Source organism: Ascaphus truei, chromosome 1 (genome assembly GCF_040206685.1).
Source record: "Ascaphus truei isolate aAscTru1 chromosome 1, aAscTru1.hap1, whole genome shotgun sequence".
Classification (NCBI taxonomy): domain Eukaryota; kingdom Metazoa; phylum Chordata; class Amphibia; order Anura; family Ascaphidae; genus Ascaphus; species Ascaphus truei.
Window position 1 is genome coordinate 508,802,340 of NC_134483.1, and position 288,358 is coordinate 509,090,697.

A 288,358-nucleotide genomic window follows, 5' to 3' on the forward strand; every position below is an offset into this window, starting at 1 on the left:
CTCGGCAGACCTTTTTCCCAGTAGACACCGGGTTCAAAAGACTCGGAAGCAAAGACGCTTGGACAAACAGGACTGGTTGCAGAAATCTGGGTCTCAAGGTGACCATTCTAGTAGTCAGAGGTCACAAGTGATGGCTGGGGATGGCCAAAGGGAGGGGGATATGGGCCCTGGAGATTTACCAGACCTGTACCTCCCTGACTTTTGCCAGAAGCAAAGGGAAGACCCAGTCCTTGCTAGACAGTATGACAAGGTGGTGAAAATTGATGAACAGATTTTAGATGCACAGGGGGTGATAGTATTCCCCCATTTTGAGCTATCAAAGGATATCCTATATAGGGTGAATAGGCAGACACAAACGGGGAGGTCACCAGACAGACAGATATTGGTTCCCAAGGCGTTTGTTAAATCTGTGTTCACTCTAGCCCATACTGTCCCTTGGGGTGGTCACCTGGGCAGGGATAAAACATTGGACCGTATTTCATCCCGATTCTATTGGCCAGTGATATTGCTAAGCTATGAGTAGCATGTCCGGAGTGCCAGCTAACTAGTCCAAAAGGACAAAAACCAGCCCCTTTGGTTCCTCTACCCTTGGTGTCAGTTCCCTTTGAGAGGATTGGGGTAGACTTGGTAGGACCTCTAGAACCTTCTGCGAAAGGACACAGGTTTATCCTTGTAATAGTTGATTATGCGACAAGATATCCTGAGGCGTTCCCCCTGAGAACAGCAATGGCGAAGCAAGTAGCCAACAAATTGTTGGAACTGTTCTCACGGGTTGGACTTCCCCAGGTTATGTTGACAGAAATTCCATGGCTAAACTGATGTAGGATGTCTTAAAGTTACTAGAGGTCAAGTCTGTTCGGACATCGGTCTACCATCCGCAGACAGACGGATTGTGGAAAGATTTAACCGAACTCTAAAAGGGATGCTGAGGAAAATTTATAGATTCAGAGAAGAGAGCCTGGGATGAACTTCGACCTTTTCTGCTGTTTGCAGTGCGGGAAGTTCCCCAGGCCTCCACGGGATTCTCTCCATTTGAATTGCTCTATGGTTGCCAACCCCGGGGTATCCTAGACCTCCTAAACGAGTCCTGGGAGGAACAGCAGTCCCCTTCTAAGAATACCCTGCAATATGTACTAGACCTTAGGAAGCACCTAGATGTGGTCGGCCATTTTGCCAGGGAGAATCTTAGATCAGCCCAGGACAGTCAGGAGAGACATTACAATCAGAATGCTCGCATGAGTGTTTCACCCAGGAGACCAGGTGATGTTATTGTTACCCAGTTGCGAGAGTAAACTCCTGGCCAAATGGCAGGGCCCATTCGAAGTACTCCGCCGTACGGGTGATGTGGATTACGAGATCGCTCAACCAGGGTCCAGGAAGGTTAAACAAATTTACCATGGGAACTTGCTGAAACCCTGGAAGATGCAGCCGTCTCTATTCATCCACCCGGTGGAGGAGGAAACGGACTTGGGTCCTCAGCCTCCACGGGAGACCATCGTGAGTGACAATAAAATCCCAATGGGTAAACAGTTGTCCTCTGAACAAAAAGGGGACTTGTTAGCAATAATTACACAATTCCAGGATGTTCTTTCTGACTTACCAGGACAAACTAACTTAATTTCCCATGCAATCGAGACAGCACCTGGGGTAAAAGTACGTTCCCGTCCTTATAGGTTGCCTGAAAGTCGTAGGGCCCTGGTGGAGAAGGAGGTACAAGAAATGTTACACTTAGGAGTGATTGAGGAATCATGCAGTGAGTGGTGTAGTCCACTAGTTATGGTCCCTAAACCCGATGGGAAGGTAAGATTTTGTGTGGACCTCCGAAAGGTCAATGCGGTATCCAAGTTTGACGCATATCTGATGCCAAGTGTGGATGAATTAATTGACGCCCTTGGTAACGCGGAATATATATCCACGCTGGACTTGACAAAAGGATACTGGCAAATACCCTTGGAGGAAAAGTCCAAATGCAAAACAGCCTTTGCCACTCCCATGGGTTTATACCAGTTTGTGACAATGCCATTTGGACTGCATGGAGCCCCAGCCACATTTCAGAAACTCATGGATAAGGTACTGAGGCCCCATAGGAATTATGCCGCAGCCTACCTAGATGACATTGTCATTTATAGTAAACACTGGCGGGCCCATCTAAATAGGCTAAAAGCGGTCCTCAAATCTCTAAGAGAGTCAGGGCTCACAGCGAACCCTAAGAAATGTGCCCTGGGTAAGGCGGAAACTAAATACTTAGGGTATGCAGTGGCAGGTGGAAAAGTAAGGCCACTAGCCGACAAGGTAGTTGCCCTGAAAGAAGTTCCGACCCCCCAAACAAAAACGCAGGTACGCTCTCTGCTGGGTTTAGCAGGGTACTACTGGCGGTTCATCCCCAACTATTCGGAAGTGGCAGCCCCTTTAACGGACTTCACAAAAAAGTATGCCCCTACACAAGTGGTGTGGTCAAGGGATTGTCAGAGAGCCTTTGAGGACATAAAAAGGTGTCTATCAGAGGGTCCCATCCTTAGAAGCCCAGACTTCAACAGCCCTTTTATAGTGCAAACAGATGCATCAGAGATAGGGCGAGGGGCAGTGTTGTCACAACAGTTTGAGGGAGTTGAACATCCTATCCTTTTCCTGAGTAGGAAATTGTTCCCAAGGGAAAAAAACTACTCAGTGATTGAGAAAGAGTGCCTCGCAGTAAAGTGGGCAATCGAGGCTTTGAGGCATTACCTGGCAGGAGTCCATTTTACTTTGGTGATGGATCATGCTCCACTGAAGTGGTTAAATAGTATGAAGGATTCCAATGCTAGGATGACTAGGTGGTATATGGCCCTTCAACCCTTCTCATTTGAGATTCAGCATAGGCCGGGAAAAGAGAACGCAAATGCTGACTTCTTTTCTAGAGAAGGGGTGGATGGTCGGGCTTCAGCCATGCGTAGCCCCAGCCACACACTAACAGGGGAGGAATGTGACAGGGTAAATAAAAACCACCAGCTGTATGCCTGGAAAACCTATGAGAGGAGTAAGCTGCTGTAGAGATTACTGATTCAAGGTCTGATTAGCAAAGTAGTTAAATTGTGAACTGTCTGTCCCCTGCATAGAAAAAGGGTAGCTACCTTATATATAGACTGTCTGCTAAAGAGAAACTGTTTTGTTTGGTTTGCTGAAGAAAAAGCCATTCTTTATTTTGTTTGCTGAAGAAAAGCTATTTTTGTTTTGTGTGCTGTATATCTTTTAAGGCAGAATAAATAAGCCTTGTCAAGAAACCCACGTGTGTAGTTGCATGTACCCTGCAACATGCCCTTTGAAGTTAGGTTCCCTAGAATGAGGGAAGCAGAGATGTATAGACTCCCAGGTGGGAGGCCTGTATCCCTTAGGGGTTACCCAAATTGTAGCCCGGGACTAGCCTGACAAAGCATAAACATGGAGCCTCTTGACACTCCTTTGGAGAGCACCCCAACGGAATAATGAGTGGGGCGCACTTTAGAGGATCCAACCCTGCCACCCCAGCACTGAAGCATTCATATGGAATGGGCAGGGCAGAGGGCAAAGATCAAAACCTTTTTTAGTGAAGAGAGGAAATGGTAGCCCAAGCAGGGACATTGGAAGTAATAGAAGAAAATTCCATAAGATGAATAAATCAGTTATGTACACTGTATAGCCAAGCAACTAACCACCTGTTTAAAGAATGTCCCTCTCCAGGAATGCAGTAATGCATCTGGAGAATAATCTGTATTTCTATGAAATGCAAATAAAGACCACTCTGTTCATAACTACAGTATAAAGTTCCTGGCGTCCATCCTTTCTACATCATCACCCAGCTGCACGGACCCAGCACCCTGATAAGGTAATACATTGAGTGGGGCAATGACAGAGACTATCCAATGTAAACTCCTTAGGAGCAAGGCAGGGAGGGTTACATGAATTATAAGATGGGGGTTTATTTTGGTTTTGATCACACTAGACTCTGCACTAATACAACAGGAGAAGCAGTATAGTGGAATCAATAATGACATGTTGTGCTAATCTGTATGATGTGAGCATAATGCTACATATGCACCTCCCCCCTCCTAGGGAATATATATATATATATATATATATATATATATATATATATATATATATATATATACATACATACATACATACATACATACATACATACATATATATATATATATATATATATATATATATATATATATATATATATATACAGTATATATATATATATATACAGGAGAGAAAAAACACAGGCGTAAAAAGTGATAAGTGAAAACTGTTGCAAAGTATCAGGGAAGAATTAATAGCATATGGACGAAACCAATGAAGATGAATCTGAAATAATAAAAAAGAAGCAAAATATGGTGAAGTATGCTTGTATTCTTCAGAATGCGCAAAAGACAAAATGCTACTTACAAAGTAGCAGATAAAACAGGCATGTAGGATATCAAGATCCTCTCCTCACTGCTGATCTGTATGGTGGCTAGTTGGTTCTGGCTTCACCTGGAACGCCGAGACTCCGCACAGGATCAGATGTGTCTACAGCTGCCTCCAGTGTTGTCCTGGTTATCCCTCCAGTCTCGCAGGATTGCGAGTATGACGTCAGCGCGTTGTTGTATCCGTTGAAGGGAGGAATTGGCATACACTGTCCAGCTAATACTAGACCAATATTGCCAGAAAGAGATAAGAACTCAGAGAGTCAGGGAGACCTGTAGGAAATGCTATTCCAGCCTCCACCCTATGCGTATCGTCTTGAAAAAGACTTCATCAGGGCTATGCATCTCTGTTGCTAGCAAGTGTATTTAAAGGCTGTACTAGCTCCTAATAGGTTAATTGGCTAGCCAACGCCCAAATGCCTTATAGCTGCACAGAGACATATGCTGAATAGTATACAAATACAATGAACCCTTAAAGTTATACATATACATATTCTAACCAATTTAATAAACATTATTAATACACACTAGCTGATATACCCGGCGCTGCCCGGGATTTAATGTTGTGGCTCCCCCTTTCTCTCCTTTCCACTGTCTCCCCCCTCTCTTTCTCCCCCATTCACAGTAATACCCCCCTTCAAAGCTCCGTTACCCCCCATGTTCACAGCTCTGGTCCCCCCCCCCCCCCCCCAGTTCACATCTCGGATTTCCCCACCCCCACCCCTGTTGCCAGCTGTGATTCCCCCTGTGTATTTGTCAGCTGACCTGACTTAGGGGGGAAGTGTATGTCAGGACTTTGACTGAGTGGGTGACTTTGACTGAGTGGGCGGGTGAATGAGTGTGTGGGTGACTGAGTGGGTGGGTGATTGACTGGGTAGGTAGGAGACTTACCTTGACTGGGTGGGTGGTGGTTCCTGGCGGCAGACGGTTCCCCTCCTGGCCCTGATATCTCCGTGGCATCTGCCTGGGGCAGGAGGTGAGGTCAGGAAGTTGGCGGGGGGGGCAAGAGTGGCAATTGGGGCAGGAGGGCCACACCGCGCTTCCCCTCTGTTCCTCTTTGGGAGTGAGGGGGGAGGAGGCTGAAGTTGGCGGCTGGGGGAGAGAGAGAGTCAGAGAGAGAGAGTCAGAGTCAGAGTCAGTCTCAATCTCAGTCTCAGTCAGGTGAGGCCGAGGGGGAAGAGAGTGGCAGTTGAGTGACATCATAGAGCCACCAATCTGATTGGCCAGTGGCTGAGGACCAATCAGATTCACCGCATCTAGCACCAACCATACAAATTTCAAATTTATATATTAAGATAAGAATATAAAAATCTTTTAAAATAAAGAATGCAAAAACTCTGTTTTAGAGGTATATATTATTTCAACCATAGATATTGTATAGCATTATTATTATTATCAGAAAGAACTTTGTACTTTATAATTCAACTTCCTAGTTGCATAAAACATATATATAAAAATTATACAAAACTATTTAAAATACATAAAATATAAAACATACATAAACGAAAAAGAATAAGAACAGAAAAATAAATTTTTATTTTTATTATTATACATGGTTGACTATAGGCTTTCTTATCTTCGGGACCGAAGGGCTATATATGAGTTATTACTCTAACCTGTGAAATTACATGGGTTGATATTATTGCAAAAATGCACCAAGATCTATATCGGTATTGAGACCAAGTGGAACCAACGTTTTCATTGTATGGATCCACTTGGTCTCAAGCTTGGAGATGGCATTAATATTATCGCCTCATCACCAGTTAGCAGATAGCCTATCGATCACAATAAAACGAATGCCTACCGGATCACAATTATGTTTCTCAACATATTCTCTGGAAAATTGCTCGATACTGAACCGATCCCTGAAATTATCGGGCGGAATCGAGGTAAGACAGGTGATTTATGTATCTTAGGTAAATGATACAGGACTGGGATAACTGGATGTTGTTCTATATGTAGCATTTCATATTCCCGGAGAGCTACAGTATAATGGCATATTTTTTGGCCTGCTTAAGTAGAGATTTTAAGTAATTAACAAAAGTGACTTTGGGATCTTCTATAGGCTTTGGAATTCTCTTCAAATTTGAGTGCTTCCTTTAAATAATCTGCTTGATAGTATAAACAGCCCTCCGCCTTTGTCTGCTCTTCTGTATACAATATTCCTGTTGTTAACCAATTCCTTCAATGATTTTTTCCTCAAGTGTAGATATGTTATCCTTGATGTGAATGTCTTTTTTACACAAGTTTGCCAAGTCCTTGTTAACACAGTGCAAAATGTTATCTATTGGTCTACTTCAAGAATGCACGGGATACAATTTAGATCTGTTTTTCAGTTCACTATTTGTACTGTACGTGGAATGTTTGAAGACTCAAATTCCAATGCTGAAAATCATCTAGAGTATTACTGCAGTAACAGTGCTTCCTAAAGAAGTGGACAACAGAACATCTATTGGCCCTGGATACTGAATTCAAACTTAGCCGGAAAGGAGGGCATGCTCTATCCCAGACCTCACATATCAACACTAAACTACAGTGTATTGCTGCCATGATGCCTCTATTATTTAAATTTGCTGAGACTTCACTTCTTTTTTAAATATGTGTTTCTTTCTACAAGCCTCTTTATGGGTCCGATTCACTAAGCAGTGAGCTTTTGCGCCCGATTGGGAAATTTGTAATCCCACGATAAAAAATTAAGCCAGACGCAGGATTCACTAAGAAGTGAAGCACATTTGGGTAGGTGCGGGCAAAACATGTCTGATCGCGCAAGCAGTTTTTCTTCCCCCTACAGGATGCGCTGCTTCCCCCACCCACTGGGAGATCTTGCCTGGCTACAGGGTCTGTGTGGTGCTCGGTACCTGTTTGGCTCAGGAGATGCTGACAGTTCCGCGATGACATGGGAAACAGGACAGGTTTACATTGATTCTTGGTGTTCTTCTCCTTGGTGACAGCGCCTCCAGTCATAGGAGGCTTCAACAGAGCTGAAGGCAGTCCCTACCATAACAGTCTTTACTCCATTACTCCTGTCCACTTAGCCAGAAGTATAAAAAGGGATGCTTTATTGTAGCAGCCACTGTTGATGTCATTACTGCGAATGCATTAGTTGCCAGGCTTCTAAATGGTGCTGGCTTGCTGGCAATATTGAGGCCTTGCTAGATTAGCTCTTGAACTCACCCCATGAGGGGCTGAAAAAATGTCTCTCTCCTAGCTGGGAGGAGACTGTACGTCCTTACCCCATGAAGGGGGAAGCTTGACTGACACTCACTCCCCTTTAATGGGCTGAGTTCTTTCCTGTAATTTAGTCACTTCCTCCCTGAGTCTTAGAGGGGAGTGCACAGGACCTGCACCATAATAGGCTGCACACAGATTCCTATGTCACCTCCTTCCTGTCACTCAGGGAGTCAGTAGGAGGAGGGGAAACCCCCATAGGATAGCCTGTCACTGCCTGTAGCTACTAGGGCTTACGTGACAGGGAGGCAGAAAGATAGCCTGGACCAGCCATGGCTATACTCTCCCCTAGGTGAAAATTTCCATGTCCTCACTGGGATCCAATTTGGGCACCATCCAGTAACCTGGAGCCTACAATACAGCAAACAGGTTACAACTGATTTATTACATAACCATACAGTACACAGACTACTACCCCATATCATCTACTGGTTGCAGCAATGATAAGAAATTAACTTTTCCAACATAAAAAAGACTAAAATCCCTATTTATAATATTTAGGGTCAGGCTTCTTCACGACCCACACATCAAACATCTTGACCCAAAGGAAATAGGTCTTAGATGAACCAGGACTCTGTCTGATCTCTACTCTGTCTTTATAGATACAGGTGCCAACCAACCATTACTCCATAACGGAACATACCTTGGAATCTGTTATAAATACCTTCTCTGAGGTTTTAGCTTTAAGTATTCCAAGCCCGCCTGCTTAAGCCAATCGTGACTGTTGGTCTCAATTTCATCCCTTATTGGCTCTGGCACATAGGGAAAAGTGTATCCGTGAGACTGCCGGTACCTGTGTAGTATGGCCAGGTCAGCTCTATTAAGTTTTAAGATTTTACACCCAGCACCTTGGCCAGGCAGAACCCAAAATGTAGGTTCACTTGGTTCCACCTCCTGATATTGAATAGAGGGCCCTTTTGGTACTCTTACCCCTAAATTGATTTCACCCATCCTCTTACAGAGGGCTTCAGCTATATCCTCATCTGATAGGCATCTTTCATCCCACCAGTGATCTATTACTGGACCATTGACCAGCAGTAGCCGGGTTCTGTCCATACAGGCAGCATAACCCTGAAATAGGGGATCCCACCACTTAAGGGGTCCTCATGTTGTTGTTCCATAGTGGGACTACTGGGTCTAGTGTCCACCCGGGAGGACACACTAGACATTGCGATTGTGGAGACAGTGATGAGTCCCTAAAGGATGTGATTGACCCTTAATATTTAACCACACTCGCGAATAATTGATTCTCCCGTAGTCATTGGGGTACCTCTTTGACATGACCCGGGTGTTCACATGCGGTTTTGGTGAAGATTTTAATGTCATCTAGATAGACAATGACGTATTGTTCCAGGAGATCCCTGAAAACCTCATTGACAAAGTCGTAGAATACCGCGGGAGCATTACAAATGCCGAAATGCATGACAAGGTATTCGTAATGTCCACTGTTTTCCACTCATACCCCTGTTGGTTTCTTACAAGATTGTAGGCTTCTCATAAGTCCAATTTAGTAAAAATGGTGGAACCCTGTAGTCTGTCAGAGTTCAGTGATGAGAGGTAAGGGGTAGCGGTTCTTGATTGTGATTTTATTAAGTCCCCGATAATCAATACATGTCTGAGGGATCCATCCTTTTTCTTTACAAAGAAGAACCCTGCACCTGCAGGAGACGAAGACTTCCAGATGAAGCCACTTTTCAGGTTCTCTTTGATGTAGTCCTTCATGGCCTTGGTCTCTGGAGTTGACAGTGAGTAAGAACATCCTCGCAGAGGCACCCAGCTGGGTAGAAGGTCCATGGGGCAGTCAAAAACCAGCGGGGTGGAAGCTCCTCGGATTGAGTCTTGCTGAATACGTCCTGAAATGCAGAATAGATTTGAGGCAGATGATAAGTTACCTGCTCTGGTACTGAAATCCCACATAGACCTTTGGACAGCACAAAGCAGTTCTGTAGGCATTATGAACTCCATTGAAAAGGCTACTCTTCTGTCCAGTCGATCCGAGTGTTATGTAGTTGAAGTCATGGGAGGCCCAGGATGGCGTCGACGGTAGGAGAATGAATTATATCAAATTGGATCATTTAGGTATGAATCTCTCCTCTCTGCAACTGGAATGGGATAGTTTGAAGATAAATGATGGCGGGTTGTAAGGGTCGACAGTCAATCGCCTCTTGCCGTACCAGGTGACTTTTACGTGCCAAAGGGATTTTGTTTTTTTCCCGCAAACCCCTGGTCCATGAAATTTTCCCCTGACCCAGAGTCCAGAAAGGCCCGAGTTGTGGCCTTGAAGGTATCACCGGTTAGGGTGATAGGTATCAAAATACTGATCGGCATCTTGGGAGGAGAAGTAGATAATGTTCCCAGTGTGATCCTCCCTGGTCTGGCTGGGGACTTGGCATTTCCCGACTTCTGGGGTCAAGCAATTACCTGGTGTCCAACATTACCGCAATAAAGGCAGAGACCAGCATTACATCTGCGTTGTTTCTCACCGGGCGACAGCTTGTTGCCTCCGAGCTGCATGGGTTCTTCCAGATCTGGAAGAGGAGGATTAAGAACCTCTGTATAGTAGCTGTAAAAATACACAGTACATCAAAGTACAACAATACGTTACCAACACACGTGGTCAAGGGTGAAACCTTCATTTATCTAGATGGAGCCTACTGGAGTCTTCTTGGTACCGGAACAAAAAGTGTTTCTTTCATATGAGTAAACACAGCCTTGAAAAAGACATGCAAGCTAGCTCCAAGACACCCAAACAAACAGGTAACCAGGTCACACACGATGCAGGGGCGGACTCCTTGAACTCAGGAACTGGACTGGCCCTAAATACCTATCTGTTTTTCTTTCATAAGTGAAGGTCACTAAGTTAAATTCCTTGGCCAAAGCATTTGTAAGCTTGCAGACCACGTCTAGGTGTGCCTACTTTTTCTGCAGGTCCAAAGACTCTCTCTGCGAGTGTTCTCTTACCTCTAATATGATGAAGAAGTCCTATAGACTTGTTTGGAGGTCTGTGACCCCTCCTCCCTGTTTCAAAGCTCGCCCTGCTCACCTTTAAATAGCTAGTCCTGAGAGGCAGCTGTGAATGAGCAGTTTATTAAGACTCCTTCCTCATATTAGAGAGGTAAAGAGAACATTCGCAAAGATAGTGATGACTTGCAGAAAAAGAGGGCACATTTTGACGTGGTCTGCAAGCTTACAAATGCTTTGGCCATGGACTTTAGTTAAGTGACCCTCACTTATGAGTGAAGAACAGTTCCAGGTAGTCCTCGTTATCCAACGTTTCACTTTACAACGAATGGCATATCCAACGCTTTACAATGCAACCCTAAGGGCCATTTTTCGACACTGGAATGCATTATCCAACGTCTGAATGCGTTATCCAATGCTCACCATCACTGATTAACATGGGACTCAGTTTACAACTGCTTCGCTATCCAACGCTACTTCTAGAACGGATTCCGTTGGATAACCGATGACTGCCTGTATGTTTTTAACTATACTGTATGAATTGTCATGTTGGATGTAGCATTGGGGTTCTCTGTCTATTGTTTATAGAAATGTATATCTTTCCCTTATTAGAACGGCGCCTGGTAGTTTGTGGCAACACAAAGGATTTTACACGCACGTTCCGAAACGTGAAAAGGGGTTGCATCCGTCCCGATAAAGCCAAAGCGACATGCCAATTCATGGGCATCCTATTCCTAAAATGGAATACCCAGATACAAACTGGGGACACATATGAACTTCAGGGCAATACATTGCATGCATGGGGAATACAGAACAGTCATGGGAAAGTAATAGGGACAGTGCAAAACAGGTTTATAAAAAAGTATTTTCTGTGACTGCAGAGCAGGTTTTTTACAGAGAAAGAAAAGCCCATTTGTGCTCTGCCACCACACTAACCTTTCTTTTTGTATACCATGCTTGTTATAAGGCTAAAAATATGTATCTAATTCTAATTTTTCATTTATATTTGTGTTTCAATTACATAGTTTGTCCACATTTTGTTCTCACCTCAACAACACTACATGAAATAATTCAGCAATAGCGTGTAAATTTGGTATTTGGTATTCATTGAGTGCTAACATTTTCATAGAAACTGAATGATTAGTCACAAAAGCATGATTTCGAATGCATATATATCCCTGCACTAACCCTTACACAATGGGCAAGTTTGACACTTGATTATACGGCATAATGATGAATGCATCATTTTAATGTCTTGTTATGTGTCAAAATATAAGATCATATCAATATGACATAATGGAAGCACACATGCTTGAAACGTAAGAGAGGAGACAGAATTGTTTAACAAATGTGTGCTTCTTCTTTCTCCTTTCATCCATTTACCTTACCAATTAGACAGGAGGTATGTGTTAATCCAAGCCCAAGCCCAAAAAAGAGTAATAGTAAGAAGAATTGCTCAACACATTTTTCCTCCTATTGGGGATAGACGCGCCTGCAGACAGATTTTGAGAAGATGGTCTGATCTTTGGTGTTATCAAAGTGGTTTTCTAGGAAGGATCAGAAAACAACAGTTAAGAGGTAAATTAAAAATCATAATAGATATAATTAGAGGAAGCTTTAATAAATAATCACATGTCTGAAGTGTCAAATACACTCCAATGTTTGGAAATATGCGTCAAAACAGCAAGCACAAGCACTTCTTTTTTGCACAATGGTGTACGTTCACAAGCACCTTACTGAGAAGGAAGCACATGAAGTTTTTATGGCAACGAGGCCTATTAATTACTCATTTGAGATTTGTCAGATATTAGTTGTCATGAATTAATTCATTAGTGATTCTATAATATTATTTACCTTTACAGTGCATTTATCACAGACCTGGTAAGGCATGGGACCTCTCACACCAGAGACCCTTATGACTAGAGATGGGCAAAAAAAATGTTTGGATCCACCTAAGATCGGTCAGTTCTTTTCGACCGTGGATTTACGTGGATCAGTCACAAAAAGGGTGATCCTCCTTTTTCTGATTTTTTTTTTTTTTTGTATCATTTACAATCCAAATGGCCGATTAATAATCTACGGTAAAATTATAAAAAAAATTGCACTCAGATTAAATCTATGCAGAGGACAAAGAGCACAGATATTTAACAATCTGAGGGCTACTTTTTAATACTCAGCGGGGCGGAATTTGGATTCAATATAGAATCTGAGTGTGGATTCTTTAAAAACAATCCACCCAGTGCTACTCATATGCTTCTTTAAGCAAGTGTAGCCCTGATGTAGCTAGCCCTGTTTCCCATTGAACACAGGAAGCTACCAGTGCTGCCCTTGTACCTGTTGGCTCACAGGAGCCTAAGCCTCTGCCACGGAGTGCCTGGGGTGGATCACTTACTATATGGCACAGCGCCTCCACCTGTGAGGGATCCCAGCAGAGCGGAAGCAGCCCCTCACAGGACACAATAAAATGAACACATACAATGGTAAAAAATAGAAGAACTTTTACTGTAATGAGATACAGCAGGGCCCCGGGTATACGGCGGTTTCCGTTCCAGGGGCCCGCCGTATAGTGAAAATCGCCGGAAAGCGGATCCAGCGATTTTCAGTTCTGTGCCTGCACAGAACGGCGTTTATGCCGTTCTGCGCATGCGCGGCCTATGGTCTGCGCGTGCAAACTACGGTATGCGGGAGCAGACAACGGTCTGCGCATGCGTGCCGGACGCAACCTCCCGTTCTGCGCATGCACGACTCAGAATCAAAGATGGCGGCCCCCTTCTCGGTGCCGCCTATTCAGCGGATCGCCGAAAAGTGGGGCGCCGAGAAGCGGGGCCCTGCTGTATAACGGATGACTCTACACTTTACTCTATAGTGAGTAGATACACAACTGCCCCACACCTCGCAGGGCCTCTTCCCACCTTATTCCTCCAACATTGTGTACGCCACACTGTAATGTATAAATCCCTTGGTCACTTATTTCAATAGTGTCCCCAAAGAACCCACCCTTATAGGCATGATCAGCACCTGTGTTGTACCGGTATGTTGGTGCAATTTAAAGACAGTACCTGCCGGGCGCTCCAGCACCTGGTCTGCAAATACTTCAAAAAGGATCCGCCGCTTCACGATCTCCTCCGCGGCGTCCCTCAAGGGTGGTCCCACCCAGATAATGTCTCTCCGGGCATGCGCGAGAACCCAGCGCAACTTGGCGGCGCCCTGTATCTTCTGCCGGCGGTAGCCCACAGCGACGCGGCCGCCCCTGCAGCTACCAGACACTCTGCAAAGGTAGGGGGGAAAAGAAGGGGGACCGGAGGACCTGGCTACATCTATATATACATTATCACAACCACACATTAACTCCCTTTCTTCTGTCTTATCTATATGGTTAAGACTAAATTCACAAAGTTTCTCTTCTTTATATAGGATGGGGCCTTCCAAACTCACACCGGAAGTTCTACCTTAAGGTTGTAGGAAAGGAGATTTTGCCAGCAATAAAGGAATGGGTTCTTTACATTAACAGCAGTTAAAATGTGGAATTCCTTACCCATGGAGACTGTGATGGCAGATACAATAGATTTGTTTAAAAAAAGGTTGGACATCGTTTTAGAAAGGAAAGGTATACAAGTGTAGCCCCGGTCTCTTTTCAGCTCCAGAGACCCCCCTTGCCTGCGAGCCAAGTAGTCGCGGGTGCTGCCAGAGGCAGCGACGGACCCGCCAGCACGCAGAGAAGGTGGGGGCCGGAGCAGGGAGCTCTCCGAGTTCTGGGAGTATCGGCGGCGCACCCGACTAGCGGGGGCCGCCATTGTGTGTGCTCGCGCATGCGCAGTGGTCGCGCAAGCGCAGAAGGTATACAGGAGTTGCGGCAGCCATTACCAAGTCACGCATGTGCAGTGGAAGCGCGCACGCAGCCCCAATGCATCAGTAGCCTCCACGGGACTACAAGTCCCATGGGGCTTAGGGCCAAATACCCCAGGTGTCCCAGAGTGGCCAATGAGGGCCAAGAATTCTCAGCAAGAGGGAAAGAGATACTTTTCACAGGCTTAGGAAAGTTAGTTGGAGCTGGGAGCAGGAAGGGGGAGGAAGGGTGTAGGGAGCAAGTGGCTCCTACACCAGGTCAGGTTATCCCCAGGTCCAAGGTAGGCCCCACTCCCCACTAGGTTAGTGGGTAGGCTCTGAGGGAAGGCCCCTAAGGTAGGGACCCTGCCCTTAGGTTTGTGTGTGTGTGTAGTCTTGTCAGTGACACAGCTGCAGTGCTGTGTGCACTGACAAGAAGACACAGTGTTGAGTGCAGTGCAGCTGCAGCAGTTATTTGGTTGAGCAAGAGAGAAGGGATATGGAGGGTGAAGGAAGAGGTAGTGTCGGTGCAGTGGGTCAGTGACCCGCCTGCATAGGACAGTTCTACCCCGTAGGCCCCTAGGAGAATTCCTGAGTCACAGTTGGTTGCAGTTCTGCAGGGAAGCCCTATAGTGATAGGAACGTCATCCCCTTACTGAGCAACAGCTAGGGACAAAGGTACAGAGTTGCGGTTGTGGCGAGTCGTTTGGGACCAGACGGCTGGACATTGCAACACAGGAGGCAGGCCGCTGATTCGTCTGATTCTTTTTGAAGTTGTTACCGGTCACCGCCGTGACCGGAAGGTATTTACATCAAGTGCACCAACACCGGTCAACAGGCGCTGATCCCACCTTAGGTATAACTCTTTGGGGACACTAGTGAAGTGGCCAAAGGACTGAGCCTATACAAATATATTACTTTACATGGACACGGTGTGTGGGGCACGCGGTGAGGGGACGGAGACGTTACTCCTGATGAGAGTGGCCGAGCCACTAGTGTATGAGCGTTATAGTATAAGTATGATGTGATGTGTGTTATTGCCACGGTTCATTATAAAAAGGTTACTATTGCTTACAGTAAAACTGGTTGCACGCATATGTGTTGTTATGTTTCTTGCCCAGGGGAATCTTACTTAACAGGGATCCTGGGTAAGTGGAGGCGCTGCACTAATAAGTGTAACCCCAGGCTCCCAGCTAGCGGAGGCTCAGATCTCCTGGAGCCACAGGTGTGTGCAGTACCGGTAGTCTCTTTGGGAGCGTCAGAAAAAGGGCTACACAGGGATATACTAAATAATTAAACATGGGAAGCATGTTGATCAAGGGAGTGATCTGATTGCCAATTCTTATATTAGGAAATAATTTTGTTTTCCCCTTATGAGATATCATTGGATTATATTTCACTGGGGTTTTTTGTTTGCCTTCCTCTGGATCAATATACTGTAAGTACGGATATATGATAAAGTATCTGTCGTCTAAACCTCATCTACTACTGTATGTAACTATGCATTTAAACACCTGATTCTAATTATCCCCTTTTATTTGGCTTACTTTTGCACATACCCTCACTCTTAATTAATCATTGTTTGTCTAATTCATACATCATTTTATTTCAAAAGACATGGAATTGGTTGATACTGTATAAACCCTATTGGATATTTAAGAAAATACTTTTTGATTCAAGAAGGGTATGGAAAATCTATGGAATTTCTGTAATTATCATTGGAGTTCACATACATTTTTTCTGCACTGCATATAAATGTCCACTGCAAGAACAGTGGTACGATGATACGAAACTGTATTATTACAATTGCTGAAATGTTTAATTGTGGTTTCTTCTTAACTAAAGAAAAGCTTTTATTCTGAATAGATAATCATCCTGCTATTTCAGAACTGGGAAATATATTCTCTTTATTGATTTTTTTTTATTGTTTTTGATCCTACAGCTGACTCCCAGATAATGACAAAACCGAATATAACAATGTGTTTCCAGAGCAATAATTTGAAACAGTTGTAAAATAGTGAAATATGTTAAGGGATGAGCAGTTGTATTCAGAAATGTATGAAAGATGAGGATTACCATAAAATGTGTGAATTATTAGTGTTTTGTTACAATTGAATCAAAACCATAAATCTGAACAAATTCCATCACAATATACATGTTTATATAATTTGACTGAAAAGAAATGATAAACATTCCACACACAAAAAAACCCCCAGATAAGACAATTTGATATGTAGGAGTCTGTTTATTAAAACTGTGCCACATATACAAAGAAGAAGCATTCACATTGAAACCAATACGTTTTCTTATTTGATGTGTCTGGTACAGTATTACATTTTCCCTCTAGTTTTCCAGCCGGGAGACTTTGATAAATGACCCACGTAGTCCTGCTGTTCATTGAAACAGTTTGGAAGTAGAAAATGATGGGGTGGGCAGTGGCACTTCCACTTGTGCTTTTGGTTTTGGCTCAAATAAAATGTGTTTTGGAGTTGGATATGGTTTTTGTTCTAAGAAAATTCTTTTTGATTTTTGTTTTTGTTTGTTTTTCCAAAACTCAGTATGCTTACATTTGATTTGTATTTTTACCCACTTTTGGAAAAAAAAATAAAAATAACATGAAAAATGTTAAAATAGCACAATACATGCATAAAATAAGTATAAAACCATAAACACTACAGGCATATGCCGGTTTAAGGACACTCACTTTAATACACTCGCGAGTAAGGACATATCGCCCAATAGGCAAACGGCAGCTCGCGCATGCGCCTGTCAGCACGTCCTGAACATCAATACCGGCTCCCTACCTGTACCAAAGCTGTGTGCAAGCGGGGAGACTATAGAGCCTGTTACAAATGCGTTATTTACATCAGTTATGCACGTGTATGACATTTGCAGTACAGCACATGCATCGATAAGTGGAAAAAAGGTAGTGCTACACTTTAAGTACATTTTCGCTTTACATACATGCTCCGGTCCCTTTGCGTATGTTAATGCGGGGCATGCCTGTATTGGGGAACTAAAATAATATAATTGAAAATCTTAAAATAATTTCAAAAGATATGGTGAGAAACAGCTGGAGATGGACACTTGGTTTTGTGTTCTGGTTTTACTTCTAAATAATTTCTGGGTATTGGTTTTGATTCTAACAATTGCAAGGATTTTGGTTTTGGAATGTAACTCTGGTAGGTTCTGTTTTCAAACACTTGGTTTTGTCCATCTCCATATATTGTCTATCTATCTATCTATCTATCTATCTATCTATCTATCTATCTATCTATCTATCTATCTATCTATCTATCTATCTATCTATCCAAGACAAAATAGACAGAAGGCGCAACAGTTGAACGGAAGTGAAAAAATAAGTGCGCAACTACAAACAGTTCAAAAGTGAAGTGATGATGTGTGATAAATAAAAAATGTGACCTTGTAAATACAAAATGATTTAAGGAGCGTCTGCAGCTGTGGCACCAGGGATGGCTCAGGTACCCCCTAATTAGACAGAAAATACAAAAAAACACAGCGCACAACGCTCATAGTGCATACAAGTGAGGTAAGTATTAAGCGTACATTAAAACAGATTAATCAGGCATATCAAGGGTTAATGTTACCCATGCACCAATCAGGACGCCAGTGGAGATGTCATCGGTTAAGGCACACGTAGCTCACATTGTCACGATCGCTCGATCTCAGGATAAGGCCTGAATGGTCTCCGGCAAGGTGGTATGCAGTTCAGCCAGCTCGTGAAGCAGACGAGTAGTGTCCGCAGATTAAGCAGTCTCTGCTGCAGCAGGACACACGCTGTTCAGCTCTCTGGTCCGGCGCTTCCGGGTTCGTGACGTCACTCAGCGGCGAAAGCACGTCGCAATCTTTCTAAACACCGAGTTGGCTCACAAAGGAGGGGTGCAAAGTCCAGGGTTCACAGAGTGATTTGTTCCGCAAAGTCCACTCTGTGAACCCTGGACTTTGCACCCCTCCTTTGCGAGCCAACTCGGTGTTTAGAAAGATCGCGACGTGCTGTCGCCGCCGAGAGACGTCACAAACCCGGAAGCACCGGACCAGAGAGCTGAACAGCGTGTGTCCTGCTGCAGCAGAGACTGCTTAATCTGCGGACACTACTCGTCTGCTTCACGAGCTGGCTGAACTGCATACCACCTTGCCGGAGACCATTCAGGCCTTATCCTGAGATCGAGCGTTCGTGACAAGGAGAGCTACGTGTGCCTTAACCGATGACATCTCCACTGGCGTCCTGATTGGTGCATGGGTAACATTAACCCTTGATATGCCTGATTAATCTGTTTTAATGTACGCTTAATACTTACCTCACTTGTTTGGTTACGAATATAATATTTAATGCACTATGAGCGTTGTGCGCTGTGTTTTTTTGTATTTTCCAGCAACAGTTGAACAGTTGGTGTAGACTGATAATATGGTATAAATATAGCAATTAGCGAAAAAAAAACGTCCTCAATATTATATGGATCCCACCGGAGTATAGTCATATGTAGAAGCACATGCACACCGCTGGTAGGTGCTGGAGGGGGGTACTTATCTGCCGGTGCACTGTATCCAGGGAGGTCCAGACATCCCAGAGGTACTTAAGCAAAGGAATGGAAGCAGGCACACGGTCTTTCTAAAGGTGCAGTTTATTGTGCCACCAAAGGTCCAACGTTTCGGCAAATAGATTGCCTTTATCAAGGAGCGCTGTGTTTTTTTGTATTTTCCAGCAACAGTTGAACAGTTGGTGTAGACTGATAATATGGTATAAATATAGCAATTAGCTAAAAAAAAACGTCCTCAATATTATATGGATCCCACCGGAGTATAGTCCTGTAAATAACAGAAAAGCAGAACAGAAAATTGGTTAGCCCAATGGGAGAAGCACAGAGATTCACTTTCTGTTTTTAATAACAGAAAAGAACCACATATGGTGAAGTACACTATAAAAGGTGTATTTGCGCAACAAATGAAAGCTACTTACAGTATGACAGTTTAAATCAGCACTGTGGGTGTTTGCCACCACACGGACAATCAGACGTACAAATGCGGCATCTCCCTTTGCACTCCGATATGTCCTGGTATGGCTGTTAGACTCCAGGAATCAGAGTGTTACGGATATTCCTCTCCTGGTCCTGCCTCAGTGACGTCAAGCGGCAGTGGGGAATTCCGTCAGCTGTTTGGAGTCCCGTGGTTGAATTATTTTATGTTGTTTATCTACTGATATAGCAGCACTAGCAAATATGCGATAGTCAACTTGGCATAGAGTGATGCCTGAACAGTTAAAACTACGCATTTCGTTTCACTTGGAAACTTCCTCAGGGGTGATGTCACTTAGTATGCACCTGTATGTTTATATAGTTACAGAGATCATACTATTGGTTGATTGTTCCCAGGGGGCCTGCCAATTACACAGGATCTCCAAGGTTCAATAAAACAGATAAGATGGAATGATACGGAAGTAAGTCTTATAAATGGAAAAAGTGCTCTATAGAGCTAAGGACTGTACATAACATAATAATAGTACATAGTTTAATCAAATATAAAAATCAATATTAAAATAATACAAATACGTATTAATCATAAAACATATATGACTATATGTAGAAAAAAAATGAAACATGTATATATTATCCCAAAAATGGGAATAAACTCAGGAAACACAGTGACAAATTTCTAATAGTGACAGATATAGAGGGAAATAAGACTTGATGTATATTTTAGATGTAGATTTGAACTGTGGAGGGGATTATATACAGTAGATGGGAGGTATGGCATTCCTTAGTTTTGTTAATTTAATAGGAAGGCCCCCAAATCTATATCAACATTTAGACCATGTGGTATAAGAGTTTTAAGTGAATGGATCCACCTAGTATCACGTGGGGTTTTGGTTATGGAACTCTTTGTAACGTTTAGAAAGATTCGGGAACAATCTGTATAGGTATTGAAAAGCTTCCATTCAATTGGAGAGGGGGTGATACTGTGAATGAGATCTCCAGAATTGAAACTAGCATGATCCATTCACTTAAAATTTAATTTCAAGCAAAGTTTCTGAAAATCTGTTGTGACCCATCATTTAAAGTTTTTAAAGCCTGGTGAAATTTTGTGAATGTGGACCACATTTCAACGTTTTAGTTTCTGGCAAAATCCAATATCTGCCGGTTTCATGAACTTGTGTGAAGGTTTTGCACATCTCTACTCAGAATAATATAAAAATTTTCTTAAGTAATATATTTGTTATAATTATTCAGTTTGGAACACTGCCCCATAATTCATAGGCTAATAGGGTATTTAATTTGGGTTTCATCTTGCACAGCCTATTGTTACTTTCATAGCATTTTGTATTTTTGGGAGGGGAGGAGGGCACATTTCCTAACTCTCTATTTTTATTTTATTAATATAGAAGAAACAAATGTTTATAAAGCCTACTAAATTGGTTATCAAATTTAGAGGAAAATAAGTTGTATGATACAATCTAGTGAATCATACATTCCTCAGGGAGGATTTAAATAAATATAGCAGAGGGTTAGTTAAAATACAACCCCCCAAAAAAATATATAATGTATAATGCATTCACACTTTATAAAACTTTCTCCATAACCTGACAATCTATCAGCCGTAAATCTCAGTAAATATAGGTACTTTCTTGAAATCTTTCCACCATTCAATGAAATTAGTTTACCAAGTTGACACCATATTGGTCTTCCCATCTTTTTGGTACAAAGGTAATCTAATCTAGAAAGTACGTTAAGTTCAATATAGTTCTTAATCCTTTGATCTGAAAATCCTTTTGGAAGTGTCATTATATTTACCTGCTGTATATTTTACACTTTTTAACCCACAGGCATCAATACATCTCAATTAAGATATATAACATTTTTAAGGAGAGTCGAAAACAGTAAGGAATCATTTCAATCCAAAAAGTGAGTCATAGACAATCTTCTGTCCCAGTGATGTGACTGTCATGGTAACAATGACCTTTCTCATGTAATGTGATACTTGCTTTCAGAGTAAGTTTGAATAAACCCTGCCCTAAGCAGAATTACATGAAAACTCATTTGTTAAGCGGAATTTCTCTTAGGGTAGGATCTCACAAAATCACTGAAGCATTCTGTAAAGTATTACTGGTTTTGTAATACTATGGGAAACAAAACTCAATCTCATAAATTCAACTTGATTGACCAAACATAGTTTGGATTTTACTATTGAGTAAAAAAAATGTAAACAATGACTTAGTGAATTACCACCCATGTTACTAAAACATGCTGTGGTTTAAATAAAATAATTATACAATTGACTGTTGATTTTAAATGAGTGCCAATAATCTGTCTGTCTGTCTGTATGTCAACCATGCTGCAATCAAAAGAGCTGAAAAGTAGAACACCACTCATACAATGTTCCAAAATATTTCTACTTAGGGCACTGCTACAAAAATGTGCTTGGATTCATTAATTAAACTAACCCCGCTGACCATCCTAGTGCTCTTTCGATAGCAATAGAGAAGTTACTCCTGCAGAGAAAAAATCTGTTTGTGTCTAAAATGGGAACCATTCAACATCAGTGTTCCAGACAAACAAGGGATATGTTTGCGCTACATTAATATGCTATATGATATACTGCAATAAGAAGTCACAATTGGAATGTCTATGACAGTGAAGGGTTTAGGAATAACTTTATCGAAGGCCAAGGGTGGGGTTGAATGTTGACAAAAGAATAAGCATATTACTGTGTCTAAGCAAATAACAGTGTCAATAACTTAGACATATACCCTAAATGTGAAAAAAGCCATTGATCATTTGTTATAACAAGCTTGCATTAGGAAATTTAAAAAAAAAACATTCTTCATTAGTCATTTTTTTATCATAGTTTGCATAGCCATTGTGCATTCTGTAAGGTGTTGAGACAGTTTCAGTCCTTTTATTAATGAAAGATTTGTGCATTACACTGGGAATGGATCCTAATAATTTGAAACGCGAGGTCATTACTAAGTATATGTCCTTAGGCTCCGAGAGAAAACACACCGCTTATGTTGAAATAACTCCAATAGGAAGGATTTTTATGCAGAGAATGAAGGGATGAAGAATGACCAATTATAAGCTGTGTTGTCTTTAGATGAAAGAACCTTTTTGTGGTAGTCTTCAATCTCTTGTTTGGGCTGTCAACAGCAATTTGACAAAGAATGTCCCATTGCCTGACCTGTTTTTTCAACATAGTAACCTATATTGTATGTCATCTAAGCTCACATGAATAACAAAGTGTGCAAAAATGCAGTTCTGGCAAATTATAATTCTGCCTACTATTAAAAATTAAGTCATTTTTAAAAATAGAATAATCTTTTTCAAAACATAACATGTTATTTTTTTTTCTTCAATCTCATTCACTTCACCCCCTACCTCCAACACACACTTCCGAGGCCAAAGCTCATGATAACTGTTATGTGGTGAATGGTCAATTGTTACAAAATTCTAATTGGTTCTGGGTCAGTCTCTTTGAAAACATTGCTGTGCTCTAGTAATTTTGTCAATTAATTCCTAACAATTAACAACTGACAAAACTTCAGATCTTTTCAGAAAATGTTCTGATTTTTACATTAAACTCTTCACCCCCAAGAGTCACGCTTAGAGATCAACTTTCACATGATCTGCCATTCCAAATCTTTTGAAGCTACAGCTTTAAAATGTTGCATGTGGTTTTAATGGTAATGAGATACTGCAATGATATTGTCATATTGTACACACCTGTGTGATTGCGTTTATGGTCATGCTCAGACGAAAGAAATGGTATTTATGAATCTTGTTCGCTGAGGCTTGCTTGGTGTCCCAAATATGCCCACAATTTTAATTTTTACATTTTTGAAAGTTAGAATTAATAATAGACTTTGGAGGTTATTAAATCTCCCAGCTGCACAATTGGTTTAAAATCTGTACAAAGATATTGCACCAGATTTATCAATGGAAAAACTCAAATTGCTTTCAATAGGATTCTTTTCATTTGACAAATATGGATCTGTTTTTCTTTTTGCCCTGTTTTCTTCCTAATTTTGCGGCTGGCAGACTTTTGTCATTTGACCCTTTTGTGTTTGTTTGGGGAAATGACATGACACCATTTCTGGACAAAACAAAGTCATTTTGTTAATGATGTTTATAACCCAAAGCAAAGATCTCAAGGTGTAATGGCACTTTTCCAAAGAAGGGCTCTGATAAGGATCAAGGATCATCATAGTGTGATTAAACGATTTTAGGTGTTACTAAATTCACCCAAAACGTATTTACAAACCAAAGATGTTTCTTCTTTTTTTTTAAACTAAATGTGATTCACATTAAAATAGATGTTTTGTATTCTCTTCCTAAAGAATAGCTATAACACAAGCATTTAAAATCAGATGGTTTGAATTATTCAGCAGCAAAAGACAGGGTCAATGCTATATTTTTTATGTTTTTGTTGGTTTATTGTATTATAGGAATTGGTAGATTTCTGCGATATTGCATTTAAAATACCCCTAATTTCAGAAATATTTCAAACAAACTGTGTCCCGGCATGTTTAGAACCACTGACAACATAATTTACAGCACCCCAATAAATAAGTGAGACATCATTATTATTCTTAACGATTCCTTTCGCTGGCTCCAATCTAAGACTAGAGCAGGAGTGGTCAACTGCAGTCTCCAAGGATCACCAACAGATCCGGTTTTAAGGATATCCCTGCTTCAGCACAGGTGGCTCAATCAGTGGCTCAGTCATTGATTGAGCCACCTGTGCTGAAGCAAGGATATCCTTACAACCTGACCTATTGGTAGCCCTTGAGGACTGGAGTTGGCCACCCAATGGAAGAGGGAGCAAACTGTTGAATATCAATACTGTACATCGATTACACAATTCTTCCCTGCGTAGCATATCCATATAGTCCTAGTTGTGGCATCCTGAGCATGTCTTAGTAGAGAGCATTGTTCCATGTTGACCGTTGGATGAAATATTATGGGACAAGAGTCATATACTTAATTGCATCCTTTTTATCACAATTAGGGGTCATATGTATCATGTGGAGAAATGTGAAGATTACCCAAAAAACAGGTGCAAATTGTGTCATTTCCGCTCTGCGTCACCTTGCATCATATTGTGTCATTGTCCCAATTTTGCTGAGCTTGCACCATTGAGCACTTTGCAGAAGAGATAGGCAGTGCATTACTTTAATCAGACGTATGAATCTTTGTGTCTATATCTAGTTTTCCTTTATCTTTCTGTCAAATAAATCTCAGGTTTAGGTGGCATTATCGTTTGCTCACAAAATATCTGCAGCAAATGTAGGAGGCAAGATTAATAAGCTTTACACTGTGTATGCTCCGGGCACACATTTTTGCTCTGTTTTGGAGAAATTTTGCAACCTTTTAATATTTAGTGGTATATGTATTAAGGCAAAGTGGTGCAATTCTGGGGAACAACATCTGCACCACGGGTATCAAGGAAAATCTGCAATTTAAATCAATAGTCATTTTTCTTTGATACACCTGGTGCCGTTTGTTTTGCCCCATAATTGCACTATTTTTTCCTTGATACATCATGGCCACTGTGTATCCCATAATACAACTCTGAGGACAGCAATACATGAAAAGGCAGAGACATCCATAGAAAAATGTGATAGATCGTGTTTGCTCAGGAGGTCATATGAGATGTTTAAGGCAGAGAGGGATATCAGCATAAAGTTTAATACAATCCTGAGCATCAGCTTGTGTATTATGCCACCATAAAGGCCTATACTGACCTTTATAAATACTGCTGCATTGGTTATTGATGTTGGAGTGGTAGAAGTGATATATGTGTTTACCTTTTGTGCCAAACCATGTGACTGTGTAATGGTAAAGACCTTTCTAGATAAGTAACATCTTATTATTACATTATATTAGGTTTCTCCATTCAATCTCATGTTCTTTGCTTGCCATTCTATATCCATTCATTTTATTCACCACCATCAGCTCCCTAAACAAATCAGGATGTTGGTTTGACTATACATATGTCAAGTGATAGTTTCTATTTACCCCTTCTGGTCGATTAACATAATTTAGAAGAGAGTAAGACAGGGGGGGGGGGGGGGGCTACAAATATGTTTTCTTTGTTAATATATATTTTAAGTTTATTGATTTTAACAATGTTATGTGTTTGTATTTCACAGCACACTATGTGTTCACCCTTTGTGCTGCGCATAATTCTGCAGTCTGGCTTTTCATTCCCCCACCCCGCACTTGGGGTATACTGTGAGCCTCTGACGCGACGGTTGGTATTGCGCAAGCACACTCCGCCGATGGTCCGGAGCTCACTGTGTCTGCTCGCACTGCGGGGAGGGACTAGTGTCTTGCAGAGCGCAGTTGCATGCGCACTTAGAGCCCCAGTGAGGTATACAGTCAGGGCCATTTGATGATGCACTTTCCCCGCGCCCCACGGCCTCCATTGACATGGAGGACTCTCCCTCAGCTGGTCACTGTGCAAGCGCGCACTACTGGGGGTTGCCAGACCACGCATGTCTCTGGATTGGTAGTTGGGGGCGGAGTTAGTCGCCGTCGTCCCTGTGTCTTAATATACTGATTAGATGTATACACATCAGAAGACCATTAGCTATCAGAGAGGGTGGATCGCATGTGAGCTGTGAGTATTGGCTGGTTATGTCATTCTGTGCCTATATATATGTTAATATAGTTGTGATATGTATACCTTCAGAAAGCACTCTGTGAAGCGTGAAACATTGGTGGTGCTCTCCATTGCCCTGTTTTTCCATGACCAATAAATAATCTTTTTTATGGGATACGCACCATCCTTTCTACTTTTTTGATACCTACAGAAGTGCTCTTCCAGTTTTTCTCCTTTTCTACTTACCTTTTGTGCCAATAAGGCACTTGTTTCCTTATTTAACATACTTTTCTATTTTTGGGGACAAGTTTATAGAGTAGCCATTATTTTATTTATTTTTAAAACAGAGAAAAGTGTGAGGGAAAAAATACTGACAATGTACGATCAGGAATTTTTGAGGTTGTCTTTCCTAAAGTTTACATTTCTATATTGCAAGTCCCCAACAAAATAAACAATTGATGCGCTTGAGATTTTTTAGGATCTTGACAGCAGGATCGATTTAATCACAGGCTCTCAGTCACCTCTGCTTTCTTCTGCCGAGTCAGTGACACTTCTCATGTCTCATGACAACCCAAAGATGAAGAACATGAAGATAACAATGGGTAGTAAAAACTTAGAGGTAATACTGGACATGTATGTGTATACCGGTATTACCTCTCTCAACATACACTAGTATGTATGTATGTATGTATGTACTGTATGTCTTTATTTATATAGTGCCATTAATGTACATAGCGCTTCACAGCAGTAATACACGTAACATTCATATAAATAACAAATAATATAAATAACACATAATGGGAAGAAGTGCTTCAGATATAAAAGTAACATTTAGGAAAATGAGTCCCTGCTCCGAAGAGCTAACAATTTAGTGACTTGACTAGCTTGGAGGGCCATGAGATTCTTCTAGCAGGAAGAGACCAGGGCTGTTGCTATGGGGCTGGGCAGCTTCATCCATCGGGATTGGCTGCTGTGTAATGAAGCCAATAAGGAGGAGGTGTCAGGAGCCTGGGGGTGGGGCCAAGGAGAGGAGGAAACAGCATAGAGCGGAGAGAGGTGTGTGTGTTGAGTGCATCGCACCATTCACCATTGTGTATGGTTGTAGAAGCCACCTACCAGCCCTACCCGCACACACAAGAAATCTCAATTTAGGAGACAGTGAAATACTTTGGTGTGGCCCTTTTTCTATTGGCCGGGGATAGAGGTGTTACATATAAATGCCAGATATTTTTTGGAAAATGTGCTAAACACCTAGATATTACTGCTTTAACATGTCACTGCCATTGCTTGATCTTGGTCCTATGAGGAACTGTACCATTGGGGACCTCATTTTTGCATGACATGTACACTTATTTTTGTTTGAAATAATCTATGAATAAAACTCTTAAGTCATATGAAGATGAAACTTTTACAAAGTGCTCTGCAGGTTCTTCAAACATCCTGAAACCTAGAAGGTCATCAGTTCTAGCAAGATAAAGATATTAGTCTGTAATGTAGTTGTGGGGAGCCTCTGGCTTGCATGAAATGTACACTTTGATGTATTTTATGTACCAATAAAAGGTATCACAATCTGCATAAAAATTATTAAACCTCAAAACTGTTACTTAGGGGCACATTCTTGAACCTGCGATATTATCTTTCTCAAATCAAATAATTTTTAAAGGCAATAAGTAGCGGGAAACATTTGTTTCAACTTATCATATTTTATAAGATTTTCCCATTCTGAAGAACTGCATCTATTCAAATCAGAAATTCTGTGTGAATAAAGCAACAGTACAAAGTGCAGAATGAGTTTGTTATCCAAACAGAATTAAAATAACATACAATAAATAAATCCTACAGGACCCCTATAAGCTCTATATGAGCTTATAGGGGTCCTGTATGTTTTGCAATTCTTGTTCAGCTGGTCCTAGCTGATTTGGAGGGTGGCTCCTCCTTCCCTAGTTCGTAGCTCACCCCCTCCCACTTTTAAATGGTTAAAGCTCACTCCATTGCACCTTCCACACCCATGGGAACATGCATGCCGTTTGATTGCGACAAATTTAATATAGAGTGCTTTTCCTGGTATTATACAGGTTAATAAGAGCTTCAATAAGACTTAGAACTATGCAACTGACAGATTTATTATAAATCATTCTTCCTGGTAATGTACAGGTTATTAAGAATCTATTTTAGTGTTAGGACCCTTGAGACGTGGTCTGCCTTGGAGGGGCTCAAGGGCTTACAACACTTTGGCCAAAGGGTTAACTAAAAGACCATTTTATTCAAAAGAGAGATATATATATATATATATATATATATATATATAATATATATATATATATATATATATATATATATATATATATATATATATATATATATAATATATATATATAGGCACTGTGTGTTAGTGTCTTTGGATGTAGCACTGAGCACTGTCTGTGTTTCATGTTCTGTCTCTGGTTTTCAATAAATAAATTAGCTATTTTACACTTATTGCATTTATTAAATGTTATATATATATTTAATCAAGAATGAATAGATGATACGGTTCTGAGGCTAACAAAATGATTTTATTTGTACGAGCTTTCGAGATACACTGATCTCTTCTTCCAGCGATGTTACATTGAATAAAGCAGGCAAGGGTTTTACTTAAAAAGAGTGTCTATTGGAATGTAATCTGTGACCAGAGCCTATCCCTCCCCCTGTGTAGTATGCAATTTATGTCTTGAGGTGTTAAGTAGTCCCTGAATGTTAGTGATGTAAGTGTGTGTGTCTGTTTGTGTGTGTGTGTGTGTGTGTGTATAAATAAATAAATAAAGAGCCCACAGTGTATACAACGCTTTATATAAGGTGTGTGGGAAGTGGGAGTGTATATCAATGGTGTGGGTAGGTGTGGAAATGTAAGCGGGTGTTGCATTACTAAAAGTGTGTGTAGATACTATATGGTCCCCATTGGTATATAGGGATGGAATTACATAGAGTATTTGTATGTGTGTGCATACATAAGGAACAGTATGTATAGACATGGCCATTAGCACTCATGGGAAGAGAGTTCTCTCGTGTCTGTAGTGACTCATAAAACTGCGGTCTCGGTTTAGGCACCGCTAAGTGTCCCGAACAGTTGCATAAATTTGTATTCATGCAGCCATCTCTCTTTCAGTGTTCTAAGATTACCTTTGACTATGGTCACCTTCAGATCATTCATCTTATGGCCAGAGTCAGAGAAATGTTCATTGACAGGACTGTTTCTTGTTCAGAGTGTGATGCTGTGGCGATGTAGATTCATTCTCTTATTTAGCCCCTGTCCCATCTCACCTATGTAGTAGCATCACCCTGGGCATTTCATGCACATGATGAGGTAAGCGACTGTAAGGAATTGGGGAACACGTCCCCTGCGGCGTGTTCCCTCCTTACCTGTTGCATCTCAGTCCCCCGCTCTGTTTACAGAGTGCACACGCAGCTCTTCTACCCATACTACGGAGCTTGGCTCCGCCCACTGGTCACATCACGCGTCTCTCTCATGCGGCACGCACACGTGATGTCGTGCACCGCTCCCCAGCTGCAAGCAAGTACATACACCTGTCTCCTGTGCCTTGCAGCCAATCTTTGCATCCGCTTCTCAATCCTAGTCATGCATCTCTCCTATTTAAACCCTGCTCTTTCACTTCCTCATTGCTGAGCATAACCTGTGAGGCCTTGTGTTCCTGCCTTCTGTTTTGCCTTGCCTTGTGCCTTGCTGCTTTCTCTCCAGTTGCTTTCATGTGTACCGACCCGGCTTGAATATAGGACCCTCTCTGGATAACGACCCTGGCTTGCCTCTGACTACCCACACCTCACCATCCCTGAACATGGCTTTTGGACACGCTACTACTCTCCCGGCTCCAACCCCAGACCACGGCACAACGGACATCAACCATTCTACTGGCTCTGCCCCCGGACCCGGCAAGTATCTGGACTAACCCGATCTCTCCAACCCAGACTTGGCTATGCTGACTCTCCACCCTCCAGGCGTGCCTCCAGCTGCTGTGGGTGCACAGTTTCGCAATTTCCCACCTCAGTGTTCCGCCTTGTTCGTGGTGAGTGCAAGTATTACAACAACATTGCTGGAGGAACAGGTGAACCTTCCTCTGACTTTGTACTCCAGATTCCTGTGTGGTATTTGTATTGTGCCCGTTGTGTGAAGCATTGCGCAGGTTTTGCTTCTTGCGTCCTGGCATGGTCTTGTCCCGCATTCAGTTGTACTGTTGAATACTTTACTTCTCACCATCATTTTCTTGAGATTATGAGGTTGTCTGTATGATAATAAGGGTGTTTCAGGGAACACCTGTTGCAGTCTTGTATCTTCCTGGAGAATGGGTTGTAGTTCCCGGGCGATCTTGCGTAGGGCTTCAAGGTGTGGGTTATATATGACCACCAAAGGTACCCTGTTGCTTGTCTCTTTCTGTCTGAGATCACTTCTTGGTATTCTGGTGGCTTTGTGGATTTGCTGGTCTACAATTCTGTGGTTATATCCGAAATCCGATCTCAAGGCTGTAATCCTCTGGCCTCTGTCTGCTGTGTCGGAGCATATCCGGTTGTATCGTGTGGCTTGACTGTAGATGGTTGCATGCTTAGTGTGTGTCAGGTGGAAGCTGTTGTCCCTCAAATAGCTGGTCTGTCTGTAGGTTTGTGGTATACAGAAGTCTATAGTTGGTTGTTCTTTATAGTAATGGTGGTGTCTAGGAAGTATACTTCATCCGGGGAATGGGTGAGTTTGAGGTTGATGATCGGGTGAAATGTATTGAAGTTCTCATGGAACTGTAGGAGATCCTGTTCACCAGAGGTCTAAATTAGGAGAATGTCATTGATGTACTGAAGGTATGTAAGGGGTTTCAAGTGACAGGTGGAAAGAAAGTCACTTTCCAGTTTTGCGCAGGACAGATTTGCATACTGTGGCGTCATCCGAGTGCCCATAGCGGTCCTGGTTGTCTGGAGGTACGTGTCATTTCCAAATGTGAAGTAGTTATGGGTGAGAATAAATTTGATGCATTTAGTTACTGTCTCTGTGAGTGGCTCCTGCGGTCCCAGAAAGTATCTGCAGGCTGAAATCCCATCTTTGTGGGGGATGTTTGTGTAAAGTGACTCTACATCCATGGTTGCTAGTAGTGTTCCTGTTGGGAGGGGCCAGTGGCATTAAGTTTGTTATATATATATATTATACATAAATACAGTGGTGAGAAAATGTTTGTGAACCACTTAGGCTTTTTACAAATTTCACGTTAATCAAACCCTAAATGTTATTAGATCTTAATCTAAGTCATAATAATAGATAAACATAACCTGACAAACAAATTACACAAAAACATGATACTTTTTCAACATTTATTTATCCATAAATGATTAAACATTTCAATATCCATATGGAAAAGTATGTGAACCTTTAGATTCAGTATCTGGTGGCAACCCTTTGAGCAGCAGTGACTTCAACTAAGGATTTCCTGTAACTGCTGGTCTGTACTTCACATTGGTTTTGAGGAATTTTGGCCCATTTCCCCTTACAGAACTACTTCAACTCAGTAGCATTTGAGGGCTTTCTTGCATGGACAGCTGGCTTCAGGTCCTGTCACAACATTTCAAAGGGGTTTAGGTCTGGACTTTGACTAGGCCATTCTAAAATGTGGAATTTCTTCTTCTGCAGCCATTCTTTTGTAAACCTGTGTAGCCATGTGTAAAAATGGTGTACATCTCTTTCTCATGCTGGCAGTAAGCCTGGTAAGTATGCAGGGTTGCCTGCAACAATCATGGAGGTTTGCCCTCAAACCCTGGTGAGGTGTCATATGTAACAAAGGAAGTGACAACATGCTTTGTGTCCACTGTTAGTGACACAGAGGTGGGTTTGTTTCTGGAGGTTATATAAGACACAGCACTGCCTAAAGTTAGAGGTTCTGTTCCAGTTCTGAAGTAGTCTACCAGAGTGTCTGCAGCAGTTCAAGGCTGTCAGAGTCAAGTGCAAGCTAACTACACACTGTGACCAGGGACCTGGCACAGATGGTGATCTCCCTTAGGGGAGAGGTGAACAACTCTATTAAGAGAGGAGGAATCTTCTGAAGGGGGGGTACCTCAACAAGATGAGCGGCTAAGCACGACTGCGATGAGGGGCAGTCTGCCTATGAAGATGTCATTAAAGATGCCCTGGATCAAAAGTTCCCTTCTGTGTGAGAGTGAAGTTATTCCACAGAAGGCTGCACCTGAGAGGAGTTCCCCATCAGATACTTCCCCTGCTGCCGCAGAGATCCTGATGGGGTGGAGGCGCTGTAACCTAATGCGAGTAGGACTCCGAGCACACTACCTCAGATGCCTGTCATGGTGATATTCCCCATTCCAACCAAGCGGGAAACTCAGGAGTCCTGTTGCCAGCAGGTGCACCACATATCACACAGACATGTAATGGGGCCAGTAGACCACATGGGCCAATGTGAGATTGGGTGGGGTCCCGGAAAACCGTTACATTTTTGGAGGCGCTGCTGAGATCTGTATCAACAGGTTAGGCCTTTGCTGGGCACACTAGGAAACAGGGAGAGTGTATGCTGCCAGTCAGTGCTGTGTATGGGGACGGAGCCTAGGGGTAGTCAGAGTATGATAATATACTTGTCTATGGCGACCTAGGATCCTGAGAGGAGTAAGTGGATCTGGAGACAGGGCTATAGCTGTCCTAGTCACCATGAGGCGGCTAGTTGTAGGATGCCTGAAGGGATAGCCTGGATAACTCGGGTCAGGAATTCTGGAGAGGATCTGCACTAGAGATAGCCAAGAAGGGTTGACGCACTAGTACTGCATGGGAAATGCCAGAGTACTCTAGCCAGTAACCAGGACACTTACCGCAGAGCACACACTGGAGGAAGGTGGACACAGCATACACTGAGAGAGTGAGCCTAGCCTGAGGTAGTGCAACAGGAGTCAAACGTACAATAGATACATGTAGGTGGTGCACCATGGCATTCTTTATTGCATCGAAATGGCAGCTGCCCGCAGAGAGGAGCACCATGTGTGATAATAGAAATTACAAAGTAAAGATGGCGACCGCAAGAGGTGAAGTTCCACGCGGTGCGGAGAATCAAAGATGGCGACCAGCGCCAGACAGAGAGAGCGCACGTGGTGTGTATACCACAAAGGAGAGAGTTGCAGAAGGGAATTTTGCAAGTTTGTTATGGAGTGGCGCCAAGGCTGTGGCCGCACCGTTTGTGTCCTGCCTAGGATCCCGGGGTGCTACCCTGGAGGACAGTGTGGAGGACATTGTTGTAATGTGCGGTGTGGATGGAGAACCTGATTGCCAGACGGTGATCCCAAGACAAAAATCTACCTCAGTTGCTATAGTGAATGGCCGTGTAAACCAAGATGACGGTTCCTGCTTCCCTGTGAGACCGCGTGGGCCGAGTGCAGAGAATTCTGCAAATGCAAAGATTGCAAGAAGTTGGCCGGGATTGGCGTCAAGTAAAGAACCCCACCCTGCTGGGGGTAGTGGTGTGAAAGCTGTGGCCGCGCCCTCCTGGTCTGTGACAGGCTCAGAGCCAGTGCTGGGTCACCCAGTGAATCTGTGGGACCCTCCCCTAATATCCACCAGGGGGAGGGGTCTCTACCCTTGTCAAATGAGAATGGAGCTAGCTGAGGGAGGAGTTAAAGGATCGACCCCTGCTCTTCAGTTGCGAGGTGCTGGTGAACAGGCAAGACCACTGTGCAAAGTATCCCCTGTAACCAGTACTACCAGTGAGAAAGAAATGGACAGTTCAGCCCACCCCTTCTCATTGCCAGGAGGCTTCCTGGTAATAAAGGCCGGTGATACTGAAACCGTACGATGCCTGTGCATGCAGTGCCGACTGCCGGGCGGAGAAGCCAGTACCACGGCGAGGTGTCCCAAATGTGGCATCTACTATCTGTGGGCCGTGCAGCCCTTTGCGCCTGGGCAGACCGTGGAGGCAGATGGAGAAACAGCCAAGCTGACGGCTGAAGCCTCCCACCAAATCAAAGCAGAGAAAACTGATCCCGGAGGATGGGGATCGCTATTGATGATAGCCACAGAGCAGAAAGAAACTGCAACCGTGGCGAGAACCCGGAAACTCGCTGGCAGTCCCCTGCGGAGGTACCGCTACCCGTGTCGGAGGCCGCTTCGTCGGACGACGGACAAGCCAGCCCGACATCAGTGGTGATGCACCTAACGGGGTGGTGGACAAGAATCAGCACTTACCTGCGAAGCAGCAGAGCTGAGTCCGAGGTGCCGAGATAACCTGTGCGGAGATAACCGGAGCGGCGGAGTCCCACGGCCGGGGTGACTTCCAACGCGGAAGGCGGAGACGACACCATGCTGAGCCGAAGGAGCGGTGAGACACACCCATACCCTCCACAGGCACCGATGGTGGCGACGGCAAAGGAAGGCCCAGCCAAGGCCCAAGCGGAGCGGCAAGAAAAACCTTCACTTCCCGGCGGCGGATGTCGTTGTGGAGGAAGATGTTCCGGTGGGGAACCCAATCCAAGATGGCGGCGCGGAGTCCCGCGAGATTGATGACATCACTTCCGGCGGACACTGCGGAACCGGATGGAAGATGGCCGTGACCGTGCGACCGCCGTGCTGCACCAGGTCACCTGGAACCGGGAAGGGCAAGAGCTGGCAGGCTATGCGGAAGCCTGGAAATCAAGAGACTGGTGAGCCCGAACCACAACCTGCTGGTACCGGCCGAGGTATAGTGAAGCTGCGGGTCGCTGTACTGCATCGACCGATATCCCTCCCCTATGCTTTGCCCCCGGCCACTGCCCAATGCCCTGTCCCTGTCACCTCGTCATCCGGTTCCCAATCGAGCCAAGGGTTGTCTGGGGAATCACGGGACACTTCCGATGAATGGACTGGGTCGAATTTGGATTGGGGGAATTGTTTCACATCCGATGAGGGATCAGGAAGAGAAATGTTTTTGCGCAAAATGTCATCATGTACTAGTGATAATAATAGTAATGTTAATTTAAGGTGTAGGCCTAAGCGCCTTGGATCCAATTCTAGGTCCACAGGGACATCCGGAATTTCTTCAGGGGGAGAACCGGAGGAAAGTGAGTCTAATATGGCAGTCACAGAGCAGGTAAAAGAGAAGGAGACCAGATGGTGGGCACCCATGTTTGAGGGATATGAGGCCTGGTTGGACCGTACACGGTTCATCCTAAAGAGGGATGGCATAGTGGACCACTGGTGGGAAATAGGTGAGTTCTCTGAAGAGGAGCGCATTGAGGAGCTCCAAAAACGGTGGTATGATATACAGAAGGGGTTAGTTACTCCCTGAGGGTCATCTACATTCTGTGACCTAGTCGAGCCTGATGAGCCATTGTCGTGGGTACTGCTAGGCAGGGCAGGCAACAAGAAACTCATCCGCACTAGCAGGGCTGAGAGAACAATTGTAGCTAAGTATAAAAAGTCTCATGGCCTGGAGTATCCATACGTGCCGGAACCCTTAATGCAAGAGATTGAGAAGAATAGGGATACGTGGTTGAGGGAGACTGTGGAGGAGTATATTATGACCAAGTCAGGTGGTTATGCAGGATTCAAGACCGAGGAGCGAATCTCCTATCTTATGAGAGTATGGAGTGTTGGGCGCAACATCTTCATGAATAGGATGGAGTATAGGCCAGAGAATGGGCCGCCTAGAACATACAGTGTAAGGATGCCAATGGTAGGGAGGTGCAGAAACCAGACCCTAGGCACTATTATTAATTAGGGTTCTCCACAGGAGCAGTGCTGTCTTGCAGGTCAGGATGTACTGTTGTGCAATTATGTTAATACAGTGATAATGTGTGGGTGTTGAAATAATGTAATCTATGATAAATATTGTGATGTTGTTGTGTGTTGCAGTGCTACCTGGACGAAGGTTCCACAAATTTAGATCCCAGCCGGGGACGTTGGGTTCCACCAGGGGGAGATTGTAGCCAAGTGTAAAAATGGTGTACATCTCTTTCTCATGCTGGCAGTAAGCCTGGTAAGTATGCAGGGTTGCCTGCAACAATCATGGAGGTTTGCCCTCAAACCCTGGTGAGGTGTCATATGTAACAAAGGAAGTGACAACATGCTTTGTGACACAGAGGTGGGTTTGTTTCTGGAGGTTATATAAGATACAACACTGCCTAAAGTTAGAGGTTCTGTTCCAGTTCTGAAGTAGTCTACCAGAGTGTCTGCAGCAGTTCAAGGCTGTCAGAGTCAAGTGCAAACTAACTACACACTGTGACCAGGGACCTGGCACAGATTGTGATCTCCCTTAGGGGAGATGTGAACCAACTCTATTAAGAGAGAAGGAACCTTCTGAAGGGGGGTTCCTCAACAAGATGAGCGGCTAAGCACAACTGCGATGAGGGGCAGTCTGCCTATGAAGATGTCATTAAAGATGCCCTGGTTCAAAAGATCCCTTCTGTGTGAGAGTGAAGTTATTCCACAGAAGGCTGCACCTGAGAGGAGTTCCCCATCAGATACTTCCCCTGCTGCCGCAGAGATCCTGATGGGGTGGAGGCGCTGTAACCGAATGTGAGTAGGACTCCGAGCACACTACCTCAGACGCCTGTCATGGTGATATTCCCCATACCAACCAAGCGGGAGACTCCGGAGTCCTGTTGCCAGCAGGTGCACCACATATCACACAGACATATATTGGGGCCAGTAGACCACAGAGGCCAATGTGAGATTGGGTGGGGGCCCGTAAAACCGTTACACCTGTTTTATGTTTAGGATCATAGTTTTGCTGCATGACCCACTTTCGCTTCAGCTCCCGGACAGATGGCCTGACATTCTCCCCTAGAATTTTCTCAGAATTCATGGTTGTGTCAATGATGGACTTTCTCCATTTGTCTGAAAGTGGATTGGTCGAGTCCAAATTCTTAGAACTTGTTTTGTAACCCTTTCTAGACTGATGATCATCAATAACTGCTCTTCTGAGATCTGCAGAGATTTCTTTTGATTGTGGCATGACGTGTTCCCACACAACTGTATGGTGAAGACCATACTCACAAAGTTTCTAATCTTTATTTAGGGAGGGGCATCCCAAACTCACCTCTTAAGATCTACCTAATTATTTAAACACTTGGTGGGTAGTTGTACCTATTATTGACCATTAGAGCGTTAAGAGTTAATCCTGTGTCAGTACATTTTATTGTTTTTTACACAGTATGTGCTTATGTTTACACAGTATGTGCTCCTCCCACTACGCTGGCATCCCTCACAGGTGGAGGCGCTGCGCCGAGAGTATTGTATTATATCACCCTGGGCACCCCATGGTGGAGGCTTAGGCCCATGTGAACAACAGGTAAAGGCAGCATCAGTAGCATCTTTACAGTATACCCTCATGCTCACTTGGGGGGGATACAAGGGCTACATATCTATCTATTGTATAGAATAAAAGTAGAATTTCAGCACACTTAAAATACATTAATAACTATTCGAATAAATGGACTGTAAGGTGTATTCCCGCACCAAAAGGTGTCTCATGGCAGAAGACTGTTTATTAGATATGCTTTTCAATCCCTGAAGAGGATATAGTGCTTTGTGCAGGTATGAGCACTCAAAGAGAGCTCAAAACTAAGTATACTCTGATAGTGATGCTAGCCATCAGCTGGCTTAGCTCACACAGCTCAACATCTATTGTTCTGAATAACAGAGGTTGTGTGGATTCAGCTTCCAGTCCGGTTGGTTCTGACACCCATTCTTAAGGTGTCTTAGACTTGTCAACCAAATAACCCTTTTTACGCTGTGGGAATCAAATGTTATCACTTCCTGCATTGTGTAGAGTTGTATTTATTTTAAAATAAAATATTTCAATTCAGTATGTGTCTGCCACTCTAGCAGATGGCACAGTGAATATTGTTTGTCCCTTCTCTGTTATACCATAGCCACATTTGGGCAGATCTGTCATGTAGCACCAAAATGAGTGCTCATAGCTGTAGTAGCTACCGTCCCCTGGTTTCCTTTAAAAGCAGACCTGTTCCACTTCCTGGTTGACAGTTTACTATTCCTTGTGGAGCACACCTGAGATACCTGTGAGATATGCTAATAGCTAGATAAGCTACATGTGTGAGCTGTGAGCATCTTAAAAGCTGGAGCAGTGAGCAGTACTACTGGAGCAGTGAGCAGTTCACACTGCTGGAGCTGCTGCCTAAAAAAACAGTTGTTGTGGGTTCTAGTCCTGTTGGGTCTGATGAAATTCCAATTATTGGGTTGGTACTGTAGGCTTATCAACTCTATATAGTTGGTATGGAAATAAATCCTTTTATGAAGTGAGGGAGGGGACTTTAAATACACTTTGCATATATCCCAGCCAGGTTCCTCAGGTAGGCTCCTTTTGTTGCACAGGGATGTAGGAGGGGATATATATATACAATTGGAGACACAACTAAATTGAAACTCTCTCTCTCTTTCTCTCTCTCTCTCTCTCGTTAGTGACACAGGACAGGAGAGAGAGGGAGAGGTCACGGAAGGAGAGGTAAATGTGGGGGTCATCGGCATAGAGATGACACTGAAAGCCAAAAGATTGTATTCATTTGGCAAGAGAGGAGGCGTAGAGTGAGAAGATAAGGGAGTCCAAGGACAGAGAAGGAAACACTGAAGGAGCTGTTGGATAGGTAGAATGTGAACCAGGTAAAGGTTGTGTCATTGAGGCCAATGGATTGGAGATTGTTCCAGAGAAGGGTGTGATCGACAGTGTCGAAGGCCTCAGAGAGATCCATGACAATTAGTAAGGAGAAGTGACCCTTAGCTTTATCTTAGATTAGGTAATTTGAAACTGGTTAGTGCTGTCTCATTGGAGTGTAGAGGGGGGAAACCAGATTGCAAAGGGTCAAGCATGGATTTAGAGAAGAGAAAGTGAATTGCACTTCCATTATTACTAGAATAGGACCCTGTTCTCTACAGATGATTAAGGTATGTTTAAATATAGCTCTTCTTAAGGTGAATGGTCCATACGGTGCAATTAATTTCCTTCTGGATATCAATATAGTTATAAGAGCATTTTGTAATCAGAGATTCAATTCCATATTTAGCAACATGGCTTAAAATTGTCTACATTGAAAGTAATTTGTGCTAGAGGATTTTGTGAGCTTTTCATTAGTACAATTCCAAAATCCTCCGCACCAAGTACATAAAACAACACAAAAAAATGCCTATTCACCAGGAAATCTTACAAAATGTGAGATATACTGTCTAACTGTTGCCAAGACTGACAGATGCACACATTTGAAATAACTGGCATGCTTTTCATATTTGTAGGCCAGGGCATTTTGTGTAAAATCAGCAAAATCAGTGACAGTAATTTTCTGGGTTTTTCTTTTTGCCAAATGAAAGATTTAATAAAAAAAATAAAAAATTAACAATGTATTAATAGAATTCCTTTTTTTTTTTTTAAATTAAAGTGCTGGAAAAAAATGTACTTTAAGTGTAACAAAAAGGGCGATTTTAGAACAACAGTGTTTTACGAAATGTATTTTACATTTTGCAACAGGATTTTGCTGTAATATTATGTGGTTATGTACAAAAGTAGGGACACAAGTTGAGGAAATAATGCACCTGATGTATCAAGGAATAATGTCCCATATGATAAAATGGGAATTTTCTTAATACATATGATGCCTTGTTTGCTTCTGCAGTTGGGAGGCTTTGGAGTCTATGTACTGACAGGGTCTTTTACATACTTTTTTTGCTCAAAATTGTAGTGCTAAAAAGAAATACAAACCCATATGATGCATAATTCCTTCTCTGAAATAATTGGCATCAAATTGCATACCTGATTGATACAATTGAAATTAAAACCTTTTGGTATTTGTACATGTCAAATATTAGTTAATATTGTTGTCTAACTCACCTCCCCAAAACCATCATACTACTCCCAAATAATACAGTCACCACCAGGTCCACCTTATACTAGAAAAAACATGTAATTCAAGCAAACCCCAATTTAGCAAAATATGTCTCTTCAAAAAGATACTAGGTTCAATTAGAGCTCAAAGACTCTACTTATTACGTTAGATTTAAAAATACAAAAAGTGTAGTGCTTGATACAGAAAAGAAAGTTTACAAAAACATCAATATATAAATGCAAACAGTTTTACAAAATGATAAGACCAAAAAAAATCATGTGTTACCAATACAACACCCCTCTAGATGAATTCTAGCTATAGATTCACAATAACCCCTTTTAAAAGCCAAAACTTTTTCCTCTGATAAAAAGCAGGCAGCTTGGTCCCACCTTTTTTTGTGTCTTTTCTTCCATTAACGATGGATACTTTTAAGACCAGCCTTCCTTTGATAAAGGGAATCTGTGTAATTACTGTTTAATCTGATGACTAAATAGACAACATTGATGACAGCCCCACTTGTAATCTGTTTTAACCTTTTGGGTCTCATCACTGTTGAAGATTGTTTATTAGTTTGTAATATGAAGCTGGTAGTGGCTACAACCAGATACAATGAAAGTTATGGTGAGTAAAGAAGTGACAAAAACCCTCCACTGAACAACAGCAACTAAAAATAAAATTTGTGAACACATTTACATGTCTCAGACAGATCCACAACCTTGCCTTTTCCCATTGTCTTTTAACATACAATGCTTCCACTGCAGCCAGACAGGGCCGCCAATAGATACAGTATTGGGGCCCATGACAAATGAAAGAAGCACTGGGGTGGAAAGAAATGATGGGCATGGGCCTGGGAAGGAGAAGACGAAGGTATGGGGGTGAGAAAAAGAAGAAGTTATTGGGGAGGCGACAAGAAGAAGGTATGGAGGAAGGGGAAAGAAAAAAAAGTTTAGGGAAATGGAGAAAAAGAAAAGGGTATTGGGGAAGGGAGAAGAAGAAAGGGGTATTGAGGAAGGGAGAAGAAGAGAAGGGTATGGTATTGAGGAAGGGAGAAGAAAACATTTTGGGAATGAGAGAAGGAGAAGGAGAAGGAGGAGAAGAAGAAGAAGAAGAAGAAGAAGAAGAAGAAGAAGAAGAAGAAGAAGAAGAAGAAGAAGAAGAAGAAGAAGATATTGGGGAAGGGAGAAGAAGAAGAAGTTATTGGGGAAGGGAGAAGAAGGCGAAGGAGAAGAAGGAGAAGGTATTGGGGGAAGAAGATTAAGGTTTTGGTAGGAGAAAGAATAAGTTATTGGGAGGGAGGAAGAAAGTGGTATTGGAGGGAGCAGGGATAAGGAGGTACGGGGAGAAAAAGGAATGAGGGGAAAAGCTATGGGGCATTGGAGAAGGACGTATGGGGATAGAAGGAGGTATGGTGGGTACTAACTGGAAAACAATAAAAGATGATAGGACACCTCTTAATACATATTACTAAACACACCAATCTGTGTATAGGACTCACAGTGAAGACCCCAGTGAGAACTCTGATGAACCTGCTTCTAGAATATTGGGTGAGCTATATATACCCTTGAAACTCCATAGGATCACTGGTCACCAGACAAGCAGGAATGGGGCGCACCAGATTGAGCCAAACCAGTTAAAGTGTGTGTGTGTGTGTGTGTGTGTGTGTTGACCAATGTTATGTGCTCTGTTGAACACAGTTCAAAAATTAGAAGCTTCTTAGATATGTAGAAAGTGATTGCTGTCCGGAACCATTCCTCACAATGTGGCAACCATGGCTTAGTACAGTTACATATGATGAAAAGTTCCCATCCTGAAGAAAACTGTTTCTTCAAATCTCATAAATTCTCGAGCAGTTTTTCTTTCATTATAAATCTATGGTATTGTTTTTAATTCCAACTCAATTGTTCTATTTTCCCCTCCCACCACCTCTCTCTCATTTCCGTTTTTTCTGTAGCACTCCCTGAAATACTTGGAATTATAAAAAGAAAATAAATAGTTTTTTTTTTAAAAAACTCAAATATATATTCTTCTGCTTGGCAGAAGTCTACCCCTTTATATTTGACATATGTAACGATTAGATCTTGGTGATTACCATCATTAAATAAGGCATGCATACATATGCATTAAAAAATGTCAAAAATGTTCTTGGAAATATTGTAAAAAATGTCAACTGTTAAGGTGCCCCAGTAACCTTCAGCCTTTTGTCTGACTGCATGCTAATTGCTAAATATCCTTTCACTCTTAAAGCTAGTCCTCCAGCTGTGCATTAGTCAGTTTAGTTCTCATTGGGGTAGAGGAGAATAGGAAAACACGAACTCCTACCTCTAAGAATCCTTATTGTACAGTATATGAACATATTCAAGCTTTCAAAAATAATTTTAAAAATCGTTGTCTGATTTTTTTTAAGGCAATAAGTCACTAAAACGTGACCCATTAAATTACCACTATCAATATTACACTTGAGTCTTACACTGCCTCTTTCTATCTTCATACCAGGGGCCCGTTTACCATCAGTGACATGGATGCACATCCTTTGCCTTTAAAAACAATATAGTGATTGACTAGCTTCTAGTTAAGTATAAACATCAGAAAATAACAATTAAAATATGTTAATCAGATATGAAATGGTCTTATGTGAAGGGTCAACCTTTTGTATTTTGAACATGTTCTTGAGTTGCAATCCCGTTCAAAATTTTTTTTTTTTAAAGGCACAGAAAATCAGTCATTTTTTAATTGTTTTATATTATAAAAGATGGCCTCGTTTATTGAATAATTAAGCAGCGAAAGCACGATTTGTTGAGGAGAAAATTGATCATCTCTAATAACAAATATCTATGGAGTGCTTAATTATAACACTGGAATGTTGTTATAAAATCAACTATACTTAGAATTACCCTGGACTTCTGAAAAACGACCTTATAACAAACATTTAAGAATACAGTATCAGGGGTTGCCCTTTATTTGCATTACATATTTGTGAGTGTTTAATTATATTTATAATACCAACAAAAAAAAAAGGAAAACCCGAAAAGTTTGAAATTGCCACGCCAAGGTAATTATTAACGTGCATATTGGCACATGCAGTACATTTGCCAGGCACATTATTTCATATACACAGCACAAGAGGGTGTAGGTAAAAAAAAAAAAAAAAAAAAAAAAAAAAGTGGAGTCAACTTATTTGCTTCATTAAACATTACAGTAGTAAGGCTTATGGATATTATCCAAAGACAGATGATCCAAATTAATGTAGAGGTCAAACACAATTGAACAAATCTTTATTACAAATGTAATTGCTACCTTTAACATTCTACTACATTAATCAAACAATTATATTGTTACAGCAGAGCAAAACTTAGAGTTATTTTTTTTATAAAGTTTTATTACATAATAGTAAATCTGCACACTATTAGTTGGAAGAATTGGACAATATTTTAAGGCACTAATTTAAAGAATGAAAACCCGTTAACCTATTTTTTAAATTACAGTAATAATCATTAAGTGAATTGATTTGTTGAATTATAAGATTAAACCTCTTGTAAAAGTAAAGCATTTAAATGACGAATCCAAGTATTCACCTGTTTGAACGTGTTATGTTATATATTTGACACTTTGATATGTGTTGTCACTGCAATTGTCTTTGAACATTGGATAGTTATATGACTGTCCTTGAAATTGTGCTTACATTTTCATAAGATCTGCATGGTTTAAAATGTGTGATTTAAATACTCCAGAGCCTGGAATTTATCAATATATGTTGCTAAAAAAAAACAGTATTTAATGGTTCTATTTTTATTTGCTGCAAAATACACACACCTATCCAGTTCAATTTTCGATAGAGAATGTTATGATAATGGAAATACATTAGTAATGAAGAGATTATAAAAGATGGTAGAAAAACCTGACAAGTGTGTAGACAACAAAGAGGTTGACTTGCTAGATAGAATTATGATAAAATAATTTATATTGTACAGTTCAATCATTTGTGTAAAATAATCACTTAGACTTCAATTTTCTTACAAATATACTGTATATTAAAATAGGAATGCGTAGGAACCTATCACATGATAATAGTCCACGATTTATGAAAACTGTACACACTTATTTAAAAAATTCCAAGTTATTTTTAATTGTACTGTGAAATATAGTTATTTTATTAGATTGCCTTTATTTGTCTTCATATTCCTACCCTACAGATATTGTATAACTATGTGTTTATTTAATCTATGATCGTATCTTTATCTGTTCATAACTTTTTTGTTATTTTACTGAACACGCACTTGAAAGTTATATTACCCCAGCCCCACTGCACTTTATGTGACGTAAATACTACTTAACGTGTCACATAACTGATATATCATAAACGAGCAAAGCAAAGCCCACCTCTGTACTTCCATTGTTTGAAGGTTGCAAACTTGTGTGTCTCTACAACAGTAGAAAAAGTGAAGGTAATTTAGAATCTCTACACCTGTACAAGATACAAGACTTCACTTTATAGCTTTCTATTATCAGAAGTCAAATTAGTCAATTAGTTTCCCCTTAATAGCGAAATAAATATCAGAATGAAGTTTAGATTACCTGTGAATTCGTTCAGTGAACAGCATGTGAGATTTACAAGATTAAGTTTTTAATATACTTTAATATACTTTTGCTGTAATTAAAAGAGGGTTGTTGACTCCTCTGCTTTTCCCTTTGACAGGCTTTTCCTACAGTATTTTAGTTAATAAATCTGGTAGTTATTCTCTTATTTATTAAATATGTTAAACTTCCACAAATATTAAATGTCATTTTGTTTTTAATCTCAAAGAATGAATGCTCCTGTGCTGATGTTAATAGTATTTATTGGAAAGCCTCCAAAAATGTATGTCCTATTATTTGAATATCACATGCATCACTTATTTTTTCCATTGATTTTAGCTTTTTAACTCAAATGGATATCGTGAAAACCCTACTGCAAATGTATCAGTAACCTTCACACATTACAGATCTAACAACTGCAAAGACAGAAAACGTGTTTTATGTCACTACTTTTTCTACTTTTTGTCTACTTTTATTCAGGCGACGTATTTCCCAAAACTAAAGTAAAATACATGTTATTGTTTCAAAGCCTAGGAAAATACATTGAAAATATTTGTTTCGTGAGGTTCTGTAAAACAAACAGGTGCAATGTTAAAATCAATAGCACGTTTTATTTTTAGGAAGATTATTTTCCAAAAGTAGTTATTAAGATTATCAATTATATACAGTATTGTAAAAAAGGATAGCAATTTTTCAAAGATAACATGTACAGAAATAAGCTAATTATGCTGCATATTTATAGCACAGGTTTTCACCCACTGTTCACAGACCTAACATTTGTTAGCATAAATATTTTCACAGCAAAGAAGAAAATCAGGGAGAAACACTTCTCTTTGGTTCTTAAAAATAATGACTAGAATACTAATAATGAGGATACACCCACGGTTAAAATAGTAAATTATTCATTTCAAATAACTTAAACCATTGCACCTCCATGTTAGTAAATGCTAAAGAAACTGCAATCCATCCGATATGCTGTAGTGAAGAAAAAAAACGTAAAATATAAAAACATTTTTATATTGGCGTATGTGGTTTTTCACTTTATATTTTGAATGATAGAATTGTGCCTGCTTTTTAAATAGGATGTGTCTATTACATTGTTTTTTTTTTTTTAGAAGCACAGTGATTGATATAAGCAACACTTTGAAAAGTGCAAAGATCCTACAGGAAAAATAATCCCTTTTTTAAGTATTGTTGCATAGGACGTAGTTAATTAAGAAATTCCAAAGAAAGCAGTGAATTGTAGAAAGAGAGAGTACAAAAATACGTGTACATGCTATAGGCATTAGATAAAATAGGCAGATACGAATAAACTCATCAGTCTTAAATTGCAATGAGGCAGTTCTACTTTATAATGTCATTTATTATACATCTCCTTCTGCAAGGCTGCAATATTTGCCTGGGTTTGGGAAGCAAAGGTAAGGAATGGTGCTCCCATGGTAAATCAAAGGGAAAGACATTGGCAGTACACATCTATTTAAGAAAGAGTTGTCTTTATAAATCACTGGGAGGGCTAGAGCTTGGGTGATATCAGCAGGTTGATCTCCTGGTATAGGACCCTCCAGTTCAGAGGACATTTGTCTTTTCAGTTTATTCCTCCTGTTCTGGAACCAGATTTTCACCTGAGTCTCGGTTAATTGCAAAGAGTTTGCAAGGCAGGCCCGTTCAGCGCTGCTGAGATAGCGTTTCATGTCAAAGGTGGATTCGAGCTGGAAGATCTGACTCTTGGAAAATATTGTGCGTGTCTTCTTCTTTGCCAACATCTTGTTTTTCTTGCTGATTTTATCTGGGGAGGATCCATCATCCAGGCTGTCAGGGCTCTCGGGTCTGCTGTGCAGGTCTCTTCGTTTGGCAGCCTGGTCTGTGCAGTAAGTGAGGCCTTGTGTGGAAGTCAGAAGGCAATTTCTGTTGACTGCAAGGGAAACATGACAACCTTAGGTCAATGTTAAAGCAAAATGAATCCTACGATATATTAAGTAGCATATAATGTTTTTGTTATATATATATATATATATTTGTATTGTAACAGATTAAGATGTATACGTGTATAATTGGTTATATAGGAAGCTAAGATGTTTTTGGATGTATCTATCTATATGTGTACCAACATACTTATGTCTGATACATTATTATGTAAAAGCAATAGGAACCACACATATGTGCTACCCAAGGTCGCCTGTTTCAAGTATGGAATTATGCTCTGATGCTGTGACATTACAATCAATAAGCATGTGAAGAAGATTTGTTATACTGCACCATCTAAAAATAATGTTAATCATCATCTAAAAAGATGTCCCAAAATGAGCATATGTTTCATCGGCTGTTCCAGTCACATTTTTCATGCCCTACATTATATGGGATTTGCATAATGGAAATGTGTTGCTTAAATACACATGTCCTGGTATCCCTCCCTCTAAGTGGGAATGTCGAGTTTTAAAGATCACAGTTATAATCTGTACTATATTATAAAACAACAACTCACGTGACAGTGAATAATTGATTGTGCATTTTAAGGAATACGTTATATCCTTTGTCAAGAGGAAGAATCAAGCAGAAAATGCAAATGTAGATAAATCTATGAATCTCTCATAAAACATGTTCATTTACACAAGCTAAGCAATAGGTAGTATTTGTACACTTAATGCATCCTGACTCCTAAATAAATATGAAAATAGTGTGTAACCGCAGTAAATAGGAACATCTTAGTAGCGAGTGAGTGACCTAATTAATGCCCGTCTCTATACATTCAGTTTCCAGGGTCAGTCATGTATATAAAGTGCATTCCTGTGAATACAATACAGAAGACATTATGCCAACTAACAAAGGAAAAAGCAGCATATAGAAATGTGTACCGTGTGTTGAAAACCGGGTTCTTGATTCATTTTCTAATGCTGTATCGTCTTCATCTTCCTCTTCCTCTCTCTGATTGAAGACCTCCCTGTTGTCTGCTATTGACCTCTCAATGAAGGCTCTTGGAGGTTTGAAGCTATCTGCTCTGCTGGAGTTTAGCTTCAATATACTATCGATAGTGAACTTTAAAGAGACTGGTTTGCATACATCCTCGCTTTTGCTCATGGTACTTGATGTTCCTGAGTCACAGTTCAGATCTGTTGTGATCTGGAAGGAGATCCGTCAGAGTGCATCAGACATACAGCTCCTTGTCTCCCATAAGCAGCATTGGGCAGTGACCAGACTCGCAGCAGCACAGGCAGCAACACCAAATGATCATGATCAGACCCAGCCACAAACAGGAAGAGAGCTCAGGCAGCCTGCTCTCCTATTGCTCAGTGAGAAGAGGTGGGGCACTGCGCTGGCTGACTCCCTGGCAGCACTGGAAATACACTGCAAAGGCTAATGTAGCGTAAAGTGGGAGAGGGTAAAAACAGATCAAAAGAGAAATAAAGAGAAATGTGAATCTGCCTAGATTCATGAACATGCAGATGTTATCTAATTACCAATCTGTGCAGAATCGGAAGCGGTGTATTTATTTTTTTCTTGTTAACTAGGTTGTAGATAACAGCTTTGAAATTGACTAATGCAGTATATGGTTATTTTGTTTATATAATTAGGATATTGGATGAATGAATACATCGTCAGGGAAATAGATCCGATTTCATTTACACTTTACTCACAGTCACAGATTAATTTGCAAACCATTGACAGAATGACCACAATTCCCCTAATATACATTTGTGTTGCCTGAGTACAGTATAATCAGGTCATCAAACATGAACAAGTGTGTATGAAAAATGCAGTGTTTACCCAAGCCCTTTATATAGTGTAGTGTACTTAAACACAACACATATGTATTTTGCAATAGTGTTCTGTCTAATAAAATACGTTTATAGAGTGCACTTTCATTTTCAGACATAAACAAATGTCAGAAACAATATACTGTATGGCATCTTATTAGTTAAAGGACCATAGAATCATACTCCATTCAGCATTAGTTTGGTTCGAAAATATGGTATAAACTTTGAGCAGTAGAGTAGATATACAGCTGTACAAATCCTACGGTAATGATTAAGAAAAATACACATTTATTATTTAAAATCATTTATAAGTTTGAGCTAAGATCATGAAGGCGGATGATGTGATTAAGTATAACTATTAGGCATTCATGTTTATGTAATCAACACAGATAGGGAAATCAAAACTGAATTTCTATATGCAGTATGAATATGTGAAATATTTCTGTCGCCATGAAGTATCTATGGGCAAATCCTCTTAAAATGTAAATCCCTATTGGCGTTCTTTTCTTACTATACACGTATCTTAAGGAGAATGGGAAATGATCTAGACATTGAAATTCATCTTTTTTTCCTTCACCTCTAAGTGCTCATATCCATCCATTACAGTAGAAATCAATGGCAATACTCTGTTGTTTAAACTTTAAATAGAACATTTTACATGTCTGCAGAAACATGGATTAATATATTAATAGTAGTAATGTTGGTACTGAAAACTTGAATCAGAATTTTTTTTATCGCGTTCATGGTGCATTTAATATTTTTACACCAAAGCCAGACCAAGAAGCATGGACTTTGTAGAATTTCGTCTAGTACAAAGTATTATCCATAACTATGAAAAAACTCCGGTGTTAACCTAAAGAAAAATAGAAATGTATGCTCTCAAAAATCTATCTATCTATCTATCTATCTATCTATCTATCTATCTATCTATCTATCTATCTATCTATCTATCTATCGTTCAGGATTGTGTGTGTGTGTGTGTTTTCTTTCACTTTCTCCCCCTTCCTCTTGCTCTCTCTATATCGTTTAATAAAATATGAAAAAAGATATAAGGAATCCAATATGAAACAGTGTATAATGACAGTGAAGCTTGTATTCCACCCTGCTTGAAGTTACAGTATGGGATGGATAACATGGCAGATCACTGACTCCTGTAGTCCTTTACATATGCGATTGCCATATAGCTATAAATAACATTGCCTTATTTCACATTCACCTAGTAGTGGCTTTTTTTTAATACATTTTAAAAATGTAGATATTATTTGTAACATATATACCAAAATATAAAACCTAAAGGGTCATTGGTCAAAGCTTTTGCCACTGTCTGTATTTAAATGGGAACTGATGTCAGATATACTTTAATCAAATGAAAATTTCCATGGACAATCATGGAGAATTATTATAACCTTCTGGTGTGGACAGAAAGAAAAAAGTATGAAGGGGCTCAATAGTAAGTCTAGATATTCCTTATACATTTTGCTTTAATTAATTCAGTTTAAAAATGTTTCTTGTGTTGATTGTAGCAGGAAATAGCTGCACTGCCTGATACATTCCTGATATTATGCCTGATATTATGTTAGATGGCTTCTTGAAAGCAATGTAGATAAGAAGGGTCTATTTAGACAAGTCTCCTTGCGCAGAACAGGAGTAAAAAAAAGCAACAGAGGGCCTATTTTTTCTTGCCTACTTCCATCAAGTCGGTTTAGGAATGTTTCTTCTGTCAATTGTAGCATTACATAGCTTCACTGCTTGACATTACTAGATGAGAAACCCTGACATGTTAGAAAGCTTGTATCTGTTGGTCCACAAACGTGTCACACCATTACTCCTTCTCCCTCTTTTGTCACATTACCAGATGGAAGAAAAGATCAACATGGCTACCCACCAATCTTTCTTTATTTGCCTTACTTGGGCATCATTGACTGTGTAATTAATTATGTCAATCTTTCTGCAGCAGTGGACACAAGAGCTTTCTACCTCTACAGACTTTTTTTTTTTCTGGTGCTGAAGAAAGGAGAAAAAATAGGGTTCATGAAACAGATAATGGTCAATCTCATTGGGTGGTCTGCAGCTGGCTATCGCCACCTGAGCTCCTGCTCCTATCTACGTGGTCCGTATTGCCAAATTTACTAAGCATAGAATATAATTGCTTTTTCTGGTGCTTGTTTTTGCTGAATTTGCAGCCATAAGACTTATGAACATTGTTATGTTATAAAGTCCCTTGGCTGTAAAGTGAGGCAAAAGCAGTGCACAAGTACTGCACCAGATTTAAAAATCCAGTTCCTTTCAATATAATACCTTCTCTTAGATAAATATGTGCCTTTGATTCATGATGTATGTATTAAAGGTATTTTGGTGTTGTAGAATATGGGGCGTTTTTGCACTACGAAAACTCTTTCTTTGCAATCTTTAAGGGTAAATCAATGCAGAAAACAGTGAACAAAAGTAACACAAGTCACACATTTCTTCATACATACGCTGTACCTGTGCCGACATGCAAATTATTTATTTATAAAATATTTTACCAGGAAGTAATACATTGAGAGTTACCTCTAGTTTTCAAGTAGGTCCTGGGCACAGAGTTAAGACAAATAATACATGTTTACATGTAACTAACCCCTGAGCTCCACTCACTTGATCCATAAAGCACCTATTATCGTCTCAGACCAACGTACAAGAAAATGGTGCAATGAAGATTAATACATAGCCGCTGCCTGTCGCTGGTATATTGCAGCATAACTTTCAAAAACATAAGAATGTTGTGATAATATTTAGGCGATGATACATATTTATTTAGTTCACTTTTTTTCCCTAATGCGCAGCTCACCGAGAAACTCAGTACTAGAGCGCATGTAGAAACATAAGGAGGACACCCATCCAAGGCCTACAACCAGAACATACCGAAAACATATAGGGGAACAACGATGAAGACCGCCAAAAGGCGGGAAATACAAACGGGAGCAGGATAGCTGGTGGCTAGTGTATTAGGGTCACTTTTTGCCAAGCTCTGTTTGAAAAGGAAGGTTTTTAATTTCTATCTGAATGGAAGCAAAGCTTCCTGATTTATTTTTTTAAGCAACAGGGTGCTTATTCTTGGGGTGGTTCTTGAAAAAGCTCTCCCTCCAGCTTTATTGATCTTAAACCAAGAGTTAATCAACTAAGGGGCAATGGCAGATTTCAGGGCCCGATTGGGGATGAAATTGATCAGGCAGTTCTGAAGGTCGGGGGTGGCTAGTACATAGATAGCTTTAAAGATAAGGGTCAATATCTTAAAATTAACTCTTTGCACCACAGGGAGCCAGGGCAGATGTTTTAATACTTCTTGCCTTGCCTGACAGGCAATGGCATTTTGCACCAACTACAGGCCTTTTATATTATGTTTTTGGAGACCCCCTCAGCAAAAGTCCAGGCTTCATTAATTTTAATTTTAATTGTACATCAATAACTATTAAATATGTATTTACAGGTATGACCTGCATTAACTTACACAATGGGTCCAGAGCATGTATGTAAAGCGAAAACTTACTTAAATGTAATAAATATAACAATGAAACATTCTCAATATTATAACAAGATTTGCATTACCTTTTGGTAACGCTAATTAAAATCTCTGTTAATAGCGCTGCTTTACTAATGCCCCTTAATGTTTGACCAATGCGCATGTGCTTTGTATTGGAGAACGTGTCTCTAAGACATGAATATCAGTTAATAGCATTACTACTTTGAAGAACTGACATTATTTTTGCATTTCATTAGCTTTAAGGATACCTGTTATTAATAAGAAAAATAAAATCAGTTCCTAATTTCGTGAAAGTCACTTTTTGGGTAAAAATGACCAGAGTCCTGATGATTTTCCTCCATAGAGCCCAGGGCCCCCAAGGTTTTGTTACTGCAGTTTTGTTACTACATTTTTGCACCCGTTTTGCAGCTGTGAGACTTTGATTAGTTACCTTCAATGCATCAAGCTGTTTTCATCCTCTTTTGTAGCCTGTTTTCTGCGTCTGTCTATGAAGAGGGTATTATAATAGACAGATGAGCCTAAAGAAGAAATCTGGAGCGGCCACAGGATCCCCAAAAATATAAGTTGAATGTGTGCCTCGGTGCACATCAGAGTACTTAAATACATAGCCCTGAGTATGTGGTTACAGTTTGTAATTTGTATCTTTCTCCACTGCAGTAATTAAAGGTCCAAGTAAAAAAAATGCACATTAATGAGCTTGTTAAGATAGTTTACAGTTATATAGTAAACCTTGGCAGAAAGGCAAACTGCTCATTGTGACCATCACGGTAAATTCAGACTTCACAAAAGAAGGATACAATTATAAAATTGCAGCTTATTTCTAGAAAAGGCATTAGATGTGTGTTCTACTGGCTGCTTCTCCATAAATCCCAAGAGAGCTGATTTTTTTGCATCAAAATTGTAGTGTAGAAAAGAAGTACAAACCTTAATAAAATGTTTGCAGGACTGTCTGTATGAAGGTTATTATGTGATTTACATGACACATAGGTTGTTGTATAAAATTACAATTGCATTGTGTCACATACACAATCGATACTATTTAAATTAAAAGAGAGTTTGTGTGTTTCTTTTTTTAGAACTTAATAGTTGAATTTTTTTATAGCCATACAGGGAGAATTATACATTCAATTATAAATTTTTGTTAACATATATAGCAAAAGATCGAAGTTACATCCAGCATAGCAATTCCGCACTAACCACATTATCAGCCAAGTTCAGCTTGGCATACATTTTTGAACGTTTCAACTAATTTTTTGATGCAAATGTACACATTTTATAGTGCAGGCCATTTACATTTGTGCATCATACATATTTGCAGCAAAAATTCCATTTGCATTGCTTATTACAGCGGTGTGCAAACTGTTGGGTGCGCACCCCAGGGCGGGCCAGAGATTTTGCTGGGGGGGGGCGGCACGGGCGGTTACAAGCCCCGCGCTCTTCCCCAGGCATTTATATTAACTGCCGGGGGAGGCGTGAGGCCTCTGTAACTCACTTACCAGCTGTCACTCGGGTCTTCGGTGACACGTCGCCAAGGAAATGCGGCGTCAATTGACGCCGCAGGGTCAAGGCGTGACGTCACATGACCCCTGCATGCCGGAAAGAAATGTAGGTGGGGCACGAGCACTGGGGGGAGTAGCAGAGGGGGCGCAGCGCGAATAGTTTGCACCCCCCTGGCTTAGTACATAGACCCCTATAAAGGATAAGAGAGTAATTTATCAAAGTTTCGAGGTCCAAAACTGGGACAAAACAAGTGCAAAAATACTGGGCAAAATGTACAGATGTAGCAAGACTTACTGTCCTCAGAGCTGCGGACGAACAAGCAAAAGTCTGTGGCGCTGGGGACAGTATCTGCGCGATCTAGCTGCAGGCGATCCATGTTTCTGAATGGGACCGCCACCATGGTAATCCTTTGGTGACAAAATCGCCATAGCTGCGTGACCAGACGTGGCAGCAGCACAGAAGATACTTAGGCTTACTACATCTGTATTAAAGGGAAAACCTCATTGATTTAAATTGGAAAGTTTATCTTGATAAATGTTGTGCATTTTTTTTTTGCCCCAGTTTGCAGCTTAGGACTCTGCTAAATGTCCCCTTAAGTTTCACGCCTCCCATCCATAACAGTGATGCAAAACACATAGCACCACACTTAATAAAGCAAATACTATCAGGGATATACAGATGCAGCGGCCGTTATTCGAAACAAATCACCGAATCGTTTTCCTGTGCTCTGCTGTATTCCACGCAGCATTAACGCGGCCAATCGCCCCAGGCACCCGTGTTTATCGCGGTTGCTTTGTTTGAATTTCATGGATTCTGTTTCTTTGTGTGCAATGAAATAAATGAATTGTAATGTGTACAGTATTGTGCTACTGTGCTAATTTCAGGTGTTTAAAATACAGAACACTAAAATGTAATTTTCTGCACTCGCCTGCAGTCACGTCTTAAGGTGGTAAGGTTGGAAGAAATCACGCGCCATGACGTGGGTATTCCGAAGTATACAACGCGTGAAGTGTTCGAATAACGGCCGCTGCATCTGTATGTATTTAAGCAAATGTGGTGTAATTATGGGGCATTATTCAGGAATATACCAAATAAGTAAACATGGGAAAGATATTGATCCAGGGAGAAATCTGACTGACATTATTGGAGTCAGGTAGAAACGTAGTTTTCTCCTTATGAGACATTATTTGAAAATGTTTCAGTGGTTTTTGTTTGCCTTCCTCTGGATCAAAATACTGTAAATACAAATATAGGAGGAGTATGGTCTAGATATAACATAGGTTGAAATCAATGGGCATATGTCTTTTTTCAACCTCACCTACTACTGTATGTAACTATGTAGCTATAGGGCAATTGTTTTGCACGGAATTGCTTCAGTTTTGCCTTGATAAAAATACCCCCTTTTTGCTTTCAATTGAATTTGTTTTCTTTGGTAAATCTGGTGCTACTGCTTGCACTGACTTTCCCCCCAGTATTAGAGCTGGGAGACTTTAATACATTACCTCCAAAATGTTACATGACAATGCAAATAGCATATAAGTAAAAATAGTGGGAAATTGGTAAGCTTTTGAATACTATAAGCTTGGGCCTATATTTAGGCAGGGTATTGTTATCAAAGCACAAATACTCAATTTGGTTCAAATAAATTAGCTTAATATCACAAATCAACATGGTAAATCAAACACTTTTTATAGAATGTTAAACTTGAAAAAGCATTACAAATGAATGGGTGTCTTGAACTATTGAGATTGTGTCTGATTCAGCTGTCTACCAAATATTTTCCGATGGTGTAGTTTTACATTCAGGTCTCACAAATAACATATCATATAGCATAATAATAAATATAATTTGTGATATGTGAGAAACATATATAGCAGATTCTGATGCCTGTATACTCAACATCTGTTTGCCTTTATTAAATAATATTAATCACCATCCATTTTCCATGTATTTTCATCCGTCTTTATCAATTGTACAGTAGCCCTATTTTCCAAACACTATTTTAAATAGATTTGTGGTCACTTTATAGTCATTTGTTTCTGTGTCCCTCTGTGGCTGTAACTTCTTATTTGTATGCAAATTAATTAAACAGCGTGTGTTTTATGTAGATCTAGATACTCTCCCAACTACAACAAATAGGATTGCTTTATAGTAAATGATGGAAATGCTTTTTGTTTGTTAAGGTACAACTTTAGACTACTTCACACTACAAGCACTTAGCTGATTTAAAAAGCAGAGAACATTTCTCAATTTGCTTCAATTTATCATCCTGCTGATAAATAAATCAAGACAACCTTGGAAAACAATTAAAACGCAAATAAATTGGATGGATTGCTTTAACTTTTGATTTGGTACATAGTCTACCTATCCCTCTTGTATTCAATTCAAATGTCAAGGTAATTGGTGCAAGAAGATGCATTATGAATATACATCTGTTGGGGTCAACACATTAAGCAATTTACAATCCTTTCCAATCTAATGGTTGTAATTTGTGAACTCTGGGAAGAGATATATCATCATCATCATCATCATCATCATCATCATCATCATCAGCAGCAGCAGCAGCAGCAGCAGCAGCAGCAGCAGCAGCAGCCCTTGTCAATACACTGCTGGATGAAGGCCTCTCCAATGACCTTTGAGGTACTGTGGTTGCAGTGTGTGTGTGTGTGTGTGTGTGTGTGTGTGTGTGTGTGTGTGTGTGTGTGTGTGTGTGTGTGTGTGTGTGTGTGTGTGTGTGTGTGTGTGTGTGTGTGTGTGTGTGTGTGTGTGTGTGTGTGTGTGTGTGTGTGGTTATTTATCAAAGTCTTCTAGCTGCACATCTGGTGCAAAATAAATTAACCAGATTTCTCATGAGACCAAATCCCATTGGTTTCAAAGGGATTCCTGTTATTTGGCATGTCTGGTTGCACCAGGTTTGCAGCTGCTAGACTTGGATACATAGACCCCACAGAATATCATAAAACATGTTTCAGACTATATGTAGCACTACCCCGTTTTCCATTTTGTCATTTCCCAAAAGTCATGATATATAATCGAATATATACAACAGAACTAGAGACTTCGAGGACTACATATAAAAGTCTCACAAATGCAAAACTGGAGCAAAAACATTGCAACCAGGTTATCAAAGAAAAAGGTCCCATAGGATACAATGGGATGTTTTGTTTTTTTAGAAATGTGGGATCATTTTTGTTTCTCCAGTTTTGCAGCAACTTTGGGGACTATTTACTTAGAGGCCGTTTTAGCGTTCACACCTGCCGTCTTAATGCTGGGCTGTTGCCCGGGGGCCCCACGAGCATAGGGGCCACATGCTAACCTATGCACAGACCAGAATTTAACACTGATTTTCCGATCACCAGCCTCCACATTCAAATCTCCCGCTAACTCGGAAGATGGAGAAAAAATATGACTTGTAGCAGAGAGTTGGCATGTCTGCATTCGCAAGAGAAATGTTGCCGTTTTAATTGCTTGCAATGCTATTTAAGCAGAATATTGTAACGGATTTGCGGGAGGCAATTAACGGCTGGGGTTGTGTAGGCAGGGCCCAGTGCACTGCTTTGCTTGGGGGCCTATAATGCTGTTAAGACGGCCCTGCTGCCATACATGCTGAGGTATGCGTCTTTGTTACATACGAGTAGTGTTCTTGCATCTACAATTTTTTTTTTCACAGTCACTAATAACTACAATCATCAGAGCGGCTGGTGTGTGGGACCCGGAGCGGCAGTGACATGAGTGACGGCCATGCGACAAAGGGATTTAAAGATGACGTCATGGTCACAGACAAATGTCAAGCGGCAAAGTGCCCGGCTGTGAGTTGCGGTGGCATTGGAGCGTTAGGGACAGTTAGGTCACGGCCGCATGACCGCGGCCAAGCATCCCATTGCGGCACAAGGTATACCAGGATGGTTTTCTAGGATTTTGCCATTTTTCCCCCATTGTACATATCCCGCAGTGATACAAAAATGTATGTGGGGTCTATTTACAACAGTCTCCTGGGGCATAATCAGTACATAAAACAGCATCATGTTTATTGCAAATCTTTTGGACTGGCTATGTCAATCTTTGCAGTTGGGAGACTTTAATAAACTAAATATTAGTATGTACATATTAACACATGTAAGCTTATAGGAAATGTGACTACAAGTACATTCAACTTTGCATTTGCTGCTGCAGCATTGATCGAAGACATGTTTTTTTCTTACATATAACATTGATCTTTGAGTTTTATATTCATTTAGATTTATTGTAATAATGTAAGAAGCTTCCCAACTTAAACTAGTGCAACAGTGGTGCAGAAAATAGTATTAGATTTATAAAAAGAAACACAACTCATTTAGTTTATCCTGATGGTTCAGTGGTGCCTACAGTATGAGCAAGCAATAGAACACTGTAGTTTGTTTCAGTTCCTCCCCATGGTAAATTCTGCATTGCAGGAGATAGACAACCTTGGAAAGAAACTCATACCGGCTTCTCTAACAAGTTAGGAAATATGACGCCCCAAAACAGGAGCTGAACAATTGGTGAACATGCTTTAAAGGTGCAGTTCCACCTAAACCAAACTAATGGAGCTGCTGGATGTAGGGGTTTAAATGTTAGTGCTTGATGCTTTAATTAAAAAAAAAAAAGATATATTTTCCCTGAGTGAGTACTCAGGGACAAGAGTTGTTGTTTAGTTTTTGTCCTCCAATCCAATGATACAGATTATGATTATGGGGGGTGGGGGTGGTAAAGAGAAATTGATACAGTTCTTAAAAGAAACAGAAGTCACAACACAGGAGAAACAAAACAACCTCCAAGTCTCAATAAACAGTGTTTGCAAATATTGCTATTGCAAATTTTAAAAAGAATTTAAAAATACCTATACGTCATTGATTTTATTTTTGCATAATTTATATGTAGCCCACTGAACCTTTCCCAGCTATTAGCTAATTATTGGTCTCCAGCAGAAGTTCAATTGTAGCCCTCATACATACAGAACAAACTGTTATGGAGAAAAAATATTACATTTCTTTAAACATAACGTTTCGGCTCACATTGGAGCCTTTCTCAATACTTTTTAAGTCTTGTGAAAGGCTCAAGAGTGAGCCGAAACGTTGATATGTCTAAATAAATGTGATATTTTCTCTTCAAGACCTGGTGTGACTGCTTCATGTTACCCTTTCATACTTACCTTTGCCGCACTCTGCACCCAGGCAGTTAATTTAACTTAAGTGGATGATGTATTTGTACAGACATCCTCTTTTTCTTCACTCAGGTTAGTAATTCAGGCTTATTTTTGTGGGTTACTTTTACTCCTAGGGTGCTTCTCTACTACATGCAAATGACATTATCAGCGAAGACTCCACAGCTATGCATTCCAATTCGATATAATAAAAGGAAGTAGCAAACCTAATTAGAAGGATAATTTACAAAACGCTTGTAGTAATTAATTAAAGGGCAAGAGCAGTAACTCCAGAAGTACCCATTACGTTTAATATAAAACCTTGCATGACTTTGATCAATCAAGGTCAATTGATTAGGACCATTGCTTCAAGCGATTGTAGACTATACTGTTCCTCTGTTACACATTTTAAGTATCTGAATGCTTCTTGAAGACATTCATTATGATATAAATGCATGTAATCATACTGCACTTTTAATAGGCATACCTAATGGCAAATGTAATAGGATGTGCAGTTAATGTTGTGTCTCTTGTTTGATTCTAATGGGGGGGGAAAATCCTGCAGGCAATATCGACTTTAACCATGTAATTCTGTAATAGGTTGAAGGCTCTTCCAGAACTGAAGAGTAAAACCATATGCAGGACATTATTTACTGTAACACGGTGACATTATGCTGCAAGGGAAGGGAGAGTTATTGAGATTGTTACCTACAGGTGTCCAATTGTTATAGCATAGATCAACCTTTTAGATATACTTCTACATACATTAATACATAACCAACATAAAACATACAAAGTGTTTGACCCAAAAAGCAAATATGAAATAAAATAACAGCCAATGAACAAATAGTAAAGTAGAATGATTTGCATGGAAATCTATTTAAAGCATTTTTTTAATGTCCCAGTCTCACCACACTTTTTTAAGTTATGTTTCCCAGTATAGCAATGTTACATTTATTTCCCTATTTCGGAGTAATTATTATTTACTATTATTAGTTTCCTATCTATATGACAACTGTAATGGGACATGGCATTTTATCTTTTGTAAATAAGGCAAAACAATATGTATCTCTTGAACAACCAGTATATATATATATAGTAATGGCAAAAAGCAGGGTTGCAGACCTGAAAGACATGTGAATGTGCTCACAAGTAATATTTTTATATGCTATACGTGGAGGGTTTTCAGTCACCTTTTCACCCACCATAGCCTAAATAATGTGTGGTGAAGACCTCCCCAACTCTTTAATTGCAAAGCCAATACAACCAACCTCACACTGGTGAAACCCACAAGGTCGAAACAGTCTGTCTATGAGCGGGTTCACTGGCGTTGCATCTCACCCCAGGCTATGTTTAAAAGTTTTGTTTAAAACAGCAAGCATTGGCTTACGGGTTCCATGTAATAAGGGATTTAAGACAACAGGTTGCAGTGGAAACACTGTGTGCTAGGTGATAATGGCAAAAAGCAGGGTTGCAGTCCTGTGAATGTGCTCACAAGTAATATATATTTTTTTGATGCAATGGAAATCACAAACTGCTCTTGTGTAAGCCTATGTACTGTACTAGCCTATGTACTGTACTAACTAAGAGGCAAAACATATAGTGAAGTGTATTGGTGCACACAACTGGGATGTGCAACAGGGAGACTTTAATAACCCCACTGTATTTATGTATGGGAGGAAAGGTGTGTTTGTGTGTTTGTGTTGGGAACGTATTCTATCTACATCACCCTCGGGACTTGTTTTTCTGGGTTCTGTATCTCAGGGAGGCAAAATTGCAGAACAGAAGTTTTAAGAAAACACCGAGGCAGAAAACATACCGACGCTTAAAACAAATAACTGTATACATATTTATGCATACTGTACAACCTGCCCATAGACAAAGGTATGTGACCTACAGTACTTACATATTGGAATCCTGTAGTATCCCTGGACATATTAGCTATGTTTTAAAAAAATGAACATGGGACAAATACGCCCACATTTCAATTGAAACATGCAGAAATAAAAGTCCTGTGACAGTAAAGTCACTCATTCTGCCAGTCTCCATGTTTGTGACACATTGTTTTTTGCTATTGAAGTAGAAAATGCGGCTGTTTAAAATTACAGTCTTCAAGTTCTATAATCCACTGTAAATCTCTTTGTTATAGTACAATTTGCTGAGGTTTATTGACCTCATGCAACCTACTGCAGTAATCCATCAGTCATTCAAACGAACCTGTGCATTTGTGCATGTGTTAGAAATCCTTCACCGTGTAAAGCAAAATCCGGAAGATCAGGGCATCCATTTCTTCAATCTTCTTTACATCATGCTTAACTTTTTCATTTTTTAATATAATTTCTAACAACACTTCAATGAAAAGACCTGATCCTACACCTACATGACCCATAATGGTTAGTAACATTGCATGGTAGGTCATTCTGTACCTGCAACCAAGTACTAAATAACAAATAGACAATGGTATTTTGCTGCTAGAATTTTAATAGAGTGCCAACCCTGGCTAATTTTGCTCTTGGATATGCTGTTTTGAATACACTACACATGCACAGTCGAATACCTTTGTAACAATCCATTTTTTTAAAATAATAATGTCATGTTTACATATGCAAAAATATTGTTTCAATATGATTAGCTGACAGTGCATTTGATTGAAGCCCAGAAATCAAATATACTTGCATGGATGTGTTTGCAGATTACGGTATAGGGCCTAAAAGTAATATTTAAGGCGTGTATTAGTGGTTCTTATCATTGAATAAAATGGTAAGGTTATAATAATAATAATAAAAAAACATTTTAATATAAATGACTAAATAAATAAGAATAGGATGGAGTATTTAGCTCTTTCTCGGTTCAAATAAATGACTCCAGACTCCAGACTACTAGCACCCATTTATCATAGAAAATAATACAGCACACTCTCTATTTTTCCCCACCAGGGTAATATGGTAATAATATCAACCTTTCTTACCCCCAATGCCAAAGAGATTAGCAACACTTTATGATGGGATACTGACCCCTCTGGAAGGCAAAAGGGTTCAGCAATTATTATTATTTTTTACAAAATAGGCCCATTCATACACCATGGGGCCGATGCAGTAACTTGCGAGAAGGCTGAATTTGGCTGTTTTATTGCGAGATTGGCATGTAGTATGCAGTTGATGGCGGTATGTGTGCGAGTTACCTGAAAAACGGCATATGCAATTGTTGCCGGAAATCAAGCGCTGGCGGGGTGGCGAGAATGGCTATTTCGCCATATTAAGCAGCACGCAGAATGCAGTAGATGCCGAGTAAGATCTCGGGGGTGCGCGGGAGAAACTCCTTGCGAGAAAAGCGCCAAAAAGCTGCGGCACCAACAAGCAGGCGAGAGCCGAAAATTTCAGCTGCTAGTGACATTGTTGTGTCATTGTACTGTTGCTGCTGGCAGCGCAGCTTCAATTGTATTACATGTCATTCAGAACCTGTTACATGGGTTGTTTATAATAAAATACATTATTAATGTTAGCCAAAGGTGTCTGTCTTGTGAATGACAAGAAGCAGGTATGTTCCTAAAACTATCTATTGAGGGACAGCGCTGTGAAAGCCTTGCTAATGTCACTAGCAGCAAGAAACACACTGCTGTGAGTAACAGAATGTAAGGTCAAACTATCATGAGGTGATTTTTTCATGTTCAAAAGTTGCCGCCAAATTCTCCTTCAATACAGATACATGAGGTCATCCCCCTCTTGCTGCATGCACGGGTTACAGTACACACAGCAACTCACTGACATGTACTGTAAGCTTTGCAACAGAGTCCAACACACAGACACAAATGTACATGAAATGTCACAAGTCACATGCACACATGTATCACCTCTTCACGTGTCAAAGAACAGAAGACACAACTGTAGCACTGCACCAGGTATGTTTCCAAAAGTATCTAATGAGGGACAGCAGTAAAAGGTTTGCTAATGTCAGTAACAGCAAGACAGTCACTACGGTGAGTAACTGAATGCTTTAAGCAAGAAGGAGGTTTTTTTTATTTATGTGCAGAGGTTGACGCCACATTCAAGTGAAATACGGATACATGCAGTCACCCGCCACTCACTGCAGGAACTCGCAACATGTGCAACTCACCATTGTATCTCACAATCGCTATTTACTGCATTTAGCGGCAAATTCCCGCCAAACACAGGAGATTTAAGCGCGCTGCCGACACACACATATCGCAAGTTACTACATCGGCCCCCATATATCCATGTTACTCTTCCTGCGTTCAGTTGGTTCATCAAGGACTGATGCTTTAATTAACACTAAAAAACACAAACCTCTCCAGTGCATTGGAAACTTGCCTCACGTTCCTCTTTTCTGTTTACCTAAACTGTCCCATTAAAATGCTTGAGACTTTTTATTACCCATCCAATGCATTTTATATATTCGAAAAGAATTGTTTCCTGATGTGTTTTTTTAAGTGATTAGCGTTCAGCTCATCCATTTTAATGGCAATATAGAATATTTTATAAGTAAGAGAAAGTGAACAATACCCACGAGTTAATACATTTTCTGCGTGTCCTTAAGGAATGTCCCCTTAAGTTAACCATTTGAGCACCAGTGCAGTGCAACGCGTTGTCAGGAGTTCCTGGCCCAGCATGCTTCCAGTTTTAAAAACGCAAACAGTAAATGTCTGTTTTCTATTTGCAATAGCTGAGCAAATTCTCCAACAATAGCAATTGAAAATATTTGCAGCTCCTTTATTTGAACATATACTAATGATAAAGACATCATCGTGTTAAAGTAGGAAAAATAAAGGCATATACACTTAAAAAGTAAACACCAATACTTAAAAAATAACCTTATTTGTTTTGTATTGGGAAACGCCTGTATTCATATCTGGGTTTTCAAAAAAAAAAATTTTTTATCTTGAACGCACCTGTTAAAACAGGCAAAAAGAGAAAATGTCAAACAAGAGCAATCAGTAATTACAAAGGGAATGCCAATTATCTTTTACCCTGAGGGTATTAACATTATCCCATAATACCAATAAAACATAAGGCCCTGTAACCTTAACATACATGTTGGACATTGTAAAGTTCTTCCCATTATTTATCCAGAACTTTTACGGTTTGTACCACACTTTAAATGCATTGTTAAAAAAAAACCCTCACAAATGTTACACCAACGTGGTTACAGTATGTTGAACTTCTGTACCTCTTTCCAAATTATCCTGCTACATTTCCATAATTGTAGGTCCATTACATTCTTCGCATGCTACTTAACGATTACAAGTTAAGTTCACCTATTAAAATGTACAAGAACATATAAGTCTAAATAGTCTGAAAGGCTTATTTTATGGACTTTTTTTTTTTTGCTTTGGATCTACAGTATAAGTAAGAGCCACTTGCAAACGTCGCTTGATTGTCATTAGATGATGGAATATACCCCCAAAACAGTACAAGGATTTCTTTGGATGATAAAAAAAAAAAAAAAAAAAAAAAGTTTAATCTCGGCATTGTGTTGTTTTTTTTTGCAGTGAACCCTAAGTAGAAGTTATTGCACGTCTTAAATTTAAATGCATAAAATCAAGTATTATATAAGTAGCGATATGTAGTTAATAAAAAATAAGCATGTAAAAAGTCCCGGCGCGTTACAGATTTCAAACAAGTCCAGTCATTTGCGATCTTAGAAAGGGAACTGAATTTGTAAAGGTGGCAAGGGGATAGTTTACCGCATTAGAAAACCCCACCAAAGGAGGGGAGATGTGTGATAGACTGAACCCCAAAGAACTGCCAGGAGAGTTTTCATGGTACAGAATGGGGACCCTTACTATCCTTTGAGAAGTGTGGGTGATGTTGGCAGCTTCTAAGTCAGCAGCCAGTTGCCTTTTCCATTTGTTCCTTCTGTTCTGGAACCAGATTTTAACCTGGGTCTCTGTAAGGTGGAGGGAGGCTGCCAGCCCTGCTCTCTCAGAGCTGCTAAGGTATCTCTTCATGTCAAAAGTGGACTCCAATTGGAAGACCTGACTTCTACTGAATACCGTGCGTGTCTTCTTCTTGCGAGAGGACCTCTGATCTGGAGAGTCCTGGTCGGTCTTCTCGTCATCTTTACATGGAAAGTCATCTCTTCTGTCTTCTGAACCATCTTTCTCATGCTTTCTGTAACCTCGGTGCTGCCTCCCAGCTGCCTCAGAGATCTCGGGAGAATCTCGGTCACTTGCTGAACAAGAGGGAGGAAACACAGGTCTTTAAAAAAAAAAAAAAAACACAAGTGAGAACAAGATTTAATTGCTGATTTCTCACAAGCTCTTTTGCATTTGTAATTTAATGAAGAACATACGTAATGTCTTTAGATCGCAGGGGATGAGTGGATCAATATATGTCTTGCTATTCAGTGTGATTATAGTGAATGCAGAAAAACTGGCCTCTGCAAATATATTCTCAATAGCAATCTGCCATACTGTACAATATTAATAATAGTAGTTTAAATGTATCTGTTTAGTTGCTGATAAAGGTTCCCCATCTTTTTTGATTACGTTATTGCTCACTACATGCATAAGACAGGATCAGTGAAGGGAAAAGCGCAACTCAGCTGACTTTTCTTTGCAGAAAAGTAGAGAAGGATATTGCAAGATGGAAAACAAATAGGATACGATATATAGAAAAACAATAAGGTAACTCAGAATGGAAGGAAAGTGAAATATGGCAGGAAAATTTACATTTATTTGAATATTATAATATTGCAATGTGAAGTGTAAAATATGTAATCACCAATAATGCAAAACATATACCAAAGAGTAATGCATGTTATACTGAAAGGTTTTAATATTTTGAGAATTTGGAACTATATGTCCATTTTCATTGGCTAATTCCTTAGTATTTTGGATTATTGGAAGTTTTGACCTGCTGAAAGATGGAACACATTAAGCAAAATGGTGCATAAATAATGATCCTTTTCTAATTTTTTTATAGAAATTCAGTATTGATAACAGCATATCATAAATAATATGTGTTTACATATTATGTACGGAAAAATCAAAGGGCGAAACTCATTTAAAAAGAGTAAACTAATTTGTTAATGTGCAGTAGTCTTTTAAAACTCAAATCAAAGTTTTTTTTTTAAATAAATCCCTTTCAATAAAATGTGAAGCGTTTTCGAGTGAGATATCACAATGCATGTATGTACGTTGTATGCCATATAAATAATGGGATACATGCATCTGCAAAATTCCGAAGCAGAATTCAGCTTACATTATGCAGTATATATATATAATATTATAAATTATAAATAATATTATATAAAAATATAACTATACACTGATATATATATATATGTGTGTGTGTGTGTGTGTGTGTGTTTTATTTTTATATAATATTATTTATTCTTATATGCTTATGTAAATGATTTTCTCTTCAAATAAGGTTACTACCAATATATAATAACTATATATACTATGTGGGATATGTTAACTTGCTATCATTTTATGTTTCATGATGCAGTTAGTTACGGAATAAAAGGCCTCACATTTTCTGCCAATCCATTCCTCGTCTAAAAAATGTTTCCCTGTTTATTCCTTATAGGTACGCCTTGTAAAATGACAAAGAATTGTATGTAAAAATATGGACTTTGAGATCAAATGTCAATCCGATTAACATACTTTAAGACTATTACTCCTGCTAACTGCTGAGCATCGTGGTGCATGATAATGATTCTTAGTAAGAAGAATTAGCCTATTAAAGTCTTAATCAATATTATGTGCAATCAAAACATTTCAAGCAGTAGTTGGAATATGAATATTATTGCACGGAGACCTCAATTGTATAAATGTGATTTTTTTTTTAAGTTCTAATAACTATCAGGGGCACAGACACCTTCAACTGGCTGCTCTTAGATTTAGCATTTGGGCATTGAATATTGAGGCAGCGAATGCACTGTACATCCATCCCGTAATATTATATGCACAAAATGACATACACAACAACAGTTTACATCTGCGAACTCACACTTCACACATATCTAGCTCAACATGTAGCTTCATTAAAATATATATAAAATCTATAACATTATTATTATTGTTATTTATTTTTCTGCAGGATGCTGAACCTGTACTCAAGGTATCTTCAAGTAACACTCACGACCCCCTCATTATTTTACATCTGATGAAGGCAGGAAACATGAAAGATTCATAGTATGCCAACTGGTCGATTGGACACATAAATAATATTCACAGAAAAAGCCTGTAATGGGCTGACACTTACTTTCCGGGCTAGTACATCCGATGTAAGTAGCTTGTGCTCTCCTGTACCACTCCATGCTGTTTTCCCTGGGAGGATAGCTCTGAGAAGTGTAGCTGAACGGGGAGACCTGACAACACACCGAAGTGCAATGGCTGCTGGCTACTCCGCTGGGCAAAGGCGGTTCAAGGAGGCCATGGCGCTTCTTGTCTCCCTTCACCTCGCTCCCCAACAGATTCTCGATGAAGAAGGAAGAAACCCTGGCCGAGGTGGCACTCTGGTTTTCCGTGGCTTCATCAGGCATGGTGGTGATTCACTGCTAAAGTCTCCCCACCCCTCCCCTCTTCCTGATGGAAGTGAGTGATGAGATAGAACCGGGCTATAGTGCACACAGATAATAATGTGCTCTTCTCCAAAGTGCTCTCTGGGCCAGTTTGCTGATTGCCTTCTGCTGCTCTGGTTACACAGATGGATGCAGTGCTTGGGTGATGGCTGATGTCTGAGCAATCGTTTCACATTGCTGCCTGGAAGACTTCTGCATACACAGATCTCTTAGGCGCTGGAGATCTGGGCACACACACCCACTCACACACAGACTCACACACACACACACACACAAATGATAATAACGAAATAAAAATGTCACAGAGTTAAACGTTTCACAGGCGGAAAGTTGGATCCTGCGATTGGACGAGCACGATAGGCAAATGGAAATTATTCAAGGAAAATAAGGAGAATTACTCTCGATGGAGTTCACTTCTCTGCTTAGTAGTTTGTGTGCCTTGGGGGCCCCCTAGAAGTGCCCTGTCAGTCAGGAGCTTTATTTAGGTCAATTAGGGAAGCAAATCAAACTGCAGGAAAGAGGGAGGCAAATGCTGGAATTCCCAGGAGTGGAGAGAGAAGGGGAGTTAAAGAGCTGGAGGAGAGAAGGGGAGGAGATGGAGTGAAGCAGAGGGGTGAGGTTAAGGGAGAAAAGGAGGACAGGCAAAATAGGAAAGGGAGAGACTGGGGTGTGTGGTAACAGCGAAAGAAGGGAGGAGGAGGAGGAGGAGAAGAGGCCAAGATATAGGAGGAAAGGCGGTTGAGCAGGTGAATGGGACAGAGAGGGGAGTTGTGAAATGCAATGCGTTTGACGCTCAGCATGAGGAGGATCTTTTATTATTGTGTGCATTTAAAATTAATTCGCCTCCCCTCATAAAAAAAGTATATTTTATTTGGGTGGTGTTTTGAGGTGCTGCCTATAGTTAAAGCTCAGACATGCCTTTACTGAATTTGGAAAGTATATGTTTTGTTCCATTCGTACACTTCTGAGACTCGGGACTGGATGTTGACCCCACCTTACTCTGTTCGGTTATCATTCACCAATGTCAGTTTGGGGTTTAGTAGTTTTGCTATCATCACGTCTGCTACAGATTTCGATTTTGGGGTACGGCTCTAAAGTCTATACTTTAAAAAAAAAGGACGATGCAAAGTTTAAACTAGAACATTTAACAAATGGCTATAATTTAATGCAGTGGCCAGCTAATATATTAGCAACTGTGGTGGCCTCTTTGTTCATTACTAATGGAGGCAAAGGCCAGGCACAATTGACCTGGGCACAGTCACCCGGCCCTCCTCCTTGCCCCCCTTTCAAAGAAACTAGCTGCCCTACTTCCCATCATCTTCTCCAATTTCATATCCGCTGCTTTCCCTTTTATTTGCTTTACCATACACATACCATATTATCTCCAAACACATTGTTTTCAGCCATTCTCTAGTGTTTGACATCAAGTCAGACAGAGTCTCCTATGAATACAATGTTTAGCCATTTTCCAATGTATACTGGTAAGGTGCCGAAGTGAATTGACCTTTTTTAATCTAGTTCCAGACTTCACGGTTATCGTTCAGGATATCCTTTTATTGTGAAGAAAAAAATATTTGTGCCATGGACTAAACGTGGTTAATACCATTCTTAAATGAACCATGGTGGTAATTTAAGAAAACCGTGGTGAAGCCCTTCACTTCCCCTAATATTTGCTCATTCTGTTTCTATGAAAGAGCTATTTAAGGTGCCCTAAGGCAGAATGTTCCCTGCAAGCTCTCTCCAGTCAGTCCTGTGCAAAGCGTGTCTAGTCATTTTCCCAGCGCCAGCCTCTTCCAGAGCTTCAACACATCTATTGAACTGAGTGAGAGATGTCCAGTCTAGCAGAAAACCAATCGCTTTTGACATTAAATGTTACACACTTCAACGGTTTTTTTTTCACATTATGTAAAGATGTCAGTCCGTTTTTGTGCCCAACTTTAAGCTGTTGGTTTTTAAGATGATTTATTCCTGCAGTGCTACTACACTGAAAAGATAGATGTTGTTTTATTAGGGCAATATTAATTTTATTCTCTGGGATAGGTGGGACCAGTTTAAAAGAGACACGTGAGACCTCAAGGATAAAACCCTGGAGCATGTAAGTAAATGCAATCCAAGCACAGTGCATCTGTAAATAGCACACGGAGGCATCTTTATGCATGATGTCTTTTAATACAAGATGTTGGTTTTACCATGAGGACCAAAGCCCCCTGTAGTTTACAGAGTTTACAGATTTTACCAAATATTTATTATTAATTCATGCTATGAATTCACAAGAGCAATGCTGTGGTAGTAACATTTTATTATGCTAAAATGTACCTGCTAAATGTTTTAAAAATGGCTTGGAACAAGGTTGTAGGATGTTGTTTAAAAACTTGTTTTCACTTAAAACATTATTTTAAAAAAAGTCTAAATTGCATCTTGATAACAAGCAACAACACAACAAGATGCTTGTTACAATATATAATGAGATAGTTTCCACTACGTTGGAAAATAGACAATGCAAAGTACTTTTCATTATTTTATAATCTAGAAATCAGTTTTTATAATCAAGAAAAAGTACAACATGTTATTTTTATGGCCTTGAAATGCACAGATATGGTTATGATTGGCTACAGTTTACTACAGAAGGGAAGGAGTGGAGTGTTTGAATCCGTTCTAAGAAGGGAGTTCAGAGTGCAAAGGAAATGCTATTAGACTAGAGCACTGTATGTCAAAATAGCACAAACATACCCAAAGTATCAGAAATAACAAAATATGCAAATGCAAAAACAATATTTTGTCCTACTCATTTGTTTACGAATCACAGAACAGCCACTCTACGTAAAACAAAATTCAAACTTGGGGAATTTCTAAGCTGTAAATAAATACATATACATTAAATATCTAATCGAATACATATGCAAGAGCATCTAAATGGTAACATACCCACGTGATTTTATTTAAATAATATAACAATTTGCTTAAAATAATTGCTTGATGGTTTAAAATCTCGTTGCCTATTTTTTAAGAGATTTTAAGATGCATGTATTATTATTTTCATTTGAACATGAGACTAAGACTGTGCTGACATATATTGTATATACACATAATACTATCGTAAAACAATATTGGACAATATGTCAATTACTTTCTTACACCTGACATTTATATGTAACAACATATTACACATCGTATACATATTTTAGTACCGTTTATTAATTAAGTCATATAGTAATACTAATAATAACATTAATAATACACGCTTCTTTTTTTTTTTTAACAAACATTGGAGATTTGCCTTTTAATCTAAACGTAACATAAACGATCACCTTAAATATTCATTTCAAGAATCATAGACTGTAATGAAATTTGCAACAAAACACTATGCAGTCAAAAGATGCAACATATTGGTGATTATGGATATTGATAAATGGAGCTGTAAGAGATTTATTACCTTGAGACTGAGCCCATAAAGTCTGTGATTCATCATACTTTTTCGAGCAGTGGTAAACGTTAGAGTTTCTTGGATAATTGTTTACATGTGCAAATGTACTGTAATGCACTGGGAATATTCTATCAATTTTCTTTAAACATCTGAAAACAGTGAAGACATGGTGGTTCCTTATTGCTTTAACACACCACCTGAAAACAAGAAAATAGGCACACTTGCTCTTTCACTAGTTGCATGTTAACTTCCAGCACAAAGCAATTTGTAGACATGATCTTGAAAAATGCTAAATTCGGGAATGTCAACGATTATTGCATAATGTACCATATAATCATATGTGATATTATTTGTGGTTCGCGATGGTGCTCTGTTAGAAGACGCAAGATTTTGCCATGGTCACTCTGATTTTGCATTATTCTGCAGATGTTTTATATTGCTCTAAATATTGTTTAATATCTCACATTCAGTAATGATGCTGGAGAAATTATAAACAGCAAATGTGAGAACTGTTATTTTGTGCCTTCACATATCTCCAGCAATGACAAAACCTATCAATGTCCAAGCTGGAAAAGATAGTCCATTAGATCACATTCCTCATATGTTGGTAAAAATCTATTTGATTGCTTTTCCAGGATTGAAGAGTAAAAAAAAAAACCCCATGCATCTGAAAATGGGATCACACATTGCATATTATATGGCATTCATGCTGTACTCAGTTATCACAAAGCATTTCCTGCTTCTATCATTCAATCCATACATATCTTATATTACTGTAGCTTTTGCTTTAGAGATGTACAATTGTACTGTACCTTGAATATGCAATTCTACACAATCAAAAATATCAATCATAACTCCCCTTTATGCTTACATGAAAGACATTGTGCATAATTCATAAATAAATGTATTTTTTGGTTAATATGCAATGTTCTAAAAATAAACAAATCAATAAAACAAATTTAGTCATTCACTAAATGGCAGTAGATGTTCAGCTTAGACTAAGAGGCAGATCCTTAGAAGGTCGCTAATTTTTTAATGTTCTGCTATCTCAATGTAAACGTATCCATACCCGTAACACATATCCCCAAAGGTGCTAACTGCAATGATGTCCTGGCATTTTCCTTAAAAATAAAGTGTCCTTACATTTTAACAGACGATTGGCTTAGTCATATGCAAATCATATGGTAATGAGCAGTTTACCAAACAATGGAAATCCCCAAACATCCATTCATGTTGTCACATGATAATAAGGCTATGAAATTTAGCACCTCCCTGAAGCAGCCCTTACTCACTTCCAGACTATGATTATCATTGGGTTATTTCTTGGAATAGCCTAAAAGAAATATATTGAGTATAGGACTTAAAGCAGCAATACAATATCCTGACCCCTTTCCCCCCTTCTTTTTATATGTAAAGAATGTGACAATGTATAATTCTACATTCTTACCTAAGGCTGCGTCCATATAGGGGGGAGCCGTGCTCCTCTGCGCTGAAGCTGAGGCTCGTCTGCGCAATCAGGAGTGATTGCATGAACTAGCAGACGAGCCAGTGTGCGTGATCGGAAGGCAGGGGGAGGCGGGGCACTAACGTCACTGGGCCAATAGCCCGCGAAGCGCCGACGTCAATGTCACAGCGCCGACGTCACGGCGCCGTGACGTTGACGCTGCTTTGCTCTGATTGGAGTTTTTCAGCCGACAGCGCGCTCAGAAACAGGTTCTGCTGTCGGCTGAAAATCCCTGTGCCTCAGCACGCCTGCGGACGCTCGCGGGAGCCCCCTCTCAAGACATCCTCATCGAGGATGACGGGGCTCATCGTGGAGCATTAGCATGGCTCAGCGCTGACTGTCCTTCTATGGACACAGCCTAAAATGACAATCGACTGGTGCTCCTGAAATTAATCTGTAAAAATCCTGATTGTGGCATAATGAAATGGTTGCTTTCTAACATTGTCTTCTGTTTGGAACACAACAACATATCTGTTTGTGATACTTTGTTGCCAAAGTGCAGAGCTAAAAATGGTGGGTGCCAGAACCTGTTTCTAAAGAGGAAGTGGATATGAGTTTCTAAATGGTTGCTGTAGCAATCAAAGGATGATCCTGCGTGACACTCTACATCTTCCCTCACTCGATATCCCCTTTGGATCAACCGTTGCAGCCTGACATTCATTTGGCAGCGAATCTGCCGCCATCCGTTTCATCACTCGGCAGAGCCTGGGCCAGACGAATCTGCGGCCACGACCTCACAGCTGCCACTGCACATGCGCAGATTGGACCGGAGAAGGAGGCGAACGCCACAGACTGGAGAGGTCTGTTACCGCACGAACAGGAGAGCTCCACGCCCAGGAACACATGCCAGAGCCAGCAGCTGTTCATCCATAAGAGGGGATACTCTTTGATATATCCATCGCATAATACCTCCTTGCCTCTGGTAAGCAGGTACCTTCACTCGAGCATGAGTGTCCTGTTGGGACCTTTTTTATATGTATTTTATCCATGATATGTCTTAATTAAATGTGTTTATATTATTAATTGTCACCTGTTGTTCTCAGCGTTTGTCTTGTATGTTATTGTTTGTTATATGTTGGTCTATTGTCTTTTGCAGTATTATGCTATGATTTTTTATTATCTTTTCATGTACCATATCATCACGTGGAGCACCTCACTGGAGGGGCACATCACTGATACTGGTTGTATATTGACATTTATATTAATATTTATCCTAATATAGTTGTCATTAGTGCAGAACGCCATAGATATAACTTTCTTTCCCAATCAAAGGATGATCAGTACATTATAAAAATCATTAAAAATGGCATCAGGAGTTTAAAAAAAATACAGACAGTATTATCTAATACTACAGAACTGATTTCTTAAAAAAAAATAAAATAAAAAAAAATATATATATATATATATATATATATAGTTTTTGAAGCAAAAAGTGGCACTGTGTGCTCATTTGCATGTCATTTCCCAGAATCCCTTGCTGCAGTGGAAGTGCTGTGTGCTGGGTGATAATGGGGAAAGGCGGGGTTGCAGACCTGCCTAAGACATGCAAATGAGCATACAGTAATATTTCCATTTGCTATATATATACATACAGATAGAGGCAGCTGGCACTCCAAATACAATAAAATGGTGTGGTCCATGTTCTATAGATATAAACAACCAAAAAAAACCTCAGGATACCCTGAGGATGGTCCTTCCTGGACCGAAACGTTGGATATGTTTGTGCTGTATACCATCTGAATACAGGTTTTTTCTTTGCAACTTATCACTGTGCTGTCCTTTGTCTGCTCGTTTAGGGTTGACCACTATATATATATATATATATATATATATATATTAGAGAAAAAGAGAAAAGAAGCGCCCGATCCTTGTGTAAAATCAGATGAACAAAGTTTTAATATCTCATGGACAAGACAAATGCACACTTACAATTTGTCTGATAAAATAAAGCATGTTATGGGACCTGCCATGCACCAACTGAGGACTCCTCGGTCTCTTCTTTGTGTGTGAGTGTCAGTATTGGCTCCAAAAAGGATGTTACTGTCAGCTGCTGTCTCCAGGGGAGTAATCCTTAGTGTTTGTTAGCACTTAATCTCCACATGCAGCTGCCATTTAGCCTTTCTTCTCACACTTGAAACCGGAAAAAAATCTTCAGGCAAGTCCTTGCCTCCTCACGCTGGTGCTGAGAGCTGCCCTGTCACTGTAGGCTCACTGCCAGATATCCCTACGCGTTTCTTCCGACTCTGCGGATTTCATCAGGGGATGTATAGTATATACATAGTATAGTATAGTGTGTGAAGGGCGCTGTCTATATTTTCTGTCACATATATATATATATATATATATGTGTGTGTATATTATAGCCCAGCCCTGATGAATTATCCGTCGTAAAGCAGCAGTTTATGATTTACAATCATCTCTTGCTACAACATTAAGCAAATAATTAGTATGAATAGCTATCACCTTACCTCTCTCAAACATCTTCTCCTTTCTCATTATACAACAGTAGTCTAAAATCATACATACCTATAATAGCTTAGAAAGATTTGAGCTGTGTTGTAATGATAATACTTTTGGTTGACAAGTAATGAAAATTTTGAACACAAATGATGCTCCTATAGCCCTATAGCCCATGTCTAAATACCAATAAAAAGTGTAGTACCATAGACAAGGTGTAACATTTTGATTATCACCATGCAATTAAAGCTCCAGTTCAAGCGATATCCTACATGTGTTTTTTTTAAAATAAATCAGTTCTGTACTATGAGAAAATACTTCTAGCATTAACAAAAATATGTGAAAGACATTTTTAATGTATTATAATGTTACAAGCATTTTTTGTTTCTGTAGCAACCATTTACAAAGTCACATCCCCTTCCTCTTCTGAAACAGGCTCTGGCACATCCCTGTTTGAGCCCTGCCCTTTCTCTAGCAGTGGATCTAAGGAGTGCTTGGTCACATGATCTTCCCCACAAAACTTTGCATCTTTGGTCCTCTTCTGCTGCACTGACAGGGATTTTGTGAACCCCCGAGCCAAATCGTCGCCGATTGATTACAGGAGAACTTAGATCAAACAGCAACTTAGCTAATCACTTGTCAATGTATAGATTGTATTGATGCACATATTGAACATAATTTGTTTTTGTTTTTAAACAGTAGCTTGAACTACTGCTTTAAAGGGCTGGATGAAGGAATAAAAATGAATCAATGACAAGAATATATAAGTTCAGTTTTACATTTTTGTATGGAGAAGGAGTGGCTCAGTGAGTGAAGACAGTGACTTTGGAAACAATGACACAGAGTTTTAATCAATTCCTGGTGTCAGCTCCATGTGACCATTGGGCAAGTCACTTTATACCCTGTGCCTCAGGCACCAGAAACATAGATTGTAAGCTCATCTGGACAGGGACTGTGTCTGTAAATATCCTATGTGTTGCGTACCACACACTGTACTGTAATTGTGATGCGCTTTGAGTCCCATTGGCAGAAAGCGCTAAATATGAAATAAATGTATTATTATTATTACCTATGGAGGTCGTAGGCTACACAATGTTGATCAGTATTATTATTAATAAATAGAAAATTAACTGGTGCAATGTGCATGGTATGCTCACATGTTAACCTCTTCTGTGCCAGATAAGCACTGCAAGCGTTGGAAAATCTTCCAGCACTCAGGGTGTTAGCAGAAGCCATAAAGGGTATGTCAATGCCCTTTCAATCAGAATCCTTCTTGTAATAATATGATACGAGATATAGCAGACAAATAGTTGGATGAATAAACTGCTTTGCAAAAGTAGTGTAGAGTATAGTTGTCGGGAAACTATGTCACAGGTTAACCTGAAACATTCAGCTACCTACATTTTAGCTTGAAGCTGTTTTGTTTTAATGTGGAAATCATTATACCTGACAGGTTTCAGTTTCTACAAAATATTTATGATACAAATGATCCATGTCATTTTCAGTTTTCAGATGTAAAAGGACCTTTACAAACCACATAGAGTTTGTCTGAAGTTGAAAAAAAAAAATCATAATTAGGCTCTAAATGCATTAACATGTTGTCCATTCACAGAAGTTAAGAATCCATATATTTGTGTTTAAAAGTGTAATATAGATCGGTTATTATTTAAAAAAAAATCCTGATCTTTGTCCAGAAACTGCGCTGTGCTCTTAAATAGTCGATGATGGGAATTCCAAGTCATATATCCATTTGGATTACTTCTGTATCTCTATCTATCTATCTATCTATCTATCTATCTATCTATCTATCTATCTATCTATCTATCTATCTATCTATCTATCATGCATAACTGCAATGTTGTAAAGAGAAATATGGATTTATACTAAACACATGCTTCACACTGTGATGTTCAGCTGGAAGGGAAAATGAGAAACAGGCACATAATGCTCAATTCAACATAGCTTGAGGGCAAGCTCCTGTTCCCAAAAGATCTGCCACTTCACTTCTGACCATGGCATTCCTCCATACTAGTCTGGGGAGGTGTGGAGGGGGAACAACATCTGAAAGATGGGAATCTGTGTTTTCTGTTAACCAAACAAATGATGACAATATGATTAGCCTTGATCTTCATGGATATTTTTTGGAATGAGGAGAAAAATAAAACATGTAGAAAAACAATGTTTTATCACTGTGTGGTCAGATTATTAGGCCATGTAATTACTTTTTGTTTTTGTTTTTTGCATTTTTACTGTGCCCAGATGCAAACATAGGACACAACTACAGCAAATAGAACAAATGAAAAATACTGAGTTTTATGGAATAATCTTTTATTTTTTTAATCTGGTGCATGTTTCACTACTTTTGCTAGAGTAACACACTTTGATAAATAACCTCACATGCATTACTTTCTTTAAGTTTAATGACATTTGTTATTATCAAATGCACTGGAAGACCAAAATATTTACCCAATGGATCTGTTCACTAGTCTTGGCATATGACCTCTCAGAGGCTAGTATTTGCCAACGTGCTTCTCATAGAAATCAGCCCATTTACTCATCAGAAAGTAGGCTTCTGAAAAGCATGTTTACTCTGCTCATATCTTTGTTTGGATCAAAGTTTGACACTTGTTCTACAGAAGTGGGTAGGTCCACCATCATGTAAGGAAAGTAAGTACAATTTTGACTTCATGATCTGCCAAAAATTAAGAATTTTTTTTTCTGCAGCAAAGACTCAATAAATAAAGTCCTAACTAAGGACTTGATGTCAATGGCAGTTTTCGTGCAGGACTGCTGAATGGGCACCATCACACTTTAATGCATAACTTCCTGGATGGAAGATGGGAAACAAAGCATGTTCCCTTCTTTCCAAATAACATAGCTTAAACACCATATTCCTGAAATTGTGGAATGGATCACATCTTTGGTAGGATGTTTTTTTAATGAAAATCTTGGAAAAGCAAACAGGCAAGTAACAAGATGCTTATGCTGGAATTTGCCTTTAAAAGGTTGATCATGTGTTTGAGATGCCTGATGAAGAGAGTGTGGATCTAATTTTGTTATTATTATTTTTAATCAACGTATTTTGCACATGCAAAATAGAGATAATTAAGTCCAGTTTACTTATCCTAATTTACTTGGGTGAATAGGATGATACATTTTGTAGGAGCGAACTGTGATTTGCGTATACAAAATCATTTTTCACCTTTAGGGAATTTAACCCTCAAAATGCTGAATTTGTTTTTTTTTGTAGAGATAGCATTTTGAACAATAACCAGCTGATGTGAATGATTAGGGAAATAAACAATTTTTATTGAACATTTTGACTATCACTTTTTAAAATTCAAGAAAGATCAAAAAGGACAGACACTTAGAAATATACCTTGTACGGTAGACAGTTGAAGCACATGTGGTTGTAAATTGTTTGTCTTTATGCATATTAACAGGTTTGAGTGGACCCGTGGAAAACATGTACTTTGGCGACACCGGTACCTTTTATGATAGAGAGTTTTTGTCACTTTTTTTTACTAACCCTAACCTTATTTTTGACATTTGTAATCATCGCCTTCACAATGCAACATCAGTAACCATGCTGAAACAGATTAATCCAGATTGACGAAACTGCTGTCTTTTAATGTTCTTCCACATCAGACAAAAGTTCTAGATCAGTGGTGGCCAACTCCAGTCCTCAAGGGCCACCAACAGGTCAGGTTTTAAGGATATCCCTGCTGTAACACAGGTGGCTCAATCAGTGGCTTAGTCTTTTATTGATTTCAACAACAATATGGCATCCCTACCTCACACGCTCTCCCCTACAATCTGTTAAAAATGCTGATTCTCAAATCATCTCCTTCTCCTCCTAAAATCTCTCTTCTGGCTTCCTGTTAATTTCCGTATAGCCTGAGTCCCCCTTGTCCCCCATCTGCCCCCTACCTCTGGCTGCAGCTGCGTCTGGCAGCGGAGGCTGGGGGTGGGGCGTGGGGAGGTTGCGGCAGGTGACCCGGTCTCCGGAGGCTACCAGCGGCTAACCTTGCAGGGCACCGTGAGATGCCGAACATGCGCAGTGTAGGTGCATGAGGCGGCCATAGCAGGGAAGGTCCTCCGGGGGGTCCCTGCCGCTGCAGCTCCACATGGCGTGAACCAGCCAGAAGGGCTACAGTATTCTCCCTGCTGAAGATATAGATACTTTTCGCGCGCTAAGAGCACGCCAGTCGGAGCTGGAACCAGGATAGGGTAGGTTGTGTGTGCACGGCGTCTGTGACCCCTGCACTAGGCCAGAGACCCCCTTAGGCCCCAGGACCACTTAGCTTGTGGTTGCTGCAGGGACAGGCCCAGTAGTTAGGGACACTGCCCCTGTAGTACCAGTGTGAGGGACCCAGCCAGGATGCGGTGGCGAACTTGCGATCCAGTGATCTGGGACCAGATCACCATACTGAGAGAGAGACTATTACTGTGGGACACTCCAGCTGGACACCACCCAACGTGGAGGCGGACTCGTCACTGATGACGAGGGAGTGAGACCGGGTGGCCCTTTGTCAGCAGCCGATGCTACCGGGTGCTGGAGTACCCGGCAGGTATCAACAAGTGCACCAACTTCCCACACATTAGTTGTGCGCTGTCTCCCTCATTAGGTGGGTTGCTCTTGTGGACACCAGGGTGGTAATGCACCACACACACCATAGCCGAAATATCTCCCAGGGGGTTGGGGAACGTGCACTACATATGTATAAACAACAGAATTATGTACATCTCCTTTAAGGCTCTACATTCCCTTGCACCGGATCTAGTTACACATTTACTCATCCATTACACTCAACCCTAGGATGTTTCACCTTGGCACCTTTCTAGAGCCCTCTCATGTCTTAAAATTTTTTCACTCATCTCTTCCTACCTATGGAACTCTTTTTCTAAATTAGATTTGTTTACATTAGAAAAGAGTCGGCTAAGAGGGGATATGCTAACTATATACAAATATATTCGGGGACAGTACAAATAGCTTTCAAATTAAATATTCATCCCAAGGGCAGTACAAAGGACTCAGAGTCATCCCTTAAGGTTGGAGGAAAGGAGATTTCACCAGCAACAAAGGAAAGGGTTCTTTACATTAAGGGCAGTTAAAATGAGGAATCCATTACCCATGGAGACTGTGATGGCAGATACAATAGATTTGTTCAAAAAAAGGTTGGACATCTTTTTAGATGGGAAAGGTATACAGGGATATACCAAATAAGTATACATGGGAAGGATGTTGATCCAGGGATTAATCCGATTGCCAATTCTTGGAGTCAGGAAGGAATTAATTTTTCCCCTTAATGGGGTTTTTTGTTTGCCTTCCTCTGGATCAATAAGTAAGTATAGATATAGAATAAAATATCTGTTGTCTAAATTTGTTATGGCAGATATTATAGATATGTTCAAAAAAAGGTTGGACATCTTTTTAGAAAGGAAAGGTATTAATGGATATACCAAATAAGTACATGGGAAGGATGTTGATCCAGAGAGTAATCTGAATTTTTGGAGTCAGGAAGGAATTTATTTGCACTCTTATGAGATATTCTTGGATGATAATTCACTGGGGTTTTTTGTTTGCCTTCCTCTGGATCAATATACTTTAAGTACGGATATAGCATAAAGTATCATGTCGTCTAAATTTAACATAGGTTGATCTTGATGGACCTACAGTATATCTTTTTTCAATCTCATCTACCATGTAACTATGTAACCATGTAATTATGTAATATCCAGCAAGCACTTTCTCTTTACATTTTGAAAGCCCAGCTAAAAATTCACCTCATAAAAAAATAATTTCTTTAAACTATTTGGGCCAAACCTGACTCCAGAGGCACTTGACCTCCCTGACTTGCACTTTAATAAATACACGTTTACTCTTATTGCATCTGTACTTCTCCCATCTTACCACATTTATTGTAGGCGCTTCGAGTCAGGGCCTTCCGGTTTTACAAATTTACAATACAGGGAAATAAATGACAAACACCACATACACTGTTGATTCTATATACAGTATAAATGTAGCAAAAGTTATTGCTCCCCCTGGCACATTATGGTGGGATATAATTAGCATGATCACTGCCATTGAATCAGATGAAACCTCTGTGATATTCTGCATTATAATGTGATATGTTGAGTTATCAATGGGAGATATGAAGTCTGCTACATCTATAAATAAAACTATACATACAGGTACAGTATTCTATACTATACCTATATAAATGGACCTTTCTATAGCGAGTTTTGTATAAGCTTTACATCTATTTATGCACCCCCCTTTTCCAGCTGCGGGATTAACCCACTTTGACTGAGATATTAGCAGAACAAGAACATTTTTTTTAAATTTATGAGGATGAAATAATATCCTAATTGTAAAGAAGAGAGTCAGTAGATAAACTAATAACAGATACATATGGATAAATACAGATTTATTTATTTTATTTTACCACAGTGCCATCTAGAGGATATACATGAAGTTCTTTTAATTACGTGTAACAAAAATAACAATATGTTCAAGTTAAAATTCACATTTCTTTAAATATTTTAAATAATGTTGTAATTAACATTTAGCATTACACATTAGGGTTTGAACCAAGGTGTGCTTGTTTATATATATATATATATATATATATATATATATATATATATATATATATATATATATATATATATATATATATGCAAATATAGCTGTATGCTCATCTGCATGTCTTAGGGAGGTCTGCAACCCCGCCTTTCCCCATTATCACCCAGCATACAGCACTTCCACTGCAGCAAGGGATTCTGGGAAATGACATGCAAATGAGCACACAGTGTCACTTTTTTCCTCAATAACCATTTTTAACATGGTTCCCTATAGGCATAAGCTTGCTGCATGGTCACAGCTTTGAGCACAGCCAGGGTTAAGGTGCATACCCAGAAAACCACCCACAGACAGCTGTTTCGACCTTGATGGGTCTCATCAGTGTGGGGTTGGATTTACTGGGAATGCAAGAGAGGCTATGGGATAGGCTAAACCATAATACTGAGTTAAGTTATGGTGAGTAAAAAAAGTGACAAAAACCCTCCACAGGAAAGCAAATATGCAAATATAGCTGTATGCTCATCTGCATGTCTTAGGGAGGTCTGCAACCCCGCCTTTCCCCATTATCACCCAGCATACAGCACTTCCACTGCAGCAAGGGATTCTGGGAAATGACATGCAAATGAGCACACAGTGTCACTTTTTGCCTCAATAACCATTTTTAACATGGTTCCCTATAGGCATATACAGTTTTATATATATATATATATATATATATATATATATATATATATATATATATATATATATATATATATATATATATATATATATATATATATATATATATATATATATATGTGTGCAGAATAAATGAGTTCTTCAGTATTAGGTGGTACCTTTTTTATTGGACTAACAAGTTATGTCATAGGACAAGCTTTCGAGAATTCTCCTCTCTTCCTCAGGTCAGCAATACCAGAGGAAGAGAGGAGTACTCTTGAAAGCTTGTCCTATGACATAAATTGTTAGTCCAATAAAAAAGGTATAGCCTAATATTGAAGAACTAATTTATTCTGCACTATTGCAATTGGACTAACACAGCTATTTTCTCTGCTTTATATATATCTATATCTATATATATCTATATACTCTTTTTCTAAATTAGATTTGAAAATATAAATATATATAGATATGTATATATAGATATATATATATACAGCTCAACCCCCATATAACGCGATCCGTTACAACGCGAATCCGCTTATAACGCGATGCAAGTGTGGCTCCCAATTTTTGTATTTGTGAATACTTTACAACATGATTATTGGTTTCTTAAATACTTTAGTGTACAATGCATACAATTGTACATTATTTCTAACGTGATCCGCTTATAGCGCAATGTGATTCTTTGGACCCCAAGCACAGCGTTATAAGGGGGTTGAGCTGTATAAATGTATATACAGTCATGTGAAAAAGACAGTACACCCTCTTTGAATTCCATGGTTTTACATATCAGAACATAATAACAATCATCTGTTCCTTAGCAGGTCTTAAAAGTAGGTAAAAAGAACCTCAGATGAACAACAACACATGACATATTACACCGTGTCATGATTTATTTAACAAAAATAAAGCCAAAATGGAGAAGCCATGTGTGAAAAACTAAGTACACCTTATGATTCAATAGCTTGTAGAACCACCTTTAGCAGCAATAACTTGAAGTAATCGTTTTCTGTATGACTTTATCAGTCTCTAACATCATTGTAGAGGAATTTTGGCCCACTCTTCTTTACAAAGTTGCTTTAGTTCATTGAGGTTTGTGGGCATTTGTTTATGCACCGCTCTCTTAAGGTCCAGCCACAGCATTTCAATCGGGTTGAGGTCTGGACTTTGACTGGGCCATTGCAACAACTTGATTCTTTTCTTTTTCAGACATTCTATTGTAGATTTGCTGGTGTGCTTGGGATCATTGTCCTGTTGCATGACCCAATTTTGTCCAAGCTTTAGCTGTCAGAAAGATGGCCTCACATTTGACTCTAGAATACTTTGGTATACAGAGGAGTTCACGGTCAACTTAATGACTGCAAGGTTCCCAGGTTCTGTGGCTGCAAAAACAAGCCCAAATCATCACCCCTCCACCACCGTGCTTGACAGTTGGTATGAGGTGTTTGTGCTGATATGCTGTGTTTGGTTTTCGCCAAATGTGGCGCCGTGCATTATGGCCAAACATCTCCACTTTGGTCTCATCTGTCCAAAGGACATTGTTCCAGAAGTCTTGTGGTTTGTTTAGATGCAACATTGCAAACCTAAGCCGTGCTGCCATGTTCTTTTTAGAGAGAAGAGGCTTTCTCATGGCAACCCTTCCAAACAAACCATACTTGTTCAGTCTTTTTCTAATTGTACTGTCATGAACTTTAACATTTAACATGCTAACTGAGGCCTGTAGAGTCTGAGATGTAACTCTTGGGTATTTTGCAATTTCTCTGAGCATTGCACGGTCTGACCTTGGGGTGCATTTGCTGGGATGGCCACTCCTGGGAAGATTGGCAACTGTCTTGAATGTTTTCCACTTTTGAATAATCTTTCCCACTGTAGAATGATGGACTTTAAATTGTTTGGAAATGGCCTTATAGCCCTTCCCAGATTGATGGGCAGCAACAATTGCTTCTCTAAGATCATTGCTGATGTCTTTCCTCCTTGGCATTGTGTTAACACACACCTGAATGCTCCAGACCAGCAAAATGCTAAAACGTCAGCTTTTATGAAGTGGTCACACTTGCTGATGATCAATTAATCAAGGGCATTTGATTAGCAGCACCTGTCTGCTACTTAGCATCTTAATTCCTATGGAAGCTGTAAGGGTGTACTTAGTTTTTCACACATAGCTTCTCTATGTTGGCTTTATTTTTATTAAATAAATCATGACACAGTGTAATATGTCATGTGTTGTTGTTTATCTAAGGTTGTATTTACCTAATTTTTAGACCTGCTAAGGAACAGATGATTGTTATTATGTTCTGATATGTAAAACCATGGAAACCATGGAATTCGAAGAGTGTGTACTTTCTTTTTCACATGACTGTATATATATAGTCTGAGAAAATACTGAAAAGATAAATGGATATTAGTAATTCAATTCAATATTGATTTGATTAATTCAATAATAATGGCAAAACATAGACAGAATTATAGAATTTATCCTCTGTCTTTTTCTTCAGGGACATGGAAAGATTGCATTCAGAATGAAGAGTGCAACATCATTCTTTGATTATCCAATAGCATGACACTTAGGGGCCTATGCACTAAACTCAGATAGAAAAAATCACCAGGGATTTTAAATCTCATTTTTTGAGTGTTGCTATCATGGTATGCATAAAGCCCCGAATACCAATGATAGCAACATTTGCAAAAATGACGAGATTATCGCTCCTGTGTAAAGGGCTCATCTTGCAAGTTGTTTCTGCTGCAGAGAGAGAGAGACACCTCTCGCTGCGCAAATCTCGTCCAAATGTTTTATTTTATTTTAATTGTATTACTAGTGTATTGTAGCATGGGGTCTCCGGAGCAGAACCGCGTTGATTTCAGGTCCTGGGATCCCCTGCTTCCCGAGATACAGGCCCCGTTATTGGGTGCCGGTATCTCCTATGCGTTTAAATGTCCCGGTCACGTGACGTGGGACATTTACATGCATAGGAGATACCAAAACCCCATAACGGGTCCTGTATCTCGGGAAGCGTGGGGTCCCCAGTCATGAAAGCAACAAGGTTCTTCACCGTAGACCCCTGCTCATCTACAGTAGTCTTAAAATGTATATTAAAATATGTAGGAAGCACTAATACACAACCCACCCCCTGTTCCCCCACATAAAACCATTAATTATTTATTTTAACATACAATTGATAACATAGGTCGGTGGGGGTTCCCGGTTGGTCCCCCCGGGTGTCCGGGGGTCCTCAGATTGTTCCCGTGGGTGTTTGTGGGCCCTCTGGTGTCTCCGGGTATGTCCGTCGGCCTCCAGGTGGTCACCGTGGGTGTCCGGGGGCCATACAAGGGAAACCCGGGTGTCTGGGGGTCCCCAGGTGATGGCTCCCATGGGTGTCTGGGGCCTTCAGGCGGTCCAAGCGGGAGTCTGTGAACCGCAGCTGTCCGGAGGTCCTCGGGTGGTCCCCACAGGTGTCCGAGGGTGGTGTCCGAGGGTGTTCGGGAGTCCTCGGGTGGTCCCTGTGTGTCCCTGCTGGCCAGCGTTACCATTCGTGTTGTAAAAAAAAATAAAGATAACCTACATTCCAATAAATACACCCCCATCCCCAAACACATATAGTACAGGGCAAAATAACTATTATCCAAATATGTGGATCATTTGCCCATTATTAAACAAACATTAGCCAGCCAGCATAAATAAAGTAAATGAAACCGTTCAACATACCCTTGACATTATGAAGGGCATCCTCGTCAGCATACTGCAGGGCCAAGTCCTTAGCCAATCCTCCATGCATGCGCAGAACATTCATTGTGACCGCAACACTCATAGAACTGATACTCTGTTGCGGAGCTCTGCGTTTTGGTACTATACTCATTATACTTACACTTCTGCAGAATCTATTCAGTAAAGCAGAGTGTTTCTACACTGGGGATTATATGTCCCTCTAACTCTATGGATACTCACTGATTTATTCACGGTTTATATAACGGGGTTGATTCCCACCACTATAATGTTCAAGCCAGCACTCTCCAAGATACATCGGCACGGATACAATCTCATGATTTGTGCCGATGCAGGGATTGTGCATGTTTTTCGCTAGTCCTGACTAAGCGCCATCTATGCTATGCCATTATCAGCCTAACTAAGTGTCTCCCTTTTGGGAATTATATGTCCCTTTACATTTATGGACATTGATCCATTCGCGACCTATTTCATAACGGGGGTTGTCTTCTGTTCGGATTAAGACAGCACTCCCCAATGGTCATCGGCACTGGTATAATGTTATTATCTATGCCGATGCAGGGACTGTGCACACCGTTATGAGCCCATGCAACAATGCTATATGTGTACTACTACTAACCTATTGTATAATCAGCTTCCACTGATATATTATCACTGATCACCTTGGAGTAAACATAGGCCACACCGATAGCCTGCATCAATACATTGCTCCATAAATATTGACACTGATTCAAGATTAATAATCAGTGTCGATTTAGGAGGATATCACCAATTAGAGCTATTTTGGGTTTCTGGTGTTGGATTTAGAGTGTCTTTTTACCGGCATCAGGATGTAAGGATCCGCGCTGTGGGTACACCCGCTTCCAGCGCCTCCTTACCTTGTCTCTGTGCCGCCCAGGCTCCCCGGCGGCATGCCTCACTCCTCGTGGCTCTTCCCACGGCCGCTCCTGCACTTCTGGGTCGCGCGCATCACACTTACGGGCGCGCGCGGACCCCGGCTGCCATTTACTGGCACCGAGCACCTGACTCCGCCTCCTCAGGTGCAGCGTGTACCTCACATGCTCCCCTGCCCCTGCTCCATCAGGCCCGCCTCCCAGGCCTTCTCCCCTATCAGATCCTTCTCCGGGCCACTCCTCCACTCCTCCCCGTGCTCTGATTGGCCCCAGCTTCTCAGGCACTTCTCCCCTATCAGGTTCTCCCTCTGGCCGCTCCTCCGCTCCTCCCCGTGCTCTGATTGGCCCCAGCTTCTCAGGCACTTCTCCCTTTTCCCCTATCAGGTCCTCCCTCGGGCCGCTCCTCCGTTCCTCCCCTTCCTCTGATAGGTCCCAGCCCCCTATTTAGTCTCCCCTCACCATTACCTCCTTGCTCTGCATAGCTTCTGTACATCGGTGCTGTCTGCTGTTGCCTGGCCCTTTTGTCTTTCAGTTCCTGTTCCTGTCCCTGGATATTCTGCTGACCTCCCTGGATCTTGACCTTTAGCTTTGGACTTCGATTATGCTGCTCTCTTGAACCCCTTAGACTTCTATATCCCCCTAGACACGGCTTATGGACACTCTCCTACACTGCTCTCTCCACTCCATGACCCAGGCTTACGGACACTCTACTATGCTGCTCTCTCCATCCCACGACCATTGGCTTACGGACTTTACCTTTCTACGCTGGAGTTGTCAAGTACAGTACCCTTTCTATTTTTGTTACCTGGACCACCTGCGCTACTTCCACACTCCGGCCGTGCCCCCATTTTCTGCTAGGTGTGTGGTATTACTCCTTTCCACCTCAGTCCCGGGGTCTCGTCTAGCTTGTGGGCAGGCCGAGTGTTACTTTATGCAGAGCCCATCAGACCCAGACCCCCTGATGTGGAAGATACCCTAACCACTATCTCCAAACACTTTACCTTCTTGGACAACCAGGTCACCGCTCTTAAGCAACAGGTTGCTACCTTAACCGCCCAGATTCCCCAGGTTAATGTCTCCAGTTTCGTTATCCCTCCCACTGTCTCCCGTGAAGGAACAGGGTCTTCGGAGTTGCGTATCCCTACGTCCAGTAAATACGCGGGGGATCCGCTTGCATGCCGTGGGTTCTTAAATCAGTGCAAGATACAATTCAAACTGTCACCCTCTCGCTTCCCCACGGATCGTACCAAGGTAGCTTATGTTTTTTCCCTTCTCACCGGGGATGACCCTGGGCTTCACCAATATAGGAGCTGAAACCTGAACTCATTTACAACTTCCCTAACTTTAAAAGAGAATTTCGTTTAGTCTTTGACACGCCTGGACGCAGTGATATGGCTGCTTCTGCCTTGTTCCACATTTCGCAGGGTCGGAGATCAGTGGCTCGTTACGCTCTGGAGTTCCGGACTATTGCGGCAGAGACTGATTGGAACGATGGGGCACTTTCCGCGGCTTTCTGGCAGGGACTTTCGGAATCTTTAAAGGACGAGCTGGCGGCTCGTGAGAGGCCATCCTCACTGGAGGCCCTAATCGCTTTGTGCATCAGGGTAGATCAAAGACTTCTGGAGAGGCGGGCTGAACGTCAACGTCCTCGTATTTCTGTTTCCATGTCTTCTAATTCCAGGTCTCCTGCTCTTGTTCTACCAGCATTGGACGCTCCGGAACCCATGCAACTGGGCAGTCATCAACTTCCTTCTATGGAGTGACTACGGCGGAGAAACGAGGGCCTGTGCTTCTATTGTGGATCTCCTGGGCACATCCTGCCGCGTTGTCCCGGTATGAAGGAATCTCACTGGGTACCATCTCTTCTTTTCCCTCTCCCGCACAGGGTCTTCCCAAACGCATTTTACTGCCTGTCCTCCTTAAGAACGCCAGCATTCAAACCCCCGTTCTGGCCTTCCTCGATTCTGGATCTGGAGGGAATTTCATAAATCAGGCTTTTGCTATCCAGCACAACATTCCACTCCGGGAGAAGGCCTTTCCGGTCGGATTGGAGGCTATCGATGGTCGACCCCTGCAGCCAGCCTTTATTTCCTTGGAGACACTCCCATTCAACTTTCTATGAATGATGGACATTTAGAACTCGTTTCTTTTGATGTCATCCATTCCCTTTCGGCTCAAATCATCCTGGGCTTACCATGGCTGCAGCTACACAATCCCATCATCGATTGGATTGCCGAGTCTCCGTTCAATGGAGATCCTCCCAGGTGGAATCATCTTCTCCGTCCGCTGCGGTATTGGCCATCTTGGAAACTATTCCCCCGCAAGACGCCACCCTACCGGACGTTTATTCGGAGTTCCTGGATGTCTTCAGTAAGACCAAATCCGAGGAGCTTCCCCCTCATCGCCCTTTCGACTGCCCGATTGACTTAATTCCGGGTGCTCCTTTTCCCAAAGCCAGGTCATATCCATTTACTTTGCCTGAGACGGAGGCCATGTCCGAGTATATCACAGAAAACCTTCAAAAAGGCTTCATCCGGCTATCCACTTCTCCCACCGGAGCAGGATTCTTTTTTGTAAAAAAGAAAGATGGGACGCTTCGCCCGTGCATCGATTTCCGTGGCCTATCAGCTTCGCTTACCTCCCTCTATGAAGATATCACCCGCCTTCCATGTTTCACTCTTGAAACCGTTTATCCCAGGCAAACGATTCGCTCATCCTTCTCTTTGGCCTTCTCCCCCCATTGTACAAGGACAACAGGAGATCGAAATCCAGTCCATCATTGACTCTCGCATCTCATGGGGCAACCTCCAATTTTTGGTGCACTGGAAGGGATACGGACCTCAGGATCGTTCTTGGGTCTCGCATACGGATCTTCACGCCCAGGGTCTACTAAAACGATTCCACCAACAATTTCCCCTCAGACCTTGGATGGTTCGTCCGGAGTCCGACCCTCGAGGGGGGGGTACTGTAAGGATCCAGCGCCTCCTTACCTTGTCTCCGTGCCGCCCACGCTCCCCGGCGGCGTGCCTCACTCCTCGCGGCTCTCCCTACGGCCGCTCCTGCATTTCCAGGTCGTGCGCATCACCCTTACGGGCGCGCGCAGACCCAGGCTGCCATTTACTGTCACCGAGTGCCTGACTCCGCCTCCTCAGGTGCAGCGCGCACCTCACACGCTCCCCTGCCCCTGCTCCATCATGCCCGCCCCCCATACCCTTCTCCCCTATCAGGTACTTCTCTGGGCCGCTCCTCCGCTCCTCCCCATGCTCTGATTGGCCCAGCTTCTCAGGCACTTCTCCCTTGTCCCCTATCAGGTCCTCCCTCGGGCCGCTCCTCCGTTCCTCCCCTTCCTCTGATAGGTCCCAGCCCCCTATTTAGTCTCCCCTCACCATTACCTCCTTGCTCTGCATAGCTTCTGTACCTCTGTGCTGTCTGCTGTTGCCTGGCCCTTTTGTCTTTCAGTTCCTGTTCCTGTCCCTGGATATTCTGCTGACCTCCCTGGATCTTGACCTTTGTCTTTGGACTTCGATTACGCTGCTCTCTGGGACCTCTTGGATTTGGCTTTGGACATTACTACCCTGCAGACTTCTATATCCCCTGGACACGGCTTACGGACACTATACTACGCTGCTCTCCCACTCCACGACCCAGGCTTATGGACACTCTACTACGCTGCTCTCTCCATCCCACGACCATTGGCTTACGGACTTTAACTTTCTAATCTGGAGTTGTCAAGTACGGTACCCTTTCTATTTTTGTTACCTGGACCACCTTCGCTACTTCCACACTCCGGCCGTGTCCCCGTTTACTGCTAGTTGTGTGGTATTACTCCTTTCCACCTCAGTCCCGGGGTCTTGTCTGGCTTGTGGGCAGGCCGAGCGTTACACAGGACCATCTACTTAGACACGTGTTGATTGCATAAGATTGTACCGTGACCAGGGCTGATGATTTGAATGGGGTCAGGAGTGTGCTATACTGCACTGAATACAGACCCTACTGTTTGACCTACTCACGATTCTCCATAGCGCTGGGTTGCGTCCTTTACTTCCCAGCCACTGCCAGTACTCACGGTCATCGGCAATTACACTATCCTATGACTGGTGCCTATGCAGGGACGGAACACACTGTAGTTAGCTTCTGGCAATCGTACAATTCATGAACCATTAGTATGTGTGTCCGCAGCGTCACTATTGCTGATATAAAATAAGGACACGCTTTTGACTGGAGATCGAACAGCACATTCCTTGTTCCATGTAGTTTGGCACCGATAACATCCTACCATTGGCACAAGCACAGGAGTATTACATCAGTAATTTATTGGCTTGAAACGGTGGCTCAGATAGAGATCAGAGTGCTGGACACAGCACCTTATTTGGGTTGTTTACCAAGACAGCGTTATAACACATTTACCGTGAACAGGGAGGTTTACTTTAACAGCTTATTTAGTGCATTCCACTGCAATATACAGTATTACCCATAGGGTATAATAGAGGAGTATTCTGTCTTCAGGTAATTAGCTTTACCAGGCTTATCTATATATTTTTTGATAGACGATTATCAGGACACTGTTCAATTTACTCACATTAGTCATCGATCGAGAGCACTCATATAGTGTTCACACATCGATCATAGTCACATTATTTCATTGTTCAATTTTAAAGCCCTAGATTTTATATTTGTTTTCGACATTAAAATGTATGTTAAGTATTTCATTCATCATTATCAGTGTTAGAGTGATTGCCACTAGGTTTTCTGTTCTTGTGTGCTCATACTGTAAGTGTCCTAAGAAGTTGTATTGTATTGTATTGTATGTCTTTATTTATATAGTGCCATAAATATACATAGCGCTTCACAGTAGTAATACATGTTGTAATCATATAAATAACATAGTTACATAGTTACATAGTAGATGAGGTTGAAAAAAGACGTACGTCCATCAAGTTCAACCTATGCTAAATTTAGACAACAGATACTTTATCCTTTATCTATACTTACTTATTGATCCAGTGGAAGGCAAACAAAAACCCCCAAAGTCATATAATCCAATGATGTCTCATAAGGGGAAAAATAAATTCCTTCCTGACTCCAAGAATTGGCAATCGGATTAATCCCTGGATCAACATATTTCCCATGTATACTTATTTGGTATATCCCTGTATACCTTTCCTATCTAAAAAGATGTCCAACCTTTTTTTGAACAAATCTATTGTATCTGCCATCACAATCTCCATGGGTAATGAATTCCACATTTTAACTGCCCTTACTGTAAAGAACCCTTTCCTTTGTTGCTGGTGAAATCTCCTTTCCTCCAGCCTTAAGGGATGGCCTCGAGTCCTTTGTACTGCCCGTGGATGAATAGTTCTTTTGAAAGCTCCTTGTATTGTCCCCGAATATATTTGTATATAGTTATCATTTCCCCTCTTAGACGTCTCTTTTCTAATGTAAATAAATCTAATTTAGCTAGCCTCTCCTCATAAGTTAGATTGTCCATCCCCTTTATTAATTTGGTGGCTTTTCTCTGCACTCTCTCTAGTTCCATAATGTCTTTTCTAAGGATTGGAGCCCAAAATTGTACTCCATATTCAAGGTGAGGTCTTACTAATGCTTTGTAAAGGGGCATAATAATGTTTACTTCCCTTCCATCCATTGCCCGTTTGATGCAAGATAAGATCTTGTTTGCCTTTGCAGCTACTGCATGACTGTGGGCACTTGCTAAGCCTGCTGTCTACAAGCACTCCTAAATCCTTCTCCATCAAGGATTCCCCCAATTTATCCCCATTTAATTTGTAAGTCGCCTTTTTATTCTTGCATCTCAAATGCATAACCTTACATTTATCTGTATTAAACCTCATCTGCACCTCATCTGCCATTTACCTGCCCACGTTTCCAGTCTCTCCAAGTCCTTCTGAAGAGAAATTACATCCTGATCTGATTCTATTACCTTACACAATTTATTATCATCACCAAAGATAGAGACTTTGCTCTCGATGCCAACCTCAAGGTCATTAATAAACAAGTTAAAAAGCAGGGGTCCCAGTACCGATCCCCGAGGTACTCCTCTCACGACTTTAGCCCAACCTGAAACAGTTACATTTATGACAACCCTCTGTTGTCTGTCCTTTAACCAGTTTTCAATCCAGGTGCATATATTATTACTGAGTCCAATTTGCTTGTATTTTGTGTGAAACCGTATCAAAAGCCTTTGCAAAATCTAAGTAGACCACATCAACTGCATTACCCTGGTCTAAATTCCTACTTACCTCCTCAAAGAAACAAATAAGGGTTGTTTGACATGATCTATCCTTCATAAATCCATGCTGAATATTACTAATAATTTTATTTTCCATTAGGTATTCCTGAATATTATCCCGTATTAAACCTTCAAGAAGTTTCCCCACTATTGAAGTCAGGCTTACAGGTCTGTATTTCCCCGGTTGTGATCTAGCTCCCTTTTTAAATATAGGCACCACATCTGCTTTATGCCAATCTTGTGGTACTGAGCCTGTGGAAATGGAGTCCTTTAATATTAAATATAATGGTTTGGCTATTACTGAGCTTAACTCCTTGTGAACTCTTGGATGTATGCCATCGGGGCCAGGTGCCTTATTTACTTTAATATTTCAAGTTGCTTATGAACTTCTTCCTCAGTTAACCAATTGTTCATTAATATGGAGGTTGTGGCTTCCTCCTGCGGCACTACTATTGAACATGATTCTTCCCTGGAAAACACAGAGGTAAAGAATTTGTTTAATACCTCTGCTTTTTCCTTATCTCCAATAATCTGCCTACCCATCTCACACTGAAAGGGTCCAATATTTTCTTTTCTCATTTTTTTGTTATTAAGGTACTTAAAGTACTTTTTAGGGTTGACCTTACTTTCTATTGCAATCCTTTTTTCATTATCCATTTTTGCTAATTGGATTGCCCTTTTGCAATTTTTGTTACATTCCTTATAATTCTGATACGATGTCTAAGTCCCTTCTGACAAATAATATAAATAACAGGTCATGGGAATAAGTGCTTCAGACACACTGTAAGAGTTTGGATGAAATTCCAGGGGAGCGTCGCTGAGTGCCCAAAAAAGAGAAAACAGTGGATAGTGTAATACTATAAAACCAGTGTATAATGTGTGAAAGGCTTAACAAATTCCTACTCACAAACGCAGCAGGAAAATGAGCATGTGAACCAAACTGTAAGAGTAACATTAAGGAAGAGGAGTCCGTGCTCCGAGGAGCTTACAATCTAATTGGTAGGTAAGGGAACGTATAGAGACAGTCTATGATTTTCATGATTTCTCCTTTTTTACATGGGCTTTTATATGAAGATGTTTGCCTATAGTTCTTTACTGCCTCTATAATAAAAGTATGCACTATTTTCTATCATTTTATTGTGTGCAATGTATAATTTAAATTGTGTTTTAGGGTTTTATATTGGTAAACCTAAACATTTTTGACATTATGCAAAGACATCATTTTTGGACAGTCTCGTTAAAAGAAAACAAAATCTGTTTTTGGGGTGGGATTGGAATTCTTTTGAGTTTCACAAACTAATAACCCAGATCAGAACACGAATCTGTACCAGACAGGAATAGAACAGTTGCAGGACTTCAGTAGCTACAGATCAGAAATTACTCAGATTAAAGGCTTTGTAGAAACCAGCAATTTATAATGATAGGGGGCAAACTAGGTAACAGGGTCACTGATGTCTGTATAAACTGCAGGATTTGTGCTGCCAAATTTATGGTTACTTACAGTACATACATTCCAACCAAGATTTTGGTATCCCAAAGACAAGAGTCCATCTAAATACAAAAATCAACTTATATGTTTTTTTTTAAATAAATCAGTTCTGTAGTATTAGATAATTTACTGTATTTTATTTATTTTATTATTCAACACTTAAATACATTTTTTTTAATGAGTTTTAAAGCATCCTTTGATTTCTATAGCCGGTTTTAGCGCACCTCCCAAGCAGTGCAAGATCTTTGCAACACTTTCCGGTTTGTGATAATTTGTTGCTAATATTTCCAGCAATTTGAGTTGTAAACTGTAATGTTACGTTAGTAATACAGCAGGGCCCCGGGTATACGGCGGGTTCAGTTCCAGAGGCCCGCCATACAGTGAAAATCGCTGGAAAGCGGATCTAGCGATTTTCAGTGCTGCACATGCGCAAACCGGCATTTTCGCCGTTCTGCGCATGTGCGACCTGCGGTCTGCGCGTGCAACCGGCGGTCTGCGTGCGCAACCGACGGTCTGTGCATGCACGCCGGGCGCGCCGAGAAGCGGGGCCCTGCTGTATAAGGATATATTGTAGCTGCTGATTTATACTGAGTTAAGCAGCCATTATGTTAAGCACACAATGAGGATTTTTACAGATTTATAACAGGAGCACTAAACGATTATCATCTTAGGTAAGAATGTAGATGTATACATTGCATATGCTTTGCATATATACAAATAAGAACAAAAGGGGAAAAAGAAGGAAAGGGTGGGATGTAGTATTGCTGCTTTAAACTGTGCTATTATTTAGCTCTCGGGACTCCTCAGTTCCCTAGATAGTTAGACCAAGATCCACCACAGGGTACTAAGCTTTCGCCCGCCTTTACTCCTATTCCCATGGATGGCAGTAAAGGCGTGCTAACACTATTTTGTGGCTCTGGGCCTACTCATTTAGTTGCCAACATTACTTCCTGGACATTTAAATGATCATCTAATAGGTAGCCACAATGCCATCCTCCCAATCTCTAGATGTGGTGAGCATTTTGATTTCCCAAAAGGGAAGTTAAACACTGGCTACTAAACTTGTAAATATCTTGGGAATAGGGGATATCCATAGCTAAAAATAATGCAGTTCGGATCCGAAGAACCCCCTGATTCAAATTCCGTAACAAACAAAAATGGGTAGGTGAGATTGATGCTTTAATGCATCTGTAGATAAATACAATGTTTCTTAAAGCTATATTGCTTTAATTCAAATAATGCAGCATGAGAAAGCATAAGGCCAAAGTCAGGTTGCATTAAGAAAATTGTAGCAGGTGTTTGTTCTTCCATAAGTAATTAAGAAATTTGCTAGGAAGTAAAAATACATTAAGCACTTTCCCAAATACACAAGTAAGTCATGGATTAGAAATGAATACAGTTCCTCAGAGTTCTTCACTTTACAGGTATTGGTTTAATTGCAGCATAAACACACTGAGACGTGCACAGTATTTGCAAAGCAAATGTTTAAAATCAATGGAACACTACTATTGCTGTGTGGTAACTTTTTTTCCATTGCTATCTCTTACTAATAAAGGGTGGAATTTGGGGAATACTGGGAAAAACCAAGCAGTCTATCCATCTGGCCAACCCAGCTACGGGAGATTTTACAGCTCCTTCCTTTGCCCAAGTGATTTCTTTTTAAAGTAAAATACAATTTTCTCATAATAGCAATTATTTTAAGGATTTTCATAAAGCAATGGCGGGCCTTAGAGTAACAATGTTTTTAAGTTTTAAATAATATCAAAGGCCTTTGTTTACTAGTTCTGTCATCCTACACACATGAATGTATATGTATTGGGTGTGCCTTTTTATTGACATAGCACCCATAACATGTCATCCTCATTGTGCTGTGAAAGACATAGCTATCTTTTTACTCTATTTGAGACAGCAAGAAAGTGTTGGCTTGCTGACTTCCACACAAAGCAGTATAGAAATAATATGGTTGTACCCTTCTCCTTTCTATGACAGCCACAGCAATGTTCCAATTCAATGTTTCAACTGCCCACATGGGCAATGTATATTAGCTTAAAAATTCCCAAAAATGCAAATATTTACATGACAAGTTATTCTCAATAAGCACAAACGAGACTTCATTTTAGACCACATAACATTTTAGGTAAACCTACCACGCCATTATTTTTGCAGATACAGTAAGCAAAACTAAATTCCAAATGTGAAAAACATTTTTGCACTTTCCACACTACTAAAGAAAAAAAATCTTCCATGTTCCATTTTCAAAACTTTTTATTACAGTAGTTTAAGAAAATGTATATTCTCTCTCAGCACATCCAAAGAAATTCATCGGCAGTAATACATTTAAGTAGCCAAAAATTGGTAACAGATAATGTTGTGTTTCAAATCATCCAACTTCAGTATAAGCACTTGAAGCATATATGGTCAGTCCGATTGTCCTTTCCTTCTGTGTTAGGTTATTTAAGAGGGAGTAGTAAGGAGTTAAGATGATGTATTCATGGAGATAAGGCCAAATGTTCCAGGGGTAAAAGAAACAGTCTTCTGACAACTAGACACCAGAGATCACATTAAAAAGACTAAAAATGAACGTCAAAGTAAAATTAGGCTTTACATGGACAGCCTGCCGTAGCAATTCTGCTACCTCCCTGTCTAGCATAAGTATCAGTAATCCCACTCATAACAGACTATGTAATGTTTTTGCTGAGTTAGGTTAGCATAGAACCACATTAACAACTTAATGTTGTATGTAGCACTGTTTCCCCCACCCTCTGGGAGATTTACTGCTGTTGCCACTGTGTGGTGCTGAGGCATGCCTGTGACGTTCAGGAGAACTGAGCTGATCTGTGATAAGGAGATCAGGACATGCTTTTGGTGTCATCTGGGTTCTTCATCTGTGGTTCAGCGCCTCCAGCTTCGGTGGGCTCCATGTAGAATGGAGGCAGTCTCCCTGAAGCACATCTCTCATACACCCTGCTACTGACTCAGATCCAGGCAGGTGTAAAAGTTAACAAGGGTCTTTATTCTTAGCAGTCACTACATGATGTTATTACAGCGTTGCTGGGTCTCAGATGATCCAGGCCTCTGGATGATGCATGCTCTCTGAGTCTGGAGCCTTTGATCTTACAGACCAGTCAGCCTTGCGGCCTGACTGGCCTCTCACACTCCCAGAAGGGGAGATGAGGGAACTCACGTTCACTCCTTACAAAGGGTGAACACAGACTGCTCCAATTTTGGCTCTTCCCTCCTGATGAACCTTAAGGAGCAGGCTCAAGGTCTGTTCCTATACCAGATAGGCTAACACAGGCCACGAATCACCACCACACCTCTGTCACTCAGAAGGGAGCATGAGGGGGGCAAGGGCCCACAGGATTGGCCTATTACAGCCTAGACTGCTTAGGGCTTATGTGAGGGGAAAGAGACAGAATGAACTTACCATGTTACATGTATCTTTTTTTCTTGAACCCTTTCTTTATAGAATGATCCCACCATAAGGAGTGCCAAAAATGTGTGAATCTCATATCAGCAAATGTGAGAATAAAATCTCTGTAGCCTAATTAACTCTATCAGTGTCAGAGGGTTGTTCCCCCCCCCCCCCCGTGGCCACAGACCCTCCGGCACTTCATGATCACGTGACTGCTCTTTGGAGCGATCATGTTATCCCTCCTAAATTCTTGCTGTCAGGAAAGCCGTGGCACGGAGTGTGACACATTATTGATTGCGTGCAGCCCCTACAAATGAGAAATGGGCAATGATGTTCAAGGTATGTCATAAGGGCCCCTGGGGTGGCACCTTTCTTGATGTATACATACGTCATTAGGGCACTAAAGAGGTTAATAATTGGTTTGAAAGTATCAGTAGAAAACTTCCATTTTCAGAATTTTTGGCCTTGTTTCATAGAAGTGACCCAGAAACGCTCCGTGGTGATGCCATGTAAAGTGAGAAGTGATGTAATGACAGATTTTCTTCCGTCTACCAGATGTGCAAGGCTTTTGGGATTATCATATCCAATATGTAATAGTTAGCAATTACCACACAAAACTGTAATATCGAGGCTTAAAGAGGAATTTTGAACATGTGGGTTGTGGAACCAAAGTATCAAGTATTTTTCACTAATTTTGCTCTTCTGTTTATTATTGCACCTATTGTGTAAAATCTGACTTGAAATAAACTACTCAACATCATGATAAATACCAAATGTGCAAAGGTAGAATTGATTTTTTATTATGTAGCCCCCTCTGGCGACTACTAATTAGTGTAAGATTTAGTGGCCTCAATTGGTTAACCATGTGAGATCACTCTGGTATTGTCCTTCCCCACCATGTGATGTAGGATGTCTTGTAACCAATGATGTCACTATAGGGCGATAGAAGGATATATAATAGCTTCACCCAATGTTCTAGAAACCGGATACTCTGAGTTCTGCTGAGTGAGTCCTGTAAATATGTGTCCTGTCCCTGTTTATAGTTTTCATTTAAGAAATGTGCTCTATCTAGTTAGCGACTGCAGTAATAGCCCAACATTGTTCTCATTCGGGAGGAGTGAGGATGTGCTTAGCAGGAGTTCTCAGAGTAGTAACTCCAGAGTTTAATCGGTCCTTAGTAGATTCCTGATCCAATATGCATGGACAAATTATGCAGTACGCAATAAAACTGATCCAAGAAAGCTGAGTGTATTCCCAACGGCTCAGTACCACAAGATTGGCGTAAAGAAGAGTGGTGCCTATATTTAAAAAGGGAGCTAGATCACAACCGGGAAATTACAGACCTGTAAGCCTGACTTCAATAGTAGGGAAACTACTTGAAGGTTTAATACAGGATAATATTTAGGAATACCTAATGGAAAACAAAATTATTAGTAATAGTCAGCATGGATTTATGAAGGACAGATCTTGCCAAACTAACCTGATTTGTTTCTTTGAGGAGGTAAGAAGGAATTTAGACCAGTGTAATGCAGTTGATGTGGTCTACTTAGATTTTGCAAAGGCTTTTGATACGGTTCCACACAAGGGATTGGTGTACAAAATAAAGAAAATTGGACTCAGTAATAATATATGCACCTGAATTGAAAACTGGTTAAAGGACAAACAACAGAGGGTTGTCATAAATGGAACTTTTTCAGGTTGGGCTAAAGTTGTGAGTGGAGTACCTCAGGGATTGGTACTGGGAGCCCTGCTTTTTAACTTGTTTATTAATGACCTTGAGGTTGGCATCGAGAGCAAAGTCTCCATCTTTGCTGATGACACTAAATTGTGTAAGGTAATAGAATCAGAGCAGGATGCAATTTCTCTTCAGAAGGACTTGGAGAGACTAGAAATGTGGGCAGGTAAATGGCAGATGATGTTTAATACAGATAAATGTAAGGTTATGCATTTGGGATGCAAGAATAAAAAGGCGACTTACAAATTAAATGGAGATATTTTGGGGGAATCTTTGATGGAGAAGGATTTAGGAGTGCTTGTAGACAGCAGGCTTAGCAATAGTGCCCAATGTCATGCAGTAGCTGCAAAGGCAAGCAAGATCTTATCTTGCATCAAACGGGCAATGGATTGAAGGGAAGTAAACATAATTATGCCCCTTTACAAAGCATTAGTAAGACCACACCTTGAATATGGAGTACAATTTTGGGCACCAATCCTAAGAAAATACATTATGGAACTAGAGAGAGTGCAGAGAAGAAACACCAAAGTAATAAAGGGGATGGACATTCTAACTTATGAGGAGAGGCTAGCTAAATTAGATTTATTTACATTAGAAAAGAGGCGTCTAAGTGGGGATATGATAACTATATACAAATATATTCAGGGATAATACAAGGAGCTTTCAAAAGAACTATTCATTCCACGGGCAGTACAAAGGACTCGGGGCCATCCCTTAAGGTTGGAGGAAAGGAAATTTCACGAGCAACAAAGGAAAGGGCTCTTTACAGTAAGGGCAGTTAAAATGTGGAATTCATTACCCATGGAGACTGTGATGGCAGATACAATAGATTTGTTCAAAAAAGTGTGGACATCATTTTAGATGGGAAAGGTATACAGGGATATACCAAATAAGTATACATGGGAAGGATGTTGATCCAGGGATTAATCCGATTGCCAATTCTTGGAGTCAGGAAGGAATTAATTTTTCCCCTTAATGGGTTTTTTATTTGCCTTCCTCTGGATCAATAAGTAAGTATAGATATAGGATAAAGTATCTGTTGTCTAAATTTAGCATAGGTCGAACTAGATGGACCTAGGTCTTTTTTCAACCTCATCTACTATGTAACTATGTAAGTATGTAACTATGGCGGCTCACTTGAGATGGGTCCTTATTGATGCATTGCAGGAGATTGCCAATCTAACAAATACTAAGGGAAACAAGAATAAATACCTCCCCAGTGTAGGAGTGAGAGCTAACGTGGGAAGAAGCACAGAGTAACTTTATGATTTGCCACCGGTTAATATGTCAAACATAAAGTATGTCCTTGTCAGGCGAGCCCTATAAATGGATGTGAATAAAGCTCTTTTTGTACTATAAAAGTTCTTGGTGCCCATCCTTACTCTACCTACATATCTGCACTGACCCTACACCCCTAAGATGGGTTACAATTGGCATCCAATGTTAGGCTAGGCATGCAAAAGACATTTTTTGAGTTTTTGCTAATTTTGGAACTTTTGGAGCGAAGAGAATGTTTTGTAATTTCTGCTGGTTTTGAACTGTCATTGCGAAGAAAATACTGTAGATGTTTTTCACAGAATTTGTGTGTTTACTACCATGAAAACTGTTTCGCTGCTGTTATGCTTTTAAGACTATTCTTGCAAGTGCTAGTTATAAAAGACTGTGATTCACCCGTACTCTTGCTATAGAGAACTAATTTTTCACACGTTGACATAGGATAAGAAAGAATCTTGCAAGTTATTTTGATTAAAGGAAGTATTTTGCAAGCATCTATGTATTAGAAGCTGATTTGTATGTAGCCAGGTCACCTGATTGCTAGTATTCTGTCCTTGGGCTGACAGTAAACCCTGGTACAATCAGGTTGTCAGTAGTTGATATGGGGTTATCCCCCTCAGAGGAGCTGCATTAGTGTGACAGCGGGAGGCGGTGACATCAGGCCTGGGCATGACCAATCATGAGCCAGACGTGGTGCCCTCCTCCTGGCAGTACTTAAAGGAAGGACCCCCCCTAAATTTGTTAGTGTCCTTCCCCCACTGAGGAAGGCAGGTCACAAAACTGGGAGCCTAAGATTGGGGCCTTCCCTTGTTCTCTTCCCTCCGGTGGAGAGTGAATGTAGACCATGCCTCTGCTAGGGAGGTGGGGAAGAGCTAGGAGTAACAAAACACAGAACCCCAGCAAGCTCTTGTTGGGAACCCCTGAGCCCCCACAAAATATATATATGTATATAAGTGTCAAAAAGGTGTGCTATTGAGCGTGGCATATGTATACAACAGACGACAGAGAAGCCCAATGCTACATCCAACATGACAGAAATACACAGTAAAATACTTATATATTCTCTTGAAATAGGGTCATTTAGTTTAACCCTTTGGCCAAAGCGTTGTAAGCTTGCGAGCCCCGACAAGGCAGACACCTTTTACTGTGTATACAGCGCAGTATCTTTTAGTCCCAGATTAAGGCCGTAAACATTGTTTTTCTATACACAGGGTTTATTTACAGGGTTACAATAGGCCCACTGTTCCTTTAAGTAACCCCTACTCCTTCATAGGAGTCTACCTACACAGTAGTTGCATCCCTTTCTAACTGTCACTGGCTAACTAAACTGGTTCCCAGTTTAAAACAAGTACTAACATATGCACCCCATATGAACAGGCTTAGGTACATTAATATCTCTTATCTGTTTCTGATGGGACTCCAGGTAATTCCTTCTGGACCCTGCAAGAGTTCAGAGAATCCCTCTTCTCTGTAAGTCCAATGTTCTGGAAATTAAATCCTTGCTTCAGTGCAGTCTCGCGTCCTTCATCCTTTGTCTGGGATTAAGACCCAGTCAGTCCCAGCAGACTCGGTGACCACCGTCCAGCAGATGTAGGGGACTTTGCCAGCCTCTTCTAAGCTGGGGATCTCTCTCTCCTCCCTTCTCGGTGGAAAAGGAGAGAGAGAGAGAGAGAGAGAGAGAGAGAGAGAGAGAGAGAGAGAGAGAGAGAGAGAGAGAGAGAGAGAGAGAGAGACCCATAGCATAAAACATATATTTCATGTTGGGAGTGGGACAGGGGAGGAAACAAATGCACTCACAAAAGTAGAAATCAATAAAGTGTTTTGTGATTAATATCAAAGCCAGTAGAATCCGCTCGGCAGTCAAAGTCCTCCATGAGTGTGCTGTGAGTTAACCTAACTCAGAATCAGCTTGAGATTCAGCGGCAAAGCTGAGATCCTGGTATCCTGATAGGTAGAGCTACTGCAATCAGCAAATTACGCTCTCAGCCTCAACAAGCTCTAGACGTGATCCGGCCTAATCAAGCTTCCTTTGGCGATGACGTAATGCACTACAGCTTCCTAACGCGTTTCGTCACTCAAAGCGACTTCTTCAGGAGATTTATTGGTACTAGCAGCAAACAGTCCCTAAATACACTACAGTTTCTAAGCAAATAGTTAACCAATCAGCTGCCACATAGAAAAGTGTGTACTTATTGATCTATTGCCAATAAGGAACATTATATTACAAAGTCTGGAGCACCGTGAATGATAAAGTTATGACAATACCAATACAATATTATGCTAGAATCTAGAAAACTAAATAAATTATGATTTTTAATAATGTAAAATATGAATTTTTACCTAAAAATATTATTTTCAAAGAAATATTTATTTGAAATAAAAAGACATCTCTAAAAATTATAAATGTCAATCTAAAATGAAAGATAAAATGAATTTTTCTCTTAGTCAATCACTTTAGAATATTCCGCTACTCTATTTCATATATATATAATGATAATACTAAGTGCGCAAATTAAAACAATTAAACAATAAAATAGTTACAGTTGCTGCCTGAATGTTAAGTTATACACAATAGCAAATATATAGGGAAAAGGGAGAACATCGGCGCAAACTGCTAACTAAACAATAAAAGATGAGCATAAATGGATTGGGAGTTGTTGGTTGCTCTGAAATGAAAATGAAGAAAAGACAAAATATGGTGAAGTACGTTTTAGTAATAATAAATGCGCAAAGGTAGATCGCTACTGACAAAGTAGCAGATGTAAATAAGCATATAGGATATAAAAATCCTCTCCGTCCTGCTGCCTATATTTTGTCTTTTCTTCATTTTCATTTTTAACTAGCTGATATACCCGGCGTTGCCCGGGATGTAATTTTGGGGTGCGGGCGACAGGATTGGGCTTCCCCCCCCTTGACAGCTAGGTGGGTGACTCAGTTGACTGAGTGTGTGGGTGGATGGGTGACTGAGTGGGTGGGTGGGTCGGTGACTGAGTGGGTGGGTGGGTTGGTGACTGAGTGGGTGGGTGGGTCGTTGACTGAGTGGGTGGGTGACTTTGGGTCGGTTTGACTTTGGGTCGCTGGGTGGGTGGGTGACTTTGGGTCGCTGGGTGGGTGGGTGACTTTGGGTCGCTGGGTGGGTGGGTAACTTTGGGTCGCTGGGTGGGTGGGTAACTTTGGGTCGCTGGGTGGGTGGGTGACTTTGGGTCGGTGGGTGGGTGACTGAGTGGGTGGGTGAGTGAGTGGGTGGGTGAGTGAGTGGGTGGGTGGGTGAGTGGGTGGGTGAGTGGGTGGGTGAGTGGGTGGGTGAGTGGGTGAAAGTGGGTGACTGGGGGAAAGTGGGTGACTGGGGGAAAGTGGGTGACTGGGGGAAAGTGGGTGACTGGGGGAAAGTGGGTGACTGGGGGAAAGTGGGTGACTGGCGGAAAGTGTGTGACTGGGGGAAAGTGGGTGAGTGAGTAAAAGTGGGTGAGTGAGTGACTGGGTGGGTGTGTGGGTGGATGTGTGGGTGTGTGGGTGACTGGGTGGGTGACTTTGACTGGGTGACAGTGGGTGGGAGACGGTGGGTAACTGGGTGAAAGTGCGTGGGTGGGAGACGGTGGGTGACTTACCTTGACCGGGTGGTGTTTCCTGGTGGCAGATGGTTCCCCTCCTGGCACGGAAATCCCCGTGGCATCAGGCTGGGGCAGGAGGTGGGTTCGGAAGCTGGCAGGGGGGCAAGAGTGGCAGGCTGGGGCAGGAGACCCGCGCCACGTGAGGGTGAGTGCAGGAGGCCCGGCCCGCGCTTCCCCTCCATCCGGGAGCGCACATGATAGTGCGTGCAGGAGGCCGGGGGAGTGCAGGAGGGCCGGGCCGCACTTCCCCTCCGTCCGGGAGTGCACGTGATAGTGTGGCTGGGGATGTTGCGGAGCGTGCGGGTTTGGGGGAGGTGGGGGAGAGAGTGAGAGGCACCGGGAGAGGGGAGAGGGGGGGGGAAGGTGAGCTGCGGTCGACGGAGGAGAGTGAGGCGAAGCAACAGAGTGAGAGAGAGTGTGTGTGTGTCCGTCCCCTTTGGCCCGTCACTCCACCTCAGGCCAATGAGAGGTGTGCGGGGGCGGGCGGGCCAAGGGACCAATGAGATTTCCCCTAGGGACACAGGACATCCAGACAGGCATACAGTGCTTTCACTAATATAGTATAAGATAATGTAAAATATGAATTTATACCTAAAAATATTATTTTCAAATAAATATTTCTTTGAAATAAAAAGACATCTCTAAAAATCATAAATGTCATTCTAAAATGAAAGATAAAATGATTTTTTCTCTTAGTCAATCACTTTAGAATATTCCGCTACTCTATTTCATATATATATATATATATATTCATTTTCATTTCAGAGCAACCAACAACTCTTAATATATCCCCAGTCCATTTATGCTCATATTTTATTGTTTAGTTAGCAGTTTGCGCCGATATTCTCCCTTTTCCATATATATATATATATATATAAATATACTTATTACTTTATATGTTTTGTCAATTGGATGTAGCATTAGGCACCCCTGTCTTTTGTTTATATATACACACTTACAAATAAAATAGTGAGCATTTAATAATGGAAGCTGCAATGAAAGTGTTTCACTCAAAGGAGAGAGAAAATAACATAAGGGGAAAATATAGCACTTAAAGGTTTCTTATTTCCTTCACAAATGTATGTGTGGTGGCACTGATGCTTTCACACATTTACAATTATATTTAATCAAGACAAGACTTTAAATAAGCAGAACAATGTGTTGTAGGCTACTTCATCAGTGAAAACGCCACAGCATAACTGTTTCATTAGAAACAGTGAATGGTATAGCTATAAGTAAATATTGAGGCCAAAGAACACAGGGACCAATGTTAGTATGTAACACATTTACGCAATCAATTGTCAATGTCATACTCTTCTGCAGCAACAATATGGCACTTTCCAAATACCTGGAACACGTTTGAACGGAATCCAAAAACTGCAGGTTTCCATCCACAACTTTTGATCTTCTTATGTGAAACATATTATTGTTCCACAGTAAGATAGATTTTTTTTTTCCAGAGGTGACACATACATTTATTATCCTTTGTTATTTTTTAAGTTTGGTTAACAATTCTAGATTTGCATTTTACTTGTTAGCTATTGTATTTCAAAGGAAAAATGGCCTTTGAAACCTGGTATTTGGTATAAAATGAAGGCAGTTAGATCTTTAAGCTTATTCATTAATCAACCTAAACTTAGAAGATGTTGATAGAAGTAACATATATATATATATATATATACAGTATACAGTTAGGTCCGAAAATAATTGGACACTGATACAAGTTTTGTTCTTTCGGCTGTGTACCAAAATAAATTCAATTTACAGTTAAATAATGAATATGGGCTTAAAGTGCAGTCTATCAGCTTCAATTTGAGGGTATTCACATCCAAATTGGAAAAAGGGTTTAGGAATTACATCTCTTTAATATGTAGCTCCCTCTTTTTCAAGGGACCAAAAGTAATTGGACAATTAACGCAAAAGCTGTTTCATGGACAGGCGTGGGCTATTCCTTCGTTAGTTCATCATCAATTAATCAGGTAAAAGGTCTGGAGTTGATTCCAGGTGTGGCATTCGCATTTGGAAGCTGTTGCTGTGAACCCACAACTTGAGGTCAAAGGAGCTCTCAATGCAAGTGAAACAGAGCATCCTTATCCTGCAAAAAAAAGAAAATCCATCAGCGAGATAGCAGGAACATTAGGAGTGGCCAAATCAACAGTTTGGTACATTCTGAGAAAAAAAGAATGCACTGTTGAGCTCTGCAACACAAAAAAGGCCTGGATGTCCACGGAAGACAACAGTGGTGGATGATTGTAGGATCCTTTCCATAGTAAAGAAAAACCCCATTCACAACATCCAGCCAAGTTAAGAACACTCTCCAAGAGGTAGGCATATCATTATCCAAGTCTACCATAAAGAGAAGACTTCACGAGAGCAAATACAGAGGGTTCACCACAAGGTGCAAACCACTCATAAGCCTAAAAAATAGGCCAGATTAGATTTTGCCAAAAAATATCTAAAAAGGCCAGCCCAGTTCTGGAACAGCATTCTTTGGACAGATAAAACTAAGATCAACCTGTACCAGAATGATGGGAAGAAAAAAGTATGAAGAGGGCTTGGAACGGCTCATGATCCGAAGCATACCACATCATCTGTAAAACACGGTGGAGGCAGTGTGATGGCATGGGCATGCATGGCTTACAATGGCACTGGGTCACTAGTGTTTATTGATGATGTGACAGAAGACAGAAGAAGCCGGATGAATTCTGATGTGTATAGGGATATATTGTCTGCTCATATTTAGCCAAATTCAGTGAAGTTGATTGGACGGCACTTCACTTTACAGATGGACAATGACCCAAAACATACTGCAAAAGCAACCCAGGAGTTTTTTAAGGCAAAGAAGTGGAATATTCTGCAATGGCTAAGTCAATCCCATTATCTCATCCCGATCGAGCATGCAATTCACTTGCTGAAGACAAAACTTAAGGCAGAAAGACCCACGAACAAACAACAACTGAAGACAGCTGCAGTAAAGGCCTTGCAAAGCATCAGAAAGAAGGAAACCCAGCGTTTGGTGATGTCCATGCGTTCCAGACTTCAAACAGTTATTGCCTGCAAAGGATTCTCGACAAAGTATTAAAAATGAACATTTTATTTATGATTGTGTTAATTTGTCGAATTACATTTCGCCCCTGAAATAAGGGGACTGTGTAAGAAAATAGTTGCAATTCCTATATGTTTCACACAATATTTTTGTTCAACCCCTTCAATTAATGCTGAAAGTCTGCACTTCTATTCCATCTCGGTTATTTCATTTCAAATCCATTGTGGGGGCGTACATAGCCAAAATTATGAAAATTGTGTCAGTGTCCAATTATTTCCGGACCTAACTGTATATATATATATATATGTATATATATATATAAAGCATACATTACCAGCAAAGTTAAGGAGACAACAGCACTCAGAAGGTATAAGCAGCTATAAATTGTATTAAAGAAACTTGCACATACAGTATATCCTGGATATATGTGCAAGTTTCTTTAATACAGTTTATAGCTGCTTAAACCTTTTGAGTGCTGTTGTCTCCTTACCTTTGCTGGTAATGTATGCTTTATTATTTTTTATGACATAAGCACCAGGTCATTATATCACTATAGGAGTGCCAGATATTCATGATTTATATATATATATCCTATTTTTGGGACACGGTCCTAAACAGAATGAATTTGATGTTCAAATTAAATATGCGGTCCTTGTGTAATATTTACATTGACTCTGAAAAGGCTAAAAATAACTTGTTATTGTGATGGTAGGGGCTCTCAAATAAAGGTTAATGCCACTTTGGTTACCCCTGATCCGTGTATAAGGGTTGAAGAGAGTTAGCTCTTGGGCCCAGCAACATTGTACCATTCTGTTTTACAGTATGCCATAAAAGTATTTTTAGTGTATTTCCCTTTCCGGGCATGCCAGCAAGCAGGGATTGATAGGGTATGTTTTAAGGGGGGGAGGGGGTTTGCGGAGGAATCGTTGACAGAATGTGCTTAGGAGGTTGGGGTCAAGAGTTGTCGGTTCCCCCATAAATGTATTCGGGAATCACGCCTGATTCTCGGATACGTGTGCATATTGTCCCGGCAATATCTCCCCTTGAAAATGCAAGCGCGACTCACCACTAGGGTACCCTGCTTTACCACAGCCCAGAAAGGAGAAAGAGGCAAAGGGATAAAACATCTATTCCTGTAGCTGAGGAAATCCCGAGGATAAGGGGGGGTACCCAGCTAGTGCCCAGGTAACCCACAACCAGTATAGGGTTTGTGGGTGCCCCAACTGTATAAAAGGTTGCGAGGGTACTCTGAGAGTCCAGACTGAGTTCAAGAGAAAGTGTTTGGGGAATAAGGCAGATAGAAATAATACTACAACATTTTTCCTTCCTGTTCTTTTCCCTGTCCACCAAGAATCAGAAGTATAGTAAAATATACTTTATTAAATGTAATGTGCTTCTTACATTCGGAACCGATGTCCAAACAGGCTGCCAGAGCTAACCCATAGGCGCTGGTAAGTCTGCTGGACATCGGAGTTCAAAGCAGTCAGAAAATGCCCAGAGGTGAGATAGCATTTGGTCAGTGGGAAAAAGCGGAGTACCAGGTCCAGAGATCACTGCAGTCCTCCAGGCTGCCACTTGCTCTGCCAGACCTGGTGGAGCCTGCCGCAGCGGGTGGCATTGAGATAGCCAGGGAGAGAGGTGGCAGGCTAGTGCATGTCTCTTGGCTATTTCAGATTTTCCGCTGACCTAGCTTTTGTAGCCAGCTTGGCTCTGATTGGTTGCTTGGGAATTTTCCCGCGCGTTAATTGGCTGCTGAGTTTTGTGAATGAAACTCAGAATTCTTTAAGAATCTGCGAGCCAAGCAGATTGTTGTTCTCCGGTAGTAAGAGCGTGGGTGGACTTTTCAAAGTTGCTTCTGCGCGAATAGCAAAGCAACTGGCTTTGATTTCAAGCCTGAAAAGCCTGCCTGCCAGAGTCTAAGTCCGGACTTTTGCGCCCAAGTTCTCAGAAACTATCGTAGCGGACGTGGCTGGGATTTTATGTCAATTTGAGTTCCAGGAGATTTGGAGTAAGTCGCGGACAGGAGGGACCAAGTTCTCAGAAAAGAACGTAGCGGTGGCGTGTGGAGCTTTATGCCGATTTGGGTTCCAGGAGATTCCGGGCTAAGTCCTGGTCAGGGTAAAACTGCACCTAGGAAAGTCTAGTGTTCGACCCTTGTCCCAAACTAAGTGTGTCTTTTTGTCTGTATTTTGTGTACCATTGTGTGTAAGCGATTTAATGCTGAATAAATTACAATTTATTTCATTACCTTGTTTTGCTCAATGTATGATCCTGATAAAAAGGTGTAAATAACCTGGTATCCTGTGACAGGCCTTATTAAATGGTGGTAAAAGTGGGATCTTTGAGCTTTATGCTATAAAGTCGTGCAGGGATTTATAGCTTAGAGACGAACTCATAGATTGCGAGCTCTCAAAACCAGAATTGACTTACACACGTTACACAAAGCAGGAAAAGCGCAGGTTCTCTCTTGTCACTGTAAGTTTAGTGCCAACAGGCAAAGATGGACAGACAGTCAGGTCGTTACCAGACCTGGGACGTCCCCGAATCTTAACCCGGTTTGAGGGATATGGATTACCGAGCACCGGTCAGGCAAAGACTTTGCTGGAGGAGGATCTAGCGACATGAAGCAGGCATAGCTTCGCCTGCTGATGCAGGGGCAACAATTCCGGCCAGGGTCAAGGATGATCTTCCAGTCCTTAGGGAAGTGGAGGCAGAGGAGTAGGAGAACGTGGATGCAGAATATCTAGAGAGTGAGCTTGAACCAGGGAGTGCAGCCGTAGTAACCCCAATTGCTACCAGTCTCCCTACCACAGGACTTACCTCTCTCCTCACCGTTTGGGGAGAGAGGTCACCTTCGAGCAGAGGTTTCAGTTGGTTGCAGCTTCTCAAGGTGTGCATCCCCCAAGACCCCGGAAAGACCCAGACCAACCTCCCGTGCCAAAGGTGTCATACTACAGCTTCAGCAAGTTTGTAGATGGCATGGATGACATTGACGGATTTCTCAAGCTTTTTGTGTATCAGTAGCCAGTTCCGTGTGCTAGAACGGGGCTGGGTACTGTGGCTGTCACCGCTATTGACGGGATATCTCTGAAGACCTTCCAGTGGATACCATCAGCAGACAGCAAAGACTGGACATTGGAGTTCAAAGCAGTCAGAGGATGCCCAGAGGTGAAAATATAATTTGGTCAGCGGGGAAAGGTGGTGTACCAGGTCCAGAGATCAATGGCAGCCCTCCAGGCTGCCACTTGCTCTGCCAGACCTGGTGGAGCCTGCCCCAATGGGTGGCATTGAGATAGCCAGGGAGAGAGGTGGCAGGCTTGTGCATGTCTCTTGGCTATTTCAGATTTCCCGCTGACCTGGCTTTTCTAGCAGGCTTGGCTCTGATTGGTTGCTGGGGAATTTTCCGATGCGTTAATTGGCTGCTGAGTTTTGTGAATGAAACTCAGAATACTATAAGAATATGTGAGCCAATCAGATTGTTGTTCTCCGATTGTAACAGCACGGGCGGGCTTTTAAAAAATGCTTCTGCGTGAATAGCAGAGCAACCGGCTTCGATTTCTAGCCTGCCTGCCAGAGTTCAAGTCTCAACTTTTGCGCCCAAGTTCTCAGAAACGATCGTAGCGGACGCGGCTGGGATTTTATGTTGATTTGAGTTCCAGGAGATTTGGAGTAACTCGCTGTCAGGAGGGACCAAGATCTCAGAAGAGAACGTAGCGTGGCATGTGGAACTTTATGCCAATTTGGGTTCCAGGAGATTCCAGGCTAAGTCCCGGTCAGGATAAAACTCGCCCAAAGAGTTCCCTGCACTTAGGAAAGTTTAGTTTTCAACCCCAGTCCCAAAGTAAGTGTGTCTATTTGTCTGTATTTTGTGTACCATTGTGTGTAAGCGATTTAATGCTGAATAAATTACAATTTATTTCATTACCTTGCTTTGCTCAATGTATGATCCCGGTAAAAAGGTGTAAATAACCTGGTCGCCCATGACAGTTATGTATCCTAATTTATACAAGAAAAAAAAATAGTGACTGTTTCTTCTTGACCTGTTTCTTGATGTAATACTATGCTAGCAGATTAAAGTTCAATCTTGGAGAAAACAAATGCAATCAAACTTTTCCAGATTCATCAAAGAAACATATCCAGTGAAATGCATCAAATCTGGAGCAGTTTTTTTGGCTACATTTTTTCCATTGTTTTGCAACTGAGAGACTTTGATGCATCTTTCTTACTAGTTTCTGAATCAGATACAGTACTTGCTGGTGCAAGAAAAGGGCTCCTTTTGAGTAGCATGCAAAGAAGTGATATGATTGCGTATTAAAAACTGAACTTTTAATAAAAGATCCTTAAAGCTGCAGTTCAAGCAATAGCCTACATGTGTTTTTTGTTTTAAATAAATCAGTCCTGTACTATGAGAAAATACTTGTAGCATTTAAAAAAAATAAAAAATAAACAATTTTAAAGACATTTTTAATGTACTCTAATGCAGGGGTGCACAAATGTTCTTGCTGCACCCCCGCTGCCTGCTCTCCTCTATTGTCACACCCCCCTTTACCTCGGTGCGGCGTCAAATGATGCTGCGGGGTTATGTGATGTCACGTGACCATGGCAACCGTGATGTCACATTACCCCTCGGCATCATTTGATGCCGCATTACCATGGTCACGTGTCCTGAAGCCGACTGAACCTCGGTAAGTAGCGGTTGCAGAGGCATCGCGCGGTCCCCTGACATTTAATTAAAATGCCTTGGGGAAGAGCGCGGGACATCTGCAACCACCTGCGCCCCTCTCCCCCCCAAAATAATCTCGCGCCCCCCAGTTTGCGCACCTCTGTTCTAATGTAACAATCATTTTTGTTCCTATAATAACCATTTACAAAGTCATCCCCCTTCCCCTTCTGAAACAGCATCACCTTTTTGAGCCCTGCCCTCTCTAGCAGTGAACTAATTGAATCTAGTGCCTGCCTGGGCACATGATCTTCCTCACAGAACTTTGGCCGTCAGTGCTGCAGAAGATTACCCAAGATGCATTTGGTGAACCCCGAGCTGAATCTTCAGCGATTGATCACAGGAGAACGGATCGATCAGCAATTTAGCTAATCACTTGTCAGTGTATAAATTTTATTAATGCACACATTAAATTATTTTTTTTAAACGACAGCTTGAACTGCAGCTTTAATAGAAAATAGCGGACAAGCAATGACATTTAGACAACACATAGATTTAAATGAAAGAATCATATCACACACTAAAAGAAAAAGTAAATTCTTCCCACTACTCCTAACCATCCATATGTCTGGGATGTAGTTTGGGGTGATGTGTGTGAATTGATTCAGCGGGAATAATCCCTGAGAAAGCTAAACTAAGTCACTATAATGGGAAGAAATTAGTTACCTAGGGGTTGAACCCTTTAGACCAGCGTTGCGCAAACTGTGGGGGCACCCCTTGGGGGGACGCAAGTTCATTTAAGGGGGGCATGGGCTGCGTACGGGGAAACCTGGGGGCGGGCAGAGCTGTGCACGGGGCGGCCAGAAGCTCTGTGCTGAGGCTGCTTCTCTGCTCTGTGTCTTGCTGCGGGGGCGGGGCCTTGCTGCGGGGGTGGGGCTTTCCTTCCCTGCACACAGACATCCCCTCTTCCTCCTGTGTTACCCGTCCCAGTTTTCAGCAGCATGGAGGACAGGAGCAGGCTTACAGTAGTACTTCCTCCCCCAGGTGAAAGTGTGTAACTTATGATTGTGTGTTGTGTCTGTCTGTCTTTGTTGTGTGTGTTGTGATGGTGTGTGTGTGTTGTAATTGAGTGTGTGGTGTGTGTGTTGTGATTGAGTGTTTGTGTATTGTGCCTGTGTTGATTGTGATTGAGTGTGTGTTGTGATTGAGTGAATGTGTGTGTGGATGTGATTGATTGTGTGTTGTGTCTGTCTGTGTTGTGTGTGTTGTGACTGTGTGTGTGTGTTGTGATTGAGTGTGTAGTGTGTGTGTTGTGATTGATTGTGTGTGTGTTGTGTCTGTGTTGGTTGTGATTGTGTGTGTGTGTGTTGTGATTGATTGTGTGTGTGTTGTGTCTGTGTTGGTTGTGATTGTGTGTGTGTGTGTGTGTGTGTGTGTTGTGATTGATTGTGTGTGTGTTGTGTCTGTGTTGTGTCTGTGTTGGTGTGTGTGTGTGTGTGTGTGTGTGTGTGTGTGTGTGTGTGTGTGTGTGTGTGTGTGTGTGTGTGTGTGTGTGTGTGTGTGTGTGCTGTGCCTGTGTGTGTTGTGATTGAGTGTATGTGTGTGTGGTTGTGATTGATTGTGTGTTGTGTCTCTGTGTGTGTTGTGAGTGAGTATGTGTGTGTTGTGAGTGAGTGTGTGTGTTGTGGCTGTGTTGGTTGGGATTGATTGTGTGTTGTGTCTGTGTATATGTTGTGAGTGAGTGTTTGTGTTGTGATTGAGTGTGTGTGTGGTGATTGAGTGTGTGTGTTGGTTGTGATTGTGTGTTGTGTGTATGTTGTGTCTGTTGTTTGTGATTGTGTGTGTGTGTGTGTTGTGATATTAGTGTGTGTTGTGTGTGTTGTGATTGAGTATGTGTGCTGTGTCTGTGTTGTGATTGTGTGTATGTGCGTTGTGATTAAATGCAGTGGTGCGCAAACTGGGGGCGTAGAGTCTCCAAAGCTCGGCGCTTCGGTAGACAAACAAAATTTACTTTGAAACGCGCTCAGCAGCAGTCAATACACACACACACACAGCCACACAAACACACACAAAAATAGCCCTGATCCATGCCCCCCCCCCCCCGCTCGTGCTTGCAAAATTATGCAGGACACCCTGTGCTCATGCTTGGAGAGTTGGTGATGTCACCGCTCTCAGCAGCACCATGGACGCAGCTTAATTTTGCAAGCGCGAGCTGTTGAAATAAGTATTTAGACATATTTGTATTTACATTGTATACGTTTAATAAATGTTTTTTTTCAATCATGTGATTGATTACATCAGGCAGGGGGGGCCCGAGAAATATAATGGATGAAAAGGGGGGCTCGGCATAAAAAGTTCACTCACCCCTGCTTTAGACAAAAGAGATACAGAAAGACAGGTTTTAGCTGTCTAGTCTCATGTCGTTAAGAGGCTAAACACTTTGTAGCTATATCAATGGACAAGTTTAGAGTTGCTTGTTTGTCTCTCAGTGATTATCAGGTTATTTTAATTGACCAGTCTAGTTCCAGACCTGGTTTGACTATAAGTACAAACTTTTTGAGAGATTGCGTAATTGTGCTACAATATTGGTATTATTAGCCCCTTGTAAGCAATATTCTCATATAATTTTATTTTTAAAATAAATAAATATATATATACATTTTAAGTTATGGTGGGTGAAAAAGGCGACAGAAAACCTCCACCGTTAGCAAATAGCCAATAAAGAATTTCACTTGTGAGCACATTCACATGTCTTAGACAGGTCTGCAACACTGCCTTTCAACCTTGATCACCTCGCATACAGTGCTCCCACTGCAGCAAGGGATTCTGGGAAATGACATGCAAATGAGCACACGTGTCACCTTTGCCTGGAATATCCATTCACATGGAGCCCATTTGAATGGATATTACAGGCAAAAGGTGATACATTGTGCGCTCATTTGCATGTCATTTCCCAGAATCCCTTGCTGCAGTGGGCGCACTGTATGCAAGGTGATAAAGGTTGAAAGGCAGGGTTGCAGACCTGTCTAAGACATGTGAATGTGCTCACAAGGGATATTCTTTGTTGGCTATATGCTAACGGTGGAGGTTTTCTGTCACCTTTTTCATCCACCATAACTTAAAATGTATGGTAAACCTACCCAGCCTAGTGATATTCTTTATTGGATATATATATATATATATATATATATATATATATATATATATATATATATATATATATATATATATATATATATATATATATATATATATATATAGTGAATAAGATCGCTTCTTGGCCTTTTGGCTAAGATCAAGCGAGATGAGTGCTCCTCTCGACCTGCACAGCTATGACCAAATGCAGTACTATCCTACATGGGCTCCAGTAGGAAAGGTCTGTGGCAAGCATTTGGCCCTCTAGCTCGTTGAGAGGTGGTGTCCAGGCCCAGGACCACAGAACCCCTGAGCCTTCGGGGGATGGCATTCGAACAACCAGCCCTTCGGGGCTGGGGTGCACCCGCACAACCCTCGAAAGAGGGGATATGAGGTGAACTCCCTTGCGGGCCTCGGGGAAGAGACGGATGTCCTGAATCCTAACGGAGGAAGGCATCAATGTCCCTGGAGACCTAGGCTTTCGGGCTGAAACCTCCAGGGAAACTGGGCACCGAGGGCGGGTCTGACTTCGGTTGGACAGTCCAAGGGCAAGCTCCCTATCCACTGAAGTGGACTGGGATCCGATGAGCGAGAGGGTGTACCCTCTCGTGAGGAAAAAAAAAAAAATAGTGAATTTAAGATTCAACTAATAGTTAAATAAAGCAGATATAATAGCCTCAGGAGGTGGATATGGTAAAATGAACTTTTAGTCAGTAACATACAGTACCAGCCTCCTCAGCGTTACCAGCAACTGTAGCAACATTGTAAATGGCTGGCCATGAGAATTTAGATACTTTTACTTATCTGGACCCAGTGAATCCATATCCCAGCCCCCATTACAAGCACTCTGCTACATAGAAAGTTGCTAATAAGTATAATGGTACAACGAAATGCTTCTTTCAATTGTAATATCTATTACTAGAAAGTATCAAATTATACTAAGCTCTATTCAGGTACAGACATGCTATATATTCAGCCGCAACCTCTCCATCACTCTGTGGTGACGTCACAGAACAACGGCACGTGCAATGTACGGTTCACGTAAGTATTACGCTTTGTCATGGGTGGTTCTGCCTCTCCACTGGCTACAATTTATATAGCTGATCATGGCCATGGTGATGGGTTAGCATCAAGAGCTTGATTCCAACCGTATGTTCAGATTAAACATATGTAAGCTGTTTATATATATCTTTATTTTCAATGGCAGGGTGAACTTAGAACATTAAATGTTACTCTTTATATAGTTCCCCAAATAGAGTGATAAAATGTATTTATTCTGGGGAGTCTCAATGAACTAACGCCTTGTATCTCGGCTTTATATGACTCTTAGGCCGCAGGCATGGTCAGCGCTGACCCACGCTGACGCTTGTCAGTGAGCCCCTGCAGCCGCAATGAGAGCGGCTTTAGCAGGGGCTCGTGCACGCTTCCGCAGGCGTGCGGAAGCGTGCTGACTTTGGCCCGACAGTCTGATTTTAGTTTGAGCACTGAGTCCGCTCACGTGACGCCAATGAAGACGAACCAGGGGGAGGGATGTGAACGGGGGAGAGATTGCCTGCCAGCGGGGTAAGTTGCTGGTCGGGGGGGAGGGACGGGGCCCAAGGGGACAATATGGTACTCGGGGGGGGGGAGACTGCCCAAGGGGACAATATGGTGCTTCGGGGGTGGGACTGCAACTGCACAAGTGACTCAACGTCGGCACCGCATGAGTACCGCCTCCCGCCCCGCCTCCCTCCCCGCCTCGCAAGTGCGCTCACTGCCTCACCGGCCAGGCCAGGCCAGGCAAAAGCTTCTGCTATCGAGGCACAGCGTGAGCGCGCCTCAGCATACGAGGCTACAGTATGGACTTAGCCTTAGATTTTGCACATTTGTGGATGCCCTCTCGTCTATAGTTACATTTGTTATGTAAGTGATGCAGCATATTTTGTGAGACTTATCGCTTTGTATGCATGGCAGAATTCCACTGTATATAGACTATCTATGACGTTATTCTTAGATGAGGTCTATTACTTAATATTTCTCATCTGTAGATTCCATCATATACATTTAGAAGAGACTGTCATGTCTGGCACACATTTATGTTGATTCTAAATGCTACTACCTATATATAGTGCAATCGGGCGATATGCTTGCGGCTGGGTCACCTATAGGAATGTATTATTACTGATGATATTCTCCTTATGGAGGCCCTTTTAGTATTTATTCCAAGTGCATCTGTATTTATGCTCTCTCTTGTTTGCATTATACTAAGGCAGTATTCTTTAGTTTAAAATTGGATGAGGCTATTTTTACTTTGCTTATGTATATACTCATTCTGATTGAAGCAATAGAGTTTATAGTATGTACATTCCATTGATATATTAGGTGTTAAGCTATTCAATACATAGCCAGTACTTATTCCAACATAACTGGACGTGGCGGCTTCTGTCTGCATAAGGTGCGGCAGGTCTTAGGGGGCAGAAACAGGGAGAGAGTAGCAGCACTGATTTAATACTGACTAATCTTAAAACTCACCCCACAAATCAAGCATCCCAATAGCCTGCACTCATGGCTAATGTCCCACACCAACAGTCACTCCTACCAACCATTGTGGTCAAACACTGCCATCTACAGCACTTATTCCCTCATCTGCTGTCTCTGTAAGTCTCCCATCATACCACTTAAATTGTAAGCTCTTCGGGGCAGGGATTTCCTTTCCTATTATCTGATTTATTGTATTATTATAATTCCTTGTACTGTATTCTTTGTGAAGCACTGAGTACACTTTTGGATCTATATAAATAAAGACATAAAATACAAGACACTGCTATTTTCCTTTTTATATATAATATATATATATATATATATATATAATTTTTTTAATACATTTAGGTTTGAAGCAGGGGGTCTCCAGAGCTAAACTGCATTAATTTCAGCTTCAGTTACCCCCTGCTTCCTGAGATACTTACCTCCTTGGAGGTGCTGGTATCTCCTGCTCAGATTGAAAACCCCCGTCACATGGACCAATAGAAAGCTGCATATGATTTCACGACTTCCTATTGGCTCATGTGATGGGACAACTAAGGCTGCGCTTATAGTAACGGCGACACGACCGATAAGGTCACTAGTCGCAGTCGCCATTGCAAAAGTTATAATTTATATTTTGGAGACGTCGCTGGCTACAAGGCCAGTGACGTCAGCATGGAGGAAGGCAGGTGGACGGAAACAGGAGATTGTACACATCATGTTCTGCTAGTTCCAAGTCAGCCAAGGGTTTACTGTCTGCTATACTCTCCCTCCACCTGTCAGCACCAGGATACAACTTCCGTTGCAGAGTCCCCGGACATCACCCAAGGTAAGGGGTGGGTGTGTAGTTTGTGGGGGTGGGTGTGTAGTTTGTGGGTGTGTGTGTGTAAGAGAGGGGTGTCTCTGTCATTTGACGTCGGAGAAGGGGGGTGGGGGAGAGGTGAGCAGGGGGGGAGAAGAGCAGGCAGGGGGGCGCAGGGGGAATAGTTTGTGCAACCCTGCCTTAAGGTGTCAATCCATGTTGCACCTTATTAGTATAGTTTGATTCCTTCAAAAATGTCAAGCACCATAACAGGAGTGGTTAAAAGGGTGGTTCCACTTGCATGATTTTTTTTTTTTTTTACAATTTCTTTACCATACTGTACAATATGTTGTCTGATTTCACTTCTCAAATAATCTTATCTGAGAAAATTAAGGTAATAATCTAATAATATTAAAATAATATTTTATGTTCTGATACTATCCTTTATAGTCTGAATGGAAAACAGTTCAGTGCTGTTCAGTGGAAGAATGCAGACATTTGCATGTAAACACTCTGAGAGTTTTAAGCATTTTTAAATAAACATTTAACATTTTAAACAGCTACAGTAGAAGAAAATTTTAAATAAGGTTGGCAATTTGCAACACATGGAGCTAACTTTTGGTAGACTTCCTTTTTAAAGCAACAGTTTTACTTGTTTGCATCCTGGTTAAAATGAATATGTTTCCTTTTTCTTCAGGTCTGCTGAATTGAAGCATATCAGTTACGTGTATCTGTTCAACTAGCCATGGCTTCATATTTACTACAGTATGCAAACAATGGACACAATTAAAACATTTCTCTTCTAGTTTTGAGCACTGACAACCATTTTTTTCACCAAAACATTAGATAAAAATTGTAAGCACTCTTCAAAGATTTGGTTTAACATGGAAAATATAAAAATCTATATATTTAATAATATTTATATGTGTCAATAGGCTACATTGAACCTGTTAAACATGTCAGCAAGGGTCTATCTGTCACGGGGGACTAGGGACTCTTGTTCAACTTTACCTTCCAGGATCACGTGCCATCAGATGGCACAAAGGAGTTCAATAAATAGGTTTATTCGGGCCAACCCGCAGACATACAACAATTCACAAAAACAGGGAAATACATACCAACTTGGGGTCTGGGGGGAGACACTAGCCTCAACTAGGTGCAGGGCGTCTGCTTGAGTAGGCTTACCCTGTCCACTCCATGTCCAGGAAACACACAATACTCTTTTCGGGAGAGCCGCCATGCTCTCCCCACTAGTTGGAGCTCCATCCAATTCTCAAATTTGGTCTGAGAACTTGGCCATGGTAACTTGCTCCCAGCACTTATCATCTGATTCGCCATGCTGCACTGGCACCTTAATGCCCAGCACCCGCCGGTCGCATCACTGGACTAAGCCTGGAGCAAGTAGGATCGTTCCTCAAAACTTGGCCGCATCCTCAGAACTTATCCTCAGCTTGTCCGTGATTCTCCGGCACCTCAATGCAGAGGGCTTTGCTATTTAGAATTGCTATTGAAAAGCCTGCCACAGCCTCCCCGACCAAGACCCAGGATTGTCTGGTTCTCTCATCGGGCAGTCCCTTTCCATAGACCTCTGTGTCCTATGTTTAACATGGAAGAGAGACTGGCGACCAATCAGAGAACGGTTTTACACACAGCAGCCAATCACAAGCCGGAGGATCGCCTGGCTGTAACCAATCAAAGGAGGGGGCGTGCTTAGGCTCAGGTTTCTGGCGAGTGGGAAATTTGAACTGGTTAATGAGAACCGCGCAGATAAGATCAGTCTCGGCATAGGCTTCCTATGGCCAGCCCCATGCCGCCCACTGAGCAGGCGCCATAGCATCTGCTATTACAAAGGTCTCCCCCCCTGAGGGAACAATTCACAGAGCTGTTCCTCCGCCCATCCCCGCCTGCCAGTTTGCCCGACACCTCGCCGCTCCCATCCTTTGTTTATTACAAACAACTACAATATATTTTAATACAAAACGACAACTTGGGATCTAAAACTTGTTCCTACAATTTGGTCCCTACAACTTGGTTATAGAACTTGGTTTCTATAACATGGTTGTGGAACTTAAACCCAAGAATTTTTTTCAGAACATAGTCTCAGAACTTGCTCCTAAAACATGGTCTGAGAACCGGTTCGTGGGGCAATTTTTACACAGGGAAAAGACCGGGACATGTTACACTCGCGTACCCCATTTTATAATGATTTTAGCCCCTTTTGCCCCCCAACATCCACCCTTATACTCATGTTCCCAAAGTCCCTGTTCTGCAGCAATTCTCCCTAAGGGGTCCAAACACCCAAATTGGACCCAGCTTAGGATCTCACATAGGTGGCTAGAGAAACAAGGTTTGTAGGAGTCACAGTCCATACACTTTACCTGCTTCATGGGCTAACATAGTCAGCCAGTTACACATGGTTTAGGCCAGGGGCAGCCAGCCTGGCTTCACCTTTATTATGTGAGGTCGGCTACCCCTAACGTGACACTATCAACTTATCCAGATATGTTACCCAAGAAAATTCACACCACGCCCAATCTGGCAGATATTAATTATTCAAAGCATCCCACAAATTATTAAAATTGAGGTTATGTAAAGCACAATTTGATTTTCATTGAAATGTTTACAACACTTCTCTTAATGTCAGTATGTGCACATGCACATTTGTTTCAAATACTTTACCAGTTGTGAGAGTGTGAGGGTCCCCAGGCAGTTTATTCAGCCCTCTCCGGGACTTTTAATTCATACCAGATTTTAGGAATATTCACTTATCAAGCATGTTTACACGTATCTTATATCTGTCCTTTCTTACATCTCAGTCTTAATTTCTCGCTATACACCATCCCGACTCTTGCGTTCTGCTCAAGGATGTTTTTTCTCTACCCCTGTTGTGATTATAGCCATCTCCCGCATTAAACCGTTCTCACTGACTGCCCCACACCTCTAGAATGCCCTCCCCCTCAATATCTGACTAGCACTTCTCTATCCACCTTTAATACCCATCTTAAAACACACCTCCTTAATGAAGCATATTTGTAGCTCAGTGGCTGATACTGTACACCTCCTACTGTCTCTGTATGTTCTTCCTACCTACAAATTAGATTGTAAGCTCTTTTGGTGCAGGGACTCCTTTTCCTAAATGTCACTTTTATGTCTCAAAGTGCTTCTTCCCATTATGTGTTATTTGTATTATTTGGTATTTATATGATTATCACATGTATTACTGCTTGGAAGCGCTATGTACATTAATGGCGCTATATTAATTGTGATATAAAGATAGACATACATACATACATACATACGGAAATGTGATTAGCTGGTTTTCCATCAAACATAGCCCTGTGGTGCAGCCCAACTAGAGGGTTGAGATTTTTTTTGAAGAAAGTGGAGTTTAGGTTCAATATTGGAGGGCTATCATCATACCAGGCTTTAGAATTTCTCAAAATTAACACATATAGGTATAGCAGATGTTATTACCCCCATTAAAGGAGCAATTTGTACCCTCTTAAAAATTTTTTTACATAGGTTTGAAGCAAGGGGTCTCCGGAACTGACCCCCATTATTTTCAGCTCCTGGGACCCCATGATTCTGAAATACTTACCTCCAAAGGGGGTGCCAATATCTCAGCAAAGTTTAAAGACCCTGCGTCACGCGTGCAAATAGGAAGCCAAACCTTGATGACGTTACAGCTTCCTATTGGCCCACAGGGCGTGGGAGCTTTGAAACTCCACCAGTAGGTGAACTCTGTTAGTAGAGCGGCTACTGGCGCCCCCTACGGAGGTAAGTATCTCCGGAAGCAGGGGGTTCCCGCAGCAGAAATGAATGAGATTCAGCCCCAGAGACCTCCTGCTTCAATCCCATGTTAAAATAAATAAATAAAAATAGCAAAAAGAATCGCTTACTTAGATTGTCTATTTAATGCAAAATAATGCACAAAGTAACACATAAGATAAAGCGTATATGTTCTCTTTATCCATTGTTTTCAATAGCTCTACGGTTAAATAATGCGCTTAATGGAACACACTGTGTTAATGGGGGCGGTAAAATCTGACACATCTGTACTTAACCTTTTAGCGAAGTCTTAGTTATCACTAAAACAACTTGCTCAGTTATGTATCGGCCTGAAGATGTGGCTTTTTGGTAGCCCTTCAGGGCTGCATGTGAGACCAACTGGTATAAGAGATAATTAGGCATCCTACCAATGATTGCCTAAAAAGGGGCTACTTCTAAAACCCTTCTGGGGCAAAATGCAGCAGCAAATAAATTACAATTGAGATCAAATGTATTTTCTTTGATTAATTTGGCACTGTTTTGTACTTCACTTTTGTCCCAGTGTCAAGTTATTTAAAAAGCCAGTCCTACAGAACAGGCAGAAAATAATGCATGTAAGCAGAGCAGTTGGCATCCTTAGAAAGCATCCTTTTAGTAAAAAAATATATTTACAGTGTTTTGTGAAACAATTATACATTTTTTCAACAGGTACTGGGAAATTATTAGCATAAAACATCAATTTCAACTTTTTTCCAAATAAAAATAAGTTAGGAACAAAGGAAAGCTTGACAATTTGCCTGTAAATATACGGTTCCACAAACAGTGTAATCATGAAAGAACTTTGATATGGTACAAATACTCAAAAACATTATCTACTACTGTACACGCCCCTTGACTTCTCTACCATATGGTCACTATGGTTTTAGTAGATTTATATCTATACAATGTAGCTCAATGTATCTGACTTTGGAAACTGATTATTTCTACCACCACCACCTTCTACACCACTTCACATTGCTTTACCTACTGTAACCAAATTCAGTCTGCTTTCCATCTGAGGTTTGCTAATACTGTATATCTGCATTTTGCTTAAAAAATAATACTAAAAATGTATAATTATTTATAATCAATGAAGTAGCCCAATCTTACTGAATTTAGATGCAATGCTAAATGGTGGGAAGTTGCAAGAATACAGGCTGCTTAATGTTTTCAGTGATCAGTCTTAGGGGGTAATTTAATATACTCTGAAGCAGCTAATCTTCCTGATATTGGCTGGAAAACCTCCTTTCAAGTCAATGGGTGTAGTATATTGTATTACCTCTGTTTAATGCAGTTGTCCATATGTACAGTACTAAGGGTGCTGAGTACAATGCATTTTCTCTTACTCACCCACACTACCACTTTATGGTTAAATACTTATAATTGCCCTTTCTTTATACTGTAAATAAAAGAGTTTTATTTTAGAAAGCCTGTACATTCCTGTTTGTAAAACATATTATTTACATCTGTCTGATATTATTTTGTCCAATCCTTAATACATTTTTGCATCCAGCTGTTTCCCTGCACTTTTAGTGCAGTAATTAACTTCTAAACTAAGAAACCCCCCTACTTGGATTTTTTGGTAGTTCTCTTAATGACCAATTGGCTGTCCCAGTACCTACTTAATTTGAGACGGTGACGCAATTTTGAATCACTTTATTTGTACCTTAACATGCATGATCCCTTTTAGAAAGTTAATTACAGGAAGGAGTTAACATCTCTATTGCAAGACTAAGTAACTCATGCTAAACCTATATCAACACATATACATTTAGTAATTTCCTGCAAGCTTTTAGCTACTGAAGGTCATGAATAATCCCACGGACATAGTGAAATAAGGAGAAAAAAATGTTCATTAAGCTTCAGATGCTGCAACACGTTGATATGGGCTCAGCACTAAGAGACAGGTCTGCGCTTTCAGGACAGACAGGGAGACGCCAACATACAGGATTGTGTATTGAATAAAAGTGAACACTAATTAGCCTCTTACCCCGAGATCCCGAAGCCCTAGAAATAGTCTGAGTGTGTTTGCAGAAAAATAGAAACTCAATCTATCTCGATAATGTAGCATTTGTTAAAACATGGCAGCAGAGACAAGATAAAACGCCTATGTAGGATGTTGGAAGGATTTTACAGGCATACTGAATGAGGCAGTGCTTCTTGTCTGAGCTCCAACATTAGGTCTAATATGATGCGCAGGTTGATGGAATTCAGTGATGTAAACTACATAAATCACAATTAAAATGCAAATTCATCAGGCATTAGAGAATCATGAGTGCATGTTGTTCTTTATAGTTTGATGCATCTATAAACTGTCAGGATTTCCAATGAATAGAGTAAACTATTGACCAATATACAGTAAAGTTGAAGACTATGTGGATTTTCTTTGCTATCTAAAAAACATTCAAGTCCCCACAGAAGTGATTGGCTGAATGTAGAGCAGCCCTTGGAATTTGAGAGGGTCTAGCGACACATTGCACTTCAAAGTGTCACTGGTCCGTTCAGCACTTAAAGGATTACAGGCTCACATAATCTATCAAGGCAAGAACTCACATCTGTATATTAATAGTGACAGTATAATACACTATATGGTAAGTAATGTATCAAGTATATTACTAAATATAATAATGAAACACTTAACACATGATAGAGATAGATGATAGATCAATAGAGACAGATGATTGATAGATACTAGATAAACATATCGAAGATACGATAGATAGATAGATAGATAGATAGATAGATAGATAGATAGATAGATAGATAGATAGATAGATAGATAGATAGATAGATAGATAGATAGATAGATAGATAGATAGACAGATAGATAGATAGATAGATACTATAAACATACATTTAAATGTGGTCAGAAAAAAACATTGCTCAGGCATAGTAAATAATTCATAAGATTTCCGTAATAAATGTATGCAGGATTGATAGAGTGATGTTATATGTGTGTGTGTGTGTGTTTGTGTGTTTGTGTGTTTGTGTGTGTGTGTGTGTATAAACTCCATATATAAAATTCAAACATACAAATAGGTAATGCAGCCGAAATATACAGATTAGTTTCGTTATTTCCGTTTATTTTTTTTTACTATGTTTTTGTTACCCCTGTTTAAACTTTTACGGTCTAACATGGCTTTATATCCACATTTTGCAGGAGGGGTAAACTATACGTTAACGAAATATCAATGTGTATGTTATTCCCCCAACGCGGTAAAAAAGAAACGTCAAATGTAAAATATCACATCAGATCGTCTGTTTGATTCTTACTTTTATCAAATCAATGTTAGTATAGTTTGTGGTGTATCAATTCCTGTATGCATTTCAGTCCCGACGTAGTTGCTGCAAAATCTAATGAAAGTAGAAAAAAAATAACTATTTACACTTCTGGAAAATCAACGTCAATAATGCATATAAATCTGTGATTTTTTTTTCCTGGTACATGTATTACAATATTAGAGAATTGTCTGCATTTAAGATGCAAAAAGGATCCAAATAGCACATTATCCAATCCATATCCGAGAAGAGAAAATTAAAGGAATACATTGTCGATTTACTGTACTTTTAATTTACAATATATGTTTTAGAAACTTCCTAGGCTCTAGGCTATTGATAGACTTGAGTAATCATGGCACAAAACAATATATATGAGTGGCAGACAAGGTATTATGTCTCTCTGTATTCCAAATTGCAAAACTACACTTTAACTTATGTGTATCATCTATATTTTGATGGTTGATATTCCCTACTAAACATTAAAAACCGTGAGATATTGTTCTTACATTATAATACATTTAAAGGATATTGAAGAAAAGATTTCCATAACTATGAAAGTATATGCAGTAAATTCAGCAAGACAGTGTGTTGTGATAAAAACGTTGTTATACTTTTATTCAACGTCAAAACCCAACGATACATTCAATAACATTATACATACACCTGTGTGGGAAAGGATTGCGAACAAATAACAACGTAGTTTTATTTAAATTGATGTCTCTTGTTAGTTTAAAATATAAACAGCTCTGAAACTATAGCTGCTGTTCAACAATTAATATGTTTGTTTACTGTATATTAAATGTAGTGAGCAGTGATTACAGATTGTACATATAATTTCTGTTAGTATGTTTGTTCCTTAATGAGCTAATGAAACAATCAATGTTACTGTGTAATCACATGACACCAGAAATAATTCTTCCTTAACCCCATTCCCTTTAATTTTCAGTGTTTTTAAAAACTCAAATACACTTATATATTACTAAGAACCATGTTACATGTCAGTGTACCATTTTACCATTTATCATGCGAAATATAACTTGTGAAGCCATGGGTGATATATTCTGGGGTTAAATATGTAGAATATGTGGGTATTTATCTCAATAAATCGCTTGATCTATTTTTCGTGCTTGGAAGTTTTCAACTGAGTGACCACATGACAAGATCAGCATAGACAAGATTAGAAACGCTGAGTTAAACTTCAGCCTGAAAGGAATGTAATCTCAAAAAACTCAACGATATCCAAACCCACACAGAGCTTCTCTTAAGGCAATTTGTTTGCCATACGGAATCAGGAGCTTTTTGGAGTCAGATAGAAACTTAACTTTTACTTTTAAAGCTCATCAACATACTTTCCCCCCTACTTCAGGTCCAAGGAATATACCTGGATGAGTAATGAACAGTGTGAAACGTAAAAATAAGAAAGTCATTGTTATTATCACTAGAAATGCTACGGTAACAGAGGTAGGTACAGTAGGTAGGTGTATGTGTGTATCTGCATGTGTCATAAAATCGGATTCTGTTCTTCTACATTTCAAAGATGAAATCTATGTAGAAATGTTTATGAGACACAAACATGAATCATAAACGTTTACCTCGCCCACCTTATGTTTAATTTTAAAATCTCCCCTTTAACCTCAAATTATTTGAAATCACAAAATTTTTATAATGTAAAAAATAAATGTAAAAAATAAATAAAAAGCAACTATTTATGGAGATATGCTATCAAACTAAGAATGGTAAATCATCACTGTATACAAGCATATGTTTAACGCTTACTGAAAAAATATGTATTTATTCATTCTAAATTAAGTATTTTTTTTCTTTGTTTTAAAGATAGATATGGTAAACTTAGATGTATGTTTGATATAAAGCTACAACATTGTAGTTTTCCCTGTTAGGAGCTTATAAGGTCCGTTTGTTTAACCTTCTTTAACGGCAGCTTGACCTTGTCAAAAAGCACAAATCACTTGGAAACAATGTCCTAGTGTGGAATCAGAGCGGTATATATTAGTGTGGAGACATTTGTATGGTTTTCAAATAGTTTGCTACTTGCATGTGGGGTGAATATATTTGATTAAAAAAAAATACATACACAATCTGCAAATGAAAAAGTACATCAAAATGATAGATTAGTACAAAGAATAAATTTAAATTAGTATTTTAGTCTAATGTTAGTATTTTAGCCTAATTGTTGCTAATTGTAAAAGTGTTGCTTTCATATGACAATTAATCAGCGAAATAATGTTCTATTGTGTCAATAAACAGTGACATATCTGAGTATTCTCATAATGTGTGATCTTTGCTATCAGAAGTAATATACATTTTTTGGAGTTTCTACATATTGGGGGCAATGGATAAAACTAAGGTCTAACATTTGGTGTAGACTTATTTTGATGCACACACAATGGGGAACAATGATGCACCCACATGTTGAATTTGATGCATCTCATTATAATTTGTGCATCTGGTAATTCCTATGATCACTCTTTGAAATTCTAAACTGAAACACCCTGTGTAAAATAAGTGAAAATCCCTTACAGATGAACATTTAAAATGCTTATTTACACAGTGATGTTAAACCCACAAGGTAAATTGTGTCCCTTTATACATAGCTCTTATGGGGTTGTAAAGGGAGCATTGTTATAAACTTAAAATGTTAATAGAACATATATTTATTTATATATTGGTAGAAGCAGCCCTCTAATGTTGTAGACTGTTTTTTTTTTGTTGCCCAGAAGCAATATAATAATAGTTTTTTCTTGTATAGTGCTGAGAGTGTATGCAGTGCTGTACATATATTTTTGTGCAGGCACAAGCCCCTGCCCCATAGAGCTTACAATCATTTTTTGTTGTCTGAGGCACAGGGAGGTAAGGTGACTTGCCCAAGGTCACAAGGGGCTGACACTGGCCATGAAACCAGGCTCCCCTGCTACAAACACAGTGCCATTGTTATCAGTCACTGAGCCACTCCTCCTGATCAGCGAATGATTGGCACTCAGAGAACTTAGAAAAACATAACTTCTATTTTATTTTTGTATTATCAATGTTTTAGTCCAATAAAGGACTTTTAGCAAGAACTGTTTTAATAAAGGTCCTATGTTCGACTGAAACGTCGATAATGCAAAAAATACCTAGAAGTTTGTTTTTCTAAGTTCTGTGAGTGCCAGTCATCTCTATTTTGATCTACAGTAGAGGCAACTCTTATTCTAACAAAAACCAGTGGCAATTCCCCAAAAGACCCAGGTACACCCAGGTACATTCTGAATACATGCCTTAAACTTTCCTTAAACTAGCCCCAGCATTTCTGCATTGATTAATGGCCTATCAGATTAACAGCGGGGGTCCCTGGCAGTCCCATTCAAACTGAATGGGACTGCCAGGGATCCCTGCTGTGTTAAACCTATGGGTCGTTAGTCAATGCAGAAATGCCTTAAACGTGCCTCAAACTAGCCCAGAACATACCCAGCACATACCCAGCACATACCCAGAATGTAACCCGGCTACTTTACAGCAAATGTTAGAATAAACGTTGCCTCTACTGTATCTATCAAAATAATTCCCTTTCCCAACTAGCTTTGAATCTACTGTAAGTAGTCTATGGTTGATCTGCTGATATTTGCACCTTGATGTTTTTTTTAAATAAATCTCTGTTGCATAATCATATTTTTCACATTTGACACATATTTATGATATGCAGAGGTTAAGGTCACCTTAGATTTGGTTTAACGGGAGATGCAGGCACACATTAAAGTAGTATGGAAATACTTAGCTGCCGGTGCTCTGTACCACAGAGTGAGTCCAAGAATCCCAGAAACAGCAATGGGTCAACAGAGAGCACACAGACTTAATCAAACGAGCTTTATTGTGCCAAGAAACCAATGTTTCGGCAGAATTATACTGCCTTTGTCAAGGTGTGGGCCCTCATCTTGACAAGGGCAGTATAATTCTGCCGAAAAGTTGGTTTCTTGGCGCAATAAAACTTGTTTGATTAAGTACGTGTGCTGCATCTCTCTGTTGACTCGCCTCAGATCTGGCACATAGAATAGATAAACAGAAATAAAAGCATCAGTTAGAGAACCACAATTAATTATAAATCTTTTTACGACAGAGCACTCAGTAATCCTTCTTAAAACCATTTCTTAAATCCCATACTGATGCAAGCACCGCTAAGAGAATTTACAATGTGCATGAAAACGGAGAGGCAGCAACTTAACAGCAAGCCGGACATTTCTTCTGCTCGATGTATAAGGGCTGTTCTATACAGCATGCGGCCGTGCGGCCGCAAGTTCCTATGCGAACGCGCGTGCACGTGCCGCATGCTTTTTATGTATATAGAGGTAGAGCTGCAGGTTAGTGTTTATGTGTGTGTATGTGTGTATATGTGTGTGTATGTGTGAGTATATATGTGTGTGCATGGGTTGTGTGAGTGAAAGTAAGTCCTAGATAGATTTTTTAAAGAAAAAAAAAGTTTAATAAATATTTTTTTGTTTGTTTTACAATCCTTGACCCACACACACACACACACATCCATACAAACACACATCCACGCATACATGCATACATACATATATACATACACACATATACATACATTTGAGCGCAGGTAGCGGCGCGAAAAGATGAATTTCTTCATCTTCGCCGCTGTCTGTCGGCTCCCCTCCCCCTGCCGTGCGCGCACGTGGCCCTTCTATAGAAAAGCTAACTGACGTCAGCCAACTGAAATTCCGCGAGCGCGCACAGCGTGGCGCGCGCACGGCACTGTAGAACGTGCCTAAACGTCTTTTTACTAAAGTCTCCTGACTAAAAAACGAGGGGAACATCAGTGCCAAAACAGTACCATATTTATAGAAGAAAAGCAATGGAATTTCTACCTGTGATAAATCTGAGGCAATATGTTTGTTCTGGTGTTGCCCCAGTTTTGCAGCTGGGAGGTTTTAATAAATAGACAACATCCCTTGAATAAGAGCATACAATCTTAGTCCGCGCTTAGAGTGCTGGCGACGCGACCGACGACGTCGCCGTCGCCACCAGCGAATGTTGTAATTGGATTTTCCGCGACTGTCGCCAATGACGTCACCAAAGGGGGCAGGCCGCGGTCTCTGGTTGGTTTAGAGACAGTCACATGTGGCGACTGTCTCTAAAAAATCAAATAGACCCGGCTATCAAATTTTTTGCCGCTCCGTCATTTCGTCGCTCTGTCGCCGTTGTGCTTACTATAAGCACTGGCGACGGAGTCAATTTATTTGTTTTCCAGCGACGTCGCGTCACCAGGCACTATAAGTGTAGCCTATCCTGCAATTCCATAAGAGCCAGATGTGTGCCCTTAACTGGTGTTAATTGCCATTAACTTTAATGGCAGCTAAAGCTGAATCAGAGTGCAATACCCAACACCTGTGCTCTCTGAATCTCACCCACAGGCTTAGATTATAGCCCTTGCGATGGCGCTCGCGCGACACGAACCACAGGCAGAATCACTGAGGCCGCCCCAAGTGCACGCGCACGACAAAGCGCGATGCCGCGACAACGTTTTGAAAAGACAAAAAAATTGTCTTTTCAAGCGACGGCCTCGTCACGTGAGTGGTTCAGCCAATCACGGCAAACCAGCCTTGTGACGCGTCCGCCATGCCTCCACCATACCTCCCCATCATCTCCCCAATCACTGGAATCTGATTTCACCCAATCGCTCGGGCGAGAGGGCGCGCGACGGCATGCGTGCGCGCGTGCGCCAGTGCGGACTATAATCTCACCCTAAGGGACACGCATAAAGTGCCGTACAGGTTATGTACCTTTTCCAGTGTTGGCTCCCATTGAGTTGAATAGAGTTGAATAGAGTTAAGACTGGAATGGGTGTGATAACCTGTACGGCACTTGATACATGTGCCCCTAAGTACAGTATTAGTGTATCCTGTTAGCAAAGCCTTCTACTTTTAAATATGCAGTCCCACTTAAGACCAATGTAAACTGTACCAGTGATAAGATCGATCGGTTAAATCATGGTGATTAAAACTTTAAAAGGCCATAAAAGCATAAATATTTTATGAATTTTTAAACATTTCCATTTCTGGCAAGGACTCTTAAGGATGTTTGTTTATCTTGTTTCTTCCATACCTTTAACAATATCATTTGATTTCCTTAACTGAGACAGAAAAGAGAGAGAGGCTACTTACTACGTCTTTAAACCAGGCTGTCCTGAAACTGCTGTGTAATACAGCAGGCATACTGTAAGCTTAAGGGGTTTCATGTTAAAATGGACATGCAGCAAAAGGTGACACTGTGTGCTCATTTGTATATGATTTCCCAGAATCCCTGGCTGCAGTGGAAGCGCTGTTTGCAATGGGATAATGGTGAAAGGCAGGGTTGCAGAACTGTCTGCACGTGAATGTGCTCACAAGTGGTATTTTTATTTGCTGTACATTTTAGATTACAAAAAAAGATGCTGAACTGTATAGGGTTCATTTAACAAAGCCATTCAGTTGCAAAACTGGGGCACACATACTGCACCATAGTTATTATAGAAAATAATCCCATTAATTGTAATGGGAATTGTTTTCCTTAATATATGTAAGCGCGGGACCTCTAACTGCCGCACCTCCCCTCCCCCCGAAAATCTAGCGCCCCCCCCCCAGTTTGCGCACCGCTGCCTTAATACCTTAACACAGGATGAAACACCAATGTTTTGCTTCAAAGTTGCCTTGATACATAGACTCCATAATATAAGGTAACATTCAATTTGCAATGTTTCCAGTAAAATGTTAAAATACCATTATTTATTTGATTGCATTTATAGAAGACATCTGCCACCAATATTTAACCCACCTAAACTTAGGACTCCCATTAGCTGACATAGGTCCCCCATACGTCGAACTGCAATATTTAATAAATCAAATTGCGAGCATCCTTTGTGCACACTTGCTTTTAAGGCAAATTCAGGATTAATGCAATTCAAGAAAAAGGTCACCAAAACAGCAAAATGCACCCAAACAAAATTTAAACTTGAATATCTTGTACAAAGGACAATGTTTGGCCCAAATACGTATTCCCCAAGGTACATAAATACAAAAAAAAATTTAAAAAAATTGCAGGACCTTTCCGAGACATGGGAATGTGTTCACAAGTGGTCTTTTTATTTGCACACAAGTTTCTTTTAGAAACTTCACTATAATTTTGATGAAATATTTCTGACCCATTGAAATGTATGGTGAATTAGTGACAACAAACAATATAAAATAGGTTGATGACTTGGAACAAGTGTAAAGGAAAAGAAGAACATAGTAAATGGGGAAAAAAAACGTATGTCTGCATAATTTGTTTGCATTCCCATTACATACAGTAGCCCGCACATGAATAAGCTGTCTGCAGTGAAACTGCTTGCAAATAATTTGACACTTTCTATGAGCTATGGTCTATAAAAAAACGGCACTGTTTTGTGATTACTATTAAATAACCAATTAGGGATATCATCGACAAATTAGCTACAAGATTAAAAGCTTCTCATTAGTGACTTATAAAGGAAGGTTAGAGGCATGATTGATATTTTAAGATGTGCACTTTTCATTACCTTTAAAAAGTGCAATGACGAAGATATGCTCAAAAAAGTTGAATATAGAATGTTGACAAAATATGTTTTAGAAGCAAACAAATAGTTAAACTTGTTTAACTAGGAACATAGGGTAGATCCTCAGAAAGGCATTACATTTTAACGTGACCTTATCTATTTTTAACGTATTGATAACCGGAATGCCAAAGGTGCTTGGTGTTACGATGTGCAGCCATTCTCCTTAAAAATAAGGGAACAATACATTTTAACTGAGATTTGGCTTACTCATTTACAAATCATATGGTAATGAACAGTTTACATAACCATGGAGAGCCTTAGACCTCTATTAATGTTAGCACAAGATAATAACAATATGATATTTAGCACCTTCCCAAAGCTCCCCTTGCTCACATCCAGACCCTGAATATCATAGCGTTATTTCTTGGCATAGTCTAAGAGCATAGTACTTAACTCTTTCATTACAAAAACTTACACGTGTCATTCCTACAAAGATATATATTATGGATCACAGAAATGTCTGAAACACATCATAAACTATGGGCCTCATGCAGAGAGCAGCGCTAACAGGGAAAGCGGCATGTTTTGGCGAATTCTGCCTTGAGAAAGGCAGATAATGGCAAGTTTTAAAAAAAAGCGCCATTTTTTTTTTTCTTGAAACTCGCCGCGCGGCTGGAGAGATCCTAATCTCTCCAGTGTTTAAAACGGCCGTATGCAGAAAGCCGCGTACGCCATCTAGTGGCTGTTCGCGCCCAAAAAATGGCGCGATTTTCAACATTTTGCTTCTCCACCATGAAGCTGGCGCTCGGCGGCCGGTGGAGGAGGAAAAAAAAAAAACGATTTCTTTCCCACTAGTTTCAACAGCGCTCATATCGCTGTTTGAAACTCTCCATATGCAGAAAGGATTCTAAATGCAGTTTTATGCCCTTTCTGCATATGGAGAAAAAAACTCTCCAATAAAGCTACATTTTATTCCCCTCTCCAATTCTAAATAGCGCTGCTCTCTGCATGAGGCCCTATATCATGGTTTTTAGTTCTTAAATTGATATTTGTATGCACTAATATGGTATATAATGTAATAATCACTGTATAATGTATGGGTGTACAATAATGTATATAATGCATACCAAAACAATATAAATTAATATTTCATTTATATTAATGTACAATTAAAATAAATGAAGTGTGTTCTTCCTTCATTTATTTTAATTGTACATTAATACAAATGATATATTAATTTATATTGTTGAGTTATGTTTGGATACACATTATTGTACACCCATACTTTATACAGTCATGATTACATGATACATTAGTCAATATTATGACAAGATTTTCATTGGTTTTTAATAACGCACATGAAGATTTCCGTGAATAGCACTACCTTAATAACGCACATGAAAGTTTGACCAATGCACATGTGCAGTGTATTTGAGAACATGTCTCGGAGACATGAAACTCACAATTGATAGTGCTGCTACTTCGAAGAACGGACATTATTTTTGCATCTCATTAGCTTTGAGGTTGCCGTTAATAAGAAGCAAATAACATCAGTTCCCTATTTCAGAAAAGAAACGTTATTCGGTCAAAATCACCAGAGCTCTGAGGATCTGCCCCATAGAAACAAATGTAAAATAAATGGCTGATTTACCCTGCGGTGTTACTGTCAAAATAGTTTTACTATTCTATTGCTCTTTTAGGTTTCTAACCTAATACTTTTGCATTGTATGACCATTTCCTTTTCTAAGGACGTACTTCCAGTTAACATAATCCTTTGGTTGTCCTTTAAAAGCATTACATGTATTAAAGATCCATGTAACAGGTTCCATTAGTTATAACCTGTTTCTAATCATTCTATTCAAATAGGATTTTTGAAGTGGCGGCACAAAAAAAAAAAAATCTATATAGGAATATTTTAACATTGCCTTTTGGGATTTAAGATGGAAATTAATGTGCATTTTTTTTGACATCGGGTTTTCAACTTCAAGAGTTTTAGTGGTCAAGAAGACTGCTGAGGTAATGCATTTTTGCAATTGTAGACGACACAGAAAAATATGATTCCTATTAACACTTACCAGAAACAGATGCTTATAATATATTTAGTTATTAAGAAAATTGAAAACATAAAACTGAATGAATAGTTAAAATAGTTGCACAACAGTAGCAGATTCAGTTGCTTATAGATAAGCTGCGCATGGAAGCTTAGTTCTGTGGAATAAAGAAATAATGGTGTTATTTTTGCTTCTTAATCTTGTAAATTATAAAGCATGCCAGCGCTCAATAAACAAACAACATTTCTATGGTAATGACATGTCATGTTCTACTTAGTTAAGTCTGCAATACACTTCTTAATAGCCTTTTATTGTGCACTTGGCACCTGGTTTCAGATAATTAACCCTTTCACAATAACCAACAACATATATATATATATATATATATGTGTGTGTGTGTGTGTGTGTGTGTGTGTGTGTGTGTGTGTGTCAGCATTTTCTGCAGTGTATTGCAAGGGTAGCGAACTGGATGTGTGAAATAGAGAGAGAATAACATTTCAACATTGACATACATTCTTACATTAGGTAAGGAGGACCTTCTCTGCTCCACTGATCTTACAATCTTAAGGGAAGGGGAGAACGTAAACACTAGTGGGGAGAAAAGAGGGTTGAATGCATCCGAAGGCTACATGACAAAAAGCTAGCATCTTGGATGCTCTCTTATTGGTAACAGGTGATACAGTTGTCGAGCCAGATTAATATGTTTTTGCTGATCTTATACTTGGTTCTGAATATAGCCTTAGGCTTAGGGCGTGAATTTATATATGATTGTTGAGCATACTTCTCAAGAAATTACCATCTTTTAAAATAGATAGCTGTTACTTGTTACCTGAAAGCTAATCCACCAAACTGACACATTCTGGAATGTTGTGCCTGCTAAAAAAGTCATTAAGATCCAACTGAAGCTCTGAAATGGTAGATGTTCAATTCATAAAGGTCTGATTATAATTATTGTGTGCAAAATGTGAATGTCCTAATATTTTTTGGCAGAATGCTAGTTATATAGGCATCTGTGTATTGATTGAGAATTGATTATGTCATTATGTGTTTTTGTATTTTGACAACTGAGGACAGGTGTCCCCTCTGTTATTAGCCAAAACAGACCACTGATGCTAGAAAATGTGAAGCTTCATCATGGAATATGCCACATCACTTCTCTTCAGCAAAAAGCATGTTATATGTGCACAATGGGAAGGAGGTGAAATACAGTAACACTTGTCACCTTGTCCATGGCAACAGACCAAACACATTTCTAAAAATATAGATATGTTGTGATTGTGGCCTCTATTATGGAGTTAATATGCCATATTGACCCTGTATGTGAAACCTACGAATTTATATGCACATTACATTGTTAAATACAGAGGTTATAATTGTAACAGTGTTTCCCCCACCCTCTGTGAGATCACGCTACCACTAGCGGTGTTGTGCTGGTTACCTGCTGGGTCACAGAATGCTGAGCTTTCCGACGTTGTCATTGGGGAAGACAGGAAAGGCTTCTGGGGTAGATTACTGATCTTTATCTCACATGGTACAGCGCCTCCATCTGCTGAAGGCTTCAGGGATGTGGAGACAATCCCTGCAGGAGAACTTACTTCCACTTCCCCTGATAGATTGCCCACCAGGCAGGAGTATGGTTAACTGAAACCTTTTATTGTCCCTCTGCATACACAGCAACACAACTGGTATATGCTTCAGCATAGTCAAACAGGTCTCCAATCTTGTGATGGACCCTGGACATCCACCCCAGGCCAAGGGCACCAGAGGCAGTCCTTACTCTTCCCTACTCCCTAATAGAGCCATGGGAAAGGTATCACTCCTCACTCCCCCAAGGAAGAAGACAGTGGGCGTTAATGCTAGATATACCCCTGTGTGAGTACCTGTCTCTCTCAGGGGTAGAGACACTGACTACATTTAGATATGCAGCTCATTAAGAACAGAGGGGGAAGGTGCAAGGTCTGAGCCTGGATTGGGCAGAACACAGGCCTTAGCCCACCTCCTCCCCTGTCACTCAAGAGAGCTGCTTATAGTGAAGAAAACCCAGGATCATTGGTCCTGACACTGCCTGCACTGTTACCAGGGCTTGCATGTCATGGATAGCAGACTGGTAGCCAAAACCAGGTATGGTTACACTCTCCCTCTGGTGGAAATCCAATGTCCCCACTTGGAGCCAAATTTGGTGTGCCATCCTTCAACTGGTAACCTGGAACAATAACAACAGGTTATTAACAGTATCACCATCACATTGGTATACAATTAATATAGCACACAGACAAATGTAATACATACATTTTCTTTAAACAGCAGTAACACCGGTCACTCCCAACATGGAGAACATTGCTACCCATCAGTAGTAATGATACAGGTCAGGCTTTTTAACCTGTGTACCCGTTAGATCTGATACTGTCACTGAAAACCCTCTCTTAGGATGCCGCTCAGACAAATACTCTACCCTGTCCATGTATATTGAGTGCCCCACCCTCCATACCCCCATGGGGTATGAAATGTGGTTCTCTGTGTGATACACTGCACTCCTACACTTGGGGGTTAAGTATTCTCAGATAATGTCTTCCAGACACTGCTCCCTGTCCTCCTCTATCTTCCTCATGATAGGTTCAGGGACATATGGGTATTCAAACACATGGAATAGTTTAAATCTTTGGACTATTAAACGTTCAGCCCGGCTGATTTTAGTGAGCTTACGGCCCCCAACCTGTCCTGGTAGTACCCAGAACAGTGGTTCTTGAGCAGGCTGCACATAGAAATTAATTACTAGATCATTGGGCTGTACTATACCCAATCTAATCTCATGTTCCCTCCTCCTGAGGGCCTTGGCTGTCTCCTCTGGGTTAAATTCCCCTTCTACCCACCAGTGGTCTACTAGATCCCCATTAATAAGCAGGAACCTCTTCCTGTGCATGTATGGTACATACCCCTGGAACATGGGATCCCACCACAGCAGTGATTTTACAACAAGCCCAGCCTGTGCTGTTTCAGAACCAGAAGTAACATTAGAAGATACCCCCGAAGTCTCTGATTTGCAGGAAACTATGGACTTGCCCCCCACAGAAACTACACTCTCGGCAGTCTCTTCCTAAGATCAGAGAGGAGCAAAGTCCCAATCCCTCCAGTTCTGAGATGACTTTAGGGTCTTATTGCCGCTATGGGCATCTCTTAGAGGCCTTGGACCTCACAAGCATGTATGCAGAAGCAATGGTGGCAGGTGCTAGGGTCTTGTCAGAGTCCACTGTCTTGGCCCTGCCCTTACCAGTCACCACATATATAGCAGCAATGTCCGGGTCTGCAGGTTTCCTGCGACCTTCCTGGTACCTGTCCATGTCTGTCTTGGATAAGGCTGTACTCACCGGAGCGGGAATCATCTGTTCCTCATCCACCCCGGCGGGCATCTCACTGACGAAGTCATCTGGTCTCGCGACATCGGTATAGAGATCGAGATCCCACACTGGAAGTGCGTCGACATCCGGTCTCTGCCGAGGTGTGTCACAATCATCCGCGTAGGAGAAAGCCCCGGACAGCACCTTCTCGCCAGAAGCCTCCATCGGTTCTTGCAGGAAGTAAGGTGATGGACTCTCATCGCTCCGCTGACTCGCTGGAACACTGGATCTCTCAGGATACGCCGTAGGTTCGTCGACCAGGCCGCTGGAAACCGCCACATCTGGGATGCTCCTCCACCGCTTAGGCCGCACCATCGCTTGGCGTAATGTCGTCGTGGATACCCGACTCGGCCGTCGCTCAGTACCGCAGGTAAGATTTTCCTCCACAGCGTCGATAGGTGGACACACCGGCGGGTGCATCACCACAGATTTCCGACTGCCGATTCCATCAGATGAGGGCAGGGACACCTCTATCGTCGGCAGCTATATGCAGGCAGTGTCCCAGCTCCTGCGCCACTAACGGCAGTGGTCCCTCCTCGCCCCGGGCAGTCACCTTACCCGGTTGGTCTTGGGTCGGTTCTGGCTCAGGAACCAGGACACACAGGCCCAATGGAGCATCCGTTCGGGCACATAGACCACTTAAGAATAGCGATATTTCTAGTCTTCAGAGTTGTATCACCAGGAATAACAGAAAAACATGTGTTAGTCTTAACACCCTAATGAGACCAAAGCAGGAGGGAGGCCTGGCAGTACCACGTATAAAATCCTATAGTCAGGCGGCCCAGATGGCTCACTGTGAATGCTCGTTACAGCTGGAATATCGGTGGGAGATGAAGTGCTGCGTCCCTTCCAGAATCTGACCGTGGGTGGTCTCAATGTGTACATTTGTACTTTGCTTGATGTCTGGAGGGTCTTAAGAGTTGGTCACTCTGGATAACCACATCGCTTGAACACCTCAAAGACCATGTGAGTGGGTTATTCATTTATTAGTCAGTCACTTTAATTATTATTACTATATTGCACAATTTTTTTGCATTTTCTTTTTTCACATGTAGCTGGATCTGTTTGTGCTCCCTATCTTTTCCGCCATTCTCTCACAGACTTGGATTGAGTCCTTCCCAGGAGCAGCACTATTTCCAGGGATTGTATATTACGTTATTTATCACATAAGCTATTTTTCTATTTCACAACATATAAGTGATATTTGCTCGTTTTTCTTTGGTTGTGCTCATTTCTATTGTATGTGCTGATTTTCTAAGGATTCTCTTTAATCCCTGCTGCTGAACTGGGGCAAAGCAAGTCCAAATGGCACCACTTGTATTAAGGAAAAGTAATACAAGTTAAAGCAAGATGATTTTTGATATGGCAAATTTGTGCACCATTTTTTTCAGATGGTAGACTTTAGTAAATACCCGCATAGGCCCAGATACCCAAAAGGGTCTTTACTCCTATTCGAATGAGGTATAAGTATGCCCTATTATGCCTCATATTATCTTGTGGCATCTGTTACTATGTGAAGCGTTATTAACATGAATGGTGCTATAGAAATAGCGATATACAGTGCATACTTTGTTGCTGTGCATTTATACACACGAATTAGAAGCCAGATATATAACCTCACTAGTCCTGTGAATATTTTGTACATCCTTCATACAGATAGATGTACATTTGAATGAATGGGAGTAAAGCCGTGCTAAAGCTTAGCACCCTCTTATGAATCTGGGCCTTAATGATATGTCTTAGTCGGTTTTCCTAGATGAACATACTAATGCCTTCTAGTGCACTATTCAATACGTTGGTGTTCTACCAGCACCAAAATAAACCAATATCATTCCCATGTTTAATGTTTTAAATATGGACAACTATTGCCTTTAAAAAAATAAACAATTTCTAAGAATTTCTTAATATTTTTTTTAAGTTAGGTTGTTTACACCACAGGCTAAAATTTTTGAGGTCGTGTGACATTCAGTTCCTCACTTTGTATGATTTTACAAAGTGTAGAGAAGTATAGGTCCTACCACAGACAACGTGCTTCTCTTGATTAAATCTCCAATAGGCTAAAATTAAGGGAAATACTTTTATCAGAGAAGTTAAGATGTTTCCTGAGAAATATACAGCATGATTGTGGAATTCATCCACATTTGCATCTTAAATCATCATCTGCTTCTTTAGCATGAAAATACTGCAAGGTCTAAATTGGCATTAAAATCTCTGACATGTTTTTGACACAGATGCATGAAAGGAAAGTATGCAAGGTATGCTTAAACTCCATTCTTTCATGGGCAGGGACTAATTTTCCTAATGTTTACTTCTATGTATTGAGTGCTTATCCCTATTATGCCTCATATTGTCTTGTTGACTCTATTACTTTGTGAAACATTATTTACATGAATGGTAGTATTCAAATAAAGATGTACAGTACGTTCATTTGTTGCTGTGCATCTATTTAAATGTATTAGAAGCTACATATATAACCTCACTAGTCATGTGAATATTTTGTACGTCCTACACAGTTGTGATAGATGTACAGTAGTCATAAGAAACACTTCAAATATTCAAATTGGACATTAAACCTGTTCTTGTTTTAGGACGAGTACAGCATATTCTTATGTACAAATCTACTCTTCTGAGTAAAAAAAGTAAACATAAGTCAACAAAAAGTAGTCATGTGAACTTTACAGTGATGATATTATATTGGGACTTTAGTTTTATTTTTATTACGCAAAACTTGACCATATACACAGACTATGTACACTACTGGTTCCCAGTGCCTGTCCTCAAGGACTCTTAACAGAACAGAGTTTAAGGATAAACCTGATTGAGCAGATGTATCGTCAAAATGATCCACTAATTGAGCCACCTGTGCTCATACAGTATGTGGATATCTTTCAAATTGAGCACTGGAGTTAGGAAACACTGATTTATACAATGGGATGTATTTGTGCCATTTGAATTTCCATTACCTAGCAAACATATTCAGGGCAAAGAAAAGAATATGACGATTCACCGATATTTGAATATTGCCTCATTTAAGAGATTTATGATTAGATATATGTAAACATTTTTTCATTTATTTTTTTGCCAAACATGAGTCTATTTGCAGGTCAAATGAACCCAGAACGAGATACCCCTAAAGGGGTCAGTGTATACCCCGCACAACACCAGAAAGAGGGTATATTAATCAACTATTATAACAAAAAGTTACAGTAATGCCAGTGTTGATCAAGAGATTTATCAAAAAGAATCCCCTTATATATAGCACTCAGATGTCATACATATTATAGAAATGGACATAATTGGTCCCATACATTACTATAATATGTATGACATCTGAGTGCTATATATAAGGGGATTCTTTTTGATCAATCTCTTAATCAACACTGGCATTACTGTATTAATACCCTTTCTAGCACCTGTCATTCACCTTTGAATATAGAAAATACATATGGTGATTGCGGTCTCACTCACGTATTTAACAAAAAGTTACACTCCACAAACTGGTGTAGCGGTGGTGCTGACTAGGGATAATAGGTATTGTGAACAGAGAAAAAAAAGGAAAGCTCCCTAATATGTCGCACTAGAGAAACACCCCTGTTGAAATAAAAATAAATTTTATTTAAACTAATTAAAATATAATTGTAGTGGAGTGAACAAAGTACCGAATGATTAAAACAAATTAAAAAAGGAATAAACGGAGGTATCGGTATGCTAGATTTAGACGCTAATTAAGAAGTATTGGTGGCTATTATGCACTATTTTGTTACCACAGTTATGATATTGAATTAACTGTGGAAATAGCCACTTGATAACTATTGTTTAGTCGTCAGTCATCTGATCCCACATGGATGGAAGTGCTATTATTTAATTATGAGTGTGAGCTCAGTATTTCTATATAAATGATGGTATGAAGGGTGATTGTAGTGGGGGGGGGAGCCCCGATGAAGCCTAAATAGGTGAAACATATGTTGGGTACAACCAGCACCACTATCTGGTGCGCAGGCTAAATCGGAGAGGTCGGGTGCATTTTCCTGTCAGAGCGTTTCGGAGCCTTCACCTTGGGAAGCTCAACGCTCTGATGTTGATCCCATGTTCATGCATTTATAGTGCTAAATCCTATTATTTAGGAGAATTTGAGCTACGTGCCTTAACTCCACATATAGGAGGGTGTGGCCAATGTATGCTGGTTCTTTCACCAGTACAGACATACAGGCTCAGTAATCTATGCACCTGTCGGTCTGGTGATATAGGGTATGTGTGTATACAAGGGTGTGGACTCTATATATCTATAGTCTAAGTGTACATGGATTTATCTAATTAATATTTGTCCACCCAACTACAATCTCCCTACATAGCATCATTTATATAGACATACTGAGCTCACACTCATAATTAAATAATAGCACTTCCATCCATGTGGGATCAGATGACTGACGACTAAACAATAGTTATCATGTGGCTATTTCCACAGTTAATTCAATATCATAACTGTGGTAACAAAATAGTGCATAATAGCCACCAATACTTCTTAATTGGCGTCTAGATCTAGCACACCGATACCTACGTTTATTCATTTTTTATTTGTTTTAATCATTCGGTACTTTGTTCACTCCACTACAATCATATTTTAATTAGTTTAAATAAAATGTTTTTTTAATTCAGCAGGGGTGTTTCTCTAGTGCGACATATTAGGGAGCTTTCCTTCTTTTTCTCTGCAGGTCAAATGATCATAAATTCAGGTCACATGACCTTTATTTTCAGAAAATTCCGGTTGAAAGTTGTTAAAAATATCGAGCTCTGTCACATGCAAATATTTTACATTTAAAAGATATTTGTGAAAAAATGTCATGAAGCACATTTAAAGACATTCACACATCTCTACATCTGATACAAATTCTTATAGCCAGAGATTTATATTAACTCGGATCTGGCTATATTACCAAAAGTGGAGACTAATTGCAGCAAACAATTACATACAAACATGCATTAAACTTATACAAGCTTTGAATAATTTCACACTCAGTGTAAGATGTAAAAGTGTTGCAGACATGTATATGCCTTCCGAGATCAGCCTGCACATTGCCAAAGAAATAATGATGAAACTATGAAAATTATATATATATATATATATATATATATATATATATATATATATATATATATATATATATATATATATATACTGAGTTAAGTTATGGTGAGTAAAAAAAGTGACAAAAACCCTCCACAGGAAAGCAAATATGCAAATATAGCTGTATGCTCATCTGCATGTCTTAGGCAGGTCTGCAACCCCGCCTTTCCCCATTATCACCCAGCATACAGCACTTCCACTGCAGCAAGGGATTCTGGGAAATGACATGCAAATGAGCACACAGTGTCACTTTTTGCCTCAATAACCATTTTTAACATGGTTCCCTATAGGCTTAAGCTTGCTGCATGGTCACAGCTTTGAGCACAGCCAGGGTTAAGGTGCATACCCAGAAAACCACCCACAGACAGCTGTTTCGACCTTGATGGGTCTCATCAGTGTGGGGTTGATTTTACTGGGATGCAAGAGAGGCTTATGGGATAGGCCAAACCATAATACTGAGTTAAGTTATGGTGAGTAAAAAAAGTGACAAAAACCCTCCACAGGAAAGCAAATATGCAAATATAGCTGTATGCTCATCTGCATGTCTTAGGCAGGTCTGCAACCCCGCCTTTCCCCATTATCACCCAGCATACAGCACTTCCACTGCAGCAAGGGATTCTGGGAAATGACATGCAAATGAGCACACAGTGTCACTTTTTGCCTCAATAACCATTTTTAACATGGTTCCCTATAGGCTTAAGCTTGCTGCATGGTCACAGCTTTGAGCACAGCCAGGGTTAAGGTGCATACCCAGAAAACCACCCACAGACAGCTGTTTCGACCTTGATGGGTCTCATCAGTGTGGGGTTGATTTTACTGGGATGCAAGAGAGGCTTATGGGATAGGCCAAACCATAATACTGAGTTAAGTTATGGTGAGTGCCACTGTGTGCTCATTTGCATGTCATTTCCCAGAATCCCTTGCTGCAGTGGAAGTGCTGTATGCTGGGTGATAATGGGGAAAGGCGGGGTTGCAGACCTGCCTAAGACATGCAGATGAGCATACAGCTATATTTGCATATATATATATATATATACATGTAGAGGTATCAGTACCGTGTTAGCCGAGCTACAATAATCAAAAAATAAATAGATGATACCGTTCTGTGGCTAACGAAATGGTTTTATTTGTGCGAGCTTTCGAGATACACTGATCTCTTCTTCCAGCGATGTAACATCAGTGTATCTCGAAAGCTCGCACAAATAAAAGCATTTCGTTAGCCACAGAACGGTTTCATCTATTTATTTTTTGATTATATATATATATATATATATATATATATATATATATATATATAAACCGAATAGGCGAAACAGTTCTGTGGCTAACTAAATGCTTTTATTTGTGCGTGCTTTTGAGATACACTGATCTCTTCTTCCAGCGGTGTTACAATGGATAAAGCAAGAAAGGTTTTTACTTAAAAACTGTGCATCCTGGAATGCATCTGTGACTGAAGCTTATCCCTCCCCCCTGTACAGAATGCAAATTATGACTTTAGGTGTTAAATGGTCCCTGAATGTTAATGATGTAAGAGTATGTGTGTGTATGTGTGGGTATGTGTGTGTATGTGTGTAAATTTTAATTTGTAAAGTGCTCACAGTGTATACAGCGCTTTACAAAAGGTGTGTGTGGAGTGGGAATGTATACCAATGGTGTGGGTTAGAACACTGAAAGAGAGACGGTTGCATGAATACAGGGTTATGCAACTGTTCGGGACACTTAGCGATGGCCTAAACCAGACCGCAGCTTCATGAGTGACTACCCTGACCCAAGAGAACTCTCTTCCCATGAGCGCTAAAAGCCATGTCTATACATACTGCGCTATATGAATGCACACACAGCTTTCTCTTACACATATAAATGGACAATGTAATTCTATCCCTATATACCAATAGGGACCACATAGTATCTACACACATTAATAGTAATGCAACACCCTCTTACATTTCTACACCTACACACACCATTGGCATACACTCCCACGCCACACACCTTTTGTAAAGTGCTGTATAAACTGTGGGCACTTTATACATTTATATTTACACACATACACACACATTCATACACACATACACATACACATACTCACATACATACTCTTACATCACTAACATTAAGGGACCATTTAACACCTTAAGTCAGCGGTGCACAAATTGGGGGGCGCAACCCCCAAGGGGGGGCGGGAGATTTTTTGGGGCGGGCACGGCGGTTGCAGAGGTCCTGCGCTCTCCCCCTCCCCCAGGCATTTAAATTAAATCTGGGGGACCGCGCAAGGCCTCTGCAAACTCTACTTACCAGGATTCAGCTGGCTTCAGCATGCATGACCATGGCAACGTGGCATCAAATGATGCCACAGGGTCATGTGACGTCATGGTTGCCCTGGTAATGTGATGTCAAATGACACTGCGGGTCACGTGACATCACACAACCCCGTGGCGTCATTTGACGTCGCGCGAGGTAAGGAGGGGGGCGGACAACAGGAAAAAGGTAAGGAGGGGGGCGCCGCAAAAAATGTTTGCGCGCCCCTGCCTTAAGTCATAAATCACATACTGCACGGGGGAGGGATAGGCTTCAGTCATAGATACATTCCAGGATGCACTGTTTTTAAGTAAAAACCTTTCTTGCTTTATGCATTGTAACACTGCTGGAAGAAGAGATCACTTTATCTCGAAAGCTTGCACAAATAAAAACATTTCGTTAGCCACAGAATGGTATCTCGTCTATTCATTTTTTATTATTAGCTCGGCTTAAACACGGTACAGTTACCACACCATCTATATACATCTATATATATATATATATATATATATATATATATATATATATATATATATATATATATATACTATAATTCTAAGTTGGATTCCGTTATCCGTTTGTTTGTATGTCATTAGCATCGAAATCTCACAAACGGCACCACGTAGCACAATGAAACTTTCACTGTACATTCTGCTGAGGATTTCTAGGTCAACGCAACTATTTTGAGCTTCCAATGTCACTCAACTCCCAAATGATGGACATTCTAAGTTTCACTCGGCTGTCCAGCAATAATGTTAGAACAAGAGCAGGGGGCAAGGGGGCGTGGCTACCAAGGGAGGGGGCGTGTCCTTTCCTGTATCGGTGCTGTGTTGTCATGTGCAGTGATTCTCAACAGGGGCTCCGCGGAACCCTGGGGGGGGGGGGGAAGAGGAGGCTGCTGCTTCTCCTTACATGTGAGCTGAGGGAGGGAGGGACAGAGGCTGCTTTTTCTGAAAACTGTGTGTGTGTGTCCCTGGCTCTTCCCCTCCACTCTCAGCTCTCCTCCTCCCTGCTCCCTCCTCGGAGCATGCTCAAGCAGCCCGGCACTTGGGGGGTGGAGGTGGGGGAAGAGAGGCAGCTGCTTCTGCTTCTCCTGACATGTGAGCTACAGGAGGGAGGGAGAAAGGCTGCAAACTTTGCTTGTGTGTGACTGTGACAGTGTGTGTGCGCGTGCGTGTTTGTGTGTGTGTGTGTGTGTGTGTGTGTGTGTGTGTGACTGTGACAGTGTGTGTGACAGTGTGTGACTGTGACAGTGTGTGTGACTGTGACTGTGACAGTGCGTCTGACTGTGACAGTGACTGTGTGTTTGACTGTGACAGTGTGTGTGACTGTGACAGTGTGTGTGTGTGTGTGTGTGTGTGTGTGTGTGTGTGTGTGTGTGTGTGTGTGTGTGTGTGTGTGTGTGTGTGTGTGTGTGTGTGTGTGTGTGTGTTTGTGTGTGTGTGTGTGTGTGTATGTGTGTGACCGTGTGTGTGACAGTGTGTGTGACAGTGTGTGACTGTGACTTTGACAGTGTGTGTGACTGTGACAGTGTGTGTGTCTGTGTGTGTGTGTGTGTGTGTGTGTGTGTGTGTGTGTGTGTGTGTGTGTGTGTGTGTGTGTGTGTGTGTGTGTGTGTGTGTGTGTGTGTGTGTGTGTGTGTGTGTGTGTGTGTGTGTGTGTGTGTGTGTGACACTGTATGTGACACTGTATGTGTTGGAGATAGGAGAAAGAGGGGAGAGAAGGAGGGAGAGAAGGAGGGGAGAGAAGGAGGCAGAGGAGAGGGAAGGAGAGGGAGGGGAGAGAGAAGGAGGGAGAGGAGAGGGAGAGGAGGGGGAGAGAGATCGATCTGTGGGGGGTGATGTGAGATGCAGGGGGGGATGTGATGTGAGATGCAGGGGGTTGGGGGCTGATGGTAGATGCAGGGGGTTGATGCAGGGGGTTGATGTTTAAACCTAAATCATTACAAAATATATACACATTGTTTATTCAAAAGTATGAGTTATTTATTATTTATTACCCCTACTGCTTTACATGTCTATTTTTTGATTTACCAGTCAAACATATGTCATCCAGATAGGGGTTCCCCGAAATGTTACGAAATACTTAAAGGGTTCCTCCAAACAAAAAAGATTGGAAATCACTGGTCGTGTGAGATGTGCGGGGGAGATGTGCCAGCAGGGGGGGAGGGAGGGAAATGTGCCAGCGGGGGGAGGGGAGATGTTCCAGCAGGGGGGAGGTGGGGGAGATGTGCCAGCTAGCAGGGGGAGCTGTTCCAATGGGGGGGGGCCACCAGCAGGGGGAGATGTACCAACGGGGGGGGGGGGATGGAGGAAGAAAAGACCTATCCCTTGCTTCATTTTTGCATAGCCAGTATAACCAACCCCACATTGAGGAGACCCATTAAGGTCAAAACAGTCTCTCTATGGGTGGGTTTGCTGGCTATGCATCTTAACCATGGCTGTGCTCAAAGCTGTGACCATGCAGAAAGCTTAAGCCTATAGGGAACCATGTTTATGGTTTTGAAGCAAAAGGTGGCACTGTGTGCTCATTTGCATGTAATTTCCCAGAATCCCTTGCTGCAGTGGAAGTGCTGTGTGCTGGGTGATAATGGTGAAAGGCGGGGTTGCAGACCTATCTAAGACATGCAAATGAGCATACAGTAATATTTCCATTTGCTATACAGGCGGTCCTCGGTTATCTGACGCAATGCGTTACTCAAAATGGCGTCAGATAGCGAAGCGTCGTAAAGCGAAAACCGTTTTCCCATAGGAACACTGTTTAAATCAAACGTTCCGTTCCTGAAGGCATTTTTAATGCTAAAATATACAGAAAATGTTACTCAAGCAATAAAATATGCAGCACACACATAGATTATGATGGAAACATTATATTTATTGATTCCAGAACTGTAAAATAAAACTATAAAAATAAAACTATGCTGTATTCTGTACAGAAATGTACATGAGCAAAAAAAAAACACATCAATTATTGGAGGAAGATGATTGGGGGGGGATCTTCAACAGACAACGGACTTTTTGGAGGTGATGTAGGTGGAGTTGAAGGTTTTGGCCTCTTGAAGAATCTCTTCATTGAAGTCTGGACAGATCCTTTTCTGCGTGTAGATCTCTCTATAGCAGCTGATTTGGTTAGACACCCCACGACTGACTGTTGAACTCCGTTCAATGTTAGGGTCATTGTCCTCAAAAATGGCCATTGCGCTATCAATGTGCTTGAATGCCGCAGCCAACATTTTGCTTGACAATGATTTACGTGGCTGTGGCTGTGCCATATCAGCAGATTGGTGGGCCTCCTCTTCAGCAATTTTTTGCTCTTCTAATTGCATGAGGTCTTCATTGCTCAACTCGTTAGAATGTGAATACACCACCAAACCTTCACACAGACTGTTCAGAATGATTTCCCTTGCCTGCAGCCGTCTGGTTATTCATTTGTAGCAATTTTTTAAAGCGTCGTAAGAGCGTCGGATAAGCCGTTCGGGCGTCGTAAAACGGGCCATAGGGATGCATTGACAGTAAAACGAGGACCGCCTGTATGCTTTGCTGTGGAGGCTTTTTGTCACTTTTTTTTAACCACCATAGCTTAATTAAGTATATAAATATATATATACTAAAGCACAAACAATATTTATTTCTTTTTTTCACAAATCTTTTCATTAGATTAATTCTCAGCATACAGACGATCTTTTTGTACATTTTCTGTTACATACATATTATATCATCTATATTCTATAAACAATGCTCACAATGTATTTTTTTTTCAACAAAAATCATATCTAATATAACCTTGCATTCTAACTCACAGTCTTTTTCAATTATAATAACATATGATGATCGTTCCATTTTGGCTTTTCCAGTTTTGGTCGCCTTATGTCTCTCCTATGTTATTTCCATTGATTGCTATATTTTTCGGATTCAATGCATAACTATTTTAACGTTAACCTCTAACGTAACTCGTCGTGTTGGTACTTTTATTCTTTTCCTTCTCACCTTCCCCTCTCTGGTGCTTGTTGTCCTGTCCCGTCCATTGTCCTTTTGTCTCTGTCCTCTATGAACCAATCCCACCTCTGGTGAAAGTCACCCATTGTTCTGTTCCTGTCTATGCTTGTCTCCAGTTTGTCTATCGTCATTAGTTTGTACAGTGTGTCTTGCAGTTGGTCTATTGAGGGCTGTTGTGTTTGTAACCAGTTTGTCATGATGGTCTTTCTTGCCACTAATAATACAACCTCAGTGGGTCTGGTCACCAGGCTACTGATTTGTTTGCCTTCTGTCCAACTCTCTATGTTCACGAATAGCATGGGTATTGGGTCTTTCTCCCATGAGGTTTTTATTTTCATGTATTCTAACACTTGATCCCAAAATCTGGCTATGTGTTTGCAAGTCCAGAGGCAATGTTTAAGGTCTGCTTTGGGAGTCTTGCATTTGGGACAAAACGTAGTGTCCTCTGTCCTAGTCTTTATCTGTCATATGAATGCTATGTAGGCCCTATATGTTATTTTGAATTGCATTTCTCTCCATGTCTCTGATGGTATGATCTTTTGTACCCTGTGGACACCCTGATGAAGTAGTTTGTACTACGAAACGCGTAGGATTATACCTTGATCTATGTGTTTTATTGCTATTTTACCATTTTGTGAACATTGGGCACTCTAGAGACGATTTTCCACTCCTGTGTTGTGCTTTTTGAAATCGTGACTGTGATGTCACTCCACAGCGCCCCACCACAGAGCGTTAGTGTTACAAACTGGAGTCATTGCAGCCAGCTAGTTTGCCTCCGTTTGTGGCTGTATTGATCGGAGAACACTGTGAACCATCTGAGCCCTCACTGCTCAATCCGGGGACCTCCGGAGCGTGACTGCAGGCTGCAGAACGTTCGGATTGCCTGGAGTCCAGCTGACCAGAGGGAAGGTTTCCATAGAGGCGGTGATCGAGTGTCGGGTTGTTCGTATGAAGGAAAACATCACAGCTGCTGCCCAAGACGCTTGCCAAAGGAAACAAGCTCCTGACTCCTGAACCAACAGCTGCCGAGTGGTAACTTGTGTGTTGTACACACTCAATGCTTATGTCCTAGCTTCTTGATGTACGCAGAATATTTTTCCCCTATTTTAATATACACTTGTATTTTTCATACTTCACTATTTGCGTTGTGCGCTGTTTTTATGTTTCCGTTTCTCTAGTGCTTAGGGGGGTGCCACCCCCTGGTTTATAGCAGCAGACGCTTTATGTACCACACTACACGGTTATGTAAAAAAATTATTATTCTCACACTGTGGTTATATGTGGTTTTACCATTTGGTTTAATTTAGAAGGGCATATGTTAATACACATCTGATCACTGATTTCACTATTAGAGGTTTATTAGTTGCGCACAATATATTCTATTTTCTGATTTGTTTGCCTTCTGTCCAACTCTCTATGTTCGCGAATAGCATGGGTATTGGGTCTTTCTCCCCTGAGGTTTTTATTTTCATGTATTCTAACACTTGATCCCAAAATCTGGCTATGTGTTTGCAAGTCCAGAGGCAATGTTTAAGGTCTGCTTTGGGAGTCTTGCATTTGGGACAAAAGGTAGTGTCCTCTGTCCTAGTCTTTATCTGTCTTATGAATGCTGTGTAGGCCCTATGTGTTATTTTGTATTGCATTTCTCTCCATGTCTCTGATGGTATGATCTTTTGTACCCTGTGGATCCCCTGAATTAGTTGATCCATATTTTGGATTTCTGGAAAATCTTTTTGTCATGCTCTGAGTGTGTTGGCACGTGTGAATTCTTGGAATGTCATGTATTCCTGTTTGTCTGTATGTATCACCTGTTCTAGGCAACTGATGCCTTTTTTTTTCTCCATATTTGGAATGTTGATTGAGTGTATCCTGGTATAAATTTGGGGTTGTCCTGGATAGGTATATATCTTGAGATTGTGTAGGAGAGGTTAAAATTTTCCTGACCGTTTTCCACGTTATTATGGTGTCTTTGATTAGAACGTTATTTCTTTGTGTTGCTGGAATGTCTCCCCATTTTGTGTGTAATAGCTCTCTCAGGGGATTCTCTGGTGAGAACTCTTTTTCTAGTTCTAGGGAGGAGTAGTGGTTAGTTTCCTTTATCCAGTCACCTACATGTCTCATTATGCTTGCTAAATTGTAATTCCTAATATTCGGTAGATTGGTGCCTCCCATTTCCTTTGATAGCTGTAGTTTTTTTAATGCAATTCTGCTTCTCTTGCTTCCCGACAGGAACTTTGACATTGCTCTATTTACTTCCGTTATGTCCGCATGCTTGATAAGCATGGGGAGAGTCTGCATGGAGTATAAGAGTCTGGCAAATGATATCATTTTGATCGCGCTCGCCCTCCCAAAGAGTGACAGGGGTAGTGTTGCCCAGTTTTTTAGTTCTTGCACTATTTTTTTTATGATTGGTTTGAAGTTGTTGTCGTATAGTCTGGATATCTCTGCATCCAACATTATCCCTAGGTATCTAATGGGCTTCTTCGTTACTTTTATTGGGAATTTATATGGTTTCTTGTGTCTGGGGGTTCTTTAATATACATAATTTCTTTCTTAGATATATTTATTTTGAAGCCTGCAAACGACCCAAATATCTCTATTTGTTGTAATATCCTTTGAATTGATTCATCCGGGTTCGTCATGAACATTAGGATATCGTCAGCAAACATTGATAATTTCAGTTCGTTTTTATTTATCCTGATTCCCTTAAATTCCTCCATTTGTCTTAGGTATATTGCCAGGGGTTCTATTGCTAGATTAAAAAGCAGGGGTGACAGTGGGCACCCTTGTTGTGTCCCTCTATATAGTTGAAATGGGTCTGATAGATGCCCTGCTGCCATTATTCTAGCCTTTGGTGTATTGTACATTGCCTTTATCATGTTACTAAAGTTTCCCCTTATTCCGAATTTATCTAGCACAAAAAACACATGGTTCCACATTATGTTATCGAATGCCTTTTCCGCGTCAATTGTTACCAGGGCTGTATTCCCTATTTTGTGTAGTCGGACCCATTCTATGGCTGCTAGTACTTTTCTGATATTTTTAACTGAGGATCTTCCCTTGACAAAGCCCGATTGGTCAGGATGTATCAAGGACGGGAGAATGTTCGCCAATCTATCTGCCATAATTTTGGTAAATATTTTGGCGTCTTGATTGATCAGGGATATTGGTCTGTACGATTCTGGTCTCAAGGGATCTTTCCCCTGTTTGTGGATTATCATGATGTGGGCCATTTCACTTGTTTGCATAAATGTGGCTTCTTTGAGTGCTTTGTGGTATATTTGTTGCAGCGGTTCTATCAGATCTTCTTTCAGGATCTTATAGTATTCCCCTGACAACCCATCTGGGCCTGGGGCCTTGCAGTTTTTAAGGTTTTGGATTGTGTCCTTTATCTCTTTTTGGGTGATTGGGGTGTTTAAGTTGTCAATATCTTCCTGGCTTATTTTTGGTATATTGATATTTTTGAAAAAGTTTTCCCTTGCTTCTATGTTCACCTTCCCTTCTCTATATAATGTGCTATAGTATTCTTTGAACACCTCATTTTTTTTTTTTGCTTCTGTGATTATTTCTGTCTTTTCATATATTCTGGTAATGGGTTTAGTTGACCTATAATTTCTCATGAGATTTCCCAGTAGCCTTCCCGTCTTGTTCCCATGTCTGAAAAATGTGGCTTCTTTTATTGATTTTTCCCCCATTTCTTTTTTCTCTAGCCATACCTCGCATATGGATTTTTTCTGATTGTATCTTACTTTATTTTGGGGTGTTGGGTCTGTTTTGAATTCTCTGAATGCTTTGCTAAGTTCTTTGCTTGCTTTGCAAAACTCCTGGGTTGCATGTTTCTTCCTCCAAGCTATACACTACCGACACGTTTTATCCGAGCACGGCTAGCACCGCAAGCCGGGGGATGCCCCGGCGTGCTAGCCGCACTCCCTCAGCGTCACGCGTCATCGGGTGCCTGCGCCCCCTGCACGCGCGTCCAGGGCTCCCCGAGGGAGCCCTGGTGTCCCGCGATGTGGGGGACGGCGGCAGGGGGACCCGGCGGACCCGGCAGCGGGAGGGAGAGCGCCCCGATCGGAGGGCGCTCTTCCGCTGCTTCGGCGCGCGCCCGGCACCCTCCGGCGCGCGCCAGGTTACTGCTGCGGCCGAGAACGGGCAAATGCTCGAATAAACTCGGCCGCAGCAGTATATGCCATGATATCACCTCTGATTACTGCTTTTGATGTTTCCCAAAAAAGTATGGGGTTCGTCTTATGTTCCTTGTTTGTGTTTTCAAATCGTTCCCATGCCCCTTTTAGAAAGTTAACAAAATCTTCACTGTTATTCATATAGTTTGGGAATCTCCAGATGTTCGGGCTTGCTCTACCTAATCCCATGTCTAGGTCCATGCGGATCATCGCATGGTCGGAGATGATGATCTCTCCCATATCTATGTGTGCTATTTTGTTCAGTAGGTTTGGTGTTATAAGGATTGCATCTATTCTTGAAAATGTGTTGTGTACATTGGAGTAGAAGGAAAAATCTTTCTCCAGTGGGTTAAGTGTTCTCCATCCATCCACTACCCCTATTGCTGTTTTAATCAACTGCATGTTTTTTGTTTGTATGTTGTCTATTGATTTACTACCCTTTGGACTTGATCTGTCCAAGAACGTGTCCTGGACTGCGTTCCAGTCACCCCCCAAGACAATGTTTCTATGTTTAAATCTCAGTATTTTGTTTATTATCTCCTGGAAATACTCAGATTTGTGGTCATTTCGTCCATAAACATTCCCTAAGAGGTAGTTTGTTCCTCCGCTCCTGACTTCTGCTACTACTAGTCATCCCTCACTATCTCCTTCTGTTTTGATTATTTCTATGGGGAGATTTTTATTAATGAGTATGGCTACTCCTGCTTTTTTTCCTACGGCCAGGGAAAAGATACTGTGTCCTACCCAATCTCTTTGGAGTTTGCTACTTTCTTTTGAGTTTAAGTGTGTTTCTTGTAAAAAGGCTATGTCTGCTTTCTGTCTTTTTAGATAGTTTAATACTATTTTGCGTTTTATGGGGTTGTTAAGTCCTTTGACATTCCACGTTATTATTCGTGTATGCATTTTATATCTGTCTGTTTTGGATATAGTCTGTGTGTGTGTTCCTTATTCCTTTCCTGGTTCTTGTTAATTGTGTTCTGGGGGATCTTGCTTCTCTCTGTTTTTTCCAACACTCTTTGTTTTTTTTTCTTAGTCCGGTCTGTCAACATGATCTCTGCCGCTAGTTATTAACTTGTAACTCTTAACTTAACTTTTTAACGTATTAGTCTTTTCTGGACTTCTCTTTTTTCCAGAGATGTATTTCCTCACTTCCTGTATGTCAGGTGTGTCTTTTTATATGTGCACTTTGTTGTCCGCGTCCCTGCTGGGGATTTCTTTTTTTCCCCCCGATCATCTTTATATTACTTATATATTTATTTATTTATTGGCCCTCGGATGTCTTGGCCTTGTGTCCTAACGGCTTTGTTTATGTATGTAATTGTTGTGTTGTGTTGTCTCTTTTACTTTTACTTTGCCCAGTGTTTTTCTCCCTGTTCCTCTTATGTGCAGTCTGTGTTTTTGGGGTTGGATTTTCCCTGCTTTTGCTGTTGTCTTTACCTTATTGTTTGTTCGTGTGTTTTTGTATCAGTGTTCCTCACGTCAGAAGCAATGTTTCTCGTCTCTGTCCCCCTTGGGGAAAGGTCTTTTCCCTCTGCTGTGATTTGTTTCTGTCCGGATACTGTCGTTGTCTCGTTCTGTCTGGTTCTCCTGAATTCCCTTGCGGTGTTGGTTACACATAATTGATAGAAAACAGTGATGAAACATATTTGGGTTAGTGCATGACATTAACATACTGGTACAATTAAACATTCCCTTCTTATTTCCCCCTCCCTCCCTCCCCTTTCCCAGCCTTTTCTCTTCCTTTCCCTCCCTCCCTCTTTCTCCCCCTCCCCTCTTTCCCCTCCTCTCCTCTTTCCCCTCCTCCCCTCTTTCCCCTCCTCCTCTCTTTCCCCTCCTCTCCCCCCCCCTGGGTATGTCATCCCCCCTCCCTCTCCCTGTTTTAAGTAATAATTCACATAGAGTCTGGGATATGGATGTAATAAGTTTGTGGTTTTTTTTTGTGTTCCCCCTTTCTGGGCAGTATAAACTTGTAATGGGAGTTCGCCGTTTCCGTGTTGTCCATCTTTACAGCCGTCAGCCATCCGAGAATTTATATCTTTTATGGGTCTCCCCCCTCATTTCAGTCCTCCTCTCCTCTTGTCGCATGGCCTCCCTCGTTTCTTCCTCCTCCCGATGACATCTCCACCACATACTTCTCTGCTTGTCCGTGCATTGTAAATGTCTTTATTCCTGTGTTTGTAAAGATCCATAAGGTTGCTGGGTATACCAAGGCAAATTTTCTTTTTTGTCTGAATAAAGTGGTGCATACTTTACTGAAGTCTCTCCTTTTTTGCGATACCGCCACTGAGTAGTCCTGAAAGATCATAATTCGCTTTGACTCAAACATCAGTGTCTCTAATTCCTTGAAGGCCTTGATAACTCTCGTTTTATCGTTGAAATTTAGGATTTTTGCTATTATGGGTCTAGGTTTGTTCTCATGTTCTGGTCTCATGATCCCCATTCTGTGCACCCTTTCCACCTGTAGTGTGTGCCCAGCAGCAAATCCCAGTTGCTTTGGCAGCCATTTTTGACAAAAGTCTGCTAGTTGGTTATGTTTTACAGTCTCTGGTACTCCGATAATTCTTATGTTACTGCGTCTAGACCTATTCTCTAGATCATCTAGCTTTTCCTCCAGCACGATGTTTTTTTTACGCAGCTCTTCAACTGCTTGGTGAGTCTCAGAGAGTTCATCTTCAATAGTGCTTATTCTTGTTTCTGCCTCCTCCACTCTGGAGGTGTGTGCACTCAGATCAGTTCTCAGCTCGTCTATAGACTTTCTGATATTTTCATTGCTGTGTTCTAGTTGTGGCAGCAGCTATCTGACCACAGCCTTAGCTATAATTTCATGGTCTGACCTTTACTGCTGCTGCTGCCTGTCTGCTCTCTCGCTCCTGTCTGTGTCCTCGGGGGCTGCCTCATGGCCGTCAGCCATCTTGGATTCTTCCCTCCGTCTCTCTGCCTTATCCTGCTTCTGCTGCTGCACTTTTGGCGCCATCCGACGGGACTTAGAGAGGTACTTTTCCATGCAATGGATGCCTCTTGCTGTGGGGGTCTGGGCTGGTGTCTCTGCTCGGGGTTTTTCAGACCTGATACGTTGCGGTTATTCCCGTTTTCCCCACAGACCAGCGGAGCTCAGTGCAGTGCATCTTACCGCTCTGGCGCCATAACCGGAAGTCTCACAAACAATATTTTTTCATGCTAATTATTGCAGAAGCACTTCATTAACCATTACATTGCAACTGGTTTATCTACTGTAGTAGCATTCTAATGAAAGCTGAAAGTATCCAAATGCATTAAAGGGTTTGCATAATTAAAAGCATACTTATTTTAATACTTACTGCAACAGGTGTGCATTTAAATAAAAGCTCTTTCGATATCTACATAATTATTAAGTCATATTATTGAATCGAGAATGCAGTTCTCAACAATGTGGAGCATTTTTATATTTGCAGTTATCAAATTATTGTATTACTTAAAAATGACAAATCAGTGAACAAAACTTTATTTATATATATATATATATATATACAGTATATATATATATATATATACTGTATATATATATATATATATATATATATATATATATATATATACTGTATATATATATATATATATATATATATATATATATATATATATATATATATATATATATATATATATATATATATAGATATATATAAACAGTATATAATATGAATAAAATAATTGAACGTGCCTCTACTGTCTTATTTTAAACCATTGAGGCATTTTATAACTGCTTATTTTATAACTGCATCTCTCTTGGTTCTTTCTTTAGTTGAAAACCAGGGAAAGGGAAGAGACGGGTAATAGGGAAGGGGGGGGGGGGGGGCTCACGCATCAGCAAAAGTAACAAGGTAAGTAGGCAAAGAGTAGAGATCATACACCGGTGCAAAAGGGGACAAGGGATACTGCAAACAAACATACAAAAAGATTCCCCCTTGAATGCACTCGGGTTGATCAATGAGTATTGATAAGTTTAAAATCCTTTTAATTAATAATAAAATAGTAATTGTATAGAGGGGTGTGGTACAGAAATCCAAGGCCACCCCCTAATAACATAACAAACAAAAACTTCCAATTAGTATTAAAATGGAAGATAGATGAAGAGATCTCAGCATCAAATCACATCGGCATAGATGCCAGGGTATACCTAATACAGGTCCTGCAGAACTAAGTGCTAGTCCCTAAATCAGGATGCACTTATACCTAAAAATCACCCGTCTCTATGGATAAGGCTGCTGATACTGAATCTGGAGGACATAAATACCCTAGCACTCACGTAAGGTGCCGATTCAGGCTGACTCAAATAATAAATATGCCAAACCTAATCATGGCGATGCTGAAAAAAGAAAACTAATTTGAAGTTTTTGTTTGGTATGTCATTAGGGGGTGGCCTTGGATTTCTGTACAACACCCCCTCTATACAATTACTATTTTATTATTAATTTAAAGGATTTTAAACTTATCAATACTCATTGATCTACCCGAGTGCATTCAAGGGGGAATCTTTTTGTATGTTTGTTTGCAGTGTTCTTTCTTTAGTTCATATTAAACAGTATATGTCTAAATATTCTGTCATTATTAAATGCAAGTATATGTATATACAAATTACTCAAATTAGTACTACTTACCTGAAATGTAAATAATAGTTAACAGAAAAATATATTACAGAATAGAATATATTAATTCTGATTTATGTCAACAGTGGCAAAGTAATATGTAAAATCGGATTAATCCTTTAACCTAAACCCTGAAGATGGAGTCAGAATCAGATCTAGTAACATATTTATTATCCTCTACTGAAACTAATTGGATTTGTAACACCCAATAATTGTAGACAAAAAAATAGTATGTGGTTAAATAATCTTCCCATGTGTGTGATCACATAAGATGTTTCATTGACTGACCAACTTTACTATGCAAACAGTTTCTTAACAACTCAGGTGACTGGAGGTAAAGGAATGCGTGATATTATGTTTGCACCGGGAAGCAGCTTGTGGGTGGAAAAGAAGGACTTTATTAAAGCCCCATTAGAATGCATCACATACACACTATGAGGATTCAGGGGACATGTAAGGACACTGAGTAAAACAACAGTCTACAAGGGTCATTGTCAGAGCGCTAAATGTGCAGCCTGGTTATGTAAATTAAGAGCCAAAAGTTCATTATTAAGAGGCTAAAAGAGAGAACGAAAGCAGTGGATAAATGGGAAATGTAAACCACAGTATGGGGGGTGGGGTGGGGAGGAGAGGGGAGGGGGGAGGGGAGGGGAGGGGGGGGTTGTTGTATTTGGGACTAGAACAGCATTTGTTTATAAGATTAACTAAACATAGATATATTGTATATCCACTTCGCTGAACTTCAGTTGAATTGTTTATTTTGCTGTTGCTTTCTGTATATGATTTTGTATACTCCTTGTTTAGCTCAGTTCACATTAATATTCCTGCAAAGTACAATTATCTCGTCTTACTGTACTTCATTTATACTTGTGCGGTAGAAATTAAAATAAAGATCAGAGTAAAACAAAATCACCTGGAATGGTACTGTATATACGTGTATCATATGGATATATATTATGAAAATATGATGTGTTTGATCAGATGTATGCTAAATTCGAAACAATACTTAATGTGTTTATTTAATCTGCGTGTATTTATTGAATTTATGACTAACATTAGACACCGGCATTGGAAATCAATCAGTATAAATTGTAGATACAGTAAAAGAGAAGAGAAACGGGATCCATAAAGGGGGTTATTCTGCCAAGACTTTCAATGCCCCTTAAGTTTAACGCTATGAGGGCTGCAGTGTGAGCAGAACACATTACTACAGCACTAATCATTTTCTACACGGCCACTAAAACAACACATGCAGAAAAGAGCTATGTGGTACCGAGACATTCCTATCACAAACAGTGAAAAAACCCTAATATATCGTTTTGTTTTTAATACATTCAGCATATTCAGGAGAGAAAAATGAGAAAACGAGGAGTGAACCTATGGGGACACACATATGTTTTACCTGCCATTTGTAATAATGTACAATAACCAAACACAATCTTTAATATTCATGCTCTATTTTGCAGTTATGCATTTGGACTTTATAATGTGATTACACCGGATTTTTGATTTGTTTCCCCAGATGTTTGGAGTAAGCTGCCTGATGTACAGTAAATATCTTTCTTGTTTTACAGAACTGCTGCAAATCAGAAGTCGGTCTGTGCGGGTTGCCAGTTATGGAAGATATGATCTGCCAGACATAACTCAATACTTTTAAGCTATTTGCATTTGAAGCTTCATACTTAAAAGGGATGTTTGCAATTACAGGACCAGCCTAAATTAAAATCAATAGCGCCCATTATCAGTCTGAGTTAAAAGGATTTGAAAAGAGCAGACGATCCATTTTTTTCCTATGTATGCAAATGTTAAACCATTAATGCATTTGTAATTCATTTCAAATAAATGCGCTCCGATTGTGCCGAATAAAACAAACAAGCAAATACTGAATGGGATGGTTTTATTTATATATATAGACACACACACAAACACACAACACAGAGTATGCCACTTTGTACCTGGTTGTCACCTACTGGATATGTGTTGATCTAGTGAGCTTTATAAATGAAACTGGTTTGTTAATGACATTTGAAATGATAAAGTCGAAACAAAAAGTACAATTTACCCATGAAAACACTTTTCAAATATAAAGGATAGTTTGGGGAATTGCAGCAACATTTTGTCAACAGTTTTGTACATTAGATGCAATAAAAATAAATAGGTTGGAATTTTATTTTCTAATCTATTAAGATTTTTTCTCTATATCACCTTGTTACAATAGTAACAACGAGTGTGTGTGTGTGTGTGTGTGTGTGTGTGTGTGTGTGTGTGTGTGTATATATATATATATATATATATATATATATATATATATATATATATATATATATATATATAAAAATATATATAACATATACACTAAAACGCTACACTGATTAAGCAAATTGGGTTTATATCCGTGCACAAACTATCAATATATAGACAAGGAAAACTAGACAAACTCAAAATAAATAACAAAAAAACTCATAGAATCAGGAGAAAAATATATGAAAAAAGTTCTAAAGAAAATATCCAATATGTGGAAACAGCATAGAAGACAAACATATATACAAATTTGTCATATTAATTATATTCATATTCAATACTTATCTTTTATTTTTGCAGTATATATTAAGCTTCTATTTGCTCTCGTTATGATCGGTGTACAATGGATGAAACTATAAAACACGCATTAAAGAACATCAGAGAAAATGTTGAAATTTCGTTGTCTGTGTAGGTCTAATAAACACAATTAGACAAGGAGAATAAAGAGAAAAGAAATATAATATTCTTTTTTTTAGCTGTGGGTCCCGTTTTTCTTATATTCAGACAGCATTATAGGAAACAATTAATAAATGAATCTATTTGATGGAAATTAATGAATATATAAACAGACATCGATCTTTTTATGTTTCTAATATTATGATTAAATGACATGCCGTTTTTATTTGAATAAACACGTGTTGTATTTAATAACCCCCCATACAATCCATTTAACTGGTGCATTTGTACAATACAGAAGTATTATAATGTGCACACTTATAAGTAAGATGATATATATTAACAGTAAAAATATATACATACGCATATATAATATATAATATATATATATATATATATATATATATATATATATATATATATATATATATATATTAACAGTAAAAATATATAAATACGCATGTTGTCTAAAATATCATTATCCAATGCATTCACATCATGTATTATTTGCAGAAAAAACGACTTCCTAATATACTATTTTTGTTAGCATCCCAGTGAATCTAGTGCCAAGTTAAACAATACATTACTTTAGTTATATTGCTGATGGTCTCGTGTGTAATCCAAGGATATAAGCAAATCAGTGGCCTCTCCCTGCTTCTTACTACAGCAGAAGTAGACTAAGTAGTGAGGCTATTTGCATGTCCCTATTGGTGCCTTTGAGTGGAGCGGATATAATGTGATTAAAGTTCCATGGTTATGGGGAAATGAGGTAAGTTAACTAAAAGCGACATAAAGGTGTAAGACTCTTGTTTAAATGCTTGCTCAGAGGATAGCTGTTTTTTTTAGAGCCTGATGTTTTCTCCCCCTTTGTCACGCAATCTTTGTGTTTGTGATGGAAGGGTGTGTGTAGTCTACTCATGCATCTTCCCCAAATCTTTGTATCCTTGCAGCAAGGCAGCCTATGTGCACTCTCTAGCCTGACTGAGGTCAGCAGCAGGGTCAGGCTATGTACACAGAACTAAGGATTTAAAATACACCTCCTTTCAAAATTATTTTCAGCTCATTTGTAATGAAAAAGTTCACTCCTAATGCCACCCTTCTGTCATTATTTTTGCCACATTTTTTTGGAATGCATTTACATTTAAATGCCCCAAACTAAGAAATAAAAAAACACACACACACATATTTATTAATTAATACTTATCAGAAAAGAAAGAAACAGGGATATTTTAGTTTTCGCTCGGATATGCACGTCCCCGTGATCTTAAATGTCCAAACTGTGCGAGAAAGGCTTTTTTAGCAGCGGTTTCATTCCGGCTCTACAAATTCGAGCAGTATTATAAAAATGGCTCAAATTCCTTATTTCTGCAAATTTGCTTGAATTCTAGTACCTTTGTTAAGCCCAAAATGAAAAATTGGACGTAAATTCAGGCACATTTTTTCTCGCCACCCTAAGGCTCTCGAGATTGCCCCAATTGATGCAAAATTAAATAATTCGAAGAGAGATTAGCATATAAATATATAAATATGTGTACTGTAAATATAAATATAGCAAATAAAAAAAATAAAAAGATCACTTGTGAGCACATTCACATGTCTAAGGCTGAGGCCATAGAGGGTTGAGCCGAGCCGAGCCACGCTGACGCTGAGGCTCGCCTGCTGAAATCTGCACGATTTCATGCCCATGCAGGCGAGCCAGCGGGCGAGATCGGAGGCGGGGGGAGACTGAGGGAGGCGGGGCAGTGACGTCGCTGGGCCAATCGCCCGCGACGCACCGACATCGACGTCACGGCGCCGTGACGTTGACGCAGCTCCACGCTGATTGGATATTTTCAGCCGACAGCGCGCTGAAAAACAGCTTGGCTGTCGGCTGAAAATTCCAAAGCCTCAGCACGCCTGCGGACGCTCGCGTGAGCCCCCTCTCAAGGCATCCTCATTGAGGATGCAGGGGCTCAGCGCTGAGCGTCCGCACGGCTCAGCGCGGCCTGTCCTTCTATGGACTCGGCCTTAGACAGGTCTGCAACCCTGCCTTTCACCATTATCACTATCATACAGTGCTTCCACTGCCACAAGGGATTCTGGGAAATGATATGCAAATGAGCACACCGTGTCACCTTTTGCCTGAAATCAATTTTTACATGGAACGCTTTTAAGAAAAGAAAATATAGGACCCTTTCAGTGTGAGATGGGTAGGCAGATTATTGGAGATAAGGAAAAAGCTGAGGTATTAAACAAATTCTTTGCCTCTGTGTTTACCAGGGAAGAATCAAGTTCAATAGTAGTGCCGCAGGAGGAAGCCACAACCTCCATATTAATAAACAATTGGTTAACTGAGGAAGAAGTTCATAAGCGACTTGAAAAAATGAAAGTAAATAAGGCACCTGGCCCCGATGGCATACATCCAAGAGTTCTCAAGGAGTTAAGCTCAGTAATAGCAAAACCATTATATTTAATATTCAAGGACTCCACGGGCTCAGTACCACAAGATTGGCGTAAAGCAGATGTGGTGCCTATATTTAAAAGGGAGCTAGATCACAACCGGGAAATTACAGACCTGTAAGGCTAACTTCAATAGTAGGGAAACTACTCGAAGGTTTAATACGCGATAATATTCAGGAATACCTAATGGAAAACAAAATTCTTAGTAATAGTCAGCATGGATTTATGAAGGATAGATCTTGCCAAACTAACCTTATTTGTTTCTTTGAGGAGGTAAGTAGGAATTTAGACCAGGGTAATGCAGTTGATGTGGTCTACTTAGATTTTGCAAAGGCTTTTGATACAGTTTCACACAAGAGGTTGGTGTACAAAATAAAGAAAGTTGGACTCAGTAATAATATATGCACCTGGATTGAAAACTGGTTAAAGGACAGACAACAGAGGGTTGTCATAAAATAAACTTTTTCAGGTTGGGCTAAAGTCGTGAGTGGAGTACCTCAGGGATCGTTACTGGGACCCCTGCTTTTTAACTTGTTTATTAATGACCTTGAGGTTGGGATCGAGAGCAAAGTCTCCATCTTTGCTGATGATACTAAATTGTGTAAGGTAATAGAATCAGAGCAGGATATAATTTCTCTTCAGAAGGACTTGGAGAGACTGGAAACGTGGGCAGGTAAATGGCAGATGAGGTTTAATACAGATAAATGTAAGGTTATGCATTTGGGATACAAGAATAAAAAGGCGACTTACAAATTAAATGGAGATATATTGGGGGAATCCTTGATGGATTGTAGTGCTTGTAGACAGCAGGCTTAGCAATAGTGCCCAATGTCATGCAGTAGCTGCAAAGGCAAACAAGATCTTATCTTGCATCAAACGGGCAATGGATGGAAGGGAAGTAAACATAATTATGCCCCTTCACAAAGGATTAGTAAAACCACACCTTGAATATGGAGTACAATTTTGGGCGCCAATCCTAAGAAAAGACACTATAGAACTAGAGAAAGTGCAGAGAAGACCCACCAAATTAATAAAGTGGATGGACAATCTAACTTATGAGAAGAGGCTAGCTAAATTAGATTTATTTACATTAGAAAAGAGGCGTCTAAGAGGGAATATGATAACTATATAAATATATTCAGGGACAATACAAGGCGCTTTCAAAAGAACTATTTATCCCACGGGCAGTACAAAGGACTCGGGGCCATCCCTTAAGTTTGGAGGAAAAGAAATTTCACCAGCAACAAAGGAAAGGGTTCTTTACAGTAAGGGCAGTTAAAATGTGGAATTCATTACCCATGGAGACTGTGATAGCAGATACAATAGATTTGTTCAAAAAAAGGTTGGACATCTTTTTAGAAAGGAAAGGTATACATGGATATACCAAATAAGAATAAATGGGAAGGATGTTGATCCAGGGAGTAATCTGATTGCCAATTCTTGGAGTCAGGAAGGAATTTATTTTTCCCCTTATGACATATCATTGGATAATATGTCACTGGTGTTTTTTGTTTGCCTTCCTCTGGATCAATAACGTGTGTCTTTTCTCAACCTCAGCAACTATGTAAGTATGTAACTATAAACCTACTGCAGCCAGAGGGGGAGCCAGTATAACAATCAGGGTTGGGTATAGTTGGTCCTTGAGAACTACTGCTTGCTGGACCAGCAAATAGAAGAGAATGCAGCGCACCACGATCCAAAAAGAAGAACAGGTCTGGCCAAAAAAGCAATCTTTATTGAAGAGTCATAAAAGCAAGGGATGCAGCCCTTCTACGCATTTCGTGTCTAGCACTTTATCAAGAAGTACTTTCACACGATATACAGAACATTTAAATAGCAATGGCTGCCAAATCTCGCGATATCTGTGACGTCACAGCTCAACCGCGGCCAATGAAAACTTGCCATCTAGTGCATGCACTCTGAGGTCCAGCGTGGGGGAGTGACTAGCCATAATGCAGTCCTCATATCCACTCATAGGGAACGCCCAAAGGGGAGTGCCCCAAAGGGAAGGATGGACATTACAATGGCTGTATCCGCCCCCATCCCGCCTCCATGTGCATGCTTGAGATAATAAAGGTGCAAAGACTACGAGCATAATATCTCCAATACATGAACAATTTGTAATTTAACCCTACCACAGCGCATGTGTCCCCCGTCTGACATGGGGGAGTGACCATCCATATGTCAGCCCACACATCATCCTTGAAGGGACGCCCCACAGGAGAGTGATGAAATCTGACACGGGGTGCATAATCCCTCATTCATACGGTACACACCTGTGCTGGAATGAAATATAAATAAAAATGAATTAAATAAGCAATAATAGACAGATGTATAAGCCTAATAGAGAGCCTCTATGAGCTGATAAATCAACTCAGATCGTAGTTGAGTTGTCTAAATTTATAATATATAGCAACACTGGGCAGCCAGTGACAACAATACCAAAACATACACATTTATTATTTAAAAATATATAACAAAACATCTAAAAAAATGAAGTATACAATATACTCGTGTAAAAACAAATAAGCATCCTTGTGATGATAGTGAGGCTATGACTTGTTTAGACAATCATGTTATGTAATTCATTCTGTGGAGTACCTAAGGAAAATTAATACTTCCTATTTGATATAACGTTACAATATATTACATTACATTTTTTCTTCATATGGGATGCCACAAAATACTAACTATTGAATATCACCTTAAAGGCAACACATCTTGTTATAATACTATACTTTTGACAGGAAATATAGAAACAATTATGTCATAAAGTTGTTATAGTAACAAACAAAGTTCTATCTACTATAAGGTACATCTGGCAACAGATATTTTTCTTACAATAATATGCACATTGCACAAAATAGATCAAATGGAGTATTCTGGTCAACACCAAAATAAAGAGAATTTCATCAGGGAGAGACTACAGTATACAGTAATGTTTTGATACTCATAGTTTATAATTAGTAATGTCTAGAGATTTAGACTACCCGTTGGTACATAATCATATTCATTTCAAAAAGTGGTTGATAGTCCACTCAATATTGATCTCTTCAGGAAATCTCGTTCTCAACGTAAATATCCAAAAGGACTCACTGCAGTTCAGGGTGTTCACAATATCTCCCCCTCTCTCCATCTTTGTAATTTTTTCAATACCCAAGAAAGAGAAGTTTCTTATACCCCCCTTATTACATTCTGTAAAGTGCTTTGATACAGGATGCTCTAGATCTTTTTTCCGAATTAGTCTACAGTGTTCCTGCATCCTAGTCTTCAAAGCCCTTGTAGTCCTACCGACATATCTCTTCCCACAGCCACAGCTAATCACATAGACCACCATAGTTGTATTACAATTGATGAAGCTATTGATGTTATACTGTTTGTGTGGACTGTGGGAAAAGATATGCCTGGATGGTCTCATAAATTCGCACATGTTGCACTGATTACACCTAAAGGACCCTCTAGTCAGAAAACGGTCTGGATCACCCACTGGGGTGGAGATAACGCTTGGGGAGATAAATGTAGCCAACGTTTTGGCGCGCCTATATACACACTTTGGGCCTTGCTTAGTGTATTCACATAAAATGGGATCCATTTGTAGTAGGTCCCAATGCTTGTTTATAATTTTTTGAACCTGACCACTTGCTTTGCTGTATTGTGATATGAACATGGGACACACTTTATCGTTCCCGTGTATCTTCCCTTTTCTGCCATCCCTCCCTTCGGACTTTTGGGGTAGTAATGTTTCTCTCTCAATCTCCACTACTTCTTGGAGAGTTGATTGGAGGGTCTCCCTGTCATAACCTCTTTCCACAAATCTATTAGTCAGTGCATCAGACTGAGTCACGAAATCACTCATTGTGGAGCAATTTCTCCTCAGCCTGAGGTACTGACCTTTAGGTATACCTTTGATTACAGACCTGGGGTGACAGCTGTCCGCCCTCAGAAATGAATTCCTTGAATTTGTTTTTTTGTATACATCTGTTTGTATGTTCTTAGCAATATCAATATAAAATAGAATGTCCAGGTAGCTGATGTGATGTGCATGATAATTCATAGTAAAGTGAATATCCAAAGTGTTGTTATTTATATAATCAAAAAAGGCTAATAAACTATCCGTGCTCCCGTGCCAAATAAAAATAAGATCATCTATGAAACGTTTGTAGAAAATAATATTGTGTCTAAAGGTGTTTGTGCTATTGAAGATACATTTATTTTCCCACCACCCCATAAAAAGATTGGCATAGGAGGGGGCAAAACTTGTCCCCATTGCCGTACCCCGAAGTTGCAAGTAAAATTTGTGCTCAAAAAGAAAATAATTGTGTGTTAAGAGAAAAAGTATAGCTTCCATAATAAATGTGGTCATAGGTAATGAGCTACCTGGACATTTTATGAAGTGACGGACCGCTGTCATGCCCAGGTCATGTCGTATAATTGAGTACAGGGAGACCACATCCATAGTTACCCACAAAAATTCTTGATTCCATGTAACTTCCTTCATTTTGGTGAGCAAATCACCTGAGTCCAAAATGAAGGATGGCAATTGCCTAACAAAAGGCTGCAAATAGGCATTAACATATCGTGACAAACCATCTCCCAAAGATCCAATGCTAGAGACTATTGGTCGACCAGGAGGGTCGATCAAAGTCTTATGGATCTTTGGGAGATGGTGGTAAATGGGAATGACTGGTTTCAGATTGGTTATAAAACCTGATTCATCTTTATTCAAAACATATGTAGCTGTTCCTAGGTCAACCAGATCTAGGAGCTCCTTTAAAAAGTGTTCTGTGGGATCACGTGGTAGTTCAGAGTAGGAAGACACATCATCAAGTTGGCGAAATGCCTCCCTGAAGTAGTCTGTCCTACTGCTTGCTGGACCAGAAGAGTGGGTGCCAAAGAGGAATCAGCAGGGGATGCAGAGAGAAAATGGGTAGCGATGGTTTGCAAGGTGGAAGCGATGGAATCCAATTTAGTATCCAACGTAGCCAGGTTGGTGGAGTACCTACCCAGGAGTTTTTCCTGGAGGGACATGGCCCTTTCCACCTCTGTGGGGTTCATTGGTGGCCTGTGCAATGTGTTACGACTGCATATGTTGCTTTGTACCGTCCAGGAGAGAGACCCGCTAAGCAGAGGTAGAGGGTAGAGACAGACCAATAAATGGGATAAAAATCCTGAATCAGTAGAATACTGTAGTGGGTTACAGGGTCAGGGCTGGAGGCAGGCAGAATGGTAGAGGTAAGGTAGGCAGGCAGAGGTCTGAGGCAGACAAAATAAGGTTTCCAGCAGGAGACAAGGTATGGAGTACCTTGCACAGGCAAGGAGAGTGGGGAATGGGAGCCTAACAAAGGGAGAAGGCAGGTGTGAGCAATCTAGCTCTGGAAAAGTCTGATTTCCTGCCTCGATGGCCATATTGGTAGAGGCAGCGAAGTCAGAAGGCATCCATGTTGGAGATCCTAATGGTACCTTTCACTGGGATAGTTCATGGGATAGTCCACTGGGATGGGTTCATGATAGTAGGGTAACCTTAGATGGGGCCTGTAGGAGACATGTGCAACATGTATAACCAGGGAGAAGTATGTGAGAGAAAATAACATTGGCTTTTATTTAGCCAATGACTTTAAACATTACAGCTTCATGTCAGCATGCAAAATAAACAAAACAGGTTAATCCATTTCTAATGGATAACTCATATTTTCAGTCCCTATCTGCAGGGATGGGAGGCTAGGCCTATTACAACATCTGACTCCAAAGTCCAAAAAGGTACCAGTAATCAGGAGTTCTTTACAGTAGTCTCTGGGTCTGGGCTGGTGTCCGTGGGGGAGAGCAGCCTCTGATGTGTTCCAGGGTCTGCTGCGCCCTGGAAAAGAGGGCCTATTTCCCTGAGATCTCTGTGGCATCACAGTCATTATGGGCTTTAGAGATCACTTCTGTGCTCAAGAGATCTGTTTCTGAGAATCTCTTCTGGCAGCACAGTCCCTAGAAAACTATGCAGTTTGGGCTGCACACATTTAAATCTGCTTGATGAGCAAGGTGGAGACTGTCTGATTGATTTTAGTAAGAGTTAATTAACCAGTTCCCTGCTGGACTCATCAGCTATGGACAGGCTCTATGTGTGCTGCCTTTTTAAACTGGTGGAAAGGAAATTGTTATAAAGAGTTACTGACGCCAAGTAGAAGATGGCCATTTAAGATTATAGTAACAGCAACAAGCCTAAGCACCTCCCTAGCATTAGAGAGTAAGAATTACCTATGGAAACATGGTAGTTCACCAGTTTAAGCATATATAGTAATTATTGTTTTGATGTGAAGAGCATTATCAACGGCTGTTAATAAAGCTCCTGTTGTGCTATAAAAGTTCCTGGTCTTCTTCATTATTCCATCAGTATATCTACACCTAGCCTGTGCAGATCCAGCACCCTGACAAGGTATGAGAGACTAAGCAAAGCCCTGTACATAGTCAACTGATGTAAATTCCTTTAGAGCTGGGCAAGAAGGGTTACAATCTTATGAAGGGCATCTAAACACAGCATTTATCTCCTAAGATTCAACATCACTAACCTGCTTATAGTCTTAAGGTTCACTGAAGAATATTGTTGCTCTTTCTACTGATAATGAGCACCCCACTGCTTTACCTATGGACCTGGGTCCCACAAATCCTCTTGCTGTCTAAATGCATTCCTGTCATGATGTTAGCTGTGACGGTGGGTGCAATGCAGCTATTATAATAAAGGTTAAGCCCTGCCATTGCTCCTACTTATCAAGATGGATACGCAGGAGTTAAACTAGTAGTCAACTTGTTAATGTGGTCTGTAACTTATGCAAATGTTGTAATGCGATGCTGTTATTTTATGTATTATCTGTGTGCAGGGCTGGTAATTCATTTAGTCAGCCTGCACACAATGAGACATGGCCTGCTATACAAATGTGGGAGGTGAAGGGGTTTAGACATTGTGGAGTGGAGAGGGGTGCTGACTTTGGTCTGGGGAACAATGGTTAAAAAAAGAGCTGAGCCTTTTTTTCTACCCAGACTGAAAGGCACCCATCTTGGCAGGAGATACCACTGACTCTGAGAGCCATTGCTGGGTATTGTCCTTGACGGCGTGATTATCATTGGCCAGGTCGAATTTCCAACTCCTGTTAAGCCCCCCTCATGGGCTGTCAAGCGAAACACTGTCACCACCCTAGCCCATATTGGCCCCACACAGGCGAGCCCTCGCTCTGTGTTTTGTCCGCTCACAGCTTCCATGCGCTGATTGGTCGGAACCCCATTTTCCATGTTTCCCTATGAAAATGGGAGCCTATGTAAAGAACTGCAATTTTCAGCTTCATAGACTATTTTGGTCATAGTGTAGTAGGTGTCATTCGAGGTTTGTGCTGGAGACACCAGAGCAAAGCTCGTAGTAGAAACAAGTGGGTTATTTCAATGTGCCGAATTGCATCCCTCAACTACTGAGATAACCAATGCAGACAAAGAGTGGAAGTTGCCCTGGGTAAGCCAATGAAGCGGTGCCTGGCACCTAGCTAGGATTCTCCCCCGCCCCCCGGTATTCCATGTTTTGAGTGAGTTTTTGAGAAAACTGTGTGTTGTGCTGTGCCTGTTGACTCTGGTCAAAATAAACTTATTTTATTGAACCTCTTGCTCCATCTGGTGTATGCAATCCTGGTGTTAAGTTGTTCAGTGTCCTGGTTTCCCATGGCATCAACCATTGCAAATGTGATAGAAATAGACTATTTTAAAGTACTTTATTTAACTTAGTGGCCCACACATACTAGAAAAGGAGAGGTCACTGTAAATGTTATTGCTCAACAAATGGGTTACAAACTATAGCATGACTCAGTTATCATTCATGTGCATGTGCGTAAAGGCCTTCTAAAGCTTGCCAATAGGTTGTAGATCAAGGCCTCTATATATTCTACAGCAAACATGTTCTAAAAAGACATGACAAGAGACATGATCAAAAATCTGTTTATTTTCCTGGCAAATCTATCCAAAGTGCTTACATGTACCCACGTTCTGTATGAATGTATTTGATGATATGTTGTCTGTCTTTTTCAGGACCATAATACTGATGGAATTTGGCAGTGGTGAGACATCCTGTTCCCGTGGCTGCAGAGCCCATTGTTGAGGAGGAAGAGGCCACAAGGACCCTCTTCCTCACAGAGGTGACTGATGATTCAGCTGAGTCAGCTGCCCCCATGGCTACCGCACCAGTTGCAACCTGTTGTTGCATCCCCAGATGCAACCTGTTATTGCCACCCCAGCTGTATCTGCTGCTGCCTATCTAGGCACAGCAGCTGCAGCAAGGAGCCAGACCACAGCAGTCGAACATGGTGCGCTGTTTGAGGATCAGAGAGAGCTGCTTCAAATAAAACAAGATGAATTTATGGACACATTGGAATTTTGCCCATATTGAGGCCAGGGCAGGTTTAATGCCCAAGAAGGGAGCAAGAAGGCCACTGGTGGGAGCAAACAACCCAGCACCATAGCTGCTTTATGCTCCTCACCATCTGCCAGCACAATACTGCTGTCACTACTAGTTTAGCCCAAGTGACTGCATCTCTAAATGTGCCCACCTAGGCAATGCAACAGGGCCTGGACACTTTCCGTGCCCCCTCCATGGAAATTGGCCAAGGTGCATCCCTGGAATCCCTTTCCACATCAGGGATTTCTAACATTCCTGAGAGTCCCCATCCTTCTCTAGCATAAGAGGAGATGGCTACACTCTCTATACCTCGGGGAAAAAGTTTGCACCATGGGAGAGGCTGTATTCGTATGTCAAGTGAGGGAGGCAGCACCCCACTGAAAAAGAGGCGTGGCATGTAAAAAAGTTTAACTATGTTGCTGTTTGTGTATATAGTTAGATTTGTTGTTTCTTTATAATGTTAATTTTGTTTACACATTTTATTCTCATATGTAAATTATTGTACACTTACACTTTAGATACTCTATAATAGACAATAGTAGGCCATATAAACATATATTACAGTCCCTTTAATCATTAAAAAGCATAGTATAATTAAGTCCATGAAAAACATAATACAACAAAAGACAAAAATACCCAATGCTACATCCAATGTGACAAAATTCATAGTTAAATACTTCAATGTTAGTATTCTCATGAGTAAGGGTCATTTAGTTAAACCCTTTGGACAAAGCGTGATAAGCCTGCAGCCACTTCACGGCATGACCACTATGCAGGTCCTAACACTACCTGTGAAAATTCTCATTTAACTCTGCTGGAGGGAGAATGGTCTCAGTGGGTCTGTCCTGCATACAGTAGGAACATGGAAAACCCTGCTACTTAAAAAGTGGAGAGGGGTGAGCTTAAACCTTGGGATGGGGGGGCTACTAACCTCCAACCAATTGATACCAGTTGAAAATTTAAATTAATGAACACACAATCCCAGCAAGCTCTAACCCCAAAACCCACCACATCATATATATATATTTGTGTCAAAAGGACTGCTGCTGAGCGTGGTCAAATGTCTGCAACAAAAGACAAAAATACCTAATGCTACATCCAATGTGACAAAATACATAGCTAAATACTAAATACTTCCTCAGGAAGTCGCCCAAAGACGAAACGCGTAGAATCCTGTCCACTGTGAAGTACGTGAGGTACCAGTAGCCGGAGACACAGCGTGTTGGAACTTCCGCCCTTCACCCGAACCAAAAGTGACGCACGCGAGGGATCCACACACACGCCGGCAGAAGGAATGCCAAACTGACCAGGATTTCGTACCATATACATTTTTAAAGTGTAAAATGTGAGTGCACTTTTATATTGTGTTATTGCTTAAGGAATACAACTTTGATATACTACACCATAAGAGTTCTTCTTCTCCATGCGGTGACACTTTATGGGGATCATTTGCCTTACCTGTGGGATCGTTACTGGAGACCTGCAGCTACCATCTGCTCCAATCAGAGAGAGACAGAGTCTCTGATATGCGCTTAACATATGGATAACGTGTGAGTGAGATTCATTTACAGCTTCCCACACTATATCAGTTTTCCAAACAGGTTGCACTATGTTGTGTTTTTTCTTTTACATGCTACTATTGTGAACGTTTGGCTCTCCCATTAAAACCTGGGATATCAACAAGAAGAAATAGACTGGAGAACGAACTATAAAAAGTTTTTTTTGAGCTGCTTTATTTAATTTTTTTGGGTGGTGGTATATGTTTCACAAATCACATTTATATAATATTCACCTATTTCATTAATGATTTTATATTCACCAATTGTGCACAAGCATTATTAATATGTGTGTTATATTAGTCACTATAAGTATTCACTTTAACTTTTTAGAGCGCCCGATTACAAACTTTTAGATTTGTACTAGGGAAGAGCAATACTGAACAAAACAAGGGAGGGGATCCTGAGTAAGAGAGTGCCCCACCAAAGTGGGAAAACAACAGGCAGATCCCAATAGCATGAACTCAGTGCTCGCTTACAGTATACAGTATATACTGTATGTGGGCGAAGAACCCATCTATTAGAAAATGGCTGTACCTAAAAATTGATGTTTTGTTTGTCCTGCCGCCACTGCGCAATGGACGGCATATTAGGTACACTGCAGAAGAGAGAGAATGATTTAGAAACTCAATTAAGTATCAGTTTAGTTTAACAAATTGTTTATCCAAAAATTAATAGTACAAACTGTTGTGGAATCTTAATAATTATTCTTGGGATTATTTTTCAGAGTAATATCAATAATAAGAATATTAACAACTGCTGCTATATATTCATTTCGATATACTACAATTACACACACGTGATGCATGAGGACCACAATAAGTGATACTCAAAACTGGAAGAACCCACTTCATTGTGTGTACATCAATCACGGCAGGTTAAATGTCTGGTTGTTGTTTAATGGTTCAGCTAGGTACCAACATTTCTTCCATAAATAAGGTATACTTTTTGACACTGGAGTGTCTTTTTAGTAGTGTTATAAGCATTTAAAGCAGCGCCCTTCGCCACCAATAGTGTAGAAGTAGAGAATGATAGAAAATGAAGCTGGAGTAAAGCACTGGATATATTATCCCTGACTGTCCTTTCCTAAATGATCAGAGTTACAATAATACACTTTTTTGGAACTTGAAGGTCAAGAATTATTCTTGGGATTATTTTTCAAAGTAATATCAATAATAATTATATTAATAATAATAATAATAATAATAATAACTGCTGCTATATATATATATATATATATATATATATATATATATATATATATATATATATATATATATATATATCAAGATAATAAGTACAATCACAGAAACATGTGCAGCATGAGGGCAAGAGACAGAGAGCTGACTTCCCTAAAAGTATATTCAATCACAGCAAGATGATGCAAAAACTATAATTAAATAAATATTTTTTTTAATTTTAAACTATATTAGTAAAGCATCAACACACATCTTAACCAACCCACAGCAAAACAATGCACCTAGTGGCTTCAACTTGAGGCTGCACCTCAATTTATACTCCTCGGCTTCTCCTCCTCATCCGCGGATTGCGTGTTACATTTTTCGGTTCAAATAATTAATCCATCGTCAGGATTGCCATTGATAGCAAAAAAAATTTTAGGAAAAGTTGAATTGGCCTTTTTGAGACTGATCCGCAGGAATCCGCGGACCAACGGAACCGGTAGATTCGAGTCGGATTCAAATCCGCAATTTTTTTCCACCCATCTCTACTTACAAAAATGTCACACATTCATGGATCAGTTCAAACACATTTTTTTTAATGCTTTGAGCACACGCAAAGTATGGTTAAATTGATTTTCTAAAACGTCCAATGCTTCCTAAACAATGGACAGAAAATTGACTTCCACTTTTTAAAATGTATGAATAATAACAATCTCCGTTTTTGAGATTGATCCGCACTAATCCGCAGACCGAAAGAAACCAGCCGATCCACTGCGGTTCCAAATTCTGCCAAAAAAATTGCCAATCTCTACTTGTATGCAATTATTTACAAGGACAATATACAAGACATTAACAGGGAAGAATAACATTTAAAATCGCACAATTTGGCTGGTCGCAACACAATTTACTTGTATTGCAAATAGCATGTAAGCACAGCAAAACTCGAGCCAGCAGTAACGTGTTATTGTGCGACAAAAGGTGCAATAACGTCTACTTTATCTGTAAAAGTTTAAATTTGGGGGAATGGAGGTATATTGGTATTTGAGTCCTAGCCCAGAAGAGTTTGCAGTGTAAATTCTTAAGACTCTTACACATGTTGTTCTTCTGCCTTTGTATTGTGAGTTGTGAATAAGACCTATAGGCACGAAGCTCTGTCAGGTTATTTAACGTGATGTAACCAAATTAATATCACATTCATTTTAAAACGGTATCCAAGGATAATAACGTAACATTAAGTCATGTTTTCTCCCATGAAGAGCACAGCGTTAACTATAATGGATGTTAGTTAGTTATTCTCTAAAGTCTCTTAAAGTTAACGTGGGGACTTAACATTGCATTACTTAAATCAGAGCTAAACTTGGCATTGCCCCCTTCCAGACCGGAAGGGCATTTGTTGTATGTGAATGGGTATAATGCCACACTTAAACATGATTTAAATAACAATAGTGTTATGTACAAGAGTCACTTCTCTCTCCTCTCCTCTGTCTCTCCACTTCAGGAAAATCCCTATTTCAGGTTGGATGGGAGTAACGCCAAATTTACATACCGTACTGTCAGATTAGTGGAAGATAAAGCTGCGTTACCCTACAATAACATAATGTTAACCCATTTCTAATGAAAAGTAGTGCAGCCCTTGATTTTGGACATAACTAGATTTTCGGATAGGGTGTTAACTATTTTAGGTAACGTTATGTTATGTTTCCTGATTTAACAGAGCTTAGTGTAACAAGGCTTAAGTTCCCAGAGGGTGAATGTCAATTTAACAACTTAACAACTCCAGTGTGGTTTGTAGGTGAGTATTATGTTGGATATTATGCTACAGTACTATGTCTTACAGTATGAGTAATAGTGCAGTAATATATTTGATCAATGCATGTATATTTTAAAGGGATAGAAGACTAATAATTTGCCTTGTATGTTTCTTTGTTTTAATGCTTGGTTTCTTGGTTAACATTTTTTTTTCATTCAATTTGTCAAGTGCCTGCAGTTCACAAATTAATTAGAGGGAGGGCTTGAGAACTTCTAGCTATGGGGATTAGTATTTAATCTTTGATAGTGCCGATCAGGGTACTTATGCAGTTTAAACAACTATAAATCATAAAAGCATGAAAGAAAAAGAGCAATATCTATATTTTATGGCCAATATTCACTAAATGGGGCTGGGTCATAAGACACCTTTTAGCACCGGAAGACATTTTATGCCACATGAGCTGTAAAGTTCATTCTGGTGCTGGAAAGTGTCTTATTGTGACGCAACACTTAGTCAATATGGACCTGTGTGCATTGAAAGTGAAGGTCATCTATAACTGAACATTTTCTTGCAGACAGAGCAGACCACAGGGCTCACTTGTTTCTCATTTCTCTGGTGCCAGGCCTTGTAAATGCTCATCTGATGCGGGAGTAGGCTGGGATCCAACCTTCATGAGAGCCAGGGTCCCATTATGTTAGTATTCAATTTGCAGAATGTGCATATAAATTATGCCTCAGTCAATCTCGATTCAAATTCTTGCACCAAACAACCACACAGAAAACAAATACTGTTAACTTCTAAAGGAATTGGAATGTGACACCACATCACTGGAATGCTAAAGCTATCGTGATTTAACTCTCTGTACAAGGGCAGGTTAAGCAGTAGCAAATGTATATGGGATTAATTATACAAAAAACAAACTGGATCAGCAAAAATAATAATGAAGGACTTATGGTTTTTTTTTTTGGGTGGGGGGCTATTTAAACCTCAGATGGACATTATGAAAAACCTGACGAAGGGGCCGGGGGGGCCTTGAAACGTTGCTGTATTGTAAACATATAAGTGTGTGTATGCTAACATTTCCTATCCCGGGTGTGTGCGGATTGTTTCTGTATTGCTGATTTTTTGATACATTAAAGAAGAAACTTGGTGAGTCCCAAAGCAAAACATAAGTCCTTCATTATTATTTTTGAGTGCTGATCCATTTTATTTTTGTATACAGTAGTTATTTGCACCTTGCGATGTGGATGCAGGATCATGGTCCAATTTCTGTATTTACAGTATATATAGAAGCATTTCTAATATCCAATGTATTCAAAATTGTAGGCTATTTACCAAAGTCTTCTAGGAAAACAGAACCAGATTGATAAAAAAAAAGCTTTCTCTGCAGTCGGTGGGATTTATTATTTGAAGTATTTATATTTGACCAGTATTGAGCCAGTCGAATATGTAGTCCTGCAATTATTCTTGCCATTGTTTCCTACTTTTTATTTTAGAGATATCAGGTGTTATGTCGCCTAAGTGCAAAACTAGCATAAATCTGGCGCAACAAAATAGCAAAAAAAAAGTGTTTTCTTTATTAAATTAGCAATTAACCATTTGAAAGCCCTATGATGTAGCCACCACAGCAGGTGTGGCCAACTCCTGTCCTCAAGGGCCACCAAGAGGTCAGTTTCTTAGGACATCTGTGCTTCAGCACAGGTGACTCAATCAGTGGCTCAATCATTGACTCTCTCTCCTCTCCCATCTGAAAGATCTTGAAGATTTCTGCTTTTGTGAGTGCCTAGATTCTAATTTGTATTTTTAAAATATATTCTTTCACATGGTTTGTAAATTTTGCACCATTTCTTTTTACTTTGTCTCGTCTTTTCCATATCCTGAGTTCATTTGGGCTCCTTTTTGGGTCTGGAGCTCATGTTTAGAAACTTCTAGCAAAGTCTCTGTGTTGAGCAGCACTGCACACACATTGTAATTAATATATATTACATATACTCTGATATCTATTCACATGAACAACCTTTAATTTCATATTAAAGTCACTTGCGCTTGTTTTTGCACATTGACAAAAGATTAGCCACCTCACCACATAGATAACAAGCCAACATATTTATACTTTACCTATTAACCTGCCTGAAACGATGGTGACCTCTAGTGGTCAACCTGAGAAGTTCCACTTTGAAGTTAAAGGTACAATTTCCCCATATACTACAGTATATGGTATTTTGAAAGTGAGCTAACTCCTTTCTAAAGCAGCTTCCCAACCTTACTTTTTTCTACCTGTTTTTGATTGTATTAACATTTTCATTTAAGAAGCTCAGTGCCTGTAGTAGTGTTTTAACCTTCCAGAGCCTCCGACGTTTTGCACATACACATAGGTACCACTTTAGTTTCTCCACCCGCGCTGAATGGAGGTACTACCAGAAGTTTCAATGGAAGACTCTTAACCTATGCAGCTTAGCATTCACACACAAACTTCTATGTTTCATAGGTGCAGCTGGCCTTACAGGAAACATGTAGTGTACCTGCTAATTAGGTACATTTGGAGGGTATACCTTCCCAGTGCCTTTTTAACGTACAGATATAACGTACTTTACTAGAGCATTGGTCTTGCAGGTGGAGTATGCGCCCCCGATCATTTTTCAGCTGCTTGCAGGTGACCGGAGAATCCAGTGCGGCCGGAAAAATGGAGATTTTATTTTAATAACATAGGATTGAACCCAGCAGAAACAAATGGAAAAAATGCATAAAGCAGCGCACTGCCCAGAGGTGTGGACCTCCTTTTTTGTAATGCTGGTTGGGCAATAAATTCTTTATATTTTTATACCACCTGTTTCCCAATTTTTCTGGGCAGTGTTTTACAGAAGCCAGTTTATCGAAGAAGGATTCAGCTTGATTGAATACAGGCGAAGAGATTGTAACAGACACATACAGGATATCGTTGTATGAGCAGGCCGATTGCTTTCCATGACAATGGTGCAGACCTCTATTTTGGTGTGATATCACTCTACCTAAATTCCTAGTGCTGGAAATTGTCAATGGTTTACAAGCTCTAGTGTTACTACAGGTCTGAGAACATTACCATTGGGACAAATCTTTATCTTTTAGAATATCTGGTACTTCCTCATTGTATATCCCTGATGATGTCACTTATTTTATTAAGGACAAAACTGCCATATGCAGTGCAAATGATTTCCTTACCAACATGGTTATTGCTGACCTTCCTGTTATTAACTTCTATCACATCGTTAATTTTGGCCTGGGCCTTAGAAAAAAAGCTTGGCAATATCATGCATGTTGTACACTGTAAATCTTTCCTCATCAGCTAGACCCTCAATACCCTGCAGGATTGGTTTCAAGACATGCTGGCCCTCTTGCTGTTCAAAATTGGCAATATGTTTACGGATTGCCTCTAGATCAGCCCTATTCCAAATTGACATACAGGATCCAAAAAGTCTAGGTATGGCCCCAATGATGCCATCTATACTCTGCAATTTTCTGGGTCCTTTTTGGTGTGGGGTGTCTTGTCCTGAAAAAAGGTCTTGAGTTCTGTCTGCATGAGATGCAACTTAAATCTACTAATAAGGAAGTATAAAATAGTGAAACATTAGTTTGCATACAGGACCCAAATTCTACCATGTTCAATTTTGATAAATTTATGACGACAGGCACATGAATAAAATGCACATTATTATATAAAGTCCAGGGGATGGATGTTGCAGTGAGGCCATTGGAGGGTCCATCCTGTGTTGTTGGGCATGCCATCTGGACTCCACCAGGACACCTTTTTCACCACTTGTTCCAAATGCTGAGACAGGGAGGAGAATTGACTATCCCTCATTACATTGGACTGGATTCTGTTCTACCCGGATACCAAGAAGGGGATCAGCGATGACACTGATGCACATGTGCATGAAAGTTATGATAACAATGGCCTTCATTGTCGTGTAGCAAATATGAATAGTAAAAGAAATAAAGGAGAGAAAGCAAGAAAGATAAATTAATTAGTATTGCATTACTTTGATCTATGGGTCCTGAGATTGCATTTCAGAAATGTTGAAATGTCTGGGACATTGATGGGGGCCTTGTTATTGCACAACCCATGGAGCACACATTTTCATTAATCTGTGGGATTTCCCAATTCCCCCCCCCCCCTTGTGCTCCTTGTTTGGTTAAAGAGTCAGCTATGTCATTTAGCTCACGAGTGAGTGAATGGTCTCTCTTATAAGCGACAATAATCTGAAATAAATCATATTCGGCAATGTTAGGATTTATGGCAGCGATTGAATGTGAGTCTGGAAAAACCACCATCCTGCAATCTGTGCTGAGGACAGTCTGCAAAAGTAGAAGGTTAGTCAAATCCAGCATACATTCATTGGGACCCAGAAAATCAGACCCAAATAGCCCAGGTTCATTTGGGAGACACATTAGTGCTACCGGCTGTGTAACTGACATGTCCTCAATTTGAATTGTCACATGTATGTCAATGGTTAATTGTAAGACTTGCACTTGGACATTTTAATTTCTAACACCTATTAACTCACATCTCGGCTGGACATTGACAGCATGTGATGTGTTCCTCAGACTTTAATTTGCCAATTAAGTCAGCTACCCTGTTAGTGTTTTAAGGGTTGTGTGAGGTAAGTACCATTGTGGGCAGGGTATATGGCTTTACCTGCACTATCAAACCCCAATAGTGTCTTATTCCCCTCAGTAGATGAGAATAGGCATGTTCTCTCAGAGACAGGAGTTTTTCCTGTATCTATCTCCCTGGAATCTTGATTAACCATATCCTGTGGGTCTATTGTTACTGAAAACCCCATGTGGCCTGTGCATCAATTATTTCCCCCATGTCAATGGGTAAATGAAGATTTGATTCAGTTGGATCCTCTTACCAAATATCTCCATGCTCACTACCCATAAGATCCCAATCCACCATTTCATTTGCATATATGGGAGCAGAAGCTTTATATCCCAATCTGTCTGCTATGGCTTTCTGTCCTTTCAAAATAGAGATGGTTTGTAGCAGCTCGGATTGTTTTTGTTTACATGGGGAATGATCAATACATTTGCCTTTTTTCAATTCAGTAACTTGATCCTGAATTACTTTGTAAACACTTATTTAGTGATCTCTTTCAGTTTCTACATTCATTAATGTTTGCTTACAATCTATTACCTCTTTTTGGATAATTTTATGATTTTTGCAATTTTCCTCTTGTGAGGACTGTGCAACTTCACTAAGAGTTGTTAGAGCCTTGACTTGATTTTCTAATTTGTCAATCTCTTTTTCATAACTTATAGTTTGGAGCTTTACAATTTTGAAGTGCTATTTCAAAATGTTCCATTTTGGCATTCATTGCCAAGCATGCTGCATACATACTTGCAACTGATTTTTTATTTTTCTTAGAGATGCTTATCTCAAATATTTCCTGGACATATGTCCAAGGATTATTTTGACTTTTAGTATCACATGCAAAGTCTGAACTTTTATCCTTTGTGATATAAGCTGCTACAAAGCTGTCTAAATGTCAGGATCGGACTTAGGCCTCGCCCCCGTGATGCATCTCGCGATGTCACAAGTGACGCGCGTCAGCCGCAAACCTGCACACAAGCGCTGCGCTGCCAGGAATGAAAACACTACAGGGACCGTTTCCAGGCTCCACCTCCGTGACGACATGGGAAACCCATCGCGCACGCTAGCTATGCGCAGACGCCGCGCGGATACAGGTAAACAAGTGGTTAATTCCCTCAATTATTCCTCAGCTACTATGCACTCTGCCCCTGCCTATCAGTGGACAGCCTATGTCTGATTGTTCATTACCCTGCAGCTGTTAGTTACCTTGCACCTGTGTGCTGCCTTACCATTGGCTGCCTGTACTTTAAATACTCAGCCAGCCCTCTTACAAACTGGCTGAGCACAAACTCTGTCTTGTGACTTGTGCTTACCTCAAGCTTCCTGCGGCCCTGCCTTTGTCTTGTTTGCTTCTTGTATTTTGACCTCAGCTTGCACCCGGAATCCTGCCTTCTCTGGCCCCTGGACCACGGCTACGGGCACGACGATTCTACATTCTATATCCCTGGACCCCGGCACCGCACAACGACAATCTGATCTCTCCACTCCTAGACCACGGCAAGTACCTCCACCAATCTGACTTCTACCCTGACCCAGCTACACGACTACCACTCTGCACTCCTGCCGTGGCTGCCCAGTTGTAGGTCGGTGCTACCAATATCCCCACCTCAGCCTCGCGGTCCCACCTTGTTTGTGGTTAGCACTCGTTACACTAAACTAGAGACTGTAGCCATTTTTGCTTTCCCTTTTAATGTATATCCTCCCCACAAGTTGCCGGTTATTAGTGGTTATCCAATATACTTCTCTATAATTAGAATTCGGGGTTTTCTGTTAAAAAAAAATATATATATATATAATATATATATATATATACTTAGTTAAGTTATGGTGAGTAAAAAAAGTGACAAAAACCCTCCACAGCAAAGCATATAGCAAATGGAAATATAACTGTATGCTCATTTGCATGTCTTAGGCAGGTCTGCAACCCTGCCTTTCACCATTAACACCCAGCACACAGCACTTCCACTGCAGCAAGGGATTCTGGGAAATGACATGCAAATAAGCACACAGTGCCACTTTTTGCTTCAAAACCATTTTAAACATGGTTCCCTATAGGCTTAATCTTGCTGCATGGTCACAGCTTTAAGCACAGCCAGGGTTAAGATGCATAGCCAGTAAACCCACCCACAGACCGCTGTTTCAAGCTTAATGGGTCTCATCAGTGTGGCTATGCAAAGCTGAAGCAATGAGGATGGGGTTTACCATACTTAGTTAAGTTATGGTGAGTGAACAAAGTGACAAATACCCTCCACAGCAAAGCATATAGCAAATATTTTCTTGGAGGACCTGACTAATAGGACCAGGAAAAATGTGTTTGTTGCGATTTACAATGAAAATGTAAATACAGAGGATGTAGCCTTTTGGCTTAAACAGTATTGTGCTGTGGTGTACGAGAAGCCAGAAAGGTGTGTGGATGAGGACCGCAGTAAAACCGGTGTAACATTAGAGCTGGTACATATACCGAATGCGATACATATTGGGCAATTGCATGGATCAGTTTTTTATGCGGGACAGCCAAGAAGGCGCAGGCGATGTGGGGCACCTGATCACTTGCAGAAGGATTGTACAGAGGGATTCTGTACAAAATGCAACCAACTGGGACACAGAAAACATGGATGTACGGAAGAAATGAAGTGCAATTTGTGTGGCAAAAACGGTCACAGTTTCAGGCAGTGTCCCCAATCGTATGCAAACCGAGCCAGAGGAGGTTGGAGGAGAGAGGAGAGAGGAGACAAAAAAGATGGCCGCTACAATCGAATGCCATGAGGAAGAAAAGATGTCCGCTACAAACGAATGCCATGCGGCTGAGGAACCACAGAAGTCAGCTGGAAAAAGTGAAGTGGAGTAGTGTGTGGCCATGGAGCCAGATACTCCCACCCCAGGCTCAAGCAACACCTCAGGGCCTGAGGAACCGGGTGCTTTAAAGGAGGATGCTTTGGAGGAGAAGTTTGTAACCAGAGGAAAGAGAAAGTTACAAAGCCACAAAGAAACAGTTAAAAGAACAGTGCAACAAGTGGCAATGGATCTGAGTGGACTGGACTCTGATGAAAGCTCAGCTGATGAGGACTTTCCAGCAACCCCAGAAATAGGGAGCTGGGCAGATGAAGAGGAAACAGAATCAGAGGAGAGTGAATCTGATGGAGAGAATGGTGAGGAATGTAGGGAACTAAAAAAGAGGAGTGTGAGTGAGGAGAGAGGGAGCATGGAAAAAATGGACAGAGGATGAGTGGAAGGGAAGGGGAAAGTCTCTGATATATGTTTGCATAAAGGACAAAGAAACAATACAACAGGCCTGCACAAGATGGCTCCCCCCTCCTCCCAGCCATGTTCCACAGTGAAAAGTAGGACACCCCCCCTGCAGCTGCTCCTCAGAGCTAGTGTCAGTGTGTCAATGTGTCAGTGTGTCAGTGTGGCAGTGGCAGTGTGGCAGTGGCAGTGGCAGTGTGTCATAGTGTCAGTGTGGCTGTGGCAGTGTGGCAGTGGCAGTGTGGCAGTGGCAGTGTGTCAGTGTGTCAGTGGCAGTGTGTCATAGTGGCAGTGTGGCAGTGTGGCAGTAGCAGTGTGGCTGTGTCTGTGTGGCAGTGTGGCAGTGACAGTCTGGCAGTGTGGCAGTGTCAGTGTCAGTGTGGCAGTGTCGGTGGCAGTGGGGTGATGTGAAGTGAGATGAGGTGCAGGGGGGGAGGTGAGGTGCAGGGGGGGTGTAGTGGGGTGATGTGAGGTGAGGTGCAGGGGAGAGAGTGATGTGAGGTGAGGTACAGTGTGGTAGAGGGGGGATGTGAGGTGCAGGGGAGTGAGTGAGGTGAGGTGAGGTGCAGGGGGGGAGGTGTAGCGGAGTGATGTGAGGCGAGGTGCAGGGGGGGAGGTGAGGTACAGGGGGGGAAGTGTAGTGGGGTGATGTGAGGTGCAGGGGGGTGATGTGAGGTGCAGGGGAGTCATGTGATGTGAGATGCAGGGGGGAGAGTGATGTGAGGGGGAGGTGCAGAGGGGGTGAGGTGCAGGGGGCTGGGATGTGTGTGGTCTGCAGAGGGTTATTGTGTGTTATGTGGAGGGGGAGTATTGTGTATGGGTGAGGGGGAGAGATGGGGGTGTGAGATAGAGGGTGAGTCTCGCAACGGTTGATGATGAGGGGTGCAGGGGGAGATATATGAATATGATGAGTGCTTGGGGAGATATGAGGATGATGGGTTGCTGGGGCAGATATATGAGAATGATGAGGGGTGCTAGGAGAGATTGATGAGGGGTGCTGGAGGAGATATGAGGCTGATGATGATGAGAGGTGCTGGGGAGATATGATGATGATGATGATGATGATGATGATGATGATTTTACCCGTGCGGCCCGAATCTGTTTTCTTGGAGCAACTTTACAAGTTGTGCAGGCCTGCAATACAAAAATGGGCTGATTGGGTGGGGAAGGAGGGAAATATGGAACATTTAAGCTTGATTATGGATGATTGGAAGGGAAGTCCAGAGAAGTATGAAAGGATACTGAATGATGATTGTTTTATTTGCTTGGGGAGGAGAGAAGGGGGAAAAAAAGGATGTATATTCAAGGGACATTACAATTTGGCATGCAAGGTTTATGAATATAAGGAGTTCAAAGCTGTGATGCCTCACCTGCAGCCTTCTTTGATGTTGAGGATGTTTGATGTAATGTTAGAGACAGAAGGGTTTGTAAGTAAGAAATGTTATGTTGATTTCTTTGACAAAAGGAAGTTAGTGTGGTAAATGTTAGAATACAGCATGCTAGTTTAGTTTTATGCAGTGATAAAGTGAGAATTTACTGGTTAGAAATGTATTTGTTTGTTTTTAGTTCAGTATTTTAATGTAATATAGGAAGTTATATTGTAATGCTTTTTTTGGTTATGGTTTTAAACTGAAGAAAGAATAGTTAATTAGTACATGATATAAGTGTAAGGACCCACGCTGCAGGGACTCCCGCTACCAGCGCCTCCTTACCTTCTCCCCACTGCCTCTGGTCCCTGGCGGTGTGCCCCGGTTCTCGGCGTCTCCCCCACGGCTGCTCCCGCACTTCCGGGTCGCGCGCGTCACACTTACGGGCGCGTGCGGACCCAGGCTTCCCTTTCTTGGCGCCGGGAACCTGACCCCGCCTCCTCAGGTGCGGCGCGCGTACGCATCGGTGCGTTTCCCTGCCCCTGCTCCACCAGGTCCGCCCCCCCAGACTATTCTTCCCTATCAGGGCTTCCCTGGGGCCGCACCTCCGCTACTCCCTTTCCTCTGATAGGCCCCAGCCCACTATTTAGTCTCCCCTCGCCATTACCACATTGCTCTGCATAGCTACTGTACCTTGGTGCTGTCTGCTTCTGCCTGGCTTTCTTGTGTTTCAGTCCCTGTTCCTGTCTCTGGATTCTCTGCTGACCTCCCTGGATTTTGACCCTTGGCTTTGGACTTTGACTATGCTGCTATCTGGTACCCTTTGGATTTGGCTTTGGACTCTCCGCCTTGCAGTCTTCTACATCCCTTGGACACGGCTTACGGACCTCTACTGCGCTGCCCTCTATGCTCCACGACCCAGGCTTACGGACACTCTACCACGCTGCTCTCCATACACCTTGACCATTGGCTTACGGACTTTACCATTCTACGCTGGAGTTGGCAAGTACGGTACTCTTTCTATTTTTGTTCCCTGGACCAACTACGCTACTTCCACACTCCGGCCGTGCCCCCGTTTACTGTTAGGTGTGTGGTATTTCTCCTTTCCACCTCAGTCCCGGGGTCTCGTCTGGCTTGTGGGCAGGCCGGGCGTTACAATAAGTTTAGTCCTGTGTGTTCTAATGATTAGGAAATAATGTTTTCTGTTTTTGTATTTTATGTTTTGATGACAAAAGCTGTAATGTTATATTATGAAAATAAACAAATTTATTTCAAAAATGAAACAGCTGTCTGTGGGTGGGTTTACTGGCTATGCATCTTAACCCTGGCTGTGCTTAAAGCTGTGACCATGCAGCAAGCTTAAGCCTATAGGGAACCATGTTTAAAATGGTTTTGAAGCAAAAAGTGTCACTGTGTGCTCATTTGCATGTCATTTCCCAGAATCCCTTGCTGCAGTGGAAGTGCTGTGTGCTGGGTGATAATGGTGAAAGGCGGGGTTGCAGACCTGCCTAAGACATGCAAATGTGGATGGATGCGTGTGTGCGTGTGTGTGCGTGTGTGTATCCTCCCTCCCTCTTATGTTCACTAGCCTGTAAAATTCTTCCAATATCCACAACCAAAATAAGCTTATTATTAGTATATGTATTAACGTGATTTTGTTGCTGATAAGTGTCTGACACAGCCTAAACTTATCTATTAACCTTATCTATTTTATACTCATAGATCTAGGTTCTTATTTAAAAGACTACCATACATTTTGTGTGGGCGACAAATGTTACCGATAATGTCTAGCCTTATCCAGAAATAGAAATATAGATGTATTTATAATTATACAACAAAAATAAACAAACAAAGATGCCCAAAGCTACTTCCAATGTGACAAAAAAACACAGTGATATAGCTACAGTATATATTCTCTTCAAAAGGGGTCATTTAGTTCAACCCTTTGGCCAAAGCGTCTTAAGCCTGCTAGCCAACTTTAAGGCATGACTGTTAGCAGGTCCTAACACTCCCTGAGTTAAAAATTTTATTTACCTCTATAATTAGGGGAAGAATGAGCAGCATTGGATCTGTCATAACCCAGCAAAATGAAACTGTCCTGCCAACTTGGAAAATGGGGAGGGCGAGCTTAAACCTTGAGGGGGAGGGGCCCTAACCTCCCAAAAACTTCTGAGACCAGCTGCACAGAGTTAATAAACACGCAGATACCCAACAAGCTCTGAGAAGCCCCAATCATTACCACATAATATATATGTATATATGTATATATATATATATATGTATATATGTATATGTATATAAGTGTCAAAAGGAGTGGTAGTGGGCATGTCTAAATGTATACAACAAAAAACAAAATGCCCAAAGCTACTTCCAATGTGACAAAAATACACAGTGCAATACCTATATATTCTCTTGAAAAATGATCATTTAGTTCAACCCTTTGGCCAAAGCATCTTAAGTCTGCTACTCATTGGTACTCATTATAATAGCAATTATTAACAGAGCAAGGGTTATCCAGTATATATTTTCTTCACTGTAATCCTTTTTGATCGTAGTTAATTTTACATCTACAATCTCTAACTGCATAAGTGACATATAAAATAATTTTGATAATTCTGTGATTATCTGTTGTAATTTTGTATGATTTCTTAATTCATTATAGAATTCTTCTACATTTCCCAATATCACTGGATATACATACTTTTGGTAATATGTCAATATAAAATGTACAGTAATAGGTATCATTGGTTTTACTGAATACATAATACCATTATGATTATACATTTTAACTTCAATAACAGATCACTTGGTACAATAGTTTACATTTAACTTCAATAACAAATCTCTTTGTACAGTAGTTTTCTTGAGGCAAACGTATGGTAACCGAACAATTTTCACTACGTATGGTGACAATGCCCATAAAATAATTCCATACAATACTTTTCCATAATTGAGTATCCAACTCAACTGATTAGGAATAGGATCTACATGTAGTAAACAAGTATTCTGGCCTTGCCAGCACCAGTCAACTACCTGTGTAACTGCTACTCGTTCTGGGCAAAAAAAGTCTTATTATGTTCTATGCAATGTCGGACATCATATTAAAATAGCGGATGTGTCTCATTCCCTACTATTTTTACATTTATCGGAATATCGTGAGTAATCAATTTGTCATTAGAAATCATACCCATATCTATAACTTTATACAGTTTTTTGTAGTGGAAAAAGACAATGCACTAAAGGTTCATTAAAAAAAATCACCGGCCATTTAAATCACTGTTTTTTGGAGCGTTGCTGTCACGGTATTCAGAAAGCCTTGATTACCTGTCATAGCAAAATTCACAAAACAGGCGTTTAGCCGGTGATCTGATGAACGACCCTCTGAAAAGGCCTTACCCGGCAAGTTGTATCTGCTGCAGTGAGAGCTTCTCTGAGAGAGCCATCTCTGCCTGTGCAGATCTCGTCTGACATTTATGTGTATAAATGTTGTTAATAGTTTAGATGAGCAGGGGGTCTCCTGAGCTGAACCGCATTGGTTTCAGCCTCGAGGACCACCTACTTCCCAAGATACAGGCCCGTTATGGGGTGCCGGTATCTCCTATGCATTTTATTCCCACGGTCACGTGACGTCAACATTTAAATGCATAGGAGATACCGGCACCCCATAAAGGAGCCTTTATCTCGGGAAGTAGGGGGTCCCTGAGGCTATCCGCTATAGTAATGAAGTTTACTGTAAATGCATCTTTATTGCATGGGATTCATGCCAGGGGTCTCTGGTGCTAATATTAATGGATATCAGCTCCAGAGATTCCCGGCATCAATCCTATGCAGGAAAAATGCATTTTTTTTCTAAGTCCCATCTCGCCGCTTCTCTGCAGGTGTCCAACACCTTGACGCCAACTTTTTCTGGCGTGATAATTTTGTGATAAAATCACCATTCTAGAGTGGGGATAAGCGTTCATAGCCTAATCACTGCTACTAGAATTGTACGAGTTTATGAACATGCTGAAATGCGGCTTATCACCGATGTCTCTGATTTTTTTATGAGCAAATTTTTGAGGCAATTCAGTCTTTTATCAATACACCTTATAAAGGGCACACGGCCCAAAACGCGTTGGTCTGATGCTTTTTTGCTGCTACCTGGGATATGTTTGAGAGGAGATAGAGAGGAGATAGAGAGGAGATAGAGAGGAGATAGAGAGGAGATGGAGAGGAGAGAGATGGAGAGGAGAGAGATGGAGAGGAGAGAGATGGAGAGGAGAGAGATGGAGAGGAGAGAGATGGAGAGGAGAGAGATGGAGAGGAGAGAGATGGAGAGAGAGACTGAGAGAGAGATTGAGAGATTAGAACAGGGGGGCAGCTGGCACTCCCATCAAAGTGAAATGGTATTGTGCATGTCCTGTAGAAATAAACAGAGAAAGCACTCAAACAATATAAGGTATCCACTGGCCAGTGTACTCTAGCACAACCCTGAGGAAGGTCCTCCAAGGACCGAAATGTTGGTCTTGTTTGTGCTGTACCATCTGAATACAGTTTTTTTGTTACCATTTATCCTTACCATTTATCCTTGAGTGCTGTCCTTTGTCTTCTCTTGCTAGGGTTGACTGCTTTCTCTGTTTATTTCAACAGGACAAGCACCATACCATTTCACTTTGATGGGAGTGCCAGCTGCCCCCCTGTTCTAATATATATATACACAAGCACAGAAAAGAAAAAAGATATGGCGCCACCCAAACCTACTAAACGTATGAAAAGGCAAATAATGATGAAAATCTATGTTGTACAGGACTGAAACAAAAAATATGAAATGAAAATAATATGACAAAAAATGTATAAAAAATATATGTATAATAGAATAATAAACAAATTGAAAAATATTGTTCAGAATAAAATACAATACAAATCCAAATGTAGCTCCACACGCAATCCAATAGAGTCTTTTCAGCCTGAATATAGGGGAACACCACTTCCTTGAAGATATCTAAAAAAACAAACAAAAAACAGGCGCACTCATAGCGTAGTAAAGCTTACAAAATTTTATGTGGAGTTGAATGTATAAAAAGGCATACACAAACATAACGGGAATACAAGCAGTTATGAGTAATACTCAATCGCCAGCCAGAATGCAGGAACCAAGCCACTCCGGTAAGATCGTCCGATATGGAGAGAATTCAGCAGCTTCCACAGTGTACTCCGTGTACCGGAGGAGGTAAGGAGCCTCGCCCACTCCAAGCCCCGATCACAATCCCGCGAGAACTTGATGACGTCACTGGGTTCACTGGATAGATAGAAGTCTTTCGAGATGAAACGCGTAGGGAGTGCCTTGTGGACGTGATATTGTCCAGTTTAAATACGTATTTGCTATCTCATTCACGGGACTTTATACATTTGGTAATCTATACCAATCACAGCCATTATTTTGCTATCCCTGTGGTGGCTGCTACTATCTATCCGGTGAACCCAGTGACGTCATCAAGTTCTCGCGGGATCTTAACTGGCTGAAAGGACACTCTACGCGTTTCGTCAGGAGTCCTGATGAAGTCGTGTCAACGACGAAACACGTAGAGTGTCCTGTCAGCCAGTGCTCTGAGGAAAAGATCGAGACCGCATCATCACCAGTCTGTGCTGGAGTTCCACGACGCGCCAGAAGTGACGTACCAACCAACGCCGGAGTTCCATGACGCACCGGAAGTGACGCGAACCCGGGTAGAGGTGCGGAAGTGGATAGAGGCAGCGGAGATCCACAAGATACACGGAGAGATCGCGACCCCTGTGTACCTGGTATCTGTTGCCAACCACACTGTATTATTCCTACCTAAGTGTAAGCCTCCATTTTTATTTTGCCTTGTCATTATATTTTACATTCTACACTATATGGTCTTTTCTTTCTTTGGAGATTGTCTGCGGGCAGTTGCTGCATCTATCACAGGGACCATCCACCCCATAAGTTGGATGACTGCTCAGTTTTGGCTGCTTTACTGTGAGTAGCCCTTTGTGAGCCCTACACTATCACTGTATTCCTTATTTAAACATTGCTGTACTATGTAATGTTTTCTATTTTCATGGCTGCAAGAGTCGCTCCTCTGGTCCTTTTTGGAAAGAATTGAACTTGCAAGTCTTCTGAAACGGTCTCCCACCAAGGGTTGAGTGTGCTTGCTAAGCCCCTTTATTGATTTGCACCTTATAGATCACCATAGATTGTCACTTACATTGTGTTATTTATGCACTGTCACTTATATGAGTTTATTTGCACTTAATTATATGTATTAAGATCTGGGTTTTTGTTAGAGCACTTTTGAGCACCTTTTTCTTTCGTTAAATTACAGAGGAAATCGGTGAAAGAGTAAACTGGGTCCCACATAGAAAAATCTCCTCAAAGGCTATCCCTGCAGAGAAATAAGAATGATCCACTCTGCCAGCTATACTTCTAGGTCCCTCTGCCAGGGTCAAAGCTCATATTTAAGGAATGAGAGGTGATGTGCTCCTGCATAGTGGGTTGTACGTATCAATCATCTTCAAACCATAGTATGATAAAGATCTGAAGCATCTGCCATTGCAGCCATTGGATGGACTTGTCATGTCTTCACTAATCAACATGCACAAGTCTAACCCACGCCAACTCTTCTCTGTCTTTGACTCTCTACTCAAACCACCCTGAGCTGCCTCTTCTTCTTCCTCATCTCACCCCAGGACTTTGCTGACTATTGTAAGGAAAAGGTGGAATCCATACGTCAGAACGTTCCCTCTGTTTCCTCGACTCCCCCTACACCGCTTCCTAACTCTCCTCCTGCCTTCCTTGACTCTTTTTTCCACTGTCTCAGAGGAGGATGTGTCACTGCTGATCTCCTCTTCTCCCTCTACCACTTGCCCTCTTGACCCCATTCCCTCCCATCTCCTAAAACCTCTTGCTCCTACTATACAGTAATCCCAACACTCACACACATTTTTAACTCCTTCCTCTTCTCTGGTACCTTTCCCTCCTCCTTCAAATATGCAACACTTATACCATTATTCAAAAACAGCAAGCTTGACCCTACCTGTCTTTATAACTATCGTCCTGTCTCCCTCTTGCCTTTTGCCTCTAAACTCCTTGATGTCTTGTATTCACTCTCTTGCTCCATTTCTCAACACCTAATCTCTCCTAGACCCTCTACAATCTGGCTTCCGCACTGCTCACTCCAATTAAACAGCCCTCACTAAAATAACTAATGACCTCAATGCTGCCAAAGACAGAGGTCAATTCACTCTGCTCATATTACTCAACCTCTCTGCAGCATTTGACCATGTACCACACTCTTCTCCTTCACATTCTTCATACTCTTGGCATTCATAACAAAGCTCTATCTTGGATCTCCTCTTACCTCTCCAATCTTACTTTCAGTGTCTCTTTTGCTAACACCTCCTCCTCTATCGATCTCTCTTTGGGGGTACCCCAGGGCTCTGTCCTGGGACCTCTTCACTTTTCTCTTTACACATTCTCTCTGGGTGACCTAATCACATCTCTTGGGTTCAAATATCACCTCCATGATGCTGACACACAAATGTACTTTTCTACCACTGAACTTACACCTGCTGTACAGACTAAAGTTTCTGAATGTCTCTCTGCGATATCATCCTGGATGGCCCGCCGCTGCCTTAAACTTAACATGGCAAAAACAGAGCTCCTCATACTTCCTACCAAACCTGGCCCTACTACATCCTTCCACATTACTGTTGGAAGTACTATCATTCATCCAGTATCCCAAGCACGCTGCCTAGTGGTCACACTTGACTCCTCTCTCACATTCTCCGCTCATATTCAAAACTTATCTAAAACCTGTCACTTTTTTCTCTGCAATATTACAAAGATATGCCCTTTCCTCTGTTGCTCAACTGCTAAAACTCTGACTCAGCCCCCCTTCTCTCTATCTCGATTACTGTAACCTCCTGCTATCTGGCATTCCTGTCTCTCACCTGTCTCCCCTACAATCTATCCTAAACGCTGCTGCCAGAATAACTCTACTCTTTCCTAAATCTGTCTCAGCGTTTCCCCAGCTGAATCACTCGCTTGGTTTCCTATCAAATCCCGCATCTCACACTAAATTCTCCTCCTCACTTTTAAAGCTTTACACTCTTCTGCCCCTCCTTACATCTCAGCCATAATTTCTCGCTATGCACCATCTCGACTCTTGCGTTCTGCTCAAGGATGTCTTCTCTCTACCCCCTTTGTATCTAAAGCCCTCTCCCGCCTTAAACATTTCTCACTAACTGTCCCACACCTCTGGAATACCCTTCCCCTCAATACCCGACTAACACCCTCTCTATCCACCTTTAAGACGCACCTTATGACACACTTGCTTAAAGAAGCATGTGAGTAGCACCGTGGCTAAAATTATACACATGATACATAAAGCTTGTCCCCCTGCAGACACACTTACCAGAATGCCCTCATACTGTCTCTGTACATTCTTCCTATCTACCAATTAGATTGTAAGCTCTTCGGAGCAGGGACTCCTCTTCCAAAATGTTACTTTTATGTCTGAAGCACTTATTCCTATGATATGCTATTTGTATTATTTGTTATTTTTATGATTGTCACGTGTATTACTTCTGTGAAGTGCTATGTACATTAATGGAGCTATTTAAATAAAGACATACATACATACATGTGGGGTCTCAGTGATGGTCATGGGAGTCATGGGAGTATCTAGACCTTTGATTGTGGATGCGCTGATATGTCCAGAGGTCCGAATTAAGGATGAAATAGGGACTATAATCAGAACAAATGCCAACATCTTTGTCCAGCTCGCAAGATAGTCTCAGATGATGGGAGGACACCATAATGATAGGATTCGGACCATTCATCCTTTGTGTCAAACGGAAATAGCTGTGTTAGTCCAGTTGCAATATAAAGAAGTACTTTTTTTTATTTGGACTAACAATTGATATCATAGGACATGCTTTCAAGAGTTTTCCTGTCTTCCTCAGGTCTGCAATACTGATTTACAAAAGATTCTATGTCTTAAACAGAGATTGGAAAAGGCAACAAAAAAAAAACAGAGATGAAGATAAGATGGGTGAGAAAGGGATGTTTGAAGGTTATAAAATGGTGACAAGGAATATGAGTACCAGGGATGGGGGAGCTGTATATCTAACAGCAGCACTGGGCCAGAAAATTCAATTAGAGAGGTCATTTGGACAGGACTTCACCATGTGAGACTGCCCCAAACAGTATTCGGCAAATAGAAAAATAACAAATAGTGACAAAATAGAGAAATCAGATGAAAAGCAAAAGTCCAACGGTAAAAAGGTCAATCAGACTACAGGTCAAAGCTGGGGGATCCTGGATAAAGACACTCCAGTTCATGCTCTTGAACTAGCAACACAGACTAAGGGCGCATTTCAATAGCTCCTACCGCGCTGGGGGGGGGGGCTGTTTTTTAACTGTGTTTTTTTACACATGCTGTTTATATTTGTGTAGTACTTTTCAGTGCATTATATGCACAAAGACTAGCTTTATCTGTTATACATCAATTTGATTGCTCTATGCGCTTCTTTTTCTTACTCCCTGATCTATTTTAGTTTGTTTACAAAAAAATGTATTGGAATATCATCAATACACAAGTGGCTCCGAACAGGGGATATATCCATTTGTATTTCAAATAGCACCTCTTTTAAGGTATAAGATGCAAGATTCAGTGTATGTGTGCTGCTTAGCTTATTCAAAACAGAGTCACAATGATTTGTTTATTGATTATACACACATGGATAACTGAGTGCATGTAACTAGACTTCTCCTGCCCATTCCTCCTTGGAGTGAGTCTTTGATTTGTTTGCCACATCTTTAGATCAGTCTAAAGTTTGTCCTGGCGAATTTTAACTGAAAACAGCATAAATTAATTTTGGCAAAATCTTAGAATATTGTGCAACGTGCAGACATACAGTATAGAACACAGTTTATGCACATGTTGCATGTTATAATGTTTTTATTATTGTGGCACTTCAATATTTTTTGATAGCTTATTTAATTAGAAATGATCTGGTTTCCTCTGAATAATGACTTTCTATTAAAGTATACATGGCACTATATAGGTGATGTAAGATATTACATTATTTGTTAGTTTATATTCTAATAGGGCAGCACATGTAAAAATAGAAAATACATTATACAAAATGTAAAAACTATTAAATGAATTCTAGTAGGGAAATATGTAAGTAAAATATCTATGACCACTAGAGGGCAGCAGAATGCTTTGCAAATGTAACATTAAAGCTGCAGTTCAGTCTTTTTTTTTTTTTTTCTTTAATTAATTTTTTTACTTCAATAGTTTCATGTGGGCAATCTCTAATTACCTAAAGAACTGTGTAGCTGCCAGTCAATTCGTTCTCCATGTATTGATCGGCAAAATTTGGTGACATAATTAGAGAAGGGATATGTTTTTCTTCTGTTTCTTTCAGTCAGTGGAAGCTCATGAATATTCATGAGCACTCCTGCACTGACATGTGCTAGAGGGAGGGCAGGGCTGACAGAGGGGTGTGCCAGGGCTTGTGACAGGACATGAAGGGGCAGTGCCTTAGCAAATGGCTGTTAAAATAGAATACAAGAAAATTCTTACTACAGAACTGATTTATTAAAAAAAACACACATGCAGGATATTGACTGAACTGCAGCTTTAAAGGGGCACACTTCCTCTTTACTTTGTAATAATATATATATATCTCAAACACACAAAAAAGTATGTTGCTCACACTATATATAAGTGGTTAAACCAGTCCCCAAATAACACTGACTAATTAGGTATAAAAAGTAAACCCAAAGAGTCAGTAATAAAATAATTATGGTAGACTGCTGGTGCTGGGGGATAAATACAAATATAAAACACACAGAGAAAACAAAGACAATCAAAATACAGCAAAAAGACCCAGATGCTCTGTCAAAGCAGATAATGAACAAGATTTTATTAGTAGAGCAGCAAGAAACACTAACTTAAAAACATAAACATACTAATGGCAGCTGAAAATACATAAGCAGTGACTCTCTAAAGATAAATGCTGATAGATGAACCAATAACTAGATTGTGTCTAAATAATGAAACATATAATATAAGTTAACACAAAAAACTAGATGGAACAAAGAAAAAAACCCTTTGGAGAAAAAAACCTCGCTACAAACTATAAAATGTAACTAAAGGCACAAGGAAAAGTATAACATCAATAATCCTATATACACACAAGTGTATATAAGCAAAAATATAACTTAAACCAAGTTTAACACTCCGGGATGAAGGCCCCTCAGGCCGAAACGCGTAGAGTGTCTACTAATGGCAGCTACATGTGATTTTCTTGGCGTGACTCTTATTGCCTGATGCAGTGCTTATGGATTTCTAAGATCTGTTACGAGCAAACACTGGAGCTTAATCACCTAGGACTGATCCCCTTCGCTATCCTGTGACAGCTGAGTATCATTTCTCCTGCTGCCTGGTGTTATCGGTCCGTGTGGAATTTGCCCCTATGTGTGTTTATATTATCCTCCAGTACTGGCATTTTGCAACTCTGTAAAAGCCAAAAACATATTTGTTTGCTTGTGCACTATGATCATAGCTATTCTATGCATCTATGCTGCTTTGATTACTAATTATTTTTGGTATTTGCTGATCAGGGAATGAGTTTGGGTATTACTTTTTTCTCCCCTGTATTTTTCCTTTGGTTTAAGTTATATTTTTGCTTATATACACTTGTGTGTATATAGGATTATTGATGTTATACTTTTCCTTGTGCCTTTAGTTACATTTTATAGTTTGTAGCGAGGTTTTTTTCTCCAAAGGGTTTTTTTCTTTGTTCCATCTAGTTTTTTGTGTTAACTTATATTATATGTTTCATTATTTAGACACAATCTAGTTATTGGTTCATCTATCAGCATTTATCTATAGAGAGTCACTGCTTATGTATTTTCAGCTGCCATTAGTATGTTTATGTTTTTAAGTTAGTGTTTCTTGCTGCTCTACTAATAAAATCTTGTTCATTATCTGCTTTGACAGAGCATCCGGGTCTTTTTGCTGTATCCTATTTAATTATTTTGGTGGTATATTATAGAGTGCTATTTAAGGGGATTGTCTTTGTTTTCTCTGTGTGTTTTTTATATATATATATATATATATATATATATATATATGTATATATATATATGTGTGTGTGTGTAGCCAGGGTCCCTCCGGTCCCCCTGTCTGCAGGTTTCTTTCCCCCTTGCGTGTGTGCTGCGGCAGCGGGGGCGAGCGCGTTCCCGGGGGCTCCCGGTGGCAGTTGCGGCAGGACGCCACCATGTTTAATGTGTTTGCGCATGTGCGGAGGCTTGCGCGTAAGCAGAGCAGTCGCAGCGGCCATGTTGAGGTTGGCATGGGAGTTCGCGCCTGTGCAGTGCAATGCACAGAGGTTGGCAAGCATAGAGGTGGCCATTACATGTGTGCAGGAGCTATTGGAGGTTGCGCATGCTCTGTTAAGCATAGCGGCGGCCATTACAGCTTTGCACAGGCGCAGTAAAGATAGCGCACGTGGTCCCAATGCTGAAGAGGTCCTGAGTGGACTACAATTCCCAGCAGCCTCTGGGGACTGCCCTTTCACCCACATCACGTGCAGCCAGGCAGCAAATAGAGTTTGCAGCTTCTCCTGTTGTAGAATGATACAATGTTGCGCACAGACCATGCTAGGCAGTTGGATCCAGGAAGAGATTGGGGAAGGTAGTGTACAGAGAGCAGTGCTCTGATGTACTAGGCCAGAGAATACCCCAGGCAGGCCCCACTCCCCACTAGGTTAGTGGGTAAGTTCATAGGGACGGCCCCTTAGGTAGGGACCCTGCCCTTTTCTGAGTCTGAGTCTTGTCAGTGACACAGCTGCAGTGCTGTGTGCTCTGACAAGAAGAGACAGTGTGGCTTGCAGTGCAGCCACATCAGTTAGTTTGGCAGTTTCAGGAACGGCCCCTTTCAGTGCAAGGGGGGGTTGCTTTCTACAGTACAGTGTTATGTGATATCACCGGTGCCAGCTGCATGCGGTGATCGCGGCCTGCGTCTGGGCTCAGACAGGCTCTACTACAAGAAACATTCTGTGGGTGAGACGCCCCACGAGGGAGACACCTCACGCGGATGCGGATTCCTGTTCCTGCGTCCGACCCTTTTTGAAGAGCTTTACATCCGGGCACGGACGTGTGCCTGGGTAAGTATCTATACGTGCACCAACTATACACACGTGAGCAGCGCTGCCACACATCTGGGTGGGGGTCCAGGACACTGGGACACTGGTGCCGAGCACATGATTATTGTGGGCACTGTAAGGTTGGGTTACTATTGGGCGGAGAGGCCAAGGGCCTTAACCAAGGGGATATTGGGGCCCTTGCACCCAATGTATGTTGTTATGCATAGAGCTGTTGATACTCTATATGATGATACTGTGTGTTATGTTACTGATCCCTATAGTAAACCCTTTTAGCCATAACCTTTGGTGTGGGCTGGTTACTTTATGGATGTTCCTATGTGAGGGCCATTCTACACTCCTAGAATCCTGCATAGGTGGAGGCGCTGATTGAAGAAACGTTCCAGAGAAGCACCCTATGTTCCCATCAGCGGAGGCTCAGGCCTCCTGTGAACCTGCAGGTATACGCACCACACTTGGTAACATATAGGTTCCCCCTCACATGCACTCTATCTGCGATTGGGGTAGGTGGAATACATATATACAGATGTATCAGTACCGTGTTAGCCGAGCTTTTATAATCAAAAATGAATAGGCGATACCGTTCTGTGGCTAACGAAATGCTTTTATTCTTGTGAGCTTTCGAGATACACTGATCTCTTCTTCCGGGGGTGTTACAATGAATGAAGCTAAAAAGGGGTATAAACTTAAAAACATTGCATACTGGAATGTGATCTGTGATGTAAGACAATCCCTCCCCCATGCAATTTTATGGCTAGAGGTGATAAAATGTACCTGAATGTCAGTGATGTGAGATTGTGTGTGTATATAAATATGTAAAGAGCCAACAGTTTCCACACTTTGGTGCTGTCACTCAAAGGCTAGTTTAGGATGTCTGAGTGGCTCCGAAGTTGAAATTTGGGAGCAGCAACAGGGCAGGCTTTCTCCCCATATCTTTACTGTGCAGTGCCTCCACACACTATTGTAGTTATGCCACAGCCTCTTACACTTCCACACCTACCCACAACATTGATATACACCCCCACTCCACACACACATTTTGTAAAGCGCTGTGTACACTGTGGGCTCTCAGACACTTGATGCTAATCAAATGACCTTGATTAATTGATCATCAGCAAGTGTGACCACCTCTATAAAAGCTGAAGTTTTAGCAGTTTGCTGGTCTTGAGCATTCAGATGTGTGTTAACACAATGCCAAGGAGGAAAGACATCAGCAATGATCTTAGAGAAGCAATTGTTGCTGCCCATCAATCTGGGAAGGGTTATAAGGCCATTTCCAAACAATTTAAAGTCCATAATTCTACAGTGAGAAAGATTATTCAAAAGTAGAAAACATTCAAGACAGTTGTCAATCTTGATAGGAGTGGACGTCCCAGCAAATTCACCCCAAGGTCAGACCGTGCAATGTTCAGAGAAATTGCAAAATACCCAAGAGTTACATCTCAGACTCTACAGGCCTCAGTTAGCATGTTAAATGTTAAAGTTCATGACAATACAATTAGAAAAATACTGAATAAGTATGGTTTGTTTGGAAGGGTTGCCAGCAGAAAGCCTCTTCTCTCTAAAAAGAACATGGCAGCACGACTTAGGTTTGCAAAGTTGCATCTGAACAAACCATAAGACTTCTGGAACAATGTCCTTTGGACAGACGAGACCAAAGTGGAGATGTTTGGCCATGATGCACAGCGCCACGTTTGGCGAAAACCAAACACAGCATATCAGCACAAACACCTCATACCAACTGTCAATCACGGTGGTGGAGGGGTGATGATTTAGGCTTGTTTTGCAGCCATAGGACCTGGAAACCTTGCAGTCATTGAGTCGACCATGAACTCCTCTGTATACCAAAGTATTCTAGAGTCAAATTTGAGGTCATCTGTCCGACAGCTAAAGCTTGGCCGAAATTGGGTCATGCAACAGGACAATGATCCAAGCACACCAGCAAATCTACAACAGAATGTCTGAAAAAGAAAAGAATCAAGGTGTTGCAATGGCCCAGTCGCAGTCAAAGTCCAAACCCAATTGAAATGCTGTGTCAGGTCCTCAAGAGAGCTGTACATAAACAAATGCCCACAAACCTCAATGAACTGAAGCAACGTAGTAAAGAAGAGTGGGCCAAAATTCCTCAACAACGATGTGAGACAATTACTTGAAGTTATTGCTGCTAAAGGTGGTTCTACAAGCTAATGAATCATAAGGTATACTTAGTTTTTCACACATGGCTTCTCCATTTTGGCTTTATTTTTGTTAAATAAATCATGACACGGTGTAATATGTCATGTGTTGTTGTTCATCTGAGGTTGTATTAACCTACTTTTAAGACCTGCTAAGGAACGGATGATTGTCATTATGTCCTGATATGTAAAACCATAGAATTCAAAGAGGGTGTACTTTCTTTTTCACACAAATGTAAATATATATATATATATATATATATATATGCAAATATATGCAAATATAACTGTATGCTCATCTGCATGTCTTAGGCAGGTCTGCAACCCCGCCTTTCCCCATTATCACCAAGCATACAGCACTTCCACTGCAGCAAGGGATTCTGGGAAATGACATGCAAATGAGCACACAGTGTCACTTTTTGCCTCAATAACCATTTTTAACATGGTTCCCTATAGGCTTAAGCTTGCTGCATGGTCACAGCTTTGAGCACAGCCAGGGTTAAGGTGCATACCCAGAAAACCACCCACAGACAGCCGTTTCGACCTTGATGGGTCTCATCAGTGTGGGGTTGATTTTACTGGGAATGCAAGAGAGGCTATGGGATAGGCTAAACCATAATACTGAGTTAAGTTATGGTGAGTAAAAAAAGTGACAAAAACCCTCCACAGGAAAGCAAATATGCAAATATAAATGTATGCTCATCTGCATGTCTTAGGCAGGTCTGCAACCCCGCCTTTCCCCATTATCACCCAGCATACAGCACTTCCACTGCAGCAAGGGATTCTGGGAAATGACATGCAAATGAGCACACAGTGTCACTTTTTGCCTCAATAACCATTTTTAACATGGTTCCCTATAGGCTTAAGCTTGCTGCATGGTCACAGCTTTGAGCACAGCCAGGGTTAAGGTGCATACCCAGAAAACCACCCACAGACAGCCGTTTCGACCTTGATGGGTCTCATCAGTGTGGGGTTGATTTTGACCATGCTGCAAGCTTAAGCCTATAGGGAACCATGTTAAAAATGGTTATTGAGGCAAAAAGTGACACTGTGTGCTCATTTGCAAGTCATTTCCCAGAATCCCTTGCTGCAGTGGAAGTGCTGTATGCTGGGTGATAATGGGGAAAGGTGGGGTTGCAGACCTGCCTAAGACATGCAGATGAGCATACAGTACAGTTATATTTGCATATTTGCTTTCCTGTGGAGGGTTTTTGTCACTTTTTTTACTCACCATAACTTAACTCAGTATTATGGTTTAGACTATCCCATAGCCTTTCTTGCATTCCCAGTAAAATCAACCCCACACTGATGAGACCCATCAAGGTCGAAACGGCTGTCTGTGGGTGGTTTTCTGGGTATGCACCTTAACCCTGGCTGTGCTCAAAGCTGTGACCATGCAGCAAGCTTAAGCCTATAGGGAACCATGTTAAAAATGGTTATTGAGGCAAAAAGTGACACTGTGTGCTCATTTGCATGTCATTTCCCAGAATCCCTTGCTGCAGTGGAAGTGCTGTATGCTGGGTGATAATGGGGAAAGGCGGGGTTGCAGACCTGCCTAAGACATGCAGATGAGCATACAGTTATATTTGCATATTTGCTTTCCTGTGGAGGGTTTTTGTCACTTTATTTACTCACCATAACTTAACTCAGTATTATGGTTTTATATATATATATATATATATATATATATATATATATATACATACATATACATATATACATATATACATATATACATATATACATATATACATACATCCTAAACTAGCCGGTGAGTGTCAGCACCGAGGACAATACCCATGTAGTGGCCAAATCTTCTGTGGCGGGGGGAAAGGGGCTATATTTAAATATAGCCCCTGTTCCCCCCTGCTACAGGAGATTTGGCCACTACATTGGTATTGTCCCCGGTACTGTCACTCAAAAGCTAGTTTAGGATGTCTGAGTGGCTCCGAAGTTGAAATTTGGGAGCAGCAACAGGGCAGGCTTTCTCCACATCTCTTTACTGTGCAGTGCCTCCTTCCCATAAGGATCCTGCTGAATGCAGGATTGTCCCCACAGGCAATACTCCTCTCCAATAACCACACACCATAGTTGGTCCAGCGGCAGGTTTATTTCATGAAATCTTGATAGTTCTCCTGCCCTGGAGAAGACCCCAGGCGCTTGAGGCCCCAAGAGCCCTCCCAATCTCCTTGACACTATTGTAGGGAAAAGGGTATCACACTGTCCCATAATCATCACCAACTACAATTTTGTGGAGTGTCACCTTTTATACCCTGGGGAAGAGCTTGTAACCCTGCCCTATAACAGGGCAGGTTATGGTACTGACGGGCATCACACCATATACATGTGACCCAGTCAGTACCCTGCCCATGTATGACACTCCAACTGCTGGTTTAGGCCTGCCCCTGGATAAGGCAACATAGTACCCATCCAGGCTGTAACAGCAGGCTAGGCCCTGTGCAGGAGTTTAACTCAACACTGCCTGCTCCTATCAGGAATTATAGTGTTGAGGCCAGTAGAAGACTATAGCCAGGTGCACATGGCTACATATACTGTATATATATATGTAGCCAGGTCCCCTCTTTCCTCCTGGCTGGGGGATGGCTACAGAGGTGCCTGGGTGCTGCCGGAGCTGTAGGCAGACCCGGCTGGCTGCAGGGAGATGCTCTGGTGTTCCAGAGCTCCTCAGCGTACCTTGAAAGCGGGGGCCGCCATTTTGGAAGTTGTGGATGCGTGATAGGAGCTCTGTGCATGGGCTGTAGATTGGTAGTTGCGGCGGCCATGTTAGGTGGCTCCGCAAGAGCTGCAAGGGACTACAAGTCCCAGGCTCCTCTAGGGCCGGCTGCACATGTGTGGCAGTACAGCCAATAGGGCTGAAGGATCCACGGGAGACGGACAAAGATACACTTGGCGTGCTAGAGACTGCACCATTCGGAGCAGGGACAGCAAGGGGTAAGGATGTGTTCAGGGTGCTAGTGGCCCCTGAACAAGGCCAGATATTGCCATAGATCCCAGCTAGGCCCCGATTCACCTCAGCTTATGGGTGCTGCATGGAAGAGCAGTAGATAGGATGCTTCCCCAGTAGAAAATAGCTATCTAGTAGTAGTACACCGGTGACGGACGCGTCTGGGACCAGACTTCAGGCAACCATAGACATTAAGGGACACCCTCCAGCGGGAGCTCCTTCAAGAGGCGGACGCCTACAGACAGGAGAGGATCAGTTGACCGCGTTATTGGATCATGTTGCGGCCATTCGAATTGTGACGATCAGGGGTAATCTGGCCTGTAATAAAGGGTTTATACCCGGGTAGTTACCCATAATTTGTGTGGGAAGAGAAAGGGTTAATGTATAATGTACTATGTATGTGTATTCCAAAGCTCTTTTATTCCCTGTGAATTCAATTCCCAAGTCTAGTTAAGCAGGCAAATGAGGTAAAGTGTTTTGTGATCTATGGGTAAGCACTGTGATGTAATTTGGGAGTCAGCCTTGCAAAGTGTTCAGGGGATTATTTCAGTGTATGTACTAATTTTTCAGATAGCAGACTTGTAATGGGATTTGCATGTGAATTACATTTGTATGGAGGGGCCTCTGATTTAATCAGGTAAGGTGCCTGCAGATAAATGTGCATTAAGGACAAACTGCAGAGCATGAAGGAGTGGGGATGGGCCAGATAACATTAAGTATCTGCCATCAACCCCTCTGATGGATTAGACAATGCCCAGCCATTCAGCCCTAGACTTGGTGTTGCCAGGGGGGCACTCCTGCTTCTCCCAGAGTTCCTTGCATGTTTGAAATGGGAATTCAAACCCTTTAAAGAGGCAGGTTGCCCCAACCCCAGTGTAGAGTGTTCGCTGTTCGTAGTTGGTGGTTCATGACTCTAATCCAGAAAGGGAGAATGCTAGCCAGTGTTATTCTTGGATACGTCACCCTGTTATTTAACCGTAAGTGTTATTTTCAAGTGTTATTTGTGTTACAGTGTTGTGTTTGCCCGAAAGGGAATAAATCTTCAGTGTATTTTATCATTTTGTCCTATTCAATCAGTGCCCAGTATATTCGGCGTGAATTAGGTCTGGTCTACCGTGACACGGATCCTCCATCCAAGTTTGCCTGTTCAGGCCTAAGACCAGGAAGCGACCCAACGGCCACATAGACGGTGGGTAGCATTACTCCACACACTTTGGGTGGGTTTGGCTCCGGGTGGTTAGGTGCCCTGGGCACCTCAGTACTTTGGGGGTCTCACCGGGGTGTAAACAGTGTATGGGGTCATTGAATTGTGGGAAGGTTGATTACAGTGTGTTGTTATTAGTGCGTGTGAGTAAACTGTTAAACTATACCTGTGTGGTGTATTACTATTATTGTATTGGTTCCTGTGAGGGGTTGTCCTGCAGAGCTAGGAACCCTCCCAGGTGGAGGCGCTGCACCAAGAAGAACAAATTCATACCCCAGGCTCCCAGCTCTAGATTTATATAATTTACAAGGAAGAAAATGTATCACTACTTGGCATTTAAAACTATTTATTTACAACTCCTTGCATCTATATAAATTTACATATGTCTCTCTGTGTGAGTCCGATTTCTAACCTACTTTTTAACTGCCTAACTCCCCATACAAATCCCAACTATCATCCATAGAACCTCATGCTGGCAGCCCCTCTGCAGGTTCCGGGAGCAGAAGCTCTGACAAAGACTATGGGACCTATTCTATAAACATCGATAACCAGCTGAAGGATTTTAATCTGCTCTCACAAAATTTTGCTAGGTAGCTATTCAAAAAGCCTGGATGAGTTTGTGAAATCATGCGGGAAAGGTATTTTCTTGCTATTTCTGGCTCCTGGTGTGACGGGGAGGGGGTAACCAGCCTCATTAATAAAGGTTAAGCCTGTTTGGTTACCTCTGATCCATGTTTGGGGTTTGGGAGTGTCAGCTCTTGAGCCCAGTGATTGTACATGCATTAGGAAAAATGATGCGACAATAAATAATTTATGTGTTTTTACCTTTCCAAGAGTGCCAGCAAGCAGAGATTGCTAGGCTATGAGTTTCAAGGGGGGTTTTATGGAGAAAGTCTTGTCAGAATGTGCCTAGTTAGTTGGGGTCCAAAGTTGCTGGATACCCCAAAAATGTACCCGGGAATCAGGTCGGATTCCTGAAACATATACGCAAATCTCCCCTTGAAAACTCTTGCGCGACTCACCACTAGGATTCCCTGCTTCAGTACAGACCAGAAAGGTAAATGGGGCATATGGATGTGAAGTGTCCCTGGAACGTCAAGGGGGATGCCCAGTTAATACCAAGGTCACCCAGAACCCGGAATAGGGGTTCAGGGTGTGCTCCAACCACAGATAGGTTGAGAGAGTTTTAAAGGCTGTCTAGTTATAGTGTGTGGGGTATAGGGCTAGTAAGAAATAAAAGTGCAGGTTTTTGTTTCCCCCCATAACAAGAAGACTTAGGAAAGTATAAAATGTATATTTTAGTAAACAGTGTGTTTTAAGTACATATATGCTTGTGCACGGTATTATGAGCTGGGTCTTCCCGGACCGATGTTCTGGGTGAGTCACTGGGCTACCAGCTTGGTGCCAATGTGTCTACCCAGATGTTGGACATGAAAGCCACAGAGGATGCCAGAGGTGTGAAAAACATTTAGGGCAGGAGGTTTAGGCATGAGTACCCACATCCTAGGATGAATGGAAATCCTTGGGACTACCATTTGCCCCAGCAGACTGTGAGGAGCCTAAAACAGTGGGTGGATTCTGCATTCCAAATGGCAGAGGTGGCAATCTTGTGCATGCATGCCCTTGGCTGATTCAGTAGATCCGCTTGCCTGGCTTCAGAAGACTGGCATCACTCTAATTGGCTGGTAGGAAAGTTCCCACTCTGGGATTGTCTGTAGTACGTATTTCATGAATGAATTCAGAAATACTATAAAAATTCCTCAGCCAATTCGGATATCAGATTCTAAGCTCCAGAACAGCAGCGGCAAATTTGAATGTACCAAAAGATGCTCTCGGAGAAATAGCAGCGAGCAAGCTTCAGAAATTTCAAGTCTAAATATTTTCTAAGTCCAGCTTTTTGGGACCAAGTTTTACAAAAGGAACGTAGTGGTCACAGCTAGGATTGCAAGCCAAATTTTGTTCCAGGACGTTTGGAGCTAACTCCTGGTGAAGTGCTTTTAGGATCTCTGGAGGAAAGAAAGAAGTGATGTTAGGAACTTGATGCCGATTTGAGTTCCAGGACATTTTGGGCTGAGTCCCGGTCAAATAAAGGCTTTGGTTTTTCGTTCATTTCAGCTAGGAAAGTCTACTTTTGTAGCCCAGACCCTCAGTAAGTGTGTCTTTCTCACATATTTTGTGTTCCACTGTGTGTTTGCCTTTTCATGCGAATAAATTACAATTTATTTAACTTATTTTGTTTTGCTCAATGAATGATCCCTGTAAAAAGGTGTAAATTCTTGGTCTCCCATGACACCTGGACAAACACATCGTGCGGGTGTCGGCGAGAAGCTCAAATTCGCAATTTTGATAAATTCGTGCAATTCTAGAAGAATTCTAGAAGCCTCGATAATCTCATTGGGGCTCTGGAATAGCGATATTATCAAAGATTCTTCTCACCAGCAAAAGCTGGCGACAAGGGATGTGAGATAGGGACTTAGAGAAAAATATGCATTTTTCCTCCATCAGATTGATGCTGAGGGTCTCAGGATGCATTAATACCAGCACCGGAGACCCCCAGCATCAATCCGATGCAGGAAAAATGCATTTACAAGCAGATTCATTACCTTAGCGGCTAACCGCTAAGGCAATGAAGGTGTTAACTACCAGTGCCATGTTTATTGTGGGTAGCGTGGGCAGGGCCCCCCTCCTCACCATCGGCAGTGTTGCGAGCCCCCTCATTTCACACCTCGCGGGCCCCCTCTATTTTCTTCCCTCTACCCATGTATTTCTCTCCCCTCCATCTCACCTCTCAGTCTCCCCCATTCATCAATTATCCCATTCTCACTCAATCCCTGCCACTCACTTCACATGTATTTTTCTCCCCTGTGTCTCTCTTACTCCCTCTTTTCATCACCTCACCCCCTCTCTCCTCTCACTCTTCCCCCCCCCCGCATCAATTACCCCACCCACATTCACTCAATCGCCCTCTCGCTCCCCCTCACACAATTCCCCCCACAAAATATATACCAAAAAAACCCACCGGCAATGCAAAATATCCCACCCCCAAATAAATACAAAAAAATCCCCACCCCGAATATATTTAAAATCCTCCAATACATATGACCCCCCCAATACATATAAAAAAAAACAAATCATATATTAAAAAAACTCAATATATATAAACCCCACCATACATATAAAAAAACAATACATATATAAAAAAAAAACAACCATATAAAACACACCCAAATACATATATAAAAAAAAAAACAAATACATATAAGACACCCAATACAAATTAAAAAGACCCCAATACATATTAAAAGATCACAGTGCATACAAAAACAATACATATAAAAAATACCCCAATACATATAAAAAAACAATGCATATAAAAAATACCCCAATACATATATAAAAGCACCAATACATATAAAAAAAACAATACATATAAAAATACCCCAATACATGGAAAAAACAATGCATATAAAAATACCCTAATGCATGTAAAAATCCCCAATGTATATAAAAATAACCCAATACATATAAAAAAAAATACACCCCCAATACTTTAAAAACAAACTTTCCTTGAGGATGGTGTCTGCGGGGGTCCTCTCAAAGCCGGGCCCCGGCTCTCCTTCAGCTGCAGGCTTCTTCCACTCTGTCCCATGTGTTGGATCACATACATGGTCTCCCTCTGCTGCCATGCGCTGGAAGCGGAGCCAAGCTTACTTCCGGTACTCCAACATCACAGAGGCCCATCTCATGCCGGCATTGGAAGCTCGGCGTGGGACATAGTGATAGAGCTCTGCAGTTGAAGGAGAGCTGGGGCCCGGCCGCGAGAGCACCGGCAGCTGGGCATTGCCAGAGCTCGGGTTCAACGTGCAGCGCCGGCCACCGAGCCCCCCACAGACACAGGGCCTGAGACACCTACCCTTCTGCTCCCCCTTGTCGGCGGCCCTGAGCGTGGGTGGGTGAAGGTGGTATTTGGCCCATGGTGGATATTTAGCCCTTGCAGGGGGGTTGCGGGAGGAGGTAACCCCTTCATTACCTTAGTGGTTAATATGGCTAAGGTAATGAAGGGGTTAACCCCATCCACTACCCACTCGGTAGGTATAAACACCGACCGCAGGCCAAATACTACCGTCATCCATCCCCACTACCCACAATAAACATAAAAACACAATACTAATCAATACACCTATTCATTGCCAGTGTGGTTACCTATGACCTCAATGGGTGCAAAGCCCAAAGCCCTCTACCCCCAACTACCATTACATTACCGTAATGGGCAAAATTACAATTATCCAGATAAGGATAATAGTGCATATGCCCATTCAAAATAAAACATTAGCCAGCCAGCTGAAAGTAAATTAAACTTCTACTTACCCCTGCCAGGATGAAGGACGTCCTCATCACCATCCTTCATGTCCATGTCCTCCGTTGGCAGGAAGAGAACAATAAAAAATACAATCTAATGCCCCCTAACCCCTTAATCACCGTAGCAATTAATAACTGTTAAAGTAAATAAGGGGTTAATCCCCCTCCCCGCTACCCACCGGGCCTACCCACCCCGGGGCATGTATCCTCACAAATCTACCCATTGATTGGCACATATGGGCATGATAAAGCACTATAGCAGTCAATGGGCAACCTAAAAAAACATAACAGAGTCAAAAAGACACAACAATAAAAAGAAATACCCAAGCCCCTAAACGCCAGAAGAATAAAAAAAACAAAAAGCAAGAACAACACATCAATAAAATTAATTTAACACCAAAGCACCAAAAGAATAAAATTAATCTAATACCAAATCACCAGAATACTAAAATTAATCTAACAAAAAGAATAGTTCCCAGCACTCAATGAGATGATAGTCTGGAGACAACAAATAGGAAATTTAATGTGCAGATATGTCAACAAAATAAACATACAGATACAGGTGTACAATAATTATTAAAAAAGGGGTGAACAATTACTCAAGGTACAAAATGACACCTATGGGAAAAAGTGAAAAAGGTGGGAGGTGGACGGAATACAGGCAATAATAAATTTTGCCTTTATTCCGTCAACCTGCCACCTTTTTTTTCCTCTTCCCCCCCTCCCCCTCCCTCCCTCATCTGTTTTCCCTTCCTTCCCCTATCCCTTGTCCTCTTCTTCGTTTTTTTCCCAGAGGTGTCATTGTGCACTTTGAGTAATTGTTCCCCCTTTTTTACAATTACTGTACATCTGTATTTGCATGTTATTTTTGCTGACATATCTGCACATTTCCTATCTTTTGCTTATCTCCAGACTAGCACCACATCCTCACACTTTACTTTCGTATAAAGATTAATTGAGTTCTGTCTACTCCACATATCTATTTACAACAATGAATCTAATATCAAAACACAATAATAATAAAATTAATCAAAAACCTAACCAGCAGAACAATAAAAGAAATGTAACCCCTAACCAACAGAACAATTAAATACATTAAATGCCTAAACAATCCTAAAATGTAATAAAAACAAGCCCTAAAAACATAACAATTTACACAAAACAATAAACAGAAATAGAAAACATAACATAACATTCCCTGTTTTTGCAGGGAAAAATGTAGAAGATAAATGGTCAGTCTTTAAAACATTGTTAGAAAAGCACACTTATCAGTGTATACCCTTGGGTAATAAGTATAAAAGAAATAAGTCAAAACCAATGTGGCTAAATAAACAGGTAGGGGAGGAAATGGACAAGAAGAGGAAGGTGTTTAGATTCTTTAAGTCAGAAGGGACAGAGACATCGTATCAGAATTATAAGGAATGTAACAAAAATTGCAAAAGGGCAATCAAATTAGCAAAAATGGATAATGAAAAAAGGATTGCAATAGAAAGTAAGGTCAACCCTAAAAAGTTCTTTAAGTACCTTAATAACAAAAAAAATGAGAAAAGAAAATATAGGACCCTTTCAGTGTGAGATGGGTAGGCAGATTATTTGAGATAAGGAAAAAGCTGAGGTATTAAACAAATTCTTTGCCTCTGTGTTTATCAGGGAAGAATCAAGTTCAATAGTAGTGCCGCAGGAGGAAGCCACAACCTCCATATTAATGAACAATTGGTTAACTGAGGAAAAAGTTCATAAGCAACTTGAAAAAATTAAAGTAAATAAGGCACCTGGCCCGATGGCATACATCCAAGAGTTCTGAAGGAGTTAAGCTCAGTAATAGCAAAACCATTATATTTAATATTCAAGGACTCCATTTCCACAGGCTCAGTACCACAAGATTGGGGTAAAGCAGATGTGGTGCCTATATTTAAAAAGGGAGCTAGATCAAAACCGGGAAATTACAGACCTGTAAGCCTGACTTCAATAGTAGGGAAACTACTTGAAGGTTTAATACGGGATAATATTCAGGAATACCTAATGGAAAACAAAATTATTAGTAATAGTCAGCATGGATTTATGAAGGATAGATCTTGCCAAACTAAACTTATTTGTTTCTTTGAGGAGGTAAGTAGGAATTTAGACCAGGGTAATGCAGTTGATGTGGTCTACTTAGATTTTGCAAAGGCTTTTGATACGGTTTCACACAAGAGGTTGGTGCACAAAATAAAGAAAATTGGACTCAGTAATACTATATGCACCTGGATTGAAAACTGGTTAAAGGACAGACAACAGAGGGTTGTCATAAATGGAACTTTTTCAGGTTGGGCTAAAGTCGTGAGTGGAGTACCTCAGGGATCGGTACTGGGACCCCTGCTTTTTAACTTGTTTATTAATGACCTTGAGGTTGGGATCGAGAGCAAAGTCTCCATCTTTGCTGATGATACTAAATTGTGTAAGGTAATAGAATCAGAGCAGGATGTAATTTCTCTTCAGAAGGACTTGGAGAGACTGGAAACGTGGGCAGGTAAATGGCAGATGAGGTTTAATACAGATAAATGTAAGGTTATGCATTTGGGATGCAAGAATAAAAAGGCTACTTACAAATTAAATGGAGATATATTGGGGGAATCCTTGATGGATTGTAGTGCTTGTAGACAGCAGGCTTAGCAATAGTGCCCAATGTCATGCAGTAGCTGCAAAGGCAAACAAGATCTTATCTTGCATCAAACGGGCAATGGATGGAAGGGAAGTAAACATAATTATGCCCCTTCACAAAGGATTAGTAAGACCACACCTTGAATATGGAGTACAATTTTGGGCACCAATCCTAAGAAAAGACATTATGGAACTAGAGAGAGTGCAGAGAAGAGCCACCAAATTAATAAAGTGGATGGACATTCCAATTTATGAGGAGAGGCTAGCTAAATTAGACTTATTTACACTAGAAAAGAGACGCCTAATAGGGGATATGATAACTATATACAAATATATTCAGGGACAATACAAGGAGCTTTCAAAAGAACCATCCCACGGGCAGTACAAAGGACTCGGGCCATCCCTTAAGGTTGGAGGAAAGACAATTTCACCAGCAACAAAGGAAGGGCTTCTTTACAGTAAGGGCAGTTAAAATGTGGAATTCATTACCCATGGAGACTGTGATGGCAGATACAATAGATTTGTTCAAAAAAAGGTTGGACTTTTTTTAGATGGGAAAGGTATACAGGGATATACCAAATAAGTATACATGGGAAGGATGTTGATCCAGGGATTAATCCGATTGCCAATTCTTGGAGTCAGGAAGGAATTAATTTTTCCCCTTAATGGGTTGTTTTGTTTGCCTTCCTCTGGATCAATAAGTAAGTATAGATATAGGATAAAGTATCTGTTGTCTAAATTTAGCATAGGTTGAACTTGATGGACCTACGTCTTTTTTCAACCTCATCTACTATGTAACTATATAACTATGTAACTATGTAATTGATTCAAAGCAACCATTTGCCAAAAAAATCATTGCCTGCCACTGTATTTATATATACCCTAAAGGGCATAATAAATACATTAGCAGTCAATGGGCAAGCAAAAACATACAAAATAAAAAATTAAATTAAAAAAAACATGAAAAATTAAAATTACATATATTCAATATTTTTCTTACCCTCAGAAGTCTTCGCGCTCTGAATCCCGGTGTGTCTGGAAGCTCTTGATTGGCCACGCCATCCTCCACAATCTTCAGAGATGCTTCGCGATCCTCAGAAATGCACCGCGATCCTCCACAGCAGGTAAAAAAAATCTTCTTTCTTCTTTTCTTGTAATCCATTGCAATCCCCATGTTAAATCCATCAACGGATGTTGTCTCATCATCTTCTTAAGCTAAATTGAGATGAACAGGCCTTTTTTAAGGCCTGTGACATCACATTTTAGGGTCAGATGGTACAGCTCCAACCCGATTGGACGCTGTACCATGTGACAGTCTTTTAATTATTTTTTTTAAGGATTTGACATCATCTCTAAGGGACGTACGCCACATCCTTAAAACCACATGGCTGCCATCACATGGTACTACAGCCAATCGGAATGGGACAATTCGATTGGTTCCAGTACTATGTGACATGTTCCCTTTTTTTAAAAGATGTGACATCACTTTAAGGGATGATGTCACATCCTTTAAAAAAATGTTGCCATCACATGGTACAGGAACCAATGGGATTGTGAGATATACCATATGGTAGTCTCACACTCCCATTGGTTGACCTGGAGCAAAACATTTTTTTTAACCAGCAGCAAAATAAGCAAGTATAAATGAGAAAAAATAGTAGTAGCAAAGGCTAAGCAGACTTTTTTCTAAAACGTCACAAGTATTACATGAGGGAAATAGCCTAATATATTCTATGTAAGTGCTGTAACTAAGGTACAACACAGCTGTGCCATATAATTAAGTGGAATGAAATAGAAGCAGGCATGCACAAACAATACAAGCTGTAGTTTTCAAGTTATGAAAAGCATGTATTATATATATATAATAAACAGATGTCTCGGCTTTATAATTTGAAATTACAAAATGCAATATCTTATCAATCAACAGATGTTAAGGCTTAATTTGTTATGTTTTTGAAACTAAGTAAAACCTTAATTTTTAAGGAGATTCTAGAGTACATATTTAATAGGCCCCTTATATTAAAGTGCACAAAAGTACAAAAGGATTGGACACATTTACTGTACATGTCATTTTTCAATTTTTTTAAAAATTATTATTATTATTATTATTATCATTATTATGTTGCTACTACCATATACTGTAGCACATTATAGAAATGGTGCCTTCCTTGCAAACTCCCATTTATTTAATTAATCTGAAAGGAGAAATAGTCAAGAAATTATATGACAGTATTGTTTATTAAATGCTAATTGCTTTGCTGCCAACAGTCTGTTCGATGAACCTCATCAATGATCTATATGTAATACATTGACCTAAGATTGTAATTTGTTAGAAAGCCATTAAGCTTGGATGACAAATTAGAGTTTTAGTAGTTGCATACAACATCATGGAGAAATGTATTGCTTTGATGACCTATCATATTGGTCCACACATTTTTGAGGCCTCCAAAACAATGTTTTGGATTTATGAGTAATTAAGAGACTCACAAAGTCTATGAAGCTGGTGTATAACATTATCTATTAAAGCAGCAATCCTACCCAGAAACCTACATGAGTTTACCTCATATATTGTCATTATCTATAAACTCCTTCAGCCAGGAAGGAGTGTGCATTACAGAGACGGGGAGGCGGCTAACCCTCTGGTCAGGTAGTGTTAAATTGGGGGGCGGGGGGGTGGCATTAGGGTATTTAAGAGGAGGGAAATCACTTATGTACAGAAAAAATGGTGGGGTTGAATAATTGCAAGGTGGAGAAAGAGCAGGAAATATGCTACTGAGGCTCCGTGAGCAGGCACATCAGTATGGCGCTGACTGAAGGCCCAGATGAATGGGGCTGAGCTCTGGCTATCATGGCAATGGAGGATGCCAGGCAGCTCCACGTGGCAGAGAACTAGAAAGTAAGCTCTGGTGGATCCCACATCAGAGTAGCAGCCTCTTCTGCAGTGCCATAGAATAGAAGAGAGACCTATTTCAGGTCTGAAGATTCAGAGGAGGTGCTACAGTACATGAATGCCTAGAGAAGGAGGTGGATGTACGGGAGGATGAAGGTCTGTATCAGAGATGAAGGGGATCTAGTAAAAGGTTGAATAGATTTTGCTGAAGAGGAAGATGGTTTAGGTCCCCATGAAGATATATCCCAGGTACTGTAAAGCCAGCAAGTCTTGGAGGAATAGGGGTGGAGCTGGCCCCTAGCAGTAAGCAGGCTAGGAGGCAGCTGGTGAAGGATGTGATCTCATCTGGAAGAAGGTGCAGGCCCAGGAATAAGGGGCTGAATCAGGGGCAGACAACATCACCAAGGCCAGTGGGTGCTGAAGATTTTTCCTTGATGGATTGGATGGAACCGGGTGAGGGCCCTAGAGGAAGGATGGATTTGAGGAATTAGCATTCTGGGGAATTAGCGTTTAGGTATCGCATAACCACTCAAAGAAGGGAAGATGGTGATTCTGGCAGAAACATCCCTGTTATGGATTGGGGAGACACTAAGGGTCTTTTGCAGCCAATTTAATGACTACAGAGCAGTGAAGCCCGATGCTTGTTGAGGGGCTGCAGACAGGTGCAGATTTACATTTACCACAGGATTTCATGAGGAGATCAGCTAAGTTGCTGCAGGGGCAGGAGGGGCTATTTACAGCGGGTAAAGAGAAGATGGTGACTGAGCAGCAGGCAAAACAGGTTTTATTACAGCTGAGCAGTTTGTTGGATACATCTGAGTCATGTTCAAGTCAGGAGGTGTAAGAAATTGTCTTTTTTCTAAAAAGAAGCTTAAACATATGCTGTTGAAATGATGTCTGATAGAAGATAAAATGTGTTTTAACACTAAAATGAGTTTGAAGGTTATTTCTGTAGATCTCCTAAGATTCATTACATATGATTTATTCTAAGGAAAGGTCGAGTCTATTCTAATACCAAAATTGACGCAAAGGTCATGCTATGGTTTCAAGTGGCTCAAAACTGTTACAGCAGCTGGTGTGTTAATAATTACTTCAGTATAAGTCCTAACTGGGATAACTGCTGTGATAAGACAATTTGCATTTAACCAGTGAGGATATGCTGGAGTAATCATTTTAGTGCAACAAGCTTTATGCTCCTTATATGTTTTGAAGAAGTTCACATGACATCAGTTCTGTACGTGAAAACCATGTTAGGATATAACATTTAAAGGTTAAGATGTCTGGCTGGGTGGGACGTTTTGGGATAAAAAGTCCTTCAGTTAGTTAGTGCAGCTAGGAAGGCCAGAGGGAAGGAGAAAGGCAGAAGACCAGGCCGGAGAATAATAATATGAAGAGAAAGAGGTTCCGGCGCAACTGCGCATGACAAGAACCCAAGCTGCTTCCGGATGAATACGAAAACTTTATTTGCACATAACACACAAGGCTACACCACTAGAGCGTGAAACGCGTTGAGGGGGAGATCGTGGTGTAGCCTTGTGTGTTATATGCAAATAAAGTTTTCGTATTCATCCGGAAGCAGCTTGGATTCTTGTCATGCGCAGTTGCGCCGGAACGTCTTTCTCTTCATGTATCTTCAATGAAGGTTGCACGCGGGATCGCAGGAGCAGAGGAGAGCAGGACCCAGACCGGAGTTTCAACTTACGTAAGGGTTTAATTTCCCTCCTACTCCGGTCAAAGTAGTGGCCATAGACTGCACCCTCATTCCATATCCCCACATGACGACATTGACACCCTTGGTGCACATACCAACTACCGAAGCGCAAGACAGTTTTTCCTCGGTGAATAATAATACCATGAAGAGGAGAAAGAAGTGTTGATACCTGGAGAGAATATCAACAGAAAGAAAGCTAGTATCTGCAATAGATTATTAATAATATCATAATCTATTTGAAACGTCATCATCGCTATTCTTACTATTTTTTGTATGTAAGCAATTATTTTCAAAATAAACATTTTGTTTTTGTGTGCAACGACGAGAATGCTGAATTCTGTTATGCTGGAGTAAATCTATAGAAAAGGCGTGAAAAGACATTTAACAGGAGGTTAATACAGAAGAAGTGATAAGGGCATGAGGAATGTATTTGGGGGGGGAGGCGGGAGAGTATGGGGGTGACAGGTTAATTTAGGGGGTGAGTTGAGAAATCCTGTGGTCAAGTATAGGTAATTCCAGACAGGATGGGTATAGGGACTAAGGTATGTATGGGTGTGGGGGGGCAGGTAAAGCCTGCCTAGTAATAAATAAATAATAAATAAATAATTATGGGGGGGAGGTGATACTTGCAAATAGAACAAAGTAGATAAATACATATTCCTTGGCACAAATTCTGTCCTCAGTTGAGTTTGGGAATAGGAATAGGAATATGCATAGGGTATGTCCTAGCGTCACTCCCTGGTGTGCAGGCTAATTGGAGTGGTCAGGTGCGTTTCCATGTCAGAGCGTTTTGGAGCCTTTAACGTGGGAAGCGCAACACTCTGACTTTGATCCTATTTGAGAATGCTCTATGTACTTTTGTAGTGCTAATCCTATTACTATGGATAATATGAGTCTGAGGACCTAAAACTCCACCAATAGGAGTGTTTAGTCAATATATGCCAAGTGGTTCACCATTATAGACCTACGGGCTCAGCAACTTCTGCCCCTGCCGGTCTGGTGACAAATTGTATGTATTTAGGGGTGTGGACTATCTATACAGCTGAAATAGACCTCAGGCCTTACTAGTCCAGCTTTCATCAAGTACCCCACATACTGACACTATACATAGGCATATAGGGTCTCTACTCTCACCACAGAGCAAGCACTCTCATATAACACTACATCTCTCTATATAAAAGGATTTTTGGTACATATAGGATCAGGCATCTGATGACTTGAGGATATATTGAAATAGCTATTCTATAGTATAACTGTGGTACACAACAAGATTAGATAGCTATTTTCATCTCCAATAATAGTGTCTAGATTTAGCACACTGACGTCTCCTTTCATTTTTTATTTATTTTAATTTTTTGGTTCACTGTTCACTTCACTACATATATTTTAATTAATGTGTTAATAAAATTTAATTTTAATCAGATAGGGGTGTTTCTCCAGTGCGGCATAATAGGGAGATCTTTCTACTTCTGTCTACATTACCACTACTTCCAGTCAGCACCACCCCTGCACCAGTCACTGTAGTGAAGTCCTCCAGTACAGCGGAATATTATTATACCCTCCTTGGTGTTGTGTAGGGTACACACATACCCTTCAGGGGGTCCTTTTTCCCTTTTTTTGTTCCTGTATTGTACAGACCAACAGAATAAACCGTTCCTGTTTGTTATACTCCCACCTAGTGTGTCATCTTACTGGGGGGAGAGATGTAGTTCTACTGTTGGAGATCATCTTCACCTATCTGGAGCCTAAGGTCTCTGTCCCGCTGCGCTCGTTGGCGCGGGCGGCCATGTCGCGAGTTCCCCACCAGCAGGGGAATCCTCGCGAGCCGGTCCCGGTCCCCCCTGGCGGCACAGCTGACTACACGCTGTGGCGCGTCAGCCGCTATGGGACACCTAATCAAACAAACACAGAACTGGAAGTATAAGTCAGTGTTGGTTGCTTGTAACACATACAGAGTCGGCGCTCATGCAGTTAGGGAGATTGTCTCTATAGCTTTCCAGCACAGCTGTGATAAACTAATAAGAGGCTCCTTCGTGAACGCTGTGATACTTCCTGTTTTGTGTTTGTTTGATTAGGTGTCCTGGCTGTATAAAACAGGCGAGATCCCAAGGGATTAACATACTCTTTGACAAAGGGTACTACGCCCGAAATGGGTCAGAGTTTTTTCCATATACCCACCATTTGATGTCTCACATGTCTACCCCTCAATAAATTGGTTTTAAATCTTTTTGCTGGAAGTGCTGCTACTCCTTTTTTCACAATCCCGGTTTGCTGTGCTGTGCTCTGCATTTGTCCACGGAGGACAACGCTAAATGATATATGGGCACTATTTAAGAGTAGTTAGAGTGAAATTTAGTGAAATGTAAGATACATTTTGCCAAATTTGCAATTCACATGGCTTTTTTGTGCGTTTTAATATTTAATGTTTGGTGCCATTTTCACAGAAATGTATGAGGATAAAATGGCAAATTTCCCCTTTGACAAATTTGCACATAACTTCTGTACTTCTAACCAGAATTTACAATAATTGATTATTTATTTAAGGGACAGTTTTTTTGTATTTATTTATAAATTGTTTTACCAGGAAGTAATACATTGAGAGTTACCTTTTGTATTGAAGTTTTTCCTGAGCACAGAGTTCTGATAATACGTGTTGCCAGGCTGGTTCCTTGGCTACTAAGTCTGCCTTCCCTGGCAATAAATCCTGGTAAAAGGAGGCCTGCCAGGAGTTATCATGGGTTTTCCCCACTCACAGTAGCTTCTTGATTGACAATGGGAGGCGGTGGGACTAGGTCTGTGTGTGTCCAATCACTCTATTCAGACATGGTACCTACTTCCCTTGTACATAAGGAGCTGCACTGCTAAATTTAGTCAATGCCTCTTGAGAAAGGCTGGTCTACCCTAACAACTGTGCCGGGCTCTGCCAAGTTTGTAGTCCCTCCCCTAGGGGAGTGGAGAGGGAGCCTATACCCTTTACTCCACCAGGGAGTAAGGGAAGAGCATGGACTGCTTCAGGTGCCCTTGGCCAGGGTACATCCTGAGGGTGAAGCCCCACGAAGTGAAGTATGCTGTGCATGCTGTTCCATCTGTCAGTGTATTGAATAAAGTGATCCTGTTCAAAGATACCTTCCTGCCTGAGACTACAATCTATCAGGGGGAGGGGAAGTAATTTCTCCTACAGGGATTGTCCCCACATCCCTGGGGCCTGCAAGAGATGGAGGCGCTGACACCGAGAGAATCAGATCCTACCCCAAAAGCCTGTCCTGTGTTCCTCCAAAACATTGCAGGAGACTTAGCTGCTCTATTGTAAGCCAGCAGGTATGCACCATACCACACCATGTAATTGAAGAATTTCCCAGAGTGTGGGGGAAGCACCGCTACACATGTTGCATTAAATGAACAGTGGTAAATACAGTCAATTTACAGACATGTCATGGACAGTTACATATAACATATGATTATGGGCAATTATAGAAAAGGTTAACATTGTGTTAGAAGAGGTAGGATAGGCCTGCAATGTGTTGTGGTAGAAGATTTTAGCCAACCCAGTAACCGAGCAGCAAACGGTTCACACCCTTTGGCTTCCGTTCAGCTGTACGCCTTTGGGGCTACGCAGAGTCATAAACTCTGCGGAGGGTGGGGCTAATGAAACACATAGCAGCACGCAATCCTAGATATTAACCCTTAGCATGCTGGTTCTGTGCAGAGTAGAGCAGCTCTTGGGGAAAACATTCAGATGTCCTCAGTTGGGGCAACATAGATGTAGTCAGGGCTGGATTTACTGTTGTGGGTGCCTAGAGGCAAGTAAATTGTGATGGCCCCCTGTCAAAAATTCACATTGATTTACATGAAATTCAATGTGCCTAAAAACAATTCTGTTTTTTAAACTGAAATCTTTGCAGTAACATTAAAATAAAACAAACACTTAATTAAACGTAAGAAATTCAATTGGTTCTATTTATAATGCAAGAAATTTAGGAACCATACATATAAATGCATTCAACTAAAGTAAACAGGATTTTCCTGCTTTCTGATTTCAATAATGTCTTTGAATTGGAATTCGCACAGCAAATCACTTTCGATGCTCAGCAATGAAAGCATTTAGAGACACTCCTGCTTCATTGTTAATCTTAACCTGTTTTTATGTAGCACCTTTTCCCCCACCCTAAGGCCTGGGACATAGTAAGCACTTAGGTGCTGCTGCTCGCTCTTGCTTGCTGCCGCTCGCTCTACCAGGAGCTTTTTGCTGTCCTGGCAGAGGAGACAGCAAGCGCGCTTGGGAGGCGGGTATCACTGGGAGACCTGTGTGTGTGTGTGTGTCACTTTGAAGTGGTCTGTGTGTTTGTGTGTCACTGGGGGACGTGTGTGTGTGTGTGTGTGTGTGTGTGTGTGTGTGTGTGTGTGTGTGTGTGTGTGTGTGTGTGTGTGTGTGTGTGTGTGTGTGTGTGTGTGTGTGTGTGTGTGTGTGTGTATTATATAATATTTTTAAAATTAAAAAAAAAGACATGTTGTGAGAATAAATTATTTATTAACATTGTGCAACTTTGATAAATATATTCATGCACACACACACACACACGCACGCACGCACATGCACGCGCACGCACACACATACACACACACACATACACACATACACATACACATACACATACACACACACACATGCACACACACACATGCACACACACATACATGCACACACACACGCACACACATACATACACATACACACACATACACACATACACACACATACACACATGCACACACACACACACATGCACACACACACACATACACATACACACACACACACACACACACACACACACACACACACACACACACACACACACCTCTGTGCTGCCTCTGTCTTGTGCCGGACCGGCTGCAGACCCATTGGATGGGAGCAGTCACGTGACCGCTCCTCCGCTTCCCCGAGCGGCAAATTTCAAACTTGCCTGTCTCGGGGAAGTTTCTCAGCAAGCATGCGGAGGGAGAAATTATAGCCGCGCTGATTACAGATGCAGGGGCTTTGTGCATCTGTTCAGCGCGGCTCAGCCCGGCTCAGCGATGCTGAGTGCACTATGTCCTGGGCCTAAGTGAGATCATATCATATCATATCATCCGGTGTATTCTGGTGTGGTGCATATGTGTTTGGTAGAACAGAAGGTACCGTAACTCCACAATAGTATGGGGAGGCATCAGGATATGCTCTCAGTGATGATCTTTATAGTGCAGCGCTTCCAGCCAGTGAGTATCCTGGTGCAGCCAGGATGGTCCGCCCTGGCAACTCAGGTAGTGGCCCAGTCAAGTAGCCACAACAGATGGATTCAACCGGGCCTTTGTTAGCAGCATACATGTAGTCATGACAGGCACATTCCCTGAAGTAGTACCCACAGGGCTGGAGGCCCTGCAGGTCCCTTCTCAGCACCTTTACCCCCTGATGGGATAAAGGGTAAGTGCTTCCACTCCACAGGGAGAGGGAAGAGAGCTCCTGACTTCTGGGAGACTGTCAGCTTTTGTACCACAGGAAAGGGGCTTGTAACCCTGCCCCATAACAGGGCAGGTCCGATACTGACAGGCATAACATCATGGGCATGTGACCCATCCAGTATCCTCCCTAGGGATGACAACCTCTGGTTGTTGTTAGGCCAGCCCCTGGATATAGCAATAGTGTGTCCAGGCTGCAACAACAAGCTAGTCCTCCATCAGAGAGCTTATCCCCTCACAGTTCCTGTGTCTAACAGGACTTATACAATTAGGACCAAAGAAAAGATGATAGCTAGAGGACTAGGCAACATTTATGATTTTCATCTTTGAAAACGAATATTCACCAGTACAATTGGAAACCATCTGTAGTAAATACATTCTCAGAGCAATTTCAATATTTGGAAATGTAGCTCTGAAATCGTTTTCAACAACAACTTTGTAGAAGAACACTTCAGCATGCTGTCATTGTAATCTTCTTTGTAGAGATTAACAATTGCAGCAAACTGCACTAATTCATTGTCAAGGCTACTAATTCATTACCGAGGCTATGCTCCAAGTCATCCTTATATACACTCACAAGATTGACTGCAGCTGAGCAGAGATCAGAAGCATCCAGATTTTCCAGCTGATTAAGGAAGCCAAACCATTCACAGGCACTCTCATAGGCACCTAATTTCTCTGTCAAGGATGTAACATGACAACCCTTCCTTAAGTTCTGATTGATTATCTTCACCTTCATGGACATTCTCTTTGCCCTATTCTTAAATTCGTCAAACTTGTCTCTCTTTGATTCTACAAATGTTCTCAGAGACATCAGTGTTGTTACTGCAGACTGGAGAAGCATTTTTGGATCCTGTAATTTGTGGTTTGTTGCATTGAACCTTTCCAAAATATAATTCCAAAATGAAGCGTATAATGCAATTTCTAAACTGCACATATTTTCATTAAGGCCGCCAGCTTCATTTCAAATCACATTTCAGTCCCTAGTCATTTGAGATTTCAGTTAGTGTTTCCTTAATCTTTTCATCTCTGTGTACAATTGCCTTTGTCAAATCAGCTCTGCAAGACCAACGAGTGTCACTAATACTGTTAGGCACATACAACTTTGTGCTTACCCGAGACAATATTTTGGTCAGAATTGCATAACATGAAGGAGACGCCATGACAAAGACATACATTTGTTGGACAAACTCAAAGAAGCTTACAGGACAAGGAGTGCAGGGCAAATATTGGCCGTTGTCTTTCCTAGTCAATTAAGGAAGTGACCACAAGATGGTGTAAAAAATGACAAGCTATTTTTTCAAGTATGAGAGCTTGCATTCCTCTGTATTTGCAAATTATCTTTGCAGCATTATCATATGACTGTCCACGACAATCAGTGATATCACTGTTGTGATGGTCCAAGAACTCAAGCAGTGCATTAGCAAGAGCAAATCCAATGTGATCACAATTTGGCATGGATGTCAGAAACCTGTCCGTTGAAGATGTATTTTCCATGTTACTTTTTGACTGCTTCATTTTTTGGTGTGCTTGACTACATTTTTTTCATGTTATTCTACTTTCTGGGTTGTTTCTGTCCTAGCACCCATTTGTTGTTTCCTTTTGAAATTTTCCGACCCCATGTAAGGGCATCCCAAGTTGCTGGACCTGATTCCCTTTTTTTTTATATCAAGACATGCTCACCCATTAATCCAATCAGCTCTTCACATATTGTACATAACAGGTAATTTGCGTGACCACTTCCTTTATTTGCATGTAGTTTGATGTGAGCAGAGAGAAATGGATCATATTCAGCTAGCAGTTCCATAACACCAAGATAGTTACCATTTCTTGGTGATCCAAACTCTTCATTATCACCCCGGAAAGCCAGTCCACATTCAGCAATGAATTTTATGGTACTCACAACACGCACGAGAACTTTGCACCAATATCCACTCAACTCTGCTGCTTGTTTTGCCCAATCCTGGTCAATGCGCCCAAGTTCCTTCAAAGTTTACCCATAAATATTACAGATTCCAAGTGATACTTCAAGTCTTGTGTTCAGCCAAACCGTTCACTTCCATGTTTCCAGTCACAAAATCCAGTACCGGACAGATATAGCAGTAGACTTTTTCAGTAGTTGGAGAGAAACTGAACAATCTCATTGCTCCAATTTGTTAGTTGAAATAAATATGCAGTACATTTTTGAACAATATGCTTTCACCTTTGGTCTGTTCTTCTTGGTGTACTGATGATCGCTCAAGCAATTTGCCATCAGAGTTTTGCATATCGATGGATCCTTTTTTGGCCCCAAAATGTATCATATGTTGATAATTCTGGCCACAAGCCAATATCATTTGCAAACCAGTGAGATTTCTTTCCAGTTCCTTCCCTAAGTTCTGATTGATTATCTTCGCCTGCATGGGCTGTGTTTTCGCCTGTTTGCTCACTTGTCTCACCAACACCAATAGTTTTTTCAGTTACAGATGAAGGTGGCATTTCCAGTGTGTCTGCTGCAATGGGGCATTCTGTTGAAATTGCTTCAATTGGTTGGTTCGAGGTTGAGGCATCCGAAGTCATGAAGTAAGTACTAATTTTTGGCACCTTTGAAATAATTTGTTGCTTTTTCTTTTCACGCTCTGCAGCGGATTTCCGTTTCTGCGCACCGCTTTCATGGAGACGAGGGATTCTGAGTCGGTCACTCATATTTACCTTTAAAAAAAAAAAAATTTGATAGCGAGTTCAAGTTGACTGCCCGGCAAATACAGTTCCTAATATGTTCACATTTTTCTATACACAAGTTACAATGAAAGTTATAGGTTTTCCTTTTGTGTTTTCATGCATAAAATAAAAGTAGTACTTCCTAAAAGCGATTATTATATTTATAAAACTATAATATAGAATCGAAAACAAACAGCAAGCAAATGAAACATTACTTACCCTAAAAAATGCAGAATATTTGAAGGTGATTCACTGGATATGTAGAAAGGTAGGGTCGAATAGCAGCTTTTTAATTTTTTATATGTGTATGTATATATATATATATATATATATTATATATATATATATAATATATATATATATATATATATATATATATATATATTGTGTAGAGGGAAGCAGCTCTTGGGGAACCCGTTCAGATGTTCACGTTTGGGTTGACGCAGATGTAAGCTACAGGGGTTCTGAATGAATTCAGCTGGGCTTTGAAATTCCTTTCAGTATTCAAACAGACAAGCATAAGTAAAGTTGTTGATATGTTTTTATCCAGTGTTATTAACAACTAGCTGAGAGACCCGGCGTTGCCCGGGATGTAAAGTTGTTGATATGTTTTTATCCAGTGTTATTAACAATAAGCGATACATATTCATTGTTTGCAAAAAAGAAATAAATAAGACCATTACCTCTTAGCTGATTGAATCTTTATTAGGAAACCAATTAAACTCACAAGTTGTTTTCTTTTTGAGCTGTTAAGTTGAACTATCAAATACTGTATGTGCAAATGGTAACAACATCGTAAACTATTCACAAATAAAGACAGTCTAAAGTTCACCAATTTCATGATGTTGTGCAAATGTTTCCCACATCTGTACCCTTGGCCATCAGTACCCATCTTTGCCCTATTGATAACCCTTTGTCTAATCAGGAGTGGCAGAAGCTATTACATATATCTTGCTCGACCTGGTTGATTCTGGGCTTGATTGGCAAACAATCTGCTTCAGGGTCATCTGGTGAATGCATACAGTATAGCACAAAAACAGAAAATCTGAGCTAAAGTATTATACATCTGAAGAAAAGAATTCTGAGGTTTGTAAATGTTATATACGACTACATATATAAATAACTATCATACAAGGGCATGAACATATATTGCAAACTCCAATACATAAATGTATGCTTCTCAAGAACCAGTACTCCAATTACTGTAGATAATCTGCATCTCAGTCAGGTTAGCTTGACACTTGTATGACTAATAGGATTATGTATTATCTTAATCTGGAATGCTTACAGGCTACACAAAAGCAACACCCTTTACTTTAAAGATAAAAATGCTTCAAAAACCATCATCCTCCCATAATCCACACTGCTTCACTAGATTACAAATAGTATTATACGTTGTACCATATTTTGTAGGCTGGATATAAGCTTTATACTATAAGCTTTCTATGTATCACTCTCCTGTGACAGCGTCTCTTCATGACTGCACTTTAGAACATAATATTTACCCGTGAGTGAATCCCCCTCCTAAAATTTATTTTATTTATTTATAAAATGTTTTACCAGGAAGTAATACATTGAGAGTTACCTCTCGTTGTCAAGTATGTCCTGGGCAAGTTAAGATGACAAATAATACATGGTTACAAATACAGTAACATAAGTGAACAGGATATACATTATATATATATATATATATATATATATATGACATAGCATGCACAGTTAGAGATAATATATATTATAGACATATGTTCAGTTACAGACCAGATTAAAATGTGAGACAGCTTTAGTTTTGAAAGAACTTAGGCTAAGGCCCCACTGCATGCGCCTGCACGCCCGCCTTGCGACATGGCGGCGCGTGCAGAGCGCTATACAGCGATCTGCGGGCAGCGTTCTGAGGTGCAGGGGGTGTGACCAAAATGGGCTGTGTGGGCGCGGCCATGACGAGGGTGCGGGGCCACGACACCGGCCAAACTAAAAAAAAAAAATCATGCCCCCCCTACACACACACACACGGAACTCAGCAGACCTCCACCCACCTCTCGCTCTCCCCCCCTTGCTCTTGCTCCCCCACCTCTCTGATTGGCTCTCTGCCAAACCATGTGACATGTCGCCGCTTGGGATCACAAGCTGGTTGTAGCCCCTGCTGGCTGATGCGTCGCAGTGAGCCTTGGAGCGAGGAGGGACTGGGGACAGCCAGGGAGCAGGTAAGTGGCTGGTAAGAGGCACACGCACGGCCGCATGCACCGCCGGCTGCATTGGTGACCTAGCCTTAGGCTAAGGGCCCTGCTCCCTCAGTCAGCGCGCCCGCACTGCAGACAGGCGGGGCGCTGACAGACACAGACCGCGATATGCGGTCTGTAGGGAGCCGGGAGCCGGAGCGGGAGGGAGGGGGCGGGAGTGGGAGGGAGGGGGCGGGAGTGGGAGGGAGGGGGGCGGGATCTGATCGTGGTGCTGTCCACCCCCCCACACACATACATACATACACACACACATACATACATATACACACACATACTTTAACCTGCAGCTCCTTCCCTGCTCCCCGCCCAAGGCGCCTCCCATCTAGCTCCTTCCATCCCCTCCTCCCCATTGGCTGACTCGCATACCATGTGACGCGTCGCCGCACGGGAACACAATTCTCTGGTATCCCCTGCTGGCTGACGCGTCACAGTACATAGTCAGTTGGCAGTGAGGAGGGACGGGGACCGGATCGTGAGGCTAAACAGCAATAGTGAGTTGCGCTTACGCGGCCGCCCGCGCCACCGGGCGCAGCGGGTCTCAGCCCTTAGACTGTTGGAGTTTATGAGTCTCCAATAGGTTGTTCCAGTTTTGGGGTACACGGTAAGAGAAAGAGGAGCGGCCGGATACTTTGTTGAGTCTTGGGACCATGAACAGTCTTTTGGAGTCAGATCTCAGATGATAAGTGCTGCATGTGGTGGGGGGGAGTAGCTTGTTCAGATAGACGGGTAGCTTGCCCAGAAAGTATTTGAAGATAAGACAGGAAAGATGGACTTTGCGTCTAAACTCAAGTGTTGACCAATCTAGTTCTTTAAGCATTTCGCAGTGATGTGTGTTGTTGTGGCATTGGAGAACAAAACGGAATATTATATTAAGGAGACAGAGCAAATTATTTGATCAGGATTTCAACTACAAGATTATGTACTTCTCATAATAAATTTTACATTAATTTTAACTGATACAAACATAAAACATTGGATTCTCAACACAAATATGTTCATGCATAAAGGCTTATTCTATATCTGCCAACATGGCAGATCAGGTTTTATTCAGATGCAAATTCCCCATAGAAGTAAATGGGGAATTTCAGCTGAAAACTACCCGATTGGCAACTTTTGGCGAATATAGAATATGCCCCTTAATATTATATGAGGTATAGAAATATCACATTGTAAATTATAATATGCAATTTCAATTTGCAGCACATTAATGGACCAGAAGCATTGATTAAAATGTTATTAATTATTGTTTACTCTTATATTTAGGTGGAAGATGACAATGCAGTATAAACATTATAGTACTGAAGGAAACATGAAAAGGTCAACAGTTCTGCAATTCAATTTGTCTTTCTTCAGCAGAGATATTATTGATGGTTTTGTCCTACAAGCCATAAACCAAATGTAAATAATGTTCTGAAATTATTAATGATGTCTTGACAATATTACATTAATTGCAGTATGATTAATTCTGAGGCAACCTGCCAAAATCAAGATACTGTAAATTAAAAAAGCTAAATTATTACAATGTATGATTCATTAATATATTTGTAACAAAAGGGTAATCTTTCATAACTTTTAAAAAATATTCTTTTAATATTCAGGCCACATATAAACAGGCCAATAAGGTATTTTCTTCAAAAAGAGTGGCGCTGGAATAATTATGGAGGGAATTAAATATTATTTTACCTAGTCTGCAGTCAGTAGAAGTAATACATATTTTACCAAACAGACTTACTATTAAAGAAACAAAAAATGTAAACGAATCCAATCTTCAATTCATATACTGTATTACAGTTTAGTATTTCACTGAAGTGTATAAATAAAAATCAAAACTGGAAAGTCTTTTTGTGGCATACTAAGGGGCCTATGCAGTAAGTGTTCATAAGCCACTTATCGGCCACTTATCGGACAAAATGCCTACTGCTATTCAGTAAGTGTCGATATGTGGGCGATAAAGGGTTGAATCGCCAAAAAATGTTTTGTTCAAAAACGAATCGCCGAGGGAGCGGCGGATAAGCCACTTATCGACGCTTTTAGGAATGTTCATAAACTCGCGCAATTCTAGTAGCAGCGAGTAGGTTATCGACGCCTATCGCCGCTCTAGAATGGCGATTTTCTCCCCAAATCCAAATGCCAAGAAAAGTTGGCAAGTTGGTGGGGACAAGCTGGCGATGAGCGACGATAAGCGGAGAGACGGGATTTAGAAAAAATCAAGCCTTTTTCCTGCCTCGGATTGATACCGGGGTCTCAGGAGGCAGTTTCTCATTAATACCAGCACCGGAGTCCCCGGCATCAAACCAATGCAGAAAAAATGCAATTACAGCCCACTTCATTACCTTAGCGGCTAACCGCTAAGGCAATGAAGGGGTTAACCACCCGTGCAAGGCTTATTGATGGTAGCGGGTGTGGGTGAAGGGGATATTTGGCCCTTGTGGGTGTTTAGGCTTTGCGGGGGGATTGCGGGTGGACTTAACTCCTTCATTACCATAGCGGTAAATACAGATATGGTAATGAAGGGGATAACCCCTCCCGCTACGCCCCCCACAAGGTTTAGACACCCATCCTTGGGGCTAATACCCCTTCACCCACCCCCGCTACCCACAATACAAACAGTACACACAACAGCCCCACTACCCACCTCCTAGGCCCCCTTTAAACCATTACAAAATCTAATAAACACCAATACACCACCCACCCCCCTTTGCCCCCCCATACTGTAAAACCATGATTAATTTTTTAACATACAGTATTAATACCCCAGGCCAACGGGGGTCCCCAGTGGGCCCGACGGGTGTCCGCAGGCCCAACCGTGCCCCCTGGGGGTGCCCATGGGTGTCTAGGGCTCTCCGGGTGGTCCCCGCTAGGTGCCGTGGGCCTCCAGGTGGTACCCATGGGTCCCTGATTGCCCCAATGGGGTCCACGGGTGGTCCTGTGGGTTTCTGGGGGTGTCTGGGTCATCTCCACAGGTGTCTGGGGCCCTCAGGTGGTTCCCACGGGTGTCTGGGGCTCTTGGGTGGTCCCTGCAGGTTCGTGGGGCCCTAACAGCTGTGGGTCCCCCGGTTCTTCCCCGCAGGTGTCCACCGTGGGTCCGCAGGTGGTACTCGTGGGCATCCGGGGGTCCTCGGGTGGTTCCCATGGGCATCTGGGGGCCCTCGGGTGGTTCCATGGGGTTTGGGGCCCTCGGGTTGTGCCTGTGGGTCTGTGGGGCTTCCACAGCTGTGGAGCCCCCGGTTCTTCAGTGCAGGTGTCCCCCGTGGGTCTGCAGGTGGTACCCGTGGGTGTCCGGGTCTCCTCGGGTGGTTCCCGTGGGCGTCCGGGGATCCCCCGCGTACGGCTTGGGTGCCGGAATCTTCGGGCCTGTAGTCGCGGTGGACACCGGTTCTACCTGCGCCGGCGGTGCGACCACAGGTGGTGCCTGAAATGAAACTTCCTGTACCTGTTGAGTGAGGAGAGCCATCTGATCAATTAAGGCCTGGATTTGTTGATCCATGGGTCCCCGCTGGCCTCCGGTACCAATACTGTATGTAAAAAATAAAAGATGGCCTACACTTAAATAAATACACCCCCCTCCCCCCGCACCAAATACATACAGCAGGGCCCCGCTTCTCGGCGATCCGCTGATATGGCGGCACCGAGAAGGGGGCCGCCATCTTGGATCCTCAGTCACGCATGCACAGAACGGCAAAAATGCCGGTTTGCGCATGCAAAATCACTGAAAATCGCTGGATCCGCTTTCTGGCGATTTTTACTATACAGCGGGACCCTGGAATGGAACCCGCCGTATACCCGGGGCCCTCCTGTACAGTACAGTAATGTGCAAAATAACAATTATCCAGATATGGATAATAGATTATTTGCCCATAATTAAACACAGCTTTAGCGAGCATAAATAAAGTAAATACGTACAGTTCTACTTACCACAGCCAATATGAAGGGCGTCATCATCAAGATACTGCAGGTCCCTGTACTCTGTTGCCAGAAAGCATACACACATAATAAATACAATCTAATGTCTCCTAACCCCTTAATCACCTTAGCGGTTAATAACCGCTATAGTAATTAAGGGGTTAACCCACCCTGCCCGGCGCCCACCCGGGTGGCCTAAGCACCCACTATACCCGCCCTGTACCCATTGAGTAGTATAGTGATACATCATACCCATATAATAATATGGGCATGATAAGCCACTAAAGCACTCAATGGGCACCTAATCACAATATGTTAATGCACAAAAGAAACAATAATAAATCATTAAAAACCACCGACACACCACCATTCAATAAATAAAAACAATAGCCAGCTAATGCAATTAATAAAAGCACTAACCAGCTCAACAATGAATTAATTAAAGCATTATCCAATCAAAGCAATTAATTAATAAAACAACAATGAACTAACTGTAACAGTAACCAATGAAACCAATTAAGTTGAACTGTACTTATTTACTTTATTTATGCTGGCTAATGTTGTGATTAATATTGGGCAAATAATCCATATCTGGATAATTGTTATTTTGCACATTACTGTGTTTGGTGGTGGGGGCCTGGGGGGTGTATTGATTTAAATGTAGGCCATGTTTTATTTTTTACATAAAGGGTTGGTACCGCAGGCCTGTGGGGACCCATGGATCAACAAATCCAGGCCTTAGCTGATCAGATGGCTCTCCTCACTCAACAGGTACAGGAACTTTCATTTCAGGCACCACCTGTGGTCGCACCGCCGGCGCAGGTAGAACCGGTGTCCACTGCGACTACAGGCCCGAAGATTCCGGCACCCAAGCCGTACGCAGGGGATCCGCACGCCTGTCGTGGATTTCTCAATCAAAGCGAGATCCAGTTTGAGATGGCCCCGCAGCAGTATTCCACTGGCCGTAAGAAAGTGACATATGTTTACAGCCTGCTCACGGGAAATGCGCTGGCATTGGCCTCCCCGATTTGGGAACTACGTCCCGAAATCACCCGAAATTACGCTGCCTTCAGACGAGACTTTCGACAGGTCTTCGACACCCCCACACATCAAGAGACTGCCTCGGACTCCTTGCTTCAGCTTTCACAGGGACATAGGACCGTGGCCCAGTACGCCTTGGAGTTCAGGACCCTAGCGGCTGAGACACGATGGGACCAGGAGGCCTTAGTCTCCGTCTTCTGGCGTGGCTTAACGAATTCTGTGAAGGACGAACTCGCCTCACAACCCAGGCCAGGACTTCTGGATGAACTCATCTCCCAGGCTATTCGAGTGGATCAACGTCTTCAGGTACACCGCGCTGAGCGCTAACACCCCCGATTCATGCCTTTTCGTCCCCTTTTCCTAGGTTCTCTTCAACCATGGGACCTGCCGTCTCCCCGCTCCCCGATCTGGAGGCTCCGGAGCCAATGCAACTTGGAGTCCAGTGTTCTCGGGCACCGATACGACAGTTTCGCCAAGCCGGTGGGTCATGTTACTACTGCGGATCTTCCGATCATCTGGTCCGTGAATGTCCACTATGTCCAGGAAACGACCAAGCCCAGTGAGTACGAAGGGGCCCCCTCTGGGTGCTAAATATCCTTGCCCCCTTTCCAGGAAAGAACTTCCAAAAAAATTAACCATTCCCGTCTCCCACTCTGGTCCTACCTTCCGCACCTCCACAGCGGCATTTATCGATTCTGGCGCGGGAGGACATTTCGTGGACCAGACCTTCTCTGAACAGAACCAGATTCCACTCGTTAGGAAGAAGTCTCCCTTGGCCTTGGTCGGGATTGACGGCCTTCCGCTCACCCCGGCATACATCTCATTGGAGACTTGCCTCCTCACCCTTTCTTCTCATTCCCACAAGGAGACCCTGGCCTTTGATGTAATCCATGCTCCTGGGACACCGGTCACCCTTGGCTTACCTTGGTTGCAGAAGCACAACCCGCACATCAATTGGACATCCCAAGTGCCCATTGTTTGGAGGTCCATGTCAAAGGAGTCTTCTCCACCAGCTCTACTTCCTCCGCAACTGCTGGCTAATATCCAACCCTGAGGGAGGTTTACCCGCCCCATACACAGATTTTCTGGATGTCTTCAGCAAAACTCAATCCGAGCTACTACCCCCTCACAGATCATACGATTGTCGGATAGACTTGGTACCTGGATACACCTTACCCAAGTCCAAATCCTACCCCCTTTCTCTGACTGAGATGGAAGCCATGGACGAATATATTCGCGAGAATTTGAAGTGGGGCTTCATACGGCATTCCAATTCACCCGCAGGGGCTGGATTCTTTTTCGTTAAAAAGAAAGACGGTACTCTCAGACCGTGTATAGACTACCGGGGACTGAACCGCATTACGGTGAAGAACCGCTACCCACTCCCACTCATCTCTGAACTCTTCGACAGACTTCAAGGTGCTAACCTGTGTTCCAAGCTAGACCTTCGCGGGAGTATAATCTCATTCGCATCCGGGAGGCCGACGAATGGAAGACCGCCTTCAACACCCGTAGTGGCCACTATGAATATCTTGTGATGCCCTTCGGCTTATGCAATGCTCCGGCGGTCTTTCAGGACTTTATCAATGACATCTTTCTAGATGTCCTTAACCATTTTGTAATTGTTTATCTCGATGATATTCTTATCTTTTCCAAGAATTTACAGGATCATATCATCCATACTAAGTTTGTGCTCTCCCGCCTCCAAGAGAACCGATTGTTTGCCAAGATGGAGAAGTGCCTTTTTCACCAGTCTACCACTTCCTTTCTTGGGTATATTATTTCAAACAGGGGATTGGCCATGGAATCATAGAAACTTAAAGCTGTAATGGATTGGCCGCAACCCGACTCCCTCAAGTCTATTCAGCGGTTTCTAGGATTTTCCAATTATTACCGGAAATTTATTCGTAACTTTTCCACCATCATCGCTACGATTACGGCACTGACCCACAAAGGAGCTGATCCTTCGTCTTGGTCTCCTGAGGCAGTCACGGCTTTCAAAACATTAAAACAAGCATTTGTCTCAGCTCACATCCTCCGACACCCGAACATCAATTTCACTTTCACCCTAGAGGTAGACGCTTTGGACTGCGGGGCCGGCACAGTCCTATCCCAGAGATTTTCTCCCCAGGATAAACTTCACCCTTGCGTTTTTTCTCTAAGAAGTTTTCCCCAGCTAAGAGGAACTACGACGTGGGCAATAGGGAACTTTTGGCCATCAAGTTGGCCCTTCAGGAATGGAGGCATCTTCTGGAGGAGTCAAAAGAGCTGTTCACGATCCTCACGGACCATAAAAATCTTTTATACATCGAGAGTGCCCGCCACTTAGGCCCCCGCCAAGCCCGCTGGTCGTTATTTTTCTCCAGGTTTAATTTTATTTTGTACTACATTCCGGGCACCAATAACGTCAAGGCGGATGCTCTCTCTAGACAATATTCTTCTGAAGAGAGACCAGAGGAAACTACAGAGTCTATCCTTCCCAAGCAAAAGATCCTCGCGGTCGCTGCATTCAAGAACCTTGAGAGAATCATCAAGTCTCAAAAACACCTTCCTAGTGATCTCGAGATACCGAAGGACACCTTATACGGAGAGTCCAAGTTCATTCCTGAGATTCTGGAGTGGGGGCACACTTCCCCTTTGGCAGGACATCCGGGATTCAAGAAAACATTGGATCTCATCCGTCGCACCTTCTGGTGGCCCAATATGGCCAAGTCCATCCTTGAATTTAGATTCGTCAGAGACCCCATGGTCTTCTTTTGCCTTTACCCATCCCGGAGCGCCCCTGGTCCCACATATCCATGGACTTTATTGTCGAATTGCCTAGGTCGAATAGCATAAACACCATTCTAGTAGTGGTGGATCGGTTTTCCAAGATGGCACATTTTATTCCTCTCAAAGGATTACCCTCCTCACCCGCCCTAGCCGATATTTTCTCCAAAGAGATTTTCCGTATCCATGGCATTCCCACATCCATCGTATTGGATCGTGGTTCCCAATTCGTTTCCAGATTCTGGAGGACCTTCACCAGAAGTCTGGGCATTTCTTCCTCTTTTTCTTCAGGATATGACCCTCAATCTAATGGGCAGACCGAGAGGGTTAATCTCTCAAGAAGTATTTAACGTGCTTCGTCTCTGACTCCCAGGATGACTGGGTGGAATTACTTCCCTGGGCTGAGCATGCCTTTAATTCCTCCAGGATTGAATCCACTTGTGAGACGCCTTTCTTTATTAATTACGGATTTCATCTGGCTCGCCTACCTATTTCCAATATCTCCTCTGGAGTACCAGCTGTGGATGAACACATCTCCCTCCTACAGGACTCTTGGGCTAGAATTCAATCAGCACTTTAAAAGGCCTCCCTGTCTTCGAAGATCCAGGCTGACCGTCGTCGCCGACCTGCACCCAACTACAAACCAGGGGACAAGGTTTGGTTGTCTTCCAAAAATATCCACCTCAAAACCCCTTCCCCTAAATTGGCACCTAGGTTTCTGGGGCCATTTCCTAACATTGAGCAGGTAAACCCGGTGGCCTTCCGTCTTCAATTACCTCAAAGCATGAGAATTCCTTATGTTTTTCACACATCTCTTCTCAAGCCGTTCATCTCCAGTCCCCTCTTTCCAGACCACACTCTTAAACCAGATCCAGTGATCATACAGGGCAATGAAGAGTACGAGGTCCAAGCCATACTAGACTCCCATCTCTCGAGGGGTAAGGTTCAGTTCTTGGTCCATTGGAAGGGCTTTGGACCCGAAGAAAGGTCTTGGGTACCTCTCAAAGACATTCACGCACCAGGACTTCTTAAACGCTTCCGTAAGAAGTTCCCATCCAAACCGTGGGAGGATCGTCCTGAGGCCGACCCTGAAGGGGGTTACTTTGAGGATTTGGGGGTCATGACGGCCGCAGCGTGACCTTCCCTCACCTCTTGTTGCGCCCGCTGCTGCAGGGCGTCCCCCTAGCCGGTCCCGTCAGGTCCTCGTGGTTAGGGGACTCCCTCCTCGTCCCTGGCGGGCGGCCGCTGTTCCACAGGCGGCTGGGGCTATGGCGGCTGCTGCTGCTCATGGGCGCGTGCTCCAACTCATTACAGAGCGCGCGTCAGATCTAGTTAATTTATTCACTGCTCCTGCAGTGAGGCCACGCCCCCAACTCACACACAGCCTACAATCATGCCCTTAGACTGCTCACCTGCATTCTTCTCAAGGCAGCCTATCCAGGACAGCTCCATGCACTCCTCCAGGTCTGCCTCCTCTCCATATTCGCCAGCTGCACTATATAATGTCTGTCTTGCCATGCACACATCGCTCGATATAGTCTCTTCTAGCGGATGCCTATGCTGGCTGTCTCTCTCTTTTCTTTATTAATTCAGGTTATGACCCGGCTTGGCGGACTTCCCTCCCTGGCTATGGACCCCCGACTCTCACTTGACCTCGCTGCTTCTCACGCCCCTCGATCTCAGCTTGGACTCCGACCTTCCAGATCTCTCCTCTCCCAGACCTTGGCTAATGGCAACGACGACGCCTCTTCTTGTACCGGTACCGGCAAGTATTGCTACAGCTATTTCCACCTGGCCTGGCAACGCCAAAACACCACACTCCGGACACGCTCCTTCTGCTGCGGGTGCGTGCATTTATACGTCCCCACCTCAGTATAAGGGACGGGTCTGGTCTGCGGGCAGCACCGGTGTAACACTAGCATAAAATGTGCATTTAAGCCTTGAGGCACGATTCAAGGATCGTATCCAGTTATCACCTCATAACTGTTCTAATGCTAAACTAGTAGAACACCTAACGTAGGGGGCATACACAAAATGTGACAATTCCCAGAGGCGCGATTCAAAAGATTGCATCAAGATAAAGCTTCATACCTGAATCTCAAAATAGATGATTAAGATGGTGATCTGGTGCAGGGGAAAATACCCTACGTACTACAATTGGTCCCTATGTAGACCTATGTTGAATAAAATCTATTCAACTGAAAACACAGCTTAAAAGCTATATGTTGTTATCATACACCGTGCATAGCATACTTCTCAGTGTGAACATGCTTAAAGATAAAGCTCACTACACAATGGCCAAACAAAAATTACCGATGCAAATGACTTTAAAAGAAACACAATGTTTTAACTGAGAGTCCCTCTTTATGCACCTCTGAAGAACCACATAAGCTATATTGACATAGTGGGTGTATATAGTTCACATGGTTACACCTGTGTAATATACACAGGCCAGTTGCGCAGATGGTAAAATCATGTGAGCTGATTAGTTAGTGTATATAAAACAGGCGTGTTACTCTATTAACCCCACATTAGCCATAGAACTCTAATAGAGAGTGGTGTCTGTATTGTATACTTCATAAATATTGCTCTGATGCACATTGCAAAAGACATATTAATTAATGTGCACTAGTATACAGAGCGTCTACCTTAGTTGCCAAAATCCATTATCAGATGGCAGAAGATATAGTATACATCAGTGTAAAGGGACGCATATATCCTGTATACTCATCTTTCATGCAGGTATACTATAGGGTCTGTCTCCGTGAGTGTTTCGCATACGCTACAAGTTAAGCTGGTGCCGTCGTGTCAGTTCCGCATAGTGACATCATGCCGTCGGGTCACCGGACGTACGTTTCGCGCTAGAGAGCGCTTTCTCAAAGGTGAGTATGTTGAATACCCGTAGGATTTTTATAGCAAAAGGGTGTCATGGCAATCGTTAAGTGATTAACCGTTGCCATACTGCTGGCTAACAGACACTAAAGCAGACTAAGTCAGGAAGTGGACTTGAAAATGTAGCGTCATTCTTAATGTTATGCGTGCACCAATCCCCAGCCATTAAAGCTATGGCCGTTGGTCGTTGAAAATGGCTATGTACCAAAAGATCTTTAATGTTGGTAGCCCTTCTACTGACCAAGGTGGCTTTCTTATTCAGGACTTTATTCAAGTCCTCATCCTCTCGAAGAATATACCAATATTTGTTTATGATATTGGATATTTGGGTCCACTGATTATTAAATGTTCCAATAAAACGGACAATCTCATGCGAAGGAACTGGCCTACCAGGATACCCATGATTTGGTGTCTAGAGTGATGACCTTCCGCCCTCAAAAGGCTATTGGTAGTGGTATCTTTGCGATGTAATGAGGTCTCAATGTTCCCCTGTGGTGTCTTTGTTACTGTCAGGTCCAGGAACGTAATACATGATTATCTAATTTCGGACGTAAGTCTTAAAATAAGTGTGTTTGTATTAAAGAGGTCAATGAACTCCTCAAACATCGTCCTTGGACCCTTCCACAGGATGAAGATATCGTCTATATACCTCATCCATAGATGGACATGGGAGGTATACCAACGATATTGCTCTTGGAAGACCACCTCCACCTCCCACCAGCCTAGATAGAGATTGGCATTGGTGGGGGTGCATGTTGTCCCCATGGCTGTACCCCTGAGTTGATGGTAAAGTTTCTCATCATAAACAAAAATGTTGTGTGTCAAAATGAATCGTAACAAGTCAACAACTAATACGTTGTGATTAATGTAGTCACAACTCTGAGCCTGGAGAAAATACTCCACCGCCTTTATGCTGTTATCATGTATGATAGATGTGTATAAAGATTCAACGTCAAGGCTGATAAGTAACGTATCATCATCTATTGTCACATCATTAAGCATATTGAGGGCATCCTTTGTATCCCTGAGGTAGGATGGTAATGAGGTGACAAAGGGTCGCAAAACATAGTCAACATAGATACTAGGTTGCTCAGTCAGGTTGGAGATGCCCGAGACAATGCGGCGACCAGGTGGAGGGTCTAGACCCTTGTGGATTTTGGGGAGAGAATAGAAAGTGGCTATCTTGGATGTTTTATTCAAGAGTGCCTCACTTTCGTTTTTTGAAAGGACTTTTGTTTGAATACCTTTATCCAAAATAAATTTTAGTTCTTTCATAAACATTATCGTAGATCTGTTTTTAATAATGCGTAACAATTCCTGTCCGACAGTAGACGTTTATTTTCCTTAACATAATATAAGGTGTTCATTTAAACGATATCGCCCCCCTTATCAGAGGGTTTTATCGTAATTTGATAACTGGATTGTAACTCTTGTAAATCAATTATTTCGCCAGGGCTCATGTTACTGACATTAGTTTGTGGTCTAAGTTGTTCTAGATCTTTAGTGACCAACTTGATGAAAGTAGGCACGTTAGAGCAGGTTTCCAGGGCCGGGGTAAACCGTGATTTGGGTTTTAAGTGGGAGAAGGGACCTTCTCCTGGGGGTCTTAAACTTTCTTCTTCTAGGGCTGTTAAGTTCCTGATGTTCTCAAGGTATAATTCGTCAAAATCTTCTTGCCCTTCTGCCCTAAGCTTGTTCTGCTCTCTTCTTTTGAAAAAATTGTGTAGCAGGAGCTTACGCCCAAATAAGTAAGTATCCTTAATCCAATCAAATTTTTTAAAGTCCTCTGTTGGCGAAAAAAAAAGACCTTTATTGAGGGCTACCAACTGTTCAACCTTGAGGATCTGATTGGAAAGGTTAATAATATGTCCACTGTCGGAGAGGTCAATTATTGTCTGCGTAATCGAAACCGGTGTCTTGGTCTCCCCTTGTATCTCCATGTGTCTCTGTCTCGCAATCCACCCCACCTGTCCCCTTCTTGTCTTTCCCCTTCTGGGAATGATAGGTAGCGGGGGTCTTGATCTAAAAAACCTACACTTGATGGTTCTCCCCTTCCTGCCTCCCTTCTATCATTTCCATCACTTTCTTCGTTAGAAGTATCCCAATCAGTTGATGATTCTGGGTGATATGGCCTAGTCTTTTTAGGTTCCTGTTTCTGTCTATAGACTTTCCCCTCTTTGTAATCTTTGCTGTCTCTTAAAAATTTGCATTGTTTGTTAGTTCTTTTATGAATTTATCTATCCCTTCTTTTAGTTTATTCTCTTGATTAATAAATTCTGTGTTCATCCTCCATTTATCAACCTCCTTAAGATGAGCGGCTAGTTCGGTGTTCACTATTTTAAGTTTAATGTTGTCGAATTCAACCAACAGCTTCATCAATGATGCTGAGCCATGGCTGAGTATTTTATTCCATTGGAGTAAGAACTCCTGATCTGTATGTTGATGGGAGGGAGACAATCTAATCCGCTGAATCCTCAGAATGAGATCTGTTGTTAAGTAATTTTCTAAGATTGCCACCTCCCACCATAATTTAGCCCTTTGTTAATAGATTTTATCTAGGCCAGTGAAGTAAGTGTTGATATTACTTACTGAGACATCCTGTATATCTCCATCCAATGAAAATACACTAGCAGCTTCACTAAGCCAGGTGACATAATCTGGTTGTTGTGAGAGAAAGCCAGTCATAATCAGTAGATAGATCCTGTTATTACTCAGATCTTGTTATAATAGCAAGCTGGGAGCAAGAATGGACATACAGTAAGTCCACAAATATATATAAACCAAAGGGAGGGGAAAGAAGGGGAAGCTCCCGCATCAGCCTAAATAGGAAAACAATAAAGAAGTAAACTGTGAAAGTTAAAGGTAATGATGAGGTGCAAATAGGGATAAGGGTAGTAATCACAAAACAAACAAAGATTCCCCAATGAATGCACTCAAATCAAGTAGTAGAAAATATGGGATGAGTTAAAAATACTCTTTAATCAAAATATACGTACTAAAATATATTGTACAGAGGGATGTGGTATAAATGTCCTTGACCACTCCCTTGTGACACACCTATTTCTACTCACAAAATAATGTGTAAATAATTAAGAATGCCCTTAAAGGACAGAAGGCTTATACGCCTACGATAGCTACTATAGTATCCAAATGAGTAATACAGCTCCAAAGATCTTTATATTGCTATGCTAGTAGCAATAGTATTTACTTAAAAACTGGAAAGGTTACGTAATGCCAAATCCCAGTACTGTTTCACTGATATGTGATTAAGCTGTATATAATGTATCTCAATTGTAGCAAGGTAAAAAAGCCATTCTGTCTGTTGGGCATATATTCATAGACATATTTATAACAGAGTTAGTACAGCACCGGCAGCGTTTATTGTAATACTTCCCGCATGGCAGGATGCGTGCGGGAAGCGTGGTGACGCGGCTTGTTGCGGCGTCACTGTGACGTCACAGTCACGTGCGTGCCCGGATTCCCCGGCTTCCCCGTCTTCCCCGGCTTCCCCGACACCCCTGGAGTTTAAAGTGAGGTAAGCGGGGGTGCGGGGAAGCAGAGGGGCAGAGCAGGAGCCGGGTTCGGGGTCGGAAGGGGGGATAAAATGCGCGCAAAGTGGAGGGGGTGCACGGAGGAACATGCTGTGGTGCGCGGTCTAGACCGCGCACCAGCTGGAGTAGATCCCGGAGTGCCGCCGGTAAAGGTAGCAATAAAAGCTGCCGCTGCTGTAGCTGCTATAAAATCACTACGCGCACAAAATAAAGTTCAGTATGATAACTATGGTTAATAGCTCGCTGGTATGTCAAGGGTCCTATCAGAAAAGGGATAGCACAAAATGTGCATTTACGCCCTGAGGCACGATTCAAGGATCGTATCCAGTTATCGCCTCATAACTGTTCTAATGGTAAACTAGTAGAACACCTAACGTAGGGGGCATACACAAAATTTGACTATTCCCAGAGGCGCGATTCAAAAGACTGTATCAAGATAAAGCCTCATACCTGAATCTAAAAAAAGATGATTAAGCTGGTAATCTGGTGCAGGGGGAAATACCCTACGTACAACAATTGGTCCCAATGTAGACCTATGTTGAATACAATCTATTCAACTGAAAACACAGCTTAAAAGCTATATGTTGTTATCATACACCGTGCATTGCATACTTCTCAATGTGAACATGTTTAAAGATAAAGCACACAACAACAATGGCCAAATAAATATTACCGATGCAAATGACTTTAAAAGAAACACAATGTTTTAACTGAGAGTCCCTCTTTATGCAACTCTGAAAAACCACATAAGCTATATTGACATAGTGGGTGTATATAGTTCAATGGTTACACCTGTGTAATATAGACAGGCCAGTTGCATAGATGGTAAAATCATGTGAGCTGTTTAGTTAGTGTAAATAAAACATCAGTGTTACTCTATTAACCCCACATTAGCCAGGGAACGATCCAAGGATGATGTTTGAGGAGTTAATTGACCTCCTTAATACAAACACACTTAATCTAAGACTTACGTCCAAAATTGGTTAATCATGTATTACGTTCCTGGACCTGACAGTAACAAAGACACCACAGGGGAACATTGAGACCTCATTACATCGCAAAGATACCACTACCAATAGCCTTTTGAGGGCGGAAGGTCATCACTCTAGACACCAAATCATGGGTATCCTGGTAGGCCAGTTCCTTTTCATGAGAATCAAAATCATCAAAATCATTTGATGATTTTGAAAAAGAGGCATCTATTCTGAAGACAAGATTCAGAGAAAGGGGGTACAGCAACAGATCTATTAAAAAGGCATATCAAAGGGTCAGAACCAGAGACCGCAATACTCTCTTAGTTAATAAAGGGGTCACTAAAGATGATAAACAGATTGTCCGTTTTATTGGAACGTTTAATAATCAGTGGACCCAAAATTCCAATATCATAAACAAATATTGGTATATTCTTCGAGAGGATGAGGGCTTGAATAAAGTCCTGAATAACAAAGCCACCTTGGTCAGTAGAAGGGCTACCAACATTAAAGATATTTTGGTACATAGCCATTTTCAACGACAAAGTTCTGGCACATGGTTGGCCAATAGATCTGTAGGCAATTTTAGATGCAACAATTGCAAAGCCTGTCCATCCTGTATTAAGACCAAACAGTTCAATATTTGGGACGATAGTCGCAGTTATTCAATAAAACAGTTTATTAATTGCAAAACAGTTGGGGTGCAATACCAAATTATCTGCGTCTGTAAAAAGAAGTACATTGGTAAGACCAAAAGACAATTTCGCCACAGAATATTAGAACATCTAGGAGATTTTAGGAATTGTCGGGATACACCAGTGGCGAACCATGTACTGAACCAACATTAAGGTGTAGCCACTGTTTTGCAATTTTTGGGTATTGAATATGTTCCGAGAAACATCAGAGGGGGTGATTGGGATAACGATATCCTTAAGAGGGAATCACGCTGGATTTTCAATCTAGGGACCCTTACTCCTCCAGGTCTGAACGAAGAGTTTGTCTTTTCTCCCTTCAGCTGACAATTTAAAGATTATAATGGCCAATACTGCTATTTGCCATTAGACACATAACCCCATGTCTGTTTCTAATATCAGTTGAATGATATATCAATCCCAGTCTTTCTACCAACACAGATACAGGTTTTGAAAGTAATTATTTCATCTGTAACATCTCCTCTCTGCAACATTACAACAGAATGGGATAGTAGGATTGTATATGGTGGCTTTTCTGTTTACTCCCTGCATAACGTGTATATATATATATGCATTATGACACTCGGTTAAATTCCCTCTAATTTCCCCTGACAACATGCATATGAATTATATGGATCACATAATAGGACGCATAATTTGTGTTGTTTTTTCTTATGTATATGAGTCCATCACCTGGTTACAGCCCTGCAGTAACTACATTTGCTAACCTGCACTTCCAAGCCATAGATACTTGGCACCATAGCTTAAATGGCTGGGGATTGGTGCATGCATAACGTTAAGAATGACGCTACATTTTCAAGTCCACTTCCTGACTTAGTCTGCTTTAGTGTCTGTTAGCCAGCAGTATGGCAAGGGTTAATCACTTAATGATTGCCATGACAACCTTTTGCTAGAAATATCCTACGTGTATTCAACATACTCACCTTTGAGAAAGCGCTCCCTAGCGCGAAACGTACGTCAGGTGACCCGACGGCATGACGTCACTATGCGGAACTGACACGACGGCACCAGCTTAACTTGGAGCGGATGCGAAACACTCATGGAGACAGACCCTATAGTATACCTGCATGAAAGATGAGTATACATGATATATGCGTCCCTTTACACTGATGTATACTATATCTTCAGCCATCTGATTATGGATTTTGGCAACTAAGGTAGACACTCTGTATACTAGTGCACATTAATAAATATGTCTGTTGCAATGTACAGATTACATGCATCAGAGCAATATATCTGAAGTATACCATACAGACACCACTCTCCATAAGAGTTCTCTGGCTAATGTGGGGTTAATAGAGTAACACTGCTCTTTTATATACACTAACTAAACAGCTCACATGATTTTACCATCTACGCAACTGGCCTGTGTATATTACACAGGTGTAACCATGTGAACTATATACACCCACTATGTCAATATATCTTATGTGGTTTTTCAGAGGTGCATAAAGAGGGACTCTCAGTTAAAACATTGTGTTTCTTTTAAAGTCATTTGCATCGGTAATATTTCTTTGGTCATTGTGTAGTGAGCTTTGTCTTTAAACATGTTCACATTGAGAAGTATGCTATGCACGGTGTATGATAACAACATATAGCTTTTAAGCTGTGTTTTCCGTTGAATAGATTTTATTCAACATAGGTCTACATAGGGACCAATTGTAGTACGAAGGGTATTTTCCCCTGGACCAGATTACCAGCTTAATCATCTTTTTTGAGATTCCGGTATGAGGCTTTATTTTGATGCGGTCTTTTGAAATGCGCCTCTGGGAATAGTCACATTTTGTGTATGCCCCTTACGTTAGGTGTTCTACTAGTTTACCATTAGAACAGTTATGAGGCGATAACTGGATACGATCCTTGAATCGGGCCTCAGGGCTTAAATGTACATTTTGTGCTAGCCATTTTCTAATAAGACCCTTGACATACCAGCGAGCTATTAACCATAGTTATCATACTGAACTTTATTGTGTACGCGTAGTGATTTTATAGCAGCTACTAACTCTGTTATAAATATGTCTATGAATATATACCCAACAGACAGAATGGCTTTTTTACCTTGCTACAATTGAGATACATTATATACAGCTCAATCACATATCAGTGAAACAGTACTGGGATTTGGCATTACGTAACCTTTCCAGTTTTTAAGTAAATACTATTGCTACTAGCATAGCAATATAAAGATCTTTGGCGCTGTATTACTCATTTGGATACTATAGTAGCTTTTTTAGGTGTATGAGCCTTCTGTCCTTCAAGGGCATTCTTAATTATTTACACATTATTTTGTGAGTAGAAATAGGTGTGTCACAAGGGAGTGGTCAAAGACATTTATACACATCCCTCTGTACAATAAATTTTAGTACGTATATTTTGATTAAAGAGTATTTTTAACTCATCCCATATTTTCTACTACTTGATTTGAGTGCATTCATTGGGGAATCTTTGTTTGTTTTGTGATTACCAGAATTACATTGTCAATCTCTCTTGTCTCCTGATAAACCTTAAAGGTTTATTATTATTGTGAGTGCATGTCACGGAATAGGCAGGTTCTTACTTAAAAAAAATAAAGGCGAAGCCACGTCAGGTCTCTTAATGTTAGAGCAAATTATCAGTAACATTTAGTTTACAATAGTCTCATCCACCAGAGGCTCCCTGTGATTCCTCTTTCCGGTGTACTGGGTAGCATTTACCATTTGCTAAATGACCCATGCAGGGATTAGGTCCTTTGAAGCATCCTAAATTTCAGACTATGTGGCACCATTAGTTTGGAAATCAGTAACCCCTTCTGGGCTGGCTTCCCTCTTATTTTCACATTTCAGCTAGATGCGGGCCAGCCCAGTTCTTGGCTGTGCTTGGCTGAAGATTAAAACGCCCATGATTGGTCCAAAAACCAGATAGGGGATGTGCAAGGAAATCTTTAAAAAACCTTGCTTGGCCATTTCAGATTCAGACTTACTTGGGGAAAGACATTTCATTAGTGATCACTCTTTGGAGTGTCATGACCTGTGCAGTTATAGAAGATAGTCATACATGCACACATCAGAAAGGACATATGAGTCAGAGATGCCAGTGCTCACTGCTGTCACAGAAAATCCTGCAGAGCCCCAAGTAATAGTAACATAACCAAAAATCTGCATGGGAACAACAGACCTAGATACAAAAAGTGTTTTAATAAGCCATAAAATCCATCTTTTTCAGCTGCAACAGTCAGTCTTTGTCAAGGTGAGGGCTACAGACATTAAATAGTGTCACATCATATGATGCGAGTGCATAGGTCACAGGTTGCTATGCAGATGAGAGACTCCTAGCAGAGGAAAAAAACATCTCTCATCATCATGGCCACCCAGATGCAGCCCATATGGATTCAGGAGTGCAAATAAATCCAAGGACACATGAGAGAAAAAATGAAAAATAGAAATAGTGCAATGCAGAAAAATTTATTGCAGTGGGAATCAAGTGGTATGAATATCCCACTCAAATTTTCCATGGAATATTCAGACAGTAAGGTTGTCTTCAGTAACCAACTGTTGTTGTCATCCAGGCATCCTCATTGGGCATCCATTAGGGTATGGTGAAGATGAAATGGCAGAAGAATGAAGGGAAGGAGGGGGGGTGAATCCCACATGATAAGATAAAGCAACAATGGTGCAGATTGCTTTATAATTAAAATTCTTAAAGTAATCCACTCACATAATAAACATCAATATAGGTGTTCAGACCACCCTGGGTCACAGTCTGAAGATCCCACAGAACTTCCTCTCCACCAATGCTCCTTCTGCCACGGCCGCTCACTGCGGATGATGTCTTCAATCGATGATTGAGGGACCAATTTTCGGTTGCAGGTTCTTCCATTAAAAACAATTTTTACTTGTGTAAGGTAAATAAAATATATGCAGAAGATTTAAAACTACATTCAATTGACATTGCATTGCATTGTGATTAGAGTTCTGTTGGTTTGCCATATGGAAGCTTCCTTTTGACTTTAGGCTATAGTAATATTAAACTGATTTGATTATATGAGCCCATCAAATCAGGGGCTGTGCAAGCAATACAATATGTAGAAAACTATTGACATAACAAATTAAAATTGACATGCATTATCTCCATGCTTTCCAAATCCAGGCCAAATGGGAGTGCACTTGTTCTTTCTCATGAGACATTAGTAAAAAGGGATTAAGGAGGAAGCTTTATCTCAATTTCAGCTGAAATAATTGAATGTTAAAAAAATAAGTATAAACTTAAGGGGAAAGCCACTAAATGCAATTAAAGGGTTAAAATGAGTTGTTTGGCCACTTGATATTGTGCAGTCAGCCAGCATTATTAAGGAAAATCATTGCAAACAATTGTGCAGTCTAAAAACGTATGAAGAAATGTATTTGTTTTCACTTCTAATAAGGCACTTTTTACTCCTAATGTAAGCCTCCAAACATAACACTTTGTGGCTGATCTGAATAACGTGACATTACCTAAATAGATGACGGACGTTAGCTTCCCTGACTTTAAGGAGATCCACAAAGCTAATTTATGCAAAAACAACATCCGTTATGGCTCTCATTAGCACATGGTATTACGACGGTAGCGAATAAAGAGAAGTAATACCTATGTTGCCTGCACTCAACCTTGATAGAACTCTATTTTCCCTAAAAGAGATGAAAAATTAATCTCCACTAATATAGTTTTATTAATTTACACAAAAGTATTTTAAAACCTAATTAAACAATAGTGTATCAAAATCCTGTATATAAACATGGATAAGTTGATAAAGATTGGCCACTATAGGTCAAAAATGAATCTTCATCATATGTTACAATAGCAAGTACAACTCAACCCCGTTATAACGCGATCCGTTACAACGCGAATCCGCTTATAGCGCGATGCAAGGGTGGCTCACAATTTTCTTATTTATGAATACTTTGCAACACGATTATTGGTATCTTAAATACTTTATTGTACAATGCATACAATTGTACATTATTTCTAAAGCGATACGCTTATAACGCGATGTGATTCTTTGGACCCCAAGCACAGCGTTATAAGGGGGTTGAGCTGTATATTAATATAACAGGGCAAATGGTTAAGTGATTGTGTGAATATAAATAATAGGAGTGAAAACATAAATGGATTAGTATAAGGTGTGTATAGTGCTCGTGTACACCTTCACATTATCTGTGTTTAAGACACTAAAAAGTGTAATAAATGTATAATTATAACCATATATCCCTGGTAATAATGCTAAACATATGGTGATGACCTTTATTGATCCCAAGTAATATAGGGTCACAACACAATGGTTATACTTTGTAATCAATGAGATTAATTTGACACTTGTAGCTTGCTAAAGTAATTATTCAGAGTTGCGACACCCTACTTATAGTGTTACTGATATGTTATTGTGCATATAATGTTAAATGCACGTACAAGGCATCAGGTAGAGCTTGTTGATGTTGCAGCTAAATTAAAACTTTGAAACTTCCCTGTGGGCAGACTGTGTCCAATAATATTATATCAAGACATATATGTAACGGTGTTTTCACTGGGCCCTTCTGATCCTGACCCATATGTAAGAAAATCCCCCAATTACATGGATGTGTGATATGTGGTGCACCTGCTGGCAACAGGACTCCTGAGTCTCCCGCTGGGTTGGTATTGGGGAATATCACCATGACAGGCGTCTGACGTAGTGTTCTGAGTCCTACTCACATTTGGTACAGCGCCTCCACCCCATCAGGGTCCCTACGGCAGCAGGGGGAAGTATCTGATGGGGACTCCTTCTTGGTGCATCCTTCTGCTGAATAACTCCACACTCACACAGAAGGGATCTTTTGAACCAGGGCATCTTTAATGTCATCTCCTCTGGCAGACTGACCCTCATCGCGGCCGACACTTAGCCGCTCATTCCGTTGAGGTACTCCATGCAGAAGGTTCCTCCTCTCTTAATTTAGTTGCTTTCCACCTCTCCCCTAAGGGAGACCACCACCTGTGCCAGGTCCCTGGACACAGTGTGTAATTAGCTCGCACGTGACTCTGACAGACTGAACTGCTGCAGACACTTGGACTATAACTTTAGGCAGTACTGTGTCTTATATAGACTCCAGAAAAGACCCCCCTCTGTGTCACTAACAGTGGACACAAAGCATGTTGTCACTTCCTTTGTTACATATGACACTTCACCAGGGTTTGAGGGCAAACCTCCATGATAGTAGTTACTGGCAACCCTGCCTACTTACCAGGATTACTGCCAGCATGAGAAAGATATGTACACCATTTTTACACGTGCTACATATAAAAATATATACATATAGTATACTGTTGTGGCTTTAAAGATGTTCAGTTGCCTTTACAATCATTCCAAGTGGTACAGCTGACATCAAATACCGATATATATATCGGTATAACGCGCCTCGTTATACCGCGATTCGGTTATAACGTGGTTTTCCCGTGGCTCCCGTTTAAAAAAAAAAAACTGCACACACTGCACACACACTGCTCACTGCACACACACTGCTCATTGCTCACACTGCACACACTGACACACTGCTCATTGCTCACACTGCACACACTGCTCACACTGACACACACTGCACACACACTGCTCATTGCTCACACTGCACACACTGACACACATCCAACTAGTTTCGTAGAATTAACTAACTTCCCTGAAGAAGTAGTTAATTCTACGAAACTAGTTGGATGTAACATTCTATTGCCTTATATCTGCTTACATTGGCCTTTGTCTATGTGTTGGCCTGTCCTGTTTTTATTTCATCCTGTGTGCTGTTTTGGACACTTGTGAGAGACTCTGTAAGACTGTTCAAACTTCCCTATTGAATCCACCACTGCTGTGAAGACAGCAGCAAGCTGCGTTTTAACCTCTCTGCAGAGGATACACCTGCCAAGGTACAGGAGCAGCTTCATATCGGCTAGGAAGCAGGAGCGATTTCACCGAGCCCCAGTACCAGCTGCTGAACCTGGCTGCATGAAGGGAAATCCCCTTGGGAGTGAAAAGACTGACGTCCTGCCCCAGAATCAACTGAGCTGCAGCAGCAGAGGGAAGCAAGCACCTGAATCTACAGCTAACAGCCGAGTGGTAAACAGTGTGATATACACTACATGCCTTTTACCAACCTTTTTTATGTACGCAGATATATTACCCCCTTTTTAAATCTATAATATATTGTTGAATTTGCTTCACTATTTGGCGTTGTGCGCTGTTTTCTTTTGTTTCCCTTTTCTTAGTTACTGTCTGTGTTGTTTGTATGGTGAGCGACTTGTTTTCCTTGTGTATCTAGTGGCCTCAGCGAAGTCACCTGACGCCAGGGAACGAATTAGAATGCAGGAATTGCGAGAGGCAGGAAAGGGAAGCGTGGGGGAGAGACTGTGCTAGTCAGAGGGCTCCGGAGGAGCAAGGGGAGAGGTCGTGTGTGTGCAGGGGGTCAGTGACCCACCTGCGTAGGCAGATTCCCCCTCAGGCCCCAGTGTATTCCCTGAGTCACCATAGCTTGTGGTGCTGCAGGGATGCCCTATATTGGTAGCGACACATGCCCCTTTACTGCATAGACAGATAGGGACACAGTGTTGCAGAGCTGCGGTTGGTGACAGTCGTTTGGGCCCAGGCTGCGGTGCATCATCCACTACTTGTGAGAGACTGCGCTGGATCGGCGGATCCTTTGTGAAGTTGTTGCCGGTCACCCCAGTGATCGGAAGGTATTTACTAAGTGCACCAACATCGGTCAACAGGCGCTGATCCCGCCTTAGGGAACACTCTTTGGGGACACTAGGTGAAGTGACCAAAGGACTGAGCCTATATACATATCCTTAGTTATATGGACACGGTGTGGGGGCACGCGGTGACGGGACAGTGACATTTCTCTTGATGAGAGTGGCCGAGCCACAGGTGTTATATTGTTATATTGCTAAGGATTCATCGTGTGCTATATGTGTGTTATTGCTTTGCCTATAAGATAAGGTTCTATTAATACTTAGTAGTAAACAGTTACCATCTGATGTGTGTTCTTGCCCAGGGGAATCTTACTCATTGGAGATCCTGGGTAAGAGGAGGCCCTGCCAGTACTATAACTATTACCCCAGGCTCCCAGCTAGCGGAGACCCAGATCTCCTTGAGCCAACAGTTGTGTACAGTACCAGTAGTCACTCTAGAGCGTAGGAAAGAGGGCTACATTTGGAGGTGCTGCTGAGATCTGTATCAACAGGACAGGCTTTTGCTAGGCACACTAGGAAACAGGGAGAGTGTATGCTGCCAGTAAGTGCTATGGATGGGACGGGACCTAGGGGTAGTCAGGAAGGTCGTGGTGACATCGCAAAGCACACCCTAGGGCCCTGAGAGGAGTAAAGTGGGTCTGGAGACAGGGCTATAGCTGTCCTAGTCACTGTGAAGCAGCTAGTCGTAGGATGCTTGAAGGGATAGCCTGAATAACTCGGGTCAGGAATTCTGGAGAGATCTGCGCTAGAGGTAGCCAAGAGATGTTGACGCCCTAGTACTGCATGGGAGAAGCCAGAGTACTATAGCCAGTAACCAGGACACTTACCGCAGAGCACATACTGGAGGAAGGTAGATACAGCATACACTGAGAGAGTGAACCTAGCCTGAGGTAGTAACATGAGTCAAACATACATTAGATACATGTAGGTGGTGCACTGGCATTCTTTATTGCATCGACGATGGCGGCTGCCCAGCAGAGAGGAGCCCCATGTGCGAGCGCAATTACCAAGTAAAGATGGCGACCGCAAGAGGTGAAGATGGCGGCCAGCGCCTGATGGAGAGAGCGCACGTGGTGTGTATACCACAGAGGAGCGAGCTGCAGAAGGGACTTTTGCAAGTTTGATATGGAGTGGCGCCAAGGCTGTGGCCGCGCCATTTTTGTCCTGTCTAGGATCCCGGGGTGCTACCCTGGAGGACAGTGTGGAGGACATTGTTGTTATGTGCGGTGTGGATGGAGAACCTGGATTGCCAGACTTTGATCCCTAGACAAGTATCTACCTCAGTTGCTATAGTGAATGGCCGTGCAAACCAAGATGGCGGTTCCCGCTTCCCTGGGAGACCGCGTGGGCAGAGTGAAGAGAATTCTGCAAATGCAAAGGTTGCAAGAAGTTGGCCGGGATTGGCGCCAAATAAAGAACCCCACCCTGTTGGGGGTAGTGGTGCGAAAGCTGTGGCCGCGCCCTCCTGGACTGTGACGGCTCAGCGCCAATCATGGGCCATCAAGTGAACCTGTGGGACCCTCCCTTAATATCTACCAGGGGGAGGGGTCCCTGTATCTGCCAATTACGTACCGAGTTGGCTGAGGGAGGAGCTGGAGGTGCGCTTCCTGCCCTTCAATTGCGAGGAGCTGGTGAACAAGCAAGACCACTGTGCAAAGTGTCCCCTGTAACCAGTACAATAAAGACCGAGAAGGACATTCTAGCTCACCCCTATTCTTTGCCAGGAGGCTTCCTGGTAATAAAGGCTAGGGACAAAGAGACATTGCGATGCCTGTGCATGCAGTGCCGGTTGCCAGGTGGAGAAGCCAGTACCATGGCGAGATGCCCCCAATGTGGCATATATTATCTGTGGGCCGTGCAGCCCTTCGTGCCTGGGCAGACCGTGGAGGTGGGAGGTGAGACAGCTAAGCTGACGGCTGGAGCCTCACCCAGAGTCAAAACAGAGAAAGCTGATCCCGGAGAATGTGGATCGTTGCTGATGATAGCGACGGAGCAGAAATAAGTTGGGGCCTGCAACCGCAGCGAGAACCCGGAACCTCGCTGTCGGTCCCCTGCGAAGGTACCCTTGCCAGCATCTGAGTCTGCCTCGTCAGACGACGAGCAAGCAAGCCCGACATCGGTGGTGATGCGCCTACCGGCGGACCACTACAGCAGTGCTGGAAGAGAGTTGACACTTACCGGTAATGTAGTCTGGAGAGTCTGAGGTCACCTGCGCTGGTGCGACCGGAGCAGATGAGTTCCACGGCCGTGGCGACTCCCAACGTGGAAGGCGGAGAAGACACCATCGCGAGCCGACAGAGCGGTGAGACACCTCCTTACCCTCCACAGGTACCAATGGCGGCGACGGCGAAGGAAGGCCCAGCCAAGGCCCGAGCGGAGCGGCGAGAAGAACCATCACTTCCGGCGGCGGATGTCGTTGTGGAAGAAGATGTTCCGGTGGGGAGCCCAACCCAAGATGGCGCCGCTTTGTCCCGCGAGATAGATGACTTCTCTTTCGGCAGACACAGCGGAACCGTTTGGAAGATGGCCACGCCCTCGCGACCGCCGTGCTGTACCCGAACGGCTGGAGCAGCGAAGAGCAAGAGTTGGCAGGCCTTGCGGAAGCCTGGGAATCAGGAGACGGGAGAGAAGGAACTGCAACCCGCTGGTACCGGTCGAGGTATTGTGAAGTTGCGGATTGTAGTGCCACATCGGCAGCATGAGTCCCCCTTTGTTCTGCCCTCGCCCATGGTCTTAACCCTTGCCCCTGTCACCTCCTCATCTGGGTCCCTATCGAGCCAAGGGTTGTGTGGGGAGTCCCGGGATTCTTCCGAGGAACGGACAGGGTCAAATCTGGACTGGGGGGAGTGTTTTACCTCCGATGAGGGATCGGGCGGGAAATGATCGCTGCTAATGTATCTTCAAGAATGAGTGCTGTGGATTGTAATGCTAATATAAAATGTAGGCCTAAACGCCTTGTGTCTAATTCTAGGTCCACAGGGACATTGGGAGTGTCTTCTGGGGGAGAACTAGAGGAAGGTGAGATGCCAGTTACAGTGAAAGAACAGGTAGTGGAGAAAGAGACCAGATGGTGGGCTCCCATGTTTGAGGGGTATGAGGCCTGGTTGGACCGTACGCGGTTCATATTAATAAGAAGTGACATAGTGGACCACTGGTGGGATGAGGGCGAGTACTCAGATGAGGAGCGCTTAGAAGAGCTAAGAAAAAGGTGGTATGACATACAGAAGGGCTTGGTTACTCCCCGAGGGTCGTCCATACTTTATGATGTGGTTGCATCTGAGGAACCATTATCGTGGGTGCTGCCAGGCAGGGCAGGTAACAAGAAACTAATCCGTACAAGCAGGGCTGAAAGAGCAATAGTTTCTAGGTATAAGAGGACTCATGGATTGGAGTATCCATATGTGCCTGAGCCCCTCATGCAAGAGGTTGAGGATAACAGGGATACGTGGTTAAGAGAGACAGTGGAGGATTATATCATGTCCAAATCAGGGGGGCATGCTCCATTCAAGACTGAGGAGAGGATAGCTTATCTTATGAGGGTATGGAGTGTTGAGCGCAACATCTTCATGCATAAGATGGAGTATAGGCCAGAGAATGGGCCGCCCAGATCATACAGTGTTACAGTTAAGGATGCCAATGGAAGGGAGGTGCAGAAACCAGATCCTAGGCACTACTATTAATTCAGATACTCCTTAGGAGCAGTGCAGTCTTGCAGGTCAGGATGAAGCTATTATGCGATTATGTTTCTGATAAACCATATGTGTGTTGTAATAATGTATTTTGATGCTAATATATTGTTATGTTGTTATGTGTTGCAGTGCTACCTGAAGGAAGGTTCCACAAATTTAGATCCCAGCCGGGGACGTTGGGTTCCACCAGGGGGAGATTGTAGCCAAGTGTAAAAAATGGTGTACATATCTTTCTCATGCTGGCAGTAATCCTGGTAAGTAGGTAGGGTTGCCAGTAACAATCATGGCAGTTTGCCCTCAAACCCTGGTGAAGTGTCATATGTAACAAAGGAAGTGACAACATGCTTTGTGTCCACTGTTAGTGACACAAAGGTGGGTCTGTTTCTGGAGTCTATAGAAGACACAGTACTGCCTAAAGTTAGGGTGTTAACAAGGAGAGTTCAAGGTGAAGTGTCTGCAGCAGTTCAAGTCTGTCTGTCAGAGTGCAAGATGAGTACACACTGTGTCCAGGGACCTGGCACAGATGGTGATCTCCCTTAAGGGGAGAGGTGGAGAACAGCTCAATTAAGAGAGAGGGAACCTTCTGCATGGAGTACCTCAACGGAATGAGCGGCTAAGTGTCGGCCGCGATGAGGGGCAGTCTGCCAGAGGAGATGACATTAAAGATGCCCTGGTTCAAAAGATCCCTCCTGTGTGAGTGTGGAGTTATTCCTCAGGAGGATGCACCAAGAAGGAGTTCCCCATCAGATATTTCCCCCTGCTGCTGTAGGGATCCTGATGGGGTAGAGGCGCTGCATCGAATGTGAGTAGGACTCAGAACACTACCTCAGACGCCTGTCATGGTGATATTCCCCAATACCAACCCAGCGGGAGACTCAGGAGTCCTGTTGCCAGCAGGTGCACCACATATCACACATCCATGTACCAGGGGATGCGGTTCTCCTTTGCAATTTGGGTATTCCTGGAAAACACAAACTGGCCGACCGTTGGAGAGAGGGTGTGTATGAAGTAGAATCACAGATGCCTGGCCTCCCGGTATACTGCATCAAAGACTCAGACGGCCGAGTAAAGGTATGGCATAGAAACCAACTCCTCCCCATACCTCAAGTAGGGGATAACGAATTGGAAGTGCCCACTGTTTCACTCGATGGTGACTCTGATAGTACAGAGGATGGCCCAGAGACTGTAATAAATGCCACCTCTGAGGATCCTATGGAAGGAACCTCTCAAAGGGGCCTTCTGATCGCGGGGGCATCTCCCGAAGGAGCTACGGGTAAAGGGCCCCTTGGCGCTGACTCCAATGAGCCAGCCGTTAGATCCACAGAGCCCATGGTTTGTGCCCCAAAAAGACTGTATAGACACTTTGAGCCCCTCAAGGGCAGAATTTGACTTGCCAAGTGAGACTTGTTACTCTCCAGAGGGAGTAACAGAAGAGCACCTTCGCAGAAGCCAAAGAACTGGAAAACCTCCAATGAGGATGGCATACGATCAATTTGGGGCACCCCATTATGAGGCTCAGCAGTGGGCTCGCCATAAAGTGAGATCTGTGATTGGCATGTTCAGTGAAATGTATAACCTCATGTAGAGAATACTGGATAAGCGGTATCTCGCAGGTATACAGTTTTTTTGTGTATATATATGGTTACGTTCCCAAGCGGGGCCGTTGGATTCGGCAAGGGGAAGAATGTAGGGATGACTCAGTTTGCGTCTACCTTCACTGCAGCGTGTATCTACAGGAAGTGTATGGAAGTTTCCGCAGCGGCCTGGCATCACAGGGCGCCGTCATGTTGTTGCGCAATAGTCAGGAGTGACTGTCAGAGCAGAGAGAGTTCACGCATGCGCAGTGCAAAGCGCGCGAACAGGCGGCCAATCAAGAGAGGCTCAGCAAGTAAACTACAATCCCCAGGAGCCACAGCGAAGTCACCTGACGCCAGGGAACGAATTAGAATGCAGGAATTGCGAGAGGCAGGAAAGGGAAGCGTGAGGGAGAGACCGCTCTAGTCACAGGGCACCGGAGGACCAAGGGGAGAGGTCGTGTGTGTGCAGGGGGTCAGTGACCCACCTGCGTAGGCAGATTCTCCCTCAGGCTCCAGTGTATTCCCTGAGTCACCATAGCTTGTGGTGCTGCAGAGACGCTATATATTGGTAGCGACACATGCCCCTTTACTGCATAGACAGATAGGGACACAGTGTTGCAGAGCTGCGGTTGGTGACAGTTGTTTGGGCCCAGGCTGCTGTGCATCATCCACTACTCGTGAGAGACTGCGCTGGATCGGCGGATCCTTTGTGAAGTTGTTGCCGGTCACCCCAGTGATCGGAAGGTATTTACTAAGTGCACCAACATCGGTCAACAGGCGCTGATCCCGCCTTAGGGAACACTCTTTGGGGACACTAGGTGGAGTGACCAAAGGACTGAGCCTATATACATATCCTTAGTTATATGGACACGGTGTGGGGGCACGCAGTGACATTTCTCTTGATGAGAGTGGCCGAGCCACAGGTGTTATATTGTTATATTGCTAGTAGTGGTTAAGGATTCATCGTGTGCTATATGTGTGTTATTGCTTTGCCTATAAGATAAGGTTCTATTAATACTTAGTAGTAAACAGTTACCATCTGATGTGTGTTGCTATTGTTCTTGCCCAGGGGAATCTTACTCATTGGGGATCCTTGGTAAGAGGAGGCGCTGCCAGTACTATAACTATTACCCCAGGCTCCCAGCTAGCGGAGGCCCAGATCTCCTTGAGCCAACAGGTGTGTACAGTACAGTAGTCCCTCTAGAGCGTAGGAAAGAGGGCTACATCTGTATGAGGGGAAGGAACTGCAGTGAGTCCTGTCCATTCAGCAAGTTGCTAGAACCTCCTAAGTTAAAAAGGTGGGTAATTACTATTATTATTCAAGTATTTTAACTTTATACTCATTACCATATATGTTTTGTCAATTTGATGTAGCATTGGGCACCCCTGTCTTCTGTTGTATACATTTGCCACGCTCAGTAGCACTCATTTTGGCATAAATATATATTCATGATGTGGTGGATGTAGGAGTTTGAGCTATCTGGGAATATGTGTGTTGATCAGTTTTATAACCTAGCTGGAGCAGCCCCTACACTGGGTTCAGTGTACCTTGGCATGTATCTGGGTATCTCTGCTATACTGGGGCACCCCTGCTACCCCAGGGACTTCGTAGATAGCTGAAGATATAGTTTAACCCCTTCATATCCATTTACATTGTCTGGATGATGCTGCAGCAGGGATCCTGGCGGTGAGCTGTAATAACGCTTCCATAGTCAGAGTTTGGCGGAGTAATGTGCTTGGCAGTATCCGAGAATCTCACTCAATCGCCGTATACAACTTTTGGGGTATCGCATAACTTGAGAACCCCAATACATAGCCACATTCTGTAAAGACTTTCTCCAACAAACCCACCCTGAAACTTACAGCCTAGAAATCTCCTGATCCCAGCACCCCAGTAGAGGCAAAAGTCATATAAATCTTTATTGTCACAAAATCAGTATACAGTTGCAGTATACATTTTCGACACCTGGGTCCCAAAGCTGACACTCTAAGACCCTAACACACGGGTCAGGGTTAGCCAAGTGGGCTTGACTTTTATTGATGAGCCTGGTTAACCCCTTCACCATCGCAACGTCAAAGGCCAAAAACACGTTTTCTGCTCATTATTTATTTTTATTATTAAGATCAGTAAGCAAACTCTTGCTCAGCTAGTAACAAAATAATATTTACAAAAAGTAAAATAATGCAATTGTCACAGTGCATATAGAGATCTATATATAAAAAACTCAAAAGTGTTTGATTGTTAGTAGATGTGGGGAATCTCACTGGTCCGTCGGTTCGCCCGCCCGCCCTTGGCCCGCCCCCCCATGCCTGTCATTGGCCACGAGGTACGCTGACATCACGGACACACCTACTCCACTGTGACACACACACACGCACTCTCACCCCTGCAGAGTCACCATACCCCCTTAGACTGTCACCCGAGACCCTGAAGCCTAAACTGAGCCCTCAGCATAGCCTCTGAGACTCTCTCCCTGTGGACTCACCCACCGACCTTGGTATGTCTAACCCACTTTCCAACCCTCTCTCTCCCTGCGCCCTTTACTACCTAGCCACCTCCTCAATCATCACACACCTCACTTTCAAACCCTCTCTCCACCTCTCTGCCTCCTTCAACATCACACACAATCACTATCAATATAACCGCCTCTCCTGTACACCCCCCTCTTACCTGTCCAAACCACCGCTGTACACCCCTCACAAATCACGACCTCCACTGTGCAGACCCCCACCGCGCCTCCCCGCTTACTGTCCCAGTAATAAGCACTCTGACCGCCTCTGCTGTGCACCACGATTACTGTGTCAAAAGGGCCGTTCCCGCCCGCTCCGCTATGACGCTCACCGTCTCCGCTTTCCGCCTCCCCGTTACCCCTCACAAATGCCTTACCTTCACCGGCTTCACACCATTACCACAATATACCCTTACCGCTACACTATACACACTCTTCCCTCCACTGCTCCTCTTACCCATCTGACAACCCAACCCGCGCTTGCACTGGACATCTGGCCCCATCATCGCCGGCACCGCTACTGTGCCAAAATTGGCGCCTTCACGCGATACGCTACTCACCCCCCTCCATTGTCCCCCTTCCTTTCCCCCTTCACGCAAACAATTTCGATCACTGCCTCCGCTCTCCACAGAAACCACCAATATCCTCCACTCCACTATGCACACCCATCCACAATTACCCTTCCAAAATAGCTGCCTTCCACCAGGCTCCGCTATGCACCCCCCTAACTTCCCCCCAAACCCCCATCAATGCACGTTTGATTATGATGCCTTTCCCTGCCCCTGCACCACCCTCACTTCCCCCCTCACCCCCTTCAATGCACGTATGATTGTTATGCCTTTCTCAGCCCCCCCCCCCCCTACATCCCGGGCAACGCTGGGTCTATCAGCTAGTAGGTATATTAAAATCAAAGAACAAGGGAAAGCACTCTATTTGCTGTACTCAGAATAACATCTACCAGCCTATAAATTAAAGATGAAAAGATAATATGAAAGTGATTATAATGTAGGGGTGTGTTAAATACCTCATGTGGATGCAGTGTGTGCCCGGAGGGAGTAGTGCAGGTTCCGCAGTGGCCCGACAGTATAGGGCGCCGCCATGTTATTGCGCAACCTTACAGGGGGCACTGACAGAGTGGAGATGTCGCGCATGCGCAGTGTGAGCGCGCGAACGACGGACCAATAAGGGAAAGACTCCGTCGGTGGACTACAACTCCCATGAGCTCTGGGACAGTCATCTGATGTTAGGAGCCAATCAGAAGGCTAGGATAACGAGAGATGGAAATGGAAGCGTGGGGGAGAGACTACGCTAGATAGAGGAGATCCGGAAGGTGCTGGAGGAAGTAGTGTGAGTGCAGGGGGTCCGTGACCCACCTGCATAGGACAGCTATCCCCACAGGCCCTTAGGAGTATCCCCTGAGTCACAATAGGTAGCTGTGCTGCAGGGACGCCCTATAGTGGTAGCGAACTTTCACCTTACTGTATAGCAGTTAGGGACCAGTGTGCGGGGCAAGGTGGCTGTGAGCCGTTTGGGACCAGACAGCTGAAAATTGCGACACTGGAGGCAGACTGTGGATTCGTCTGACCCTTTTCGAAGTTGTTACCGGTCACCGCCATGACCGGAAGGTATTTACCGCAAGTGCACCAACACCGGTCAACAGGCGCTGATCCCGCATTAGGCGTAACTCTTTGGGGACACTAGTGAAGTGGCCAAAGGCCTAAGTACATGGAATAATCTTGTCTATTAGGACAAGGACACGGTGTGTGGGGCACGCGGTGACGGGACAGAGACATACTCATTAGGAGCGTAGCTGAGCCACAACTGTTATAAGGACAATACTCTGCAGGAGCGTGGCGGAGCCACTGACGTTATAAAGACATTACCAGTTAGCTGAGTTAGTGTATAAGCGATAAGCTTATAGTATAAGGTTATGTGTTATGTGTTGATGCCAATGATAAAGTGATAAGGTTACTATTGCATACAGTAAACTGGTTGCACGCATATGTGTTGTTATGTTTCTTGCCCAGGGGAATCTTACGTAACGGGGATCCTGGGTAAGTGGATGCGCTGTGCTAATAAGTGTTACCCCAGGCTTCCAGCTAGCGGAGGCTCAGAATCTCCTGGAGCCACAGGTTGTGTACAGTACCCGAAGTCTCTGTAAGAGTGTCAGAAAAAGGGCTACATTTGGAGGCGCTGCTGAGATACTCAGACCTGGGGTGCCCTGTATATTTTTTTTCTCAACTGTGCGACATTTTTTTCCCTGCCATGTTTGTGCCCTCATAGCCTGATGTGCGCAAGTGGGCCCAGCGCCATGAAATTCCCCGACACGTGCCTTTGCTGTGGGACATGTCCCCGCTACCCTCTCACTGGGCACAGTGACTGATCAAGTCAGGATACTCCTGGATACTGCCCGAGTGCAAGACCACTATTATGACCGGGAACAGAACTGGCGTAAAATACTGTTCGTTACAGACCGGGATATATGCCCTGCAGCACTGCCCTCAGTACTAACCCTGCCCGACGCCCCCGGCATACATTGCCCATGAGTACAGGTGGATTCCATGGAACCTCTGGCTGCATCCACACCACAGAGGGGTTATTCTGGGCCGCCAAGTACAGTCATGACCGGCCCTTTCCGTACCCCTGAAGGCAGCTTGAATCCCCGATGGCCCGCTGCCATGGGCTTAGGCACTTCATTCACCCCCTCCACCCTTAGGCCCGCGTTAAGTAGAACCAGCATGTCTAGATTGGATGCCGACTCTGGCTGGGAATAGTCTGCTGGATAAAGCGTCCATTCCTGTGCTCGCAGAGGCCCTACATCATTCCACGCTGTCCCACCAATACCGGAAGCTGAAGGCGTTTTCTGGCGACAAACCCACCCCTCTGGGAGAAGTCGGGTTTGAAGAATGGCTAGATCACACGGAACAGGTACTTCCCGAATGGTCCTGCACGGATGCTGTCCGGAGACAGCGTATAATTGAATGCCTGCGACCCCCAGCGTCCCACATAGTGCATTGTTATCGAGACGATCACCCGGATGCTGATACGGCTGGCATTATGTACTCCCTTACCAAAGCCTATGGGACCCCTGTGGATGCATTTGCACTGATGGCCAAGTTCCACTCCCTGGCTCAGAAAGATGGGGAGATGGTGTCTGACTTTCTTAGACGTCTGCATCTGGATCTGAGGACTCTGGTGAGAAAGGGAATGGTGCAGAAGGTGGATGCCGATGGACTGCGCACCACCCAGCTACTGAGAGGACTCCTCCCACTGCTTCCGGTGTCCGTGCGTGGCAGCGGCTGCCTAGTGCCAGGGCAAGCGCTGGCGTTTGATGACCTGATGGATCGAGTTCAGGCACATGAGACTGTGCTGTTGAGGCATGATCTAACCCCGGGAAAGAAGGCAGGGGTGGCGGTAAAAGAAGTCAAGAAGTTGGAAACCAAAGTTGAGGCGGCAGGGGATGTGAACCCAGAGAAGGAGGACTTTGAATCGCCTACAGCCGCCAGGGAGCGCCCCACATCGGGTCGGAAATCTCCGACATTCCGAGACAGTGCCTCCCGCAGTCACCCTCAGTGTTATGCCCGTGGAAAAATGGGGCACGTTCGAGTGTATTGCCCCTCCCCACGGAGAACGCCGTCTCGGCCGGCCAAGTCCATGCTGTGTCCTCGACGAATAGTCGAATCGGACCAGCAGCCATCGTCAAGGTGGTGATTGAAGGCATCTACGCCTCTGCGCTGATGGACACTGGGTCTCAGGTGACCATAGTGTATCGGCCCTTCTACGATCAACACTTGCATCGACTGCCACTACTATCTGCTGACTCCTTGCGATTGAGAGGGCTGAGCCATGAAGACAACCCTATTGATGGAGTGGTGAAGGTACACCTGGACATCCCCCAGTTGTACACAGGCAAGCATCATCCCATGGAGGTGGAAGCATTGGTGTGCCCTGAAATCCAGGATCATCACAGCGCCCCGATAATCATGGGGACCAACACCGACATTGAACAAGCTGTGATCCGCATGTATTTACAAGACGCGGGTGAATTACCGTTGCTGGCGCTAGCCACTTGCCCAGCATTACAAGAGGCTTGCGGTAAGATTGCGACTGAAGAGGAGCATGGGATGCTGTAAAGTCAAGAGCGGGGGTTAACCGAGATCCCGCCCGGGGAGGGAAGAATGATGGTCGCAGCCTGTCATTATCCGGCCAGACATCCGGAGGATCAACTATTCTCCTTGGAGAGCACGACGCGTGATGACCAGCGGCTCGGCTACGAAAAACTGGCTTCGATAAAGAAGTGGTCGGGGAAAATACCCGGGGCGAACTCAGGTGTACGTGCGAAACCTTTCTCCATACCTCATGTGCATTGATCGCCGGCAGCCATTAGGTCGCATCTATCCCGTAACTCCGGAGAGGCAGGCTGCAGGTGAACGCCCGATGGCCACCGCCTATGCAGCAACCCCAAGGTTGGCATTTGACTTTGGAGACTCGCCATTGATGGAGGAATGGAGAGGAAGACTGCAGACCAAACTGGAAGACCGACGGGTGGTGTTTTCCATAAGTGATATGGATGTGGGGTGCAGCCGCAGCGCCCGACACACCATTCGATTGAGCGACACCGCGCTATTCCGCGAACGATCCCGGCGCATAGCACCCTGAGATGAGGAAGAGGTGAGGAGACTACTGGCCGAAATTGAGAAAGCCGGTATTGTTCAGGGATCACACAGTCCCTATGCCTCGCCTATCGTGGTGGTCCGCAAAAAGAATGTGACCGTACGTCTCTGCGTAGACTATAGGACATTGAATAATCGCACGGTACCTGATCAGTACACACTCCCACGTATCGAGGACCTCCTGAACGCCTTGACGGGAAGTAAATGGTTCAGCGTGCTGGACTTGATAATACCCCGACCTCAAGTGCCCATGGACCTGGAAGATCAGGAGAGAACCGCTTTCATCTGCCCGCTAGCGTATTACCAGTTCACCCGCATGCCGCAAGGGATGTGGGGCGCCGGCCACCTTTCAGAGGTTAATGGAAAAGATGCTGGGAGACATGAACCCGCAAGAATGCTTGGTGTACCTGGACGACATTATAGTGTTCGGGAAGACGTTTGAGGAGCATGAAGAGTGGCTGTTGAAGGTGTTGGATCAACTTCAAAAGGAGGGACTTAAGCTGTCCCTGGACAAATGCACGTTCTGCCGCACGTCGGTGACCTATGTGGGCCACATTGTGTCGGCCGAAGGGATATCCATTGATCCAGGGAAGATAGAGGCCGTGGTGAATTGGCCCTGGCCTAACAACGTCCAGGAGCTACGGTCCTTCCTGGGGTTCTGCGGTTACTACCGGCGTTTCGTGGAAGGTTACTCAAGCAAAGCTAAAATCCTGAATAACCTCTTAAAAATCTATCCTGAAGACCCAGGCAGGAAAGCTAACACTGCACAAACACCCTTTGGAGAGAAATGGACCCCTGCTTGTGAGCAAGCCTTCTTGAGATTGAAAACCAGCTTAACGCAGGCCCCAGTGCTGGCCTATGCCGATCCCGACCGAGAATATGTTCTACACGTGGATGCCAGTTTCAGCAGCTTGGGAGCAGTGTTGCACCAGAAACACGATACGGGGCTCCGACCAGTGGCGTATGCAAGTCGAAGCTCGACTCCAAATGAACAGAACTATCCAGTCCACAAGTTGGAGTTTCTAGCCCTCAAATGGGCTGTAGTGGACTAGCTACTGCTGCGGCACATATTATTCTAACTTTTGCCCCTAATTAGTCGGGGCTTTACTCCGGCTGGCGCTGAGACTAGACAGCGCGCCAGCCGCATCTCCTCCGTGCACCCCCTCCGCTCGCATGTCATTTTGCTGCCCCTTCCCAACCCCCTAGCTGCTCCTGCTATGCCCCTCTGCTTCCCCATACCCCTGCTTACCTCAATTCAAACTTCAGGGGTGTCGGGGAAGCCAGGAAAGCTGGGGAAGCCGGGCGCGCCATGTGACAGTGACGTCACAGTGACGCGCCGACATGCCACCGTCACCACGCGGCCTGCACGCATCCTGCCGTGCGGGAAATGTAAGAATAAGATGTGTCGCCACTGTACATGATTACTTGTATGGGATACAGTTTGAAGTCCAGACAGATAACAACCAAATGACTTACATCAACACGTCCGCCAAATTGGATGCGACAGGTCACCGATGGTTAGCAGCGCTGGCCAACTATCGGTTCAACCTTAAGTACAAACCAGGGCCTACAAACATAGGGGCCGATGCTCTGTCGCGGAGACCTGGGCTTCAACCGACTACTGATGAGGAGGTGTGGGAAGAAATTCCGGGGCCTGGCATACATGCCCTATGCTCCCTAGCAGCAGTGGTCAATGATCAGGTGGCATTCTCGGAGCTAAGACTAGCTGATTCACTATGGTGTCAATCCTGATCAGTCCCCCGGGCGTACCGACGTCCGGAAGGAATGAACATTATGGAGGATAAAATTATATCCTGGAAGGAATTGTTCCAACATCAGATTCAAGACCCAGTGGTGGAGCTTGCTCGCCAAGCCCTGCAACAAGGGGATCCCTCTATCCTTAAGCAAGCCCCCAGAGAACTGGTGAAACTACTACTAACTGAGTTGGGAAAATTCGAACTGGACAATTGCCTACTTTATCGGGTCATACCGTACCACAATCATCCTGACCGGCGACAACTATTCTTGCCTCAAAATCTGAGAAATATGGTCCTTCGGGCACTACATGATGATCATGGCCATCTGGGTGTCGACAAAACGTTTGGGTTACTCCGGGACCGGCTCAATTGGCCAAAAATGAGAGTATCGGTGGAAATGCATTGCCGATGGTGTACTCGTTGTATACAGAGGAAGACATTCCCCACTCTGGCGGCCCACCATGGCCCATCTGAAAAGCTCTGGCCCCATGGATTTGGTGTGCATGGATTTCTTGTGTATCGAGCAGGACACCCGGGGCATTGGTAACGTACTGGTGATTACAGACCACTATACAAGATACGCCCAAGCGTTTCCCACCAAAGATCAACGGGCGGTGACAGTGGCTAGAGTATTGTGGGAGAAATACTTCATTCATTATGGATTACCGAAACGACTACACTCTGATCAAGACAGGGATTTCCAGAGTACTCTCATTAAAGAACTGCTGAAGTTGTTAAATATAGCTAAGTCACGAACTACCCCGTACCACCCAGAAGGGGATGCTATGCCCAAACGGTTCAACCGAACGCTACTTGATATGCTGGGGACATTAAAAGGCTCTCAGAAAACTGAGTGGAGCAAGCATGTGGAGACGTTGGTGCATGCCTATAACTGTACTTGACACAAGTCTACAGGGTATACTCTGTACTTCTTGATGTTTGGGAGAGAAGCTATGCTATCCGTGGATGTGCGACTGCGGATATCTACCGATGGGGTATCCAACAGGACGCATTTTCGATATGTACAAAGGTTACAAGACAGCCTGCAGCAGGCCTATAAATTGGCTGAGAAGGTGGCGGCGCAATTGAATGCGAGTAACAAAAGGCGTTACGATCATAAGGTACGACATAAAGAAATCCGCCCGGGGGATGCTGTTCTCCTTCGTAATCTGGGCATTCCCGGAAAGCACAAACTGGCTGATCGGTGGAGAGATGGGGCTGTATGAAGTTGAATCCCAGATGCCTGGCCTCCTGGTATACCGCATCAAGGACACCGAAGGCCGGGTAAAGGTATGGCATAGATATGACCACGAATTGGAAGTGCCCACTGTTTCAATGGATGGAGAAGCTGAAAGTACAGAGGATGGCCCAGAAACTCTAATAAATGCCACCTCTGAGAATCCTATGGAGGGAACCTCTCAAAGGGGCCTTCCGGCCGTGGGGGCATCTCCCGAAGGAGCTACGGGTAAAGAGCCCCTTGGTCCAACGACAGATACGCTGACTCCCGTGAGCCAGCCACTAGACCCGCAGAGCCCATGCTTTGTACCCCAAAAAGACTTTGTAGACCTATTAAGCCCCTCAAGGGCAGAGTTGGAAATGCCAGACGAGACTTGTACTCTCCCGAGGAGGTAGCTGAAGAGCAACTTCGCCAAAGCCAAAGAACTGGTCAACCTCCAATGAGGATGATTCGGGTAGCCACAGATGTGGAAGTGCAGCGCACAGCAAAGAACTGGATCCACAGGACAGCAGCAGTATGATGAAAATAAAAGTTCTTTATTAGAAAATCATGGTGCAGACAGGTATGGGTGCAGGAAAAAACCTCTGTCTCTAACGCGTTTCACATTAGACGAAGCGCCAGCAAGGCGTGAAACGCGTTAGAGACAGAGGTTTTTTCCTGCACCCATACCTGTCTGCACCATGATTTTCTAATAAAGAACTTTTATTTTCATCATACTGCTGCTGTCCTGTGGATCCAGTTCTTTGCTGTGCGCTGCACTTCTACATCTGTGGCTACCCGAATCATTTCTACCAGCAGAAGCACGCATTCCAGAAGGCACAATGGGCAAGGTCACGTGAGTTGTACCTTTAAACAGTACATAGAGGTATTTTATTGGTGTGTTTATGCAAAGTGTCAGTACCAGTCCATATTGGCAGTGAGGGGGTGGGGCTCATATATCTCCATTACCCACACTCACCAGGACATTTATTCAGGTCTCAGACCACACACTCACCCATATATACCTCACTCAATTATATACCTCAAACCCAGCCTACTCCCTTCAATCAATAAATTATCGTTTATTACAATCATGTCACTTGAGCACTACTGTATATCTGAACAATGTTCTTCTACCTGGCCTCCAATGAGGATGGCTTGTGATCGATTCGGAGCACCCATTATGAGGCTCAGCAGTGAGCTCGCAGCAGAGTGCAATCTGTCGCGGTAATGTTCAATGAAATGTGCAATCTAATCTAGAGTTGATAAGTAAGATCGCATTTATGCTGTGTCATTTTTATTATATAACGTTTGTGTATAGTTACGTACGTGGTGACCCAAGCGGGGTCGTTGGATTCTGCAAGGGGGAGACTGTAGGGGTGTTTTAAATACCTCATGTGGATGCAGTGTGACACCGGAGGGAGTAGTGCAGGTTCCGCGGCGGCCCGACAGTATAGGGCGCCGCCATGTTATTGCGCAACCTTACATGGGGCACTGACAGAGCGGAGAGGTCGTGCATGCGCAGTGTGAGCGCGCGAACAATGGACCAATAAGGGAAAGGCTCCGTCGGTGGACTACAACTCCCATGAGCTCTGGGACAGTCATCTGATGTTAGGAGCCAATCAGAAGGCTAGGATTACGAGAGAAGGAAAGGGAAGCGTGGGGGAGAGACCACGCTAGTGAGAGGAGATCCAGAAGGTTCTGGAGGAGGTAGTGTAAGTGCAGGGGGTCCGTGACCCGCCTGCATAGGACAGCTATCCCCACAGGCCCTTAGGAGTATCCCCTGAGTCACAGTAGGTAGCTGTGCTGCAGGGACGCCCTATAGTGGTAGCGAACTTTCACCTTACTGTATAGCAGTTAGGGACCAGTGTGCGGGGCAAGGTGGCTGTGAGCCGTTTGGGACCAGACAGCTGAACATTGCGACACCGGAGGCAGGCTGTGGATTCGTCTGACCCTTTTCGAAGTTGTTACCGGACACCGCCGTGACCGGAAGTATTTACAGCAAGTGCACCAACACCGGTCAACAGGCGCTGATCCCGCCTTAGGCGTAACTCTTTGGGGACACTAGTGAAGTGGCCAAAGGCCTAAGTACACGTAGCAATCTTGTCTATTAGTACAAGGACACGGTGTGTGGGGCACGCGGTGACGGGACAGAGACATACTCATTAAGAGTGTGGCTGAGCCACAACTGTCATAAGGACAATACTCCGCAGGAGCATGGCGGAGCCACTGACGTTATAAAGACATTACCAGTTAGCTGAGTTAGTGTATAAGCGATAAGCGTATAGTATAAGGTTATGTGTTGATGCCAATGATAAAGTGATAAGGTTACTATTGCATAAAGTAAAACTGGTTGCACGCATATGTGTTGTTATGTTTCTTGCCCAGGGGAATTTTACGTAACGGGGATCCTGGGTAAGTGGAGGCGCTGCGCTAATAAGTGTTACCCCAGGCTCCCAGCTAGTGGAGGCTCAGAATCTCCTGGAGCCACAGGTTGTGTACAGTACCCGTAGTCTCTTTAAGAGTGTCAGAAAAAGGGCTTCATGTAAATATGAGGTTGGTTAAAAGAAAACTTTAATTCATCATGAAAGAATAAAATAAAGGCAGTAGCATTCTGGCTAGCTACTAAAAATCGGAATTGAAATAAACTTTGTATGCCAAATTACAAATGTAAAATTCAGTCAGCAGTCTGACAAGTGCAAGTGTTATATTCTGTGAGTCAGCAGCAGGATTACTCAAATGTAAAACCTATCCTAATCACCTGGGCCCTAAGACCCATCAGTTTTCTTAACAGTAATAACACTGTAATTCCCTAATCAATCTTAGTTAATTATTAGAACAAATCAGACGAGCTCCATGTGAGCCGCAGCATACTGACAAAGATCGACCAGTCATCAGGCTGCTCAAAGTTGAAACGGTTAATAGAATTATGTCAACCACATAACCAGTGCCATATTACAAATCAGCAGCAGGATTGATACTAGGCTCATATTAATACAGCACTTTAATATTTTCTTTTCACCCTATACAGTATGTATTCGTTGGTAGAGGTTAATATGAGTGCAGCAAACACAATTCATTCACTTTTTCTTTTATTTTCTATGTACCTACCTCTGTTTGCACCTTGACCTATTTTAATATTTTGTATTTTGTTACTACAGTACCTAAGCAAGAGTTCCTTTCTATCTTTGCTTAAACTCCTTACTTTTGGGGTTGTCATTACCCCTATCCCTATTTGCTCACACTGTTCTCAATGGCAGAGTTTATTTTGACTAAGTTGAATTTTAGTACCTGACATATTGATGCCCAAACGTATTCTCAGTGGAGGAAGGAGTTGCTAGCTCACTTCAACACATAGATATTAAGGATTATTTTCACAAATTAGATACAATCTTTAAGCAACAAGCCAAACTATGGTGAGATGAGAAGTACCTGAAAAAATAATTAATTCCAAAGTATCTTGTGATTAATCTCTTCAAAGAATAGGAAACCATACCAGATGACTTTGTTGCAGCATGGGAATGAATTTAATCTGAATGTTCCTAAAACCTAATGTTTCTATTGATTGAGTTTAAAAAAAAAAAGAAATTAGAATCTGTCAACCAAGAGATTGATACACAATGTAATAAAGTGGCTAGGTTGAAATTTTAAACAAATTCAATGAATTAGAACAAAAACTTACAAATGACCCATAAAAAAATCACGCAGGTTATCAAAATCAGAAAACAAAGAAGACTTTTCAGGGACTCTACAAACAGGATAAGGTTTACAAACATAACTATCCTAGAAGACACCATAGACCTAGTAATAGGGATTCTTTTACTGACTGGGAAACATCAGACAGTAACAGTGATAGACATTTACTGACTACATATTATACAACTAGGGTTGAACTGAGTTTTTTTTTTAGATGTAGTCCCCTTTCCCTGCCTAAAGGAAACTACGTGGGCGACTACGCATACTGCTATATCTGTTGCTCACAGGAGCCACTGGGAGCCTGGGGTGAGCACTTTCTCCTCTAGTGCAGCACCTCCACCTCCTCCTCCACCACTCCTGTACCCAGCTACCAATGAAGAAATAGAAGATCAGCCTGATCCCACGACGCGGGGCCTCCAATTATGCCTTCACTCCTTATGTGTTCGATCCGCCTTGTGAAGTGTGAGCTCAAGCTGGAGGGTCTCACACAATGGCTCTAGGGCCCAGGCCTGGTCCCAGGGCACACGTGATGTCCAGTCACCGGTGTAATAGTACTACTGTTTGCTAAGGGGAAGCGTCCATATCTGGGCCCTTCCCTGCAATACACAAGCTAGAGGGGGACTCAGGGCCTAGATGGGGCCTAAGGGGCAAACCTAGGCCTATTCCACGGAAGCACTGCACCCTGGACACTACCTATCTAGTTGCTCTCCTCCTTCCATCTGCTGCGTGATCCGTGGTCGTGCCAAACCTCTTCCCTGCCTCCTCTGCTTCTTCCAGCCCTATTGGCTAGCTAGCCCACACATGCTGCCTACCCTAGAGGAGCCTGGGAATTGTAGTCCCGTTCAGCTCTTGTGGAGCAATCTAAGATGGCTACCGCACCCACTCACTCAATGCGCATGTGTGCCGTATTCTACTGCGCATCTGCGAACTTGAAATGGCTGCCGCACTGACTGCGCATGCGCCCCACATCCAACATTTCCGCTCCCTGCAGTACCGGAATGGCTCCTTCTAGCCCGCCGTCTTGCCCCCCCGCCATCAACAGAGGTAAGAAGGGGGGCTCGGCTAGATAATGGCGAGTAACTGGTGGCGAGACAGGCTGCCTGGCAAGAAGCTGACGAGAAGCCGTCCCCTGCCGAGATGTGTCTGCAGCAGAGAGAGATCCGCTGCTCTCTCTGCGCAAATATCGGCACATTAAAAATTATTTTAAATACAATTTTATTCATAGTGTACATGTACAGGGGGTCTCCGGAACTGAACCACATTGGTTTCAGGTCCGGGGACCCCCCGGCTTCCCGAGATACAGGCCCCTTTATGAGGTGCCGGTATCCCTCTGCATTTAAAAGTCCCGATCACGTGACCACGGAATGTAAACAAAGCAGAGGGATACTGGCACCCCCTAAAGGGGCCTGTATCTCGGGAAGCAGGGGTTCCCCGGACCTAAAACCAAAGCGGTTCAGCTCCGGAGACCCTCTGCACATCTACAGTATAATAAAACACACATATCAATAAACACTCATTCCTTACCTTTGTGGCTATGTGCTATGGTAACGAAGCAGCATGAATGTATTTTTAATAATAGTGTACAGTGAGCAGGGGTCCCCTGAGCTGAACCGCATTGCTTTGTGGACCAGGGACACCCTGCTTCCCGAGTTACAGGCCCCGGTATGTGTCATTGGGTGGCAGTGTCGCCGCCATCTTTATAGCGTCCCATACGCGACGTGCTCGCTATAAATATGGCGGCGACACTGGCACCGGTGCCCCAAACCGGGGCCTGTAACTCAGGAAGCAGGGGGTCCCTGAGCCAGAAATCAATGCGGTTCAGCTCAGGAGACCCCCTGCTCCCGCACAATATTATTAAAATACATAAATGCTGCTTCATTACCATAGCGGATAGTCGCTAAGGCAATGAAGGGGTTAAGGCATAATAGCATGTTTATCAGGGACAATTGCCCCCAATACACAACATATACCCCCTGTGTATTTAAAATACATAAAGAATAATCAATACAATAAATACATATAGTACTCACCCATGTCCGGCTGCAACCATGAAAGCCATCCTCATCTTCATCACCCTCCATGCCCCCACCGCGGCTGCAAAACATGACCAAGAATAAAAACATCCAATGTAATGTCCCCTATCCCCTTAATCACCATAGCGGTTATTGACCGCTACAGTCATTGAGGGGTTAACCCACCCTCACCCACCACTCGGGAGGCCTACATACCCTCCCCCACTAACCCCCCACCCCGTGAAGCCTAACAACCCTCTCCCATTACCCATAAGGGAGGCCTACCCACATACCCTTGGGGCCAATACCCCCTCCCCCCAACCCCAGTACCCACAATAAAAACAATACATTGCCCACAATAAACATCATTCTATTTATTAAATACATAACCCACCCCCTGTGCCCCCCCATAAATATATGATTTATCCTTTTACATACAGGGTTCATACCCCAGGCCCACGCGAATCCCCGGTGGGCCCGACGGGTCACCTCACAGACCTACAGGTTACTAGCAACTTGTTTCATACAGGTTCTGGAGGCCTGTTGGTGGGTCCCGCTAGGTGCCATGGCCCACCAGGTGGTCTCCGCGGGTCACCGTGGGCCACAATTGGGTTCCCACGGTAGGCCTGCGGATGTCTGGGAGCCCCGGGTCAGACCCACAGGTGTCTGCGGGGCCTCGGGTGGTTCCCATGGGGGTCTGGGGACCCACGGGTGGGCACTACGGGTCCACAGCACCCCACAGATGTGGGGCCACCAGTTCTTCCCCGCACACTACGGGTCCGCGGTGCCCCCACAGATGTGAGGCCACCGGTTCTTCCCCGCAGACTACGGGTCCGCGGTGCCCCCACAGATGTGGGGCCACCGGTTCTTCCCCGCAGGTGTCTCCCGTGGACCCTCCAGTCTGATACCTGTGAGATACCCAAGGATACCGAAGGTGGTCTCCAGAGGTCTCACGCAGAACCAAAAGTAACAAACCCTGAATGTATGTAATAAATAAACCTGACCTATACATTCAATATAGCAATCCACCCCAACACATACAGTACAATAATGTGCAAAATAACTATTATCCAGATAGGGATAATAGATTATTTGCCCGTTATTAAACACATTAACTAGCATATTAAAATAAATAAAGTACTACTGACCTCATCAATAAGAAGCCCCCATCGCCACCAAAATCCTTGTCCTCCGTTGCCCACAAAATAAATAGCCAATGCATTGCAATTAAATTCAGATATCAAGTAACCCCTTAATCACCTTATCAGATAATAACCGCAAAGGTTATTAAGGGGTTAAGCCACCCTGGCCCGATACCCACCCTTCACCCATTAATATGTACAGTGGCTTCAACATGCAACTATATAAATATATGTATATATAGAGATATATATATAGAGATATATATATATAGTCAATGAAAAAATAGTTTGCACTCACGGTTTCTCAAATGAAGGCAGATGCTCGTCCCATATAGAAACATGTACAGAGTAATCAGGGAAATCCAGGTAACAAATAGACAGCACACCACAATATAATGAAGTAAATAAGTGTATTAACAACACAGGGCTGCCCTGTGTTGTTAATACACTTTATTTACTTCATTATATTGCGGTGTGCTGTCTCTTTGTTACCTGGATTTCCCTGTATATATATATATATATATATATATATATATATATATATATATATATATATATATATATATATATATATATATATACAAAATATGCACCATGTACACTCTGCCAATGAATGTTAACAATAACATATTCCAAACAAAATACCAATACATCCAAACAAGTATACTATTTAAAGCAATCAAGTAACCATAAATCAGTTAGCATTCAAAATGAACAAGTTAAATAAAATACATTTCTTTTGTTCACTTACCATTACTTGACCCACTCACCGACTCCCGTTGAACAGCTTACTCTCGAACCAATCCACGCACAGGAACCCATAAAATAATAAACCATAAAATAATAAACATTAAAATTAAAAACCAAAACAATCCAAGGGTCTTCTACTTGTAATCCATCTTCATCTGTATTCTTCTTTCTTGTATTGTATGTCTTTAATTATATAGCGACATTAATGTACATGGCGCTTCACAGTAGTAATACATGTGGTAATCAAATAAATAATAGATAATATAAATAACAGATCATGGGAATAAGTGCTTTAGACATAAAAGTAACATTAAGGAAGAGGAGTCCCTGCCCCGAGGAGCTTACAGTCTAATTGGTAGGTAGGTAGAATGTACAGAGACAGTAGGAGGGAGTTCTGGTAAGTGCGTCTGCAGGGGGCCAAGCTTTATTTATCTGCGGCTCTCTTCCAGGGTCTTCTTCTCTTCTTCGGCCACGCCCTGGTCTTCTTTCTTCTTGCGGAGGTCCTTCCTCCTCGGCGTCTGAGACGACATAGGCTTTTAAAGGCCTATGACGTCACATTTTCGTCATATGGTTCCCACGGCCTTGATTGGGCCGTGAAAACCATGTGCTTTGGCAGAGAAAAAAAAATGATGACGTCATTTAAAGGCAATAAGAATGGCTGTGCTTCAATTGCCTTTAAGATGATGTCATGAAAAGAAATATGGCCGGCCTCACATGGTACGGTAGCCAATCAGAGCGTGGGAAATACATCCCAACTCTAATTGGCACTAGTACCATGTGACAGGCTTTCAATGACGTCACATCCGTTCTCCCCCAAGCCTCTGTCACATGGTCTACTAGAGCCAATCAGAGTTGCGTGGGGGAGGGGGGTACAGGGTACAGCTGCATGAAGGATTAGCTGTACTGCAGTTCAAAGAAATGGCATATTTTCAAAAGGCAGGTCATCACAATAATTTGATTCCTACACCCCCAAATACATAAAAAGCACACAAATCAACCATATGCAGTCAAACGCACAGTTTCGCAGTCAAAAGCTACAGTACAAATTGAAAATTGTAATATCAGGATGGTTTAGGCAGGCTTGTGGAGAAAATAAAAAAAAAATGAGGAGAAAAAAAAAATATATATTTTTTTTTTGGTCACTCACTCTTGAACTTCGCAAGCAAGCAGTGGTGAAGTTAGAGACACATGCACAGTAATCATCAACTATCAAGCAGGAATGAGATTGAGACCAGAAAGACACACTTTCAAAGGAATGGTGTGGGAGAGGTGTACTGTACTGTAGATAAGATAAGAAGTTGAAATACTGCAGTGCAGTAAATTATCCTGTTGTGTGCAGGGGCGAGCGAGGGGAGAGCGCTGTATATGCCGAAATGTGATACTGTTACAGCACACACTTACAGTATGCGTTTCAATAATTTTCAAATGAGACATACAGCACTGCACATGCATGTATAAATATGCAAATTTACAATTACTGCGTGCGCACACGCAGACTGTGTACTGACGTAGGTTGAACTGCTAAAGTATTAGACTTCCAAGACAACAGCTCGCGAACGCCCCCCTGAGTTTTTAGACGGTATTGCAGTATTGCAGACAGCGCTAATAAAATGCTAATATTATGAGCGCTAAAATACCGCACTACACTCCGGACAAAAAAAACCATACTGCATCTGCCCGCGGTTATCAGAGTTGCGCCGCTACGGCCGCACTAGGATAAAGGCGGCCGCCACTGTATCTTCAAATCCCACTATACAGTATCAACAACAACTTTATAATTATTTACAAACAGGTTTAGATCAACATTTAATTACACAAAAAGAATTTGATTTTCTGTACAATACTTATCCCAGGTTACCCTTATTTTACATAATACCAAAAATACATAAAAATATACAATTTCCCCCTGGTCGTCCCATTATTTCGGGCATTCAGTCTCTAACATCCCATTTATCCCAATATATCGACAAACAGTTACAAAAATACGTAATTCAGTTACCATCATATTTAAGGGACACTACCCACATATTGCAGACCCTACAGGACATTCAATGGCAACCACATTATCATTTAGTAACAGCGGATGTTAATTCTTTATACACCATTATAAATCACGAACAAGGATGTACAGCTGTCTTAAACACTTTAAATAATGACCCGTCTATTTCTAAAGAATATATTGATTTTCTGATTTTGGGCATTAAATTTATATTATCTCACAATTTTTTTTACTTTAATAATTCATATTATTTACAGGTATGTGGCACCGCCATGGGAACCAAGTTTGCACCTAGCTATGCTAATTTATTTATGGGTAGTTGGGAAGAACAACACATATGGTCCAACTGCCCATATGGTGCAAATTTGGTGCTCTGGCGGCACTACATAGATGATATCATTTTTATTTGGTCAGGCACATTAGCACAGTTATATGATTTTCAGAAATATATGAACACTAATGGTAATAATTTAAATTTCACGTTTGTCACAAGTCCCACCAAAATAGAATACTTAGATTTGGAGATTAATATTATAGATAACTTTATTCATACAAGTACATATTTCAAACCCGTTCAATCTAATTATTACCTTCACGCACAAAGTCATCATAACCCAACATGGGTTAAAAACATACCAAAGGGTCAATTCATTCGTTTAAAAAGAAATAGCTCACAGGCAGATACATTTATTAGACAAGCGGAAGATCTTAAACATAAATTTATAGAGAGAAAATATTCCTCTCGAGACCTAGATGAAATAATTAATGAAGTTGCAGCGATGGACAGAACCAATCTTTTACAATATAAAAATAAAAATAAAAATACCAATAAGTCATCCAATTTGGCATTTATTACACAGTATAATCAAATGGCACCCAGCATACGTAAAATTTTTAAAAAACACTGGTCAATATTAAAAAAGGACAAAGAACTGGAGGGAATATTGCCAGATAATCCTCAAATTATATTCACCAAAGCTCCTAATATAGGACAAAGATTGACACCAAGTTGTCCATCGCTGCAACCTGCTTCTATTAAAGTACAATCTCGTGGGGGATATTATACTTGCAATAGATGTACTGCTTGTAAATATAGTATCAAATCATCAGAATTTATATCCAATAATACTTTGAAAAGTTACAAAATAAAACAACACATTACATGCAATAGCTCTTTTGTAATTTATTTGCTTGAATGTCCCTGTGGTCTGCAATATGTGGGTATGACCACCAGATGTGTCAAACGACGTCTGTACGAACACATATAACATTAAAATTGGTTTAACTTCCCATAGTTTATCCAATCATTTTATTCAAGTGCACAATAAAGATCCAAAAGGTCTCAAATGTATCGTAATAGAAAATATCACACCACATTGGAGAGGAGGAAACACTGTGAGCTTACTAGGGAGGAGAGAATCCTTTTGGATTTCCGAACTAAAAACATTATCACCATTAGGATTAAATGTAGAATTCGACCTTAAATCCTTTTTGGTAGGATAATCCCTCCTCTGTATCATAAGGCATATATATATAAGACATCAATAATGGTCTTCTAATGCAATTTGTCCATTAGGAAGTTTAACTCCTATATTTCATTTTTTATACAAGCATTTTAAATTTATGTGCCGTTTTGTAATTCTTTTTCAGTATTTTAATTCACTCAACACATTGTACACACATTAAGATGAATGTATCATTCACTTTATTTAGTCACCATAGATGCATTTATTTTATTAGATTCACTGGCATATTATTGCCATATATCACTTATACAATCACACATTTAAATTTTTTAGCTATTTACACACTACATTTATAATGTTTTGTTTGTATTGTATTGTGTTGTCTGTCATCAGCTGAGTTCTCCAATACCGCAGCGGCACCAAAAACTGTGCTAAGTACCATTTCTAAGCACGTGTGGATAAACACACAAAATTGACTGAGGACTAATTCCAAGCTTCATTGCGCATGTGCCTAAGTCTGCAGGTGGAACTAATTGATTAAATTAAGGACTTTCTACTTAAGGAACCATCTTTGGACTTTACAATATCTTGAACCCCTGAGGAAGAAAGCAGTTTGGCTTTCGAAACGCGTAGGGTGGCTATCATTGCACTTCAAAATACACCGTGTTTGGCGATTCTTCCCCCACCGGCAATAACAGATTGGTGTTGCGGCTATACAGACAGCTGGCGGACTGTTCCTGTGACGCTGTGTTGCTGTGTCGAATCTGCGGCTGCAGACCTGGAGTAGCTTCGCGTCCCGTGCTGTGCATTGTGGGAAATTATCTGCTCACACGCCGGCTGGCGTGCACGCACCAACAGGGACGCCCAGGAGTACACAGTCTACTTCACCGAGAGGGGATACTCTAATATATCCACTGCCTGCTTACAATAACCATCTGGTGAGTGAGCATTTCATCTACATCCACCGGTGTTGCAGAGTGCATATTCAATCAACTGTGTCCTATTGTTTTTATGTTTATGTATACCTATTAACTTGCTATTAAATGTTTTTAACTTTATTAGTTCCTAAGTGATATCTCAGCTGTATGTTGTCTTTATGTTGTTTGTCTCTTGTGTAACAGTATTACGCTATGTATTGTGCTTTCTTTTTTTCAAAGCACACCACGAGGAGTCATTCTTGATCGTCCAAACAGACCTGGTTTTATATCCTTTATATTTGGTATTTTTTGCTCAGGCGCCTATTGATACATATTCCTTTCCAGTATTGCAGACAGCGCTAATAAAATGCTAATATTACGAGCGCTAAAATACCGCACTACACTCTGGACAAAAAAAACCATACTGCATCTGCCCGCGGTTATCAGAGTTGCGCCGCTACGGCCGCACTAAGATAAAGGCGGCCGCCACTGTATCTACAATATCCAAAATATTCCTCAATTGATTTCACAAAATAAGAATTTAACTAATCTGCTATTACATTTTTTTTATGCTCATCTTAACATCCCTGAGTCTATCATTTTTTGGTATTGAGCACAGCCCTTATAATACTAGAGTTGAAGATGGACTTTTTTTTTTTAACTAAAAATGAACAGTTTGGGATATATACCCATAAAACCAAATATCCATTAGAACTAAATGATCAAATAGAAATGGCTCTTTTTTTTAAATCGTATATATGATATAATTACCAATAAATACCAATTAATTATGTTAATATATATATTTTGTATTTTTCCTTTGCCGTACTTAATTACTGTATTCACTTTTTTCCACCCCCCTTCTAACATTTTTGTAGTTAGATATGTTTTTATATGTTTCTTGTTGATATTCACCATGTTTTTTTTTTAATGTTTTTCAGTATTATTGTGTGGGTTGTTACTTTTATGATGCAATTTTTTTCTGTATATATATATATATATATATATATATATATATATATATATATATATATATATATATATATATATGAGAACAACAAGAAAAGAAAGCGCCCGATCCTAGTGCAGCATGAAAAAATACAATTTAATAAAAATGGATAGAACCAACAAATGCAAACTCACAAACAAATAAAAAGTTAAAGCATGTAATGAGTATACTCATTCGCCAACTGCCCACGATATGCCTCTGCTTGCGCGCCAATCTCTCCGTCTGTGTAGTCCCAGCTCTTCTGAACCGACATCCGGCAGGGGATACAGGAATGAGACAGCCACAGTGTGACCCGGAAGTCCTCCACACTTTTAGTATAATCCGGATATGAGGTCTGTTGCCCGTGACCCCGCAAGTCAAGGGATAGTTCTTTTTTTTATATATATATATAGACTGCATTATAACCGGGATAGCACACGAGCATTGACAGCTGCAGAGAGGAGAGAGAGACACAGCCCTTTGAAGTGAGAAGAGAGGGATCTAGATGCCTCGCGCGGCAAAATGGAGGTTTTCAAATTGGGAGCCATGCTCAGACCGCGTTATATGCGGATTCACGTTGTAGTGGACCGCGCTATAATGGGGTTGAGCTGTATATATATATATAGCCCTTTGAAAATGTCAACGTAATGACGAAACGCGTCAGGGTACGTCACCACGACATTACGTCATCACGCAAGTGCGCACTTTACGGCCGGAGAGCGCATGGAGCTGATCTGAGTCTGATAACTTGGAAATCGCACTACAAGCAGAGACACGGCGTTCTTATCCATCTAGAGCTGCTGGAAGTTAACCGGATTGGATATATCCGTTGGTGTGATCCAGGACGATGTTGCCCTGTTGGTGGTGATTATATCACAAACTGCTTGATTTTCTTTTACTTTTGTGAGTGTCCTTAATCCCCTTGTCCTCTTTTTAACATTTAATGTACTTTTTTACGATATGGGACGTGCGCTCTCTGTTCTTCTGTATATATATATATATATATATATATATATATATATATATAAAACATATACGATAAACCATAAACCATACGATACCGTTTGAAGCACGAGATCAGGGGACAGCACTTTGGTAAGTTTAATCACAAGTTTTTGTATTGAAAAAAAGACACATAAAACGACGTTTCGGTCCCCCAGTGGGACCTTTATCCTTGAAAAAGGTCCCACTGGGGGACCGAAACGTCGGTTTATGTGTCTTTTTTTCAATACAAAAACGTGTGATCAAACTTACCAGAGTGCTGTCTGCTGATCTTGTGCTTCAAACAGTATCGTATGGTTTATAGTGGAAAATGAGGGAAAGGAAACACCCTTTAACTTGCACTCAGTGTCTCAGTAGATATGATTATTAAAGTTAATACTTATTATTTTATTATATAAATTAAAAAAAGGGGGGGAAATAGCATGAACATCTAATCTTGATCATGTGCATACATTAGAACAACAAACACAAACATATATACAAACATAAACTGGAAGGGGACCTAATGAGCAACCCGTAGGTAGGTATTCAATCAATGTAATCAAGGCTCACATAGGTATAATACATGGAACCCCCGTTCCAGCACTGATTAAAAAACCTGTAGTCAATCAGACAGGTATCCAAGGCTAACAGTCATAATATTGTAGTGCTACGTGTAACCTGCAAGTGTTATCAATAGAGAAGTACACCTGCTTCTCACCACAGGAAAATAGACTTATTTAAATATATTTTAAGCCTAATAATAATAATAATTTCTAACCACAATACTTAATAGCTTAAATCTAATCTACAGTGCAGCAGTGAAGAACGGCCCACAAAATGTGATTCGGTTGGCCCTGAGGCACGGGTCAGAGCCCGTATCAATTTATAGCCTCTTACACTAAGCTAAATGAACTGCACTGGGGACGTGCGCTCTCTGTTCTTCTGTATATATATATATATATATATATATATATATATATATAACATATACGATAAACCATAAACCATACGATACCGTTTGAAGCACGAGATCAGGGGACAGCACTTTGGTAAGTTTAATCACAAGTTCTTGTATAAAAACTTACCAGAGTGCTGTCTGCTGATCTTGTGCTTCAAACAGTATCGTATGGTTTATATATATATATATATATATATATATATATATATATATATATATATATATAAATATAATACAAAAATAAATAGATGATACCGATCTGTGGCTAACGAAATGCTTTTATTTGTGCGAGCTTTCGAGATACACTAATCTCTTCTTCCGGTGATGTTACAATGAATGAAGCAAGCAAAGAGTATACTTAAAAACAGTGTCTCTTGGAATGTTCAGGATACAATGGTAGATTCGGCGCAACTGCGCATGCCTTAGTCAGAAAGGCTCCCGGAAGTTCTTCAATAAACTTTATTGTCACAAACACACAAGGGCTAATACCGCATTCTCCCCCTCTTGGAATGTTATCTGTGCTTGTCCTTCCCCCGGTGTGGATGAGATTTCCCATTCACCAATCCCCAACTTGCCCACAGTTTGCAGAGTGGGCACTCTAGGGATTTCCGGCTAACACAGCGCCTGTGTGACATTGCTACCTGGCCTGCTTAGCTTATGTGTACTCCCCCTTCCACCTGGCGTCTCCCAGGCTGGGAGGGAAACTCAGGGTGTGAGCTAGCCCAGATGGCTAACAGGATCTCCTATTTAGCAACCATCCTGGCTAATTCACACATCCTGACTCTGGGGCTTTCATATGCAACACTTCCCTAGACACACAGGCACTGCCTCAGCGTGGGGTCTCTGAAGTCTGTATAGAAAAGTGACCCATCTCATAGGTGTTAAACCATTTGGTCCCTGTGTGCATTTCAATGACAGTAGAAAAAAAGCCTCATCCTGACTGTCCTTTAAAAACTGCAGCAAAAATACACTTTATTAAAAATACATGTCTTCGGGTGTTACACTGGGGCTGCATACCAAATTGCAGGTTGCTGGCCCTTTCCCTTCCCGAGTTATGGCTTATTGATGAACTGGCAATGCTGGGCTATGGGCATCTCACGTCAATTGACTTGCAGTTACGGAGTTCTCATGTCAACTGACCGAGTTCCCACGCCAATTGCGAGTTGCCTTTCAAGACACGCCATTAACCGGGACGGAGATACATTGTATCCGAGCACCACTTGAGACGGGAAACCACAGCCCTTTGATTCAATTGACTCTGCGGTTACGGCTTCCAGTCTCAGTAATGGATACCTATACTTGGCAATGGAACAAAGAGACCGCGCCACGCTTATCTATTTAACTTGTGGTTTAGCATTCGCAGCGGCATCTTGTGTCCAAAGCCAGTAACGTCAGTGTACTATGTTATACACTATTGCAGGCACATACACTACTACAAAATGGGGACAATAAGGGACAGAGGGAAAAATAATACATGTACAGTGCACATAAAATTAACCCCTTCATCCCCAATACGAAATAGGGGTAAGCAGCCGAGCATACTGCCTTTATTAATGCGCTGATAACCCACAATTTTGTTACAGTGAGAAAAGAAGAAAAATAGCAGATGTGGATAGAGAGTTAGAGACCAAGATAAGGCTCTGCTCAGCTAATATATAGATAGAGGTCAATTATAGTAATAGTCTTATTAAGGGGGTGCTTAGGGAAGATACATCACTTGTACACAAAAGAAACAGAATCCCTATTAGGAGCACTCAACCCTTACTGATACGTAAATTAAAAGGAAATACTTTATTACAAATCAGAAAGAAAACTATACACATATACAGTATATTAAAACCTAAGGACGTGGTGATGAATGAGATACTCCTGGCTAATATAGTACAACTCACCATAGGTGATATGCAACCTGGCCTCACATGTGTAATTAAAGGATAATTCCTTCCATAACATCAAAATCGCCTCCTTTCTTGCTTGCTAGGAGAAGAATTAAGGGTGATAATAGAGAGTGGATAGAGAGTTGACTGACTGATCGCATAATGATAATCTTATGCAGTATACAGTATATATTGCTTTAACTCAGTATAAGTCATTTCTAGATACAGATGAGATACACTCTGGTACTTTAACATTTTCAAGGGGCCCCTCATTTCAATATATTTCACTAGGATGATTGGAATGTAAAACACAGAGAAAGATAGAACAGAGCAGGGAAGCTGGTTAAAGCAAGCTAACCCATCCCACTTTCAAATATCAGGTCTTGTTATGCACCTGTGAATGACATTTCTCTCTTCATTAGAGAGGTAAAGAGAGTGTTTGCAGGTAGTGTTAGGACCTGTAAAAGGGGTATACCTTGGCATGGTTCTAAATGACAGAAAGAGAACAGATATTGTATACTGTATATGAGCGCTACTAATTCAGGTGACCATGAAATGCGAATAATATTAATATAATTTGTCCAAAATAACTTGGTGGTGGAATGATCAATACTTATAATTGATTAAGTGACTTAGTTAAATGAACAAAAATAAACTTACTCGTGAATGAAAAATAAAGATAACAACTAGTTTAAACGTGATAAAACGCGGTGCAGTCTTCTATTAAACCACCCAAATGTGCAAATAAAATTAGTGTGAGTATATATTAGTGCAATTATAAAGCAGCTAAAAAAAAAACTTTAAAGGACTGTTCCAAAGTCCTTCGAATTGTAGAAACTGTCTAGAGCTCAGGTTTCAAAGCCAGACAATGAAAAAAATATATATACAGAAATATAGTGTAATACGAATCCACTTGATAATACAAATATGTAAGATATGACTATTAATAATAGCATGTTCTTGTATAGCACTGTACGTAGCGCTATACAGAGACATTTTGAAGGCACAGGTCCCTGCCCCATGGAGCTTACAATCTATTTTTTTGTGCCCGAGGCACAGGGAGATAAAGTGACCTGCCCAAAGACACAAGGAGCTGACACCAGGCATTGAACCAGGTTCCCCTGCTTCAAACTCAGTGCCACTCAGTGTCTTTACTCTGCCCCTCCTTCTCCCTAAACTCACATATCTCAAATGTAAAAACAGCATATCAGAGACACAATCTCTCCCTGAAAGGAGTATGGGGCTCATCTCTACTTAGCATACTGTATACGTAACAACTTCTCGGTGCCCCCTCTTGTCTTTATCTCACCAATGGATGTCAAAAGAGTAGAGAGAGTACCGGACAATAGTGTAGTACTGTATGTCTATAAAGCTTTAACATAAAAGTTTAAAACATAACATTGTGCACTCACAATTTGCACATAGATAATGCGCATAAATGAAAAACAAGGATCTCTGGTCCGTGGAGTCCCCCTGCTCGAGCCCATTTTGGCATCCCCTGTGATCTTTACATTACTTCCTGTGACGTACTCATGCTCTTTTGGGTATTGAGCCAGCTGGTTGTATTCACCACTCCTTCTCAGGATCCCATACACTCAACGCATTTCATCTTTGTTAGTTTCTTAAGGAGTTGTATTTGCTAGTCATCATATGGCTACTATTTATGCAATTCAACTGATTGTATAATGCTCTCTAATTAAGGTACTATACATCTTACATTTGCTAAACATTATCATATTGTATACTGATCTTATCGTATGTCACATCACAACATTTATTATACTACTACTACTACTACTACTACTAATAATAATAATAATAATAATAATAATAATAATAAATGTTATACACACATTATAAAACTAGTTGAGAACTTTCTCAATGAGTATATCTTACAATCTTAATGTGGACATTATACGTCTATGTAACACTCTTGTGTATAAACTGTACATTTCAATTGACATTGTAAACATTTGTATACAAATATACACACTGTACATATCAAAATTAAAATGATTCATAATAAAAATGTATCTATTCCCTATATTTAACCTAAATTATTTATAAGTATATTAAATAATGGAGCAAAAAGAATAAGGAGGAAAAAGCACAAGAGACAGTAATTAAAATACACATGATAGTCATATCTCTGTATCTCAAATATGTATCAGCACTCTGTATATGGACACAGAATCTAGTGGGAGAAAAGATGTATGTCTTAATATTTAAATTATATTTTAATATGTAGGGATGTGTTAGTTTGCTTTCCCTTTGCTGCAGCACGTCTCCAGGGGGAGTGTTGGAAGGTTCCGTGGCGGCCCAACAGCATAGGGCGCCGCCATGTTGTTGCACAATAGTAAGGGTCACTGTCAGAGCAGAGAGAGGTCGTGCATGCGCAGTGCAAGCGCGCGAACAGCTGGCCAATAAGATAGAGGCTCAGCCAGTAACTACAACTCCCAGGAGCCGTAGCGAAGTTACCTGATGCCAGGGAGTGAATGGGAGGGCCGGATTTGCAGGAGGCAGGAAAGGGAAACGTGGGGGAGAGGCTACGCTAGCCAGAGGGCACCGGAGGAGCGAGGGAAGAGGTAGTGTGGGTGCAGGGGGTCCGCGACCCACCTGCATAGGTTAGATCTTCCCGGTAGGCCCCAGGATATTCCCTGAATCACAGTAGATTGTGGAGCTGCAGGGATGCTCTGTAGTGATAGCTACATCAGCCCTTACTGTATAGCAGACAGGGACAAAGTGTGCGGAGCTGAGGTTGCTGCTAGTCGGCTGCTGAACATCGGGAAGTTGGAGAGACCACGCTAGATCGACAGATCATTTTTGAAGTTGTTACCGGTCACCGCAGTGACCGGAAGTTATTTACTAAAGTGCACCAACACCGGTCAACAGGCGCTGATCCCGCCTTAGGGAACACTCTTTGGGGACACTAAGTGAAGTGGCCAAAGGACTGAGCCTATATACATATTACAGTACATGGACACGGTGTGGGGGCACGCGGTGACGGGACAGTGACATTTCTCCTTATGAGACCTGAATGGTCCTGCACTGATGCCGTACAGAGGCAGCGCATAATCGAATGCCTGTGATTCCAAGCTTCCCACATGATGCACTGTTACCGGGACGACCACCCTGATGCCGATACAGCCGGCATCATTCACGCCCTCACCAAAGCCTATGGGATTCCAGTGGATGCGTTTGCCCTGATGGCCAAGTTTCACACTCTGACTTAGAAGGAGGGAGAGATGGTGTCTGATTTTCTTAGGCGTCTGCACTTGGATCTGTGGACCCTGGTGAGGAGGAAGGTAGTGCAGAAGGTGGATGCCGACGGACTGCGCACCACGCAACTGCTGAGGGGACTTCTTCCGCTGCATCCGGTGTCCGTACGAGTCAGTGGTTGTCTGGTGCCGAGACAAGCCCTGACGTTCGATGACCTGATGGACCGAATGCAAGGCACATGAGACCGTGCTGTTGGGATGTGATTTGACCCCGGGAAAGAAGACGGGAGTGGTTGCCAAAGAAGCTAAAAAGTCTGAGGCTAAAGTTGAAGCGGCTGGGGATGTGAACCCAGAGAAGGAGTACTTTGATGAACCTACGGCTGCCCGGGCACGCACTGCTTCGGGGCGAACTTCCCCGACCTTCCGAGATAGTCCCTCCCGCAGCCACCTTCAGTGTTAAGCCTGCGGAAAGATGGGGCACATCCGAGAGCACTGTCCCTCACAACAACGAATGGCGTCACGACCAGCCAAGTCTATGTTGTGTACTCCTCAAGCCAGTGAAGCGGCAGGCCAATCCCCGATCAACAGCCGAATTGGACCGGCGGCTAATGGACACTGGGTCCCAGGTGACCATAGTGTATCGACCCTTCTACGACCAACATCTGCATCGGCTGCCGCTATTATCCGCCGACTCCATGAGGTTGAGAGGGGTAAGCCATGAAGACTACCCTATCGATGGAGTGGTGAAAGTACACCTGGATATTCCCCAGTTGAACACCGGCAAGCATCACCCCATAGAGGTGGAAGCGTTAGTGTGCCCTGAACCCCGGGATCATCCCAGCGCCCCTATAATCATGGGAACCAATACGGACATCGTACAAGCTGTGATCCACATGTACTTGCAGGAAGCAGGTGAACTACCGTTGCTGGCTCTAGCTGCATGCCCAGCGTTACAAGAGGCCTGCGGTAGGATTTCAACTGAAGAACATGGGAAGTTGTATAATCAGGAGTGCGGGTTGACCGAGATTCCTCCCGTGGAAGGAAGAATGATGGTCGCAACGTGCCATTATCCCGCCAGACGTCCGGAGGATCGACTATTCTCATTGGAGAGCACGTTGATGACCTGCGACTCGGCTACAAGGTAAAGAAGTGGATGGGAAAAATCCCGCCCCGAACTCGGGTATACGTGAGAAACCTTTCCCCTTACCATGGTGCATTGATCACCAGCAGCCGTTGGGTCGAATCTATCCGGTGACCCCTGAGAGGAAGTCAAAAGGTAGCCGTCTGGTCACCACCGTTCATGCCGTAACTCCACAGTTGGCGTTTGATTTTGGAGACTCGCCGTTGACAAAGGAATGGAAGGGGAGACTGCAGACCAAGTTGGAAACTCGGCGGGGGGTGTTTTCCATAAGTGATTGTGAAGCTGTTTTCGAGAGTTTAAATTTATTTTTAGCTTTTTGCCATATATCCCTTGTGTGACCCATGGTGCCTAATTCAAATTTACTTGTCCCCTTGTCGTATCTGTCGGAGGCCCATAGGCTTGCTTGCAGAGAAGGCGTTCTGGCATATTGAAACTCAATCTTTAGCGAGCATAGCTGGTCTGGGTCTGAGTTCCACTCGACCACTGGCTTTAGTTGAGCTGCCTGATAGTATCGAGCGATGTCTGGCACCCCCATACCTCCCCTGCTCCTTGGCGCTGTTAATACTGATTTTGCGACTCTGGGTTTTTTTCCATGCCAAATAAATTTGAATATTCTGCTCTGAAGATCCTTCAATTCTGACCCAGGAACCCTGATTGGAAGTGTCTGGAAATAGTATAATAACCTCAGGAGTACATTCATCTTAACTGAGATCATCCTTCCGATCCAGGAAATTTGGTATTCCTCCCATTTATCCAGGTCTTTTCTAATTTTATCAAATAAGGGTGGGTAATTACATTGGTATAGGGAGCGGTAGTCCTTTGATACATTAACTCCCAAATATTTTATGTATGAAGGGCTCCATCGGTAGTTAAAATTTAGTTTTAATAGTTGGATCTCCGAGTCTGAGAGGTTGAGATTCAGGGCTTCTGATTTGTCGCTATTAATTTTGTAG

General features: G+C 41.9%; 2 protein-coding genes and 1 long non-coding RNA gene across 5 annotated transcripts; 1 reads left to right on the plus strand and 2 right to left on the minus strand.

Annotated features, from left to right (window-relative positions):
• Window positions 1-42,903: 42,903 nt before the first annotated feature.
• Window positions 42,904-47,763, minus strand: LOC142465783 (homeobox protein zampogna-like). The gene is made up of 2 exons (XM_075570072.1): window positions 47,315-47,763; window positions 42,904-46,374 (listed from the first exon to the last, which is right to left on the minus strand). Exons 1-2 carry the CDS (start codon window positions 47,535-47,537, stop codon window positions 45,827-45,829), a joined length of 771 nt encoding a protein of 256 aa, XP_075426187.1. The 5' UTR covers window positions 47,538-47,763; the 3' UTR covers window positions 42,904-45,826.
• Window positions 47,764-63,716: 15,953 nt separating this feature from the next.
• Window positions 63,717-67,607, minus strand: HMX1 (H6 family homeobox 1). Its single transcript, XM_075570079.1, has 2 exons — window positions 66,624-67,607; window positions 63,717-64,584 (listed from the first exon to the last, which is right to left on the minus strand). Exons 1-2 carry the CDS (start codon window positions 66,901-66,903, stop codon window positions 64,025-64,027), a joined length of 840 nt encoding a protein of 279 aa, XP_075426194.1. The 5' UTR covers window positions 66,904-67,607; the 3' UTR covers window positions 63,717-64,024.
• On the plus strand, window positions 67,174-195,378 carry LOC142465798 (uncharacterized). 3 transcript variants are annotated; one of them, XR_012787980.1, is made up of 6 exons: window positions 67,174-67,688; window positions 68,983-69,037; window positions 171,616-173,327; window positions 176,434-176,511; window positions 192,039-192,210; window positions 194,680-195,378. It is a non-coding gene; the product is annotated as an uncharacterized LOC142465798 (long non-coding RNA). The 3 variants fall into 3 exon arrangements; XR_012787982.1 differs by lacking the exon at window positions 67,174-67,688 and adding an exon at window positions 126,563-126,657 and having other exon boundaries at window positions 68,033-69,037; XR_012787979.1 differs by lacking the exon at window positions 67,174-67,688 and having other exon boundaries at window positions 68,033-69,037.
• Window positions 195,379-288,358: the final 92,980 nt, after the last annotated feature.

Bases quoted from the DNA above. Each gene is read 5' to 3' on its own strand.
- LOC142465783 (XM_075570072.1), bottom strand. From the start codon at position 47,537: ATGAGCAAAAGCGAGGATGTATGCAAACCAGTCTCTTTAAAGTTCACT. The intron at 46,375-47,314 runs GTACACATTTCT...TTTCCCTTGCAG, and splicing joins AACCCGGTTTTCAACACACG to TCAACAGAAATTGCCTTCTG.
- HMX1 (XM_075570079.1), bottom strand. From the start codon at position 66,903: ATGCCTGATGAAGCCACGGAAAACCAGAGTGCCACCTCGGCCAGGGTT. The intron at 64,585-66,623 runs GTAAGTGTCAGC...CCTCTTGTTCAG, and splicing joins CGGATGTACTAGCCCGGAAA to CAAGTGACCGAGATTCTCCC.